Here is a 288358-nt window from a genome sequence, read left to right as displayed (position 1 = left end):
GATGGGGAAAAAGCAGGGCAGAAAAGCTGGAAATTCAAAAAATAAGAGCGCATCTCCCCCGGCAAAGGAGCGCAGCTCATCGCCAGCAACGGATCAAAGCTGGATGGAGAATGACTTCGACGAGATGAGAGAAGAAGGCTTCAGTCCATCAAACTTCTCAGAGCTAAAGGAGGAATTACGTACCCAGCGCAAAGAAACTAAAAATCTTGAAAAAAAAGTGGAAGAATTGATGGCTAGAGTAATTAATGCAGAGAAGCTCACAAACGAAATGAAAGAGACGAAAACCATGGCACGAGAAATACGTGACAAATGCACAAGCTTCAGTAACCATCTCGATCAACTGGAAGAAAGAATGTCAGCGATGGAGGATCAAATGAATGAAATGAAGCGAGAAGAGAAACCAAAAGAAAAAAGAAGAAAAAGAAATGAACAAAGCCTGCAAGAAGTATGGGATTATGTAAAAAGACCAAATCTACGTCTGATTGGGGTGCCTGAAAGTGAGGGGGAAAATGGAACCAAGTTGGAAAACACTCTTCAGGATATCATCCAGGAGAACTTCCCCAACCTAGTAGGGCAGGCCAACATTCAAATCCAGGAAATACAGAGAACGCCACAAAGATACTCCTCGAGAAGAGCAACTCCAAGACACATAATTGCCAGATTCACCAAAGTTGAAATGAAGGAAAAAATCTTAAGGGCAGCCAGAGAGAAAGGTCGGGTTACCCACAAAGGGAAGCCCATCAGACTAACAGCAGATCTCTCGGCAGAAACTCTTCAAGCCAGAAGAGAGTGGGGGCCAATATTCAACATTCTTAAAGAAAAGAATTTTAAACCCAGAATTTTATATCCAGCCAAACTAAGTTTCATAAGTGAAGGAGAAATAAAATCCTTTACAGATAAGCAAATGCTTAGAGATTTTGTCACCACTAGGCCTGCCTTACAAGAGACCCTGAAGGAAGCACTAAACATGGAAAGGAACAACCGGTACCAGCCATTGCAAAAACATGCCAAAATGTAAAGACCATCAAGGCTAGGAAGAAACTGCATGAACTAACGAGCAAAATAACCAGTTAATATCATAATGGCAGGATCAAGTTCATACATAACAATCTTAACCTTAAATGTAAATGGACTAAATGCTCCAATTAAAAGACACAGACTGGCAAACTGGATAAAGAGTCAAGACCCATCAGTCTGCTGTATTCAGGAGACCCATCTCACACGCAGAGACATACATAGGCTCAAAATAAAGGGATGGAGGAAGATTTACCAAGCAAATGGAGAACACAAAAAAGCGGGGGTTGCAATACTAGTCTCTGATAAAAAAGACGTTAAACCATCAAAGATCAAAAGAGACAAAGAAGGCCATTACATAATGGTAAAGGGATCAATTCAACAGGAAGAGCTAACTATCCTAAATATATATGCACCCAATACAGGAGCACCCAGATTCATAAAGCAAGTCCTTAGAGACTTACAAAGAGACTTAGACTCCCATACAATAATAATGGGAGACTTCAACACTCCACTGTCAACATTAGACAGATCAACGAGACAGAAAGTTAACAAGGATATCCAGGAATTGAACTCATCTCTGCAGCAAGCAGACCTAATAGACATCTATAGAACTCTCCACCCCAAATCAACAGAATATACATTCTTCTCAGCGCCACATCGTACTTACTCCAAAATTGACCACGTAATTGGAAGTAAAGCACTCCTCAGCAAATGTACAAGAACAGAAATTATAACAAACTGTCTCTCAGACCACAGTGCAATCAAATTAGAACTCAGGACTAAGAAACTCAATCAAAACCGCTCAACTACATGGAAACTGAACAACCTGCTCCTGAATGACTACTGGGTACATAACGAAATGAAGGCAGAAATAAAGATGTTCTTTGAAACCAATGAGAACAAAGATACAACATACCAGAATCTCTGGGACACATTTAAAGCAGTGTGTAGAGGGAAATTTATAGCACTAAATGCCCACAAGAGAAAGCAGGAAAGATCTAAAATTGACACTCTAACATCGCAATTAAAAGAACTAGAGAAGCAAGAGCAAACACATTCGAAAGCTAGCAGAAGGCAAGAAATAACTAAGATCAGAGCAGAACTGAAGGAGATAGAGACACAAAAAACCCTCCAAAAAATCAATGAATCCAGGAGTTGGTTTTTTGAAAAGATCAACAAAATTGACAGACCACTAGCAAGACTAATAAAGAAGAAAAGAGAGAAGAATCAAATTGACGCAATTAAAAATGATAAAGGGGATATCACCACCGACCCCACAGAAATACAAACTACCATCAGAGAATACTATAAACACCTCTACGCAAATAAACTGGAAAATCTAGAAGAAATGGATAATTTCCTGGACACTTACACTCTTCCAAGACTAAACCAGGAAGAAGTTGAATCCCTGAATAGACCAATAGTAGGCTCTGAAATTGAGGCAATAATTAATAGCCTACCAACCAAAAAAAGTCCAGGACCAGATGGATTCACAGCTGAATTCTACCAGAGGTACAAGGAGGAGCTGGTACCATTCCTTCTGAAACTATTCCAATCAATAGAAAAAGAGGGAATCCTCCCTAACTCATTTTATGAGGCCAACATCATCCTGATACCAAAGCCTGGCAGAGACACAACAAAAAAAGAGAATTTTAGACCAATATCCCTGATGAACATCGATGCAAAAATCCTCAATAAAATACTGGCAAACCGGATTCAGCAGCACATCAAAAAGCTTATCCACCATGATCAAGTGGGCTTCATCCCTGGGATGCAAGGCTGGTTCAACATTCGCAAATCAATAAACATAATCCAGCATATAAACAGAACCAAAGACAAGAACCACATCATTATCTCAATAGATGCAGAAAAGGCTTTTGACAAAATTCAACAGCCCTTCATGCTAAAAATGCTCAATAAATTCGGTATTGATGGAACATACCTCAAAATCATAAGAGCTATTTATGACAAACCCACAGCCAATATCATACTGAATGGGCAAAAACTGGAAAAATTCCCTTTGAAAACTGGCACAAGACAGGGATGCCCTCTCTCACCACTCCTATTCAACATAGTGTTGGAAGTTCTGGCTAGGGCAATCAGGCAAGAGAAAGAAATCAAGGGGATTCAGTTAGGAAAAGAAGAAGTCAAATTGTCCCTGTTTGCAGACGACATGATTGTATATTTAGAAAACCCCATTGTCTCAGCCCAAAATCTCCTTAAGCTGATCAGCAACTTCAGCAAAGTCTCAGGATACAAAATTAATGTGCAAAAATCGCAAGCATTCTTATACACCAGTGACAGTCAAACAGAGAGCCAAATCAGGAATGAACTTCCATTCACAATTGCTTCAAAGAGAATAAAATACCTAGGAATCCAACTTACAAGGGATGTAAAGGACCTCTTCAAGGAGAACTACAAACCACTGCTCAGTGAAATCAAAGAGGACACAAACAAATGGAAGAACATACCATGCTCATGGATAGGAAGAATCAATATCGTGAAAATGGCCATACTGCCCAAGGTAATTTATAGATTCAATGCCATCCCCATCAAGCTACCAATGAGCTTCTTCACAGAATTGGAAAAAACTGCTTTAAAGTTCATATGGAACCAAAAAAGAGCCCGCATCTCCAAGACAATCCTAAGTCAAAAGAACAAAGCTGGAGGCATCACGCTACCTGACTTCAAACTATACTACAAGGCTACAGTAACCAAAACAGCATGGTACTGGTACCAAAACAGAGATATAGACCAATGGAACAGAACAGAGTCCTCAGAAATAATACCACACATCTACAGCCATCTGATCTTTGACAAACCTGAGAGAAACAAGAAATGGGGAAAGGATTCCCTATTTAATAAATGGTGCTGGGAAAACTGGCTAGCCATAAGTAGAAAGCTGAAACTGGATCCTTTCCTTACTCCTTATACGAAAATTAATTCAAGATGGATTAGAGACTTAAATGTTAGACCTAATACCATAAAAATCCTAGAGGAAAACCTAGGTAGTACCATTCAGGACATAGGCATGGGCAAAGACTTCATGTCTAAAACACCAAAAGCAACGGCAGCAAAAGCCAAAATTGACAAATGGGATCTCATCAAACTAAAGAGCTTCTGCACAGCAAAAGAAACTACCATCAGAGTGAGCAGGCAACCTACAGAATGGGAGAAAATTTTTGCAATCTACTCATCTGACAAAGGGCTAATATCCAGAACCTACAAAGAACTCAAACAAATTTACAAGAAAAAAACAAACAACCCCATCAAAAAGTGGGCAAAGGATATGAACAGACATTTCTCAAAAGAAGACATTCATACAGCCAACAGACACATGAAAAAATGCTCATCATCACTGGCCATCAGAGAAATGCAAATCAAAACCACAATGAGATACCATCTCACACCAGTTAGAATGGCGATCATTCAAAAGTCAGGAAACAACAGGTGCTGGAGAGGATGTGGAGAAATAGGAACACTTTTACACTGTTGGTGGGACTGTAAACTAGTTCAACCATTATGGAAAACAGTATGGCGATTCCTCAAGGATCTAGAACTAGATGTACCATATGACCCAGCCATCCCATTACTGGGTATATACCCAAAGGATTATAAATTATGCTGCTATAAGGACACATGCACACGTATGTTTATTGCAGCACTATTCACAATAGCAAAGACTTGGAATCAACCCAAATGTCCATCAGTGACAGATTGGATTAAGAAAATGTGGCACATATACACCATGGAATACTATGCAGCCATAAAAAAGGATGAGTTTGTGTGCTTTGTAGGGACATGGATGCAGCTGGAAACCATCATTCTTAGCAAACTATCACAAGAACAGAAAACCAAACACCGCATGTTCTCACTCGTAGGTGGGAACTGAACAATGAGATCACTTGGACTCGGGAAGGGGAACATCACACACCGGGGCCTATCATGGGGAGGGGGGAGGGGGGAGGGATTGCATTGGGAGTTATACCTGATGTAAATGACGAGTTGATGGGTGCAGCACACCAACATGGCACAAGTATACATATGTAGCAAACCTGCACGTTGTGCACATGTACCCTACAACTTGAAGTTTAATAATAATAAATAAATTTAAAAAAAAAAAAAAAAAGATTATGTCACAGGATGTGAGCATTCAATGGAATAAAATAGTTTAATAAATAAAAAAAAAAAAAAAAAAAAAAAAAAAAAAAAAAAAAAAGAAATACACGTCTAATGACAAAACAAATGAAATGAGCCACAATGTATTGGGTAAAATGTATATGAGAGTTCTTTGAACTATTCTTGCAACTTTTCTGGAGGAAACATTTGAAACCATATCAAAATAAGAAGTTATAAAAATAGGATTCAAATTCCTGTACAGTATAATCATTAAGAGTAAAGCATTAAAAAATTCATATTTATTTACCTTTTATATACATAGGAAAAAATACTAGAGATAAAAGCAGTAAAATATAATTAGTGGCTAAGCATCCATTTAAGTTTTAGGAGTCACGTTAAAACTTCTCATTTATTTTTTCAAAATGTTCTGTCTTCCTACCACACTTAGAGTAAAACCCGATGACTATAAATGCCCATCTACTTCTTCAGCGGGAGGTCTTTATTTATCACTAATCTAAAACAGTCACCCTCCTCTTCCCAATCACTTACTATCTCTTTTTTTCTGTAAGTGGTGTTAGCTGCTTTAAAAGGCCAAACTTGGGCTGGGCCGGGTGGCTTATGCCTGTAATCCCAGCACTTTGGGTGGCCGAGGCACGCAGATCACTTCAGGTCAGGAGTTTAAGACCAGCCTGGCCAACATGGTAAAACCTCGTCTCTATGAAAAATACAAAAATTAGCCAGGCATAGTGGCAGGCGCCTGCAGTCCCAGCTACTCAGGAGGCTAAGGCAGAAGAATCGCTTGAACCCGGGAGATGGAGGTTGCAATGAGCCAAGATCATGTCATTGGACTCCAGCCTGGGCAACAGAGTGAGACTCTTGTTCAAATAAATAAATAAGGCAAAACTTTGGAAATAAACCTCCAATCTCAAGAAGATTGGTATATAATTTTATCTATACCACATATATAGCATAAAAACTGTATACATGTATGTGTATACTACATATAATAGTATACATATAGTTATATATGATATATACACTAGCATATGTATATACAAATATATAATTGTACAGTTATATTCTGAACTACTAGGCAGTTGCACACTAGGAAACCTATATTATATGTTATCCCAAACAGAGCTTTGCTGTCCTGTTTCCATGGCCTGTGATCAAGCTCTTAGAACAAATTTCTTTCTTCTTCTAGCCTTCTTCCCTCTCTTTCCGGGCAATTGGAGATAGCCAATAGAACCTGGAGTTCAATCCTATTGCATCTCCACTTACTGGTTATATGACTTTAGGCAACTTTCAAGTTATGGAAACTCTGAGTTGTAGTTTTCCCATTTGTGGATTAGCAAAAATAATAAGTGTTTCACAGGGTTCCTGTTAAGAATCAAGGAGACAATGCACCTAACGCCCCAAGCACAGCACCTGCTGCACTGTGGATGGTCAAATGCCGAATCTCTTAAAAACTCTTATTGACCCTTTTTTTGGTGAAATCTCACAGGGTCCCCAGGCAGAACCAGCTGTGCTCCAGTGACTTTTTCTTCTTTTTCCTAAAAGAGTATGTGCCAAGGAGGGTTAAGATTTTTCTTTTTATGAGTTTCTCTTTCCTGGTTGGACTGAGAGCTTTTCGATGAGCACAAATGTGCCACTTTCACCTCTGAATCTTCAGTGCCTGGCACAGAGACTGGTGAGCAGCATTACTCAGTAAATAAATGCTCATGGGAAGTGGGAATTCCAGTCCTCACGACCCTTCTCTCATGACATTTCTGGATCCTCTGGTTGGAAATAATTTTTCCCTCTGGTGAGAACTAAGAGTGCTCTGACCACACTCTGCCCTGAATCATAGTTATTGGTGAGTGTTTTTTGTTTTTTCTTTTCTTTTTAATTGACCCTCCCCCGCCTCACACAGCCCCCGAGTCATATGATTGCTGGAACTGCCTCTTATTCATCTCAGAAGCCCCGGCAGTGCCTAACCCAGGCATTCCATCATTTGTTTCTGATATAATTCTTCTTGAGCAAGGAGCAAGGGATGTGATTCACATATATAACGCACAATACAGTTATTGCTTTCTCTGTGTAGACCCACTCAGCAAACCACTTCCCCATTGCACAATGAATTGGAGATTGGGGCTCTTCCCTATGTTAAAATCAGTAGGGTTACCAGAAATCATTCACCTACCTCTGGATAAAAGACAATGAAAAAACATTAATCCATGTCATGACTTCAAATCTGGGCCTTTCTATTTCCCCGAGAATGTCAGGATAAGAATCTGAATCATTATATATGTGCAAAATATAATGCAAACTCTGAGCAAGACAAGGATTATTAGAGCTGATGAGAAGAGGAAGTAAAATTGGAATACTATGATAGGATCACAGTTTCTATGAACATGGAACTTTAAAAATTTTGTCTCACTTTAGCAGCTATTAAATTGTACTATCATACATGGCTATTTAAGATGAATTGCACTGGGGGGCATTACATGGTATTAAACTTGCATTATGGATGTAGGGCAACTGAGTAGAAATTTTGCCAGGAACCAGTAACACCTTGGTGAATTTTTCATCCATTTGACAAATGTTTACTAAGCTTCTACCACATGCCAGCACTATGCTAGCTAGAGACCTAAGACAGACCTTACCTTTGCCTTTATTTTTTTCTTTCCCACTATTAAGTAGTCCACATAGACTATACTTACCCTGGTCACCAAACATGCACATTGCCATAGGGAACAAAGAGAGTGTTTATAAAGTAGTTCTGGTGTTTTCACAGATACTATGTAAGATTATTCCCCAGCACAATGTTAATGTGCTAAAAGTCAACCACGTAAATGCATTTCTAATGCCTTTTTTTATTTTTTATTTTTTTGGCATGATCTCAGCTCACTGCAATCTTCACCTCTCGAGTCCAAGTGATTCTCCTGCCTCAGTCTCCCAAGTACGTGGGACTATAGGCACATGCCACCATGCCTGGCTAATTTTTTGTATTTTTAGTAGAGATGAGGTTCCACCATGTTGGCCAGGCTGGTCTCGAACTCCTGACCTCGAGTGATCTGCCCACCTCGGCCTCCCGAAGTGCTGGGATTACAGCTGTGAGCCACCACTCCTGGCCAGGTCCTCTTGCTTTTGACTTAAAAATTTCATAATAGTCAAGTCTACTGAATCTCATTTGATTATCAGTTTTTAAGATTAAACTTGTTTGTACCATTTAACAAAGAAATAGTGTTTTCATTATTACTCTTAGAACATAAATGCACCACTCTGGGTAACATTTCATGGAGTTATTTTTCTTTCATATCCATATTTCCTCCTGAATCTTACAGAACATTAGAACTAGGAGAGAACTTGGGTATTATTTAACCCAATGCTAGTCAAACATTTCCATTCTTTTCATAACTTTTGAAAGTGTTTCCTTTCTATGGACTGAAGGTTCTGAAAGACTCTTGCCTATCAAACAAACTGTATTTAATTATTGATTATTATAATAATATATTTTTTAAGATATATTACTGCCAATCAGAGCTTCCAATTATCATGAAATAATTAGAATTAGCAGTAGGTAATGTGGCTATTGATTCTGGAGTCAGATTACCTGAGTTTAAATATCCCCTCCAACACCAACTAGCTGTACAACCTTGAGCAAATTCCTTAACTGTCTGTGCCTCAATTTCCTTATCTGTAGATAAGTGATAACAATAGTATGTACCTCACAGAGTTGTGAGGAGTCCTGCATTATCACAGCCTAAACAAAGAAAAGGGCCTCCATTATTATCCTACCAAACCTAATATAGGATAAATGTACATTTCCATGAGGGTTTCTAAAATATTAGAAACAGTTTAGTTTATGAATACCCATTACTACCGTTAAGACTCCAGTGATATTCTAGGATCCCAGTCTGGGAATCACTATTAGAGAATAAACTTCCCTTTTAAAGATGAGGAACTTGAAACCCATAGGGATGAAATTCCATTTCATTTGGAACAACAGAAGATTCTTTTTTTTTTTTTTTTTTTTGAGACAGAGTCTTGCTCTGTCACCCAGGCTAGAGTGCAGTGGTGTGATCTCGGCTCACTGCAACCTCTGCCTCCTGGGTTCAAGCCATTCTCCCACCTCAACCTCCCAAGTAGCTGGGACTACAGGCACCTGCCACCATGCCTGGCTAATATTTTGTATTTTTTAGTAGAGACGGGGTTTCACCATGTTAACCAGGATGGTCTCGATCTCCTGACCTCATGATCCGCCAGCCTTGGCCTCCCAAAGTGCTGGGATTACCGGCATGAGCCACCGCGCCGGGCCTTGAAATAACAGAAGATTCTTGACACCTGTAAGGGATGTCTCCAGAATTTGGAAATTCCAATTGTCAAACATCACTGTAGCATATAACTTTCCCCAGAAAATGCATTAAGAAATGGCTGAGATGTTGAAGTAACTTCATTAAACCCTTAATAAACCCATAACTACTAAACTAAACTAACTTAACAAGGCTTTTAAAATAAATTCTGCTACGGAAATAAACTTGACACTATATTAAGATATCATTACTGAAATAAAGTGAATCATGAGCTTACCTGAATGTGCAAAAATTCAGGGATGATGATGGGTGTTGATGACTGCTGCTGTCCAGTAATGCGCTGACGGATGGAGGCAGTGCTGAGAGGCAGCCACACTGCAGAGTAAAGTCAGCAAGGCCCTGCTCAGAGCTCCTCCACCAAATGGAGACTCTGAGACCTCAGCTAGACTCACAGAGTGCTAAGTGATCTCCTCACATCAATCGTGACAGTTTCCCGCTCCTGTCTCAACCGGTTATCAACTACTACATGTCAGGAACCTTCTGGGAAGTTCCAAGGGGTGGAAATTTGAGAAAGACAAGCCCAAGAATGCCAAGAGTCTATTGTACTCAGTGATGGGTTGAGGGCTCACTAATACTCCTCATTTACATTGCTGGTGGGACCATAAACTGTTGCAGTTTGTGGGAAGGACAATTATATTATTCTAAGTTTTAAAGATTTGCATTTTCTTTGACCAGTAAATCCATATCTAGAAATCTGTTTTAAGGGAACAATTAGAGACACACAGATAAAGAGATAGTCACAGCGGTATAAAATATTATACAATAGCAAAAGATAGAAAACAATCTTAATGGCCATCAATAAGAAACTGATTAAAAAATTATTGTATGTTTATACAATGGAAAACTAAACAGTTGTTACAAATGATATATATTTTTAAGTATATATATTTTTAAATATATATTTTAAAATATATATTTTTAAGTGTTGGTGGGGTGTAGTGGCTCAAGCCTGTAATCCCAACACTTTGGGAAGCTGAGGTAGGAGGATCACTTGAGCCCAGGAGTTTGAAACGAGCCCTGGGCAATATAGTGAGACCTCATCTGTACAAAACCCTTAAAAAATTAGGCAAGCAGCCAGGCGCGGTGGTTCATGCCTGTAATCCTAGCACTTTGGGAGGCCAAGGTAGGCACATCACCTGAGGTCAGGAGTTTGAGATCAGCCTGGGCAACATGGTGAAACCCCATCTCTACTAAAAATACAAAAATTAGCCAGGCATGGTGGCGGGTGCCTATAATCCCAGCTACTTGGGAGGTTGAGGCAGGAGAATCACTTGAGCCCTGGAGGCGGAGGTTGCAGTGAGCTGAGATGGTGCCACTGCACTCCAGTCTGGGTGACAGAGACTCCGTCTCAGAAAAAAAAAAAAAAAGAGGCAAGCATGGTGGTGCCTGCCTATAGTACCACCCCACGGAGGTTGATGAGAGGATCCCTTGAGCCCAGGAAGTGGAGGCTGCATGAGCCATGATTGCATCACTGCACTCCAGTCTGTGTGACAGAGCGAGAAATGAGATGCCAGATATTTTAACTCCATATCAGTCAGTTTTGGTCGCAAGCTGAGGTGTGGAGAACATAACCTCTAGGAGAGTCAGTTTTCATTAGACAGGGCAATTTCTGGAAAAGTGAGCCATTGTGGGCCATCAGCAGTGACCACTCAAAGCAGCTAGAGGACAGACGGGTGCTTGGACTGCAGGAAATCCAGACAGGGCACCCAACAGTGTCCACTACACCAAGTCAGCCATTTCCTAGTTTTATTCATATAAAAAAAAAAGTTCAGGGGGGAGGGGGGAGGGATTGCACTGGGAGTTATACCTGATGTAAATGACGAGTTGATGGGTGCTGACGAGTTGATGGCTGCAGCACACCAACATGGCACAAGTATACATATGTAACAAACCTGCACGTTATGCACATGTACCCTAGAACTCAAAGTATAATAATAAAAAAATAAAAAATAAAATAAATAAATAAAATAAAATAAAATAAAATGAGGGAAAAGTAGGCTATAACACAGTATTACGCCAAGATTACAAATGGCAAAATAAAAATGTGTATTTTTTTTTTAAAAAAAGCAACTCATCGGAACTACAGAGAATAAAAACAGCAGTGTTCTGTTCATTTAAGAAAAAAAAATAAAGGTGTCTTAACTCTACATTGAGAAACAAACAAAAAAAAAAAGTTCATTCATAAATGTACTCATTGTTCTCCCTAGCTATTGACTTCAGAGGTCCTCATTCCTTATCTAAATATATACATGTGCTGAAAAGTAAACAGACAAATTTGTTGTTTCTCCTAATTAATAAAAGTAAGCACAATATTATCTTGGAACCAAATTATGCTCTTCCTTTAAAAAAACATACTCAAGACATAGCAGAATAAATACAATAAATTTAGCAAAAAAAGGTTAAATTTGGGCTGGGCATAGGAGGCCCAGGTGGGCAGATCTCTTGAGCCTAGGAGTTTGAGACCAGCCTGGAAACCCAGTGAAACCCCATCTCTAAAAAAATGCAAAAATTAGCCAGGCATGGTAGTGCATGTCTATAATCCCAGCTACTCACTTGGGAGGTTGAGGTGGGAAGATCACCCGAGCGAAGTCAAAGCTGCGGTGAACCATGATCCCACCACTGCACTCCAACCTAAGCCACCAAGTGAGACTTTGTCTCAAAAAAATAAAAAGTTGAATCTAACTTAATTTAACTGTTGGCAAAGAATGAAGCAATACCCGTACTGTTCTCAAGTACATATTTTGCTGAATTAGACTTTGTTCCTGGATTACAATTGTGTGTGGGTGTTTGTGCTTGAACTTTAATATATGTCTGTGTTTCTTGTTTGAAGTTTCTAAAATACCAGCTACTAGTTTCAAAACTCTCCCTTCTTTGGAGGCAGTTAGCATAACTACACATCCAAACCAGAGATGACTGATAATTAAAGGGGAATTTAAAGACTGAATAACTAAACCCTTAAGTTGGTAGGTGTGAAACTGAGGCTGAGAGAAGGAAAATGATTTAGCAAAGGCTGCCCATCTCTTTCTTTTTTTTTTTTTTTAAGATAGAGTTTCACTCTGTCTCCCAGGCTGGAGTGCAGTGGAGCCTCAGCCTCTGCCTCCTAGGTTCAAGGGATTCTCTTGCCTCAGCCTCTCAAGTATCTAGAACTAAAGGCGCATGCCACCATGCCTGGCTAATTTTTTTTGTATTTTTAGTAGATACAGGGTTTCACCTTGTTGGCCAGGCTGGTCTCGAACTCTTGACCTCAGGAGATCTGCCTGCTTCGGCCTCCCAAAGTGCTGGGATTACAGGCATGAGCCACTGTACCCAGCCTGCCCATCTCGATAGAGGTAGAAACAGGGCTCAGGTCCCCGTCCCTTGGCTCCTCTTGCAGTGGCTGCCTCCTGATTCCCCCAAAGGCACATTAAATCATTGAGATGTGTTGAGCTTGGAGTCAAACTTACTGTTTTGTTTTGTTTTTCTTTAATAGCCCTGACAGTTTTTCCCAATTACAATTAACTCTGTAAAAAACAAAAACCCTTAGGGAATTAAAATTTTCTGTAAACTCACTACAACGAATTCAAGTGTGAAGAGGGAAAAAGAGTAGTATGGGTTAGACTTGGTGTTTCCTTGACACCTCAGCGTTTTGGATTATTCGAGAAATGCCTTACAGGCTTAGCTTTCCTCTGTGTGGTTGTCCTTGAATTATCACCAAGCTCAAGGAAGAAATGGGGTTCACACTAATTGTTTTCAACAGCTTTCCAGGGGGACTAGAGCTTGTTCTCTGTGGACAGGTTTTAAGATCCCAGCCCTTCTGCATCTCCACCCTAAGGAAGCCAGCTCTGACAGGTTACCCCAGGGAACAGGGGGAACCTCAAGGCAAGACATCTACACAGAAGGGTAATTACAGTCTTCAGACAGAATGGGGTTATGCTTAATTAATAGAGTTGTTTTTTTTTCCCAAGGAGCCAACACTTGCATCAGTTTTTCTGTGGATAAGATGGAAGAAAGCAGACATTTCTGAGTCTAGCAGGAGACTCTGAAGCCTTTCTTGGGCCTATAATTTTAAAAGAAGCTGTGTGGCTAAATGCAAGCGAATGAGCTCAGCCTTATTGAGCTCTGACCCCTGATCTGGCATTTACTCAGTATGAAGGAAAGAAAAAGAAGCTGCCATTTTTCTAGAATGTTTCACGTCCCTGACATGTTGGTGGCCACTTTACCTTTGTCATCTTAATCTGATCCCTACGCCAATGTTGTAAGGTATGAGAATCTTTATTTTATAGACAAAGAAAGAGGCATAGAGGGAGGTGACCAGCCAAGGCCACAGAGCTGCTGAGTCAAAGCCACGGCAGCAAGGGCTTAGTTGCTCACTTTCCTTCCAACATAACCAAGAGGCATCCCCTAGTGTTTTCTTTTCTTCCAGCTCTCGTAAGTCTCTGGGTAAAACAAGGAAAATATTTGGTATGGCCAAAGTGGAATTCTACTCAGTTTTTTTTTTTTTTGCTAAAAGGCATAAACCCATGTTTGTTTTCTTGTGTCCTGGGCAAAATAGGCTCCATCCTTGGCACTTCAGCCAAAAGCCATCTTTTTGGGGGGAATTTCTCCTTCCCCAGCATGCAAGGTTCCTCTACTCTTTTTAAAAAAATTTTTAATTTCTGTGGGTACATAGTAGGTGTATATATTTATGGGATACATGAGATATTTTGCTACGGACATGCAACGCATAATTACCACATCATGGAAAATGGGGTATCCTTCTCCTCAAGCATTTATTCTTTGTCTTACAAACAATCCAATTATACTCTCTTAGTTATTTTAAAATGTACAATTAAAGGCCAGGCACGGTGGTTCATGCCTGTAATCCCAGCACTTTGGGAGGCCGAGGTTGGTGAATCACTTGAGGTCAGGAGTTTGAGAACAGCCTGGCCAACATGGTGAAACACCATCTCTACTAAAAATACAAAAAATTAGCTGAGCATGGTGGTAGGCATCTGTAGTCCCAGCTACTCAGGAGGCTGAGGCAGGAGAATCACTTGAACCTGGAGGCAGAGGTTGCAGTGAGCCAAGATTGGGTCACTGCACTCCAGCCTGGGTGACAGAGTGACACTCGGTCTCAAAAAAAAAAAAAAAAAAAAAAAAAAAAAAATGCTGAGCACGGTGGCTTCACACCTGTAATCCCAGCACTTTGGGAGGCTGAGGCAGGCAGATTGTGAGGTCAAGAGTTCGAGACCAGCCTGGCCAATATGGTGAAACCCTGTCTACTACAAATACAAAAAAAAAAAAAAAAAAAAAATTTGCAGGGTGTAGTGGCACACGCCTGTAATCCCAGCTACTTGGGAGACTGAGGCAAAAGAATCACTTGAAGCCAGCAGGCGGAGGTTACAGTGAGCTGAGATCATGCCACTGTACTCCAGCCTGGGTGACAGTGAGACTCCTCAAAAAAAAAAAGTACAATTAAATTATTTTGACTATAGTCACTGTTGTGCTATCAAATACTAGGTCTTTTTCATTTTTTCTGTTCTTTTTGTACTGATCCCTGCAATCCTAAACCCTCACATCATTCTATCCTTACAAATTCTATATTTGTTTGAGGCCCACTCTGAATGTTAAGGGGGCAGCATCTAACAAAGGCTCAATAAATTCTGGCTGCTGGGAATTCAGACTTGACCCAAGCAAGACAGAGGCACAGTGAGACGGCAGATTTCTCACTGAATTAAGCTGTTCTGGGATGCTCCTTCCTCCTGCAGCCACTGTAGTCAAGGGACACATTGACTACAGTAGGGAAGAAGCAGACAGGCCCAAAGCTCAGATGCAAGGCCCAAGACATATTTGCTGAGTTTCTACACTACTCCCAGGCAGTAAAACTTTCTGCTCTCCCTTGCTTGGTGCTGTCTGGAAACCCCCCAGCCCAGAATCCCTCTTACATCTCAAATGTATAGTTCTCCATTCTCTTTTCCTGGAGAGGCTAGGCTTCGTGACTCATGAGAAAATACTCCCCATATTCTCTTCGAATTAAATTAAATTAATAACATTTGCTACTTATCAACCCCTTTCTCCCACCCTCATCTTTTTTTACATATCACATGTTATTAAATTCCCTTGCTATCCTTAAAGTACTCATTTTATATATGCACTCATTTTATTTCTTTATTTCTTTCTTTATTTTTGGGGAGGGGGACTGAGTCTCTTGTCGCCCAGGCAGGAGCGCAATGGCACAATCTCGGCTCACTGCCACCTCCGCCTCCCAGGTTCAAGCGATTCTCCTGCCTCAGCCTCCCAAGTAGCTAGGATTACAGGTGCCCACTACCATGCCCAGCTAATACACACACACACACACACACACACACACATACACATACATGCACATATATACATATACATATATACACACATACACACACACATATATATAGTTTTCTTTTTTTTTTTTGAGACGGAGTCTCACTCTGTCGCTCAGGCTGGCGTGATCTCAGCTCACTGCAACCTCCGCCTCCTGGGTTCAAGTGATTCTCTTCTGCCTCAGCCTCCTGAGTAGCTGGGACTACAGGCACGTGCCACCACACCTGGCTAATTTTTTGTATTTTTAGTAGAGACAGGGTTTCACCATATTGGCCAGGCGGGAATCAAACTCCTGACCTTGTGATCCGCCGGCCTCGGACTCATAAAGTGCTGGGATTACAGGCCTGAGCCACCGTGCCCAGCCCCAATTTTTATATTTTTAGTAAAGATGGGGTTCCAACATATTGGCCAGGCTGTTCTCAAACTCCTGACCTCAAGTGATCCACCCACCTCGGCCTCCCAAAGTGCTGGGATTACAGGCATGAACCACCGCACCTGGCACACTCATTTTATATATGGGGAAAACGAGGATTGCTAAGATTAAGTGATGTGTTGAAATATATACCTTAGCAAGAGCAGGGACTCCTTACGTTTTCCTCACCTAGGGAGCAAGGACCATATCTTATGCACTGACCTACTTAGTGCTTCATAAAGAGTAGTAACTCTTTTTGAATGGAATGAAAGGCCTTTCCTAATGATAAAAGCCAGCAGCACAAATCACATATGAGACACCCAGAGAAGCAACTCAACAGGGAGGGGACATGGACCAGGGCACTGCTGCATCCACTTTCTGTGTATTTACTGATAACCCGCTAGGGTCAGTAAATCTCTCACCAATAATCAAAAAATAAGAACTTCAGGCCAGGCACGGTAGCTCACACTGTAATCCCAGCACTTTAGGAGGCTGAGGCAGACGGATCACGAGGTCAGGAGTTCAAGACCAGCCTGACCAACATGGTGAAACCCTGTCTCTACTAAAAAAAATACAAAAATTATCCGGGTGTGGTGGCACACACCTGTAATCCCAACTACTCAGGAGGCTGAGGCAGGAGAATTGCTTAAACCTGGGAGGCAGAGGTTGCAGTGAGCCAAGATCGTGCCACTGCACTCCAGCCTGGGCAACAGAGCAAGACTTCGTCTCAAAAAAAAAAAAAAAAAGAGAGAAAATAACTTCTTCAAATTCCAACAGGACCATAAACTTTATCTGTGAGCTTAAGTTAGGGAAATGGCTATCCTAAAATATTTGCACCTCACACTGAAATTCTTCCCTTCCATATACTTTGATATTCTTACTCCTTTATTCAACCATTTGGGAAATATTGATTGAGTGTTTACTATGTGTCAGGCACAATTCCAGGCACTTTATCGACCCTCATTCTCTGCCTTCATTCATTCATTCCTCTATAAAGTCACTCATTACTTAACTGTGTGTAAGGCCTGGAATTTTCCTTGTTCTATATTTTTATTGAAATTTCTCTGGGATAATTAGCGAAGAAAGGAAGAAACCTAGGGACAACTTTCCCAGCCAGCTGCAAGAGCCTGTCCTATTGGGGTGTTGGGTTTAAATGCCTAGAGCAGTGAAAGGAGCTGAGTCTCAGCTGTGCGTTTTACTGGTTGGGTGATGTGGCGAAATCGCTTACTTCCTCAGAGCCTCAGTTTCGTACTCTGCAAAACGAGGGACACACCACTTACTGCATAGGGCTGTGGAGGATCATATGGGAAGGAATTCAACTACAAGTGTCAGCACAGGGCCTGGCATGGCCAAAGCTCTCAGCCCTCCACAGGGTGCTGATGTAAGTTCCCAAGCAGCTTCTTCCTGCCAACACCAGCAGGCAGGCAGCTCACACAGGCATCTTGACAGCATCAGGCAGCACATGATCTCCCCTGGTCACCTCAGGAAGGCTTCAAGGCAGGGTTACATTCGGGCAAAGCGAGTCCAATTGCAGCCTTTGTCTTTATCAGCCTGAGCAGCAACACAGTCTTGGGGGACAGGGCAGTGACATTCCAATTCTCTGACGGCACACTCAAGGGAGGGGATTCTTGGAAAGAAATGAGGGTAGCAGGGGGCAGACCCGCTTTGCTGCAGCTTTTTCTGCTTCCCTTGCATTTCCCTTTTGGGGAATTTCCATTTGCATCTCCCTCTGTTTCCAAGGCCTCCTAGGAGACGAGGGGAGCTGCTTCTGTTTTCTGGCCTTTGTGATTCTGAAGAGCAGCTGAGGCACCAAGGGGCTGGTGGGGTGGGAGGAGTTGTGACTGGGTTCCGGTCCCCCTCCCTGGGTGATCTACTTCTTGTGTCACAGGAAACCCTGACAGGGTAGGGGGAATACACGGCTTCTACCATGTATGGAAGTGGGCAAACATCCAGACATCTAGGATTGTTATGAGTGAATTTTTGTGCTCCCTTCCACCCAGTTCATAGGTTGAAGCCCTAACCTCCAGTATGATGATTAGGAGGTGGGTCGTTTGGGAGGTAATTCGATTTAGATGAGGTTGTAAAGATGGAGCCCCCACGATGGGATTCATGCCTTATGAGAAGAGACTCTAGAGAGAAGTCTGTCTGTCATGAGAGCATACGGTGATAAGATGGCTGTTTGCGAGCCAGAAAGTGGGGCCTCAACAGGAATCAAATCAGCCTGCACCTAGATTTTGGACTTCCAGCATCCAGAATTGTGAGAAATAAATGTCTGTTGTTTAAATACCCAGCGCGAGAAGACTAAGACAAATACTCAGAGCAGAATTTTCAAGAGAAGCAAGGCATTCCTGTCCTTTGAAGTTCGCATCTGTTTTCCAGCTATATAAACACCACAGAGTGCATGCTAAGTATGTTTGCTGTGTGAACGCAAGAACTCTCCTCTGGGAAAAGTCACAAACAAGCTACTTCACCCATTGCCTGACACAAAGGCAGCTTCCCCCTTGAGTAATCTGGGATCGAAAATCAGTTCATTCAGCTATAAGCTCACCCAACCAACACCAAATTCAGCAACTGTGAGTAGTGCACTCTGTCCCTGCCCTTAATAAGTGACAACCCAGCTATCTTCTAGAAGGGTTGATCACTTTGTAATTTTGTAATGGAAACCCACAAAGGAGACCTGCAATAATGAGAACTTCGTCTTTAGCATGGTCTGGGCCACTCATCCCATAGAGCATGAAGCTCTCCATGGTCTTCAGATTGGCGGTGGGAGAACGTGACTTTGAGCTTTCAGCTTTTTATCTCTCTAAAATGGGACAGAACATCTCAGCTCTGATATTCTCTGTGGGATTCCAGAACAACTTCCTTGAGTCTCGGTTTCCCCATCTGCAAAAAGAAAATAGTCACAGCACCTACTACCTCATAGGTTTCTGGTAAGGATGGAATGAATAATGCCTATGAGGGTGCCTTGCCAAATGTGCTACAGGTGTTGTTTGTGTTTTAAGTTCAAAAACCCACCTTGAAGCACGCACCCTTCATGGGAATTGCCCTTAACTGATTGGATGACCGCGGGCAAATTAAATGAACTCACAGGGCCTCAGTTTCCTCTTCCATGAGAGGTCATTTTGAGGTCTTTCAAAGGGTTGTGAGAATTAAAAGAAGGGCGCCCAGCACCATGCCCGCCACGCACACACGAGGCGTTCAATAAGTGGTTCTCTCCCCTGCACCACGTCTGGACCTCATTTCTCCAGAGAGTGGGTGGTAGGAATTTTCCAAATCGGCTCGATGTCCCCACTCCATCGCTTCATGCACTGGCCCATGACACACCCACAGTTTGGTCAAGTGCACACTTGGAGAAACTTGGGGGGAGAACGGAACCCAAGGCCCAGCCCCGCGCACGCGCGCCGCGGCCGTCGCCCAGAGCAGCGTCTGCTAGTTACCTTTCACCTACTTCGGCGCGACTCCCCGCGCGGGGTAACTCCAGGTCAGACTCGGGGCCTCGCGCGCTTGCGCGCCGCCCGCCGCGGCTGGGCGTCCGGAGCTTTTATCTTGTAATGGTTTCGGTTCCGCTCTCAAATGGAGGGTGTGAGCTTTGCATACGTGCCCTAATTTCTGGGTCTGGGGTGACATTGGGCCCTCTGAGCTGTCACCCTGGCCGTGACGTCCCATTACCCCTCATTTCTTCCTTCCCCCATCTGTTGTCACGCTCTCCCTTTTCCCACAGCTGGCCCCTATTCAGCTGTGCCGATTGCCCCACATCCCTTCTTCCCGCAAAAGGCCGACGGGAAGGGAGCTCTGTCTGGCCTATTCCAGACAGCGCTCCGCGCTTCCGAGCGGAGCACAAGCCCGCGGAAGAGCCACGTGGGCGCAAACTAAGTGTTCCCATTCCTGCTGGGGAGGGACCGGACCTAAAGACGGGTTTCAAATAAGAAGGCGCACATTTTCTGGTTTTTGTCTTCCAGATGGCTACGTTGAAGACAGCTGGGGCTGCCGCACGCCTAGGGGTTACTGTCGGGCACCCGGCGGGCGGGGCCGGCGCTGGGGCGGGGGAGGGCTTCCTCGCTCTCAGAAACCACATTCGCAGAAACGCTTTTAACTGTTTGGCAGGGTTTCGGGTTCCCAACCACAGCACCCTCAGTGATGGTTTTCAGAAGACTTTGTTAGCTTCTCTGCTCCAGAGACCCATCCTTCGCTGACATCCCACCGATTTGGGAGCAGGAAAAAACAGACTCCTGCAAAATACCTCTTCTTCCCGTGCCCTATACCCCTCTCTATCTACTTCGGGTCCCTGCAGTCCAGCAACAACCCCGAACGAGTGAAGGGAGGAGATATCGGTTTGTCCAGGCTCTGCCACCGACGGGTGATTTGGGTTAAGTCCGTCTCCAGTGTCATTGTCTTCAACTGTAAAACATGAGGGTTAGTCCGAATGCTCTCCAAACCCTTCAGCATTTAAGTTAGGTGATGAATCCTAAGGTTTTGCAATTCTATGGTGTCATGTCTCCTCCATTTCAGATAGGGCCCGCAGGGAATGTTGTTAAGGACAACCGCCATCAAAGTTACAAGTTTGTTCTGTGATTGGACAGTTTGAGGTCTTCTAGATTTTTTTGGCATGACGCATAACTATTTCAAGATACTAACATTTGGGCAGGGAGCAGTGGCTCAGGCCTGTAGTCTTAGCACTTTGGGGGGCCGAGGCGGGCGGATCACTTGAGGTCAGGAGTTAGAGACCAGCCTGGCCAACATGGTGAAACCTCATCTTTACTAAAAATATAAAAATTAGCTGGGCGTGGCGGCACATGCCTGTAATCCCAGCTACTCAGGAGGCTGAGGCAGAAGAATCGCTTGAACCTAGAAGGCGGAGGTTGCAGTGAGCTGAGATCATGCCACTGCACCCCAGCCTGGGCAACAGAGGGAGACTCCTCAAAAAAAAAAAAAAAAGATATTAACATTTAAGGTTAAGAATGTAGGTCATTTCCCCAAAGAACTACAGACTCGAGGGCACACACCCCAAATTTTATTTCTTTGACTCTGCCATAGCCCCCAGAACAGTGTATAATGTAGCCAATTGTTGTGGATTTACTCTTAATGAATAAAATAAAATTTGTGACTAGCAGGGATGGGGTCCTATGCTTTCATTTTAATATGAATAGAGTTTTTTAAAACTCACAGATAAATGTATCACATGAGAAAAAAATACAAAGACTGAACATAGAGCAGCAATGTTAATCTGATAAATCGCAAATGAGTCTATACATTTTAATAGAGATTAGTATAAAGACCTGTAATTAGTTTTTTTTAAAAAACTACCAACATCATTACCAGGAGAATGGAAATAATGTGCCAATAAATAAGGAGCTTCCTTATATTTCTACCTTATGTAATCCTCATGATGATGCTGTGAGTTAAGTGAAAACACAATTATGGTTTCCATTTCACAGAGGAAGAAACTGCAGCTTAGAGAAGTTGAGCATCTTTCCCAAGGTCATGCAGCTAGCATGTGATAGAACTGAATCCAGCTGGGCGTGGTGGCTCATGCCTGTAATCCCAGCACTTTGGGAGGCTGAGGCGGGTGGATTGCTTGAGGTCAGAAGTTCGAGACCAGCCTGGCTAACATGGGGAAACCCCGTCTCTACTAAAAATACAAAAAAATTAGCCAGGCGTGATGGCACATGCCTGTAGTCCCAGCTACTTGGGAGGCTGAGGCAGGAGAGTCACTTGAACCCAGGAAGTGGAGTTGCAGTGAGCTGAGATTGTGCCACTGCACTCCAGCTTGGGCGACAGAGACTCTGTCTCAAAAAAAAAAAAAAAAAAAAAAAAAAACCCTGATTCCAGGGTTCCTAAGGCCAGATGTTCTGCTTTAGGAGAGTGTGTTTCAGTAATGTGTTTGTGTGTGTATGTGTTGGGAATGGAGGAAGATGGGGGAGTGGAGAGATCAAATTTGTCTAGAAGTGGGAGAAGAGATGGGCATTTGTAAGCATTACTATTACATCTAATGTTTCTTGAATTTTACAATGTTCCAGATACTGGGTTAGCATCATGTGTGCATTAATTCATTTAATTCTTCTAACAATTTTATGAGATAAATAGTATTGTTGTCTCTTTTAGTGCAATCAATGATATCGTTGATTAAATAAGAGAACTGAGTTGCCTAAATTCTCATAAGAAGTGGTGAAGCAAGATCCACCCCGGGATTGATTCCAGAACTTAAGGGGGACCTTTGTTTTAGGGGTTTCCACTGGCTGAAAACCAGGAAAGAATCAGCAATACAATTTGGGTTCAAGGAACCAAAGGCACCTCAGATTTCATAACTAGAAATCCAGAGTAAGGAATATAGTGGGTGATTTTGCTTTCCTGTGTTCTGATCAGATCCCATCTGGAAGGCTGGGCTCAGGTCTGGGCATCATGTATGAAGACATCTACATTAAGATGGCAGCCAGGAGAACAAACAGCTTGGGGTTGTCCAAGATGCAATTGGCTCCCTCAGGGAGGAGTTGCACTTGTCTCCTCTAATCTCTGTCACCACCTTGGGATACTTCAGATTCATAAGGCCAAGCATAACATATGAGGTAGTGTGGTGTAATGAAAACAGCGAAGGATTTGCCGTCAAACTGACATGGTCCCATGGTCTTGACTCTGCTCACCCCTTCCCAACTAGATGACCTTGAGTGTATTCTTTAATCTCTCTGGTTCTCAGTTTTCCCAGTTATAAAACTGGGGGGAATCAGACCTACCTTGCAGTACTGTAGTGAGAATTAATTGAGATAATGTGTGTTTAATAACCACCCTTGGCCAGGTGCAGTGGCTCACACCTGTAATCCTAACACTTTGGGAGGCAGAGGCAGGCTAATCATTTGAGGTCGGGAGTTCAAGACCAACGTGACCAACATGGTGAAACCCTGTTTCTACTAAAAATACAAAAATTAGCCTGGCATAGTGGCCCACGCCTGTAATTCCAGCCACTCAGGAGGCTGAGACTCGAGTCTCGCTTGAACCCAGGAGGTGGAGGTTGCAGTGAGCCAAGATCATGCGCCACTTCACTCCAGCCTGGGCGACAGAGCGAGACTCTAACTCCAAGAAAAAAAAAAAAAATCCTCTTTTCCATCTACATACAAACACAAATGAGAATGAGTTTAATTTCTGACCAATAATTTAATGAAGTCCTTAAAAAGGATGATTTTTTAATCTTTAGCAAGGTTTTTGAGTGACAGAAGTAGTGGTCTTTAGAAGTTTAGCCAGGTTTTTCTTTTTTCTTTCTTTTTTTTTGGAGACAAGGTCTTGCTCTGTTGCCCAGGCTGTTGCACAGTGTTGCACTCATGACTCACTGCATCTTCAACTACCTGGGCTCCAGTAATCCTCCTGTCTCAGCCTTCTGAGTAGCTGGGACCACAGGTGCATGCCACTGCACCTAATATTTTAATTTTGGTAGAGACAGGGTCTCAATCCATTGCTCAGGCTGGTCTCAAACTCCTGACCTCAAATGATCCTCCCACCTCAGCCTCCCAAAGTGTTGGGATTACAGGTGTAAGACACTGCACTCAGCTGGCCAGATTTTGAAACAGCTGGTTAGAGAGAACTTAATGGATCATTCTGCATTATGGAACAAGAATTTGGAGTCTGGGGCAATCTGGAATGAAGGTGTAAGGAGGAAAGATAATGGGCGTTATGGTCTGAATGCATGTGTTTCCCCAAAATTAACATGTTTCAACTTAATCTCCAATGCAAGAGTATTCAGACATGGGGTCTTTGGGAAGTGATTAGGTCATGGGGAGAGATCCCTTATGAATGAGATTAGTGCCCTTATAAAAAGGACTAAGGGAGCTTATTTGTGCCTTCCACCATGTTAGGACACAGTGGGAAGGTACCCTCTATGAATCAGAAAGTGGGCCCTTATCTGAACATGACCATGCTGGTACCAAGATCTTGGACTTCTCAGCCTCCAGAACTGTGAGCAATAAATTTCTATTGTTTATTAATTACCCAGCATAAGATATTTTGGTATAGCAGCCTGAATGGACTGAGATACTAGGAAAAAGGAAGAGAGAGAAAGATTAAGGAATTCAGCAGGAGGCCAGATCTTAAAATGTGGACCTGGTCCAAGGCCTTAAAGAATAGATATGACTGATACTGAATTTAAAGTTGACTAGGTTCCGGGAGGTGGAGGTTGTGGTGAGTCGAGATCGCACCATTGCACTCCAGCCTGGGCAACAAGAGTGAAACTCCATCTCAAAAATATGTATATATTTAAAAAAATAGATTGGGTTCTTGTAATGTAAAACCTCCTTTTTTCCAAACTTTAGTAAATGTCACCACATATGTGAATGCCTCGATAAGTTTCGTGTGAATATTAATTTGAGTTAAATATCTGTGAGACACAATGTGAACCACAGCAAAACAATCCCTTATGAGAATAATTCTGAAGAAGCTGGTGTTGGGAGCCTGAGCTAGTCAAGAAATACAAGGAACCCTTTGGAATTCAAAGAACTCTTTGGAAGATTATGTGGTTTACCATAATCCATAGAAAAGGAGGTCTAAACCACTTATCTCCATCTAAGGGGTCAGGATAACTCCAGCTGACATCTGAATTTCAGATGTAAGGAACCTGGCATAGAGTAGGCACTTTTGACCAAAAAGTAGAATTTAAACAATTTAATTGATCTAATCCTTATGGAGCTTTTTTTTAATGCCAGAAACAGTTCTAAGCACTTTACATATATAGCACTTTTAATCCCTATTCTAACTCTATATGTACTATTATTACCCCACTTGAAAGATGCATACACTGAGTCACAGAGAACATACCACGGTTAGCAAGTGGTGATACCAAAGTTCAAATACAGGCATTTCTGTGTTCTAACTAATAACTATTCTGGTCTCTGTAACTGTAGCTGGCGTTACTCTGCACTGCCAAGCTGATGCAAGACTCCCTGTCCTCTGGGTGTAGGCACAATTTTAAGCTTATTGACCACTGATTATGGAGGAGGTTCCACCAGGCCCGGAAGTTATCAGGAGGGGAGGAAGTGGAGAAGTAGCTTCAAGCCTGGAGGCTTTCTGCCCATGGAGCATGCCCGGTGTGGCTAAGGAAGACATTCTCTTTCCTGGCTGTTTGTTCCCTAAGCTAGAAATTATCTCAAGGAGATAGTAACGTGCAAAAAGTGATTGACTTTCCTGGCTGAGATGTCCTGAGGGGGATGGAAGTAAACAGATTTTGAAGGGATGGGATACTTAGGATGGCTGGAAGGCAGACCAGGGGCTCTAAGGGGATACAAGATAGGGCACTGCAAGGGAACAGTGATGTCACCAGAACACAGGGTCCCCTGAAGCCAAGGGAAGCAGTAACTTAGTGGCTGGTAGGACTGTGCCACCCTTTTCCACTCCTAGCACTCACCCTCACTCCAGGCAACCTCAGATGGGCTCTTCAGGCTTTTGAGAGATGCCAAGGATCATGGAATTGGCTTGGAGGGAAAAACATTATGGAAACCTAGGAGATGCTTGGCAGAGATGCCCATGCCCCCGCCCCTCCCCCCACCAAAAAAAAAAAAAGCTCTTTATGGGAACTGTGGCCATAGATTGCCATTTGTTGGACGACCCAAAGAAAGCTAGTATAGTAAAACAGACCCAAGCGTGGAGACTGTTGTTAATTAATTTTTCTAAGCCTCACTTATCTCAAGTATAAAATGAGGATAATGACACCTACCTCACAGGGCTATTTATAAGATAAAATCAGAAAATGCAGGTGAGGATGCTCTGAAACTATAAATACACCACAGAAATGTTATTTGCATTGCTGAGATAAACAGTGTTTGGAACATTGTTCATAATCAGTCAACTCAATTTCCAGCTACATTTTGGTAGTCAAAATCCAATCCCACCCCCAAAGAGAAATCAGTGTCCCCTCATCAAAACAGAAAAGAAAAACACTTCGATTTGTGATTGGCTGTCATCAGCTCATTCCCAACAGATATTCCATAATTTTTTACACTGGCTCTTTCCCCTGTGCTGCTGGCTACAAAGAGAGATTAGATGAGCCATCTGGCTGATGGGGAAAGTGCTTTCTCATATTTTAAAGTATCTTCCTCAGCCATCAAAGGGCTGATCGTGATTGGATGCTTTTCTCATTTGCTCTCTCTTTTCTTCCTCTGGCAAGTCTCTGTGCCTTTCAAATTGTAAATAATTTCCCAGACACAGATTACCTTCTCTTGGGCCCTCCTGCACCCACCCCATCAACTGTCCTTTAGCTACTGATGCATTTTTTTCCTGTCACATTCTGGCACCCCCAAGCTCCCAAATAAAGATATTTAATAGCCATTCCCGCTCTGTAACAAGAAATCAATATACTAAAGGAACATAGAGATTTTGGGGATGGAACAAAAAGGTTCTAGGAAGCAGAACATCTGTCGCCTACATAAATTGTGCCAAGGCTTCTCATAAATGAGACAGTAAGTTCAAAGTTTCCCCTTTGATCTCTTTCACTTCATAGACATTAAAGGTAAAGGGCTATGACTCCTCATTTTGTACTCATTTGCTAGATTCAGTTACCAAATACATTTATGAGAAATATAGGAATTTAAAAACCTACAAGTTGGAAACATCAGTCATGAATGCAACATCATTAAAAGGCAAGTTAATTATAATCAGAGTGTAAAAACGGTGGGCCTGAGGAAAAGATATTATCCTTTTTAAAGTTGATATAAAAGAAGTCTACAAACTGATAAACACTCAAAGCAGTCAAGGTAGGCTATTTTATTCTCGAACCTGCTGCTGCTTGGACTTTTACCAAGTCCACTCTTCCATCCATAACCAGGATTTAATAATGGCTATAATTATTAAATATTTGTTCTGAGCATTGGGCTAGCATCTTATGTACTTTATCTTTTTCAGTCTTCATAATAATATCTTGTGAAGTATCAACCTTGAAGATGAGGAAGTGGAGGCGATGGGCTGTTAACCACTTTGCCAAAACTTCCCATTCTGATATGGGCTGGCATCTGAACTCAACTTGTCTAACTCCAAAGTTCAGGCTCCGAAGCACTATTCAGAATTCCTTCCCTCATTCCTGACATTGTATCTTCATTCAAATTTCCCCTCCATATTTGGTTTCTGTACTCCTCAATCTAATAAATAACTTCTATAAATATTGCTTTCTTGAACAAAGCCAATAGTTGTAATTATAATAAAAACAACAATATCAGCTATCATTGGAGGGTTTACTGAATGTCTGTCCCTGAGCTGGACCCTCACACAGTGAAATTCTGATTTGAGGAATCCCATACTCACATCTATTCTTCATTATCATCAATGTGCCAGGAAATCAGGGAAGAAAAATGAGAGAAAAACAAAACAACATTGGACTGAGAATCAAAAGTCCTGGAATTCTTTACTTGCAAAATTAAAATAACAGCCACTTTCTGTTTACTTCACAAAGTAATTGTGAGGCTTAAATTACATAATGCATTTAATCGTGCTTTGTAAACTGGTCAGATCTCTACAAGATGTTATAGTGAGCTATGTCAGTATTTAGTGTGTAATCTTAGCAAGCCATCACCTCTGAAGCTTGGTTTCATCACGTGAAATGGAAATCATAGTTCCTAACACTCAAGGTTGTTGTGAGGATTAAGGACTGCCTGGTCCACAGGGCAGGGTAATTGAATCTGTATTTCACTGATACTCTTTTAAAGTTTGTTTTCAAGACTGCTTTGTTTCCAAGTGCTTTTCTTTCTCTTGTTCCTAGTTATATTCTGGCAATTTCTTCCACTCTCATCCCTGAGTTGAAGCACTCAGCTTTCTGGCCACCTCTGCATTTGTTACAGGATGGAAAGTCTTGACTGTGAGTTGTCTAGGTTCTTGGCACATTGGACAAAGAATTGAACAAAATGCACAAATAAAGCAACAAAAGAATGAAGCAATGAGAGAAGACAGAAACAATGAAAGTGCAGATTTATTAAAGCAGAAGTTCACTCTCCACAGAGTGGGAGCAGGCTCAAGCAAGCGGCTCTAGGGCCCAAACTACAATGTTCTTCTACTTGAGATGGAGTCTCACTCTGTTGCCCAGGCTGGAGTGCAGTGGTGTGATCTCAGCTCACTGCAACATCCACCTCCCGGTTTAAGCGATTCTCCTGCCTCAGCCTCCTGAGTAGCTGGGATCACAGGTGTGCACCACCACACCAGGCTAATTTCTGTTTTTTTGTTTGTTTGTTTGTTTTTGTTTTTTGGTAGAGATGGAGTTTCAACATGTTGGCCAGGCTGGTGTCCAACTCCTGGCCTCAAGTGATCTGCCCACCTCAGCCTCCCAAGGTGCTGGGATTACAGGTGTGAGCCACCAAGCACGGCAGGATTGCCATGTTCTTTAGGGTTTTTATTAAACTAAAAGAATTTGGTAGCACACCTAGGTGCCCTTTAGAGGCCTCCAATTGGTTACACCCTATGAAGAACTGGCCTGTGGCCAATCAGAGGCTGAAGTGGAGACTTGGCCTGTGGTCAATCAGAGGCCAAAGTGGAAACTTCTATCTTGTTATCATAAGAGTGAGGATGTGGCCTGTATGCTGCCTAATCTTGCCTAGAACTGGCTGCACCAGCTGTTCTTTTGCTCCTGCCTTAACCCTTGGTTACCCTAATTGCCTATTTTCCTGCCTTACATTCACTTCCTTAAGGAGCCAACTGGCACACAGAAGCCCAACCATCACTTTACCTAGAAGACACCCACACCTCTAGTCTGTGATACCAAACTCCCCAGTTTCTAACTTTTTTCTTTTCTGAGATCTTCTAGCCCCACGCTTGGGATCTGTTACAATCCAGCTTCTGATTTAGCAGGGCTGGGGTTGAGCCTGACTCTGCAGTTCTAGCCAGCTTCCAGGTGATGTCCATACTGCTGGCCCACGAACTACACTTGAGAAGCGAGGATCTAGCTTAAATGCTACACCAGAAATCACCTGACCAGCATCTCTCAGATCCTGTAGTCTTCACAGCCATTTACTGGATCTTTTCAACAAGGCTATCATGGGCTCTTAACCCTCTGGACTTGTGTGACAGAAGCCACTAGCCTCCTCCTAATTCCATCTCTTTCTCAATGGTGACAGAGCCTCTTCTACCCCCATTTTTAGCTAGGCACTTGGCCATCCAGAATAAAACAAAAAGTGTCCTCGTCTTCCGTCCAGCTAGGGATGGCCATGTGACTACACTAGATATAAGCAGAAATAGTTTGTGATACTTTTGGAAAGTTTCCTTAAAGGGAGGGAATAGGCCATTTTCTCTCCCTTTCATCCTTCCTGTTGGTTGCAACGGGGTCATGGTGACTGAATCTCAACAGTCATCTAAGGCCAAGAGGTGGGTGTGGCAAGCAGAGCTGTAGTGTGGAGCAAGCCTGGTTTCTGCAGACTTCTTTCACACGAGAGGGAAATACGAGGCTTTTTCACTTAAACCGCTGGTATTTGGGGTTCTCCATTTCTCACAGTATAATCCTAACTAATAGATGCTGCTCACTGATGAACTCCCCTTCATGTCTCTGTTCAGCAGAGCGAGCTCAAGTGTTCCACCCTCACCTCTGAGGGGTATGACAATTTCAGCACTCCCCCAGCCTCTACCTGAAGCCTTCCCTCAGCCCCAGGTTTTATCATTTTCTATGAAACTCTTTTCTCCTCCCAATCCCTGCCTCAGTTCTCCTCTAGGAATCACCTGGTAACTTTGTTTGAAATACAGACTAGAGTTTCTCTGGTCCTGGGCCTAGCAGGGGTCCAGCAATCTGCATTTATCTGGAGTGATTTTGACGCAGGTAGTTTGTGGACCAAATATTGAGAAACACTGCCCAAAGCTGTTTTTTTTTTTTTTTTTTTTTTCTTTTTGGCTAATTTATAAAATTACGAAATATTTCAATCATACAGAAAAAAAAAAAAACAGTAGCAAAACAAATACCTTAGTACCTACCACCTAGCTCTGTCAAATTTTACTTATTTTAACTGTTGTAAGCTATGCCACACTACATGAATTAAGAAAAATGTATCTATTGTACTGTTGGTGGACATTTGGTTTTGTTTTGTTTTGTTTTTAAACCAAATTTTGGCTATTACAAATAATGCTGGAATTAACATTCTTCAGTGTAGCTCCTTGTGCACACTTGAGAACATTTAAAATATACTCCACATGCAGGTTATGCTTGCGTCACAATTATACAAGGCACTTTATATACATTATTCGACTTTGAAATCTTTTTTTTTTTTTTTTTGAGACGGAGTTCTGTTCTGTCACCCAGGCTCGAGTGCAGTGGCGCAATATTGGCTTGCTGCAACCTCTGCCTCCTCGGTTCAAGTGATTCTCCTGCCTCAGCCTCCCAAGTAGCTGGGATTACAGGCATGCGCCACCATGCCCGGCTAATTTTATATTTTTATTGACTTTGAAATTTTATAACAACCTTCAGAGAGGACACAGGAAAAGCCTTATAATCCTTATTTCAGGACAGTAAACAGCAGCTGAAAAACGTGAAGTATATTTCTCAAAGTCAGCCTGCAAGAAAATAGAAGCAGCAGAACCTGAAGCCAGGATTATGGGGTCTGGGTCCTTTGCTTCTAGCCCAGCTCTTCTTCCTCTAATTGGTCTAATCACGAATCCACATGTTCTTGCTTGCACCAATACATTCATGTGTCTCTATCATTCACATTTCAAACAACTAGTATGGTAGACATTGCTGGTTGCCTACCTAATATTTATTTGTCCTTTCTTCATTGTTAGCAGACCTTTAGTTTTGTTCGGGATGGCAATATGCCTAGTTTTTATTTTTTAAAAAAGAAACATTACTCCCCATTTTCCACAGTGCTGGGCAGGAGTGGGGGTGGGATGGAAGACTCTGACTCAGGTCTGCCCCTGAAGCTATGAGAAAGTCTGTTGGGAAGTTACGAGAAAGTCTTGTTTTTCTGATGTCTGTGTTGTCGTCCCCTTCCTTCTTAGCGTGTTTCTGCTGCTTTTCATCTGAAACAAGGATGAGAGGCTGGAGGTAGAGCCTCCACCTTGAATCATGAAACTAAGGCCATATGTGGAGTCTGTCAAAGCAAATCAACAGGGTATATCAGTTTGTTAGAGCTGCTGTAATAAAATACCACAGACTGAGTGGGGTAAATGACTCACAGTTCATGGAAGTCCAAGATTGAGGTGTGGGAAAGTTTGGTTTCTCCAGAGGCCTGACTCCTTGTCTTACAAATGGCCACCTTTTTGCGGTGTCCTCACATGACTTTTCCTTTTTGTGAACTTTCCCCTGGCATCTCTCTGTGGGTCCAACTGCCCCATTAGATTGGATGGGGGCTCAGCCTACCAGCCTCATTTGAATTTAATTACTACTTTAAAGTGACCTATCTCTAAATAGGTCACTTTCTGAAGTCCTGGGTTTAGGACTTCAGTGTATGAGTTTGGAGGAGAGGGACACAATTCAGCCGGTGACACAGGGAGAACCCGAGTCCTGGGTGGCACCGTGGGGCCTCCATACCAGCCTCAGTGCCCACCTGTAAGGCTCTGTGTACATGAGAGAAAGAAACTTGTTTTGGATTACGCCTTCATAGTCAGGTTTTTGTTCAGGGCAGCCAAATACAATCCCTAACTGATACAATTTCACTTCATTCATTTGTGTTTGCTCCTCTCTTTCTTTGAGTCCTTTATGAACTGGGGCCATCTCTTGAGTTAGATCAGGTTCTTGGACTATGCTGGTCTGTATATAGGTAATGACAGGTAAGTGTTTTAGGCTAATTAACTAAAATTTCCTCTTTAAGATGGCAAATTCCAGGCAATTTGAGGCCCTCCTAAATCCATTAAGTTGAATGATTCTGATTCTTTGCCACAAGATCATCTAATTTTTACTTTAATCTGGCTTTCAAAAAGTTTCTCTGGCTAAGAATGCAAGTGAGTTATCACATGTGAAATAATGATTTAAACATTGCCTTCATAAACGTGTTTACACAAAGGTCTAAGACGTCCAAACGTCTTTCAATGTTACTTTCAATGTTGCGGCTAACATTGAAAGTAAGATCCAATATAACAATCACTTATTTCTTTGAAAATTAGGGTTCATTTCTAAGGCTGGAAATTCAAATAATACAGAAAGAGGTTTTGACAGTTCTGCTGAAATGTATCTAAAGAAACTTCTGTTTTGAATAAAGTGAATTATCGTTCATCGATATTTCACTTGAACCCTGTCAGCATCTTCCTGATAATTGTATACTTCTTTTTACGCTTGGCTTTAGGAATGCTGAGCTACCTCGCAGTAGGGCTTTGCTGAAATACTAATAACATGATTGTCATGTATTTTGTACATATAAAGTACTACCCAAATGCACAGAATAATAATATGGCACTATCTAGGCAAAAACATGCTGTCATGTAACCCTGGAAGAGGCACTGAAGTATTATAAAAATAGTCATCTAGCTATGTTCAATGTACAGCCAAAGTTAAAATTCTAAATGTGTGTTTTGGAGACACCATGAAATCAATTATATTTTATTTTTTCTTTTTCTTTTCTTTTTGAGATGGAGTCTTGCTCTGTCACCCAGGCAAAAATGCAGTGGCACGATCTCGACTCACTGCAACCTCTGCCTCCCGGGTTCAAGCCGTTCTCCTGCCTCAGCCTCCCGAGAGGCTGGGATTACAGGCGCTCACCACTGTGCCCAGCTAATTTTTGTATTTTCAGTAGAGATGGGGTTTCACCATCTTGGCCAGGCTGGTCTCGAACTCCTGACCTCGTGAACCACCTGCCTCGGCCTCCCAAAGTGCTGGGATTACAGGCTTGAGCCACCACGCCCGGCCAACTATTTTATTTTTAAATTTTAAATTGTTACTTTCTAGTAATGTATAGTTTTGCCTGTAATTTAAACAATAACTCAGGAGTATCAAGTTCATACTTAATAGTATAGTCATTCATACAGAATCAACTATACTATTATAAATAAATAGTTAAAATTAGTATTAACAGTTTATAGATGGGCTGTTATTTATGAAAACAAATGTTAAAACTATTAAAATGGAAACTAGGGCCTGATTTATCTTCAAATAAAGAATTCTTTGCTTTTCCAGCAACACAGAGTTCTTTTTTTTTTTCTTTTGAGACAGGGTCTCACTCTGTCACCCAGGCTGGAGTGCAGTGTGGCACAGTAGCAGCTCACTACAGCTTTGACCTACCAGGCTCAAGTGCTCTTCCTTCCTCAGCCTCTCAGGAAACTGGGACTATAGGTGTGCACCACCATGCCTGGCTAACTTCTAAAAAATGCTTAGTAGACATCAGGTCTAGCAATGTTGCCCAGGCTGTTCTCAAATGCCTGAGTTCAAATAATCCTCCCCTGCCTTGGCCTCCCAAAGTGCTGAGAATACATTGCACCTGGCCCAGTTCATTCATTAATTCAACAAATATTTAATGACTATTATATTCCAGGCATGAGGAAAAGGGACTAAAGAGAGTTGTAGGGATTAAATGGGACAACATATATGAAAACATATTGTATGCTCTTGGTTGCTACTAATGAGAACCAATAACAGAAGGGCCTCAGAGAAATAGACAGGCAGTCCAGAATAAAGATGGAAATAATGCAATAGTCTATTCTGATAAGGGCTTTGAAATGGAAAGTCAGAATTTGGGGACCAATTTCTGTAACAGTGGACAAATTACTGCAGTGCCTTAGGAAGGTAAGCGAGGCCAGAGAAATATGGAAATGTAATGGGATGGAAGATTTGGGATAATGGATCAAAGAAGATGAACTTCCACCATGAAGAGTTTGAGAACCTGCTTGTCCAGTGATCACCAGACCTGATAAAGAGGACTTTAACTGACCATGAAGTGGGAGGGGAAAGATGCCTAGATAAACCTGTTAAACCTGTTACCATGGAGTAGGTATAGTTCAGAGAGAGGAAAAATGGTATGGGAGTTGCCTAGTGAGTCACATGAAAAAAGAAGTGGGATAGGACTTGGAAACAATAGTTTGAGTTTCATACATCCATATGCCAATGGGTGGTACCTAGGTAATAAACAATATGCACTAGAAATTATAACAGAGGACAGTAAATGGAATATTGTAAATAACAGAAGACAGTAAATGGAATATTTTAAAGTCTGTTGAGCTATGGTAGTATGGGAATCAACCTGCTGCGAGTTCCTATTGCATCACGTAAGACGGCATCTATGACACTGAATGTGAATGACCTACCATGGTGCCTAGCACAGAGTGGTTATTATTTGAAACAGAAAAAAAATAGCTATAAAGCCCTTGCAGATTCCTTATCTTCCCATCGCCCTTGCTCCTGTCTCAGTACATACACCATAATCTATTCAATTTTGCAAGCCTAGAAACCCAACACTCTCCTATCTTTATGAAGCAAACACCAAGTCTTGTTGCTTCGACCTCATAAACTATTTTGGCATCCCCCCATTTTTCTGCCTTCCTATATCATCACTTTATTATAACACCATCATTTCTGGGGAGCCATTGTTTTAAAACAAGATCCATTCGTGCCACTTTCTACGTAAGACCCATCGCTATTTCCTATCACCCTGGGTAAAAACAAAGACAACACTTGGACATAGCCTGTAGCACCCAATTGCTCTGGCTGCCACCTGGCTCTCCAGCCTCATCTCTCTTTTTCTGCTCAACTTTGATCTTAAAACATGCCAGGCTCCTTCTCGCCTTAAGTCTTTGCATGTGCTATTGCATTTGCCTAAAACACTTTCCCTTGCCATCTTTGCCTAGTTAATTCCTATTTATCTTTCAGATCCCAGTTTACCTGTTGATTTTCTTTGGCAAAGCCTCTCCTGACCACCTATACTAAGGCAGTAATCCTATCATATACCTTGAGCATCTTTTGCTTTCCCTCATCATAGTTTATAACTTTTTTTGTGTGAAATTATTTTTTATTATTATTATTTTTTGAGACGGCGTCTCGCTCTGTCGCCCAGGCTGGAGTGCAGTGGCGCGATCTCGGCTCACTGCAAGCTCTGCCTCCTGGGTTCACACCATTCTCCTGCCTCAGCCTCCCAAATAGCTGGGACTACAGGCGCCCGCCACCATGTCTGGTGAATTTCTTTGTATTTTTAGTAGAGATGGGGTTTCACGGTGTTAGCTAGGATGGTCTCGATCTCCTGACCTCATGATCCGCCCACCTTGGCCTCCCAAAGTGCTGGGATTACAGGCGTGAGCCACATAAAATTATCTTTTAATGGATCTCTCTCCTCCAGACTACAAACAACATTAAGAGCAGGATATCATGCTTGTTTTGCTCACTGTTGTAGCCCTAAGACCTAGCAAAATGCCAGGCAAATGACAAGATTCTCACTGTACGTTCATTAAGTAAACAGATCACCTGTAATCTGTATCTGATTGAATGATTATATAGTTTACAAAACTACTATAATACTAGATGTTGCTAGTGGAGGAGGCTGTGCATGTGTAGGGCCAGGGAGTATATTGGAACTCACTGTACTTTCTGCTCAATTTTGCTGTGAACCTAAAACTGCCCTAAAAAACAGTCTTTTTTTTTTTTTTTTTTTTTTTTAAGGTGGAGTTTCACTCTTGTTTCCCAGGCTGGAGTGCAGTGACATGATCTCGGCCCAGTGCAACCTCCGCCTCCTGGGTTCAAACGATTCTCCTGCGTCAGCCTCCTGGGTAGCTGGGATTACAGGTGCATGCCACCAAACCCGGCTAATTTTTGTAGTTTTTTTTAGTAGAGACGGGGTTTTACCATATTGGCCAGGCTGGTCTCGAATGCCTGACCTCAGACAATCTGCCTGTCAGCCTCCCAAAGTGCTGGGATTACAGGAGTGAGCCACTGCACCTGACCCAGAACAATCTATTAAAAATTTAAAAGAAAACTATTATGAAAAATTTATAGAAAATTAGGGAAAGGCCAGGCATGGTGATTCAGGCCCGTAATCCCAGCACTTTGGGAGGCCAAGGCGGTGGATCACCAGAGGTCAGGAGTTCGAGACCAGCCTGGCCAACATGGTGAAACCCCCCCCCCCCCGTACTAAAAATACAAAAATTAGCCAGGCGTGGTCACGATTGCCTGTAATCCCAGCTACTTGGGAGGCTGAGGCAGGAGAATCACTTGAACTGGGGAGGGGGAGGTTGCAGTCAGCTGAGAGCTCACCACTGCACTCCAGCCTGGGTGATAAAGCGAGACTCCGTGTCAAAAAAAAAAAAAAAAAATTGATAGAATAGTATAATTGATCCTCATGGACCTACTACCTTAGATCTTAATTAATTTGAGTGTTTGAGGAGACTTCTGAAATCATTTCTTTTTAAACTGACTTCAACATGACTGATAGCACGAGAATAAAATGATTTACTTACATATCCTGTGCAAGTGATAAATGATAATTCCTTTGCCTTCTGAATTTTAGAATTTTGTGTCCCTGAAGGATCCTAGCACCCTTTCCCAGCTATCTGAGTTTGGTGGAACAGCAGGGCATGTGGCATTGACCACTTCACTATGTTATTTGGATATCAGAGTGCACTGGTCATCTCAAAAGCATTTGAAACCGACATGAATACCTTAATTCATTTCAATGACCACTTACCCTTACACTTCAGCACTTTTGGACGAAAGCACCGACAATTAGCCACTGTGAGCTATTTAAAAAAAAAAAATAATAATTTGAAAACAGAATGACTAAGATTTTTACCCAAAGAAATACAGTTCCTTGAATGTTTTCGGCTGCATCCCACCCCCCAGGGTTTTTGTACTTGCTATACCTCTGTCCAGATGATGCTCCTGTCTGGATCTACCAAACCCCCATTTACCCTTCAGATCTCAATTTGAGTGACCCTTTTCCTGGGAAGGCACTGCCAATCCTCCTCCCCGCCCCCAGCCCTCGACATAGATGACCTTCTCTGTGTTCCAGAGTTCCTCTTGGCTAACCTCTGACCTGTTTATCTGTCTTCCCAGCTGTCTGTGAGCTATGTGAGAGTAGAACCACTGATCTGTGGGCCTTATAATGTAGGAATTAAGTAACAAGATACAAACTTTGGAACTTGAGGCCTGGATTCAAATATGATCCCAGCACTTACTGGCTTTAGGCACGTTCTTAAATGTGAACCTCAGTTTTGTCATACCTTATGTGAAGATACTAATACCCACATCACAGAGTTGTCATGAGGTTCGTGAGAAATTATGAGTATAAAGCAATTAGAAGAGTGAGCTCCTAGCTTAGAGTTAACACTCAGTAAAGATATGCAGAATGAAAGAAAAAGAAAAAGAAAGGAAAGAGGAAAAAGAGGAAGGGAGTTAGAGTGAATGATTGCGCAGGCAAAAAGTCAACATGAAAAATCCCCGCAGCTGAGAGATTCTAATCTTGAGGATTGCTCTTCTCTATTTAGCTATGACCAGATTACAGGAATCTTAACGCTTTGAAGCTCAAAGCATATAGTTTTCAAACTACATGTTTGCACTCAAGACTTTTATGGAGAAAAACAAGTTTTTCAATGCTTTTAAAGCCACTACCCTGAAGGAGAATGCGTGGGGAGAGAAATTTCTCATTTCTCCTCAGGGGCTGATGTAATTTTCATCTTTCTGCTGTGCTTTTGTATTTGGGGCTCAGCCACACTTAGATGGTCTCATATTCTTATTTATTTGAAAATTATATTGACTGGCCACCAATGAGTACAGAACATTACAGCTTAAACAAATAATGTGGTCTTTTCATGGCTAGGCACGGTGGTTCACGCCTGTAATCTTAGCACTTTGGGAGGCTGAGGTGGGTGGATCACCTGAAGTCAGGAGTTCAAGACCAGCCTGGCCAACATGGTGAAACCCCGTCTCTACTAAAACCACAAAAAATTAGCCAGCGTGGTGGCGTGTGCCTGTGGTCCTAGCTACTCAGGAGGCTGAGGCGGAAGAATCACTTGAACCTGGGAGGCGGAGGTTGCAGCTGATATTGTGCCACTGCACTCCAGCCTCAGCAACAAGAGTGAAACTCTGTCTCAAATAATAATAATAATAATAATAATAATAATAATAATAATGTGGTCTTTTCAACTTTGCCTGCCTGTATCACCCAGAGTTTGGCAACATCATGTGTGCATGAAGCAAAGTGGTGTTATTAAGAGATTCAATATGTGTAGCTGTTGGGAATCTCATTGCTGGAATGGTGGTTCTGAATCACAGATACTTTCATTTTTCTCAGAACAGTTCAACTTGGAGCACCTGCTATATGCCCCACACTGGGACAGACTCTCAGAGGACACCAAGGGAAGTAAGGCCCAGCTCCTGCCTCAAAGAGCTGACCATCAACTGCTGGGGATTAGACAATGAGAGAAGTCCAAGCGAAAGAAAGTGCCTCAGGAGAAACACAAGGTGCTTGAGGTTTCAAAGGAGGGAGAGGATATATCAGGTTGGCGATACTAACAAAAGACTTTATTCATTCATCCATGTATATTCAATGAAAATATTTATTGGGTGCCTACCATATACCAGGCACTAAGTTAGCTATCAGGAATAAGATATAAGTAAGCCATTATTCCTAGCCTCAAAGACTTCATTAAAAAGTAGGAGGAACATACATGTAGACAAAACAATAATATTCATTAATTAATTCATTTATTCAGCATTTAATGGGTATCTATTAAGTCCTAAGCTCAAGAGTGGTGAGAAGAAAGGTCTCTGTGGTAAAGGAACCCACAGTCTAGCTCAGAAGATAGGTGTATAAACAAAACATTTCTTTGTAGAGTAGTGTGTCTGGTGCTGTGACAGGTATGGTAAAAAAAAAAATTGCAAAGTCTCAAGATGGAGGGTGAAGGGCAATGAACCCTTTCTGGGGTCACAAAGCTTCTGCAGAGAACACAATGGAGCAGGTATTACAGGATGAAGGAGCTTTTCAGGTGATTGTAGAGAGGTAGAAGGAAGAGTATCTGAGGCAGGCTGTACCACTGTGGCTGGAATAAGAAGAGTAGAGATGTACCAGAGACAGAGGGTGGCCAAATGGCGCGGGGCTTTAGATCCCTGCAGCTGAAAGAATGGAATATCAAGGTACAATGACCACTCAGAGGATCAGGTAAACAACTGAGCGCAGGGTGTGGATGGAATGTCAGGGAAAGGTTCGTGGTGGAGTACGTATCTGAGAGTTCTAAGTAATGTGCAGAAGAAACAGCATTCCTCAGAATGGACTTTGCAGGTGAAAATAATGGAGAGAAGAAATTTCAGAAAGAGTCAACAACTTGAGTGAAAGCAAAGAAGCAAAAAGCCCACATATATACAATCAGGGAGAGGTGAGAGCCTGTGAAAGTGGCTCTTCATGTATCTCAGCGAACTCTGTGATTTTGCCCTGACTCTGCTCATTGTACAACATGGGGGAGGGGTCCTCCTTCCATCCCTTTCTCCTCTTCAAGGGTGACTCTTGGGTACTCAGAGTTTTATGAAATTAGGAGACCACACTTGTTTTGTTTGTTTTTTTTTGAGACAGAGTCTTACTCTGTTGCCCAGGCTGGAATGCAGTTGTGCGTTTTCAGCTCACTGCAATCTCCGCCTCCTGGGTTCAAGTGATTCTCATGTCTCAGCCTCCTGAGTAAATGGGATCACAGGCATGCACCACCATGCCAGGCTAATTTTTGTATTTTTAGTAGAGACAGGGTTTCACCATGTTGGCCACTCTGGTCTCGAACTCCTGACTTTAGGTGATCCACCAGCTTTAGCCTCCCAAAGAGCTGGGATTACAGGGGTGTGCCACCGCGCCTGGCCCAAACTTGTTTTTAATGCCTCCAGGTCAACACTGGCTGCTACAGGCTTAAAAGTACTGTGGCAAAAAAAGGGCTCTAGGCTCCAATGCAGAAGTGACCAGGCTGAGCTCCTCCTTCCAGACTACTGACTCACACCAAAGCCCTCTGCCCTAGGTTAGAGGCTGGGGACACCAAAAAGGACCATTCCTGGTTTTTCCTTCTGGGTTTGGAATTGACTGAGAAATAAGACCAGGAGGCAGACCAACAGAGATCAAAGTGTCAGCTTGATTTGTTGACAAAGCTGACCTGGACAGTATGGTTTGACCTGCAGCCAAATGGGTTTTCTGACACACTTTCCAATCTTTGCTTACGCTGCCAGCTTCCCTGTGCAGGACAAAATGTGCCTGGCCATGCTCGCCACAGGGCAGACCAGAATGAAAATCACCTGCGGACAGGCTGGCTACAGAAAGGACATACAGGTGGGACAAATTTACCAATCAGGCTAGTCTCCCCTTTGTGGTGGAAAGAAGATCAGAAGTTTCTTCATGCTGCTGCCTTTCAGGGAAATGATATGGAAATTCCCTTCTCTCTGAAACACAAAAAGCAGGGAATAACTACAGAACATACACACACTAACTTTCCAAAACTTCTTTCTTTTGTAAGATTTTAATTTTCTAGCACCTAAGCACTTGGTCATTTACTTAAGTGGGAAGTTTTATTCACTTCAAGTTTGCAAGCTCCTTAAGGTTGGAGAGCATCATTTTGTATTTTTAAAATCTCTCCCTCCTCCCCTGACACAAACTAGGAAGGGAGAAAGGAAGAAAGAAAAGAAGGAAGGAACCAAGAAAGGGAGGGAGGGAAGAATGAACCTGGTAGTGCTTTCAGTGGCTGCCTCCTCAGCTTTTCCCTGACTTCAAATGGCCCCCAGGGTTTCCTGCCCCCACAGCTGGAGTCAGAATTTTTGGCTGCAGGCTCTGGGACCCATTCTGAGGACCATGGCTTCTGGCCTAGTCTCAGGTCACCCTGTATTCTAGTTCCAAGAATGGGGCTCCTGCCTCCTGGGATTCCGTGAATTCTGTTTACTCCAACTGGCCCTTTTGGAGATGAAATCCTCTACCAGAACCTTCACTCTTAAGGCAGAATCCTTGTTTCTGGCCTCCTGTGTCGCACATTCGTCCCGGGCAGTGATACTCCAACACCTCTTCCCTCTCTCCAGGCTCCTGCTTCTCGACAAGACCTTCCCCAACAGTCTGTACTGTTCTGAGCAAGTCTGGCTGGTTGTTGAGCCTCTGCTTTCCCTCTCTGATTTATCTGTTGGATTCCTGGTTCTGACACCAAGAGGCTAACGGCTTTGAACAAACACACTACTAACAAGCATCCAAATTGGGGCTGTCATTTGAGTTACCTGAGAAGTTTGCATTACATGCCTAGTCCAGGGATTCTGCTATCTTGGAAGAACATTTCTGAAATTCCTTTGTTGGAATTTCATGGGGTCACAGACCTATAGACACCACCTACCCAGTTCTACTCTTCACTTCATATGTGGGGACACCAAGGCTCTGGAGCTTTGGAACCCACTGAGACAACACTTCCAATTCCAGGCACAGCTGAAACTTGTCCTCTGCTTTCCTAAGACATGACTTTCCTTCAGAGTCACTTTACAAGCCACAGAAATCCTAAAATTTCTTAGGATTCTCCTAGGAATTCATAAGATCTCCTGAATCTATAGCAGTGATTGTTCATCTTTTTTGAATCATGGAGTCCCTGGGGAAAATCTGTTAAAGCTAAAAACAGGATCCCTCAGTAAAGAACACATACAGCCAGGTGTGGTGGCTCAGGCCTGTAAGCCCAGCACTTTGGGAGGCAGAGGCAGGTGGATCACTTGAGCTCAGGAGCTCAAGACCAGCCTGGGCAACATGGTGAAACTGGTCTCTACCAAAAATACAAAAAATTAGCCAGACATGGTGGTGCACACCTGTGGTCCCAGCTACTTGGGAGGCTGAGCTGGGAGGATTGATCCCTTGAGCCTGGGAAGCAGAGGTTGCAGTGAGCCAAGATAACACCACTGTACTCCAACCTGGGTGACAGAGTGAGACCCCCATCTCAAAAATAAATAAACAAATAAATTTTAGCATATACTAAAAACTTCCACACACTCCAGGATGTGAACTCCTGCCCTATGTCAGCATACAAACTCCTTCCTCCAAATTTCAAATTTCAGCAGCTACTATGTAGCATGATCATCTTCCTCATACTCCAGACCTCCAGCCAAGTGACTTCTGGCTCTTCCCAACTACCAAATCCCTAAAGGAACGAGATGTTCCTGTGCTGAGGAGGTCCAAAAGAATGTGCTGTAGATTCAAAAGCCACTTCCACAAGGAGCATTCCAAGGATATTTGAAGAAATCCAGAGTCCCTGGAAAGCACAGCTTCTCCAGATGACCACCTAGAAGAGGATAGCATCTCTGTGCCTGTGTGGTCGGCTCTTAAATAATCAGTCCCTTTCCCAGGCAAAGCTCATGGGGAGCCTTTGGTGTGATAACTTCTTCTATGCTAACACAATAATGGACAATTCCAAAGCTTAGCAGAGAGCCCCCATTAGCAGATACTGCCTTCTCCATTCAGGTTTTTGGAACCACGCCAGGCAGTTATGTGCATCTGCCTTCCTATTCCAAAACTTTGTATAAACATGTACCTCTATTTTCTTTTTCTTTTTTTTTTTGGTTGGAGGAGGGTGTTGGGGGGCGGATGGAGTCTTGTTCTGTTGCCAGGCTGGAGTGTAGTGGAGCAATCTCAGCTCACTGCAACCTCCACCTCCCAAGTTCAAGCAATTCTCCTGCCTCAGCCTGCCGAGTAGCTGGGACTACAGGCATGGGCCACCACGCCCAGCTAATTTTGTATTTTTAGTAGAGACAGGGTTTCACCATGTTGGCCAGGATGATCTCCATCTCTTGACCTCGTGATCCGCCCGCCTCGGTCTCCCAAAGTGCTGGGATTACAGGTGTGAGCCACCGTGCCCAGCCTACCTCTATTTTCATCTCCACCTCTCCCAACAGACTCTGGGCACAGACATGAAGGTCAGAGACTGAACTATGCATTCATCATTTGTATGTCTATTTGACATGTATCGAAAGGCCACTACATGTTAGCACTTCTAATACAATGGTGAACAAAATAGTGCTGCAGCTTCTCAAGCAAGGCAGGCAGGCCAGGTGTGGTGGCTTACCTCTGTAATCCCAGAACTTTGGGAGGCTGAAGCAGGAGGATCACTTGAGCCCAGAAGTTTGAAATCGGCCTGAGTAACATAGTGAGACCTCCTCTAATTTTTTTTTTAAATTAGCTGGGCATGGTGGTGCATGCCTGTAGTCCCAGCTACTCCAGAGGCTGAGGTGGGAGAAGGATCGCTTGAGCCCAGGAGTCTGAACTTGCAGTGAACTATGATCACGCCACTGCACTTCAACCTGGGTGACAGAGGGAGACCCTGTCTCAAAGAAATAAAGAAAAGAAAAGAACAGGCAAACAAGCAATCATATAACAAAGTGTGGCTAACCCTATCCTTTGGGAAATACAGAATACTTTATAGGACAGCCTGGTGTCCTTGGGGGAAAGGAACCTTTTAACTTAAGATCTGATGTACATCTTTCCAGGGCCCAGCACAAAGTATGTGCTCAATCTGAAACATTACCCTAGGCAAAATCCTGCAGGCTTGCTGGAGAGGTCACTCACTAAGGGGCAATTACTAGTCAATTTAAGAGTGATTGTGGTGAGCCAGGGGCTCAGGGCCTGAGCATTCAGAAAGCCAGCTAGCGTCAGGTGCAGCTGGTCACTTCCTTCAGCTCTTTCTGACACATTTGTGAAGTGGTAGGAAAAACAATAGACTTAGAACTCCTGTAGGATTCAGTCCTGGGATTCTGCCACTGATTACATTCGTGTGTTCTCACTTGTCCTTTTGTATAATGATGCCACCTTCCAGAGCAAAGGAAGCTATGAAAGCCTGTTGCAAATGTAAGGACATGGAATCTATTTATCTATCGCCCGGCTGTCTCAATTTGTAGGGGAAGAAGAGGGCAGGGTAAACAATAAGTTTAGAAGAGCTGGCAGGGGCACTGCCTTGTAGGGCCTGTGCCTCAAGCCTTTTGTTGTCTCGCATGATCTGGATTTGGCAAGGAGGGGGCAGCTTGAATTCCAGGCAGGCTAAAAGGCCTTGGCTGAGAAGGTCTAACGGATTTCACAACACAGTATGGAAAGGCTTCCCACGAAGCGATCGGGGTGGGGGATGGGGAAAGCTGCAATTCTGCAAACTGGGAAAGGGTAGGAGGTGGGAGGTTCCCGAAAGCCAGGATGGAGTAGCGATTAAAACCCTTGATTACTGACACTACCCAGCACCCCCAACTGACCCCCTCCAAATCTCTGCCTTAACAACCGCAGCCTACAAGCAATGTTATCACAAACTTGCACCGCAGGCCCTACCTCTGAGCCCAGCCAGCCCTAAGGGATCAGCCAGCCCTTGAAAGGCGCGGGAGGAGCGGCCCCCACCTCCGCCAGCCGCGCATGCGCGCCGCTTACTCTGCGTTCCAACACCTTCTAACACTCATCAACGGCGCCCCGATCCGCAGATTAAAGGATCCTTCTCCCCTTTTATCCCCGCCTGTGCCCCATGCTCAATGCACGGCAACAATGCACAGAGTCCGTAGGCAGCTGTGCAGTGTGGGGGCGGGGGAGGGGGGCAAAGGAAACGAGTCAAGAAGCTCTCAGGCCTGGCTCGAAACTACAACTCCCAGCAGACCCCGCGCCTCCCCGCCTTCTTGTGGGCGGGCCGAGGGGGGCACAGCGGCTTAAAGCGGCGAGATCGCTACGTGTTTGGACGGCTGGGTACATGCTCCGCGCTTTGTGAGCCGGCGGTGGTAGGGTGGAGAGAGCATTGGCATCTTTCTGTCTTTGCATGTTGTACCTGAACTAGCAAACAACGCAGTTGAAATAACCTCTGAGCGCGTTTAGAGGCGTCTTTCAGGTTCAGCAACTTGTTGCCCCTACTTCACAAATTCTGCATCGTTGGTTTAGGAAATGAGAACCTGAAAAATCGCCTGTATGTTAAATTCCTATCTTTCTTTCTTCCTTCGTTCTTTCTTTTCTTTTCTTCCTTTCTTTCTTTCCTTTCTTTCTTCCTTTCTTCCTTTCTTTCCTTCTTTTCTTTTTCTTTCTCTCTTTTCTTTCTTTCCTTTCTTTCCCTTCCTTCCTTCCTTCTTTGTTTCTCTCTCTCTCTCTCTCCCCCCTCCCCCCCCCCCCCACTGGAACCTTTGCATCCCAAATTCAAGACAGTCTCCTGTCTCAGCCTCCCAAGTAGCTGGTATTACAGGCACGCGCCACTACCGCCCAGCTAATTTTTGTATTTTTGCTAGAGACTGGGTTTCACCATGTCAGTAAGACTGGCCTTGAACTCCTGACCTCAGGTGATCCACCCACCTTGAGCTCCCACAGTGCAGGGATTACAGGCGTGAGCCACCACGCCGGGCTAACTTTCTGTAAAAATAAATTATTTTCCCTACCATGTCCAAGCAACACTTTTTTTTCCTAGTTTGCAGGTGTCAATGGTTGATGTTTACTATCACTTATTTTCCCTGAAGACTCAACACACAAAAAAGAGGGGTGTCTGTTTAAAGAAATTTTGCAGTGAATCATCCTGAAAACTTAAAAGCTTGTTTTGATAAGTTTTATACTTTAATTTTCTAACTTTTGTAATGAAGTGTCTTTAAAATGCAGCACACTTGAAATCCTTTTTTAAACTGCAGAGTTAAAAATCTGTTTTAAGTGGTACTCTAGTTTTTGAATAGGACGCAGAGGAGTTTAAAGTTTAAAGAGGTTTAAGATCTACTCTTTGCTTCTTGCTAATGATGCAAAACGATGGTTCTTAGAGGGCACGAGAGATAGCTACCTTCCAGAATAGTGCTATTGGCCTGCATGACTATAATGGGTTTCTAGAACGGAGTGGTTTAGACTGTGACTTCTTGCAGTCGCTAATGAACATCCTCTACATGCTAACGATGAACTCCTTTTGTTTTTGTTTGTTCGTTCGTTCGTTTCAAACAAATACAATTTAAAGGCCTCCAAGGGAGTCATTTGGGAACTTGAATGCAGAATGGTTTAGAGTTGGATTTTTTCTTTGTTTTTGGAGTTAGCTTCAGCCTGCTGTTTTATGACTATGTATGTGTTCACTCTATTTAGTGTGGCATTTATGGATATCATGAAATGGATCAACTTGGCCAAAAGTTAACAAGATATATAATTTGTTCTTTGTGTGGAGCAGCCCAGCAATAGGCATACTGAAAAATGGAAATAATAGTTGATGTATAGTGATTTTGATCGCTAGAGCAGCTATTGTGTTCTGAACAGACCCCCTGTACATTGTGAAACATTAATAGGGAGGAAGCAATACTCGTGATATTTGGTAATATTTAGATTTTTCCTTTTTTTTTTTTTTTTTTTTTTTTGAGATACAGTCTTGCCCTGTTGCCCAGGCTGGAGTGCAATGGTGCAATCTTGGCTCACTGCAGCCTCCACTTCCCGGGTTCAAGCAATTATCCTGCCTCAGCCTCCTGAGTATCTGAGATTTCAGACATGTGCCACCACGCCCAGCTGATTTTTTTGTATCTTTAATAGAGATGGGGTTTCACCATGTTGGCCAGGCTGGTCTCGAACTCTTGACCCTGTGATCCACTGGCCTTGGCCTCCCAAAGTGCTAGGATTACAGGCGTGATTCTCAAATCTTTTTTTGTTTGTTTTTTGAGATGGAGTCTCAATCTGTTGCCCAGCCTGGAGTGCAGTGGTGGGATCTCAGCTCACTGCAACCTCTGCCTCCCAGATTCAAGTGATTCTCTCATGCCTCAGTCTTCCAAATAGCTGGGATTACAGGCACGGGCCACCATGCCAGGCTAATTGTTGAAGTTTCACTATTTTGGCCAAACTGGTCTCAAACTCCTGGCCTCAAGTGATCCCCCGGCCTTGGCCTCCCAAAGTGTTGGGATTACAGGTGTGAGCCACTGTGCTGGGCCAGAAATTCTCTTTATAATCAGGAATAGAACAAGCCTTCTGGCTACTTGCTTTTCTATTATACATTTAATTTATCAAGTCCTAGCCCCCCACAGTAAGACAAGAAGTCATAAGATATAAGACAATGTTATTGTGTACAAGAAAATTTCAAGGTAACTTACAAATTACTAATCCTTTTAAGTGAGAACAGCTGGGAGAAAAAAACTGCAATTATACAATAATCAATTTTATTTGTATCACCACCAACAAAGGACCAACATTAATTTTATAAAAGATACCATTTACAGTGGTTAAAAAAAAAAAGACATGCAAAAGTTTTACAGAGCAAAATATAAAACTTTATTGAAAATCATAGGCCGGGCACGGTGGCTCATGCCTATAATCCCAGCACTTTGGGAGGCCAAGGCAGGCGGACCACTTGAGGTCAGGAGTTTGAGACCAGCCTGGCCAATGTGGTGAAACCCCGTCTCTACTAAAAGTACAAAAAATTAGCTGGGCATGGTGGTGGGTGCTTGTAATCCCAGCAACTTGGGAGGCCGAGGCAGGAAAATCGCTTGAACCTGGGAGGTGGAGGTTGCCGTGAGCCAAGATTGCACCACTGCACTTCAGCCTGGGCAACAGAGAGAGACTCCGCCTCAAAAAACAAACAAACAAAAATGAGTAAGCACACAAAATTTCTGTGCATTCACAATAGAAAACATGAAAGTGAAAAGACAAGGCACAGACTAGGAAGATATTTACAACTCAAAGAGAGACAAAGGATTAGTGTTCAGAACATTTAACATTATAAATCAATAAAACAAAGACAAGTGATACATTTTAATGATACAATACAAAATGAAACAAGACATAACTTGGCAATTCCTGGAAGAGGAAAATTGAATGGCTAATGTGAGAAGATTTTTACCCTCACTGGTAATCATGGAAAAATACTAATTAAAACAACAAAAAGTTGTTTCACACTTATTTGATTGGAAACATTTAAAAGACCAATAATACCAAGTTTTGTCAGCCAGGTGTGGTGGCTCAGGCCTGATTCCCAGCTTTGGGAGGCTGAGGTGGAAGGATGACTTGAGGCTAGGAGTTCAAGAACAGCGGGGCAACATAGAGAGACCCCAACTCTACAAAGAGAAATTTTTATGTATGTAGTGTCAAAGATGCTGAGCCACAGAAAATCTCATCTACTGTTGATGTTAGTATAACTTGATTCTGTTTGGCAGTATCATAAAAGTCAAGATTACACAGCAAGTTCACTCTGGGCATACATTCTAAAGAAGCTCTTGTATATATGCATAAAAGGACTTGTCAGAAATATTCATAACAGTTATGATGATGAGAACCAAAAATAGAAAATAATATAAAATGTCCCTTAAGAAAAGAATGGATAGTTGATTAATTCATTCATTGGAATATTACAAAGCAAATGAAATTACTTATTTTATTTTGTTTTTTTGAGACGGAGTCTCACTCTGTGGCCCAGGCTGGAGTGCAGTGGCGTGATCTCAGCTTACTGCAACCTCTGCCTCCCACATTCAAGCGATTCTCCTGCCTCAGCCTCCTGAGTAGCTGGGATTACAGGTGTCTGCCATCACGCCTGGCTAATTGTTTGTACTTTTAGTAGAGATAGGGTTTCACCATGTTGGCCAGGCTGGTCTTGAACTCCCGACCTCAAGTGATCCACCCGCCTCGGCCTCCCTATGTGCAGGGATTACAGGTGTGAGCCACTGCGCCTGGCCACTTGCAAATGAAATTACAAAGAAAATTAATATTATAAAGAAAATGAGTAACTGCATTATCAACATGTATAAATCTCAAAAACATAATTTGTGCAAGAGCAAGTTACAGAATGATGTCTACAATGTCAGTATGATACCACATATAAAGACTGGAACATACAAAAGAATTCTAGTTATTGATTATGGACACTTCTATATAGAAAATATAAAAAGCTTGTATGGGATTAATAAACACCAAATTCAGGGGAAAGGAAGGAAATAAAATTGGAAGGAACTTCAAACATGTCTGTTACATTTTATTTTTTTATTTCTTGAAATTGTCCATCAAAAAGAAAAAAAAGGAAAGAAAAGACTGACCAGTTTGGGGAACTGAAGTTACACTTACATTTTCTTTCTCTTTTTTTTTTTTTGAAATGGAGTTTCTCTCTTGTTGCCCAAGCTGGAGTGCAATGGCACGATCCCTGCTCACCGCAACCTCTGCCTCCTGGGTTCAAGCGATTCTCCTGCCTCAGCCTCCTGAGTAACTGGGATTACAGGCATCGTGCCACCACGCCTGGCTAATTTTGTATTTTTAGTAAAGACGGAGTTTCTCCATCTTTCTTTGGTCAGGCTGGCCTCAAACTCCCAACCTCAGGTGATCTACCTGCCTTGGCCTCCCAAAGTGCTGGGATTATGGGTGTGAGCCACCGCGCCCAGCCACGCTCATATTTTCAAATAACTTTCTGAGTTTGTCTTATAATTCAATCCAACGAGCTGTCACTCACTACAGGATCTCCTTGGCACTGAGAACTAAAGCAGGTAGGATCTTACTGACGGTCGTCTGCTCAGCTTTGTGTCTCCACATTCCTGCAACACAGTGGGACTAGTGGAGACAATATGGTTAGCTGACACTAAGGGTCCTAAATATGGCCAAAAAATCATTACGGTAGGAATGGAGCAGGTACAGGCTGAGAGCATGGCTTTCTACTACAGGTCTATGGTGAATGCAGATAGAAGGTGCAATTGTAAGCACTAAATATGTCTCTCCATTGGCGTCTTCAAATCAAAACGGCAGATTAATCTATTGGAATTATAGATACTGGTGAGTTGGCAGTTGAGCCAAATTCTTACATGAGAGTCTCTTCTCTCCCTTGCAGTCAGTTTTCAGTTTTAGAAAAGATACTTTTTGTACCTTTTTTTTTTTTAAAGGATTGAAACAGCAAGAGATCTATTTAACTGAAAATCCAGTTCTGCTAAAAAGTTTTAACACTTGTTTTCTTATTATTTTGGTAACACATTGTCACTATAATAATTGGCTATTGAAAAAATGTGTCTTTTTTTTCGTAATAAGAACACATAGGACTTGTTTTCTGGTTTCCACCTTCAACTTTATACCTTGAATCACAGTTCCTCCTGGATTATCAATAATGTGTATGAGAATGTCTTTCCATTTATCAGCAAACAAGGCTTATTAATTAGGAACCCACATTTGCACACTACTCTACTGAGCACCTAATGAGTAGGTTTTATTTTATTTTATTTTATTGAGATGGAGTCTCGCTCTGTTGCCCAGGCTGGAGTGCAGTGGCATGATCTCGGCTCACTGCAGCCTCCACCTTCCAGCTTCAAGCGATTCTCCTGCTTCAGCCTCCTGAGTAGCTGGTACTACAGGTGCATGCCTCCACGCCCCGGCTAAGTTTTTTGTATTTTTAGTAGAGACGGGGTTTCACCGCGTTGCCCAGATTAGTCTCGAACTCACGAGCTCAGGCAATCTGCCCGCCTCGGCCTCCCAAAGTGCTAGGATTACAGGCGTGAGCCACTGAGCCTGGCCTATGAGTAGGTTTTAAAAAAGACACTGTCCTTACCTCATAGAGCCTAGAATTGTATGAACTTTTCAGTCTTCCTCTTTGGCCATACTGTTTTTGCTGATCATTGTATAACCTCTAAATTGTTGGAACTGTTTGAGGCCAGGACTATAACCCCGTTCATGCCTTGGCTGAAGGTGGTAGGAAAGAGTTTCTCTGTCTTTAGGGAAAGCCTGCTAAGCTTTTGGCCATGGGCAATTGACTTTTCACCTTCTTAGCTGGTTTACACAGAAGATTCTCTGTGAGGCAAAAAGCCGGATACAGCCTACTTCAATTGCCTCACACCCGCACCCGGAGAAGGGAAAAGTGGTCCCTCTTTACACCATGGTATACAGCTGCAGCAAACAGAAAATATTAAAGGCAATGTCAGCAGCTAATAACATCCACCCACACACATTAAATTCACTTTATGGGGCTTACTCCCATATGAAGTAATGCCAAAAAACATTGACCTGTATAAACATGATCAAGTTCTAGTATCAGACCACTGGAATAAACAGCAGCAGTTTAGAAAAAAAAAAATTCTTAGTTAACAGAACTATGATCAACATAGTTTTATGTGAGGGGCTCCATTTCTACCAACAAAGAAAGCGATGGTTTTAAGAGTGAATTTCTCGCTTAAACCTTGTTACTTTAGTTAGTTTATCAATATGTAGCCCCGGCTGCTGATCTTTTGGCTAGCATGGCTTTCCAGGGCAGAGGTTTCAGACTCCCAGGCAGGTGAGAAGGACTTAGGTCTCTCTGAGAAATGATGTGGTAGAGCTTTCTCATTTGAAAGAACAGGAAATCAGGCAACAAAGCTTACTAAGGGTCAGGATGACTCATGCAGCCATATGCATGAGGGCTATATAGGGAGCTGTGAGTATGGAGGTGGGTGGTGCCTGCCAGTAAGAGGCACGCCTCACCGCCTTCCCAGAGGACCATGTGAGAGATTGATTTGTTTTTCTACTTTGTGTTGGTGCAATGTGAAATACTGTTAATCGCCAAATGCTGACTATCCACATGGATAGCGGGAATAGTGGGAACCCTTGGGGTGGGAAAAAATTATTTGTTTGGGCTCATTCTCCTGTCCAGAGAGCTGGGAAATTAGATGCTTCATAGCCTGGTCATTTCTGATTTCCAAGTACTCTGTCCACATGACATCAAAAAGAACTATTCCTTTTTTTAAATTTTTCTTATTTTCTTGTTTCCAGTCTCCCTCCTTCCCTTCCCTCCCTCCCTCCCTCCCTCCCTCCCTCCTTCCTTCCTTCCTTCCTTCCTTCCTTTTCCTCCATCCATTCATGCAGTCAGCCAGCCAGCCATCCAGTATTTACTGAGTGCTTTCCATGGCCAGGTTCCTTAGGCAAGTGACTGTGGTCCAGGAATAGAGAGGGTCGAAACCTTTTCCAGGGGGGCAGGGACAGAGTGACACAGAGAAGTGAGGGAGCTGACAAGAGGTGGCAACCGGTAGGAGATGAAGGGTGATGGAGAAGGAGGAGCCAGGGATAACCTCTGACTGGAAGACTTTTCTTCCCCATTTTGTATAGACCTACAGTCGCTGCTAGAAAGTCTGGAACTTGGGTATCACCAGAAACAAATGAAATGTGAAAGATATTGTTATCTATCTATCTGTCTGTCTATCTATCTATCTTTAAAATGCTTAGACACACTGCACCAAGGTTCTGCTGGGCAAAATTTTCACTTGATAACTGTCATCAATCAATATGCTATCATCCAGTGATTGTGTACCAGTTTACATCATCAAAAGTTATCAGAAGCAAAAATGGCTTAACTGTATAAATGAGCCCTAAAAAAATCATACAGGACAAGCTAGTGAAACAGAACAGACAGTCCAGGAGACCAAGTCTAAAGACAGAGAACACCGATGAAATAGAAAACGAATTGGGAATGAGATATGTAAAAATACCCTGGGACTAACTATATAGAAATGCCGAGGATATATCATTCATGAACCTGTAAAAGCATACAAGAAATATTTTTATAACAAAGAACACCTCAGTGCATGATAGTTAACAATGCATGACTGTCTAATAGGAGGATTTCTCTTGATCCACTGTTGGAGATACCTGCTCTAGCATAAGAGCTGTTTACAGGAAAAAGAGGCAGAGTTGAGAGTTGCAGAGAATGTGTGCAGGAGGACAATTCAGTATAGATGTCTCTGGGTTGCTGAATCCAATCACAGAACCGTATGTAGCTCTCTCAAGTGCTTGATTATTGAACTCATTAAGTGCATCTAAGAACGGAATTGTTAATTTTGCTTACAATAAAATGTATAAATAATTAAATGCATTAAGACTTTGGTAAATCTATTAAAATATGATAGCTTGTGGAGGTGTAAAGCACCAGGGAAGGACAGGGAGGGGTAAGCACTCAGCTGGCTCCCCAGCTGGATACCGGGATACTGGAAGTTACCTTCCGTATCCCAGAATGTGACAAAGAGGTCCCAAAGACTGAAACACCAAGGGCAGTTGATGTTTTCATCTTGAATGTTCTACTTCCTATGGCAGGCACATATCCTAAAGTAATTTTAGAAAGATTTCTAGTGATAAGAATACAATCAAAAGTACATTTGTCTTTCGTGCTATAAAGGGGGATAGAACTAGCAGGAGTCACCTTAGGTCACTTGAATCGCAATTCGGTAGTCTTCCTTCTTCATCACACAACTTAAAATTTTACTTCATTTGTTTATTTTTAATTTTATTACAGAAAAATTCACTCTTTTTAGTGTGTATTTCCACATGTTTTGAAACATGCATACAATCATGGAATCACCACCAAAATTAAAACGCAGAATTGCTCCACACTTGAAAAAGCACCTTGTGCTGTCTCTTTGTAGTCAACGCTTCCTCTCACCTTTAAACCCTGGAAACCACTGATGTATTCTCTGACACTTTAGCTTTGCCTTTTCCAGAATAACATGAAAATGGAATCATATAGTAATCCAGCATCTTTTAAACTAGGGAATTTAAAACAAAAGCAAGTAAACAAGCAAAAACAAAAACTAGAGCCCCAATTCCCTGAATATTCTGGTTAAGTAAAATTTACTATGTCAGACACCGCACATCTTCGTAATGCTTCTCAAAATATTTTTCCCAGCCGGGTGCGGTGGCTCACGCCTGTAATCCCAACACTTTGGGAGGCCGAAGCGGGTGGATCACAAAATCAGGAGATAGAGATCATCCTGGCTGACACAGTGAAACCCCGTCTTTACTAAAAATACAAAAAATTAGCTGGGGGTGGTGGTAGGCACCTGTGGTCCCAGCTACTTGGGAGGTTGAGGCAGGAGAATGGTGTGAACCCGGGAGGTGGAGCTTGCAGTGAGCCTAGATGGTGCCACTGCGCTCCAGCCTAGGCGACAGAGTGAGACTCTGTCTCAAAAAAAAAAAAAAAAAATTTTTTTCCCAATCAAAGCAACTTTTGTTTTTCTTTCTCTTGGTCCTTGCCCTCGATTACTTAAGAATTTGAGAAGAGGGGGTAAGTGCATTTGTTTACTGTGTGATCATGACAGTAATTTGGCTGTACAGAGGAGACTTGCTTTGTAATATTTTTTTCTGGGAGTGAGGCAATGTTGGTGTTTTTCTAGCAATTTTGTAAATATAATCTGAACCAGAGAGGAAAACTCACTCCATGGTGTCCAATTAGAATTTTTCTGAAGGAGAGAAGATAAAAAGGGTGTGGGATGAAGCATAGTTAGGCACATAAAAATTAGAAAAAACTCTAAGGACGCTCATTTGTGATTGTCAGCTTCCTACATAAAGGAATATAAAATTCCTGAAACATGAAATTGCAAGGCACGCGAGGGAAAACCAATGCAGTGTGGATTTGTTTGGATGCACACACAAATTTAACTGCCTGCTTCATTGAGGCGGGCAGACCAGCTCAAGGTACAGCAGGAGTTAGTTGTTTTACTTTCCGTCACTCTTTCTGCTCTTATCTTCATGATCCAGAGCACATTAAATATAAAAATAAAGGCCAGGTGTGGGGGCTCACGCCTGCAATCCCAGCACTTTGGCAGGCCAAGGCGGGCGGATCGCCTGAAGTCAGGAGTTCGAGACTAGCCTGGTCAACATGGTGAAACCCCGTCTCTACTAAAAATATAAAAATTAGCCAGGCATGATGGTACATGCCTGTAGTCCCAGCTAGGAAGCTGAGGCAGGAAAATCGCTTGAACTCAGGAGGCAGAGGTTACAGTGAGCCGAGATTGCGCCACTGTGCTCCAGCCTGGGCAATGAGAGCGAAACTCCGTTTCAAAAAAGAAACAAAATCAATGTTACAAGAGCAAAATTTTACCTTCACTTTCCCTTCACAATTATTGCTTTTAATTAAAAAAAAAAAAAAGGTGGTAGTGGTTGGAAATGTGGGCTTATTTGGTTTCATTCCATAAACTATGGAATTTACATTACATATGGGGGGTCAGGGTGGGGTACAATATAATAATATAATATAGGCTGCTGCTGGCCTTTCCCATCTTACTAGGTAGTGTTTATTGTGCATCCACACCGGAATAGGACAGCTGCTATTTGGCTGCTGCTATCTTGGTGCAATTTCTTTCTAGTATGTCACCTTGCTTTTCCTACCAATTATTAAATCATTTGCATCAACCCCTTGTGTATGTCTGAGGTTTAGGCCCTGCCTTTGTGCTTATCACCAGTATTAAACATAGGAGCAGCAAAGGATACCAAAGGAAACACCACACAAACACAGTGATGGATATAGTGGCATAGCAACCCATGGGGTGCAACATATGGGTTAGAGCCTCATGTTTTCTCAACTTTCAAGTTGTGATAGAATCAGGGCCCTCACAAGCCATAAACATATATTTTTATCTGCAAATGTATTATATTCAAAGTCTTGCCCAAATCTGTTATGTTTTATTAATAAAAATAGAAGTAAATTTAGTTCTGCATGCAATAAATCTTACTTTTAAGACAGGAAAAAAAATCATAAAATTGGTGAATTTGATGTTCAGTCTCTGGCATCAGATGGTGAACAGATGGTTTGTAAACACATAGCACAGGAAACAGCATGGGTTTACTAAGAACAAGCCATGCCAAACTAACCTTGTTTCCTTTCATCATAGAGTTGACACTGAGAGAAGATAGATTTTTTAAAATAGTGTATCTTGATTTCAGTCAGGATAAAATTTTTCCTTGAGACAAGATGGAGTGAACTCAAACTGAATGGTAAGATGACAGATCCAGGCCAGGCGCGGTGGCTCCCGCCTGTAATCCCACACTGTGGGAGGCCATGGTGGGCTGCTCACCTGAGGTCAGGTGTTCGAGACCAGCCTGACCAACACGGAGAAACCCCATCTCTACTAAAAATACAAAAAAGTAGTCAGGAGTGGTGGTGGCAGGTGCTTGTAGTCCCAGCTACTGGGGAGGCTGAGGCAGAAGTATGGCGTGAACCCGGGAGGCGGAGCTTGCAGTGAGCCGAGATTGTGCCACTGCACTCCAGCCTGGGCAAGAAGAGTGAAACTCAGTCCAAAAAAAAAAAAAAAAAAAAAGATGACAGATCCATTGCTAATTAAACATTATGAATGGGCCAAATGCAACTTCAAAGGAGGTCTATAATGGCATGCCACAGGGCTCTACAACTTTGCAGTTTTATCAGTAACTCAAATGAAATGTATACATGCCCTTACACAACATTTTGAGGGACAACAAATATAATGACTATCAAGATTTTATATATATATATATATGTATGTGTGTGTGTGTGTATATATATATGTGTGTGTGTGTGTGTATATATATATATTGTTTTTTTTGAGATGGATTTTCACTCTTATTGCCCAGGCTAGAGTGCAATGGCACGATCTCAGCTCACTGCAACCTCTGCCTCCCAGGTTCAAGCGATTCTCCTGCCTCAGCCTCCCAAGTAGCTGGAATTACAGGCATGTGCCACCACAGCTGGCTAATTTTGTATTTTTTTAGTAGAGATGGGGTTTCACCATGTTGGTCCGGCTGGTCTCAAACTCCTGACCTTGTGATCCACCTGCCTTGGCCTCCCAAGTGCTGGGATTACAGGCGTTGAGCCACCACGCCCAGCCTATCTGTATTATTTATTCATTATTGTTACGTGAAGTAACTTAAAGAATGCTTACTATTACTGCTAAGTATTTAACCACACCCCATGCCCATGCAGGAAGATAGTGAATAGTGGCCAAAAGGTACTCTAATTAGACTCATGAAATTAAGGAATATTTTTGTCTTGTACCTATTATGTGTCTTTAAGACTATGAAATCTATTTATTCAGTGATTTATTGGAATACCAAATAATCAAAGATCCTATGTGCTAAAGATTCTAATGTTGTGCTAAAATTTTCCCTCAGATGTTGGGCTTTCTCAAGTTTCCTGAGGGCTAGAACTTTGCCCTACTCATTCGTGTTTCCCAAGTGTCTAACGCAGTGCCTGACACATACGGGACCTCCAAACGCTTGCTGAATGTGTGAGAAAGGAATTAAAATAACGTACTGTCGGGCACAGTGGCTCATGCCTATAATCCCAGCACTTTGGGAGGCCGAGGCCAGCAGATCACTTGAGGTCAGGAGCTCGGGACCATCCTGGCCAATGTGGTGAAACCCCATCTCTACTAAGAATACAAATATTAGCCGGGCATGGTGGCAGGCGCCTGTAATCCCAGCTACTCGGAAGGCTGAAGTAGGAGAATAATTTGAACCTGGGAGGCAGAGGTTGTAGTGAGCTGAGATCAGGCCACTGCACTCCAGCTTGAGTGACAGAGCAAGACTCCACCTTGAAAAATAAAAAGAAAATAAAATAATGTACTAACTGTACCCAGAACAGATTTTCCAATTGATTATGAACAACAAAGGAATCTGAATTATCTAATAAGGTGAATAAGTACGTATTCATATGTATATGTGTGTATATTTACATACTTTTTTATAAACGTGTAAAAGTAGATATACTTTTTTTTCTTTCTTCAGGTGGAAATGTCTCCTAGATTGTCACTGAATAAACATTAGCACTAACTATGGCAATCAAATCACATATTGATTGGTGTCGGAGAAAAATTGAACATTTGGCTCTGAGGCAATGTTATTTCTTCCATCTGCAAACACTCTGTCCCCCATCCCTTCTTCATGTATCCTGGAATCCAAGTCATAAATAATGATGGAAATCTGCCAAAGGTCTTTCTCAGAGGAGTGAAATCTCACTCCCTTTCCTGTGATGCACTGACTCACTAAGCAGCTACCCTTGTGAATTCCAATTAGCAATACTTCTTGCTACATCTGATCCAACTTTCAGACAAATCTAGTCTTCAGGATTCCTATAGCCATTTATAGGTGTGGACAGGAAGCATTCAGATATCCCCAGAGATACCCAATAACCAACTGATCCATGACTGTCTGGCTTGGGCTTGGCCAGCTTGAAATCTTGACATTGTGGTTCTCCCCAGAGAAGGTGCCTTTTGGATGTAAGATAAAGACAATATGACTAGATAGTGCATGGTGAGGCTGTTTTTCTAGTTTTACCAAAGTGTTAATCTGTACAGCTGCTAGCAGCACGCGCGCACACAAATACACACACACACACACACACACTTAACCACAGATATCCTCATGGGAAATTGTCTTAGGAAAGAATGGAAGCCAGGATTTTATATATAGACCACAGAAGGTTATGGGTAATGTTCTTGGAAGGGAGTTGACAGGCAATAACTATAAGTTAACTCAAGAAAGCAAAGAAAATCCCCAAAGAGCTAAGGGAATGTTAGGGATTCTGCTTTTTATCAGCAATTCATAGCTCTTAAGTTTTATACCATCTTTAAGGCTCCCCTCTTCATATAGAATAAATGAAATTATTTTATAAATTGTTCCTCAGATTCATATCTGTACATTCTGAGACCATGAGTTATAGCAGGATGTGATTTTTCTCATTCTGGGCAACTAAGTTCTACAGTTAAGGACACTGAAACAAACCTTTAGTCAAATAAAGATTGGCATATTGTTTCTTCTCCCATAAATATTGTATGGTCCAGGAAGGGCCAGACGCGGTGGTTTATGCCTGTAATCCCAGCACTTTGGGAGGCCAAGGCGGGCGGATCACCCAAGGTCAGGAGTTCAAGACCAGCCTGGCCAAGATGGTGAAACCCCATCTCTACTAAAAATACAAAAATTAGCTGGGCATGGTGGTGTGAGCCTGTAATCCCAGCTACTTGGGAGGGTGAGGCAGGAGAATCGCTTGAACCTGGGAGGCAGAGGTTGCAGTGAGCCAACATTGGGTCACTGCACTCTAGCCTGGGCAATAGAGCAAGACTCCATCTCAAAAAAAAAAAAAAAAAAAAAAAAAAAAAGATACAGGAAGCAAAAGCCCACTTTTAGCTATGAAACCTATGTCAATAGCATCTGTTTTTATTCATATTCCTTCCCCAAATCTCAAAATGGTCTCCATATTTTCAGTGGAACTCATTCTTCCTCTGAACTTACTTTTCTTTTTTCTTTTACTTTTCTTTTTTTTGAGATGGACTCTCGCTCTGTTGCCTAAGCTGAGGTGCAGTGGTACAGTCTCGGCTCACTGCAACCTCCACCTCCCAGGTTCAAGCAATTCTCCTGCCTCAGCCTCCCAAGTAGTTGGGATTATAGGTACACGCCCCCATGCCCGGCTAATTTTTGTATTTTTAGTAGAGACAGGGTTTCACCATGTTGGCCAAGCTGGTCTTGAACTCCTGGCCTCAGGTGATCCACCCGCCTTGGCTTCCCAAAGTGCTGGGATTACAGGCATGAGCCACCATGCCTGGCCTGAACTTACTTTTCTTTTTGTTTTTTGTTTTGTTTTATTTTGTTTTTTTAAGATGAAGTCTCACTCTGTCACCCAGGCTGGAGTGCAGTGGCACTATCTTGGATCACTGCAACCTCAGCCTCCCAGGTTCAAGTGATTCTCGTTCTTCAGCCTCTCAAGTAGCTGGGATTACAGGCACCTACCACCATGGCTAATTTTTGTATTTTCAGTAGAGACAGGTTTCATCATGTTGGCCAGGCTGGTCTCGAACTCCTGACCTCAGGTGATACACCTGCCCTCGGCTTCCCAAAGTGCTGGTATTAAAGGCATGAACCACTACACCCGGCCTGAACTTACTTTCCAAAATCTGAAACCACATTTTATGCTCTCATCCATGTTCTAGTCACATTATGTGAACCTGTTACGTGCCAGGTGCTGGATATACGTTAGTTAACTAGCCACTGTCCTTACCTTCAGGAATGTGCTAGGAAAACGGAAAGTGCTTCTGGCATGTATGGCCACATAAAAAGACACCCAAACTTAATACTGGAAAAAAAATAATAATTTATTTTGCTCACAAATCTCTAATTTGGGCAGGGCTCATCTCATCAACTCATTCCTGCTCCATGTCTTCTGAGGAAGTTTAAAGGCGGAGGGCTGGGGTCACCTGAAGGCCTGCTCAGTAACCTGTCTGGAGGTTGATGCTGGCTGTCAGCTGAGACCTGACTGGTGCCGTGGCCACAAGACTGAAATGTAGTCTGTCTGCAGGCTTTCCCCTTCTTCACTGCAGAGTGATCAGGTTCCAAGAGAAACCTGCAGAAAGTGTATGGCTTCCTCTGACCTTGCTTCAAAAGCCACACAGCATCACTCCTGCTGGAGTCCATTTCTCATGACAGTGACAAAATCCCACTCATATTCAAGGAGAGGAGAATTAGATTCCACCTCTTCACTGGACAAGTGTCAATATGCAGATGTGTTTTAAAACCACCACAAGAAAATAGACAATTATCACGCAGTGGGAAAAGTGTTAAGTAGAAAGTGTAAGCAATGGGGTGTGGGTAGAACCTAAGATTAACACTGAACTCAATGGTAGGGGTCAGAGAAATTATATATAATCTAATCTCTGAGAGGTGAGTTGGAATTAGCCAGGAGAATGGGGGCAGCACGGTGAGAGGAGTGGTACTTGTGGAAGAAAGAAAGAACTGAGCAAGTTTACAATAGAGTGAATTTGGTAGAACCAGATGTAGATTATGAGAATGGATGGCAAGGCATGATGCTGGAGAGGGGGTTATGAATGAGTTTGTATGCCACTGTAGAGGTCTGGACTTTACCTTGCAGGCCATGGAGGAATCATTGAAATATTTTAAGCAAGGGTTGATAGTTATATTTACCTTTTATAAAAAACACTATTGCTATAGCGTAAAGAACTTAGTATGGAGGAGGGCTGGAGGTAAGACTAGCAATAAATGACCAGTTTAAAGGCTGTTAGAGTAATCTGGTGAAAGGTGATGATGAAGTGGGTTAAGGTACTGGCGAGGGGGGTGGAAAGAAAATGGCAAAGTCCGGAGATCTGAACAGTTAAGATTGATTGGACTTGGTGATTACTGATTGGTGGGAGAGGGAGAAAGGAGCCAAGGATAGGAACAAGATTTTTGCCTTGAGTAACTGTGTGGTTATTCATAGGGGATATAAGAAGGGGAATGGTTTTGGGACACGGGATAATGGGATGCTGATGGATCCTGTTATGAATTTGGAATGCTTATGGGACATCCAAGTGGAACTGACCAGTAGGCTATTGGATATAAGTGTTTAGAACTCATATAGGAAGCCTGACCTTTGAAAAAAGATCTGGGAGTCATCAGCGTGTTGAATTTATAGACAGCAATAGAAGAGTTGGGTGGACGGGGGAAAATGAAGCCACGAAGAAACCCTGACGTTCACCAGTATTTAAAGAATGAGGAAAAGGAAGAGGACTCCACAAAATGAGTGATAAAATAAGTTAGAAAAGTCTTTGGAAAACCAGGAAGTGTGGCATCATAGAAGCCAAGGGAAGACTGTTTCAAGAAGAGGAGAAAGGTGACCGGTAATACAGGCTGTAGAGAATTGATGAGGCAGGCTCTTGAGTAACTGAGGCAATTGGACTCCTGACATTCTGTATTCTCCCTTATACTCTCTATAATGTGAATCTCTGGGTGTCCCAAATAACCGTCAAAATCAATGCCGATGTTATCAATGAATAACATGGAATTTTACTGAAGGTTTTGTGGGAGAGATGAAGGGGTAATTGCACACTACTGAACAAAACTTGATAGAAATCTTTTTTTTACCCATCTCTGTTCTTTCTCCAAAATTTCTCTTCCTTTATCTCCTTTCTGCCTCATCTATATGCATATGCCCCTTTCTCCAGCTTCCTCAACACCACTACCTCCCAATCTTTTATCTCTGTTCTTATTTTGCTCTCTCTCTCTTTTGCACTTTGTTCTAAGGGGTCATTAATAATTAATAATTTGATTTATTAACAATAATGATTACATTTGGTAACCCAGAAGTTCATCGCTAACTAGATGAACAACAATTTTAAGGTAGTAGTAGGGATAGAGGGCAGGTTATAGTTGTTAAGAATAAACTAGACTTCTTATTAAACATGTTAGGCCAGGCACAGTGGCTCACGCCTGTAATCTCAGCACCTTGGGAGGCTGAGGTGGGTGGATCACCAGAGGTCAGGAGTTCAAGACCAGCCTGACCAACATGGAGAAACCTCATCTCTACTAAAAATACAAAATTAGCCAGGCGTGGTGGTGTGTGCCTGTAATCCCAGCTACTCGGGAGGCTGAGGCAGGAGAATCACTTGAACCCAGGAGGCGGAAGTTGTGGTGAGCTGAGATCACGCCATTGCACTCTAGCCTAGGCAACAAGAGCAAAACTCCGTCTCAAAAACAAAACAAAACAAACAAACAAAAATGAAAAGAAAAAAATGTTGGATTAAACATTTATTTTCATTCCCTCTTCAAATGATAATGGTGGCTTCCATGGAAATGTACTTTTCAGAGCTTCTGCTCTAGAGAGTATAAGTCACCAGTGGCTTTAGCTGCTGCCTCTCTAGATTCACTGCACTTATGTGTAGCAACACTTTCTGTGAGCTGTTTCTGATGGTGCATGGTGGGACTACTAATGCAAGCCCATTACTGTGAGACACAAGATTCCTCCAGTGAGTGATGTTGGCCTGAAGCCTTCCCATTTGCCTGTCAACTTTTCCTTGGAACTGTAAGATAGTCCTGGACTCTTCCTACCCAATCCTGATTTCTTCCTTTCTCCCTTCTAAAGGCATTCGACCTGCATTGCAGTCAGAGGCTGTCCTGCTTTCCCTTCCCCCAAATACATTTCTTATATATCTAATCCAAACATGGCATCTGCTTTTCAAAAGACTCAAACTAACACAGCAGTACAATTAAAAAGGCAAAAATTCATAAGGAAAAAGAGATAAGATGACCGCAAGAGAGACATGTCAACAAAATTCTGAAAGATGAAAAGTTGGTGGATAAAGGTAACAGACTTGGAGAAAAGAAAGGTGGAGACTAGGAGCTGGCAGAGGGACTAGTCAACAAGAAGGAAGCTGATTTGTGTGGCAGAATCTCCAAAAGACTCAAGAATTACAGACAGGAAGCCCTGGTGAGCAGCTGAACATAGGAAGAAGATTGGTCAAAAAGTCTGCGTGAAGAGCAATAAATCACCCAGTTTCTCCCTTCATTACAAAAATCCAAATGAATTACCTCTCCCCCTACCCTGTAAAAAGGCCAGAGATGCCCATCTTGGGAATACCAGACCTAGGGAGAGGGGGATTAACAGCAAGTATATAAACTGGTAAGAATGACTTCCCCAATTCCTAGTAACTAGCAGCTCTCTCCTTATGAGAGGCTCTCAGAATGTCAATAGCCAAGCTTATATCTCCCCAGATAGGAGATTAAAGAATTGTTTTTCAGAGAAACTGGTCTATCCCAAATAAAATAACTAGAGATAACATTATATGGAATCCCCCAAATGCAATCCTAGAGCTAGGTCCAATCATATAGTAAAATCCACCAGTTCATACACTGACCCTCTGAAAGAAACAAATAGACAAACAAAACATAAAAACAACTCAAGAGAAAAGAGAATAAGCAAGAAAATGGGAAGATCAGTAATCCAAATGTGATTAAAAACAACATCCAGAATAAGAGCCGAAAAACAAAAAGCGGGGTGGGGGGGGTGGGAAATAAGAGGAAGAAGGACAAGGAGATGAAGGAGAAGAAAAGGGGGTATTATCAAGTAGAAGAAAATGCTCCAGAATTGAAGTCCGTGTTTCCAAAATAAAAGGTCTCACTGAGTGTCCAACACAGTGAATGAAGAATGACCTGCACTCAGGCAAACTACTGTGAAATTTCAAAACACTGAATTAAAGAGATTTTAAAATCTTCCAGTGAAAGGAGAAGTAACAAGAAACCAATCATGTGCAAAGCACTTAGAACTGGAATGCTATTTAACATCTCAATAATAACCCTAGACATTAGAAGACCATGAAGCAGTATCTTTGAAATTCTTAGGGAAACTGCTTTCCAACCTTAAATCCTCTACTCAAACTACCAATAACATATGAGATTGGAATAAAGATATATAAGATCTTGAAAAATTTATTTCCAATGTTACCTTTCTCAAGAAGCTACTGGAGGATATGCTCCATGGAAAAGAGAGAGTAAGCCAAGAAAGACTAAGGTTGTTTTCAGGGAGATACAGAGTGACCCACAACAGGAGAGACTTGAGTCTCTGTAATTAGAGGCCTCCAATAATCAACTTACCACAAGATACATCAGAGTCCCCCATCTGCTACCACTGATTCTTTTTCAACCCTACCTCTTGTCCAGTTCCAGCACTGCAAATTAGAGACCCTAATATTATGTAACTCTTATTGTCTAAATTCCTTTCTACCACTAATTCCCTATTATAATAACCTGCAATTATTTCTTTCATTAATTTTTTCATCCACTCATTCACTGAGAGTATACTACAGTTGAATTTTCACAGAAACTATGGGGAAAATAGGTATAATCAAATTACTGATGTAAACCATTTAAATCACCTTTAAAACCAAACTCTTGTAAGCTCAAAGGAAAAACTTATCTTGTGTTTCTCTTTGCATTTTTGTTAAGCCTCCTTTTTCCGTGAAGTAGTGGAGGGCAAGGTCTAATTTGAAAGAGGAACAGAGAGAGTGTAGGTAGGTAAAAGGATTTCTCCCTCTGAATTTTGCATAAAGTATGTGCATTGTGAGACCCGCTGAATGTTCCAAAGCCCTAAAAAGTAGAAAACAATAAAATATGGCTTCTTTCTTCCAAGGAAATGACCAGGAAGCCAATACTTTTAATTTCTTAAGGTTTATATTTCTGAAATATTAGCATTATCATTTATATTCTGTACTTTTAAGTGCAGCGTGTCTTTACCTTCAACCTGCTTTGAGTTTTGAGAGGCTGAGTTACAGGAGGCCCAATTACTTAGCAATACTGGGGTCTACACATGGGTTTCATAATTTTGATGTGTATTCAAGATACTGTTGGCACTTGCAGGGTAACAGCAGATGCAGATGAAGCTCTGCTTCTCTCACCTCTGCCACCCATGCTCACTGGCAGCAGTTGCAGGCAGTTTCGAGAACATGGGCAGCTTCCCACCTTGCACACCTGCAACTCTGTTTTTCTCTGCCTAGGGGCTTTCTCGGCACCATGAGGAGCTGACAAGGCCTCAAACAGGATCAGTCCAGGAATGCAGGGGCATTGGCACCTGGGGGGAAATTCGCAACCAATGGGAGATGGAAATCAGTGGATACATCCTCAGTCTTCCTCTTCTTTCATGGATGATTCTGAGCAGGGCTAACCTTGTTTTTGCATGACTTGAACTTGGCCTACCCTGAGAGTGAGTGTCCCCTTAAGTTTTTCTCCCTAGGCACCTCACTCACTCTACCCTAGTCCTGGCTCTGATTCTGAGGCAATTTTCTCATAGTTTCTGGGAGGAGGGTCCCGAGTGGAGCCCCAGGAGCCCACAGTTCAATACTCTACTTATTAACATGCCTGTCAGAGTCCATTCAGGCTGCTAAAATAAAATACCAGAGACTGGGTAATTTATAAACTATGTATTGAAAAAATAAATTTCGTACAGTTCTGGAGGCTGGGAAGTTCAAGATCAAGGTGCTGACAGGTTTAGTTTTCTGGTGGGGGCTGCCCTCTGTCCCTAAGATGGTACCTTGAATGCTGTAGTTGTGGGAGGAAGGAACACTGTGTTCTCACGTGGCAGAAGACAGGATAAAAAGGATCAAACTCCCTCTGTCAAGCCCTTTTATAACAGCATTAATCAATTCATGAGGGCAGAGCCTTCATGACCTAAACACTTCCCAAAAGGCTCACCTCCCAACACTGTTGCATGGGGGATTAAGCTTCCAACACATTAATCTTGGGGAATACATTCAGACCACAGCAATATCCTTTTCTGATGTTTCTTCTTATCTCACTCTCTGCTTCCTCGCTGGTGCGTCCTTCAAATACAACACCCATACCCAATTCCTTCTCAGCTCCTGCTTCTGGGGGGACTCAAGCTAAGGCAGGCATTGCTTAGAAATGATGCCTACCCCCCACCCACCCCCAACACACACACAAATGATTTATTTAAGCTTCTTATCCATTTATGATATGATTTCAACAGCTATAGGGACTTATCTTCTTGAAGACAGAGCTAGGACTCAGATACTTCTGGTGCTCAAGTTAGGCAACTACATTCTTCCAAAGGCCTCTTTGTACAAGTTCAAACACATTCGTGTGCACTTTTTCTGTTTTGGTGACTGGGGAAGAAGGCGTTGTTTTTGCTGGTGTGTGTGTTTGTGTGTGTGTGCATATGTGTGTGTGTGTGTATGCAGAGGCATTTGGGGAAGTATGGGGGAGATAAAGAGTATGGAAGGACAGGAAGGCAAGGTCTCACGACTGAGGGTCTGGTTGTGAGTCCCTGTGGGAAAGGCACCAGGGCGAGTAACTGAGAAGCTGAATTCATGAAAAATTGGGGAGGCTTGTGATACACACAGTCCTGCTTCAGGACCAGCGTGGTCAAAGGCATGTGGCTGATGCAAGCCCTGTGCCCTCCTTTCCACTCTGGCCCCAGCCCCAGTCCCCAGGCCATAGTGCTCATTCTGGCTCAGAGACTGGGCAGCAGAAATGTCTACAGAACTCGATGGCAAATCAGGGAAGACTCAGTGGAGCTGCACTACCTGCAGGGCACAGTGGTCTAAGAGAGTCTGCACCTTCCATAAGGGGCTGTGGGGCTGCAGATAGTGCCTGGCAGCACATAGTGCCAAAGCAGAAGACTGTGGGTAGGGAAGCCTTTGGGAGGGGGATAAATTCTTGAATAAGCAGGTAAAGCTACATAGCTGATGAAGATTAGGAGATTTTCATAATGCGACCTAATTTTTAGTCACAGGCAGGTGAAACCTGAGCTATTCAACTATGCAATGTTTGCTATAAATATGCTGGCATCTTTATGACTTAATCATCCTGTCTGCAGACTGTCTGGCAGTCAAATGTCCTAGACTCTACCTCTATCACTGACAATGACCTTGGGCAAATCACTAGACTTCTCTGTGCCTCAGTTTCCCTCACTTTTTATATGTCCTCTGATATAATCTGGCTGTGTCCCCATCCAAATCTCATCTTGAATAGTAGCTCCCATAATTCCCACATGTTGTTGGAGGGACTCAGTGGGAGATAATTGAGTCATGGAGGTGGTTTCCCCCAGACTGTTCTCGTGGTAGTGAATAAGTCTCACAAGATCTGTTGGTTTTACAAGGGGAAACCCCTTTCACTTGGTTCTCATTCTCTCTTGCCAACACCGTGTAAGACGTACCTTTGAGGCTGGGTTGCAGTGGCTCACGTCTGTAATCCCAGCACTTTGGGTGGCCGAGGCAGGTGGATCACGAGGTCAGGAAATGGAGACCATCCTGGCCAACATGGTGAAACCCTGTCTCTACTAAAAATACAAAAATTAGCAGGGTGTGGTGGTGGGTGCCTGTAGTCCCAGCTACTCAGGAGCCTGAGGCAGGAAAACTGCTTGAACCTGGGAGGCAGAGCTTGCAGTGAGCCGAGATCGCACCACTGCACTCCAGCCTGGGTGACAGAGCCAGACTCTGTCTCAAAAATAAAATAAAATGAAATAAAATAAATAAAACAAAATAAAATAAATAGATGCCTTTGGCCTTCTGCCATGATTGTGAGGCCTCCCCAGCCATATGGAACTGTGAGTCCATTAAATCTCTTTTTCTGTATAAATCACCCAGTCATGGGTATGTCTTTATCAGCAGTGTGAAAATGGACTAATACATCCTCACTGGGCAAGTGAAGCTAAGGTTTTTCTTTTTTTCTTTTTCTTTTTTTTTTTTAAGACAGAGTCTCACTCTATCACCCAGGCTGGAGTGCAGTGGCATGATCTCGGCTCACTGCATCCTCTACCTCCCAGGTTCAAGTGATTCTCATGCCTCAGCTTCCCGAGTAGCTGGAACTACCTCCAGCTAATTTTTGTATTTCTGGCAGAGACGGCATCTCACCATGTTGCCCAGGCTGGTCTCGAACTCCTGGCCTCAAGTGATCCGGCCGCTGTGGCCTCCCACAGTGCTCGGATTATAGGCGTGAGCCACGGTGCCCAGCCCTAAGGTTCTTTTTAATATTAAGGTAACCAGAATTCTTTCACCAAAAAAGTGCTGCTGGATGCACTGAGGTTTAGAGAATGTCCCATTATTTGGTTCCTGCCCTTAGAGTTCAGAAGTGAGCTGTGGGTCTGGGATCACCTTTTTCTTTTTCTTTTTCTTTTTTTTTTTTTTGAAATGGAGTTTCACTCTTCTCACCCAGGCTGGAGTGCAATGGCACAATCTTGGCTCACTGTAACCTCTGCCTTCTGGGTTCAAGTGTTTCTCCTACCTCAGTCCCTCGAGTAGCTAGGATTACAGGCGTGAGCCACCATGCCCAGATAATGTTTTTTGCATTATTACTAGAGATGGGATTTTGCCATGTTGGCCAGTCTGATCTTGAACTCCTGACCTCAGGTGATCCACCCTCCTCGATCTCCCAAAGTGCTGGGATTACGGGCGTGAGCCATCATGTCTGGCCAGAAAGAAAATGTTTGTACAGTTGTATGATGTATTTGTTTTAAGCTAAGTGTTATTATGAATGAATTAGGTGGGGTGTAGTGGCTCATGCCTGTAATCCCAGCACTTTGGGAGGCTGAGGACGGAGGATAGCTTGAGTCCAAAGTTCAAGACAAGCCTGAACAACATGGTGAGACCTTGTCTCTACAAAAAATAAACAAAATTATCCATGCGTGGTGGTACATGCCCGTAGTGCTAGCAACTCAGGAGACTGAGGTGAGAGGATTGCTTGAACTCAAGAGGTTGAAGCTGCAATGAGCTATAATTGTACCACTGCATTTCGGCCTAGGTGACTCTGCCTCAAAAAATAATAATAAAGGCTGGGTGCGGTGGCTCACGCCTATAATCCCAGCACTTTGGGAGGCCAAGATGGGCAGATCACTTGAAGTCAGGAGTTTGAGACCAGTCTGGCCAACATGGTGAGACCCCATCACTACTAAAAATACAAAAAAATTGGCTGGTCATGGTGGTGTGTGCCTGTAATCCCAGCTACTCAGGAAGCTCAGATGGGAGGATTACTTGAACCCGGGAGGCGGAGGTTGCAGTGAGCCAAGATAGTGCCACTGCACTCCAGCCTGGGCAAAAAATAATAAATAAATAAATACGTTTGAAAATTTAAAATGTTAAAGTTAAAAAGTTACAGTGAGCTAAGATTTAGTATTAAAGAATTTTTTTGTAAATGTAGTATAGTGTAACTGTACAGTGTTAATAAAGTCTACAGTAGTGTACAGTGACATCCTAGGCCCTCACATTCACTCACCACTCACTCACTGACAGAGCAAGACTCCGTCTCAAAAAAAAAAAATGTTTTATACTGTATTCTTATTGTACATTTTCTATGTTTAGATACACAAATACCACTGTATTACAATTGCCTACTGTATTCAGTACAGTAACATGGGATACAGTTATGTGGCCTAGGAACAATAGGCTATATTGTACAGTCTAGGGATGTGGTATACTATACCATCTAGGTTTGTGTAAGTGTATTTTATGATGTTTGCTTGATGACAGTCACCTAAGGACTCATAGAATATATTTGTAGTTAAGCAATGCGTGCCTCTATTGACTCATGAATCCTTACCACAAACCTATGTGGCAGTACTATTGTTACCCTCATTTTATAAATGATAAAACTGAGGCACAGAGACAGTAAATCACTTGACCAGGGTCATTCAGCTACTCAAGGGTCAAGGCTGGGATTTAAAACCAGATCACTTGGTTTCAGAGTGTTCACACTTACCTACTATAGTGTCTCAAGAGCGAGGATGTTTTGGCTCACTTGACAAATGAAGATAGGGACCTTTTTCATTATAAGCCTATTTCGAGCTAAAATAGAAGGGAAGCGGACACAGTGAATCCAGGCCTTCTGGCATGGCTCCTCAGCCCTTTCTGAGCTGGCCTGGGACAGCCTTCCTACCTCACCGATGCCATTTCCTACTGAGCGACTTTCCTGGACTCCAGCCCCAGTAAGTGACTTTGCCTGCACCCACCTTATTTTGCTCTGCTCCCTGTGCTTTTATGCCTTTACCCATCCACCCTGGAAAGCTCTTCTAACCTTTGAATGGGTAAAGGCATAAAGGCACGCTGGAGAAATCCTCAGCTCAGGGCTGGGCGCGGTGGCTCACTCCTGTAATCCCAGCACTTTGGGAGGCCGAGGTGGGTGGATCACCTGAGGTCAGGAGTTGGAGACCAGCCTGACCAACATGGAGAAACCCCTGTCTCTACTAAAAATACAAAATTAGCTGGGTGTGATAGCGCATGCCTGTAATCCCACAGCTACTCCGGAGGCTGAGGCAGGAGAATTGCTTGAACCCGGGAGGAGGAGGTTGCAGTGAGCCAAGATTGCACCACTGCACTCCAGCCTGGGCGACAGAGCGAGACTCTGTCTCAAAAAAAAAAAAAAAAAAAAAAAAGGAAAAAAAAGAAATCCTCAGCTCAGTTGTGAACTCCTCTGTGAAACTTTCTCAGACTTTTCAGGCTGAATCGTCGCTCATTTTTGCTTCCTCAGTTCCTGGCTTCTACCTTCATCATAGCTTGTTTCATGTAATATTAATTCTTCCTTTCTTTCTCCCTTTTCTAAGCTGTGAGCTACTTCAAAGCATGGGTAGGACCTAGCACAGTGTATGGGACAAGGGTGGTACCCCATAAGTGTTTACTGAAAAAAATGCCTAAAGCAATTGTTAACATCATCAGATAGATAATTATGGGCATTCAGAGATTCTGTCTTCAAGCTTATATAAAGAACTTTATTTTTAGCTCTAATTATCCTAATAATTTTCTCATTGCTTTCACTTATTGTAGCTTGTGGATAAATTGTTGACATTTTATAAACATTTCACTATTTGACAATGATGATACTAAAATATGAATTAAGCAACCATTCTAAAGACAACGATGATGATAACATATACGCTGGTAACATCTTTATTTTCAGGCCCAATCATGGAATCCTCTCTTTCCATTCTACTAGGTAGGCAAGTATGCAGGTAGAACTTGTGAGAGGATATGGTTTTTGTTTCCATCTTGGATATGACAGGCACTTGGAATTTTTGACATAAATGATGAACATCCAGGATTCTTAAACAATCTTTAAAAATGGAATGCCTTAAAAGCTGGGCGCAGTGGCTCACACTTATAATCCCAGCACTTTGGGAGGCTGAGGCAAGTGGATCACTTGAGGTCAGTAGTTCGAGACCAGCCTGACCAACATGGTGAAACCCCATCTCTACTACAAATACAAAAATTAGCCAGGCGTGGTGGCAGGCGCCTGTAATCCCAGCTACTTGGGAGGCTGAGGCAGGAGAATTTCTTGAACCCGGGAGGCCTTGGAGATTGCAGTGAGCTGAGACTGTGCCATTGAACTCCAGCCTGGGCAACAGGAGTGAAACTCCATCTCCAAAAAAAAAAAAAAAAAAATAAGAATGCCTTTGGGAATTATTTATTTATAATTTATTTATAACATATAGACAAACCATTGGTTGATTTTACTAAAGAGTTATAACTAATTGGCCGGGCACGGTGTCTCACGCCTGTAATCCCAGCACTTTGGGAGGCGGAGGCGGGTGGATCACGAGGTCAGGAGATTGAGACCATTCTGGCTAACACGGTGAAACTCTGTCTCTACTAAAAAAAAAAAAAAAAATACAAAAAATTAGCCGAGTGTGGTGGCGGGCCCCTGTAGTCCCAGCTGCTACGGAGGTTGAGGCAGGAGAATGGCGTGAACTAAGCAGAGGCTTCCCTAAAAGTGATCTTCAGGATAAAGGCAGAGGAAGAGGCTCCATGACTGGGATTGGTGTTGAGGAGAGCCAGAGAAGCAAGCTACAGAAAAGAGAAAAGATTAATATGCAAGAGAGTAAACAGCACAAAGGAAAAGATCCCAGTCAGGAAACACTACCTGTGAGAAAGGCATCTGTAAGGATGTTCTACAAAGCAAATGCTTGGATATTAATTCATTGCAGCAGGAGATGGTAAGCCCCATGACAAAAAAGGAGAAAAGATCAAAGAAGTCGAGGGCTCTGAGGCACTGACCCAGGTATCCTTGACTACGCCAGCAACTGTTTAGGGGGAGATTTGAGCTATATTTGTAGCAAAGGCAAAATCTGTAATTAGTTGTAATTCTTTTTTTTTTTTTTTTTTTTTTTTTTTGAGATGGTGTCTCCCTCTGTCCCCCAGGCTGAAGTGCCATGGCTGATCTCGGCTCACTGCAAGCTCTGCCTCCTGGGTTCAAGTGATTATCCTGCCTCAGCCTCCAAAGTAACTGGGACTATAGGCGTGCACCACCATGCCCAGCTAATTTTTGTGTTTTTATTACAGACCAAGTTTCGCCATGTTGACCAAGCTGGTCTCAAGCTCCTGACCTCAAGTGATCTGCCCGCCTCGGCCTCCCAAAGGACTGGGATTATAGGCGGGAACCACTGCCCCTGGCCTAAAGCGATCTAATTCTTAGCAAAGTTTCACCAGGGAGTCTCTCCTCACCCCCACCCCGTCCTTCCCACAAAGAATCAGGACAGTGTCCCTCCTACCCCTGCTGTATCTCTGACTTTTTACTTTAAATCTCAGCAGAATATTTTACTTAATGTTTTGATGTGGTTGTATACAATCATCGCTGCTGACAAGGAAACACTTTTTGAAAAAAGTTTTCATCATCAAACAGTAAGTACAGCTGACTCTGGTGACCTTTAACCCATTTCTGAGTCTCTCCTCATTGGACTCGGGCGGAGGGGATTGGTACTAATAAAGTCAAATGCTTCATAATTTATGAAAGTGTTTGAAGAAATTTGAGGTTGAGTATTTCTATCATCTTGAAATGGAGAAGGAATCTGTAAACAGCAAAGCCAGAAGCCCTAAAGGAAAAGATTTACAGATTAAAATAAGACTGCAATCTGGTAAAAATATTTGCAACATATGTAACAGTGAGAAAGTTGAAACACTTGGTTTAGCAAGAGCTTTTAACAAATAAATAAGAAAAGAATAAACATTGGATTTTAAACACCGATAAACATGAAAATATGTTCAAATCTTTATTTAATCCATATTGATTATTTTTCAGTATAATCAAAGAAAATATAAATCAAAACAATAATACATTAGAGTGGGCATAAGTTAAAGACCGATAAGACTATTGACAAGGGGATGAAAAAGTAGGCTTGCTCATTCCTATATATATCTATTAGGATGGCTACAGTAAAAAATACTGAAAATATCAAGTGCTGGAAAGGATATGGAGCAGTTGGAACCCTCAGACATTGCTAATGAGAATACAAAATGGTACAGCCACCCTGGGGAACAGTTTAGTGATTTCTTGTAAAGTTAAACATGCGCTTACCATATGACTCAGCAATCTCACTCCTGGGTATTATGCTAGGAAAAGGAAAATTTATACTTGCACACAAAAAACTTGTAAGTGAATCTTTATAGCAGCTCTATTCATAACTGCCAAAAACTGAGAGAAAATGTCCTTTAATGTGTGAATGGATAAACCAACAGTGCAACATCCATGTAATGAAATACTACTTAGCAATAACAATAATAATAATAGAAACCCCAGAACTATTGATGCATGCAACAAATATGGATAAATCTCAAAAGCATTATGCTGAGTAAAAGAAGTCAGTCTGAAGGATTTCATACTCTAGAATTCCATTTATATAACATTATTGAAACGACAAAATTATGGGGACAGAGAATAGATCAGTGGTTGCCAGGGATTTAGGTGTGTGGAGAGGGTGTGGCTATAAAGAGCATGGAAGGGAGTTTTTTTGGCAGATGAAATGGATCTGTATCCTGATTATGGTCATGGTAACACAAATCTATACATGTGTAATACTGTATACCAAAAGAAAAAAAGTCATTTTTACTCTCTGAAAATGAAAAAAAATGTCTGGGCATTCTAACACCTTGTTCATGAGAATACACATTGATGCCAACTTTTATGGTGGGCAATTTTGCTATGTGTATCAATATGCAAAGTTTGTCTGTTCTATTATTCAGCAATCCCAGTTTTGCAAAACAATGCTAAAGAATCTTTGGAGGCCAGGTGTGGTGGTTCACACCTGTAATCTCAGCACTTTGGGAGGCCGAGGTGGGTGGATCACCTGAGATCAGGAGTTTGAGACCAGCCTGGCCAACATTGGGCAACCCCGTCTCTACTGAAAATACAAAAATTAGCCGGGCATGGTGGCGCATGCCTGTAGTCCTAGTTACTCAGGAGGCTGAGGCAGGAAAATCACCTGAACCCAGGAGGCAGAGGTTGTAGTGAGCTGAGATCGTGCCACCGCACTCCAGCCTGGGCAACAGAGTGAGACTCCGTCTCAAAAAAAAAAAAAAAAAAAAAAAAAAAATCTTTGTGTATGTGTGCAAAGAGAATACAAAGATGATCATGGCTGCATTTTTTAAATGACTGTAAAAAATAGGTACAACCAGCCAGGTGAAGTGGTGTGCACTTGTAGTCCCAGCTACTTGGGAGGGTGAGGTGAGAGGAACACTTGAGTCCACGAATTTCAGGCCAGCCTGGGCAGCATAGTGAGATCCCTATCCCCAAAACAAAACACCAGAATGTCTATCTGTAGGAATTTGTTTTCAAGTTGTGATACACAGGTACAGTGAAATATTATACATTCATTTAAAATGATGATAAAATCTGTATTTGTTTACATGAAAAATTGTCCACTATAATGTAGTGAAAATAATAGATTACAAATAATATATATGGAACAAACTTGTTTAGAAACAATTTCTAGAAGAAGGTACAATGGACAGAATTATCTCTGGGAAGTGGGTTTATAATGATTCTCATTTTCTTCCTGGTATCTTTTTTATAGTCTTTCTATTTTTGTTATGTCTGGACATTTGATTATGAGCGTGTATTATGGATATATTTTTAAAATTTATTTTAATTTTTACAAAAACTCATGTAAAGCTTGAGGGTTCATATTTTAGACCATGTTAAAATTTTCCTGGATCAAAACAGATTTATTCAAATATTTTGTACCCCATCCCCCAAAGTTTCCTGCCAAAATACACTACAAAAGAGAGCATTTAGCTGCATATTTTTTGAACTGCTAAGATCAACAATATTATTTGCATGGCTTAAATTTTTACCCTCCAGTATGTATGGGTTACAAACACTCTTCCACATTTTTGAGGCATTGCTTTTGATATTGAAAATGTAAATTCAGCCAGACACTGTGGCTAACGCCTGTAATCCCAGCATTTTGGGATGCTGAGGAGAGCAGATCACTTGAGGTCAGGAATTTGAGACCAGCCTGGCCAACATGGTGAAACCGTGTCTCTATTAAAACTACAAAAATTAGCCGGGTGTGGTGGCAGGCACCTGTAATCCCAGCTACTCAGGAGTCTGAGGCAGGAGAATTGCTTGAATCCGGGAGGCGGAGGTTGTAGTGAGCCAAGATTACGCTACTGCACTCTAGTCTGGGCAACAGAGCGAGGCTCCGTCTAAAAAAAAAAAACAAAAAACCTCAAATAATGTACCTTATTTAGCATAAAGCACAATTATATGTATATGGTGATTGGGAGGATGAAATGGAAAGGTTATTTATTACTAACTTTAGAAATTATGTCTTGATAGATTGATGGTTGATTTAAATATAACTTCTTGTCAAGCATCTGTTTTTAGAATCAAATTACTGTGACTCTGCAGTTTCCTTGAAATCTCATAGTATCACATTTCTGTTTGCCTTTGCATGGTTTTAAGAAAATGAGGAGTGTGAAACTTCAGACTTCGTTTTCATTGTATTACATTTTGTAATGACACACTGGTCATTTCCTAGAAATATAAGGTGACAAATATTTCACAGAAATATAAGGTGCTATTATCTCATTAAATCTTAGGTCACTCAAAATTCTTTCTCTCCCACACACTGAAGATTCATTTGGGAATGCTTTTGTCTTAATGTGCACCCCCAGTGAAGGGGTAGTGTTTCTCATTTTGCTTCCTTTGTTTATCTACAGGGTTCCATTCAATAAACAAAGGCACTTGGGTCAAACTTTAGGCTCTTGTGGGTTTGGATGTAATCTTTGGTCTCACTTTCAGTTACCAACAGAGTGTTGCTTCTGATCTCTTTGACTCTTCCCTGCTGAATTTACTATGCCTTTGATATTGGTGAAGGGTGAGATTTTTGAGTACTGTTGTTTTTGTTAGGGATTGTAATGTCTTTCTTTGCTTTGTGATTCAAGTTGTGTTCAGTTACAATCATAAGCATGTGCCTAAAAAAATCAGATACAAACTAGCAAAAGTAGAAACTCAGGGTGACATTCTTTAAGAAAAAAATGCAATTCTTGGGGCTGGGTGTGGTGGCTCACACCTGAAATCCTAGCACGTTGGGAGGCCGAGGCAGGCAGATCACCTGAGGTCAGGAGTTCGAGACCAGCCTGGCCAACGTGGTGAAACCCAGTCTCTACTAAAAATACAAAAATTAGCCGGGTATGGTAGTGGGTGCCTGTAATCCCAGCTAGTCAGGAGGCTGAGGCAGGAGAATTGCTGGAACCTGGGAGGTTGAGGTTGCAGTGAGCCTAGATTGTGCCATTGTACTGCAGCCTGGATGACAAGAGTGAAACTCTGTCTCAAAAACAAGATGCAATTCTTATTACTGTCACAGAAATGAAAATTTAGTTATATAGTATTATAAAAGGACAATCAGCTAGGTTTAACCTTACCAAGATTTAGGTAATTCAGTCCTCACTGCACTTATATTCTCAGCCACTTCCCTCATCACATCTTCAGGGTGCAGTATACACTAGCATTAACTCGTGTAATTCCCTCTACTCCCCATGAACTTCTAGGCCAAGGGACCCCAAGGGGTCAGGCATATAGTATAAAGGAGTAAGGCAGACTGTTGGAGAAAAACAGGGATTAGGCCAGGTGTAGTGGTTCACACATGTAATCCCGGCATTTTGGGAGGCTGAGGCGGGTGGATCATGAGGTCAGGAATTTGAGACCAGCCTGACCAACATGGTGAAACCTGTCTCTACTAAAAATACGAAAATTAGCTGGGCATGGTGGCGGGTGCCTGTAATCCCAGCTACTCAGGAGGCTGAGGCAGGAGAATTGCTTGAACCCAGGAGGCGGAGGTTGCAGTGAGCCAAGATCATACCACTGCACTCCAGCTTGGGTGACAGAGTGAGACTCTGTGTCAAAAACAAAAACAAAACGAAACAAAAAACAGGGATGAGTGAGGACTTTGCAAAGTGCAAACAGCATGCTCCATCTAAAGAGAGCTTTTCAGTACCAGCTGATTGTTGCTATGTGGAGATACGTCTTGTGTGGTCAGATCTTCTACGTTTTCAAAAGAAATGAGAAACACAAACATTTCTGTGTGACACTTCCAAACTTGTTGGCTATTTCATTTTTTTTTTCATTTTTTTTTTTTTTGAGGCAGAGTTTCACTCTTGTTGCCTAGGCTGGAATGCAACGGCGTGATCTTGGCTCACTGCAACTTCCGCCTCCTGGGTTCAAGCGATTCTCCTGACCCAGCCTCCTGAGTAGCTGAGGCATGTACCACCACACCTGGCTCATTTTGTATTTTTAGTTGAGACGGGGTTTCTCCGTGTTGGTCAGGCTGGTCTGGAACTCCTGAACTCAGGTGATCCATCCGCCTAGGCCTCTCAAGGTGCAGGGATTACAGGCGTGAGCCACCGCACCCGGCCCTTGTTGGCTATTTCAAACAATATACTAACACTCTTCAGCCCAAACCATGTGTCAGAGAGCTAGGTGTGGCCAGTGGGCCCTTGGTGTGCAACCAGTCTTCAGTGATGCTACTGTGTGCTAGTGACAGCACAACTGACCCCTAAAAATATGGAGCACAATAGTGAACAGATTAGATTTCCCATATCTCTAGAACCCCAGGGCTTTGAGGCAATTCTGATAGATGGTGTGGGAGCGAGAGAGAGAAAGAGGAGGGAGCGGTATCATATCAAAGAGATACTGGACTTTCCGCTAATAAATGTGTGAGTATTTGGGTGAGTAGACAGGAAATTAAAAAGAAATATGAGAGATGGGCATGGTGGCTTGTGCCTGTAATCCCAGTGATTTGGGAGGCTGAGGTAGTGGTATTGTTTGAGAACAGGAGTTTGAGATCAGTCTGGGCAGCATAGTGAGACCCCATCTCTAAACATAAAATTTTAAAAAATCAGCTAAGCGTGGTGATGCATGCCTGTCATCCCAGCTACATAGGAGGCATATAGTATAAAGGAGTAAGGCAGACTGTTGGAGGAAAACAGGGATTAGGCCAGGTGTGGTGGCTCACCCCTGTAATCCCAGCACGTTGGGAGGCTGAGGCGGGTGGATCACGAGGTCAGGAGTTTGAGACCAGCCTGACCAACATGGTGAAACCTATTTCTACTAAAAATATGAAAATTAGCTGGGCACGGTGGCGGGCGCCTGTAATCCCAGCTACTCAGCAGCCTGAGGCAGGAGGATCCCCTGAGCCCAGGAGTTAGAGGCTGCAGTGGGCTATGATCGTGTGGTTTTACACTAGCCTGGGTGAGAAATCAAGACTCCCACGTCTGAGAGAGAGAGGAGAGAGGGAGACCATATTTGAACTCCAGGCTGGTGAATAATTCATACTGATTAATTTAATTGAAAATATTAATTTAAAATTTGCAGACTGGAGTTTTGGAAAGGAGTCACAATTATTATTGTTGGACTATGAGGAAAACATATTGTTGCTTAGGATAATATTTAATTATGATGATGATGATAATAAATGACAATAATAAAACAACTATCATTTATTGAGTGCATACTATATACCAGGCACAGTACCAAGCAGTTCACGTTAGACGTTCACATACGTCTAATACCCAGAGCAACCCTATAAGGCAGCTTCTGTATATTGCTTCCATTTGAAAGATGAATAAACTGAAGCACAGAGATGTGAAGTAACATGCTGATGGACACCCAGACATGTTCTGCAGATAAGAAGGATAAATCAGAAGATCAGATAAGCAGAAAGGTTTAAACACACAGGACTTTCATTTAGTAGTAAACTCTTATGATTGGTCTAAAATTCTATATTCTTTCACAGTTTACCTACTCATCAAATCTGTCTTAACTATTTTTGTCTCTCCAAATTCTCTTCTGTTCTTTGTTACTATGTACACATGCTTTTAAAATATGTTAGGATTTACTGTTTCCATGTGGCGATTTCTTGTTTACCTTTCTGCATTTATAAACTATTTCCTCCTAGTAATTATTGACAAACTCTATTTTTTTTGACAAACTCTATTTTTCATATCATTTTTCTAAATTAAAAAATAGCATATGAAGCTGGGTGCGATGGCTCACACCTATAATCCCAGCACTTTGGGAGGCTGAGGTGGGCGGATCATCTGAGGTTAGGAGTTCGAGACCAGCCTGGCCAACATGGTGAAACCCTGTCTCGACTAAAATTACAAAAAAAAAAGTTAGCTGGGCATGGTGGTGGGTGCCTGTTGTCCCAGCTACTCGGGAGATTGAGGCAGGAGAATCGCTTGAACCCAGGAGGTGGAAGCTGCAGTGAGCCGAGATAGGGCCACTGCACTCCAGCCTGGGCAACAGAGTGAGACCCTGTCTCAAAAAAAAAAAGTGTATATGTATAGTATGTATACGTGTGTGTGTATATATATATAGAGAGAGACAGAGTATGTGTTTTTCTTATAAATTTTGTAAAATACAGACATATATGAAAAAATTACCTTTAATCCTACCATCCACAGGTAATTGCTGTTAGCACCTATCTGGGTTTTTTTTTTTTTTTTCTTTTAGTCTTTTCTAGGCACATATGTTCAATGAAAAAGGTTTTCGATATAGTAACAGTTTTTTTTAACTGAATGTGAATCATACACATAAATATAGCTTTGTTTTTATTTTCAATTAACATTTACCATGAGCAGTTTCCTACATCACAACTCTTTGAAAACATTATTTTCACCTTTCGTGGCTATGTAGCATTCTATATGTGAATTTATCAATGTGTATTTTAGTATTGCTATCACATGATTAAGTATTTTTTAAATGTTCAACAGTGACGATATTCTTGAACATAAATTTTTTATCATACTATTGGATATTTCCTTAGTATAAATTCCTCCAAGTAAAATTAGCGGGCCAAAGACTTTTTTTTTTTTTTTTTTTTTTGAGCTGGAGTTTTGCTCTTGTTGCCCAGGCTGCAGTGCAATGGTGTGATCTCGGTTCACTACAACCTCCTCCTCCCGTGTTCAAGCAATTCTCCTGCCTCAGCCTCCCAAGTAGCTGAGATTACAGGCATGCGCCACCATGCCTGGCTAATTTTGTATTTTTAGTACAGATGGGGTTTCTCCATGTTGGTCAGGCTGGTCTCGAACTCCTGACCTCAGGTGATCCTCCCACTTCAGCCTCCCAAAGTGCTGGGATTACAGGTGTGAGCCACTGGTCCCGGACCAAAGCCTCTTGATATGTCTTGCTAAACTGACTATCAGAATGTTGGGCCACTTTGTACCCTACTCACACCCTCAGTTTTTATGAGTATGGTTACATTATTTTCCCTCTTTTCCCCAACCTCCTGTTCTATTTTCCTTAGATACCTTAAGACTGCACCCCCAATTTAGCTTTCTTTTCTCATTCAGGCAGTGTGTCCAGGGCTTCCAATCCCAGTGGTGAGTAGGCAGATGTGGGGGCTTCCTGTTGGACCTCTGCTAGGTGATTGAGCCACTCAAGAAGAAACCAGCTTTGGGGTCAGCTCTATGGCAACCCCAGGCCTCTATGAATGGAGCTCACTAATTTACATATCAGGACAAGTAGCCAGCTAAGAAATTGCTCAGATTTCAATGGACATCAGTCACCAGAAAAATGGAAATACAGAAGAGAAATAAAAGTCCTGCTCCCACAGTGGGGTCATAGCACATCTCCACAATTAATCTTTGAAAAGGCAAAAGTATTTCTTCTGTCCAGACAATTTCAGAAGTCATAAAGAATACTGGGCAAGGATGGGTCAAAACAACACAGACTACTGAGGATAACAAAGGAAAAACCATGCACTCCTGAAGAAATCGTTCCCAAAATGCTGAAAGAGAAAGAGGATTGTCTCTCTAGAAGTCTAATAGAAAAGGATATCTGGAACATATTAATGTTTTATGACTTATTTATAAGTCAATTTAATGACTTACTCTCTTGTTAATATGTCAGGGAGAAGAAAATCTCCTGGCTAAGAAATAAAACAGTCCCTCATCCCAGAAATCACAACCAGGAATATGGATTCTTAAGTGTCAAAAAAGTACTCTGAATAAGGAAAGAAATGCGGATGCACCACTTGTATTATAAGCGCTTGATTTCTTTTAACCCCGTGAGTCCAATTATTTTCTTGGCAAATTTAAGGTTACTGCCTTCTGTGAATCTATTATTACACTTGATATTGGATCTGAGTTGGGGGTAATATTTGCCTATTAATTTGGATACTTAAAAATCTCTCTCTCTTTATCTACCCTCTATCTCACAACTTTCCATTTAATGAGGGAAGTGAATTTCTTATTTTTTTCTGCCCCTCTTTCCTACTGCTTCTAGAATAAAAGTGCAACAGGACGACAGGAGTGGAGATGAGAGGAAGGGTTTCCAAGTGATGGGAAAGTATGAGGAGGAGAGTCGTAAGTTGGTAGAATGAGGGTGACTAAGGGGTGGGGTGTGGATGGAAGAGGATGGAGGAAGAAGCAGGTCATATGATCAGGCTTCAAAGCCCTTCCAGTTTCGTGTTTTCAGAGCCTTTGTAGGTCTTCTTACAGAACTTTGAGGGTGTTTTTCCTTTGTGAGCAAAGGAGAATCAGAGTAAATTTTGAGGGATGGGCTGGGTGCGGTGGCTCATGCCTGTAATCCCAGCACTTTGGCAGGTAGAGGCAGGTGGATCATTTGAGGTCAGGAGTTTAGACCAGCCTGGCCAACATGGTGAAACCCCATCTCTACTAAAAAAACAAAAAGTTAGCCGGATGTGGTGGTGTGTGCCTGTAACCCCAGCTACTCGGGCGGCTGAGGCAAGAGAATCGCTGGAACCTGGGAGGCAGAGGTTGCAATGAGTCAAGATTGTGCCATTGCACTCCAGTGTGGGAGACAGAGTGAGACTCCATCTCAAAAAGAAGAAAAATTTTTTTGGAGGGAGAAAAGATATGATTAGATTGTTTTTGTGTTGATTTGCTTGTTCCCCCCTGCCCAAGCAAAAAATCACTTTATTGCAGTAGGGAAGACAAATAGGAAGGAGAAGAAACTAGAGACAGGAACAGCAGTTTGGAGGGTCTGCAATACAGAAGTCCAGATGTTTGGCTTGGACTTAGACACTGCGGATGAAAAATAAATGATGAATTAAAAAAATATTTGGGAGGTATACTTGACCTGCCCTTGGTGCTTTTTCAAATGAGAAGAGAAAGATAGAGACAGATGAAAAAGTCAAGCAAGGATGACTATGATTTCCCATACTGAATGTTTGGATGATGATGTCATCAAATGAAAATTTTTAAAAAGGCAGATGGTAGAAGGAGATTTGAAGGAAAGACGAGAAATTTGTTTGTTTTGGATTTACTTGTAGAATGACCTGCAAAATTTTGTCCTAATAAATGTTAACAAGTGGCTTTCCATACAAAAACCAAACCAAACAAAACCCTGATGGAAACCAAAAATAAAATTCTAAGACCTCCAACCATCTGAATGAACTTCCTCCTCTGCAAGGGCACTCTTAAAATTTAACATGAAAGACTGGTTCAGGTCATGACGGGAAGTAGGGGTCGGACAGGCCTCATTATGCCTCTTTGGTATTAACATCAACACAGACCTTAAGTCTGATAAGAATTTACAATCTATTCTCTCTGAAGCCTGCTACCTGAAGGCTTCCTCTGCACACTAAGAACTTTGGTCTCTACAATCCTTTATCTTAAACCAGACATTTCCTTTCTATTGATCCCACGTCTTTAGATAAACTCAACCAATTGTCAACCAGAAAAATTTTAAATCTGTCTATAACCTGGAAGTCCCCAGTTCAAGTTGCCCTGCCTTTTGAACTGAACCAATGTATTTCTTAAACTTATTTGATTGAAGTCTCATGTCTCCCCAAAATGTATAAAACCAAGCTGCACCCCGACCACCTTGTGTGCATATTCTTAGAATCTCCTGAGGGCTGTGTCATGCGCCAGGATCACTCATTTGGCTCACAATAAATCTCTTTAAATATTTTACAGAGTTTTACTCTTTTCATCGACACTGATTTGTATTGGATTTCTAATGGTGTAATATTCATGCCATTGGCAGATTTCAAGCTAGCTGGTAGAGATATGCAAAAAAAAAAAAAAAAAAAAATAGATATGCAAAACAACTCTTGTGAACTTCTGTGCTGGCTCCAACACACCAGGCTGCTGGATATTGTACCAGGCAGCACAGAGCACACGGTGGGTGAGCCTGGCAAGGAGGTAAGAGCTGGCAGTACAGGGCTTAAATGAGGCCAAGGGAGTGAATAATATTGATTAGGAGAGCAAGTAGAAATTAAAAGAGAAAACCAGTATTAGGAGATCTAGAAAGAAGGAAGAGTCAGAAAAAGAGTGGTTAAAGAGGCAGAAGAATCAGAAGAGAACCAGATTCATGAAATAAAAGAGAGGAATCAGTTTCAGGAAGGAAAGTGTGGTCAGTAGTGTCAAATACCAGAGACTGAATAGCCTAAGGATTTAAAAGAGGTCAACAGCACTACCAATTAAGTGGTTTTTCTGAGCTTAAGATATTTTTTCTTTATTTTTCTATGTTAAAAATATTTTATAAAGAAAAAGAAAAAAAGAGATCTCATTTGCCCCCCAACCCGTCCCTGGCCTCTCTCTCTCTAAGGAGGTCATTAATGAATTTGAACAGAATAGATCCAGAGCTGTGAGAGTGAAAATCTGACTGCAGTGGCTGAGGTGTTAATAAAAGGGAGGGGGTAGAGATGAAATCTTTCCAGCAGTTTGGCTCTTAAGGGGTTAGCCTGAAAGAAAGAGGGTTGGAAGGGTGACTTTTAAAAAGAATTATCACTCACTAATCAACTAGAAATCCAGTGGACTATACAGTATTTATCTGTAATCCACCAGGCTTTTTTTTTTTTTTTTTTTTAAGACGGAGTCTCGCTCTGTCACCCAGGCTGGAGTGTAGCGGCATGATCTTGGCTTACCGCAACCTCCGCCTCCCAGTTCAAGCGATTCTCTTGCCTCAGCCTCCCAAGTAGCTGAGACTACAGGCATGCACTGCCATGCATGGCTAAATTTTTTTTTATTTTTAGTAGAGATGGGTTTCACCATGTTGGCCAGGCTGGTCTCGTATTCCTGACCTCAAGTGATCACCCGCCTTGACCTCCCAAAGTGCTGGGATTACAGGCCGGAGCCACCGGTGCCCAGCCAAGGCTAACCTCTTGATCCCAATGACAAACGGAACAAACATCTTACTCAAGTCCAGAAGCAATAATAATTTTGAATCTTGCTTGCGTGTCAACAGGAGCCACATTAATACAGAATAGGATCACATTGGTTCAATTAAACTGAATTGATTGAGAGCCTCTGCAATACATGGTCTACTGCACAAATAATGATGGTTCCTGGCACATTTTTATTTGACCATTGATTGCTTGATTTGTTTCTATGTCTAACTGTGTATTGGAATTAAGCTGACTCAATTTGAACTGTAGGTCCTTTTATCCCTCTTATTTGTTATTTATTTATTTATTTTATTTTGAGGCATTTCTCACTCTCCAGAAATTCCCCAAGACTTCAGCTATTAGGTATTTGTCTTTTTTCTTTTCTTTTTTTTTTTTTTTCTTTTGAGACTGTCTCGCTGGGTCACCCAGGCTGGAATGCAGTGGTATAATCTCAGCTCACCGCAACCTCCACCTCCCTGATTCAAGTGATTCTCCTTCCTCAGACTCCTGAGTGGCTGTGACTATAGCTGCAAACCACCACGCCCGACTAATTTTTGTATTTTTAGTAGAGACGGGGTTTCGCTCTGTTGGCCAGGCTGGTCTTGAACTCCTAACCTCAAGAGATCTGCCCGCCTTGGCTCCACAATGTGCTGGGATTACAGGCGTGAGCCACCGTGCCCCACCGGGTCTTCTTAATCATAATAAATTCATCTTAAAACATCATTTTTAAATACATTATTTTTTATTCTTCATTGACTTCCTGCATTACTCTATTTTTTTTCAGAGTTTCTAGCAACCAGTATGAATATCAACCAAAAAAACTCAGGCGCAGTGAAAATCATTTGTATTTTAAACAATGTGTACATGTACATTTACGCAGATGAGTTAAGAGATACAGCAAAGCGACCCCCAAGCAATGCCATTTAGGTAATCTCCAATTGAAAAGCTTCAATAGAGTGATAAGATTGAGCTTTTCTGTAGTTCCATGACCTCCAGCAGAGTCTGCAAGGCCACAGCTGCCTGAAGGTTGATTCTGTAATTAGAAGATGCCAGGGTCATCTCAGAATAGAACCTCAAGGCACCCAGGCTACATTTACAGAATCAGCCTCTCCAGAAAAACAGCAACAAAGAAGGGCCTTCCTGTGTATTTGGAAGGAGTCACCTAGAGGAGGGGCTTGGGGTTTTGGTGTTGGAGCCGGGGGCAGGGATGGGATGGGGAGGCGGAAGCTCATTGAAACATACTAAAAGACAAACCAATCTAAGGGCTGGAGGGAAGATAATTCACACTTGTAAGCTTCTTTTCAAGGGGCATCTCTTAGGCTCTAGCTTTTGATATTCAGTATATGTTTTTTTTTTTGAGTCTAGTTCTGCTGGCATACCGCGGAGTGATCTCACCTCACTGCAAGCTCCGCCCACCCATTCACACCATTCTCCTGCCTCAGCCTCCCCAGTAGCCGGGACTACAGTCGCCCGCCACCACACCCTGCTAACTTTTTGTATTTTTAGTAGAGATGGGGGTTTCACCCTGTTAGCCAGGATGGTCTCGATCTGCTGACCTCGTGATCCACCCGCCTCGGCCTCCCAAAGTGCTGGGATTACAGGCGTGAGCCACCGTGCCTAAGCCAGTATTTTTGTCTTATAAAGATATTACATTTGTAAAGTATGAGCTTGGTGTCAGCAAACTTACATCCCTGTGTACAAACTGGCCGAATCACTTAGCCACTTTGGAGTTTGGGCTCTTCTAACAGTAGAGATCAACAAGAAAAATAAACATTTCAAACATTACAGTGTATTCATGTATTCACTGTGGGGGATGACCAGATTCTTGAAACCATAGGTTGCTCTTAGTGAAACAAGTTTGGCTTGGGACCACAGACTTATGTATTTAGAATCAATGGCTCTTCTTTCTCTGGGACTTTGATTTTTTTTCTTGGGCTCATCCCCTTTCTGTAGTATCTTATCTTTGTCTTATTTGTATAGGACTTAACTGTTGCCCATTCCCTTATTAGAGCAATCTAAGCGATTGTTCTAGTCACTAGATTGAACAATCTGATCTAGTTCAATCTAATCGCTAGATTGAACTATCCAAAAGAATAGTTCTTTTGAAACTATATGCTTCAAAATTCCAAAAAGAATGATTTTGGGCTGGGCACAGTGTCTTATGCATATAATCCCAGCACTTTGGGAGGCTGAGGCGAGTGGATCGCCTGAGGTCAGGAGTTTGAGACCGGCCTGGCCAACATAGTGAAACCCTGTCTTTACTAAAAAATACAAAAAATTAGCCGGGCATTGTGGCGGGTGCCTGTAATCTGAGCTACTCAGGAGGCGGAGGTTGCAGTGAGCTGAGATCGTGCTGTTGCACTCTGGCCTGGGCAACAAGAGTGAAACTCCATCTCAATAAAAAAAGAAAACAAAAATGAATGATTTTGGTGGTCGACTTCAGAGAGGTAGGAGAAGAAGGAGAGAGGAGATGGAGGGTCAGGGAGACCTAATTACTCTCTAAAATCATGCTAGGAAAGGTACCACCTTTTAATAACACGCTCTGCTTTTATAACACCATTCTGCCAAGGAGCTCAACGGTTTCAACAAAGTTTATTTTCTGTGAGGAAGACAGAACATACATCTTCTCTCCATTTTAAAGATGAAGAAACAGGCCGGGCACAATGGCTAATGCCCATAATCCCAGCACTTTGGGAGGCTGAGGCCGGAGGATCCCTTAAGCTCCAGAGTTTGAGACCAGCCTGGGTAACACGGCAAAACCCTGTCTCTACAAAAAAAAATACAAAAATTAGATGGGTGAGGTGGCATGCACCTATGGTCCTAGCTACTTGGGAAGCTAAGGTGGGAGGATTGCTTGAGCCCAGGAAGTCAAGGCTACAGTGAGCCATGATTGGACCACTGCACTCCAGCCTGGGTAGACAGAGCAAGACCCTGTGTCAAAAGAAAGAAAAGAGAGAAAAGAAAGAAAGAGAAAGAGGAGGGGAGGGGAGGGGAGAGGGAGGGAGGGAGGAAAGAAGGAAGGAAGGAAGGAAAGAAAAAAGATGAAAAAAAGGAAAAAAAAAAACCAGATGAAACAGAGGCAGAAAGACTTTACCTAAATTGCTCATCATGTGGTTAAGTTTGACCCCAAAACTCAATTTATTGACCAAGGTTATTCTTTGACTGAGGCAAGGGGGTCCCCTCTCTTGGGCCTTGGACTTTAGAAAGCTCATCTCTGGCCTTTCTGAGATCCATCTCTCTCTTTCTTTTTTTTTTTTTTCTTGACACGGAGTCTTGCTCTGTCACTCAGGCTGGAGTGCAGTGGTGTGATCTCAGCTCACTGTAACCTCTGCCTCCCAGGTTCAAGCGATTCTCCTGCCTCAGCCCCCTGAGTAGCTGGGATAACAGGCACCCGCCACCATGTCTGGCTAATTTTTGTATTTTTAGTAGAAACTGGGTTTCATCATGTTGGCCAGGTTGGTTTCGAACTCCTGACCTCAGATGATCTGCCCACCTTGGCCTCCCAAAGTGCTGGGATTACAGGCATGAGCCACTGCGCCCGGCTTAGATCCATCCCTTTCTAAGGGCAAACAGTCCATGGTGCAAAGGGGCCATGCCACCCAGAGTTATGAGTACCTGGGACTCCAGAATTCCTTGCCTTGTGGCCTCCACGTGCACTTCCAGGGCCTGCTTGGGCCTCTTCTATGGGTCTGTCCTGAGTGTTGATAGAACCACTGATGTGGGTACCTGGGCTTGAGCTGTAGCCTGGAGATCCTGTTGACTGTAGCCTGGAGGGGGCTTGTGCAGCTGAGTGTCTGCACGCAGGTGGTGGGAGTTCTGGAATATAATGGAGCTGGAAGTGGGAAGAGAAGTAGGCTTGGGGCGCTCTCTCATGCCACCTCATTCTGACCAAAACTCAGGTCAAACTGTGAAGAGTCTAAACGTGAATCTGCCCTTCATGGTGGTTACAAAGGTATCTTTGTCAAGGCAGGAGACATTTAGTTTGTTGACTTGATGGATGACTTAAATATTTAGACATATGGTGTGTAGGCCTGCATTCCTACTCTTGCCTTTTTTTTTTTGGCCCCTCCAATGTTTTGGGTGGTTTTGCTCCCTACAGGCAAAGGCAAACAGAAGTTGGAGGTCTGGAGTGGCTATATAATTTTACACGACTGCAATTCTCTGGCTGCACTTTACAAATGTATACAAGCTAAATACAAGTCCTGTGTTTTTATCATAGGGAGGCTGATCAATATAATGAAAATTAAAAGGGGGCTGGTCCATATTGTTCTGTGTTTTTGTCTGTTTGTTTCTTTTTTTGTTTTTGTGGCCTCCTTCCTCTCAATTTATGAAGAGAAGCAGTAAGATGTTCCTCTCGGGTCCTCTGAGGGACCTGGGGAGCTCAGGCTGGGAATCTCGAAGGCAGTAGGTCGCTATCAAAAACTAAAGTCAAGGTTTGTTGGGGGGGTGGGGAACAAAAGCAGCCGGTTACCCAGAGGACCAGCCTAGGTCTTTGAAAGGAACCAAAAGACAAAATGATTGGCGTCCTGAGGGGCATTCAGTATGGAGCTCTCTCTCCCCCAATCCCTCCCTCCGGCTGAGGAAACTAACACAGGAAAAAAAAATTGCGGAAAGCACGATTTAGAGGAAGCAAATTCCACTGGTGCCCTTGGCTGCCGGGAACATGGACTAGAGAGTCTGCGGCGCAGCCCCGAGCCCAGCGCTTCCCGCGGGTCTTAGGCCGGCGGGCCCGGGCGGGGACCGGGGGCGCAGACCGCGGACCCTGAGACACCTGATGCACCCTCCATCCCCACCCCACCCCACCCCACCCACCTCCTCCCAACCCCCTAGCCGCTTCGCGGGCGGCTGAACGTCGCCCGTTTAAGAGGCGGGCCGCGGCTCCACGTGCTTTCTGCTGAGTGACTGAACTACATAAACAGAGGCCGGGAGGGGGGCGGGGAGGAAGGCGAGAACAGGCTTTGACCGATAGTAACCTCTGCGCTCCGGGCAGCCGAATCTATAAAAGGAACTAGTCTCGGCAAAAACCCCGTAATTGCGAGCGAGAGTGAGTGGGGCCGGGACCCGCAGAGCCGAGCCGACCCTTCTCTCCCGGGCTGCGGCAGAGCAGGGCGGGGGGCTCCGCGCACCAACAGGACTAGTTCTCAGGGCGCTTTGCTCCTTGTTTTTTCCCCTCCTTCTGTTTTCTCCCCTTCTCCGGAAGGCTTGTCAAGGGGTAGGAGAAAGAGACGCAAACACAAAAGTGGAAAACAGGTAAGAGGCTCTCCAGTGACTTATTGGGCGTTATTGTTTTGTTTCGAGGCCAAGGAAGCTTCGGGAAGCGCTCGGTTTCGGGGACTTTGATCCGGAGCCCCGCATGCCCATCACTTGCAACCCAAATGGGACCCGGGGCGGCGTAAATGGGGAGAGGATGTCCTAGGACGAGCTCTGGCGACCCCAGGACTGCGCTGCTGCCCTCAGGACTCGCCCGGCGGTGGAGACTGGGGAGCATCTCTGGGCGTGGAGACCCGGGCGCAGTACCCCGGGCTCAGAGGGGTCGGGGGTGCCCGGGCGTGCTGAGGTCGCTGCTGCCAGGTGGGGAGAGTTGCAGGTCCGGCACGGAGCGCTTCTTTGTTCGGAGGGGCCTGAGTTGGCTAGAAACACCTCTGGTTGCGGGTCGGCCAGTACCTACGGAGACAAATGCCAGCACTGAGTCCTCACTCGGTTCTTAAGAAGCTGGTCTGTTCTGACCTGGGAATCTGCTGTATGCACCCCGGGACTGGAGCAGCGCGTCCTTTTTCCCGAGAACTCGAGTTGGAGGTGTCCCAAACGGGGTCCGTGGTGCTATTACTCACTAGAGGCCTTGGGGCTTTGTTTGACCTGAGGGGTAGGGAGGTCCTGCCTACAGTCTCCGTGCGCTCAGCCGAGCTAGTGTCCCTGGCGCAGAGCGCGGAACGAGTTTTCTTTCTTTTCTTTTTTTCTTTGAGTCTTGCTCTGTCGCCCAGGCTGGAGTGCAACGGAGCGATCTCCGCTCACTGCAACCTCTGCCTCCCGGGTTCAAGCGGCTCTCCTGCCTCAGGCTCCTGAGTAGCTGGGATTACAGGCGCGTCACCACACCCAGCTAATTTTTGTATTTTTAGTAGAGACGAGGTTTCAACTTGATGGCCAGGCTGGTCTCGAAGCCCCGACCTCAGGTGATCCACCGGTCTCGGCCTCCCAAAGTGCTGGGATTACGGGCGTGAGCCACCGCGCCCGGCCGAGTTTTGTTTCTTCTAAATACAAGACTTAGGAGAGCCTGCGGAAACCCGGAGGTGGGGTGCCCAATCCTCCCCCCACCACGTTCCCTGCAGCCCCATCTTCCAGACCCTTGCCGCTGGTCTCTTGGGGCAGCTTCTGCCTGGGCGCAGATGGGGAAGCTGGGGCGAGGTGGTGCCGTGGAATGACCGGGAATAACCCCGGCGGGCGGCGCAGAACTCGGAGCTCCGCCGCGGGGCTGGGCTGGGCTCTGCCTTGAGGGTGGGGGTGCTGGGCGCGCGGGCTCCGGTGGCCCCCGGAGACTAGCCCGCAGCGCCTCCTGGCCGGAGGACCTAGGAATCGGCCGGCTGTACTAGGTGTCTGCTCGCTGTGAATCCGGTGAAGACCGGTGAGTGCAGATGGGGAGGAACTATGAGGTTGAGGCGAAAACCCGTTTGGTTTTTTTTTGTTGTTGTTAGCGTGTTTGCCAACTCCCAGGCCGTTGGTAAATCAGGAAGGTTCTTGGGGTGGCGGACGGTGCCAGGGTTGTGTGTAGGTGCCTCTTTAGGTATATCTTTTATCAAAAAGAAGGAAAGAAATAAGATTAAAAATAAGAAAATAAAGAAAAAAGTTGTATGGCACTGTCTGTAATTGGCCTGCCTTTGCTGATACCATTAGCTTTTAAAATCCGACTTTTCAATGACACCCCAAGAAGAGAATGGGTAGTATATACACATTCATCTCACAGTGGACAAAGTTCATATTTAAAACAACTTTCTGGGTACTGAAATCAGCTAGTCACTTGTCCTCCATGGCTGAATCCCTGCTTCCCACGAAGAGAACCTCACAAAAATTTCCCCCAAGTTAAAGAGTGGAATTTTCTTGATTTTTTTTTTCCATTTTTTTAACGGCCATAGTTTAGAACCCAGACTTAAATTATGATCTTCTTTTCAAACAAAACTTAAAGTCCTTAAGTTTTCATCTCCCCTTTTATTTTAGCCTATTCTTCTCATACCTACCACAAAAATGATGGAGGCTTTCTGTTGAGAAACTTTCCGTTTCTGTTGAAAATATCATTCTCTTGAGAAACTTTCTTTCTCCTAAATCAGAGAAAGTGTGGAAGCATGGAAAGTATTCCTGAGTAGAACCTCTACAGATATTACAATATTTTTCAAATACAAAGTTTCCATTGTCAGCCTGTTTCCCCAGTGCTTCCACAAACCATTAAATCATTCCACAAACCATTAAAATAATTAATGCTAGGGAATTTTAGGAAAACATTGGATACACAGTCTGCTTGAGAACCAACAGTATGATCAGACCCACCGGGGAAGACGGTCTTCAGCCTTCATGATGACTACAAGCCATTTAAGGGACTAGAATTGCTACTGTTGTCAGAGCAGTTTAGGAGTCTGTATTTGAGCACCTGCACAGTGTTCCAGAATGACATAGCTGACTGTAACCTGGACACCTGTGATATGTTGTTTCTTCTGCAGATGAGCATTTGAAATCTCCACCCTCATATTTCTACGAGTGCAGGCCTATAATGTACCCTGGACACGTTTTTTTTTTTTTTTTTTTCTTTTGAGATGCAGTTTAGCTCTGTTGCCCAGACAGGAGTGCAGTGGCGGGATATCGGCTCACTGCAACCTCCACCTCCTGGGTTCAAGCGATTGAGTAGCTGGGAATACATGTGCACGCCACCACGCCTGGCTAATTTTTGTGTTTTTAGTAGAGACAGGGTTTCACCATGTTGGCTAGGCTGGTCTCAAACTCCTGATCTCAAGTGATCCGACAGCCTCGGCCTCCCAAAGTGCTGGGATTGCAGGCATGAGCCACCACACCTGGCCTCAAATACATTTTTTTTTAACTATCCAGATATTAAATAAATAATATGATTATAATAGTTGTTATGGTCATTTAGCATCAAAATTTAAAAGATCATTCTGAACACTTGTTTTGTTTAACTATGCTGAGAGAAGGCCTACTCTAAAAAATGCAACCATCTTCATATCTACATGTGGGTATCACCATGAATGGCCAAAGTTATTGCAGTGTTTAATACATACATATATAGCACTGGGTGGCAAGTACTATTTGAAATGTTTTTCACAAGTTTATTCATTTATTGTATTTATTTTGAGATAGGGTCTTGCTCTGTTGCACAGGGTGGAGTGCAGTTGTACAGACAAGGCTCACTGCAACCTCAGCCTCCTGGGCTCAAGTGATCCTCTTACATCAGCCTCCTGAGGAGCTGGGGCCACAGGCATGCACGACTGCTCCTGGCTAAATTTTTAAATTTTTTGTAAAGACAAGGTCTCACTATGTTGCCCAGACTGGTCTTGAACTCCTGGGGTCAAGGGATCCTCCCACATCAACCTCCCAAAGTGCTGGGATTACAGGCATAAGACACTGTGCAGGTCATCAAATGCGAATTGAATTTTCACAACAAAACCATTTATTGTCCCTAGTTTACAAGATTAAGTAAATGATGAGGCTAATTTGTCTCTGGCCATATACCTTGCAAGAGGTAGAGCTAAGACTTGAACGCAGCCAGTGAACTCCAGAGTTCTTAACTCTCGTATTAACATTTCAGCTGCTGCAACCAGGGAGCTTTTCAAGGATGCTCACCACATTCTCTACATTCATCTGCTATAATCCTTATCAGAATCTACAGCCTGCATCATATTTTCCTTGTTGCTGTGAGTGGATCAGCCAAATTCTCTTTAACTTGAAACCTTGGTTGCGTAGGGATTGCAACATCCTGGAAACAATAGCATAAAATTTACTCAACTCTAATGTTTTACTTGGTTCATAATGAAAACTATACTATTGCTTCAGTCAGATGTTTGTGAACAGCTGTGTGATCTCAAAACATTTTCCCGTGTGATCTATAGAAAATGGAATGATAAGAGTATTAGGCTGTAAGGGCATAAGAAACACAGGAAAAAGAGAAGTGAACTGTTTAGTTGTAAATCCTCACTTTGGTGATTGTCAAAATTTGTTATAAGACAATATGATTCTTGCTTGTCCTATCCTTGATGATGATGTGGACTTTTTGAAATAAGCTATTTCTCTGTTACTGCTGTTACTGTTTAGAAATCAAATTTAGTTTTTTCTTAAGATATATATATTTTTGGAAAATATACACAGTTTCAAAGTCTGCCTTGTTGGCTGGGTACAGTGGCTCACTCCTGTATTCCCAGCACTTTGGGAGGCCAAGGCAGGAGGATCACTTGAGGTCAGGAGTTCAAGACCAGCCTGGCCAACACGGTGAAATCCTGTCTCTACTAACAATACAAAAATTAGCTGGGCGTGGTGGTGGGTGCTTGTAATCCCAGCTACTGGAATTGGGAGGCTGAGGTAGAACAATTGCTTGAACCTGGGAGGCAGAGGTTGCACTGAGTCGAGATCGTGCCACTTTACTCCAGCCTGGTCGTCAGAGTGAGACTCTGTCTTGAAAAAAAAATGTCTGCCTTGTAAAAGTGAAATAGGATGAGAAAGTGCCTTTCTTATTAATTGGTATAGCAAATTAGAAATAAACTCTTTGAAAACACCTCTTGGTAAAAATAGTTTCATTTACTGTTGATTTATGGTATGTTGGATATGTTTTTAAGTTTTTCATGTAATAACTCAGTTCATTCTCAAGAGAACCATGTGAGATAGGTGCTGTTATTGTCTTTATGGATGGGGTAACTGAGGTATAGGCAGGCTAGGTAGATGATTATGGAATTTGTAAGTAGTGGAGCTGAAGTTGCATCCCAGACAGTTTGGCTTCCGTGAATTTACCAATCTCATGGTAAACACTTTGTCAGACTATCAAAATTTTGATGCATGAAATATTAGCAAAAGGCCAAAAGTGATTCTCTATTTTCATTTGAGTATCTTCACCTGAAAATAGTTGCCTGAATAAGTAGCCTGCATAGAAAGGTACATTTTAGAAATACTTGAAGCCAGAGAATGAAAAGCTTACATAAAATTGATTTCCAGTAGGGCCTTCTGTTAGTCTCCATTCTACGAACACCACAAATAGCATTCAGGCAAAGAGCATTTATTCCAACAGCGGAGGAGCATTGGATTTGGTTCCCAGAACAAAACAAAGTTTGAAATCCTGTCAAACAAATGTTGAAAACAAAGTTGGTACAAAACCCTTTAGCTTTTGCAAACCTCCTTTAAGACCCGATTTAAATGCTCCCCTCCTCATGAAGCTCTTCTGGATCCACTCCTTCCTATCACTGAGTTGAAAGTAACATCCCCTTCTTTTTACTTCCATTAGACTTGGATTATAGCACTCTTTGTGTCGTGTATTTAATACTGTTTTTTATTATAGTTAACGTTTATTTGTCTTCCTCATGAGTGTATGCTTCTCTAGAGGGAGGTCTTTGATTCATTCTCCCCTGGCCTTAATTCATCCCACTTAATATGGAAAAAGTTTAATAAATGCTGACTTGAGTAAGTCCAACAAGGAGAGTGGGAAACTCATGTTTGCTTCCTGTCTTCTAAAAGACTACTTGAGATAACAGGATAATCACAGAAAAGCATTAGAAATACAAGTATGTGAGAAACAACTGTAGTTAAGGCTAGGTTTATGTTAGATTGAGAAATTTTAGTGCATACTTAAGTTATTTAGGCCAGGTTACTTTTTGTAGAACAAACATTTCTGTTTCGCTCAGTTTCATTTCCGTTTCTGAGGCAGCTGTGATTTAAGAAAATGCTCTAGTCTGTGGCATTCCATATTCAAGTACTTTGAGTTGTATATTAATTTATTTTTGTTAATAAGAGTGAGATGACTCACTAAGTAATTTAGATATTTACACACTTTTTAAAAAAACAGAGTAACTTCATATACATTGGATCTATTCTTCTCTAAAGTCTTTTCTTGGGGGGTGTTTAACATTCTCCAGTGTTTTCTATGCCAAATCCAACTTCCAAGAAGCATTTGGAAGTCAAAGCATTTTATCTGGCTAGTCTTAAAGTCCAGATATTTTGTGATAGCTGGTATTTAGTTTATGACATTTCCCAGGAAGAACTTTTTAGTAGTTGAACCATTTATGAAAGACTTCCTTGAAAGCTACCTTAGAGAGTTGATTTAGTTCTTCCTAAATAAGTAAATAGAATATATTATTAGTATTAGGACATCTTGAAGTGTAGATGCAAATATTGGTGGAAAAGAACATGGATATCAGAATCAAATTAATATAGATTGGAATTCTGGTTATTACTGATGGATATCTGACATTAGGCAAGTTGCTGATCACTCTTTGCCTCAGTTTCATCATCTGTAAAATAGGCATTTGCGTGTATAATGTGTAGGCATTTGTGTATAATGTGAACCATATAATATAATGCTTGGCCTATAGTGATATTTATTCATACTAGTGTTTTCAGTGATTTTAAAAGCTTGCTTTAGGCCGGCGCGATGACTCATACCTATAATTCCAGCACTTTGGGAGGCCAGGATGCGTGGATCATGAGGTCGGGAGTTCGAGACCAGCCTGACCAACATGGTGAAACCCTGTCTCTACTAAAAATATAAAAATTAGGTGGGCGTGGTGGCGCAAGCCTGTAATCCCAGCTACTCAGGAGGCTTAGGCAGAAGAATCACTTGAACTCGGGAGGCAGAGATTGCAGTGAGCCAAGATCGTGCCACTGCACAGAGCGAGACTCCATCTCAAAAAAAAAAAAAAAAAGCTTGCTTTATAGTTTACTTCTACATCAAATTGTCTTTATCCGATGTTACTTGCATTGATGTCCCAGACATGAAAAAAAAAAAGATGATAACAATAACAGTTATTAAATTAGGTTCCACTCTTATTCTAGATCACCAATTCATATTACTATTCGGACTTGGAACAATTAGATTTTAGTTAAACTTTTTTTTCAAATATGCATATAATTGTCAGTGGTTACTATATTTTGGGGAAGAGATTGTTGACTTCTTTGAAGAAAGATATGGATTTTCTCTTCAGAAAAAATACACATGAGCTCATATAATCCAAATTTTATGTGTAATTACAGGGTGTTCGTGAATGCCCACAAACTCATTAAGAAGCTGTGTGACCTTGGACAAGTCATTTTACTTTTCTGTTTTTCAGGTTATTGGTCTATAAAATGTTACTACTTGACTTTTAAAGAGTCCTTCAAGTTCTTATGTCCTCTAACCCCAGGTCTGTATTTAGAAGAAGAGGTGATCCTTTAATTAGAGCCATCTAGAGATCTGAGGAACATGCTGAGCATTAGTGTAACATGCCATGTGGATTTTGAGAGGTAAAGAAGAAATATCCAGGGAATGCCTCAGAGCATTCCTGATTAAATCGATGACAGAAGAAAGGAATGAGAGGGAGGAGAGAAAGCTGTTGAAATTTCCTATTTACCTGCTTTGACTGAAGATTTGAATCATAGAACCAGAAGGGGTTCTTATCTGAAATGCAAAGGAAGGAGGAGTTGGTTTAATTCAATAAGTTTCAGTTGAGTAAACATGACTTAGTGAGATACTGTTCTTGCTTCTGACTCACCATTTGGAAAATCCCTCTAAAATAAAATTGGATTCTCCATCTCAGACATCATTTTGGGTATAGGTTTTGCTTTTTTTTTTTTTTTTGAGACGGAGTCTCGCTCTGTTGCCCAGGCTGGAGTGCAGTGGCGCAATCTCAGCTTACTGCAACCTCCGCCTCCCAGGTTCAAGCAATTCTCCTGCCTCAGCCTCCTGAGTAGCTGGGACTTCAGGCATGTGCCACCATGCCCGGCTAATTTTTGTATTTTTTAGTAGAGACAGAGTTTCACTATGTTGGCTAGACTGGTCTTGAACTCCTGAACTTGTGATCCGCCCGCCTTGGCCTCCCAGAGCATTGAGATTACATGCGTGAGCTACAGCGCCCAGCCTAAGTTTTGCTTCTTATAGTGGAGTCCTGTTAAGCCAGTAGGTGATCAAAGGAAAACATACCCAACTCTTCAGGCTCATTCATCTTTCAATAATAGAATGCTAGTACCCATCCTAGGAGGAGAATTGGACTATACCTCATGAGGATAGTTTTAAGTATCTCAGAAGACCCTCACTGGGGATAGGTGGGTAAGACACAAAGCTTTCTAAAGCATTGTCTTGAATTTGTTTGAGAGATCATAACAAATTAAGAAAGGAGGAGGAGTAAAAGGAGGAAGAGGTTTCTGGCCAGGGGCAGGGAGGGGGAAGGAGCCTCTAGGAAGATGTTTGGATGTCATATCCCTGGTCACCCTTGCTTTGCAAACTTCTTATAGGATGCCAGGTTGGGAATAATTCTTTTTGACGAGTCAAACCAAGCTTGTTTTCTGGAAGAAGCAAGTCTTTGGAGGGTGGTGGCTTGAAATCTGTTGGATCTGGTATTTAGGTGATACACTTTGACATAAAGGCAACACTGATACAAGCAGCACCTTTCCTTGGAAAGGCAAGGAGAACGTGAAGGCCCACACCGATGAGTTTACACTGACCTGCAGACCCTTCTCCACTCCCACGCATGTTTGGTGGCAGTTTGCCTTAGTTGGGGTTAGGCTATTCTCTGGTACTGGGAGAGAGAAGGAAGAGGAAGATATGATATTAACAACAATACATATATATATTTTAAAATTAAATGCACTAATACACAGACAGTGCTATTAAACAGACATTTATTTGTTCAGCAAATGTTTGTTCAACACTATGTCCGGAGTTGGTGGGTTCTTGGTCTCACTGACTTAAAGAATGAAGCTGCGGACCCTCGCAATAAGTGTTACAGTTCTTAAAGATGGTGTGTCCGGAATTTATTCCTTCAGACGTTCAAAGCTTCTTCCTTCTGGTGGGTTTGTAGTCTTCCTATCAGGAGTGAAGCTGCAGACCTTCACCGTGAGTGTTACAGCTCATAAAGGCAGCGTGGACCCAAACAGTGAGGAGCAATAAGATTTATTAGAAATAGGTAAAGAACAGAGCTTCCACAGTGCAGAAGAGAACCCAAGCAGGTTAGTGCTGGCTGGGTCAGGCAGCCTGCTTTTATTCCCTTCTCTGGCCTCACCCACATCCTGCTGATTGGTCAGTTTTACAGAGAGCTGATTGGTCTGTTTTGACAGAGTGCTGATTGGTGCATTTACAATCCTTGAGCTAGACAGAGTCACAGAGTGCTAGTTAGCTAGATACAGAGTTAGTTAGATACAGAGTGCTGATTGGTGTATTTACAAACCCTGAGCTAGACACACAGTGCTGATTGGTGCATTTACAATCCTTGAGCTAGACACAGAGTCACAGGGTGCTGGTCCTCCAAGTCTCCACTGGGTTAGCTAGACACAGAGTACCATTTGGTGTATTCACAAACCCTGAGCTAGACACAGAGTGTTGATTGGTGCACATAGGATCCTCTGGCGAGATATAAAAGTTCTCCAAGTCCCCCTCCAGTTCAGGAGCCCAGCTGGCTTCACCCAGTGGGTCCTGCACGGGGGCTGCAGGTGGAGCCAACTCTGCACCCCTCAGCCCTTGGGCTGTCGGCGGGACCAGGCGCCACGGAGCAGGGGGTGGAGCCACGGAGCAGGAGGCTCAGGCCGGGCCGGAGCCCACTGCAGTGAGAGAAGCTCAGACATGGCGGCCTGCAGGTCCCGAGCCCTGTCCTGCGGGGAGGCAGCTAAGGCCCAGCGAGAACTTGAGTGTGGCGCGCCGGCCGGTAGGCACTGCTGGGGGACCCGGCGCAACCTCTGCAACTGCTGGCCCAGGTACTATAAGCCCCTCACTGCCCTGGGCCATGGTGCCAGCCGGCTGCTCCGTGTGCAGGGCCGCTGAGCCCGAGCCCGCGCCCGCGCCCGCGCCGCCCGGAACTCACACTGGCTCGAGCGCAGCCCCGGTTCCCGCCCGCATCTCTCCCTCCACACCTTCTTGCAAGAAGAGGTCGGAGGCTCTGGTCTCAGCCATCCCAGAGAAGGGCTCCCATGGTGCCCTGGCGGGCTGAAGGGCTCCTCAAGCGCCGCCAGAGTGGACGCCGAGGCCGGAGGCCGAGGAGCCGCTGAGGGTGAGGGCTGCTAGCACATTGTCACCTCTCAACACCATGTACTGTGGAAAGTACTAGGTGCTGGACAGAGGTCGGAAGACTTAAGAATCTGCCACCATTGATGATCTCTTTTTGCTTGGCATTCAAGGCTCATTGAAATAAGGCTGTGACCCATTTTGACAGTTTTGTCCTGGATTATAAGACACATGCTTGAAGGAACTATAGCTGGTTTTCTCACCAGACTGATTAAGTGTGGTTTGGTACCTGTTAAAGGAGTCTCTCTCTGCAGGTTTTCATCTTCTACTTTAGGAACCCCTTCCTGGTATTTGGCTCCTCATTGTTCTGGAATCTCATGTCCATCTCTTGTATTTGCTTTGGTTCACAGTCGATCCTCTACTCATATTCCTCACCTACTGAAATTTTACCCATCAACCAGACCGTGGGTGATGGAACACAGCATGGGCTGGTTCTTCTTATATATGATCTCATTTAATTTTCACTGGAACTCTGAGATAGGTAACATTTAGGCCCACTCAAGTTATACAAATTGACTTACATTTTTGTAATCAATATATTTAAAAATAAGTATATTTGACCTGTAATTGGAAAACCAATATCAGTTATAAATGAAAGGTAATTTTAAAAATAATTAGGATGAAGACAAATTATTTTTCTTACAGTGTATGTATAAGGTAAACTATTGATTCCCAAAGGCCCCAGCTGACCATGAGACTTATCTTACTTTGTTGAAAAGGGAATTAGTAAACATTTGGCCGGGCGCGGTGGCTCAAGCCTGTAATCCCAGCACTTTGGGAGGCCGAGACGAGCGGATCACGAAGTCAGGAGATCGAGACTATCCTGGCTAACATGGTGAAACCCCGTCTCTACTAAAAAATACAAAAAAAAACTAGCCGGGCGAAATGGCGGGTGCCTGTAGTCCCAGCTACTCGGGAGGCTGAGGCAGGAGAATGGCGTGAACCCGAGAGGAGGAGCTTGCAGTGAGCTGAGATCTGGCCACTGCACTCCAGCCTGGGTGACAGAGCAAGACTCCGTCTCAAAAAAAAAAAAAAAAAAAAAAAAAAGAAAAGGGAATTAGTAAACATTAAAGAGGTGTCAAAAGGAAGACTAAACAAAAGCTTACTTTTTTTTTTTCTGAGATGAGTCTTGCTCTGTTGCCCAGGCTGGAGTGCAGTGGCACCACCTCGGCTCACTGTAACCTCTTCCTCCTGGATTCAAGCGATTCTCTTGCCTCAGCCTCCCTAGTAGCTGGGATTTCAGGTGCATGCCACCATGCCCAGCTAATTTTTGTATTTTTCGTAGAGATAGGGTTTCGCCATATTGGCCAGGCTGGTCTTGAACTCATGACCTCAGGAGATCCACCCACCTCGGCCTCCCAAAGTGCTAGAATCACAGGCGGGAGCCACCGCATCCGGCCGCTTACTTCTTAATGTAATAAGAATGTTGTATAGGCTGAAGAAGTGCTGAAAAGAACCATATTTTCTCATGATGTGGTTCAATGTTTAATATTGTTCTTGTTCATCTCCTAAAATCCTCTGAATATCACTTAAATTCATCCTGTGTAACTCTCCCACATTTGCGGAAATACTGAGCTTGCCTATTATTATATTAGCCCCATATTTCAGATGATGCACCTGACACAAAGAGAAGTTCAATAACTTGTTCATGGTTCCATATTTGGCTAATGGCAGAGCCAGAGATTCAAACTCTTGTCTGTCTGACTCCCAAGTTTGTGCTTTTCCCACTTGGCTGAATTTCTCATGCTACCTCCTCCATAACACCTTTCCTAGAACTTTTAAGGAATGCTTCCCCTGTTCTCTCATAGCATTTTAATGTAAGTTGCCAAAGTGTCCCAGTTTGCACCCCTACCAGCAATGTGGGAGGAAATAGCAACATATTTTTGATGTTGGGGTCTAGTATTACAGTTTCTTATGCTCTTTGGGATGTATATTCCATGGCTACTGGATACCTAAGTCCCAAGCAGTTTTCTTAGACTCAGAAGATCATCCACTTCAGCTTCTTCATCAAAAAGACTTGTTTTCTGGCTGAGCATGGTGGCTCACACCTGTAATCACAGCACTTTGGGAGGTGGAGGCAGAAGAACTGCTTGAATCCAGGAGGCTGAAGTTGCAGTGAGCCGAGATTGCACCACTGCCCTCCAGACTGGGCGACAGAGCAAAACTCTGTGTCGAGAAAAAAAAGAAAAGAAAAAAAAAAAGACTGGTTTTCTGTTCCATTACCCACAGTGGTAGAATGGCTTGTTAAATTTATTCTCCAGATGCCATTAACTGGAAATTAAAATCTTAGTCTCTTGCCTCTTTAATCCAGGCTTCTTCATACTATATCAGAATTTAGGATAACTATTACAGCGCCCTTTATAGGAGAGAAAAAAAGGAATTGTGTCTCTAGACGTCTGTTCCTTTCAGCTTAAAATGGACACTCAAATGTTAAATGGACTGGCCTCATTTATTTCTCCTGTCTGTTGGTCCAATTTGAATCTTAAGGCATGTTTTCAATTGGAATTTTTTGTTTCTCTCAAATAAAAATTGTTCTTTGTAAGTTTGAATCAGAACAAAATCCTGAATGTTGAGGGTTTCCTAAAGGCTGTTTCTTTATGCAAAAGCATGGAACCTGATGTTGATGTTGGCTGCTTAAAATTAACTGTGAATCAAGGCAGCGTTTTTTTTTATTTATTTATTTTTTACTTTAATGATTGTGTTAATTATAGTAAAAACCTTAAGTTCACGATAAAGAAAGCCTTTGGTCAAGTATTGTTTATTCACTTGTTGGTCTTGTTGCAGGATTTGCAAATTTAGTGAAATTAGTGCCATTTTTCAGTTTACAATTCCAGTCACATTTCACATGATCAGAGCGTGGCTTTCTCCTCTGTGGAGCAAATAGAGGGCTGTCTGACACTTGGTTCCAGTGGCTTCCATTAAGCAGAGTGGACATGTCCCTGGAGTCTACAGAGAAGAGCATGGCACTCTGACCCCAGATGGCACTCTAGCAAAAATGCAACTCAATAATTCAATTTCGTTTTTCCCACTTTGTTCTTTGGCACACAGAATGTTTGATTTGTGAAAATCTTAATAACAGTAGTTCTTTCTATAAGGAACACTTGGAATCTTGATAATATTGAAATAATACAGATCCTTTTGTAGGATCCTCTCAGACCTCATAGAGTTCATGTTGTCAATGTTTAAAGAAAAACACCTTTAAGTTTTTGTTTTTCAGAATCACAAGTATGTGGATTTAAACCTGTGATCTTATTCCCCTTTCTTCTCTTAATTTAGTGAGGCAGCCAGCGAGAAGGTTTGTTTTGGTTATTCTAAAGAAGGAGTTTGGTTGCAGGTTTTGGAGGGCAAGACTTAGCCTCTGTGTCTCTGTGCTTGCCCTGGAACTTTGATTAAATTCTCACTAACCGAGTTAGCTGGCCGTCGCCGGGCTGCAGAAATAGAAGTGTCTTGCACATATGACATATGACTGTTTCAAGAGCTGGCTGGTGAAAGGACATTCTGGAGAAGGCTGCTGATACTGTATGAACTAGAACTGGACAAGAGCCTGTAGATTGGATGACTCAGTTTGGCACAAGTAAAGGGAATAAAGTGTTAAGGTGGCAAAATTGTATCCAGGTGTTGATAGGCTTCCTGAGTTCCTGACTTGAGCCTGTGAGTTTAGAGTTCAAGACTCCTTACCAATAGTGACAGTCTTACATTCTAGATTGAACCTCCGGGGAAGGTGCCCATGCTTGCTGGCATGTTTACCAGGGGTTCTAGAGTCTCAATCACAGATTCTCTCTAGCTCACATGAAGTTAATGAAAATGAATGCCTTTCCCTACAAATTAGAGAGGCTTTGAGGAAAATCAGATTAAATGCACTCCTGCTTGAAGTTATGTTTCTTAGAACACAGGTGGAAATTTTGTCACCCAAACCTTTACTTTCATTGCGATTTCTTGATTGGTTTGTTACTGTAGTGAATCTGCTTTAACTATCTTTTCTTATCCCTGAGGTTTTACTTCCATTCTACACATGTTTGTGGAGCACTGGGTCATCGTGGGCTCAGTGTAGTGGAGAGTAGGAAGATGGTGAGACACAGTAGCTTGTTGCACATGGCTTAATTTATCAGGGATCACTGATAAGTTGGTATGCTAGAGAATATTGTAGGCAGAGCTGAAAAGATGGAGGAATTATAAAGCTCAGATTTCTTTTTTTTTTTTTTTCTTTCAGAGACGGAGTTTCGCTCTTGTTGCCCAGGCTGGAGTGCAATGGCATGATCTCAGCTCACTGCAACCTCTGCCTCCTGGGTTCAAGTGATTCTCCTGCCTCAGCCTCCTGAGTAGCTGAGATTACAGGCACCCACTACCATGCCCAGCTACTTTTTTGTATTTTTAGTAGAGACGGGGTTTTATCATGTTGGCCAGGCTGGTCTCGAACTCCTGACCTCAGGTGATCACCTGCCTAAGCCTCCCAAAGTTCAGGGATTACAGGCATGAGCCACTGCACCTGGCCAAGGCTCAGATTTCTAATAGAGATTTCTAATGGATATAGAAGTTGGAAGAAATGGGATGGACAGGAAAACTGAGTCAGGTGCTAAAAACTTGTAGGAAGGTGGCAGTGTGCTGTGAAAAATAAGAGCAACCTCCATGAGAATGTAGAGAAAGTAGGATAAGTGAGTGGCGAGGACCCCCAAGAAGGGGTTTTATAGTAAAACAATGATCAGAAGTGGCAACAGGATACCCTGTAATGCTTTCACCTGTACCAATGCATTGGGTACTAGAGAGTGCTCCAGTTTGCTCTGGAAAGGCCCTTAAGAGACATAGTGTCTTTCTGTGGACAAAGACGACAGAAAAGAGATTCCGTTAATAAACCATCCATTCTCTGCCCCACCTTTGATGAATACTGCAGCATTAATGATGATAATAGCTACTGTACACTTACTTTGTTCCAGGAACTGGATAAATGTTTTATATACATTATCAGCTCTGTTTTTTGGAGAAGATACAGGGGCTCAGAGTCCCTAGGGTGCCAGAGCTGGTAAGTAGCAGAGTCAGGATTCAAACCCAGCTTTCTCTGACTCTAAAACCTCCTTTCTTCCTGCTGAAGCAATTAACTCAAGACAACAAAGGAGTAAGGATTTGGAGAGTTTTCTGCATAGTAGAATAGACCCAAAGGAAAAGAAATAAAGACAGTGACTAAGATTTGGGTTTGCCTGTCCCACCCAAATGCTTTGAGCACTTTCATAAATATAAATCCTTCAGGCTGAGAGAAGGTTGAACATCTGAAGACGTTGATTCTTCAGAGATGTAATCCAAACAAAATGATCTTTGGTGATACAGTCACTAAACCATTTCTCCCAAAATTCTCTTGGAAAACCGTCCTATAACAGCAGGGAACATTATCCAACCAAGTTTTTCTGCAAATAAAGGATTGCTGATAGAGGCTTGCCTGCTTGTGTTTCTGTAGCTCAGGGTGTTTATGAATTCACTAATCCCTTCCCTTCAGATCTCTTTTATTCTGGTGTTATGATTGTGGCTGAAAAAAATTGATTTTTTCTATGACATAGAATGTTGAAAGGTTGATTTCTTTTCTAGAGGAAAGGTTCTTTTTTTTCTATGTGCTACATACCCCCGACCAGGGAAAAGGCAAATAGTGGTATTGTTTGCTGAAGTCTTCCTTTGAAGGTTGCTCCGTGTTTGCTTAGTGGAAATCAGCAGGGGAAGAGAGCCTGTCTCTAACATTTTGTTAGAGTTTCTTCGTAGTTCTACAGTGATGAAACAAGGACTTGGGTACAGGACAGATCTGCTTTCAGAAATCCTGGCTCTTGTGAGGTTTAGAAGCCCTGGGACCATTTAGCTGGTGGCAATGGGAATGTTGAGGGTGATAAATAGGATCTTTGGTTGTCCAAGTATCAGTGACATGATATAGATGGAGTTAAACCTTTAGGATCTCCTTATTTGTTTATTTTTGAGACAGGGTCTTGCACTGTCGCCCAGGTTGCAGTATGGTGGCGTGATCATAACTCACTGGAGCCTCAAACTCCCGGGCGTAAGTGATCCTCCTGCCTCAGCCTCCCAAGGTGCTAGGATTACAGGCATGAGCCACCACACCCGGTCAGGATCTCCTGTAAAATTATATTGTTGACAGACAACATGAAGAATTATGCTTCTCACAAGTTAGTTATAGATTTGTACAATATTCATGGATTTCTTGTTTCAGTTTTTACAAATTCATAGCCTTTATTTTGAAAATTAGCTATTAGCAACAATTTTGTCTAGGACATTGGATATATATTCAAGTGAAAGAAGGAGGTACAGTTACCTATTATCTTGTTGTAACTAACAAGTAAGTATGATGCATTTGGTACTTTAAAAACTGCACCCAAGTTACAGATTATTGGAATTAATAAAATTCGTTGGATCTATATATTTTTAAATGGGCAGTGTGATAGCAGAACCTCTTTTAGAATGATAGAATTCCTCTGGAATGATTGGATAACTTCACTTCATCCCTGACTTTTACCTGGGAGGATTTCTTACCCCTTTTGGCTTCTCAAATTTGACTATTAAAATGCTGCCGTTAAAAGTAGGAACATAGTTTCAGGGGAGAGTACCAGCCCATGACCCTTCTGCAAGGCCTCCTAACTCAAGGCAGTTTCCCTGGAATTGTGATCTATGGAATGTTTCGGGAGTGTGAGGAGGTGTAATTTAAGGCTATCCCAGCAAGGATACGCTTAAGGATAGAGGGCCCAGTAGCATCTGGAGACCAGAAAAGTGAAACTGAGGCAGTCAAATTAGCTTCAGGCTCAATTAAGCTGATGGGTCAGACTGGGAGAAATTGCAGGATGACTCAAAATCCCCTCCCGCCCCCACAGCAGTCACATTCTGTCTTCAATCATGGGTTCTTTCCAGGTCTCTTGGCCTTCTGTAACCTTGTTAGGCTTGTCCCTGAACGTGGCTACCGATCCAAAGACACATGATCAGAGAGGCAATTAGAAAACCGACCTTTTCCAAAGCAAGCATGTTCTGTTGGGCTTGGAAGTTTCATGTCCTAATATTGTAGGACCCTGTGCATCTCTCTGGAGATGAGGCACATGAGTCACATCTGTGATTCTTGCTTTTGCATCAGCATCTTATGAATAGGCAATCAGAGCTTTGGCACCAATGTATTTTCAGTTCATATCTGATATACTGAAATCCACCTCCTGATTTGTAGTTTACTGGCAAGCTGTTTTTGATGTAAGACATCTAGAACACCTTAAATATATAACATTTTTATTTCTCTATTATACCTCAATTACGAAAAAGACATCTAGAAGCAATCTCATCAAGAGAGATACTGAGGCCGGGCATGGTGGCTCACGCTTGCAATCCCAGCACTTTGGGAGGCTGAGGTGGGTAGATCACTTGAGGTCAGGAGTTCGAAACCAGCCTGGCCAACATGTTGAAACCCTGTCTCTATTAAAAGTACAAAAAAGTTAGCCGGGCATGGTGGCAGGCACCTGTAATCCCAGCTATTCTGGAGGCTGAGGCAGGAGAATCACTTGGACCCGGGAGGCAGAGGTTGCAGTGAGCAGAGATCACACCACTGCACTCCAGCCTGGACAACAGAGTGAGAGTCCATCTCAAAAACAAAATAAAATAAAATAAAAAAGAGATATATTGATAGCTGTTGTTGGAAATTTCAACTTCCATCTCACTTCTGGTAACTTTTTGGAAGTTCATTGAACAAAGTGGAATACACACACACACACACACACACACACACACACACACACTCTCTTGTTTAAGGTTTAATGAAATAGCCGTCATATAATCACTGTTTTTGAAAGATGAAATTTAGTTGCTAACTGTACATTTTGGGTATGTGAACTATTTGGATAGAACTCTGAGAAATGCATTCAGAACAACAAACAAAATCATAGGAGAAATAGCTTAGTGGGAAGGGGCATATAAGAGTTGTTGAAAAAGTTACTTCTTGAGAAACCAGCTCTAATGCTAGGCAAGTCACTTGCTTTGGGGGAAGGCCTCAGCTGCTCTCTCTATAAGATTGCAGCAGGGGTGTAGTGGGAGTGAGTCTTCAGAGATTTTATCTACTAATACGACAGTCAAATGGAGCATGACTTTGTGGAAGCCTCTCCTCTTCCACCCAGAGGGGCCAATTTCTCTGTCCCAGTGAGATGTGACACTTGTATGGTTCCTGCTTGGAGACTTCCCTTTTCTGGAACCTGCCCTGGCTCAGGCATGAGGGCTGACTGTCACCCTTAGATGGGAGCCCAGCACTAAAGCTCACGTGTTGGCAGTGTTCTTGCAGGAAGGAAGAAGACCGGCCAGCTCTTTTGTTACTGCACAAGCAAATAGCTTCTGGTAGCTGTACAGACACATGCGCTTTCTTTCCTCACTGTATTTCCCTAGACAGATTTAGTGCTGCAGAAGGGTAGAGGGCGGTCACGGGAAGGAGTTCCTGTTTTTCTTTTGGCTATGCCAAATGGAGAAAATTCCTCCTAGCTTGTCTTTTTAGTGTCATCCTCTCTCCCCCTTGCTGCTACTGCTGCTTTTTTTTTTTTTTTTCTGAGACGGAGTCTCGCTCTATCGCCCAGGCTGTAGTGCAGTGGCGGGATCTCGACTCACTGCAAGCTCCACCTCCCGGGTTCATGCCATTCTCCTGCCTCACCGTCCTGAGTAGCTGGGACTACAGGCGCCCACCACCATGCCCCGCTACTTTTTTTTTTTTTTTTTTTTTTTTTTTTGTATTTTTAGTAGAGACGGGGTTTCACCGTGTTAGCCAGGATTGTCTCGATCTCCTGACCTCGTGATCCGCCTGCCTTGGCCTCCCAAAGTGCTGGGATTACAGGTGTGAGCCACCGCGCCTGGCCCCTTTCTTCTTCTTTATAATTCTCATCTCTCATCTCTCCTGGAAATGTGCATGTCAAGTTCAAAAGGGCACAATGTTTTGGTGAGGAAGAAGTGGGAGAACAGATGTCAGATGGTAACTAGGGTCATCATTTTCCCTTCCCAGCCAGCTTCCTGTGAACGTGTGTGTGTGTGTGTGTATTTCTTTTGCCAGCATCACTGAATCTGTGTGCTGTCTGGTAGTCCAGGTTTTGGTTTAGGGAAAAGTAAAAATCATTTATAATCCCAGCTGTCATTTAAACCACCCCTTTGTGGGTAGCATATGGTCCACTGTCTTAGTTCATTGTCCTAAAGATGCTTCATCAGAAAGAAATGACTTCCGCCCCATTACTCTCTGTCCCCTTACTCTGCTTTATTTTCTTCATCAATCCTACCACCACCACCCACTGCTTGAACAACCCACTATTATTTGTCTATTTCCCCATCCCTGGTAGAATAGGAGCCCCATGAATGAAGGAACTTTGCTTCTGTTGTTCACCACTGAATCTCTTGAGGTCTGGAACACACCTGGCATGTGATAGGCACTCGATAAATATTTGTTGTGGCTCATGGGAGCCCTGCAGAGTTAAGGCTGCAGTTGTTTGTGGAATTCATAAGTGGTAATGAATATTTATCTACTATTCCTCTTCCAAGGAGATCACACAATAATCAGGCTTTATACTATCCCGTTCTTAGGTCTTCCAAGTTATGACTTGTGAGGTATGTTAATTATGATAATGGAAGGCAGTTTATTTGGTTCAGATTTATTGATGTGTAATTTACACAAAGTAAGACTTCCCCTTTACAAAAGTATGATGAGTTTTGAAATATGGATACACATGTGTATCTGTCACTGCCATGCCCCTTTTCAGTCTGTTGTCCCCTCGACCCATGACCACTGCACTGGTCACCACTGCACTGATTTTTGTTCCCTTCTTTTCACCTTTTGCAGAATGTCATATAAATGGAATCATGCAGTATGTAGTTTTTTATGTCTGGCTTATTTTTCTTAGCATTAGGCTTTTGGGATTCATCCAGGTTGTCACATGTATCAGTAGTTTGTTCCTTTTTCTTGCTGAGTAAGTGTCCCAGTTTTATTTGTTTATTTATTTATTTATGAGAAGGAGTCTCACTCTGTCACCCAGGCTGGAGTGCAGTGGCTCGATCTCGGCTCACTGCAACCTCCGCCTCCCAGGTTCAAGCAATTCTCCTGCTTCCCCAGTAGCTGGGATTACAGGCGCCCACCACCATGCCCAGCTAATTTTTATATTTTTAGTAGAGACAGGGTTTCACCATGTTGGCCAGGCTGGTCTCAAACTCTTGACCTTAGGTGATCCGTCCGCTTCCAGCTCCTAAAGTGCTAGGTTTACAGGCATGAGCCATTGCACCTGGCCCCAGTTTTATTTATTCACCAGTTGATGGTCTTTTAGACAACTAATTGTTTCCAGTTTTTAGCTATCCTGTATAAGGCTTCTATAAATATTAACAAATACCTAGGATGGGATGACAGGGTCATATCATAATACTATACATAACTTTAGCAGAAACTGTCAAACTATTTTCCAAAGTGGCTCTTCCATTTTACAATTCCACAGTGTCTTGAGTCCCAGTGTCTCCATACACACGCTAGCACTTTTAATTTTTAATTTAGTGGGCATGTAATGATACCTCATTGTGGTTTTAATTTGCATTTCTCTGCAACTAATGATGAGTGCTTTTGCTTATTTGGGAAAGTTTTAATTTAGCAGTCCCTTGTATTCTGTAGATACTAAGAACTTCAAAATATCAGTGGCATTTGCAGTTAAAATTTCTTTAAAAAATTGGCCAAAGGTTTCCAGCAGTCACTTCTGCCATGCCCAAACTGTATGAAACAAGGCTGAGGTGTGGAGATGGTCACGTTTTGGCAAGGGGTGATCACTTGGGTGACTGATGAGACCCAGAGAGAGTGTGCCTTGGGCTTGAGGGTGAGGACGGGCGGGAAGTCGACTGCATGGCCCTGCTGGCCTTGGGGGCTGCCCAGTCCTTAGCTAAACCTGGCGGTTATGGGAAGCAGACTTAGATTCTATTACATTTTTCAGGATGCCCCAGGAGTCACCTGGGAAGCTCAGCAGTCCTTTGTGACTTTCAAGCATATGGTAGAAGTTGCTGAACACAGAGCTCCCTCTCTGGGGATAATTTGCCCAAATCATTTAATCAAGCTTGAGAAATGAGTTACCACAGGCCCAGGAGTGCCACCACCCTTGAATTCTGGCACCCTATTTCTCCTGTCCATCTCTTAATTAATTAAGCAGACATCCCCGAGCGTTTACGACAAGCCAGGACCCTTTTGCATACTAAGGAAAACAGGGATGAAGGAAACAGGAATGGTCCCTGCTCTGACTCAAAAGGTAGAAATCCTCTTTCACAGCCAAGCCTTCCTAGGGAGCACATAGGAAGGGCTCTGAACCCACATGTCAGTTGCAGGGGAGGAGATCAGGAAAGGACGTTGAAGAAGTGGAGACCTAAGTTTAAGACCTAGGAGTTAGCTAGGCCAGTAGTGCTTGAAAAAGTGTCTTAAGACAAGAGAAGCCACCAGTGAAGTCCCAGTGGTAGGAGAGCGTGCAGCATATTCTGAGCCTGTACACACACCCAGGGCATTGCTTAGCAGGTAGGGAGTGGTGAGAGAGTAGGCTGGAGTCCCAGAAGGGAGGCCAGGTAGACCTTGGTGAGCACTGGACTCTATGTTCAGGTGCTGAGGAGCTGGCAAAAGGTTTTAAGTGGGGGAGTGGCATATTCAGATATTTGGTCTAGCTGAGTAACTTTGGGTGCTCTGTGGCAAATGGATGGGAGACCAGTGAGGTGGCGGTTGTGGTCATCTAGGAGCAGGATCAGAGTGGCCTATTGACTGGGATGACTGTGAAGTGGGATCCTTTCCAGCCACTAACTGGAAATGTGTATAAAGGCAGAAGTGAGTGTGCTGCATTTGAAACATTGAGAAATCTAGTACATAGTACTGTCTCTTTTATAGCTTTCTTTTTTTTTTTTTTTTTGGTTTTGGTTTGTTTGTTCACTAACTTGGAAAACTGATGTGGAAATGTCCCTTTGGCTTCAGTTACCTGAGCAAAAGGGGCCGGGCCTTGCCAATCCCTCCTCTTAGGACAGAATTGCTCCCAGTATTGATCATTGTGTTCTGAGATGAGGGAGCAAATTGTGCAGGAGGCCAGGTCAGTGCCAAGGTGGGCGGGAGGAATTGGAGCAGGAAGCGTGCCTATTTGTGCCCAGCAAAACCACAGTAGAACTTTCTACTGTGGCTCTATGCTACTTCTTACCAACCTTCTCCGTGTGCTTCCTGGAGAGTCCTTGGAGTCAGAACCGGTTTTTTTTTTTTTTTTTTTTTTTTGGAAACCCAGACACTTTGCTTCCGAGAAAATGCTGTCCAAGAAAACTCATCCTTCCCTCCTTCTCATGAACGTTGTGTAGAGGTGTGTCTTCTCTTTCTTTGAGCTTCTCCACTCAGGGTTTAGGGGAGGTGATATTCTGTATTTGGGTTTGGCTCTGGGTACTGCAACATTAAGCTATTTAGATTCCATCCTTCCTGCCCCTCCTACCTTTCCAGAAACCCACAATGGATTTGCTAGAAATAATGGAAAGTCCTGTTTAGACAGGATATAACCATTTCTCAGCTAGAGGATATTGTTGGAATGAAGAAAGATAAATGGGGAGAAAGGAACTCACATTGCTTTGGCACTTACATTAAGCCATGTACTGTGTTGGGAACTTATTTGTATTATCACGTTGAATCCACAGAACACCATACAAGGTAAGTATTGTTATCATTTTACAATGAGGAAACTGATGCTTAGAGAGCATAAAGCCTTGGCCAGGGGCACATAGTTGGGAAGCCGGGGCTAATTCATGCCCGGCCTCTTTCTGGTAGTTTTCCTTTTTTAATTGTACCCTCCTCAATGTTACCTTGGGGATCTGAAAAGGTTCACGTAGCTTCTAAGTCAACGAAGTGATTCCTGGAGAGCAGCTTCCGTATGAGAAAAATCTAGCTAATTATTTCAGTGTTTCTGGAATGCAAGCTCCGTCCTGAGCCATTTAGAAGACAATTTGGGATGACAAGCATGTGTCTCACAATGCTGTTCTGGCTGCCAGTGCTGTGCTGCCAGTTGTCATCTTTGAACAAACTGATGCAGTGCTGCTTTAATTCGTCCTCTTTTTGGAGTAAGAAACTTTGGAGGTGTGTGTCGTTCTAGAATTTTGCTGAGCAAATGGTAAAGAAAAGAAATAGGTCTTAAGGCTTGACTATTTCAGAGAATTTCTTGATTTATTGGACTGTCAGTGAATGAATTAGAATACACAGTGGTAGGCTGTCTTTTCTTCTGAGACACTGCAATTTCCTCCAATCTCTTGACTTTTCTAGAAGTTTTAATTCAAGTCCTTGTTGGGTGGGAGATAAAAGGGTATTGTTCTACTAGAGACTGACCTTGGCATGGAGATCTCATTTGGACTCACAGATTTCTAGTCTAGTGCTTGATTTTATATCCATACCTCATTACTGCATTCTTAGTTCCTTCTGCTCCTTATTCCTCATGCCCAGTGTCCCACCCTACCCTTGCCCCGACTCCTCTAGAGGCCACAGTGATTCACTGAGCCATTTTATAAGCAGAGCTAGGAGAGTTCATGGCTACCAAGTGCCAGCGGGGCTGAATTTTCACCTGTGTGTCCTCCCTTCTTCCATTTTTCATCGTTTGCCCACTCCCTAGCTTTAACTTTAGTATAACTACTTGGGACTATTCCAGCATTAAATAAGGGCAACTGCTGCATGGGTGGCTGGGACACACAGAAAGTAGTATCCGTTGTTCATGAGAAGACCTTCTTGCCCTAGCATGGCAAACAGTCTTCCAAGGAGGCACCTGTGACACCCAACGGAGTAGGGGGGTGGTGTGTTCAGGTGCAGGTGGAACGAGGCCAGAAGTGTGCATATGTACTGACTGTGGGAGCTTGTTTGTTGGTTTCACAGTTGATGCCCTGAGCCTGCCGTAGCAGACTTGTTTCTCCATGGGATACTGTTTTCTTTCCAGAGACACAGCTCTAGGGTTGTCCTTATTACCTGAGAGCCAGGTGTCGGTGGCATTTTCTTGGTGTTTACTCACACTCATCTAAGGCATGTTGTAGCTTTCCAGATTACGAAACTGTGCTTTATTTATTTATTTATTTATTTATTTTTTGGAGATGGAGTCTTGCTGTGTCGCCAGACTGGAGTGCAGTGGTACGATCTTGGCTTACTGCACCTCCACCTACCGGGTTCAAGCGATTCTCCTGCCTCAGCCTCCCGAGTAGCTAGGACTACAGGTGCCTGCCACCACACCCAGCTAATTTTTGTGTTTTTAGTAGAGACGGGTTTCATTGTGTTGGCTAGGATGGTCTTGATCTCTTGACTTCATGATCCTCCTGCCTCGGCCTCCCAAAGTGCTGGGATTACAGTCTTGAGCCACCACGCCCGGTCAATGGTGCTTTTTATCATTTGAAGGACTCAGTTGTGTAACCCACTGAAACTTTAGTCTGTAAGGAAGTTCAGGGAATAGTATAAGTCACTCCAGGCTTGAGGCAAAATTTACAAATGCTGCTGACTTTCTAAGTAAGGGGAGGCATTTTCTTAGAGAAGAGTTAGATCTCTGGGATTCCACTATGCCATTTCCATCCTCAGTGTTCTGGCCACCTGAGAGAGGTCTATTTTCAGAAGTGCATTCTTCATTCCCAAATGATAACATCCATGGAACTAAAATGATTAGGACCGTAACAACTAGCTCCTAGCCTGCTGTCGGAACACCTCCCGAATCCCTCTTTGTGGGTGAACCCAGAGGCTGGGAGCTGGGGACTCATGACCCATTGAGAAGCAGTCATGATGCAGAGCTGTGTGTTGGAGGTCTCAGCTGAGAGGGCTGGATTAGCAGTCCTCACTGGTGTATGGCTTTGCAGCAATAACTGACGGCTGTTTCCCCTCCTGCTTTATCTTTCAGTTAATGACCAGCCACGGCGTCCCTGCTGTGAGCTCTGGCCGCTGCCTTCCAGGGCTCCCGAGCCACACGCTGTGGGTGCTGGCTGAGGGAACATGGCTTGTTGGCCTCAGCTGAGGTTGCTGCTGTGGAAGAACCTCACTTTCAGAAGAAGACAAACAGTAAGCTTGGGTTTTTCGGTGGTGGGGGGCTTCTCTCATTCTTCTTTGTGGTTTTGAGTTGCGAATTGGAGGAGGGAGGGAGAGAAGGAAGCTGTTTGGTTTTCACACAGGGATTGATGGAATCTGGCTCTTATGGACACAGGATTGTGTGGTCCGGATATGGCGTGTGGCTTATCATAGAGGGCAGATTTACAGCCAGGTAGAAATAGTAGCTTTGGTTTGTGCTGGTGCCCAGGCATGAGTTCTGATCCCTAAGACCTGGCACCAAATTGCCTGACCACCCCACTGTTTCCTTTTGCTGCAGCCCTGGGAGCCACCTGGCTCTCCAAAAGCCCCTAATGGGCCCCTGTATTTCTGAAAGCTGTGAGTAAAGCGAGTTAATGGCCCCACTCTTAGAGATCAATACTGGGTATCCTGGTGTCAATCTGGATTCTTTCCTTACAGATTTGTGTCAGGCCTGGAGGAATATAATAGCTGAGACTTGTTTTATTTCTGCGGAGGGTTCTAAGCCATTCACTTCCCAGATGGGCCAATAATGCTTTGAGTAATCTGGAGATCATGTTTAATGCGCAGGTGAATGAAACTGTTCCACAGAGGGATGTGAGGGCTGTAGGGCAGAGTGAACTCCCTGAAGCTCAGACGTCAGCTCTATGTCTCTCTATCTCTGAACACCCTTCCTTAGAGATCCCATCTCTAGGATGCATTTCTCTGTAGTTACTTTCTACGTCTCTTGTTCCTGTTCTGCCTTTTTTTTTTTTTTTTATTGGATTCTAAGCCCGTATCCCCACTTGGCTATCTTAATGCAGCTTCACATGTCTGTAACAAAAATGATCATCTTTCTGAGATTCAAAGGGCTACATGGGACTTTGGAGAGAATTTCATTCAGTTTTCTTCAAACTAGAATAATGCTTGCACTGTCTGTAAAAGGACAAAAGTGTCAAAGCACCCTTTTGTTCACTAAATTTCTTTTTTATTATAGTGTTACTTAAATATGTACATATGTAAAAGTAGATATAAACTTATAGGCTATTATTATACAACTACATGACCCACACATATTTACAAATTAAGTGCAAACAAAATTATCCAATCAACACCATTCAAATTAATACCTTAAATATGGTGAGGCAGTTGTTTTTCAGCCGAAACCAAATTATAAGTTGCATGGCAATAAATGCTGTCGTGCTGAATGTTTGGAGTTTGGCTAGTCTATATTATCATGTACTAATGATTGAATTCTCCACCCATGTTTCTACTTGTACAACCTTAATTTGATGGTATTTGGCTTTCATTGGGTCCAGTCTCATCTTTTATAAGTTGAGTCCTCACCTGTTCCATTCTCATGAGTTTGCTACAATTATACTGGTGCCAACACAATCATAAACACAAATGTAGACTTGGGCTTTGAAATCTTGTGCCAGAACTTGGCTTTAAAGTAAGCATTTAAAAAATCCATATGTGTTTATTAGACTTGGTTTAGGTGACGATTGAAATGAAAATAAAGTGTTTAAAATCCTCCTAGAGAACTTAAATATAATCTCTCAGCAATGTGTATACAGGTCTTCATTTGAAAAAAACTGATTGTGTTCCGCCTCTCCTGTTACAAATGGGGAACCTGAATTCGCAGGTCTCTAGTGAGAGAACACGGACTAGAATCTATGGATCCTATCTGTTTTCTGTAATTGTAAAGTATAATAAGATAATATTATATTAATATAATAAAAGCAAACACTTAGAATGAGCTTCCATGTGCGAGGCACTAACTCATTAGGCATTATAACTAGATTTATTCCTTTTAAGGCCCTGTGATGTACTGTTATTTCCACATGTTGTAGATGGAAACATGCTACTCAGAGAGGTTAAGTAACTTGTCTGAGGTCCACATTACTAACAAGGAGCACAGCTAGGGTTCAAATCCAGATCATCTGACTCTGGAGCTAGCACTCTAACTCACTCTGCCAGATTGCTTTGCAGTGGTATCATTATTTTGCCTATCCCCCATCTGAGAATATTGAAGTTTCTGATTCCTTCCTTGCCTTTCTCCCTGCCTTCCATGGTTATTCCCAAGTCTTGGTGTTCTAGTCCTATATGTCCGTCATTAACTCTTATTCTTTCACTGTGGTGTGGTCTAGGGCTCCTGCCCCTTCTTATCCTGGTGGAAGGGGCCCATTTGCTGGGAAATTGTCTCTGCCATGGTTTATCCACGTTATGTGTCTGTTAATGAGTAGTGGGAAGAATCATATCATCTTGGCAATGAAAGGAGGGCTATGGCTCTGGGGTAGTCTAGTCTGAACCTCTTATTTTACAGATGAGAAAGCTAAGGTACAAAGCAGGAAAGGGATTTCGCCAAGGTCACCCAGCCAGCCACTGAGCTGCAACCAGAAGCTGAGATCCCTAGGACTAGGGCCAAGCCTCAGTCTGTCCCATCACAGTGACTTTTCTTCCCTCTTCCAAACTATTTTTATTTTTTATTTTTTTGCAACTGCATAGCAACTTGAAGGTAGCAGAAAGGGCAGAGAAGAGGTTTTCCGTGCTTAGCCAGGGAAGGAATCCTGCAACAGGATGTGGGGTTGGGTCATTCAAATTGGGCCAGACTCCACTGGTCTTGTTGCTTCTTGCTGGGTATTGCAGATGGGTTTAGAAGTGTTAGGATTAGAGAGAGAGGCAGGTTTAGCCAAAGCCAGTTTGTAGCCTTATGGCAGAGTTCTTGTTAAAGAAGGAAGTGGGATGCAACACCCTGACACAAAGGGGCTTAAGTTGTTACACCACTGCCTGCTAGCCTGTTTTCCTTACCTCCCTTCCTGATTTCTAAAGGAAGTGTATTTTGCTGAATCAGAAAGAAAAGTGATTTATTTCAGGTTGCTGATGCTTAGATTGTTAGAGTTGGAAAGATCTGGCTTGCACCTTGTACAATTGACAGAACTGGGGTTCAGGGGGGCACAGGTGTCCAGCATTGGTCAGTTAAGAAAGTAGCACCAGAACCAGTCTCCTGGTGGCCCTCCAGTTGCAGATCCTATTTTGCTTTGCTCTCTCTGTATGCTAAAGCTCCTGTGTCTCGGAATCTCAAGTTTTGACTGATGGCTGCTTCCCAATCCACCTGGTTTAGATTTCTAGATTATATTGTTTAGACATCAGAACCTCTTAAGGGTTGTGGGGCCACCTTGTTAGCTCACATAGTGAGAACCAGCCCTGCCCATTAGGTAGGGGAAGAAGTTAGCAGTCCCTGATAGCTGTTGCCTGCAGTGTATGGAAGTTCATTGCGCAGTTCCTGTCTCCTGAGATCCTGGAGTGTATATGCTTGGCCTCAGAGCCCAGCACAGAGCCTGGCCCTTGGGACATGCTTAGTAAGTATTTACTGAATGAGTGGGAAATGTCTTAAGGCCCATTGGTTTGCAGGCCTTGAGGAGGCTCCCTTGCACTAGGAAGAATAGTAAGAATACGTAAAGCCTGTCTGCTGCTGCCAGGAATATAGAAACACTATGTTTGGCCTGGAGCTGAACAGTATACCCCAGAGCAACCCTATTGAAAGGCAGTGCTTGCCTTTTCATTCTGTGTCCTGGTTTGCTGGTAACTCCTGGGTCCTCCCCTCTCCTGTGCCCCCATTATACAGACTCACGGGGGACCATCAGCCAGGGTTAGTTTTCCGCTGTTTCTGTTAGGCAAAGAATAAATTGAATTGAGTTGTGAAAGTTGGGTGCAAAGCTCAGTTTGGTTCCAAAGTAACAGTTAACTTGTGTGGGTGGTAGGTATTCAGTACAAACAGGGCTGGGGACAGGAAGGGGAAGAAAACTTCAGAGCTTTCAGGATCCTCATCTGGTTTTAGCCTGATTCAGAGGCCAAGGTCCCTATGGAACAAACTGGACAAAGTGAGAGTGGCCATATCACCTCTTTTCTTTTGCCTTTATTATTAATTTTCTCAAATAGATCTGACTAGTCATGTGGCTGGGAAAATAGTTAATTGTGATTTTTTTTTTTTTTTAAACTGAGTCTCACCCTATCACCTAGGCTGGAGTGCAGTGGCACGATCTCAGCTTGCTACAGCCTCTGCCTCCCGGGTGCACGCAATTCTCATGCTTCAGCCTCCCGGGTTCAAGCAATTCTCATGCTTCAGCCTCCTGGGTAGCTGGGATTACAGATGCACAGCACCACACCTGGCTAATTTTTGTGTTTTTAGTAGAGACGGGATTTTAGCATGTTGGCCAGGCTGGTCTCGAACTCCTGACCTCAAGTGATCCACCCACCTCGGCCTCCCAACGTGCTGGGATTACAGGCATGAGGCACTACCCCCAGCCAGAGTACCACTATTTGGGCTTTCTTTAATGAAAAAGAATGAACTATCCAAAAATTAAAACTCCTCATTTATGAGCTTTTAGAGAATTTTGCAGAGTAGATGAAAACGCTCTGCATCCTTTCCCCACTTCTGGTTTCACCTGACACATTTCTTCCCTGTCCTTACTCCTGGACCGGCAGCAGTGGTCATGATTCCAATCCCAGCTTGGCCACCATCTGTCTCAATAGCCTAGGAAAACTCCTTTCTCCAGAGCTTTAGTTTTCTCTTCTACGGAGTGAAGAAAGTTAAAACAAATAGAAATTTATTGTTTCATTTGGATAAATATCTATTAAGCACCTATTACTTGTGGGATGATTAGCTGGGTATCTAGTGGTGAAGCAGCCAGGCATGAGTACTGTTTTCATAGAGCTTACAGTTCAGTGAGGCCAGCAGATGTGAAACATATCGTCATGCAAATAAAAATATAACTGTAAACTGTGATGAGGATTATGAAGGAAAAAAACCGACAAACTGGTGTTAGATACTAGCAGATGTGGTTAGGGATTTAATTTAGAATGACAGATCATGACATTAAAGCTGAGAGCTCTGAAGTTCGAGCAATGGTGAGCCAGGCAAAGATCAGAGGCCTAGAGATAGGGAAATCCATTCCAGGCAGAGAGACTGGGGGTGCCTGTCCCCTAGGTAAGGGAACAGAAGAAAGCCAGTGGCACTAGTGGAGTGAATAAGACTGACTGGGGATGAGTTGGTAATAGACATGACCAGATCATTCAGGGCCTTGAAACTGGGGAAGGAGAATTTAATTTAGTATTTATTTATTTATGTATTTATGTATGTATTTATTTATTTTCGAGACAGAGTCTAGCTCTGTCACCCAGGCTGGAGTGCAGTGGAGCAATCTCGGCTCACTGCAACCTTTGCTTTCTGGGTTCAAGCGATCCTCCTGCCTCAGCCTCCTAGTAGCTGTGATTACAGATGCCCACCACCATGCCCAGATAATTTTTGTATTTTTAGTAGAGATGGGGTTTCACCATATTGGCCAGGCTAGTCTGGAACTCCTGACCTCGTGATCTGCCCGCCTCGGCCTCCCAAAGTGCTGGGATTACAGGCGTGAGCCACTGTGCCCCGCGAGAATTTACTTTTATTTTATATGCAAGAGGATTCCCTGAGATAGTCAGGCCACATTTTCTTGTGTCTCTTGGGATAGAGGGAACTTGAATGACAATGGCCCAAGAAAGCAATTGTAATCATTACATATACATGGACCATTTTATGCTCTGTTTTCTTCTTTCATTTAACATTATTTAGTGTGCATGTTCACATATTTCTAAATCATCTTCTTATTTAGAATAATGATTTCTGATGTGTAGGCTGTGTTTTATAGTTTTGAAAGTAATACTTTGATATCCATTACTTTCTTGATTCTCACAACAGTTCTGAGGTGTGTGCATTGCAATTTCTGTTTCACAGATGAAGAGAGTATTGTTAATAAGTTAATGTCCGGGCACGGTGGCTCACACCTATAATCCCAGCACTTTGGGAGACCGAGGTGGGCGGATCACTTGAGGCCAGGAATTTGAGACCAGCCTGATCAACGTGGTGAAACCCCATCTCTACTAAAAATACAAAAATTAGCCAGGCGTGGTAACACTTGCCTGTAATCCCACCTATTCGGGAGGATGAGGCAGGAGAATTCGCTTGAACCTGGGAGGTGGAAGTTGCAGTGAGCCAAGATGCACCACTGCACTCCAGCCTGGGTGACAGAGTGAGACTCTGTCTCAAAAAAAAAAAAGGAAAAAAAAAGTTTGCTAAGAGGAGGGCTGGAATCTTTTGGCTCCAAATCTACTGTAGGATGATGCCTTTGACATTCCTGGTAGCTTTGCAGTAATCCATCAACACAGTTTTTAGAAGTTCAAACCCTGTTGCCAACATTTAGATTGTTCCATGTGTGCTGCTACAAATAAATTACTATAAAGATTCTATACATTTAATCTTTTATTATTTTTGTATCATTGGTGTAGGCCAAAATCTGAGGAACAGGATTACTAGGTTGAAGGGAAATGGCCCGTGAAGTATATGATCAGATGTCTTTCCAGAGGATCCAGCCAATTTAAGTAGCCACCATCAATGTGTGAGACTTTGTGGTTGAGGGAAGGCAGGCCTGGTTTTAAAAATTGTTTCCCCTCTCTAGCATTTGTCTGATGTGATCCTTCAGATTTTGCTTTAGTTTTCCCAGGTCTCATTGGCATGTATGCTGTTAGGGATGGGCCTAAAATTAATTTGTCTTCATATTCATATCATGTCATCCCAGTGATTATTTAATAATCACTATTGATTAAATAGTGATTCCTTTTCTAGTTATTTTTGGGACATTTATTAAAACCTGGATATGGTGGCTCATGCCTGTATTCCCAGCACTTTGGGAGGCTGAGGTGGGGGGATTGCTTGAGACTAGGGGTTCAAGACCAGCCTGGGCAGCATAGCAAGACCCCATCTCTATAAAAATAAGGAAATTAGTCAGGCATGGCCGTACTTGCCTGGAGTCCCAGCTACTTGGAAGGCTGAGGTGGGAGAATTGCTTGAGTCTGGGTGATCAAGGCTGCAGTGAGCTATGATCATACCACTGTACTCCAGCCTGGGCAACAGAGTGAAACCCTGTCTCAAAAAAAAAAAAAAGTGTAGGGAGCAATTTTGGAGTTACTCATTTGGTCATTTGATATGTAGTTTTAGTTTTGGTCCTGATAGAGCCCAGAATGTGCCCTCAATTTGATGAACATTCTGATATATGGAGGAGCTCATTGTCCGCCACTTACCTTTTTACCTTTCAGAATATCTTTTGGTGTTTTCATCTATTTTTTCCCCATTGAGTGTTATTACCTTATCAAGCTCAGAAAAGTACCCTATCGCTATTTTAAGTGCAATTGTGCTAAATCTATAAATTAGCTTGGCAAATTTGGATATTAAATGATCTCATCAAGAAGCAGAGCTTAGCTCTCCTTAATTCTCGTCTTCCTTTATTTATCCTACTAAAGTTCTGTGGTTTTCTTTTATATAAGAAGCACATGTTTGGCTAAGTTAATACCTAGGTTGTTTTGTTTATGTTTCTGTTCTCACTGTGAATAGTATTCTCTTCCTCACATTATATTAATTTAACTGGTTTTCACAGGCTTATAGCAATGCTATTATTTAGGAGAATTTACCTTGGTTCTGATTAATTTACCCATACTTGCAAATCATTTGCAGCTTTTTAGTTAACTTTGTGAGTTCTCTTGGATTTACGACCACGCTATAAACAGAAAGGATATTTTCATCTCTTCCTTTCTGATGTTTATTCTTCTTGTTTCCTTTTTCATGCCCCATTGTATTGTCAAGAATCTCTCAATACTAAGAAATGGCGACTTCATTTTTCAGCATGGAGTGCATTATTTTGGCTACCATGATTCAGAAGCCTCTTGCCCAAGGCCCAATTTTATTCTGCTAGTTTTCTCTGTTCTTTGTCCATGGCCCTTGCGCTGCCCTAACCTTGAATTAACGTGGATAAATCTCAAGAATTTAAGAGCACCGTGACTGTGTCCTCAGGCTAGGTAGTGAAATGGGTTCAGAGTGACTGGATTGTGGTCTGTGAACTTCTGCAGCCAGCAGCAAAAGTCAGGCATGAATAATCAAGTGGACAGTGAACATCTGTAGTGTGTGAGATGTTGGCATAACTATGAATGATGATTTAAGAGTGATTTGATACATATTGAATAACATGATGATAAGTACTAGACTCTGTGGTAAGCCTTCTATGTGAAATACATTTAATTCTGATAATAACTCTAGAGCAGTAGTTCTCAAGTGGGGGCAGTTATCCCCCTACCCTACCCCACCCTCACCCTTCCACCAGGGACGTAACATCTGGAGATATTTTTGGTTGTCACAATCCTGGGAATGTATGTGCTGATACTTAGGGTTGAGGTCAGGGATGCTGCTAAGCTTCCTAGAATTCACAGGAGAGTCTCTCACAACAACTATCTGGCCCCAAATGTCAGTAGGGTCGCTATCAAGAAAATCTGCTGCAGCGGTGCCTACTCATATTATCCCCATGTTGAAATAACAAGATGGGAAGTGCAAAGTGGTGCTTTAGTACTCTTAGAGCAGCTTTGACTTTGGTGAGAAATGCCTTTTGAAAACAATGTTTATCCCCATCTTCCCACCCCATGGGGAGGTGTGCGGTTGGGTGGGTAGGTACCAAAGCAAGGTTTAGAAGAGTTTTCTATAGGAATTTATAATGGTAAAGGATCAACTTCATTTCCAAGCCATTTATGAGGGTTTATGTTTAGGAAAAGTGCTAATCTTAGAGATGGAGGAGAAATCTGATTTTATTAATGAGTGTAGCCTTAATGGCATATCCTGGCAGAAGTCAAGTTTGGTTTCTAGAGGGAGGCTATTATGAAAAGAAATACATAGAACATTCCCCTGGGTTTGGAAGGTGAGTTCTAGGTTCAATGATGGGAGGAATTTTAGAGGTCCAAGGTAAAAGGGCAAAGATTGAATTTTGTCTCTCATGAGTTCTTTGGCTCAGGTGGCGTGAACTTTGGAGACAGTCTGTTTAATTCACTCATACATGCTAGTGTCTCAGCTCAGCAAGGGCTTTGAGAGAGCAGGCGTCTGTATGCTCTGGTAAGTGAAGGCAAAGTGCATAAGGAGGTTGGGGTCCATAATGGCGAAGAGAAGGAGCCCTTCAGTCAGGGTGGCTCTGAATCTTGGCTCTGCCATTTGCCAATCTTGAACCATCAGGTACTCTTTGAATCTCAGCTTCCTCTTCTGTAAAATGTGTACAAGAGTACTAATTGGATTGTTTGATGATTAAATGAGTTAATGTATATAAAGCACTCACAACCCTGGTGCATAGTAAGACCTTTTTAAGTGTTAGCCATTATTATTATCATCATCAATTTTTTTTAACCTCTTTTCCTGATCTGCTTACACTCGCCATTCAGCTGCTGCAAATGGCTTGTAAGATTTTTTGTTTGCCTTTTGCTGTCAGTTGCCATGGGGAAGATCCATTCATTTTTTTCAGTCAACCAACATATTTTGAGCATCTGCTGCCCTACAGGATCCTAGATATGGGGGCTGTAGAGATGTCCAGGAACATAAGCCTTGATTCATTGGGTCAGATCACTGCTCAGTGGGGCTGGCAAATGCTAGGTTTCTTTTAAGTGGCATACCTTAAAAGGTATATGTCCCAAACGTAGCTTTGTGATGGCAGCATGATGGGTACAAAAGCACACACTAAAGGGTTAGTAGATCTGGGTTCAAACTTTGGTGCAGTTTCTTATGGCTCATAACTTGTTCAAACCTCAGTTTCTTCACTTCTAAAATGGTAATGATACAACCTACCCCACAGAGTTATTATGAATTAAATACTGGAGATGAGATACACAAAACGTCCTGAGTGCACAATAGGTGCCCAGCATTGGCTGTAAGTATTATAAATCTACAAGCTGTGAATTCATCTTACCTCTGTGGATCCTGTTGATATTTCTAGACCATGCCACCTACTGGGGCCATTTCCTACCTGAGTCTCCCCTATGTGGTGTCAAATAGAATGTCATGTGGCCTCCTGAGTTGGGTAGAATTGGCCGCTTATCTCAACCCCGCTACTGCCTACCTCCGTGATTTACCCTTCCTCCAGCTTTAGCCTTGCTACATATAAAATGAAGACAATAATGTTTCCTATCTCACATGGTTGTCCTGGGGATTAAATTAAGTAATTAATATAAAATGTGCCTTGTACATATTGGGTCCTAAATAAATGGTAGCTACTATTTATCCTAAAAGTACAAATGGTAGTTTCAGAGCTTCAAGGTTGATGACTATTTATTTTACTCATACTCTTTGTTTAGTTTCGTTTTTTTTCCCCTGATTTCCTTCCTTCCTTTCCTTTCCCTTCCTTCCTTCCCTCCTTCCTTCCTTCCTTCCTTCCCTCCTTCCTTCCTTCCTTCCTTCCTTCCTTCCCTCCCTCCCTCCCTCCCTCCCTCCCTCCCTCCTTCTTTCCTTCCTTGCTTCCTTCCTTCCTTTTTTTGAGATGAAGGCTCATATTGTCACCCAGGTTGGAGTGCAATGGAGCGATCTGGGCTCACTCCAACCTCTGCCTCCCGGGTTCAAACAAGAGTGGCTGGGATTACAGGCTCCCACCACGAAGCCCAGCTATTTTTTGTATTTTTAGTAGAGAGGGGGTTTCACTGTGTTTGCCAGGCTGGTCTTGAACTCCTGACCTCATGATCAACCCGCCTTGGCCTCCCAAAGTGCTGGGATTACAGGTGTGAGCCACCACGCCCGGCCTCATTAGTATTTTCTAAATTTATGTACAGTCATACCATTTTAAAAAAAAGTTGTATTCCTGTCTTTGTTAATATTTGTAAGTGATTTTATTTAGCTACAAGCTTGGAACGGCATATAATTTTATGTTCTGCTTTTTTCACTTAATATTATATGGCTAATGATTTCTGTGTTTCATAAACATTGTTGTGATGATCGCATGATATATTGTTGAGTAGATGTACCATACTTTAATCTAATCATTTCCCCATTGCTATGCAATTGTTTCCAATATTTTGCAATTACAATGTTTCAATGAGTGAATAACTTTATGCATATAGTTTTTTGATATCTTAAGTTCAGTTTCCTAGGATAAATTTCCAGGAATAGTAATTGGGCAAATGGGATAAACATGGCTCTTGAATACATCTTGTTACATTGCTTTCCCAAAGGGTTCAACTGATATATATTTCCATGTTCATTATTTTCTAAAGTTCAGCTCATTTACTTACTTACCAAACATTTTTAAAGCCGTTATCATGTGGTAGGCTTAGTAAGAAGAAAGTGACCCTAAGGGAGAAGCTCATATATATAAATAGGGTCTCTGGTGTACCAAGAGCTGATACAGACACAAAGTACCTGGGGAAATTGAGATGAGGGATCCTGGCTCAGCTGGGAGAAAAGTTTCTTTCCTTTTTTTTTTTGAAACAGAGTTTCACTCTTGTTGCCCAGGCTGGAGTGCAGTGGTGTGATCTCGGCTCACCGCAACCTCTGCCTCCCGGGTCCTGGTTCAAGCAGTTCTCCTGCCTCCGCCTCCTGAGTAGCTGGGATTACAGGCATGCACCACCATGCCCAGCTAATTTTTGTATTTTTAGTAGAGCCGGGGTTTCACCATGTTGGCCAGTCTGGTCTCGAACTCCTGACCTCGTGATCCACCCGCCTCGGCCTCCCAAAGTGCTGGGATTACAGGCGTGAGCCACCGCACCTGGCCTGAGAAAAGTTTATTTTCATAGAGTCGTGGTTTTGTTCTTTGGCAGAAAGAAAATTGCTTTCTTCCCCACCCCCACTCCCAGCTTTATTGAGGTATAATTGACAAATAAAAATTGTATATCTTTAAGATATGGAATGTGATGTGTATCTGAACTTAAAAAATAAGCTATAGAATAAAAAGGTATTTGCTATTAAAAAAGAAAAGAAAGAAAAGGCTGAATGTCATTCCCAAGCTTGGAGTACGTTATCTCTTTGGGATTATTTACAGAAATCTTAGCAAGACCAGCCCCATCTTTGGTCTTGAGTACTCCACTGTCAGCATGCTTTCTTCCAGAGAGGGATCCATTTGCCTTTATTTTTCATTCTGTTGTGCTGTCTATGCCAGCTATTCTTGATGGTTTTATGGTAACAGTGTTTTTTTGTATCATGAGATAATTTATACATGCTCATTGTGGAAAATTTAGAAAAGACAGGAAAGTATTAAAAAATCACCCATTTTTTTTTTTTTTCTTTTTAAATTTAGAGACAGAGTCTTGCTCTGTCACCCAGGCTGGAGTGCAGTGGCGCAATCTTGGCTCACAGCAACCTCTGCTTCCCAGGTTTAAGCAATTCTCCTACCTCGGCCTCCCAAGTAGCTGGAAGTACGAACATGCACCACCATGCCCAGCTAATTTTGTATTTTTAGTAGAGATGGAGTTTCATCATGTTAGCCAGGTTGGTTTCAAACTCCTGATCTCAGGTGATCCGCCTGCCTGGGCCTCCCAAATTTCTGGGATTATAGGCATGAGCCACTGTGCCAGCCACACCCATATTCTTATCATCCTAGTACATCCACTGTTTATCTTGCTATATTTCCTTCTGCCCAGCCTCACTCTGATCACGCAATGGCATGATCTCGGCTCACTGCAACCTAGGTCTTCTGGTTCGAGCGATTCTCCTACCTTGGCCTCCTGGGTTTGAGCGATTCTTCTGCCTTGGCCTCCTGGGTTCAAGAGATTCTCCTGCCTTGGCCTCCCAAGTAGCTGGGATTACAGGCGTATACCCCCATGCCCATCTAAGTTTTGTATTTTTAGTAGACACAGGATTTCGCCATGATGGCCAGGCTGGTCTGCAACTCCTGACCTCAGGTGATCCACCTGCTTCGGCCTCACAAAGTGATTACCGGCATGAGCCACTGCGTCCATCCCCGAAAAGATTTTTTAAAAGAGTTTAATGTAGAACCATATGAGAGGTCTTTGGAAATAAAAAACTTTTTTTTTTTTAATATCAGAAATAAAACAACAAAAAAGTAAATAATTAAAAAAAAAAAAAAAAACCCAAACAATCTGAAGCACCAGCAGTTGAGCAGAAAGGTTAAATTATGATCTATTCACAGAGTGGAATATTAAGTAGACATTCCAAAACATGTTTTAAGAGCATATTTTATGTCATGGGAAATGCTCTCCCATATGATGTTAAATAAAAAAACAGAATACAAAAGTATATGTGCTGTGTAGTCTCAGTATTGTAGAGAAAAAATATTATTTATGTAAGCATGAAAAAAGACAAAAGATACTAACAGAGAACCATTTTTAGTTCAGTTTACTAGGGATTATCTCTTAGAGGTAGGATTAAGGTGATTTATATTTACCTTTTTAAACTTTTCTGTATTTTTTTATTTTCAAATTCTCCGTAAAAATATAAGGACTTGAAGATCAAGAAAAATTTCTGCATTGGCTGATTGCAGTGGCTTACGCCTGTAATCCTAGCAGTTTGGGAGCCCTGGGGGAGAGGATCACTTGAGCCAAGAGTTTGACGTTACAGTGAGCTATGATCTCTAGATCATAGCCTAATCTGGACGGTGGAGCAAGACCCTGTCTCAAGAAAAATCTTTGCTTTTTTCTTTCTTTTTTTTTTTTTGAGATGCAGTTTTGCTCTGTCGCCCCAGCTGGAGTGCAGTGGCACAATCTCAGCTCACTGCAACCTCTGCCTCCTGGGTTCAAGCAGTTCTGCCTCAACCTCCCAAGTAGCTGGGATTACATGCACCCAATACTATGCCCAGCTACTTTTTTTGTATTTTTAGTAGAGACAGGGTTTCACCATGTTGGCCAGTCTGGTCTTGAATTCCTGACCTTAGGTGATCCACCCACCTCAGCCTCCCAAAGTGCTGGGATTACAGGCATGAACCAGTGTACCCGGCCCAATCTTTTGCTTTTTTTAAAAAAATAAGACAAAAAGGGATTTCATACCAGGGTTCTTTTGGCTCTGTGACTCTGAAGCCACAGTTATAAGTTATAATTACTCTTAAACACAAGGCCCCGTGACTCTTTTGGGCTCTTTGGTATTTATGTTGATTACAATGTTGAAATACGGAAATGAAAGGAATGGGAGATGTAATAGACTTCAGGCAATGTAACTAGTTGTCTGAACACTACTGGCTCAGTTACATTACGTCTAGTGATTTCCATCTTGTCCTTGTGCTGATTTATCCCCTAGTAACTCACTGAGGCAGGGTTTTCCTTTGGAGAAACCTCATTGCTTTAACCAGTGTATCATGCCTGCTTATAAGTTCAATGATCTTTTAACTCATTGAAGAAGATGGTGACCAGACCTGGACAGATGGGGAAGGACTTCGCTCTCTCTCTTTACAGTCCTGTGTGCACACACAGGTCAATATGGAACTATGTGTGAATTTTCATTGTCGTTGAGAGCCCTCTTCTCTGCCCCATAGGGAGCAGCTTTCTGTGCAGTTAGAGGAGCAAGGGTTGTGTGTATTTAGCATAGCAGGTTGCCCTGGTCCTCTCCTTTCAACATAGTCACCACGTACCTGACACTGTGCTAAGGCTGGGGATGCAGAGAGACTTGGATGGGTGCCTGCTTTCAGAGTGCTCAGTGTGCTGAGGAAGCCAGCAACAGAAACAGATATTTCAAGAGCTCCAGGAAAATGCTACAGGAGGAGTGTGCCTGGGTTACTGGAGTAGCACGGGAGAAGGGCTTCTAGCTCAGGCTGAGATTTTAGTAAAGGAAATTATGCCAGGATGCATCCTGAAGAATGAGTAGAAGTGAACCAGATAAAGCAGGATAGGAAGCATCTTCCCTTACCTAAGGGAAGACACAGAGGTATATGGAATGGTGTATTAAAAGGTCGGAACTCCAAACAGTTCTGTTAAAGCTTAGAGAGTGGTGGGAGAGACTGGAGAAATTGATTAATTAGTAGATGAAGTTTTCTGTGGATTTCCTAAATCCCAGTAGCATTGGACATCCATGTTATTTTGAAATTTACAGCGTTCTGTCTTATTTTCCATTCAGTGTCAGCTGCTGCTGGAAGTGGCCTGGCCTCTATTTATCTTCCTGATCCTGATCTCTGTTCGGCTGAGCTACCCACCCTATGAACAACATGAATGTAAGTGACTGTAGATGTTACCTGAGACTCACCAATGGCAGGGAAAATCCAGGCAGTGAACGTGGGCTAAATTGGACTTTTCCAAAGATGCCATCTTTGAGAAACATCACACATGGTTTGGATCAGAAAAACCTAGGCTTCTCATTTTTTGATAAGGCATGAACTCAGGAGACTATTTTCAGTCCTAGTGAATGGTGATAATTGTAATTATAACAATAGCCAACATCTCTTACACAGTTTTAAATCATGAAAATAAAATAACCTTACTGATAATTTTAGAAAGTGGTGATTCAAAAGCACATTTAAGATAATGCCTTAACACCTAGTCTTTTCCATATGCATGATGTCTTAATCACACGTTGCAAATCATGGAACACATCATTGTAAGCAACATTTGTGTAGAACTTCTCAGTTTTACTAATATTATTTTATTCTCATAACAACCTTGAATAGAACTCAGATCATCTGACTGTCAATCATGTATTTTGATAACAGCCTTTACAGTGAGCATAGAAAATACAATAGTGGCTAAGAACGCAAGCTCCAGATGTCAGGTTACCTGGGTATGAATTCTGGTGTCAGCATTCACTAAGCATATGACCTTGGACAAGTGATTTCAGCTTCTTTTTAAAAGGGAATAGTAATACCTACCTCATATTATTATTGTCAGTGTATCATCCTACAGTCACAGTCTTTCTCTTAGGTCTGGGCTCAGTGGGTGGGTTGACACTGCAGAAATGGCTAAATCTAAAGGATCAATATTTATGTGAGAAATGTAGCTGAGACTTCAGTTTCACTGCGCCAGTGATTTTTCCTAATGCTAAGCAGCTCAGTCCATACCCCTACGAGACCCACAAGCTTACGAGATACTGTTCTTCCAGGAAAGCAGTGGGGCCAGGGCCACCTTTTAATTGTGTTTCTTGGCCTGGTCCCGTCTTTCTCACAATACATAGCAACAGTATTTACTTCCTAATTATCTAGTGCACATCACACATAGTCATATGAAATACACACACACACACACACACACACACACACCCCGCTCAAGAAACATTTTCTCAGACATGATTTCCTGATTTCACCAAAAAAGAAAAGAGTGGGCCAGGCACAGTGGTTCAGGCCTGTAATCCCAGCACTTTGGGAGGTCAAGGTGGGTGGATCACTTGAGGTCAGGAGTTTGAAACCAGCCTGGCCAACATGGTGGAAACCTCATCTCTACTAAAAATACAAAAGTTAGCCAGGCGTGGTGGCGCACACCTGTAATGCCAGCTACTGGGGAGGCTGAGGCAGGAGAATTGTTTGGACCCGCGAGGCTGAGGTTGCAGTAAGCCGAGATCATGCCATTGTGCTCCAACCTGGGCAACAGAGGGCGACTTTGTCTCAAAAAAAAAAAAAAAAAAAAAAGCATAAACTGAAATTTACACACAATTTATATGCCTGTGAGATAATTGTTTTCTCTTTTGGAACCCCAAAGAGATTTTTTTGATTGATGAGCAAATACATATTAGATTTTATTTAAGCATTATGCTAAGTGCCACTGAAGTATAAGTTTCGAGGGCAAACTCAGTTTTTTCATCTACTGGACTATTCTTTCTGGAATGATTACAAGCAGGCAGGATGGTGTAGTGGAAATAGCAAATGTCTTTGGCATCAGACAAGTTGGAGTTTGTTTGTATTCTGCCTCTGCCATTCACCGAGGTTGTGATCTTGGGCAAGTTGTTGAGTTTTAACCTAGATTCGTCTGACTCCAGATCATAAATTTTCAGAAAAGTTCTGAAATTCTTGTATATATAGATGGTAAATGAGATTTTTCCTTACATCTGTGCACTTCTTTTGTTTGTTTGTTTTGAGACGGGGTCTCGCTCTGTCGCTTAGACGGGAGTGCAGTGGTATGATCTCCACTCACTACAACCTCTGCCTCACAGGTTCAAGCGAGCCTCCTGCCTCAGCCTCCCAAATAGCTGAGACTACAGACAAGTGCCACCATGTCCGGCTAAGTTTTGTATTTTTAGTAGAGACAGGGTTTCACCACATTGACCACGCTGGTCTTGAACTCCTGGCCTCAGGTAATTTGCCTGCTTCGGCCTCCCAAAGTGCTGGGATTACAGGCATGAGCCACCATGCCCGGCCACATCCATGCACTTCTTGCAACCTTACCTTCTGTTCTCATCACCCTCCAGGGACCTAGTTGGAAGAGCAGAGTTAAAAGTTAAGGCGAAACTTGAAGAGGTGTCTTGTCCCTAGGAACAAAGGACTGGTGTGAAATTCTTCTCTGTAAATCTTCCCCAGTTCAAACCAGAGTTATCAAGGTCTTAAAACCTTCCCTGGGTCCTGAGAGTCCATTATATTATTTGTCTTCCTGTGTACCCACTGCTTAGTCCTGATTCTACTTTTGTTTGCAAATAGGATGGGGAACAACGTACGAGGAAGGGCCTTTGCCGCCCCTGCTAAGGGATAACCTGAAATACCTTCACCATCACTGCCCTCTGCTGCTTTTCACCTATGCCACTCTGTCTACAGTGCCAGTATCTCCTGGCGTTGAAAGGGGAGAATCTTTTGGTCCTTCGAGTATTTGGTTGAGTTATATAAATCTCCCTGAATGAAGAGCAGCTGACTTAGGCAAAGGGGCCTTGTTTGGTTTTCCTTGAACTATTAACAGGAAGATAGGGAGATTAACTGTGTAAATGTTCAATAGGCCAGAGTCCCTGCAGAGGGCGGCCGCAGTGATCAGATCTTGTCACATCCTTGCTTCGGATGTTGCTTCTCTGGTTGGAGTATGGATAGAAGAGAAAGACCCTATACTGAAATGCAAAGTGCAGCAAGTCCTGACTTTGGGTTAACTTCTGGGGAGACTCAGCGCATTTGTATGAAAATAAAAAGATGAATAAAACAAGGTTCCCACTTTGGAGGGAGGTGGTAGCTGTGAGATGGAAGGAGTGTTCCTGTTGGGCAATAGCAGAGTAAGTGCTGTGGTAGATTCACTCCCACAGTGCCTGAAAAATCCTCATAGGCCCATTTGTGGAGGCTTTATCCTGCACCAGGCACTCTGCAAAAATGCTTTGCCTGCAAAACCTCATGTGATGCTCACCACAGCTCTGTGAAGTTAATTGTACTTTTATCACCACTTTACAGATGAGAAAACTGAGGGTATGGGGCCGGTGACTTGGCCAAAGTCGCTGCTGAGCAAGCTGCAGGGACTGGATGTGAATTCCAATTGGTTTGTGAAGCTACTTGTTCTTCACCACCTAGAGCTATGGTTCTTGATAACTGTGAACTCTTTTGGGGTCGTAGATAACCCTGAGAATATGATAGAAGCTGGAGCTCTGGCCTTTCTGTCCACACCTGAACAGGTCCTTGGGTTAAGAACCCCTGGTCCAGGGCCTATTAATCTTGATCCTTATAAGCAGCATCCATGTATTACGGCCACAAACCCAGCTGTGCCAATGAATCCTAGGACTGAGCCCAAATATGTCCCATCATCCTTTTGGTAAGAAGCTCATTGTAAGAAAGACAGAAGAGAGCAAGAGGATGGCCTAGTGCATGGGGCCTCGTTGTTTTAATATAGGGACAAAACAACAATAGTAACAATGAAACACCAAAGCTTCACAGACGACATCAGACCCCAAGCCTGTATGTTTTTCTGGTGCCCTTGAGGAGCTTTATAGCTGGCAGAGGAGGTGAAACTGACAAATCTTTGGCAAACTGAGGAGAGTACCAGAAGGGTGTGATATGAGCTAAATTCCAGTCTAACTGCAGGTGTGAGGAAGAGGCTTGGATTGGGACCATGGAGATGGAGGTTCTACCCCCAGTTGTGCCAGCTGACTCCGCGAGTGTTCTTTGTCAGTCACTTTATCTTATTTATTTATTTATGTTTTGAGATGGAGTTTTGTTCTGGTCGCCCAGGCCGGAGTGAAGTGGCGCCCAGGCCGGAGTGAAGTGGCGCTATCTTGGCTCGCTGCAACCTCTGCCTCCTGAGTTCTAGCGATCCTCCTGCCTCAGCCTCCCAAGTAGCTGGGATTACAGGCGCCTGCCACCAAGCCCATCTAATTTTTGTACCAAACCCATCTAATTTTTGTATGCTTAGTAGAGATAGGGTTTCACCATGTTGGCCAGGGTGGTCTTGAATTCCTGACCTCAGGTGATCCGCCCATCTTGGCCTCCCAAAGTGCTGGGATTACAGGCGTGAGCCACCGTGCCCGGCCCACTTTATCTTACCATAGTTACCTCCTTAGAGTATGAAAAAATAGGCTTAGGGCATCCCCAAGTCCCCTCCATGTCTGAACACTGAGGCTGGCCATCAAGAGGAACTAAGGATGCCAGGGACTTTCTGCTTAGGACCTCTGTCATCACTTCTCCAACGCTGGTGTCATGAACTCCATTCTACAGATGATGTCCACTAGATTAAGAATGACATCTAAGGCCAAGTTTCCACCTGAGAGTCAGATTTATTCAGAAGAGACAGGTCTCTGGGATGTGGGGAATGGGATGGACAGACTTGGCATGAAGCATTGTATAAATGGAGCCTCAGAATCGCTTCAGAGAATTAATGTTTCTCCCTGTGTTTTTCTACTCCTCGATTTCAACAGGCCATTTTCCAAATAAAGCCATGCCCTCTGCAGGAACACTTCCTTGGGTTCAGGGGATTATCTGTAATGCCAACAACCCCTGTTTCCGTTACCCGACTCCTGGGGAGGCTCCCGGAGTTGTTGGAAACTTTAACAAATCCATGTAAGTATCAGATCAGGTTTTCTTTCCAAACTTGTCAGTTAATCCTTTTCCTTCCCTTCTTGTCCTCTGGAGAATTTTGAATGGCTGGATTTAAGTGAAGTTGCTTTTGTAAATGCTTGTGTGATAGAGTCTGCAGAATGAAGGAAGGGAGAATTTGGGAAAATTTGGGGTATTTGGGGTATCCATCACCTCGAGTATTTATCATTTCTGTATGTTGTGAACATTTCAAGTCCTGTCTGCTAGCTATTTTGGAATATACTATATGTTGTTAATGATATCATTCAGCAGACGTGCATCTGAATGGGCTGGCTCTAGGAGCTAGGGGGTAGGGGCTGGCACAGAGACGCACGCTGGAAGGGTCCTTGCCCATAAGGAGCTGACAGCCAAGGCTAGGGGAGTTCTGTCTTCTCTGCATCAGATCACCTCTCTCACCTCTGTCACTGCCCCATCAGACTACAATGTCTGCAGGTCTTTCTTCCCTGAGTGTGAGCTCCCTGAGCAAAGCAGGATGCTGCCCCTTCCCTTTGTATTCCTGGCTCCTGGCTTCAGTGCCTGGACATAAGTACGGGCATAAAAAATGTCTCCCAAATGAGACACTGAGGTTTCTTTAAATGCACAGGACCATGATGTGAGTTAGGATGGACTAAGGACTACGGGATGTGGCTCAGGACAATCCTGAGGAAGCTGCAGCTGTGGCACGCAGGGCCACACTGTCATGTTCATGGACCCTAGACTGGCTTTGTAGCCTCCACGGGCCCCTTCCATACAACAATATTAAAAATTATATTTCATGAATGCATTGGTATAAAGATGAATACAATCCAGACCAGATTCATGATTATTTATACATTTTTAGTGTATTAACTTTTAATTCTGCTTTTAAAATAAATTAAAACATTTTAATATGCCCTTAAGAGTATCCCAGGCCCAGGCCACTGAGCCTACTGTGCCTCATGGATAAGTCAGCCCTGGGGGGATGTGTGTGCATGCATGTGTGTGCACACGCATGGTGAGCCAGGCCTTGAAGGGTGGTAAGATTTGGGTGTGTTGACCAATGGAGAAGGGCATTTGGGGCCCTGATGATGGGTGTGGGAGGGAACATGGTGATGAATGGAGCTGGGTGTGGGGAGCCATGGGAGTGGGCCAGGGCCAGACTGTGGAGGACCTGGGAGCCAGGCTGAGTCGTGTGCACTTGGCAGTCACTTTTGTAAAGCAGCAGAGGCAGTTGGCCTAACAAGAGCCTTTCTCCTTTTCTTGCACCCTTTACAGTGTGTCTCGCCTATTCTCAGATGCTCGGAAGCTTCTTTTATACAGCCAGAAAGACACCAGCATGAAGGACATGCGCAAAGTTCTGAGAACATTACAGCAGATCAAGAAATCCAGCTCAAGTAAGCGAAAACCTTCTCTGCATCAGTTTATAATTGGAAATTGACCTGCACCAGGGAAAGAGAGTAGCCCAGGTGTCTGGGGCTTGTTCCTATTAGATCTTCCCCAAGGGGTTTTTCTCCTTGGTGGCTGGCCTGTAGGGCTTCTCTGCAGGAGGTATTGTTGAAGAAACTAGGGGATGCCACAGACAGTGATGTACTAATCTCCTCTGGGAAGACGGAAGAAAAGTCCCCAGAGAAGAATATTACAGTCTTGGCCTTAGGGACAGCTAGGGGTGCAGATTGCTGCCTACTGCATTTTTTTGGAGTTGGCCATATGGTTGCAATGAATGGATAGATTTATAGACAGGGTATTTCTGTGCATATAAGAGCAATTAAAGTTGCAACTTGATATGGATAAGTGAAAGTTAAGCACTTATGTCTCAAAAGAACATGCAATTCATTTTCCCTTAATCATTTAAATTAGTCTGATGCGCATTTGAACTTGTTATCTTTAAAAAGTGAAATCTGTACCTCTGATCTGGTAAGTATCCAGGCAATTTATTGCGTGCCATCCAGGAAGTATCTGAGGAGTGGGCATTTGCTGACTGAGGCATTGGCTGCCATAGCATCAGAGCAGCCTCCCAGGCAGTGGCTTGGCAAGGGGACAGAGGCTGGTGGGAGCAGCTGGCTGAGTGCAGTCAGTAATGGCACGTGCATGGTCTGTAGAGAATATAGAAGCAATAACGAAGCTGATAAAAGTTGGTTTGCATTTTATTATTACCATGCGCCGGTGGTTCTAAACAATGTCAGTGATAAATTACTCCTCCCCATCATGGACCAATGACTACCACTGCTCCAGGGAAGTGCTTTTTATTCTGTTTGGTTCTTAGGGAGGGATGGAATTGGCTGGCCTTTGCTGAAAGGCCTACCAGTTTGTTTTCCATTTGGCAAAAGAAGAAATGGTAAAGCTAGAGTTCAAACCAGACTCCGTTTTGAGGGATTTTTTTAAAGGCATACAGAACTGTGCTTTCCTCGGGCAGGAAAAGAGGCAATGGGCAATGTGGGACCTGATGACAAAGGGAAGCAAAGCTGTCTTAGGGGTGGCATGGAGGAGGTGCTGCTTCACAGCAGAGAGAGGTATGGCTGTGCTTGGAGCTTCCAGTTACACCACTTCTGGCTGCACAGCCAGGCCATCGAGATGCTGTTTCCTGGACCTGCAGGTCCTGGTCTTGCACATGGGCGTTTCTTCTGGTGCAGGAGACAGAGAGGTAGCAACCCCTGATCAAAGCCTCAGTCCTTCCTTATTTACTAGAGAGCCCCTGCTGGTTGACCAGAGGCAGAACTGGGGATATTTCCTTTACTTCTGTAGCAAGAGACAGCATGGTGCAGAGGAAAGAGCGCTAGCACACATTACCTTGTGGGTGCATGACTTTGTGAATAAGTTAGTTAGCACCCTTTCAGACACCTCCTCTTACCTGTTAATGAGATAAAACATGTGATTGCTTAAAAACAGTATTTGGCACATAGGAAGCACTTAGTGGATATGAATTATAATTTTTTTTGGAGTGGTGACAGCTCAACCAAGCCCTTTAACCCCTCAGCCTTAATTTCCTCAACTATAAAATAGCAGCTAACTTGAAGTGTAAACTATAAAACCTAATGCAGTATCTGGCACATAGTAGATTCCCAATAAATGCAAGCCAGTATTCTTATAAGACAGCGATGCATTTCTAAGCATCTGGCCTTGTTCTTCTGCCTTGCAGTTTGTGTGGCAGTTGAAATAGACTGGCTGATGGGTTAAGTAGTCACGCAGACTTTCTGATCTTAGTGGAGGAGATTGCCTTAAAACACCACTAGTTTTCTTTTCTTCTTCTTCCTTTTTTTTCTTTCTTTTAGTTTTTGAGACAAAGTCTCGCTCTGTTGCCAGGCTGGAGTGCAGTGGCATGATCTCGGCTCACTGCAGCCTCCGCCTCCTGCCTCAGCCTCCTGAGTAGCTAGGACTACAGGCGTGTGCCACCATGCCCAGCTACATTTTGTATTTTTAGTAGAGACGGGATTTCACCATGTTGGCCAGGGTGGTCTGAATCTCCTGACTTCGTGATCCGCCCACCTTGGCCTCCCAAAGTGTTGGGATTATGGGTGTGAGCCACCACACCTGGCTTTCTTTGAGAAACTGGAGACATGAGTTAGGTGGAGAAGAGAAGCCAAATCTGTGTCTAAAAACCCTACAGTTGTGTGCACAGCTCTGAGGAGAGCAGGTCCCTTGGATTTTGAGTGTATTATTATGTTGGTGCTTGTTTCATATCTCTCTGTTCACTCAGTATGTCCCCTTTTCTGCCCTGCAGCTGTTTCTTTCTTTTTTTACTTTTTTTTTTGAGACGGAGTCTCACTCTGTCACCCAGGCTGGAGTGCAGTGGCATGATCTCGGCTCACTGCAACCTCCGCCCCCCAGATTCAAGCAATTCTCTTGCCTCAGCCTCCTGAGTAGCTGGGATTACAGTTGCCTGCCACTGTGCCCAGTTATTTTTTGTATTTTTAGTAGAGACGGGGTTTCAACTATGTTGGCCAGGCCGGTCTCGAACTCCTGACCTCATGATCCACCTGCCTCAGCCTCCCAAAGTGCTGGAATTATAGGCGTGAGCCACCAGGCCCGGCCTAGCTGCTTCTTAAATTCCTTCTTTCTTTGCTTGTCTTGTAGCACAAAGCAAGCCTCAGTATAGGGGGAAATACACAGAAACACTGCCTTTTCCTACAGGAAATCAGTAACTTTTTGCTGATTTTGTTTTTATTTACTTATTTATTTGTTTAAATTTATTTTCATTTTTAATTTTTTTTGCTGATTTTGTTTTTATTTACTTATTTATTTGTTTAAATTTATTTTAATTTTTAATTTTTAATTTTAATTTTAATTTTTTTTAGAGACAGGGTTTCTTTCTGTTTTCAGGCTAGACTGCAGTGGTGCACTTATAGCTCACTGCAGCCTTGAATTCCTGGGCTCAAGTGATCCTCCTGCCTCAGCCTCCCAGAGGGCTGGGATTACATGCATGAGCCACTGCACCTGGCCAACTTTTTGCTGATTGTGAATAGCACTCTGCTGATTTCAGAGAGAAGCTGAGACTGGTGTTATGTCAGTATGGATCCCCACTTAGAGACCTGTGTTTATCTGCACTGACACCCCATCACAGCATGATGGACTTGGCCCTCCTGTGCTGTCTCTCTCAGGACTGGGAGGATCCCTGAAACTGATCTGGTTTGGCGCTTTGTCCTCATTCACCTCACCTTCCCAGGGCGGGGACCTACCGCTCACTAAGTAGCTCATTCTGAGTGTTGACATCTCTAATTGTTAGAAAATATTCACCACCCTGTTATGCTTTCTAGAGAACAAGTCTAATTTTATTTCTCTTGAAATATTTGAAGACAGCTCTCATGTTTTTCTTTCACTGTTTTCCCAAAGTCCATGATTTTTTAGGCGAAATGGCCTCCTTTCCTCTTCCGGAATGTTTTTCCTCCCCATTTCTGCCTCTCTGGTTGTGTTTCAGTGTGTCTGTGTGCTTCTTGAAGTTTACTGGAAATTACAAAAGTAGTCTGGCACAGAGGAGAAAGGGATTTTTGCCTCCCTTGTTCTGAGTGCTACGTTTCCATTAATGCAGTCTGAGATTGCATTAGGCATTTTGGCATTCACGTCACCTTGTTGACTCATGTTCCGTGTGCACTGAAACAAAATTGTGATTATTTTAAATATGCAGAATTGCAAGTTACTTGGTTTCCATTTCTTTGTTGTATTGTTGGCTTTTTGGACTAAAAGGAAAAATGTCTTTTTTCTGTTTCACATGTTTAGATTCCCTATGCCATCCTCCCAAAACCATTTTAGATTCTGATTTTGCCATGTGTTTTATCTGCTACTCCTTTCTTGTCATCTAGAGATGTGATAAACAACTCTCTTTGGCCTCATTCAAGTCATCGGTAACTGTAGGACAAAGACTTGAAGCTTGGATCAGTCCAGTGGAGACCAACCTCTCCTGTAGACTCTACCGCTCAGTCCTATGCTGTAATCAGTGCTGGGCCACTGGGCTCCTGCTTCTGTGCTCCAGCTGGAAAGTTTATCTTGTTCTTTCTATGAGTTGCATCTATCTTAATTGGACTATCCCCAGATGATCTGTAGATATGGGGGTCTCTACGCAGATACTCTCATGATTTCCTTGGCTACAGCATTGTTTTATTTCCACTTATTGGAAGAGACGTTAGAGACCAGTGATTTCATTTATAGATAAATGAGTTGATTCAATCATTCAACCTTTATTTATTGAGCATCTCCTATATGCCAATCACTGTTCTAAGTGCTGAGACACAGAGGTGTCCAAAACAAATATGGCCCCTCTCCATATGGAATTTCTATTCTAGAGAAGAATCTGACCCAGAAGGGGGAAGTGACTGTCCCAAGTCTACACAACCCACAGAAAGGATATTTTGGGAATAAATCATGGCTAAACTCCCCTGCTGCTCCAGGCAGTTCTCCTTCTACAGTGCTCTGTTGTGCTGTTTTAATAATCTTTCAACTGGGAAGAACTCCTGTTTCAGGAATTAAGCCATGGACAAATCTTTGAATTATCTTTGAAATCATCCTAATAAGAAATCCAAGGAGGAAGTCTTACAGGGTGCCTCACCCACTTTTCTCATCACTGGAACCTTTTAGACATTTTATTATTTTCTTCCTAAACCAGAGTACAGGCACACAAGTTGAGGGGTGGCTAAATTAATTAATGTTTGCAAGGCAGTGTGAAAAGCATTCATTCATCTTAAATCCCTATGATGACTGCAACTCAGATGTAAAAATTGGATAAATCCTCAGAAACCCTAGGGAAAGTGACATGCCTGTATTTTGTCTCTGTGAGATGCAGACTGACACAGATAAGTGTTTCTCTGGGTGAGTTTTGTGTGGTATCTGGGATGATTTTAGGCAGTACGTGGATGAGAACTTTTAATTTTAACCCACATCAAATTGCAATTTCATGGAAATTATTGCTTAGGAGGATGTTCAGCAGGAAAAATATAATTAAAGTTAATTCAAAAGAAACATTTTATGTGAATATGGTAAAACTTGTGAGAGTAGTTTGTAAATGATTGAAGATTGGAAAACATTGTAATAAAAGTAAGTGTGGGGCTTTGTATTAAGATTCATTTTGGGAAGAAATCCATGCTCCATCCCTCATTAAGTATGAACTTTGGGCATGTGTTGATGCTTTCTGGCCCAGAGTTTACCTGAAGATTAGCTGCCCTGAGGGTCACTGAGCATTAAATTAGATGATGTCTGTGAATGACTGATAGTGAAGCTCATAGCCCACAGTTGACACATAATAAATTCAAGTTGCTTTGCTTCCCCTTCTGTTCCTGGCTGACTGTTTGGCCTTTGCCATTTGTTCGGCCTCTCTGGGCCTTAAGTTTCTTTGCCTTGAAATTGGAACTTTGGTGAAACAACCAGAAAATGCTTCAGCCCAGAAACTTTGTCAGTACTTACATGGGGGATCACCTGGGACTACCCCAGGATGTGGGCTTGTCTGCTAGACTATAGCCCCTTGAGGGCAAGATGGGCTCCTTATTCATGGTGCCACCCCAAGCCTCAGCACAGTAGTGGGTGCATGGTGAGCCGTTAGTGAATCGTTGTGGAATGAAGGTGGGAGAAAATAAAATACCTGCCCTTCACACGGCAGGGTATTGTGAGGGTCAAGTAAAAGTGCTTTAAAAAATTGTATTATAAAGTTTATTCCCTTGTGTGAACCCACGTCAACAGAGCCTACGAATAATGATGATGACAGAAGTTCTTCAGAAAGTCTTAAGTCTTCTTTGTTTCACAAAATTGCCTCCCAGAACTTTACTAGAAGGGCAGCCATGAACCCAGAGGCCTAAAGTAGATTTACTGGGAAGCTAAAAATATTTTATTTTTCATAGCCCCTTTCACGTTCAAGGTCCTCTCTGGGGGTCTTAACAATATGTTTACACAGCAGTATGTTTTTATAAAGTTTGCAAAAGTAGGATTTAAAAAATATATATATGTATATATTTTTTTTTAAAAAAGAGAGCCCCCTACCAACTTGTGTCAGCCTCAGGCCCCCACCTGCATCTGCTCCTGCCAGGGCATGGTGGGGCAAGAAGCACTGCTCCCCTTCCAAAGCTTCCTCCCTTGCCCTGGAGTCATCCTCACTCCCCACTCCAAGCCACCTGCCATCGCTGTGCCCCCTCTCTGGTGAATCTGGCATTCTCAGGTGGGATGAGAAGCAGACTGACCCAAGCTAAGGCCTTTCTGATGGGGTTGTTGCTGCTGAGAATCATGGCTGGGCTGGAGGAGAGGACCCTTTGCTGTCTTATTTTTATGGTATATTTCCTTTTCACCTACTTAAAATGTATTCCCTAGTGATACCTAATGGGTCCATTAGCCTGCTTCCTACTGAACATTTCTGCTCAGACATCCACTTGGTCCCAAGGCCTGCTCCTCTCCCATATCCTGATATCTTGACTACAGACTCTCCTTCAACTCCAGGTTGCACTGTGCACACAGTCCCCTCTTGAGCAGGTACCTCCTTGCAGTGGTTGGGACATCCTACTTGGCTCATAGTTGGGAAGTGCATATGCTGGAGCTGAAGCCTCTTGCCCTCCTGGGGTATGCCATCCTTACATCCCCTCTGAGAAGTTCCCCAGCTCCCCTCTGTTTCCCGTTTCCACATTTAGCGAGGCCCTTGTCCACCACTACATCCCCCATAGCCAATCCCTCAGCCTTGCCATTGCTTGTGCTGGTCTGGAAACAGAACCTAGACTTGTGGGGCACCTGGGGAAGTTCTCCATCTTTTTATAGCTGGCATGACCCAAGTGGTGTGGGCAGAGCTGTGGATTCTGTGGTGTGGCTGGGAGCCAGGTAGCCTCTCTCTCTACTGTACATGGAACTCAGCAACTTCTGAGTCAAGATCTTAGCTCTGCAGGTGTCTTGCCATGTCCGAAGTTACGGCCACACCAGTACCTTTTATCTCCGGAAGTCCAGTGAGTGCTGTGTGGGACCGCAAAGGTCATTTTCTAGACCTGCTGAATTTGGCTAGAACAGGTGGGGGTGGCTTTCAAGCTGTTCCTAGGGCTGACAAGCCGTTTCTGGGGGTACATACATACCGCAGTCCATGTGAATGGCACTCTGCGTGAGAACTGTGATGATTTGAGTTGGATAGCGTACAACATTCATGGTTCTCTTCCATGGCCTGGAGTTCCTTATCTTGCCTTCTCCAGTGAGGACTAGGGCTGCAACTGGCCTGGTATGGCTCCTGATTTGGGGGCTTCTGAAATATCTTTTTTTTTAAGGATGTGAAGCTCTCTGGAGCTTATAAGGATTTTGCCAGGAAAAGATTAAAAATATCTTTGGACGTTTTGTCACTGGGCTGGAGATGACCCCTTTGGAGGACATATCACCTTGTTGAGGTCAAGGGGCGGCAAGGGACAGGACTGGCAGAGAGATCCGGGGCAGCAGCCTGCCATCCTGACTTGGGTCTGGAGTTTCTCTCTCCCTTCAGCGGACTTTTGTGTGGAGTCAGTGGCTCAGCTGCCACTTCCCTTATGTTCATGGCATGAATCTGGCTTTTTTGGCCTTTCTTTTTCTTTTTTCTTTCTGTTTTATTTTTTTTTTTTGAGATGGAGTCTCGCTCTGTCATACAGGCTGGAGTGCAGTGGTGCGATCTCGGCTCACTGCAACCTCTGCCTCCCGGATTCAAGCGATTCTCCTGCCTCAGCCTCCTGAGTAGCTGGAATAACAGGCGCGTGCCACCGCACCCTGCTAATTTTTGTATTTTTAGTAGAGACGGGGTTTCACCATGTTGGTCAGGCTGGTCTCGAACTCCTGACCTCGTGATCCACCCACCTCAGCCTCCCAAAGTACTGAGATTACAGGCATGAACCACTGCGCCTGGCCTTTTTTTTTTTTTTTTTTTTTTTGAGATGGAGTCCCACTCTGTCACCCAGGCTGGCGTGAGTGCAGTGGCACGATCTTGGCTCACTGCAACCTCTGCCTCCTGGGTTTAACCAATTCTTCCTGCCTCCGCCTCCTGAATGGCTAGGATTACAGGCACTAGCCACCATGCCTGCCTAATTTTTATATTTTTTAGTAGAGACGGGGTTTATGCCGTGTTGACCAATTGAACTCCTGACCATGTTTGAACTCCTGACCATGTTTGTCATGTTAAACTCCTGATGTCAGGTGTGTCAGCCTCCCAAAGTGCTGGGATTACAGGTGTGAGCCACCATGCCCGGCCTGTTTGACCTTTGTGATATGGCTCTGACTAATACTTTTTGGAAGTTAGTCCCTGGGGTTATACTGGATTTTACTTAGGGAAAAGGGTCATGCCTCTCTGGCTGTCGGATTTACTGACAGTACTAAGGACTCAGTGGGGTTTGATTCTGGACCTTTGATTCTGGTTTGATTTTTGAAAATCAAAAAGACATGAGCTCCAGGGAGCAGGGTGACTTTGGTGACATGGCAAGATAGTTGGCTGTGGCAGGGAGTTGAAGGAAGTGGGTAGAAAATTAACGTCTTGTAAATATTCCCTGGGAAATACAATTTGGTGTTAAGAGAACAGACTTGGCAGCCAGATTGCCCTAGGTTCAAATCTTGGCTTGATGCTTATCAGCTGTGTAACCATGGATAATTCCATACATCTCTGTGCCTCAGTTTCCTCAAAATGGGATAACAGTAGTATCGCCCTCAGGACTGTTGTGGCAAATTAATGGACTAATAAGGGGAAGCACTTAGTACAGTGCCTGGCCCAGCATAGGTACCAGGCTTGTTCTTTAGCTCACTGCTTTTTCACAATCATCGTAAAATGTAGGGGATACTCACATGAAGGAGCTGAAGTTCAGAGAGGCCAAGTAACTTGCCGAAGAAAACACAGCTGGCAAGCGGCAGTAGTAAAACCAGAATTCCAGTTTCTCATGCTCTGTTGTTGTTATATCCTAAAGAGAGCAGCTCTGGGTAGCCAGAAGCTTCCCTAAAGTCACAGGACATGGGGTATGGGCTCGCTGGGATGAGAAAGGAGACAAGAAGGCTTTGGAAAGAAATGTCGGATTCACTCCCCTTCCTGTCTTCAGGCACTGTTGGAATGTTTCCCAAGGCCCATCTAGAAAGAACAACCTGTGACTCACAGTCACTTCTCATTTTCCGCCTGAACCCCCCTCACCCATTCAGGCAGCCGCTAAAGTTGAGGTTGCAGCCTCAGACTATATTTTCTGTCCTTGTGGACCCGCAGTGTGTCATCTTGTTGGGAGATCTGGTGACACATGTGTCAACATTATGTCATCAAAATGGAAATTCTTTGAAATCTTTAGGTGATTGCAATTCACGTTCTATGTGTATGCACTTGTCAAAAGTTTTGATTTGAGGCCTTAGAATTATATGTTTTGAAACCTTTCCACGTACCATGAGTTTTCCCAGACCTGTCAAAGCCAGGCTGCATCTCAGAAACCAGGTCCTTGATTTCCATCCAGGGCAAGGGCCTGGCCCCAGCTGGGCTGTAAGCAGGTGGGGGTGGGGTGCAATGCTCCACTGCAATGTTGAAATATTGCCTGAACTAAATCAAATCAAAGGTCAGCTTTACTCAGACAGGAATAGAAAACACAATTGCATTCGATTACAGAACAGCATGAACCCCCACAAATATCAGACTGCCTTTAAAAGGTTTTGAATTCTTAACATCAAGAACAGTGTTGCATGTCTCCTGCTTTTCCAACATAAGGTTTATTTATTCTGTGGGTGGCAAAGAGCAATTTGGGAGTCCAGTTTGTTTCTCATTGAAAGCTTTCCCATCTCTGGTCCTCTCGTCACTGTTGCGTTGAGGCACCAAAAGGCAATCTCAGTGACACTGTTCAACAGACTGAGTTGCACCGGATAATGATGCTATTTTGCACTTTTCATATATTATTACATTGAAGGCTTCAAACAGCACTAGCAGGGGCAAATTGGTATATTATCTCCATTTCATTGGTGAGGAAACTGAGGCTCAAAAGGGTAATATCTGTTGTCCAAGATTACAGAGTAAAGCTGTACATTGAATCGGGGTCTGTCTGACTCCCAGGCTCAGCATTTTCTCCCCACACTATGCTGCCATGTTGCTTATTCCAACATTAGGAAGCGTAGGTGACATCCCCAGCTTTTGAGGCCAAAATCATGATGAAGCATTTTTAAAACATTTCATTACATTGCTGATATAGTGGAAAGAACCAAAGTTTTGCAGTCAAAGCTGTCTGGGTTCAAATTTACCACTTGTTTGTTCTATGACTCTGAGCAAGATATTTTCTATATCTGTTTCCTCATTTGAAAAATGGGAATAATAATAATACCTTTGTTTACAAGCTGTTCTTAAAGATTCTGGAAAATAATGCTAATAGTGTGCCTAATGCTTAGTAAATATGAGTCACTTTTCTATGCCCACAAAGCACTACTATGTCCCTTAATACATTTTGTTAATTTTTATTTATTTATTTATTTATTTATTTATTTATTTATTTATTTTTGAGACGGAGTCTCGCTCTGTCGCTCAGCCTGGAGTGCAGTGGCCGGATCTCAGCTCACTGCAAGCTCCGCCTCCCAGGTTTACGCCATTCCCCTGCCTCAGCCTCCCGAGCAGCGGGGACTACAGGTGCCTGCCACCTCGCCCGGCTAGTTTTTTGTATTTTTTAGTAGAGACGAGGTTTCACCGTGTTAGCTAGGATGGTCTCCATCTCCTGACCTCATGATCCGACTGTCTCGGCCTCCCAAAGTGCTGGGATTACAGGCTTGAGTCACTGCGTCCGGCCCGTTAATTTTAAAAGTTAGAAAAAAATTAAACTATTTATACATTGTGCATGTTAATTCTTCCTTAGACCAGCCTTAGGAAGGATCTCATCCCTAACTTGTAAACTCATCTTTTTTCCATTCTCTTTGTGCCTGGACTTCTCAGGGCCATGCAGGCTGATTCTAGTCCCGTGTTGTGTGGTGTTTGAAGTGTCTGGCCCCTTTTTTCAGTCACCTCATCCTTGAGAACTGAATGCCTCAAACTCTCTTTTCTTTTTCTCTCTGCCCCTTCTGTTTGATGTAGTCTTTCCTGATTCCGGACTCTGTTTCTTCATACTTTCTAACTCTTACCTTCTCTTCACTCCTTTTGTCTTCCACGTGTCCTCTCTCATCTTTCTGCCTCTCTAGTCTTCAGGCAGAGTTTTCTTCTCAGCTATCTTCTTGCTGTTTCTGATGTTGGTTCTTTGTTTCTTCTCTTTCTGTTCAGATCCAAAATTCATTTGGGTCAATGTTATGTCTTAGTGTTATCTTCCACTTCCTTCTGAGCTTCCAAGCCAGCCTGACTGTGCCCTTCCACGCCCTGGCCAGTGTGATCAGGATATCGTTTCCCTCTGGGGCTGCACTGGCTCTTTGGGGGACTTGTTACATTCAGGGTCTTCAACCCTCATTCTAGGGGCTTCCGGTAACCTCTCCCACCTTTTCTCTTCTCAGTAAGACATGGGTATTGTCTTATTCTGTTTGTGCTGCTAGAAGAAAATTCTTGAGAGTGGGTAATTTACACACAGTAGAAATTTACTTCTCACAGTTCTGTAGGCTGGGAAATCCAAAATCAAGGTGTCGGCAGGTTTGGTGTCTGGTGAGGGCTGCTCTCTGCTTCCAGGATGGTGCCTTGTTGCTGCTGCATTCTTAGGAGGGGACAAACACCATTTCCTCAACTGACAGAAGGGACTGAAGCCACTCCCTCAAGCCGTTTTATAGGGGCCCTCAGAGAGCCTAACTGACTTTCCCAAGGTCATATAACTGGAAATTTCTGGAACTGAGTTTTTTCAGGTCTGTCTTGGTATCCCTTGGCAAGCCTTCTCTGTAGAGAAGGAAGCGTCTCCTGGGTTGGAAAGCCCAGGCTGGGATGAACAGCATGGGTGTCCTTAGGCTGCGTGCACCACATACCCCTGGCCTACTCTCCGCTGCCCTAAGGAGTCATCTGAAGGAGCAGCTGCATCACCCTGCCTCACCCCTTCTCCTGAGCACCCACCAACCTGGTCTTCCCAGAGAGTGCTCAGCTATTGGTGAAGCAGGCAGCATCTGTTCTTCAAGAAGACAGCAGAGCATCAGGAAAACGAAACACTAAAAAATACCATAAAGCCACTGGACTGTATTTGTTACCAGCCCTTGTATAGCAGAGAAGTTTCAAGGTCTTACTTATAAGGCTGGAGAAGCTCAGTGATCAAAACCACGAGTTAGAATTTGCCTCCCCCTCCCAGGCCCTGCCCAGTTGACAGCTCCTAGCAGGCTGGGAGACCCCTACCCCACCCCCACCCCCACCCCGGGGGTCCATTGAAGAAGACATCTGGACCTGGGATACTGATGTGATTTTCCCCACTTCTGTTTTTTCATTTGCCTCCTCCACCCACTTCTAAAGCAGCTGATTGCTTTGGTTCCTTTTCATGTTGAGCAAAAGAGAAGACAGAGATCTTGAAACCCGAGCTGGGGACTGGAGGGCACTGACCGAGAGTAACCCCGTCTGGCTCAGCTCAGCTCAGCTCAGCAAACGGCTTCCCTCCTCCGCCTTCCTGAGCTGCCCTCCCTCCTCTCCTCTCCTCCTTCTTCTCTTGCCTCCCCGCAGACAGCCTAACCCCTTTCATCCCTCTCTTCCCTCCTCCCACCTTCCTGGTCCTCTATGCTCAGAGAACTGAAGGAACACTGAATGGCTGGGAAAGCAGGACTTCGCCCCCACCCCGCGTCACACCCCTCCGCCTGCACGTGCAAGTGCGTTCCTCAGCTTGGTCCCAGAGGCTTAGATGTGTGGCAAGAAGCTGAGGGTTCTGCCTCGTTTCTTCCCCAGCCCACAAACACGTATTTCACCTGTGCTTTGTGCTTTTTCCTTTCCTTTGCCCCACTTTATGGTGCACACAGCGAAGCTCTTGGCTAGTTGGTAGGCCACTGCTCCTCCAGGCAAAACCAAGGAGGCTGAGCTCAGCAGATCGAGTATTTTGCTCTGTATTGAAGAGACTGTGGTGGGAGAGCTCTCCTGACCTTCTGCTGGATAGTGACTTTCTCTTCTGCTGGCAGCAGTAGCCCAGCTCCGCATCCTGTGACAGAGGTCATACCTTCCAGTTACCCGAGCAAACACTTGGAGCAAGTCAGCTTTTTCCCCTGAAAGAGCACGTTCACGTTCTTGATCTTTGGTTTGCGCAACAACCTGTGAATGTTATCAGCCCCATTTTTTTTTTTTTTTTTTGAGACAGAGTGTCACTCTTGTTGCCCAGGCAGGATTGCAGTGGCGCGATCTCAGCTCACGGCAACCTCTGCCTCCCAGGTTCAAGCAATTCTCCTGCCTCAGCCTCCCGAGTAGCTGGGATTACAGGCATGCGCCACCACGCCTGGCTAATTTTGTATTTTTAGTAGAGATGGGGTTTCTTCATGTTAGTCAGGCTGGTCTCGAACTCCTAACCTCAGTTGATCCGCCCATCTCGGCCTCCCAAAGTGCTATATTAGCCTCATTTTGTATCCAAGGAAACTGAGGCTTAGGGAGATTTAAATAAGGGGGAAAGTAAGCTTCATGATTACACAGTCAGGAAATGGCAGAGCTGACTCTTGAATTCAGACCCTCCGATGCTGCATCCAGTGCTGATTTTGTTTTGCCCTTTGTTCCTTTCAATGTCAGGTTGAGAAGACCTCAGAGATCATCTTCTCCAACCCACACATTTTACTGATTATAAAATCCAGGTCTGCATTAACTCGTTGGCCAAAGTTAAATGGCTAAATGACTGCCCTGTTCAGGAAGTATTCCCTGTCTTGTGTGGAATGATTGGTTTTTTGTCCAGGTCACCTTCCACCTATATCTGTCCTTCCAGTGACTGACAGATATGATCATTCCTGGTGATTCCCTGTAAAATATTAGATTTATTTATTCTTTTATAAAGTTATGAATAGACAAATCAGTCAGCTTCAAACTTTCCTTTACCTTATAGATAGTATCAGCAGAAAGAACTCAATAATTCTGTCTTAGGAACTCAGCCAGGCTAATATGTATTATAATACACGCATACATATGCACACACATACGCACATGTGCATACGTTAGATCACAAATTCAGCATCTCAACTTAGCTGCCAAAGCCACTTCTGTGTCTTGTCTATTCTGGATATGCTTTACAGTTAAATTAGCCACAAATCTGTTCAGATCAGTCATTCCTGAAAATGAAGATATTAGCCATCCTTTACCTGGTACCTTACTCATTGCCTGGATTATACTAGGTCTGCAGGTACATTTTCTCATTTAACACCTAGCTCAGCCCAATGAGGCGGATGCCATTGTCATCTCCATTTTATCATTTAATTAACTCAGCCTTCCTCTGTCCTGTTGACCTGAGCTGACGCAGTTGAGTGGGCTTAGCGGAACTCTTGTGTCCTCTTCACCTGGTTTGTTTCAAGTTCGTGTCCTGCTTCATCTTTTCCCTAACTCACTGCAAGGTGAATTTACTTCTCTGCAATTGGCAATTCCCCAAATCACATCAAGTCATTAATTTATTCACTCATTTGTATTCATTCATTTATTAGTTCATCCATTCATCCATTCATTCATTCATCCAATTCACTGAGTGCCTTCTCTGTGCCCGGCACTGCTGGCTTTGGAAATACGAATTCTGGCCCTCAAGGAGTTTCTGTTCTTCTGGGAGCAGGATATATCACGGGTGACTGCAGCTTGATCTGTGTGGTACTAGTGGGAAACATAGGATGTTGGGCACAAAAGAGTCACAAAACGCTGGGTGCGGTGGCTCATACCTGTAATCCTAGCACTTTGGGAGGCCAAGGTGGGTGGATCGCCTGAGGTCAGGAGTTCAAGACCAGCCTGGCCAACATGGCGAAACCCTGTCTCTACTAAAAATACAAAAAAAAAAAAAAAAAAAAAATTAGTTGGGTGTGATGGTGGGCACCTGTAATCCCAACTACTTGGGAGGCCAAGGCAGGAGAATTGCTTGAACCTAGGCGGTGGAGGTTGCAGTGAGCCAAGAGCGGGCCACTTCATGCCAGGTGAAAGAGCAAAACTCTGTCTCAAAAAAAAAAAAAAAAAGAAAGTCACAAAAAAGAGCCAGTCCTTAACCCAGCTTGAGGGTGGGAAGGCCCGGGCAGGCTTCCTGGAGGAGGTGACTCATGGACCATGTCATGAGGATGAGGTCAGAGGAGAAGGTATGTTTCAGACATCTGACTTTCTAGATATTCTTGGCTTTCCACCCATTTTCCTGCCAGCAACATAGTGGAGAAGACTGAGACCAGCAGGTACAAAGCCACTGTACTCTGTCCTCACCCCCTCCTTTTTTCTCCCCTTCCTACCACCCAAATCTGAGGTTTTGAGAAATCTCCCCTCTAATTATCTGCTTGTTTATTCATTTGTTGAGAATCTACTATGTGCATAGCATTATGACCACAAAATGCCCTGGTCATTGTCATCATGAGAGGTCTTGACCCTTGCTGTCCAGCCACAGCTCCCAGTGATTTTTGACTCTGTCCTTTTCCAGAACTTGGCTCCAGTCTGGTTGCTCCCCATAAAGCACTTACAGATAAACCTCATCTTGGGCCAGCGCTTCCATTTACTGTCTCCTTTTGGCTTTCTTATCCTTCCTTCTGCCTTCTTGAATTATTTGCCTCTTTATCTCCCCTTTCAGCCTTGAAAGTTCCTCAAAGGCAGGGACTGTGTTCCATCTTTTCTATAAATGGCATTGTCGTACAGTGGTAGAGTTGAATGAAAGAATCTTTTTGGTAATCACAAATTATTACCATATATTGAGCACCTACCATGATGAATATCTCTGGTCTTCATATCTTTGAAATGTGGATACTATTACCTTCACCTAATTGGTAAGAAAATGTGTGCTCAGGGAGGTAAAGTCACTTCCTCACAATCACACAGCTATTTCACAGTGGAGTACGGCATCAAATTGAGGTTTTTCTGGTCCCAAACCCTGATGTTTCCTCCACATCATTGTTTCTCAGACTTGATTGGAATCACCTGAGAAGTTTTATTAAATTCTTTTTTGGAGACAGAGTCTCGCTCTGTCACCCAGGCTGGAGTGCAATGGTGCAATCTCTGCTCAGTGCAACCTCCGCCTCCCAGGTTCAAGTGATTCTCCTGCCTCAGCCTCCCAATTAGCTGGGATTACAGCTACCCACCACCACACTCAGCTAATTTTGATATGTTTAATAGAGACGGGGTTTCACCAGGCTGATCTCGAACTCCTGACCTCAAGTGATCCGCCCACCTCGGGCCTCCCCAAGTGCTGGGAATACAGGTGTGAGCCACCGCGCCCAGTCAAGTTTTATTAAATTCTGATGCCTGGGTCTTACCCTAGCAGTTCTCATTAGTTGCTCCATGGTGTGGCCTGGGCTTTGGGATTTTTGTGAAGCCCCCAGCCGAGTCTAACAGGCAGTCATGTTTGAGAACCAGTATACTACACCATGTTGCCTTCCTGTTTTCACACAGGTTGGTGCTAGTGCGTGACTCGAAGCCTACATGTGTGGATTTCCACGTGATCAGGCTGCAAGTTCTTTGTAGCTGAGGATCTTTGGCCCTCCCTGCTGCTTCCCCACCCAGCGAACCTACCATACCATGCACGTGCACAGCCAAGGGTTGTTGACTGTTTAATCAGCCTCTGGGTTCTTATGTCTTATCGGGGGATTCACTGATAGGAGGTTGGAGCTTGATCACATCCAGATGTTCTCATTTTCGGAACAGAATAGTCTTATAAACATGCTGAACATACTTACTGGTCTGGAGAGTGTTGCAGGATGACCTAGGCCCATTACAAGGGTGGCCTGGGTCACCCTCCCACACTTCTGCCACCCTGCTTAGGAAGGAGGGAGCTGTTTTGAAGTTCCCTGGTGCAATATGATGTATTGCTCTGGCTCTGCTCAGGAGGACTCTATGGCCCACCTAGTCAGTGAGCGTTAGCTAATACCTGTATTCTGTTTCTGTTGAGGTTTCACAGAGGCCTTTTTTGACCCTTCATTTTATAGGTAAGGCAGTGGAGGCACAACTACATGAAATGACCCGACAAATAAATGGATATAGAACCCAGGTTTCTGATTCCCAGGGTGGTGCTTTGTCCACGGTTGTACAGTGATCAGCGTCTACCTTTTCACACCAGTCCTCAGCTGAAGCCACCAGCTTACACCTTGCTTCCTAGTTCTCCCAGGAACAGAAAGTGACCCCGGATGTCGCTTGCTGTTCCTGGGAAGGCAGTTCTAGTGGTTACCCATCCTGTTCACTCCTGGGGTGTGGCCTGGGGATGGTCCTGACATCCCTGGGCTCTTCCTGGACCTGATGAGCTAAAAGGAAATCTCCTGTGATGGTGCGCAGATACTTTTGGAACCTTGTCAGCCCTAATCCCATCTCCTAGTATTTAGTATTCAGCTACCCTTCACTGGGCAGTAATTCTGTGCCAGGTCTGATCTGGGCACTCGTGGTACTGAGAACACATATTCCCTATCCTGTAGGCACAGTCTGGTGGAGGCAGCATGCAAGTAAAACAATGTTCCTTACACTGTGGTTCCACACCTCCCTACCTGAACATTAAAAGTGCAAAGGATACTTATTCAAAATGTAGATTCGTGGTCTCTGCATTCTAGACCCACTATTTCAGAATTTCTGGGGATTGGGCCCAAGAAACTGCATTTTAGCATGTTCCCTAAATGAAGCTCAGGTGCTCTGAGGTTTGACAGCTGTAGTAGAGAACCTGATGGTAACAGTGTAGAGTCATATGTGATGGGAAGCATCAGGTACGTAGCAGTTTGCAGGAGCACTGATTCTGAGGGACACTAACTGGGTCTAGGAACAGCTACTGACTGTCATGAGGGATGACTAGGAGCTAGCCATAGAGGGGTAGCAGTGAATCATTTCTCTAGCGATGTGAATCTTGCTCAATGTGTCCTGTCTATATAACTCAATATTACTGAAGTTTGCCTAAAGCAGAATACACCTGGGTCATGCAGCATTGATGAGAGACTGGCTGGGCTGTCAGGCCCTCCTGCTACTTTATCTCTGCGTGTGACCCTCTTAGCTCCGAGGATTAACTCCTGTCCTCATTAAGCCTCACACTGTAGCCCCATTTTCAGATCAAACCTGTTTCTCTTCTGGTAAATGATTTCAGTTTGCAAAGTTTGCCCTCTAGAGGTTGCTTAGTGCCTGGGCCTGTGGACTCAGTTCGTGTGGTCCTGATGAGCTGGTTTCATCGTTATTACAAAGAAGTTAGGCGGTTAGGAGAGAGGGTTGGAAGAAGGAGAGGTAGACAGTCAAATGAGTCAGGGAAAACTATACTGTTTCAGAGTCATAGGGCTTCTACCAAGCATCTGGTCAGAAACCTCTCATTTTGGAGATCAAGAAACTGAGGTTCAAAAAGATGACGTGAAGTACACAGTGACGCCACCAGACACAGCCTCCAACTCTAGGGACTACAATTCTGGATTCTTAGTGGTGCTTTTTCTGTTTTGTTGCACTGGATTGAAGCCTTTTTTAAATGTACCAAGAGGTCCTATTATTTAGAGAGATTCTGTATGAAATCCTTTAGCAATCAAATCATTCAATAGGGCTGATGGTTTAAATATATGTTTATGTGTTTTCCTAAAGCCTGGCAGACCTGGGTTTTAGAGCTTTGTATCACATGTTTTATGTTTGGAATTAAAATGAGACCATGTCTGTGAAGGCATTTTGATATGCATAATACACTCTGCCAGTGTTTGCCAAAACATGGTCCCCAGGTCAGCAGCATCGGCATCACCTGTAAGTGATTGTCCTGTCGCATCCCAGGCCTGCTGTATTGGAAACTCTGGGGGTGGGGCCTAGCAGTTTGCATTTTAACAAGCCCTCCAGGTGATTCTGATGCATACTTAAGTTTGAGAACCGTTGCTTGCTTTGCATTCAATAGGAGATCAGTCTCTGCAGCTTGTGGGAATGAGGCTTTAAATCTCTCCAATTTTAACTCTGTGAGATGGCACTGGGGAGAGAGGAATGAATGGACTAGTGTGACAAAGCTCAGGTGGGATGGGCGAGATCATTTCAAAGGTTTGACTTCTTGCTTGAAAAGCAAGGAAAGGCTGGGTGTGGTGGGTCATGCCTGTAATCCCAGCACTTTGGGAGGCCTAGGCAGGTGGATCACAAGGTCACGAGTTCAAGACCAGCCTGCCTACATGGTGAAACCCTGTCTGTACTAAAGATTAAAAAAAAAAAAAAAAATTAGCCAGGCATGGTGGTGCACACCTGTAATCCCAGCTACTTGGGAGGCTGAGGCAGGAGAATCTCTTGAACCCGGGAGGTGGGGGTTGCAGTGAGCTGAGATCGCACCATTGCACTCCAACCTGGGTGACAGGGCGAGACTCCATCTCAAAATTAAAAAAAAGAAAAGGAAAGGCTGTGTGTGTGTGTGTGTATGTGTGTGTGTGTGTGTGTGTGTAATGGCACCATCACACTGTTTGAGTTGAGGAGCACATGCTGGGTGAGGCTCAACATGTTACCAGAAAGCAATATTTTCATGCCTCTCTTGTTACGGCAATGCTCCCCTGTCTCATTCCTGTGTGCGCTTAGCCAGGCGACTGTTGATCATCAATATTATATGTTTCTCCACTGTCCCGTTGTGCCCACTTTTTTCTTTTTTCTTTTTTTTTGGAGTTACTTAATAAAAATGAAACACTATTTCTCAATAGACTTGAAGCTTCAGGATTTCCTCGTGGACAATGAAACCTTCTCTGGGTTCCTGTATCACAACCTCTCTCTCCCAAAGTCTACTGTGGACAAGATGCTGAGGGCTGATGTCATTCTCCACAAGGTAAGCTGACGCCTCCAGCTTCCTCAGTGGGGCTGATGGCAATTACATTGTGCAGCTACTGGAAAGGAATGAATAAGCCCCTGTCCTCGTAATGGTGGTGAAGGGGAGGGATGTAGTTCGAATTCAACTTCACTTAATTTTACTTCCCTATTCAGGCAGGAATTGCCAGACCATCCAGGAGTGGAATATGCAACCTGGCGTCATGGGCCAGCTGGTTGAAATAAAATTGATTTCTGGCTTGTCACTTGGCATTTGTGATGACTTCCTCCTACAAGGGATATATTTTAAGTTGAGTTAAACTTAAAAAATAGTCACAGTTCTGAGACAATAACCATGGTTAAGGATTATTGATCTGGAGGAACTCTGTCTAAAAAATTGAAGACAGGAGACTTTAGACAAGGGTATATTTAGAGACTTTAAGAATTTTTTTTTTTTTTTTGAGATGGAGTCTCGCTCTGTCACCCAGGCTGGAATGCAGTGGCATGATCTTGGCTCATTGCAAGCTCCGCCTCCCAGGTTCATGCCGTTCTCCTGCCTCAGCCTCCTGAGTAGCTGGGACTACAGGCGCCCACCACCAAGCCCGGCTAATTTTTTCTATTTTTTTGTAGAGACGGGGTTTCATCATGTTAGCCAGGATGGTCTCGTCTCCTGACCTTGTGATCTGCCCGCCTCGGCCTCCCAAAGTGCTGGGATTACAGGCATGAGCCACCATGCCCAGCCGACTTTTAAGAATTTTATAAAATCAGGGCCAGATGCAGTGGCACTGAGTTGAGAATCGTTGCTTGCTTTGCATTAAATGGGAGATCAGTCCCTGCAGCTTGTGGGAATAAGGCTTTAAATCTCTCCAATTTTAGCTCTGTGAGACGGCACTGGGGAGACAGAAATGAATGGACTAGTGTCACAAAGCTCAGGTGGGGTGGATGAGATCACTTCAAAGGTCTATAATCCCACGTCTATAATCCCAGCACTTTGGGAGGCCAAGGGAGGCAGATCACTTGAGGTCAGGAGTTCGAGACCACCCTGGCCAACATGGGAAAACCCGTCTCTACTTAAAATACAAAAATTAGTTAAGCATGGTGGCATGCACCTATAGTCCCAGCTACTTGTGAGGCTGAAGTACAGGAGAGTCATTTGAACCTGGGAGGCAGAGGTTGCAGTGAGCCAAGATCCTGTTGCGGCACTCCAGCCTGGGTGACAGAGCGAGACTCCATCTCAAAAAAAAAAAAAAAAAAAAAAGGAATTTTTATAAAATCTGGAAATAATATTAGTGTTTCTGTTGAATTTTAACTTTAGAATCATAGAAAACTTCCGCTGGCATCATTATTAGGCAGCTCTTGTGCAATGGGTAGCACCAGACCCAGCTTGCATGGTTATTGATTTTTCAGAGATAGTTTTCGAGCATATTCTCTGGCAGAAAGGGGAACTGCTTCCTCCCCTGTCTCATGTCTGCATACTAGCTTGTCTTTACAAGAAGCAGAAGTAGTGGAAATGTTTATTCTTGAAAATAACCTTTTTGCTTCACATGATCTAGAATTTTTAAAATTAGAAAAATGTGCTTACTGCTTGCCCTTCTGAAACTAGGAAAATATGCCTTATGTTTACCAATTGTGTGGTCAGGAGAGGGGCCAAAGGCATCAGGCTTTTGAAAGTAGTTGCATTTAGCATAATTTCCATTGCCCTCTTCCAATTTCATGTCTGTCACATCTAATTAGTTTAAAATAAAGGGCATCCTAAGCATGGAGATGGTCCTTGAATGGTCCTTGGAGTTTCTGTGTTTTCAGTATTCTTTTTTTTGAGCACACAAGACATTTATTGAAAAATTCTTGGGATCAGTACTTGTGTAAGGAAAGGAAAGGGAACAAAGCATGATTGGGCAGAGGCAGAAGATAACATCAACAAAGGCCCTCTGTTGTTAGTATTCTTTTTTTTTTTTTTTGAGTTGGAGTCTTGCTCTGTTGTCCAGGCTGGAGTGCCGTGGCATGATCTCAACTCACTGCAACCTCTGCCTCCCAGGTTCAAGCGATTCTCCTGCCTCAGCCTCCTGAGTAGCTGGGATTACAGGCATGCGCCACCACACCTGGCTAATTTTTGTATTTTTAGTAGAAATGGGGTTTCTCCATGTTGGTTGGCCAGGCTGGTCTTGAACTCCTGACCTCAGGTGATCCGTCAGCCTCGGCCTCCCAAAGTGCTGGGATTACAGGCGTAAGCCACTGCACCTGGCCTGTTGTCAGTATTCTTAAACACAGACGCTAACTGTAGGCTGACAGCCTAGCGGCAAGGACCAGTTAAAGAAACAAGTAGAACTGAAGTGTGCTTGAGTGTCTCTGGCAGTCAGCAAAAACTTAATGGGAATCATGGTAGGCCAAATGCTCTGCTGTATTTCAAAAGCTACATGGGTTTTGAGAGGCTTTTGGTCCATTGCTTACCTTAGGTTGTTTTATAAGCACAGCAGCCTGCACCAATTTAAACTAACAGGGCAGTTAGTAATGGTGTAATAAAGAATCTGCATTGTTCATTCATTCAACAAATACTGTCTATAATGTTTCAGCACTGTAGATGCAAAGTGAGCACAATAAATAGGCTCTTCTTCTTTCAAAGCTTGTGGTCCATTAGACCACATATGAAGAAGAATTGTTGAGGCCCAGAAAGGCAGTTAAGTAAAATATGACCAAGAAGAGGCTCTCTAGTGGGTTTGGTATAAAGAAAAGATAAGAATGACTTAGAATTGGCCTCTCAATGAGATGATAAGAGGCCTGGCTTTCTGGCACTCTGCTCTAGGGCAAGTAAAATGGAGAATTCCAAGTTCTGAAATTGTTAGAACATAGTTCTGTGTCTTAGTTAAATATCTATACTTACAGATAAACAGCATAAATGCTTTCTCCCCATATTTCAGCCCAATACTACTTAGAGACAACATAAATTGCAAAATAGTGAGGATGTTGTTCCTCTAATGAAAGTGGTTCCAGGAATTCAGACTCTGAATTCCTATTTGCCAAATCATGTGTCCCACTCTTAAGAAAATGAGTTGGACTCTGGATTTTTCTTTGCAAGAGGGACAAGAATATGGGAGGTATTGAGTTAATGCAACCTGCAGGTTTTAAGTGTCCTGTCATTGTGCCTTGTGCTTTGATACATTCTGAGGTTCAGTAAAGAGACCTGATGCATTGGATTGTTGCCATGGTACCTGTTTTAAGATCTTCAAAGCTGTATCGATAAGAAGTTCTCCCAAAGACTTCAGCTTCCGATCTTCATAATCCTGTTGTGCTTGTCTCTCTTTGCATGAAATGCTTCTAGGTATTTTTGCAAGGCTACCAGTTACATTTGACCAGTCTGTGCAATGGATCAAAATCAGAAGAGGTGATTCAACTTGGTGACCAAGAAGTTTCCGAGCTTTGTGGCCTACCAAGGGAGAAACTGGCTGCAGCGGGGCAAGTACTTCATTCCAACGTGGACATCCTGAAGCCAATCCTGGTAAGTAGACTTGCTCAGTGGAGAAACGTCAAACACTAATGCTCTTGGAATGTGAGGTTTTTCCTTGGACAACATGACTTTGTTTTGTAGAAAAGTATGGCTGGCTGGGGGTTTGTGATATAATTTAGTTCAGTGGTATTCTAAGTGTTCTTAGTGTTCTTTCAGACTTTTGGGCCATCTCCCAAAGGGTGAATGGGAAGATTAAGCTGGGTGTGGCTGAGTTTAAGCCAAAAGTTTTTTGTGCTTATTTCCATCAGAGAAGACCTGCGTTTTCATGTTTTTACTATTATAATACTAAGCAAGAGTTCTTTTGAAAACAGGTTCTTCATATTTAAAAAAATAAAGTCTTGAAACCATTGATGGGAAGATGGATATCTATTTATGTTTAAAAACCCATCGTAAAGATGACATTGTGGGCTGTCAACAGTTGGAAGGCCCTGGAATTAGATGAGACCACACTAATTAGCTTAATTAGTAATAAAATTGCAAGGAAAAATTCCAACAAAGTTTTTTCAGCCTAGGAAGCAATAGTTCAGAGAAGCACTCTGTGAGAATACCCATTCATTCTTAATCAAAAAATGCAGGTGAGCCTGAGCAGTTTGGCCATCAGAGTGTTTTGTATAGTTCCAGAACAAATGTGTCTCTAGGTGTTCTGAGAACTCTGGTGAAATTCCTCTCCTTACCCCAAACATCATCATTTAATATCCGGGATTCTGGTTTTCTACTCACCAGATAGATTCTCTTAAAACCAGAGGAAGATTCCTGGAGGAAGAATGTATCTGGAAAGAGATGTTCCTTATTATAATAAAATGAAATTGTAATACTCTTGGATTGTGTATAGCACAAATTCTTTATAGAGAGTTGGTCCTCCCAGGGAATTAAGAATATTCAGTTTCTGGACCCTGTTGCCAGATCATACCCTAGAATGTGACCTTGGAAACGTACCTCGGGATTCATACCCTTGATTGACAATCAAAAAGTTTTTGTATTGGCCAGGCGTGGTGGCTCACGCCTGTAATCCCAGTACTTTCAGAGTCCAAGGCGGGCAGATCACGTGAGGTCAGGAGTTCGAGACCAGCCTGGCCAACATGGTGAAACCCTGTCTCTACAAAAATACAAAAAATAGCCCGGCGTGATGGCAGGTACCTGTAATTCCAGCTACTCGGGAGGCTGAGGCAGGAGAATTACTTGAGCCTGGGAGGTGGAGGTTGCAGTGAGCTAAGATCCATCTCACTCTGTTGCCCAGGCTGGAGTGCAGTGGTGCCATCTTGACTCACTGCAACCTCCGCCTCCCAGGCTCAAGCGATTCTCATGCCTCAGCCTTCGAGTAGCTGGACTACAGGCGCCTGCCACCACGCCCAGCTATTTTTTGTATTTTTAGTAGAGATAGGGTTTCACTATGTTGCCCAGCTAGTCTCGAACTCCTGAGCTCAAGTGATTTGCCCACCTCGGCCTCCCAAAGTGTTGGGATTAAAGGTGTGAGTCACCGTGCCCAGTCCCATGTTATAATTTAAATTAAGATATATTTCTCTATGGGGATCTTTGCAACCCTAAGGAACTGGCCTAAAAAGTTAGGGAAGCTGACTTGTGCAGACATTTGCAGCCTGTTGGTCTTTTTTGTGCTGCGAGTCATAGAGGGTCGAAGGTTATTATGAATGGTAAAAAAATTCATTACGAAATCATTTTCTTGGACTGTTTTGGGCTGCTTCACTACACGACCGGAATGCTCACCCTTTCAGTTGGAATGATTGAAATTTTGGAAAAGATGGGTGTTGTTAGAAGACGTCGTAATTTGTTCTGGTGCTGTGCCCATTCATTCCGTTTCATTTGTGTTTACTCTTTAAACACCTATTGTGTACACAACCCAGTAAAATCCCTCCACTCCCATAATGCCTGAATTACACTCATAGTAGAATGACTGTTTAGCCCTCATCATCTGACAGTTAACAGCTCACGTTTCAACCTGACAGTAGCTCTCTGGGAGGATTAGCAGCATGACAGAGTGCAGGGTAATGCACCTTCAGAACCATCAGCCACACTGCGTCCCATCCTGCTGTGTTGTGGTTGTGCCTTGTGGATCCATTGGTTTATGACCAGGTGTTGATTAAGGTGGCTGCTACCAGGTGATTTCTGCACATCTCTTGGGTTTGTGGAGCATCTCAGGTTCTGCTTCTACCCCTCTGCTGTTACCAAGAGACCTCTCTTCAAAATGGGGCTCTTGAGTTAGAACAGAATGAGTTATCAGGATTGTTTTGTGTAGAGATGATTTTTGAGGAAGCCTTTGGGATGAAATGACTTCCAAACATTTTGAAATGTGACTCTTACTTATTGAATTAAGCATGGCCTTAATTGGAATGCAGGGACTGATACTTGATTTATATTAAGCAACCTTTTTCTATTGCTGTTTGGTTGAAATTTCAACATGTGTGATGGTAGATGGATGTGACATGTGGTAACTTGCACATGGGCAGTTAACTGCGCCAAGAACAGCAGCAGTAGCAGCAAGCAGATGCAAGGCCCAACATGACAGGGAGAGAAACTCTTCTTTCAATATGTGCTTCTGAACCAAAAGTAGAATTTCATAAGAGACATATTTTGAAACATTTCTGTTTGTGTGTGTGTGTGTGTATGTGTTTCCCTGTTTCCAGCCACGGGTATTGCGACTTTCTCCTGGGCCTCCTTCAGAATCTGGGTGCTCTGGAAAGCAGTGTTTTGGCAACATGGGGAAAGTGTGGCAGTGTGGGAGGGTCTGCTGGATCTGGGTTTGAATATCGCATTTGAATATTTTACTAGCATTGACGTTGGATCAGTTATTTAGTCTCCCTAAGCCTCAGTTATCTCTTCTTCTATGTACACTTAATATATTTGACCCTTTGTTGTGATTATTGGTTATACATATGAAGAGCCTGGCGTGGGGCCTGGCACACAATAGGTGCTCAATAAATAGAAGTTGATAATTTAATTGACATGAGTAATAGAAATTATGTCCTTGAAAACAGTTGCTTCAAGATAGAAGTTTTCAGCCAGGCACAGTGGCTCACGTCTGTTGTAATCCCAGCACGTTGCAGGGGCTGAGATGGGTGGATCACTTGAGGCCAGGAGTTCAAGACCAGCCTGGTCAACATGGCAAAACCCCCTCTCTACTAAAAATACAAAAATTTGTCAGGCAGGTATGGTGGCACACACCTGTAATCCCAGCTACTCCAGAGGCTGAGGCACAAAAATCACTTGAACCCAGGAGGTGGAGATTGCAGTGAGCTGAGATCACTCCACTGCATTCCAGCCTGGGTGACAGAGTGAGACTGTCTCAGAAGAGATGGAAGTTTTCTTCTGTAGATCAGTGTTAGATCATACCAAGCAAAGTGGTCCTGGTGAATATTTCCGTGAAAAACTGCATTCTTGCTCAGATATCGTCAAGGCCTTTCACCCAAAGATTCTTATTTATGCCCTAGTCTGTACCTTGTGTGAAAATTAATACTGGATCTCAGAATGCTGTTGTGTTTTTAAAGTTCCCTGGGGTTAAGAGCAGTTTCCATTAGGTGTTCTCTGCTTTTTACTTAAAAATCTTACTCATGCATTGAGCAATATTTGTTGAATTCTTATTATGTGTCAGGTATTTTCTGGGAGCTGGACTTAACTCAAAAGATATCCTTTTGATGAGAACAAAGGTAGGTGGATATATGAAATATTATCTGTGGGATAAATGCACTTAGTCATGAGGGAGACTTGTTACGAAGTGCTCATTGCATTTGTACTGTTGAGTTAACAACTTCTTGGAGGAGCTCAGGGCCACCTGGCAGGAGCTTCTATTGTCTTGCTGCTCAACAAGGTATATTTGGCTATAGGGTGTGCTGGGCAGGTGAACTTTTCCTAACTTTCCCTTGGGTCCTTCCTAAAGCAGCATGTACCTTTCCCAGAGTGAGGACAGGGCCACTCTCCTGTCCCACAGAAACCTCCAATCTGTTTTGGACTGCAGGAAGGAGCCATAGTAGTGGACTAGCAAATTTTGGCCAGAGAGGTTGATTTACTTCTGTGGTCAAGGTCCTCACTGATTGTATTTTTAAATTTTTTTTTATTGCTGCTGTAACAAGTCACCAAATCCTTAGCAGTTTATAACCACATAAATTTATTATTTCACAAGGCCAGAAGTCTGGGTACAGCAGAGTGTACCTAGGTCTACTTCTTAGAGTCTCACAGGCCTGATATCAAGGTGTTTGTGGGGCTGTGTTTTTTAGGGGGGTTCTGAAGATGAATCTGCTTTGGAGCTTATCCAGGATATGGGCTGAATTCAGTCCCCTGCAGTTGTAGGACTGAAGTCCATTTCCTTGCTGGCTGTCAGCAGGGGCTGGTTTTTGCTCCTAAAGGTTGCCGTCATTCCTTCTTACGCTTTTCGTGTGACCTCTCTCCCACAAGTGGGTTAAGTGTCTCTCACACTTTAAATCTCTGACGCCTCCTGTCTCATCTGAACTGTCTCCAGTCAGAGAAAGTTCTTTACTTTTAAGGGCTCAGGTGTTCAGTTTGGCCCCCTTCACATAATCCAGGATAATCTCCTTATTTTGAGGTTCATAACTTTAATTACATCTACACAGTGCATTTGCCATGAAATGTGCATATTCACAGACTCCAGAATTCGGGTGTGGACATCTTTGCAGGGGATATTCAGCCTGCTACAGCTTTCTTGCCTGGAAGGAATAGTTTAGCATGTATTTGAAGTGTTCCCTCAGTGCCTTTGGCTTTTATTGACCCCTCTGCAGCTGTCCACTTTCTCTTGCCCATATTCAGAAAGTGACTGTAAAGCATAATAAGCGTTACCTATTAGAGTTTTTAATGTACAAACCAAACAGAGGTGACTTTGGGAGCAGAACATCTCTGAACAAGGTATGAGACATTCATCGAAAAAAATCCATCAAATGTTTATTGTATGTCGGCTTTATACCAGCCGTGTTCTAGGCACTGAAGTTCAACCACGAACAGGGCAGATGTGATGTACTTGGAGCTTTCATTCTAGTGGACACTGAGAACCAGGCTGCAGGCTGAGTCTGGGAATCTGAGGAATTCTTTGTAGGTCCTGGGTCTGCAGAGTGAGAACTGTCCTCTTGTTCCAGTTTCACTGATGACCTCTCAACCAGCTCCCTCACGGCAGTCTTTGCAAACGTGGACACTGTGGGCTGTAGTGGGAGGAATGTTGGGTTGAATGAGCTAGATTTGGGCTCTATCCTTGACTCACCATTGCCTCAGTGATGTGAAAATTGTGTGTGCTCCTTAAGGTTGGAAGTCTAGGCATGCAGATTTATCTCCATCTCAATAACGTGGGGGAGAAAAGGAAGTTGTTTTCGTGGAACCAGTGGTTCCACAGAAACTGTCCATGTGTCTTCCAGTGTGCCCAGCACATTCCCACCAAGGTGGATCTTGGTTCATGAGAGAAGAAGGTAAAGTAAGGGTGCCCTGAGGCTCCCAGAAGACAAGTAATGTCACAGCTGGGCTGTGTATAGATCGAAGAAGCAGATGGATAAGGAGTGAACAAAGTCATCCTTGTCTTGAGGGGTCTTTATTTAGCTTCCTCTTGACTGTTAGACAAGGACCCAGAATACAGATGGGGCTCGTTGCTACCTTCAGCCTCATGGCTTTTTAGGGCTAGATACTTCAACTTGTTACATGCAGTCCTTAAAGCGTCTGTGTGGGTTTTTGCAGGAGAGAACACCTGCTCTTTGTGTTCTCCTGTCTGGAACCCAGACATTGTCGGAAAGTATCAGATTCTGTTTGGCTTTGTGTGATTTTACTGCCCACCTGTTTACTTACTTTCTCCCAGCAAGCAGCCGCAGTCCTCATCGGTTGGTCATTGGTGGAATGACACACTGTGTAGATTTACTCTTCAGACTCTGTGTTCACCTAATTCTTACGGGAAAAGAAGAGCGCTAGCTGGTAGATATAGCAATGTGTTAATATGACTGCTCAACTCCATTTATACAGACATTTTCACCGCAGTTATACTATTTCTTCATTGAAAATTGTTGTCATATCCAAGATACAGGTTTAATTTTTTCCTCTGAATTATGTGGTAGTAGATGTATTTATGTTTAGAAACAGCAAAAAATGAAGTGTTTGGATGCCTTAAACACATCTAATTTAAAAGTTAATATTTAGCTTGTTGAATTATTTATTAAAAGATTAGAATGTTCCTTAGAAAAGTAGTTTTATGATTTCCTATTTCATTAAAAAATATTAAAATGTTTCCCAGAGGAAATCTTTACTGTCATGGAAATCACCAGAAGGAGATAGCGATGACTTCTGGGTGGTGATAGTCTTTGATTTGTGGTTTACTTGTTTTCAGTTTGAACTTAAACATACTAATCCCAGCCTGAGTTGGATTTTGCATGTGGGCAAAGTGAAGTAGAGATTTGTGTCTACTTTATGAAGACATTTAAAGGACATTTGAAATGTTTTAATGAACACATTGTAACATGCATTCCCAGGAGGAAAACAAAATTGTGTATTGTGTTGAAAATATTATTCCAATATATGTATACCCACTTCTCATTTTGTCAGAGAATTCCTGAAAAATTGGAATGTAGATGAGATTTTTATAAATTGAAAATATTTTCAGTTGCATTTTAATTGCACAGATGTGTTTTCTACTTCTATTTGGCTGTGCCTCCTAACGCATTAGTAATATTATCTTCCAGTTTTCATTTTGTGCAGTGATAATGGATTAACAAACACATTCATTCACTTAGCAAACGTTTATTGAGCCCAAATCAGTGCCATGCTCTAGGCCAGGGAGGCAGTCATGTGCAAGGTCCAGTCCTCTCTTTTTCTGTCCTGGTTGGGGAATGGGTGGGACAGACGAGGAAAGGAGCAGCTGCTGTATAGAGCAGGAGACCCTCTGCTGGGTGCGATACAGGCCCTGATGGGGCCTCCTACTGCGGTCTTTCCAGTGAGAAAAGAAGCATCCTCTAAATGGGGACCTAAAGAATGGATGTCAGCCAAGTAAAGAACAGGGAGTATAATGTTCCTGGTAGAGGACATAGTATATGCATTGGTCCAAAGAGGAGAGGGAAGAGAAGGTGGCATTTAGGGGAACTGTACCTAATCGAGATAGTTCAGCATGGAGCAGATATAGCTGTGGGGAGTTTGATGAGAGAAGGAATGATGAGATATGATGCTGCGGAGATGGGCAAAGATCGGCTGAGGCAGGTCTTTCTTCACAAGCCATGTGAGGATATAGGGCCTCATTCTCAGAGCAAGGGGACCCATTAAAGGCTCCACAGGCTGAGTGACTTGATGAGGTGAATACAAAACAGAGCATTTCTGTGAATGTTAATGGCCTTTGGAGCAGGACTCACATTACTCCATCTTTTGGAGTAACTCACATTACTCCATGACTCATGCACTTCTCCCTTCTTTTTCATTTTTTTCATTTTTCTTCTAGAAACACTTACTGGGTATCTAATTGTTAAGTGCCCAGAACTGTGCTACATACTGAGTTGAAATAAGACACCGTCTCAAAGATTAAAGCCAAATTGACTTTGCCAGCTTATAGCTTTTAAACAATTTTTCAGTCCTTCTCGACTTAACTCATAAGCTAATGAGGATGGAAAGAATATAATGAAGCCATCTCTTAGACTCAGAAGAATGAGGCACAACAGCCTTTGTCTTTCTGGGGCCAGTGTCGCAGAACGTCATGCTTTTAGGAAACGTTGTATGTTGTGATTAACACATTTTGCGGAAGTGGGTGGGAGCTTTCAAATAATAATAAGCATTTGTGCATTCTTCCTGTAATGGACATTACAGTTAGGATCTAACGGTAATGAGTTATGATCTGAAAATATTGAGTCATACATGAATTCCTGTTAGCTTAACTCAGAAAATATAGTCCCTCACTAAAGGTTTTATTTTCCTTCTTTTTCCCATTTCCTTTACTTCGTATAAGAAAGTCGCTTGCCTCCTGGGTGCAGTGGAGACCTGTACGAGTCCATAGCCAAGAGAATGTTTTTGGTTAGAAAAATAATAGTAGGAATTCCAAGCTGTGAATTGCTTACTGAAGCTCTTTGGAAATAGGATTTGGCAAGTTATGTCTGCCTTCGTCAAGTAAGCATGAGCAGGAGACCACAGTTAATAGTAGGTGCAGACACATGATTCTCAGGCTGTATTTTGTGGTCTAGTTTCAAGGCATGAATTCTTTGCTGGGGTTAATTTTATTCAAGGAAGTTATCTGTCTGTTAGATCTGATATGTGCTCAGGCCAACATAGATTCTTTACCCTTCCTTTCTTCCTGCTCAACTATCCTTCCTCTTTTATCTTTTCATTGAATTAAAAAGAAAATTATGAACTAGTTTCAACATGAAAAAAGGTACAGAGAATAACATAAAGAACACTTCTGGCCAGGCGTGGTGGCTCATGCTTGCAATCCCAGCACTTTGGGAGGCCGAGGCAGGCAGATCACTTGAAGTCAGGAGTTGGAGACCAGCCTGGCCAACATGGTGAAACACTGCCTCTACCAAAAATACAAAAATTAGCCAGGCATGGTGCATGCACCTGTAATCCCAGCTACTTGAGAGACTGAAGCAGGAGAATTGCTTGAATCTGGGAGGGGGAGGTTGCAGTGAACTGAGATCACACCACTGCCCTCTAGCCTGGGTGACAGAGTGAGTCTCCATCTCAAAACAAACAAACAAAAACACTCCTGTACCATCATCCATCATTTTGCCATGCTGACTCCAGGTTCTATTTAAGAAATAAAACATTACAGGTACAGCTGATGCCACCTCTGTTTCCCTAGCTCTTTCTTCAAAGATAACTCCTGTCTTGCAGTTGAATATTTTAATCCTCTATATCATGTATACTTACATTCTATGAATAACACTATTTGGTACTGGCCTAAATGTGTTCACATTGTGTAAGTGCATAGTGGCCTGCCACTTCATTCGGAATTATGTTCTTGAGATTTATCAGTGTTGATACATGTGGAATCTGGTTAATTTTTGCCATAGTATTCTATTTTTAGTATAAAAGTTTAGCATAAACTTTTAAAAATTCATGCTTCTAGTCTTTGGCTTATTTTTTCAGGTTATGGTATGTTTTGTTGCACAGAAAAGTAAAATTAAGTCATGAGCAAAATATCTGGGTAATCCAGGCTTTCAACTTGATGCTGAATTTGAATTGTGTGGATTTTGTGAACCCTGTGATGTTAATCCATGCCTGATTGTGTAACTCTAACCAATATTATTTTGAAAATGGAAATTTGTATTGACTACAGATTGCCAATATTATTAGTGAATACTGACCACTTAATCTCAAATAAAGAACTAATTTAAAAAGGATTCTAACAATGGCATTGACTGTTCCACCTTATTACTTATGGGTGGGTTGAGCCAATGTTTCTGTTAGAGACCAAAACCAAAAACAGTCAAGTTAAACAAACAATCAAACCCAACATACAGACTACTGATAAGGAGGTCATATCATAAGATATGGCATTGAATTGGTGTCTGCTAATGTAAAGGTCTAATGCCCACAGCAAATTTAACAAGGACCTATGTTTACATCCATGGTCAACTACATTCCTGGGTTAAACAGTCAGGCTGTAGGCCCTGCTGTGTGCCTGGAGTTTTGCTGAAGTGTGGGGCTTTTAAGACAAGAAGAATAAACTTGCTCCAGAGTTTGCTCCAGAGTTAAGAAATGTAAACTAAAAATCCTAAAGATGTTGGAAAAACTATTGCCCTTGAAGATTTAAATTTATTCAGATGGAGAAGACATGTTGTAAAAACAACAGACCCATTCACTGATTTGTACCCTTCAGGAGACAGATGACTGGTAATGGTGGCAATGGGTGAATGTTGGGTTTGGGGTTTTTAGAAACATCTGCACTTGGTGACTACTGTATCTAATTGGTGTGATAAACCTGGCACCCCATGTGTTTGGCACCATCTTGGATCCTACTCAGGGCCAGGTGAACTGAGTGGCCTCTTCAGTACTTCAGAGTCTGAAGCAGATTATAGTATGTGGACCAGACACAGAATGTACCACCAAGCACATTGGCGCAAAGCGTACTGGGAAGGGAGACTTTGTGAACGTGGTGCTGGTTCTCAAACCTCAGCGCTCAAAAGGATCTTCTGAGGATTCTTGGATCACACTCTTAAACTTCTCATCCAGTAGGTCTCAGGTGGCTGAGAACCTGCATTTTTTTTTTTTTTTTTCCCTGAGACCAAGTCTCACTCTGATGCCCAGGCTGGAGTGTATTGGCGCCATCTTGGCTCACTGCAACCTCCACCTCCCAGGTTCAAGCAGTTTTCCTGCCTCAACCTGCCTAGTAGCTGGGATTGCAAGTGCATGCCACCACGCCCAGCTAATTTTTATACTTCTAGTAGAGAGGGGGTTTCGCCATGTTGGACAGGCTGGTCTTGAACTCCTGACCTCAGGTGATCCACCCACTTTGGCTTCCCAAAGTGCTGGGATTATAGGCGTGAGCCACCATACCTGGCCTGAATCTGCATATTTAACAAGCACCACAGGTGATTCTGATACAGTAGCTCCCCAAACCTCATGGTGTTAGTGAATCCCAGTCATTCACAACTCTGCCATGATTTTGGTCATATTCAAGTGCAGCTGGTACCATTTTTAGTTAATATATTTTTAAAATAAAGTCAATTCTTTTGGATAATTAAATTTAATTACAAGGGAAGCTATACCACTGCTGTAAAAACATCATCTGCTTTAAAGAGAAGGTGCATAATGAATATACATTAAGATAAAAATGTGTATGTCTGTGTGTGTGCACATATAAGCATACACATATCTACCATAGGGAATGAGTTTTCCTTCAGGGTTTTCAACTTAAATGTCAACTTTGAGGTCAGTTAATATGTGTAAGATATATGTGTGTATATATGTCTATACATATAAGCCTATACATAAATACATGAATACATATAAAGTATATCTATACACAACCTATTATGCATATCATGTATATTTCATCCACTTAGTATTATCTTTTATTTTGCAGTTTGGCAAATGCTCAGTAAAAGAAAAGGGTTAGAAGGGGAGAAAGGCATTTTATCCCAAGCCTTCAGGAATTAGGATGAGGATGTCTTCACCTTGCGGTGAAGAGTAATTATACTGTTAGAGACAGCACATTGTAGTGTGGCTGATGTGCTGTGTGATGGTAGTTGTAATCTCTGCCTAGCAGAGGAAGGACATTTCAATAGAAGAAAAAGTTCAAGACCTTGCCGAGAAACAGAGAAAGGATTTTTGTCTTTTAAAGAACTTGAAAACCCTGTTTGCAGACAAAAGCCCTCCAGTTTTGGCAGTAAACTTCCACGCAAGGGAAGAAAAAGGAAGGGGATGACATTGTTGACAATTGTGAGCACTTACCATGCGCCAGGCACTGTGCGAGGGGCTTTGTACATATCCTCTAGTTTTAGTGCTCATAAAAACTCTGTGATATGTGCACAGCATTTTAAACTTTGCTGTATAGTTGAGAAAATGGAAGGATGGGGAATTTGAGTCATTTGCCCAGGGTTCTATAGCTACCCCAGGTTCCCATGACTGGAGAATTGGGGCACGGGGTGGTAGGGGAGAGTGAGTGACAAGAATCCTAAGAATCTTATCTCCATTCAGTCTTTATAAAAGAAGTGGGTTAACTACCACATTTTGTTTTTACTTAAATTGACATTACATCAGTCGGGCATTTCTTGTTTTGTCCTGGGTTTGTTTTGTTTTTGCTACACAATCTTGAACATCTGTCATCTTGTAGGCCTAATGTTAAACACAAAAACACTTTACCTCCTATAGCTTTCAATTAAGATCTCTCAGTTTGTGTTTGTAATAGTTTTTCAGGCAAGTTATCAGTAGGTTCGGCTTCTAGTGTGTTAACCTTTAGTTATAAAGTGAACCCAAAGAGAGAAAGTAGAAACAAAACACCTCACCTGTTTTTTGCTCATGAATTACTTTCTATGGAAGGAACAATCATGAACACCTCTGTGTATCACAGAGGTCTACATGTATCTGGCATTTAAGGGAGACCACGTGGGTCCCTTTGAGGACTGTGAATGTGGGAATACTGGGACTCTGGTGAAGAACCCGTTCCAGAAGAGATGAATCAGCTGGACAAGTTCTTTCATAGAACCTTTAGGCAGGTTTTCTCAGAAATGCACATTCAGGATTATGCTTGATCAGAATGATACTCAATCCCTTCTGCATTTGGAGTTCTCTTTAAAAGAAAACATCCCAGGCTGCTATTTCTCAAGAGATAGTGAGTCCCAACCACTTCTAGACATTTTCTTGTGTAGTCTACATTATAATTTCACAGCAGTCTCTGATACTACAAATGTCAAGATAGCCCAACCTTCTCTAAACTTCAGAGATGTCTGATATGATATTGAATAAAACAGTGCTCATAGAAACATCAAGAAAGGTGGATTTTCCCTGGATACTTTTTTCCTACTTGACAAATAAGAATGATGAAACTGACTCGTCTTTTTCTCTTTGGAAGCCTGAACACTCAGAACCCAACTTGAGGCTCCTCAGCTATAGCAATTCTGACTTTGTAGTCTGTAAATTATTGTTCTTTTTTTTCTTTAGCTTATGCTTTCTGCCCTAATTTATCTTTTCCCTGTTCTAATGAATTATTGTCCTGTATCTGCTGTGCAGTTAGGTGACATATAACAGCAATTAAATATATGAATTGGTACATACAAAGATTTGACTAAAACTTGGTGTAAAACTAAGTGTTTTACGTTAAATTTCCAGTGTTAGAAACAGTGCTGACTTGAAAAGAGTGACAGAATTCCATCTTTCCCTATTTTTGACAGCTTTAAACTTTATATTTTCTTCCTTTCTCGTGAGCCATCATTAACCTGTTTCTCAAAGCCATTCCCGTATTACCCATCTTGCGGACTCAGACAGATTTGGGAATTTGCGGTCAGAGTTGTATTGGACACATCCCCTCAGCCCACATGAGATCCTTTTTATCTATTACGTATTAACTAGTTTTAAGTACAATATTCCTGCTTCGTTTAAAACCGTTACTCAAACAATGAGTTTGAAAATAAACAAAATGCAAACTTACAGTTAGAAATAATTGTAGTGTCTTTAGTGTTGGTTAGGAGTTGGTTTCTTGTTTGTTAAACTCAAGATTGTGAACAGTTTTAATTCACTTGTTTATTTCCAGTAGAGATTTCAGGTTTACATTTGAACTCAAAAACAAAGTTTTCTTTCTCATTACAGAGAGGACTAAACTCTACATCTCCCCTCCCGAGCAAGGAGCTGGCTGAAGCCACAAAGACATTGCTGCATAGTCTTGGGACTCTGGCCCAGGAGGTAAGTTGTGTCTTTCTAGTTCCAGAAAGCGGACCGTTCGCTGTATCATTTTTTTCATTCCTGAGTTTGGCAAGAGGTCCTTTGGATTTGAATATCACGTGGGATGTAATATCAATTTTCGAAGTATAAGTGATATAAAAAATAATGTTTTGATTTTCTTATTTTAGAAATGAAGCAACCAAAACGCATAGATGTCTCAGAGCTAATTAGTTAGTGGCTAACAGCTGGATATCTAGGTTAGAACCTTCCCCCTTTTTTCTCTTTGCCCCTAGGTAATCATACATTTGTAAAGAGGAGAGTTATCTCTGTCACCGCCCATGCACTGCTTTTGTCTGACCAGCAACTTCTTCATATTGCTTCTTCAGTAGCAAGGCCAATCATTTTACCAACACACATGCTTGCTAACTAACCGGAATAACGTGGTGCCCCTATTTCAGCCCTTTCCCTTGTAGGCATCTGGCTTCTGAGGTTCAACTATGGGAATATGATCTCTTAATGAACATTAAGTTGAGTTTGCCTTTTAGGTCCATGTGTCGACAAATATATCAGAGTCATCTCTGTCCTAGGATCAGAGGGCCTGTAGGCACTTGTAAAAGCAGTTAGCTCTGACTCCCAGTCAGTGCACACTCCACTTTTCTGACTCCCAGCCTTGTTTCAAATTAGACTTGGAAGCGAGGAACTGTCTGGTGTGCCCCTGCATAAGAAGCTGAGCCAGGGGGCAGTGGTCACAAACAATACAGACTTTAACTTATAGGACATTGGAAAATAATAATTTGTGGGGAAAATGTCTCAGACTTGGTCCACCCTTATTTTTAGCTGCTTCTCTAATTCATTTTTCCTTTCTTGGTGCTTGTATCTTACCTACCCATTTTTTGGTGCTTGCATCATTTTTTCAAATATCAAAATGAACTTTATGTTTTCTAACAATGAAAGTATTGCCTGTTCATTGTGGAAAATGCAGAACACTTGGAAAATACCAAAAATGCTGAGATTAAACACTATTGACCCCTTAGTGTATTTCTTCCTGTCCTGTTCTATTTTCTTTCTTTGATTTCTGCTCACGTGTTTCTGACTGACGAGGCTTGACTTTTGGGTTCCCTTTCCAGAGGAGAAGCCTTCTTTCAGCTTGCCATTTGTTACCCTGGTTATGGAGGCTTGTGACCTTTTTTACTAGGTAGAGAAGCTGGACCAACTAGGGTTTTTCCAGGGGGAGAATGAGAAGGATAAACTGCTTTGCAAGTCCATAGCTATTTCTCTAGGGCCCTGTTAGCTGACATTGACGTGCCTTGCCTTGCTCTGCAGATCCCCTCCCAGCCCGCTGTCCCTTGTTCATTTCTGGCCTTAGAGAAAGCAAAGCAGAGGCTGTAACGCGGGAGGATGCCTCTAAACTCAGGGTTTGGTTACAGCTGTTTTCACTTACATCACTGGCCCTGTTTTTTTTTGTTTTCTGGCATTAAAAAAAAAAAAAAAACTTGGAAGCAGGTGATGTCCCCATTGCTGATGTGCTGGAGACTCTCCAAGTGAACAATATACATTTTTCTTGGCAGCTGCTTCTTGTGCCCTGCTTGCTCCTGGTCCAGAACAAGCAAGGACCATCTGCTTCTTTCAATAGAACACCTCCAAGTCCCTTTGATCACAAGTTACTCATTGTCTAACTTGCTATTTCTGTGAGACAAATGGGAGAAGATCAGTAAATGCCCTTGTTTGTCCGGTCAGTGTGTGGAAAGTTGATAATTTTGACCAAAGCACAACCCTTGAAAGGAAAAGAAAAAGGGAGTGAATGTCTTCTGAGGAGCTGCCTTGGTTTAGGCAGTGTCGCCCATTTCCCTGTATACTCCACATGACAAACCTGAGTGGATCTCATTGTGCCCATTTTGCAGATGGCACCAAGGCTCAGAAAAGTTAGGCAACTTTTCCAGTCACCCAGTGAGTTAATTGACAGAACTGGGATTCGAACCCAGAATTGTTGGATTCCAAAGCCTGTGTTGTTGCCTGCTTCGTGAAAAACTCCAGTAGCAATTGGAATAGAAAGGAGACCCTTCCAAGAAAGAAAATATGCACTAGCAGAACCTGGAAATTGGGAGGAAATGAGGACTTGAGGAATAAGATGAATGAAAGCTGACATGAGTTTCACATCTGGGTGATGGGAAGGGAGGACAGGGAGGCAGCATCTCAGATGTCCACCCAGCACCAACTAGCTTCCTGGCATTGCTAGGTGTTGGGGACTTAGCAGTGAACACGCTAACTTCTCTGCTCTCTTGGGGCACATATGGAGTGAGAGACAGAAACAAACAGGTCAGTGTACAATGCCACAGGAGGGATATATGCAGTGAAGAAAAAGCAGGGTAAGGGGTATAGAGCATGAGAAGGTGCTATTTTAAAGGGGGTGATTAGGGAAGCCCTCTTGTGACAGTTGAACCTGAAGGAGATGACAGCATGTCTGTGGAGAGGGAAGGAAACTCCAAGCAGGAAGAATGGCAGATACAAAGACATTGATGCTAGAGCATGCCTAAGGAATGTGTTTAAGGACTAGGGAAAGTGAGCAAGTGGTGCGGGGAGGAGAGGAGCTCAGAGCAGGAGGAGGTGAGTGCCATACAGGCCTGACAAGACTTTGGATTCCTGCTGGGTGAGATGGGAATCCAGTGGAGGGTTTGAGGGAGGGGGACATGATGTGATCTAGAGTTTAGACTGTTTACACTCTGGTTATTGGATTGAGAAGAGACTGGGATGGGGGAAAGGGAGGACAAAGGACACTGTGCTGGATTGAGAAAGCAGTAAGTCAGTTTCATTCATTCACTCAACTGATGATGTTCAAACACCACCATCATCTGTGGGCTAAAGGATGAAGAGCCATCCCTCCCTGAGAGTCAGGGAGCCCTTCCCAGATAAAGTCTGGAGTGTGAGCTGAGGTGTTGGAGAAAGAGTAAGAGTTTGCCCCTAAAACGGGTGCTGGGAAGAGCCAATAGTTTGGAATAACTCAGTAATTTATGGTGCTTCTTTAGAAAGATTTGCTGGCTTTATGTGGGAAGAAATTTGTCTTTTTGATTGGGAAGTGGTGGGATGGTGGTGAGGCTGCCTTTGGAAAGAGAAGTGAGTGCTTTGACTCACTATTGTTTAAAAATCTCTAGGGCTGTTACAGGTTATGAAAAGATAAAGTTGGGAAAAGCTGTCCACGTCACCTAATTGGGTTCTTGTGGAGTGTGCTAGATGCCCCCTCTCTGGAGGAAAAAAATCCTTTTTCTCCACCTCTGACCCGCCTCTGGAGAGCCTAGTTCCCATCGGGAGGCAGAAGGGGCAAAGCTTAGGACCTAGAGAGTGCTGGACCACACCACTTACAGGAACCAGCAGGCTGTGAGGTCGAAAGCTAGGCACATAGAGCTTTCCCGCTGGGTGCAGGGCCTCGTGGCCCCTCCCCTCTGTGCTCTATAGCTCAGTCTTCCCAGGCGGTGTGAACATGCAGTGACATTTCAAGGAATGCAGGGATTTATTAATAATGTATTGTGAAATGTTTGGAAATACAAAGTGCTCTATAAATATTTCATAATAGCATTGGGGCCGAGAACTCCACAAAGTGCCGGAATACATTTGTATGTAAGACAGAGCGCCGCCGCCTGGCTCAGTGATGTTTGTTGAGTGGCAGTCACAGACGCACCCCTGGCTGCCTGGGGTTTCTGACTCACCCTGTTGGAGCTGTTCTCTGCAGGGCACCCTCATGTGTGGCATAGGATTTATGCCTTACCACACACTGTTTTAGCTTTCTTGTCTTGATGATGAATAGAGGGCAGTGTCCAGACCATGGTATAAGCATCTACTGCTCCCCAAGTCTACCAAAACCAAGCCAAGTTGTGTCTCAGCGAGCTCCATGAAAAATGGAGAAGTTGAGCACTCGGAGACATGGTGTGACCTTTCAAAGACTGTAAGCTGATGAGGGACATGGCTAGGGTTCAGACTCGAGTTTTTCTTTTTTTTTTTTCTTTCTTTCTTTTTTTTGAGATGAAGTCTTGCTGTTGCCACCCAGGCTGGAGTGCAGTGGCACTCTGCTCACTGCATCGTCTGCCTCCTGGATTCAAGTGATTCTCCTGCCTCAGCCTCCCTAGTAGCTGGGATTACAAGCACATGCCACCACACCCAGCTAATTTTTGTGTTTTTAGTAGAGAGGGGGTTTGCCATGTTGGCCGGGCTGGTCTTGAACTCCTGACTTCAGGTGATCCACCCTCTTCAGCCTCCCAAAGTGCTGAGATTACAGGTGTGAGCCGCTGTGCCCGGCCTAGACTTGAGTTTTTCACCTTATGCTTTTTCATTGCCTGACACTTTACTGAGACCGAGATAGGGAACTTCACATACAGTACCTTTTCTCCTGAGGGGGACAGGGCTACTCAATTTCCACACTGGAGTTGGAGGAGTTTTAGAAGTGAGTCAGTTATCGAGGGTGAGAGAGTTCCTGATAGGCTCAACAACACTCAGATGAAGCTGTTCAGAGAAAGCCTTCTCATCTATAAACTGGAAGATAATCCCAGTGAAACAAAGCCCAGCTTCAGGGGCTTCACTAACTCCAGGCTGTGCTTCTCAAACTTTAGTGAGCATTGGAATCACCTGGGCATGTTGTGGCGCTGTAGATTTGAATTCTGCAGGTTGGCGGAGGGGCCATAGAATCTGCATTTCCAACAGTGTCTCCAGTAATGCTGATGCTGCTCGTCCCTGGACCACAGATTGGGTAGCCAGGTTCTGGCAAGCTCATGCCAAGGCTTTGAGATGACATCAGACAAAATATGTTTTGGGACATGGCTTTTGAGAGGTCAAGAAAATAAGATGTTTCTTTCTCTTCTCATCCCAAACCCTTGCACTGCCCTTTTCTCCCTTCCCCTACTCGCCTTTTTCTCCCTGTCCCTGACGCCAGCTGTTCAGCATGAGAAGCTGGAGTGACATGCGACAGGAGGTGATGTTTCTGACCAATGTGAACAGCTCCAGCTCTTCCACCCAGATCTACCAGGCTGTGTCTCGTATTGTCTGCGGGCATCCCGAGGGAGGGGGGCTGAAGATCAAGTCTCTCAACTGGTACGAGGACAATAACTACAAAGCCCTCTTCGGAGGCAATGGCACTGAGGAAGATGCTGAAACCTTCTACGACAACTCTACAAGTGAGTGTCTGTGCGGACCCCAGACCTGTCCCCAACCCCGTCCCTACCTTAGTTCTGGCCTTGGCCTGTGTCATCTCCTCCCTCTGTAGCAGCGTTAGATGTCTACATGCCCATTTACCCACCAGACTGAGCTCCTCCTGGAGGAGAGAGGCTTCTCTTGATGAGCTACCTGTCCCCAGTACTCTGAACGCAGCCTGGCACTTCTCAGGTGCACAGTAGTGTTTATCACTGGAATGAATGATTGACAGCCAGCCTCCTGGTTTTCTGGGGGATGTAGAAAGGTGGCTTCCAGAGTAGTCAAGAATGAGATAATGGCAGAGGGAGAAATCCTGCAAGATCTCACTTATATATGGAATATATATAAGGTGTGCAAAGTGTCAGTTTCACATGATGAATAAATTCCTGAGATCTGATGTATATTGTGATGACTATAGTTAGTAACACTGTATGCTATACTTGAAATTTGCTAAGAGAGGAGGTCTGAAGTGTTCAGACTACACAAAAAAGGTAACTATGAGGTGATAGATTTATTAACAGCTTGATTGTGGTGATCCTTTCACAGTGTATACATATATTAAAATATCACATTGTATACCTTAAATATACAATTTTTATTTGTCAGTTATCACTCAAAAAAGCTGGAAAAACATTTTTAAAAAGGATGATATACTGGTTTTAATATTACCATCGAGGTAAGCTTTATAATAACATTAAAAAAAAAAACCAGTAATAATAGCAACAACAACAACAAAAAACTAACATTTAAGTAGAATTTCTTATGCACTCTGCATTCTGTTTATCTCATTTTACCATCATGATAACCCTGTAGGGAAGATTCTTTAACCCCACATTTCGTAGGCTCAGAGAGGTTAAGTGCTTTGGTCAGAGCCACATCAGAGTTAATCCACAAGAGCCAGGATTCCAGCCCAAATCTGCCTGGATCTGTGCTCTCTAAAATAACTGTTAGTGGTGGTGTGTGTGTTCTCACAGTCAGATATTTGATCTGCTCTTTGTTTCCCATTCTTAGCTGCAAGGCAGTGTTAAAGAACCTTGTATCTCCATATCCACTCCCCACACTTAAGCACTTTTGTGGGCACATGTGCCATATGCCTGGTGGCAGCAGGGATCCAGTGTTACAGTTTTAGGCAATGGCATCCTTTTCCTTGAAAACTCGATGCAGGTGAACTTTCTCCATTTCCAACCACAGGTGTGTCTTTCAGCCACTGAGTGAGGCAGGTTTTGTAGCACAAGAACCTTTTCTTCTCTGGAGTAAAGCACTCCAGACATTCGCAAGTTGCTTTACAAGCCCGAAGAGGATGGGATTGTAGACAGCTTTAATGAAATCCCACCTTCTCCTGTCCCCCAGCTTGCAAGTTGACCCAAGGAAGCCTTCATTTCCATGACAGACCTAATTGTGAGGACAGCCTCATTAAAAAGAAAAAAATTTGATTATCTTTCCAGCATATAGAGGACACTTAGTATCTAAAAAACCCTGAAAAACTTTGAATGAATTTTTAAAAATCAGGGATCCTGCTAGATAATCAAACCCATTTGCCTGTTATGACTTTTGTATTTGGGTTTTTGTTAAGTGTACATATACTGCTTGTGTTAATCAAAGAGAATTTTTTTTTTTTTTTTTTGGAGACGGAATTTCGCTCTTGTTGCTCGGGCTAGAGTGCAGTGGCACGATCTCGGCTCACCGCAACCTCTGCCTCCCGGGTTCAGACGATTCTCCTGCCTCAGCCTCATGTGCCACCATGCCCAGCTAATTTTGTATTTTTAGTAGAGATAGGGTTTCTGCGTGTTGGTCAGGCTGGTCTTGAACTCCCAACCTCAGGTGATCTGCCCGCCTTGGCCTCCCAAAGTGCTGGGATTACAGGTGTGAGCCACGGCGCCCTGCCCCAAATTTTGGTTTTTGCTTTAAAACTGAGGGCTGAAGTCAGCCTTGTGGTTGCCCCTCAAGAGTTAGTTTAAATGTTGGTCATGTTGTCAGTGAAAACAGTGGCAAGGCTGTCATGAGAGTGTGAATCTGGAGTTGTGAAGGCTTGTGCTTTGTGAAAACATTTTTCCAGATCAGCTCAGTTGTGAGTTATCCATCATTGATGTTATAATGAGCTCTGATTATTTATCAAGCTGCATTCTTTACAAATAATATCTTAGTTTAATCTGAGGTAATCTTCTCCACATCTCTCAAAATAGATGTTATGAATTTTACTTTTACAGAGGAGCCGACTGAGGGTCAGATAAGTTACTTATTATATGACTATTAGTGGTAGAGCTGGAATTTGAACTCAGAACTGTCTGGCTCCAAAGCCCTTGTAAGTTTCTATCAGTATCTGACCATGCATATGAGCATTTGTCTCTCCTATTCTTTGTAGCTCCTTACTGCAATGATTTGATGAAGAATTTGGAGTCTAGTCCTCTTTCCCGCATTATTTGGAAAGCTCTGAAGCCTCTGCTTGTTGGGAAGATCCTGTATACACCTGACACTCCAGCCACAAGGCAGGTTATGGCTGAGGTAAGCTACCCCCAGCCCAAGACTCCCTCCCCAAAGTCTTCCCAGAACGGGGGGCAAAACACTCAAGGTAGCTTCAGAGGTGTGCACTAAGTATTTTTATGGCTCTTCTGGGATTCCCAGAGCGAAAACCTCAAGTCTGATGCCGACCAGAGCTGGGCCAGCTCCCCAGCCCTGGGTATAGAATCATAGTTATAAGCAGGCATTTATTGGGGATGGGGGAGGACTGGCACAGGGCTGCTGTGATGGGGTATCTTTTCAGGGAGCAGCCAAAGCGCTCATTGTCTCTGCTTCTCCTCCTTTTGCTGCGGTCCCTGGCTCCCCACCTGACTCCAGGTGAACAAGACCTTCCAGGAATTGGCTGTGTTCCATGATCTGGAAGGCATGTGGGAGGAACTCAGCCCCAAGATCTGGACCTTCATGGAGAACAGCCAAGAAATGGACCTTGTCCGGGTGAGTGTCCCTCCTATTATTAGCATGTGTCTGCTTGATACTGGAGAGGTGAGCTTCTGGTCACTTTCCCAGGTGTGACTGAGGTGAGAATTCTTTCAGTTTATCTAGCTGGGGGAATGTAGTGAGCATAGCTAAAGTCACAGGGCACCACCTCTCCAGAAGTACAGGCCATGGTGCGGAGAAAATATTGTGCATATCAGCATCCATGCCACTCGTGGTCAAATAGCAGTTTTCTGCAAAACTTAGTGAGGGCTGGTGTTTGGAAGTAGAGTTGGGTAATTGCAGGACCCTGACTGTTTTCATTTTTGGCTGTGGCCTCTCAGCCAGCCACAGCATCTTCTTTACCTCCCTGTGCCTTGGTAGGTTTTGGAAAGAGGTGTGGGAGCAAAAGCATCATGTTACATGTAGACTGGCCTGAGAGACTCATTCTCAGGGCACTGTGTGAATGATGAGCTGCTGTTACTGTGTGGAGGGGAAATGCACTTAATGCTTCAAGAGCCACTTGAAAGGGGTAAGTGCTCTAGAGACAATTGGATTGAAATGTGGAGCAGGCTGAGCAAGAACAGAATGTCTCCTTTGCCTGAGCCTGAGTGCTGTTTAATCTCATCTTCCTGCCTTGGGCTGAGTCAGAGAATCATTAGACTATTTCCTATTTCCATGGTGAGGGAGGCCTCTTCCTTTTGTCTCTGCTCCCCTTAAAAAGCAGGCGAGGATTTTGCCAGGTTTCTTGTTTTGAACCTTATTGACTTTAAGGGCAGCTGCGTTTTACAGGCTGTACCTACCTGGAGGGAACATTTCCGAGGTTTAGTACTATTCCCTGATCCACTGGGAGGCAGGTTACTGAGGAAGTCCCTTTAAAAACAAAGAATTTTATACTGAGAAAAGCATAAACAGTGATTTGTATGGATTCACACTGACTAATAATAATAGCTCATGCCATTCAGGTGTGGGTCTCTCCTCTAAAGGAGGGTTATATGATCTAGCCATGTAGACCTAAGTGTGATTTCAGGCCTTTTCTTCCTGGTCGTCTTCTTCAAATCCATATTTCTACTAGTTAGACTTTTTCTCTTTGTCTGGCTCTCAGAGGATGATAGGAGGCCTGTGAAGTGACTCAATGAGTTTTGATTTGTGGGCAAATAGATGCTTCCCGAGTCTGAAATTGAGAGCTTGCCTTAGATGCACCAACTGTTCACAAGTTCCCAGTTCTCAGAGGACAAGACCCTTGTAAACATGGCAGTGGCATTATTGGGAGTCTAGCTGGGAAAATCAAGTGTTGCACTTGGAAATGAGGGAGCTGGGGCTGGAGAGAAAGGCATGGGCATGCCTTGGAGGGACTTGTGTGTCAAGCTGAGGACCTTTACTTTAAGCTCTAGGGGGCCAGGCAGGGGAGATGTAGATACGTTTCTCTGATGGGGTGGCTGAATCGAAGGATGAGGGAAGAATGAAGGCAGAGACCAGGGAGGAGGCTCTCCAAGTGGCCAAGGCATAAAGCAAGAAGTGAGGCCTGGTGATGGCTTAGTTGTGGAACAGTGAAAGAGAGGGAGGCATCAAAGCAAGTCTTGATTTCTGGATGGATGGATGGTAGGGTTGTCCAGTAGGCCAATGCTACTGGGGTCTGCTGTGGAGGAGGGTGGTTGGGCTGGCGATAGGTGATGAGGGAGTTGTTAGCCTGTGGGTGGAAGAAAAGGGAACTTCTTCCAACTGTTTTCTTCTCTCTCTCTCTCTTTCTCTCTTTTTTTTAAAGACAGAGTCTTGCTCTGTCACCCAGGGTGAAATACAGTGGCATGATCTTGGCTCACCACAGCCTCTGCCTCCCAGGTTCAAGCAATTCTCCTGGCTCAGCCTCCAGAGTAGCTGGGATTACAGGCACATGCCACTGTGCTCGGCTAATTTTTTTATTTTTAGTGGAGATGGGGTTTCACCATGTTGGTCAGGCTGGTCTTGAACTCCTGACCTCAGGTGATGCACCTGCCTCGACCTCCCAAAGTGCTGGGATTACAGGCGTGAGGCACCACGCCCGGCCTTTCTTCCCTCTCTTAAAGAGTGTTTATTTAATTCCACAAACATGAGCTCGTCACCCCCTGCAGCCTGGCATCTCCTACACGAGGTGATGGCTGAGGCTTCTGCTTCTGCTGGGGGGTAGCTCTGATCTCTCTGCTGTCTCTGGCGCTGTCTACCCCTGTTGCCTCATCCCATTGGTCCCAGGGCACCTCTCTCGGGCGAGTCATGGAACCCTCTGACACTGATTTGCTCTCTTTTCTGAGCTGCTTTTAGCCCCTCATCCTTGGACCTGGATTTCTTGCTGCCTCCAGTCCCGCGGGCAGTCTTAGGTCTCCTGCCCTTCATGAGCACCCTAGAGGGGCCACGTGCTCAGCGAGCTCAGTGGGCACATCTTTCTAGTCTTGCTGTTCTTTTTAGAAGCCTTACTGGGCAGGGCCGACTTCACCCTAAAGGCTGCGTCTCTTCACTCTGCTTTTGTTTGTTCCCAATAAAGTGGGTTCAGAATTGCTAACCCTGGCCTCTATGAACTTGTGAAGTACAATGTTGTGTCTGTTATGTTAACAGAAGTACATACATATCTTCCTGGTGATGGTATAAATTGCTATTCTCTACTGGAAAGCAATTTGGAATGAAAATTTCAAGAACCATTTTAAAATATGCTATCCTGCATACCTCCATTTTACCCACCCCCAGGGATGTAGCCTACTGAAATAATTTTAAAGAAGTCACCATATGAGAGAAAATGTTATTGCTATATTGTTATTGTGAGAAATTGGAAATAGACTAAATGTTCAGCACTATAGGAATAATTAATGAAATTATATATACTCTATAAAATCATTATGCTCCCATTAAAATAATAAATACAAAGCCGCAAATGGGGAAAAGCTTATAATGTTAGTGAAAATAAGACCGATTTTTTTAATAAAGCAGCAGTTTTCAGACCCTTGGAGACTCCAGTTCAGTAGAACCAGGGCTTCATCTTCTCTCTCGACGCTGTGACAGGAGTTGCGTCTCCTTTTTGCTGAGTTTGCAGCTGCTGTTTTTCTGGCAGCACATCTGTGCCGGCCTCTGCCTCGGCCCCTCTGGATCTGCTGATTGAGCAGCGGATTGATCTGTCCTTCTCTTTTGCGTTGACCCATGTGAGGAACCAACCGGCAAGGGAACAAGAAATGGAAATAGGCCTCGTTTGCATCATGACCTGTACGTCCTGCAGTTGGAAAAGATTGTACTTTAGTTGGTTTAACCAACAGCATTATTTTTCTAAACTAAGCAGTAAGAAGGAATTGAGTCTAGGGTTAGGGTTTTTATGTAGGACCAACAGACTGGGTCTCAAAAGAGGAAGGTGATAGAACACAGTGGGGAGGGCAGGTGCACTGGAAACAGAGGGCTTATGCTTTCATTCTGGCTTTGCTACTTAATAGCTGCGTAACCTAATCTTAGAGACTTAACTTCTCTGAACTTCAGTTTTCTCATCTATAAAATGGGAAATGTTAAAAGGATACTCACTGTGCTGGTGGCTTGTGCCTGTAATCTCAGCACTTTGGGAGGCTGAGGTGGGAGAATCGCTTGAGCCCAGGTGTTCAAGACCAGCCCAGGCAACATGGCAAGACTCTGTCTCTATGAAAAATTTAAAAATTAGCCAGGTATAGTGGTGTGCACCTGTAGTCTTAGCTACTTGGTAGGCTGAGATGGGAGGATCCCTTGGGCTTGGGATGTGATTCCATCACTGCACTCCAGCCTGGGCAACAGAGGGAGACACTGTCTCAAAATGACAACAACAACAAAAGGCAAGAAAATAAAAGTACCCTCTTCATGGACTTGTGTGAGGTGAAGCATATAAACTATTCAACATAGTAACTATATAAGGGAAGTGTTGTTGTTACTGTAGTTAATACTGTTAAGTGAGCTGTTTGGTATAGTAGAAAGCACGTGGACTGTGAATTCAGACTGGTCTGACTTTGAGTCCCAGCTCCATATCTAGTAATACTGTGACCAAGTCCTTGTTAAAATCATACTCTTTTTTCTTCAACCCCAGTCTTCTCACATATAAAATAGGGACACTGTCATCTACCTCACAGTTTTCTGTGAGGGTAAAACAATGACAGTGTATATGCAAGTATTTTGTAAGCTATATAGTGCTCATCAAGATTAAGTTGTGTTTACTTCTTGTGCTTTCTCACTGGAATGGTAGACGCTGTTGGACAGCAGGGGCAATGACCACTTTTGGGAACAGCAGTTGGATGGCTTAGATTGGACAGCCCAAGACATTGTGGCGTTTTTGGCCAAGCACCCAGAGGATGTCCAGTCCAGTAATGGTTCTGTGTACACCTGGAGAGAAGCTTTCAACGAGACTAACCAGGCAATCCGGACCATATCTCGCTTCATGGAGGTGAGAATCTGTTGCTTGGATCATTTAGAAAAGACTTAACGGCTGCTTTCTCTGAGACGTTACAATAAGGTTCAGGCAGGAGGCAATTTTAGAAATAATGTATAGTCTCATTTACAAAAGTACCCCTCAAGCCTAACGCAGGACTTGGTAACAAAAGGCACTCAATAAATGTTACTTGAGTGATTGAATGAGTAAATAAACTCTAGCTTTAGTAAATGAACTCTAGCTTTGTTCTATATAGGCTCAAGAGAATGTTTCTACCCATTTTTTTCTAGGTTTTCCTATCTCAGTGACTAATGGCAGCAAAGCATTCCCTTAATAAAAGGCATTATTTGTGAAATTACCTAAAATCTAATTCAGGTCCAATTAAATTTTTTAAATTTTATATTAAAAATTATAACAATAGGGATGGGTAAGAGGTGTTTTGGTCTGTTTGGTTGGCTGGTTAGTTGCTGTGACTCAGAATTGCTAAGAAAACAGAAAAGTAAGATAAGATCAATGTTTTAACCTCTTTTCCTCCACAAAGTCAATGAATAACATATTTCTAAATTATTCTCAGAATTTCTCTTAAATTACAGTGAAAAACCAAAATCCTCTATCCTTGGTTGACAATTGGTAAACTACGTTAGAGAGGATTAGAGAGAGAAGATAAGCAGTCATGTAGTCAGCCCTTGCCTCCTAGGGTAGGATTTGTCTCAGCCACTGCTTGCTGTCCTGGCTGCCAACGTTCTCACGAAGGCTGTTCTTCCACCAGTGTGTCAACCTGAACAAGCTGGAACCCATAGCAACAGAAGTCCGGCTTATTAACAAGTCCATGGAGCTGCTGGATGAGAGGAAGTTCTGGGCTGGTATTGTGTTCACTGGAATTACTCCAGGCAGCATTGAGCTGCCCCACCATGTCAAGTACAAGATCCGAATGGACATTGACAACGTGGAGAGGACAAATAAAATCAAGGATGGGTAAGTGGAATCCCATCACACCAGCCTGGTCTTGGGGAGGTCCAGAGCACCTACTAGGATAAGAGGTACTTTAAGAATTTGGTAGAAGTTTCAACAACAACAAAAAAACTCAACTTGGTGTCATGATTTTGGTGAAATTGGTACATGCCTTGCTGGAAGGTTTTTCAAAGCTCATAAAACGTCAGTACCTTTTGATTTAGCATTTCTACTCAAGAGAATTAATTCCAGGAATTTTGGTGGTGGGCGCCTGTAATCCCAGCTACTCAGGAGGCTAAGGCAGGAGAATTGCTTGAACCCAGGAGGTGGAGGTTCCAGTGAGCTGAGATCATATCATTGCACTCCAGCCTGGGCAATAAGAGTGAAACTCCATCTCAAAAAAAAAAAAAAAAAAAAAAAAAGATACAAAAATAGAAACAGGGGCTTGGTAAGGCTAGCGGGGCTTTGGGTGATTGGTTTTTTTATTGTATGGTTCCAAAGGAATGGTTGATTACCTGTGGTTTGGTTTTAGGTACTGGGACCCTGGTCCTCGAGCTGACCCCTTTGAGGACATGCGGTACGTCTGGGGCGGCTTCGCCTACTTGCAGGATGTGGTGGAACAGGCAATCATCAGGGTGCTGACAGGCACCGAGAAGAAAACTGGTGTCTATATGCAACAGATGCCCTATCCCTGTTATGTTGATGACATGTAAGTTACCTGCAAGCCACTGTATTTAACCAGTTTATACTGGGCCAGATGGGGGTGTGTGTATGTGTGCATGCACGTGTGAATGATCTGGAAATAAGATGCCTGATGTAAGTTGTCAACAGTTGCAGCCACATGACAGACATACATATATGTGCACACACTAGTAAACCTCTTTGCTTCTCATCCATGGTTGCCACTTTTATTTTTTTATTTTTATTTTTTTTGAGATGGAGTCTCGCTCTGTCACTGGAGTGCAGTGGCTCGATCTCGGCTCACTGCAACCTCCGCCTCCCACGTTCAAGCTATTCTCCTGCCTCAGCCTCCACAGTAGCTGGGACTACAGGTGCATGCTGTCACGTCTGGCTAATTTTTTGTATTTTAATAGAGATGAGGTTTCACTCTGTTGCCCAGGCTGGTCTCCAACTCCTGAGCTCAGGCAATCCACCCTCCTTAGCCTCCCAAAGTGCTGGGATTACAGGCATGAGCCACCACACCGAGCCCACCACTTTAATTTTTTACACTCTACCCTTTTGGTCAAAATTTGCTCAATCTGCAAGCTTAAAACGTGTCGTGACAAACACATGCAAGCACATACTCGCATATACTCACACATACCTCCAGATGCAGAAACAGCATCTAAACTTAAAAAAGCACACTTTATGTAAATGTGTGCACTTCTCCCTAGGTGGTAAACCGCATTTCAAAACAACCCAAATAAAACTGAACAAAGCTTCTTCCTCTTAGACTTTTTAGAAAATCTTTCAGTGCTGAGTCACTAAGCTGCCAAGTTCTCATTGTGGGAACTATGCCTTTGGATGTAATGATTTCTTCTAAGAGAATGGGCAGAGGTGTAGTTATTGCAAACATCTGAAATATGTAATGTCTCTTCCAGATTCTGGAAATTCTCTTATTCCCTGTTATTGTTGGCGATGGTGGTGGTGATGGGATGTGTGTATGTGTGTGCCTGTGTGTGTGTGCGTGTGTGTGTGTGTGTGTGTGTGTAAGGATCAGGATGCAGGAGGAGCAGGGTTCTCCTTGTATTGGCTGTCTGTTTTGCACTGAACAGTCTGTTTCCTTGTATGGCTATCTATAGCTTTTCCAGGTCACCAGAAATTATCCTGTTTTTTACCTTCTAAACAATTAGCTGGAATTTTTCAAAGGAAGATTTTTACAAAGACCCCTAAGCCAAGGTTTACTCTAGAAAGGATGTCTTAAGACAGGGCACAGGAGTTTACAGGCATTAAGAGCTGGTGGCTGTTGTCATGTAGTGAGTTTGTGCCTGCATGATAAAGCTTTAACCTGAGCCTCAAGTTCAGGGTCCAGAATCTGTGTCCCTTTTACTTTGCACATCTGCATTTTCTACTCTAGCTTGGAACCTGCGACATTACTGACAAGAGCTGCCTGAAGTGTATGTCTGTGCTGTGAGTAGAGTCACGATAAGCAAGTCAATAGTGAGATGACTTTGGAGATGTTGAACTTTTGTGAGAGAATGAGTTGGTATTTTGGTTTGTTTTTTAGTAGTTTAAAATAATCTACCTTTAGTTTAAGTATGGCTCACAGTTACCTAGTTACTGAAGCAAGCCCCCAAAGAGATTTGGTTTGGCAACATTTTGTTAGCTTCGTTTTTCTCTCTACATTGCATTGCTTATGAAGCATTGGGTCATATGTACATTTCAGAGTCCACAGCACCTTTCCTTCTGTGGCCCAGATGTGGTGCTCCCTCTAGCATGCAGGCTCAGAGGCCTTGGCCCATCACCCTGGCTCACGTGTGTCTTTCTCCCCTTGTCCTTCCTTGGGGCCTCCAGCTTTCTGCGGGTGATGAGCCGGTCAATGCCCCTCTTCATGACACTGGCCTGGATTTACTCAGTGGCTGTGATCATCAAGGGCATTGTGTATGAGAAGGAGGCGCGGCTGAAAGAGACCATGCGGATCATGGGCCTGGACAACAGCATCCTCTGGTTTAGCTGGTTCATTAGTAGCCTCATTCCTCTTCTTGTGAGCGCTGGCTTGCTGGTGGTCATCCTGAAGGTAAGGCAGCCTCACCCCCTGTTCCCTGCCAGGGAACTCCAAAATAGCTCAACACAGGGTAAGGGAGGAGAAGAAAAAAAATCGAAGCCTCGTGTAGAGAAGGGGTCATACCTATCATTTTCTGCAATTTCGTCAATTTATAATTGGGGAAAGTGAAGCCCAGAGAGGGGCAGTGACTTGCCCAGGGTCAACCCAGCTGGGTAGCAGCTAAGCAGGACGAGAGTGCAGGGTTCATGCTTTCCAGATAACCACACGCTCAATTGTGCCATGCTGTCTACTTGGTAGTGGTTCATGGCAGCATCTGAGAGCTATTTATTTTCTTAGATATATTGGGTGGCGATTCTTCCCAAGTTTCTAAGAACAGTAATCAGAAGGATATATATTGTTGCATGTTAGACTGTCTGGAAGCAGAGGCTGAAATAGAGTTTGATGTATGGGTGTTTACGAGGGCTCAATACCTGTGGAAGGGATATGGAAGATGCAGGATTGGGCAGAGGGAGGAGTTGAACTGTGATACAGGGCTAACCCCGTGGGGCACTCTAGAGAATACGCAGCTTGTTGGAGTTGTTCTTCATCGAGCTGAAACATCCAGCCCTTTGTGCTCCCCCAAGGCCTCCCTCCTGACACCACCTACTCCAGCCCTCTCAATCAATTGTTGGATGTGGGCTGCCCTGGGAAGGTCATGCCCCAGGGCCTACATGGCTCTCTGCTGCTGTGACAAACCCAGAGTTGCTGATGCCTGAGGCCGTCTCAGCTGGGCAAGCCTTCCCTGAATGGGGACTCTGGGCAGTGCAGTTTTGTGTCTGCACCATACATTAATATATTTATATCCGAATTTTCTCTCTCTGCAAGCATTTCATATAAAGATGCATCAGGTAAAAAGAAATGTTTTTAAACAAAGGGAGTACAAAGAGATAAGAACTAACTAATTTAATACTAGCTACCATCTGTTACAGATAGTTCCTACTGATTGCCAAGGACTGTTTAAACACATCACATGGGCTGTCTTATTCTATCCTCACTAACCCTTTTAACAGATAAGGAAATGAGGCTCAGGAAGGTCAAGGACTTTATTGAGGTTCCACAGTAGGATACAGTTCTTGCTGAAAGCAACCCCTCCCTCCTGCTCTGATATCTAACTGCAAGGGTGAGGTCAGTGGCAGGAGTGGTGGTCCCCTGATTGGTGCATAAGAGCTGCTCTGAGACAACTGCATGATGGTGGGTCCTGCAAATGTGTACCCATCAGCCAGAGATAAGCTCAAAATATCCACAAGAGTTTGGATGATTGTGGGAATGCAGAATCCACAGTGATCAAGGGGGAAAGTCAAGTTGCCGGGCCATTTCCCTTGACTTTTAGAGAGAAAAGTTATGTGGGACATTATCTCCCACAGCTCTTCTGTGGTGCCACCAGTCTTAGTCCTTATATAAGGAGAAACCAGTTAAAATTACCTATTGAAGAAACAAAGAGCAAACTCGCCCACTGAGATGCGTAGAAAGCCCTAGACTCTGTTGTATTCATAACTCTGCCATTATTTTTCTGTGGAGTCTTGGGTAAATCACTTATCTTCTTTAGGATGGTTATGATCAGTTTCCTCATCAGAAAGATGAACATCATTACACCTCTGCATTGTCTCTAACATGACTAGGAACAAACCCTATCTTTTTTCTGTAGATCATGCAAGTGAGTGCTCGGGATTGTTGAGGCAGCTCATTTGATGTGTCTCTTCCTTCCCAGTTAGGAAACCTGCTGCCCTACAGTGACCCCAGCGTGGTGTTTGTCTTCCTGTCCGTGTTTGCTGTGGTGACCATCCTGCAGTGCTTCCTGATTAGCACACTCTTCTCCAGAGCCAACCTGGCGGCAGCCTGTGGGGGCATCATCTACTTCACGCTGTACCTGCCCTACGTTCTGTGTGTGGCGTGGCAGGACTATGTGGGCTTCACACTCAAGATCTTCGCTGTGAGTACCTCTGGTCTTTCTTCAGTGGCTGTAGGCATTTGACCTTCCTTTGGGGTCCCTGAATAAAAGCAGCAAGTTGAGAACAGAATTGATAGTCTCTTTCCAATGGGACATGAACCTCTTTGCTCTAGATTCTAAGCTCTTTAAGGGTTAAGGGCAAGGATTGTGTTTTATTAAATTGTTTACCTTTAGTCTTCTCAGTGAATCCTGGTTGAATTGAATTGAATGGAATTTTTCTGAGAGCCAGACTGCATCTTGAACTGGACTGGGGATAAACGGCATTGAGGAATGGCTTCAGGCAACAGATACCGTCTCTGCCCTTTATCTCCCAGCTCTGTTGGCCATGTTAAGCTCATGACAAAGTCAAGGCCACAGATAGAACTGAAAAGTCTTGAGGTCAGAGATGGCCTCTCATGTCTTCCTTGTGTCCAGTATGGTGTTTGCTTGAGTAATATTTTATGAACTAAACACAACTGAGGAGCGAGTGCCTCATCTTCCCACAAATTCCTGACTTGGACCCTTCCTTCCCTTGTACAGAGCAGGGGGAAATCTTGGATAGTGTGTGAGCCCCTACAAGTGCAAGCTGTCAGATGTCCCCAGGTCACTTATAAGGAAAGCTATGAATCACTCATAGGATGCTCCGGATGCCTCAGTCTGGGCTCCGTGGGCATCAGCAGCCCCAGGCAGGCACCTCTGATCCTGAGCCATCCTTGGCTGAGCAGGGAGCCTCAGAGGACTGTGGGTATGCACACATGTGTGGGGGAACAGGATTGCTGAGCCTTGGGGCATCTTTGGAAACATAAAGTTTTAAAAGTTTTATACTTCATTGTATATGCATTTCTGAAATGTTTGTGTATAATGAGTGGTTACAAGTTGAATCATTTTATATATTACTTGGTAGCCCATCACTCCCCTAAAGGGACTCCATAGGTAAATACTACTTCTGTACCTTATGACTGATCCATTTTGCAAATTCAAATTTCACCAGGTGTAATTTACACTAGAAGAGATAGAAAAATGAGAGAGACCAGAAAATAGATAGGTGACTTTGCCTGTTTCTCACAGAGCCTGCTGTCTCCTGTGGCTTTCGGGTTTGGCTGTGAGTACTTTGCCCTTTTTGAGGAGCAGGGCATTGGAGTGCAGTGGGACAACCTGTTTGAAAGTCCTATGGAGGAAGATGGCTTCAATCTCACCACTTCAGTTTCCATGATGCTGTTTGACACCTTCCTCTATGGAGTGATGACTTGGTACATCGAGGCTGTCTTTCCAGGTACACTGCTTTGGGCATCTATTAGGAAAATATGACTTCTAGCTATTTTCCTTTCATTGTGCTAGAATCTCTGCAGTGCATGGGCCTCCCTGGGAAGTGGTTTGGGCTAAAGATCTATAGTAAACAGATAGTCTAAGGACAGGCAGCTGATGCTGAAAGTACAATTGTCACTACTTGTATAGCACTTGTTTCTTGAAAACTGTGTGCAAGGCAGCATGCAAAATGTTTTATACACATTGCTTCATTTAATTCTCACAAGGCTACTCTGAAGTAGTTACTCTAATAACCAGCAATTTTCAAATAAGAGAACTGTGACTCAAAGATGTTAAGTAACCAGCTGTGGTCACACAACTGTTAAGTGTTGGTACATGGGGGAGAATCCACTTTGGTTACACTGGGTCGCAAGCCCATGCGAATCCTGTCAATGCTCACCCAATTCTGTATTTCTGTGTCCCCAGAGGGGGTACAACTAGGAGATGTTCTGTTTCCTGAGTACAGGTTGTTAATAATTAAATATACTAGCTCTAAGGCCTGCCTGTGATTTAATTAGCATTCAGTAAAAATTCATATTGAATTTTTCTTTAGTACTTCTTTCTTAATACATCTACTCGACCAAGTCCAAGAGGAACCTGCCTTGGGACAAACTTTCATATGAGATCAAATTCTGAGACAGCAAGATTTAACTCTTTTTGGTTCACCTTCTGATCCTCCCCTAAGGAGGTATACATGAAATATTTATTACTCCCGCCTGAACTTCATTCAATGAATATGCAATTTTGCAGCATGCAGATTCTGGATTTAAATTCTGAGTCCCGAACTTACTGGCTGAGGGACCTTGGATAGGCTCCTTATCCCTCACTTTCCTCATCTCTAAAATGGGGATGGCACCTGCCCCGTGGGTTGTTGGAAGGACTTATAGAGGTGCAGAATGTACGTTGTGCATAGCAGGTTTCAGCAAATGTTTACTCCCCCTTTCCCCACATCCATTCCAATCTGTTCCTTCCCCAAAAGATGTGTCAAGGAGGAAATGGACCTGGCTAGGAAACCCTCAGAATACTGGGATGGCGCTGAGCTTGGCTCATACCTGTGCTTTGCTTTCAGGCCAGTACGGAATTCCCAGGCCCTGGTATTTTCCTTGCACCAAGTCCTACTGGTTTGGTGAGGAAAGTGATGAGAAGAGCCACCCTGGTTCCAACCAGAAGAGAATGTCAGAAAGTGAGTGCTGTTGACCTCCTGCTCTTTCTTTAACCTAGTGCTGCTGCCTCTGCTAACTGTTGGGGGCAAGCGACGTCTCCTGCCTTTCTAAAAGACTCTGAAACCACTCTAGGGGCAGAGAAATCACATGCAGTGTCCCTTTCCAAATCCTCCCATGCCATTTATGTCCAATGCTGTTGACCTGTTGGGAGTTTACAGTCTGGATCCCTGAGGGACATTTTCTTTGTTGTCTTGGCTTCTAGAAAAGTATCTTTTACTTGCCGCCTCCCAAGCGCACATTTCATGCTCTCCTAACAAGCTAGAAGAAAGAGGTAAAGACAAGCGTGATTGTGGAACCGTAGCCTTGCTCCCTACCTTGTCATGGTGACCTGTGTGTGAGCCCGTGTGGGCTGAGACCAAGTGGCTACCACAGAGCTCAGCCTATGCTTTGTAACGTAATCACCCTTCATTACCTAGATCCCTAATCCTCTCTTGGCTCCTGACTGCAGGCAGAGAAGTCCACAGCTCATCAAAGGCTCTGCCTTCTGGGTTCTTTGTGCTTAGAGTGGCTTCCTAAGTGTTTAATAGGTCCCTTTTCTGCCAGTCTCTTCTGTGCCCATCCCCTGATTGCCCTTGGTAAAAGTATGATGCTCCTGAATGTAGCACGCTTGCCTGCTGTTCCTAATCATCTTCTCCTACCTCCTCTCTACACCTAGCTCCTATTTCGGTCACCTAGAAATGCTCACAGTTGCTGGAATATGTCATGTTCTTCCACACCCCCATGCCTTTGTATGTACTGTTTGCTCTCACGGAGAACCTTCTCTCTAACTTGCCTATCTTCTCAATTCCTCCTTTCTCTCCAAGATCTAGTTCAGGATCCCCACCCCTGAGCATCCCTCCTTGGTTCTCAGGTAGTCAGTCACTCTCTACCCTGAACTTCCATGGCATGTGAAAGAAAATCTTGTTTTTTTAAAACAATTATAGACTCACAAGAAGTAATAAAAGTTACATGAGGGGGTTCCCCCAATGGTAGCACCATGAGTAACTATAGACTAATATCAAAACCATGAAATTGACATTGGTGCAATTCACAAACCTTCTTCACATTTCACTAGCTTTATGTGCACTCATTTGTGTGTGTGTGCGTATTTAGTTCTATGCAGTTTCATCATGTGTGAATTCATGTAATTACTGGCTCAATCAAGCTGCAGAAATGTCTCATTGTCACAAAGCTCCTTCATGCTACCCCTTAATGGCCACAGCCACCTCCCTTCTTCCTCAGTTCCTGACACCTCTCAACCACTGATGCGTTCCTCATTTTTACAGTTTTATTATTTCCAGAATGTTACGTAAATGGAACCATACAGTAGGTATCCTTTTGATACTGTCTTTTTTTTTTTTTTTTTTTCCACTCAGCAGAATTCCCTTGAGATCTTTCCAAGTTGTATGTGTCAACAGTTCATTCCTCTTCACTGCTAAGTAGTGTTCCCTGGGAGGGAGGTATCACAGTTCCATGGCATTTTTAGATGTATTTTTGAAACAACTTTCAGCATCCTGTATTTTAATTGTTTATCAAGTCCTTTTCCCAATAGACTCTGAATGCTCCTTTATCATTGTATTCCCATCACCAACATCAGTATCCAAATAGGCCTTACATAAACATTTGTAGCCTCCTGCCTGCCTGTGAAACCAGGGTTGACATGGAGAGAAGGCATTGCTGAGAGTACGAGCGCAGCGCCATGCGTCCTTACCCTCCACTCCTGAGTGCTTTCTGTGGGTTCATTTCTGTCCTCTCTCCTGTCACAGTCTGCATGGAGGAGGAGCCCACCCATCTGAAGCTGGGCGTGTCCATTCAGAACCTGGTAAAAGTCTACCGAGATGGGATGAAGGTGGCTGTCGATGGCCTGGCACTGAATTTTTATGAGGGCCAGATCACCTCCTTCCTGGGCCACAATGGAGCGGGGAAGACGACCACCATGTAAGAAGAGGGTGTGGTTCCCACAGAATCAGCCACAGGAGGGTTCTGCAGTAGAGTTAGAAATTTATACCTTAGGAAACCATGCTGGTCCCTGGGACAAGGGGAGGAGCACATGAGGAGTTGCCGAGTGTGAAAATATTACGTAATCACGAGTGTCTTTCCACGTGCTAGTTTTCTAGATGTTATTTCTTCAGCCTAAAACAGTCTGGGGCCTCTAGATGTTATTTCTTCAGCCTAAAACAGGCCGGGGCCTCAGATGACCCTTCCCATGTAGTTCACAGAATTCTGCAGTGGTCTTGGAACCTGCAGTCACGAAAAGATAGATTACATATGTTGGAGGGAGTTGGCAATTCCCAGGAACTCTGTCTCTAAGCAGATGTGAGAAGCAGCTGGGCAACTGGCTTGACTGCCTTCCCTGGGACCTCAAGGACCTTACAGCAGGTAGTGTCAGGAGGGATCAGGGACTGTAAAGCACCAGCGTTAGCCTCAGTGGTTTCCAGCGTGATTCCTCAACCATTCCAAAGGGTGTATCTTTGGGGGGTGACATTCCTTCCTGTTTCCTTTTAATCTTTTTTTAAAACAGAAAATTAATATATTATGAGCTTTTCAGAAGATTTTTAAAAGGTAGTCAGAAGTCCTACTACCTAACATAAAAATTGTTTTTATCTTTGAATAATATGTTCTTGTTTGTCCATTTTCCGTGTGTGCGATGTTAGGCATACAAAATACATTTTTTTAAAGTATACTTTCATTGCAAATTGGAAACTTCGTTTACAAAATGCTCACACTAAAATTGGCATTTCTAACACATAGGCCCACTTGTAGTTATTTACTGAAGTAAAAGGACTGCTTTGCTTTGTTTGGGTCTGGTAGGGTTCATTAGAAAGGAATGGGGCTGATGGGAGGGTTGGTTTTCTGTTCTCTCTGCAGCCTGAATGGAGCATCTAGAGTTAAGGGTAGGTCAACCCTGACTCCTGTACTTCTAAATTTTTGTCCTCAGGTCAATCCTGACTGGGTTGTTCCCCCCGACCTCGGGCACAGCCTACATCCTGGGAAAAGACATTCGCTCTGAGATGAGCACCATCCGGCAGAACCTGGGGGTGTGTCCCCAGCATAATGTGCTGTTTGACATGTGAGTACCAGCAGCCCGTTAAGAATAGGCCCTTTCTGGATGTGTGTGTCATGCCATCGTGGGAGGAGTGGGACTTAGGCATTTTACTTTGTTATGTTTTTGTTTTTTGTTTTTTCTTTTTTTTTTTTTTTTGAGACGGAGTCTTGCTCTGTAGCCAGGCTGGAGTGCAGAGTGGTGCTCACTGCAACCTTGGCCTCCAGGTTCAAGCAATTCTCCTGCCTCAGCCTCCCGAGTAGCTGGGACTCTGGGCACACACCACCATGCCCAGCTAATTTTTGTATTTTTAGTGGAGACGGGGTTTCACCATGTTGGCCAGGATGGGCTCAATGTCTTGACCTCGTGATCCGCCCACCACGGCCTCCCAAAGTGCTGGGAACACAGGCATGAACCACTGCGTCTGGCCGCATTTTACTTTCTTTGAATATGGCAGGCTCACCTCCCTGAACACCTCGAGACCTAGTTGTTCTTTGATTTTAGAAGAAGTGGGAGGTGAATGGTTGAGCTGGAGAGGTGACTTCAGCCCAGCCAGTGGATGGGGGCTTGGGAAACATTGCTTTCCATTATTGTCATGCTGGAGGGCCCTTTAGCCCATCCTTCCCCCCACCACACTCCTTATTGAGGCCTGGAGCAGACTTCCCAGACCTGGTAGTGCTTCAGGGCCCTGGTATGATGGACCTGTATTTGCTGCTCAAGACATTTACTCCCACTCAGGTTGTCCCATCAGCAATAAGGGAGCCCGTGTGATGGAGCCAGAGAGAGACCTAAGCTCTGCAATCTTGGGCAAGGCTTTTCCCTTATGTTTCTTCTTATCTAAAGTGAACAACTAGGGCTCATATGCTCCCTCCTCATCTAAAGTGAACACATGGGGCTCACGTGCAGGGTCCTCCCTGCTTTCAGAGCCTGGGGTACCCTGAGGTTCAGGAGGGCTGCTCCAGGTGAGTGCTGAGCTGACTTCCTGGTGGACGTGCTGTGGGGACAGCCCGTTAAAGACAACATCTTGGGGCACTGACATTGAAAGTTGTAACTGCCTGGTGCATGGTGGCCAGGCCTGCTGGAAACAGGTTGGAAGCGATCTGTCACCTTTCACTTTGATTTCCTGAGCAGCTCATGTGCTTGCTCACTGTTGTTCTACTTGGAATCTTGAAGATTGTTTTTCAGAAATTGATAAAGTAAAAAAAAAAAAGTGAGGGGAGAGGAAAATATGCCTGTTCTCATCTGTTCTGAGCTAGGGGACACTGTATTCTGGGGTATCCAGGAGAGCCCAGAGCTGACCTGCCTCCCTGTCCCCAGGCTGACTGTCGAAGAACACATCTGGTTCTATGCCCGCCTGAAAGGGCTCTCCGAGAAGCATGTGAAGGCGGAGATGGAGCAGATGGCCCTGGATGTTGGTTTGCCATCAAGCAAGCTGAAAAGCAAAACAAGCCAGCTGTCAGGTGCGGCCCAGAGCTACCTTCCCTGTTCCTCTCCCCTCCTCCTCCAGCTACACACACGCAGAGGAAAATCAGCACTGCCCCAGGGTCCCAGGCTGGGTGAGGTGGGTAATAGAAACTTGTCCCTGGCTGTGTCCCCAGGTCCTCTGCCTTCACTCACTGTCTGGGGCTGGTCCTGGAGTTTGTCTCACTGTTTTTTTTTTTTTTGTAGGTGGAATGCAGAGAAAGCTATCTGTGGCGTTGGCCTTTGTCGGGGGATCCAAGGTTGTCATTCTGGATGAACCCACAGCTGGTGTGGACCCTTACTCCCGCAGGGGAATATGGGAGCTGCTGCTGAAATACCGACAAGGTGCCTGATGTATATTTATTCTGAGTAAATGGACTGAGAGAGAGCGGGGGGTTTTTAAGAAGTATGGTTGTGTCGCATGGCTACTCTTCTGTGAAGCCATGGGATTCTCTTCTGTTATCACAGAAGAGATAAAGGGCATTGAGACTGAGATTCCTGAGAGGAGATGCTGTGTCTTTATGCATCTTTTTGTCCCCAACATGGTGCACTAAATTTATGGTTAGTCGAAAGGGTGGATGCATAAATGAATGGAATGGGAGAGGGGCAGGGAGATGATTGGGCTCTCTGATGTGGTACAGTATGAGGAGCACAGGCAGGCTTTGAGCCAACCCTGGCTGGTCCTGAGACATTGGGAAAGTCACAACTTGCCTCACTTTCTTTGCCGATAATAATAGTGATGCTTACATCATAGAGGATTCAATTAAATAAGAATGCACACAAACCACCTAGCACAATGCCTGGCATATAGCAAGTTCCCAAATAAATGCTACTGTTCTTACCTCTGTCACGATGCGGTACCTATATACATATCCAAAGCTTTGCCATTCTAGGGGTCATAGCCATACAGGGTAAAAGGTGGCTTCCAGGTCTCTTTGCCCTGCTTACCCCTGCTAATCTCTCTCTAGTCCCTGCCACTGTGATACATGAGAACTGAGAGGCCTCACCCATCCCACATCCTTGTGTTTGTGCCTGGCAGGCCGCACCATTATTCTCTCCACACACCACATGGATGAAGCGGACATCCTGGGGGACAGGATTGCCATCATCTCCCATGGGAAGCTGTGCTGTGTGGGCTCCTCCCTGTTTCTGAAGAACCAGCTGGGAACAGGCTACTACCTGACCCTGGTCAAGAAAGATGTGGAATCCTCCCTCAGTTCCTGCAGAAACAGTAGTAGCACTGTGTCATACCTGAAAAAGGTGAGCTGCGGTCTTGGTGCTGGGCTGGTGTTGGGTCTGGGCAGTCAGGACTTGCTGGCTGTGAATGGTTTCCCCACCTCCACCCCTTTTGCCATGTTGAAGCCACCATCTTCCTGCTCTGCCCCTTGGAAATCATATCATACCTCAGGCATGGAAAGCTAAGGAGCCCTCTGTTCCCATTGTGCTAGTTCTGTTGAATCCCGTTTTCCTTTTCCTGTGAGGCACAGAGAGTGATGGAGAAGGTCCTTAGAGGACATTATTATGTCAAAGAAAAGAGACTTGTCAAGAGGTAAGAGCCTTGGCTACAAATGACCTGGTGTTCCTGCTCATTACTTTTCAATCTCATTGACCTTAACTTTTAAACTATAAAACAGCCAATATTTATTAGGCACTGATTTCATGCCAGAGACACTCTGGGCATAAAAGAAAATAATGATAATCATTAATTTTATATAGCATTGTTACCATTTACAACCTTTTTTTTTTTTTTTTTTAACCTCTATCATCTCAATTAAAGTACAGAGAAACCCTGGGAAGAAGGTAACTATATTTATTATCCCAGATGAGGGAAGTGAAGCTTATAGGGATTTGGTAGCTTATTCAAGGTCACCCAGCAGGTAAATAACAGTGGTAGGACCAGACTCAATTACCGGGTATGTTTTCCTCTGTACCGCAGTACATGCCTGAGATTTCTTTGTGTGTTGAAGCCAGTGGTACTTAACATATTTACATCCCAACCTTAAACTCCTATCCACTTATTTACCTTTTAATGAGCCTCTTGACTCAAGTGTAGTCTGAGGACCAGCAGCATCAGGATCACTTGGGAACTTGTTAGAAATTCAGCAACTTGGGCCCAGCTCAGACCTACCGAATCAGAATCTGTGCATTTTAACAAGGTCCTCAAGTGGTTGAACACACATTGAAGCTTGAGAAGCATTGAAGTAGACATGTAGCCAGGTAAAGGCCTTGCCTGAGATGGTTGGCAAAGGACTTGCTGCAGCATTCATTGGGAGGCCACAGTTCTTTTGGCAACTCTGCTTCCTGACCTTTCACCCTCAGGAAGCAAGGCTGTTCACACGGCACGCACATGCCAGATGGGGTCCTCTGAAGCCACGGCTGCCAGTGCATGTGTCCCAGGGAAAGCTTTTTCCTTTAGTTCTCACACAACAGAGCTGCTTGGAAGCCCTCCCCCGTGAAGGTGCTGGTGGCTCTGCCTCGCTCAGTCCCTGATCCGTTCTCACCTCCTTCTTTGCCATCAGGAGGACAGTGTTTCTCAGAGCAGTTCTGATGCTGGCCTGGGCAGTGACCATGAGAGTGACACGCTGACCATCGGTAAGGACTCTGGGGTTTCTTATTCAGGTGGTGCCTGAGCTTCCCCCAGCTGGGCAGAGTGGAGGCAGAGGAGGAGAGGTGCAGAGGCTGGTGGCGCTGACTCAAGGTTTGCTGCTGGGCTGGGGCTGGGTGGCTGTGGGGGCGGGTGCAGCTTGGTGGTGGGTTGGCCTAATGCTTGCTGGGGTGCCTGGGGCTCGGTCTGGGAGCTAGCAGGGCAGTGTCCCAGAGAGCTGAGATGACTGGGATTTGGGGAATCCCTTAGGGGAGTGGACACTGAATACCAGGGATGAGGAGCTGAGGGCCAAGCCAGTGGGCTGGGATTTGAGCTTAGTATATAAGAAGAGTGAGAGCCCAGGAGATCAGGAACAGCCTTCCAGATTTTTCTTGGGTAGCGTGTGTAGGAGGCCAGTGTCACCAGTAGCATATGTGGAACAGAAGTCTTGACCCTTGCCATCTCTGCTGAGTCCTAATGGCTGGCTTTTCCCAGGAAGACTTCTGCTTCCATGAACTGTTAAATTAACCCTCTATTTAGGTAAATGAGGGAGCCTACTTTTCAAGTATAGGAAAGGGTGAAGAATCTTCTAAGATTCCTTTACTCAAGTTTTCTGTTGAAGAATCCCAGAGCTTAGGCAATAGACACCAGACTTTGAGCCTCAGTTATCCATCCACCCATCCATCCACCTACCCACCCATCCTCGCATCCACCCATCCACCCATCCACCCATCCTACACTGAGTACCTACAATGTGCCTGGCTTTGGTGATACAAAGGTGAATAAGACATAGTCCTTTCCTTTGCCCCCAACCCTCAGACCAGAGATGAACATGTGGAATGATTAAAATACCTGGAACAGGTGTGGTGTATGAGCAGCAGGCTTCTGAGGAGAGGGTGGAGGATGGCCAGCCCTCACTCTGGAGCCCCTCTGCGTTGATTGAGCCATCTTTGCATTCTGGTCCCTGCAGATGTCTCTGCTATCTCCAACCTCATCAGGAAGCATGTGTCTGAAGCCCGGCTGGTGGAAGACATAGGGCATGAGCTGACCTACGTGCTGCCATATGAAGCTGCTAAGGAGGGGGCCTTTGTGGAACTCTTTCATGAGATTGATGACCGGCTCTCAGACCTGGGCATTTCTAGTTATGGCATCTCAGAGACGACCCTGGAAGAAGTAAGTTAAGTGGCTGACTGTCGTAATATATAGCAAGGCCAAATGTCCTAAGGCCAGGCCGGTAGCCTGCATTGGGAGCAGGATTATCACGGAGTTAGTCATTGGGTTTTTAGGTCATTGACATCTGAGTAATGTTGACTCCAGTTAGCCATTTAAGATGGTGGTGGGAGGCAGCAGGAAAGAAGTATTTTCCTCTGTACCACAGTACATGCCTGAGATTTATTTGTATGTTGAAACCAGTGGTCCCTAACACATTTACATCCCAACCTTAAACTCCTATCCACTTATTTACCTTTTAACGAGCCTCTTTACTCAAGTACAGTGTGAGGACCAGCAGCAACAGGATCACCTGGGAACTTGTTAGAAATTCAGCAACTTGGGCCCAGCTCAGACCTACTGAATCAGAATCAAGAGCAATTCCCTGGTGTGGCTGTGTCACAGCCAGGTATCAACTGGATTCTCATACATAGGAAATGACCAACATTTATGAATGGATAGTCTACTTATGCGAGGTGCTGAGATTTGTTTTTTTTTTTTTTTAAATCACTGTGACCTCATTTAATTCTCATAAAAAGATGAAAAAATGGACACTCAGGAATGTTGACATGAGATTCAGAATCAGGGATTTGGGACTTCAAAGCCCATCCTCTCTTTATCCATGTAATGCCTCCCCTTAGAGATCCAACATCACAGATCTCGAGGGCTGAAGGGGATATAAAAGCTGTCTGGCCCAGTGGTCTCCAAGTTTGACAGCGCAGCAGAATCACCTGGGGATGTTACTAAAAGTAAACATTCTAAGGTTTGGCTTCAGGGCCTGTGCATCAGAATTTCTGGAGGTAAGGCCTTGAAGTCTGTAATTCTGTTGCATGCTTCGGACGCAGTGGTCTATAGACTAGAGTTTGGAAATTATTGCACTCATTCAGATTCTCTTCTGATGTTTGAATCTCTGCCACCGTATTTCTAGTGCTCTATTTCCTCCTGCTCATTCTGTATTGGATAACTTGTCATAGTGCTAGCCTACTCAAAGATTTAGAGCCACAGTCCTAAAAGAAGCCACCTGACTCATTCCCTGTAGGTTCAGAACACATTTCTGCTGCAGCAGTGTCCTACTGTCATAACTTTTTTTTTTGTTTGATGAGACAGGAGTTTTGCTCTTATCGCCCAGGCTGGAGTACAGTGGTGCGATCTTGGCTCACTACAACCTCCACCTCCCAGGTTCAAGTGATTCTCCTGCCTCAGCCTCCCGAGTAGCTGGAATTACAAGCATGTGCTACCACGCCTGGCTAATTTTGTATTTTAGTAGAGATGGGTTTTCTCCATGTTGGTCAGGCTGGTCTCGAACTCCCAACCTCAGGTGATCAGCCTGCCTCGGCCTCCCAATGTGCCGGGATTATAGGCATGAGCCACCGTGCCCAGCCATAGCTTTAATTTAAAAATGATTGTCTAGATTGATAGCTCTCACCACTGAGGACATTTGTTCTTTGGCAAAAATGGCTTCTCTCCCAAGTGACTCTGACAAAGTGTTATTAAGAAATGTGGCTTCTACTTTCTCAGTCTTAAGGGGCTAACATGCCACTCAATAATGTAATAATCATGGCAGTGATGACTACTTTCGTATTGTTGATGCTTATAATGTTCTCACCTGCTCTCATTTTGCAGATATTCCTCAAGGTGGCCGAAGAGAGTGGGGTGGATGCTGAGACCTCAGGTAACTGCCTTGAGGGGGAATGGCACACTTAAGATAGTGCCTCCTGCTGGCTTTCTCAGTGCACGAGTATTGTTCCTTTCCCTTTGAATTGTTCTATTGCATTCTCATTTGTAGAGTGTAGGTTTGTTGCAGATGGGGAAGGTTTGTTTTGTTGTAAATAAAATAAAGTATGGGATTCTCTCCTTGTGCCTTCAGATGGTACCTTGCCAGCAAGACGAAATAGGCGGGCCTTCGGGGACAAGCAGAGCTGTCTTCGCCCGTTCACTGAAGATGATGCTGTTGATCCAAATGATTCTGACATAGACCCAGGTATGTTAGGGCAAGATCAATCAGTGTCCCACTGTTCGAATGTGAAATTCTCTCTCATGCTTCCAGCTGTTTTCCTTGGATGGCCTTTAGCCAAGGTGATAGATCCCTACAGAGTCCAAAGAGATGTGAGGAAATGATAAAAGCCCCTTGTTCTTTGCAGCGTCGTGCATGTGATCAAACCTGAAAGAGCCCATCCATATCACTTCCTTTAAAGACGTAAAGATGGTGCCTCAATCCTCTGAACCCATGCATTTATTATCTTTTCTGCAGGGTCCTAGTTTCTTGTATATATTAGGTGTTTAATTGTTGAACAAATATTCTTTCAAGTAGATGAATTATTTTGGAAGAGTCAGAAAGGGGAATTTGCTGTTAGAGTTAATTGTACCCTAAGACTTATATATTTGAGGCGGGGCACGGTGGCTCATGCCTGTAATCCCAGCTCTTTGAGAGGCCAAGGTGGGTAGATCACCTGAGGTCAGGAGTTTGAGACCAGCCTGACCAACAGGGTGAGACCCCATCTCTACTAAATACCAAAAATTAGCTGAGTATGGTGGCACATGCCTGTAATCCCAGCTACTTGGGAGGCTGAGGCAGGAGAATCGCTTGAACCTGGGAGGCAGAGGTTTCAGTGAGTCAAGGTTGCGCCATTGCACTCCAGACTAGGCAACAAAAGTGAAAACTCCATCTCAAAAAAAAAAAAAAAAGACTTAGATATTTTAGATGAATGTGTCTTTGTGTGTTTAACTGAGATGGAGAGGAGAGATAAGGCATCAAACAAATATTATTAAGATGTAAAAGCATATCAGTTAGGTATCATTCATTTAAGACAAGGATTTCTAGAAAATGTTTAGGAACAGAAAACTTTCCAGTTCTCTTACCCCTGCTCATAAGAGTATATGGCTCTTACATTATATATAATTGCCTGACTTCATACAGTATCAGTACTTAGATCATTTGAAGTGTGTCCACGTTTTACCAAAATATAATAGGGTGAGAAGCTGAGAAGCTAATTGCCATTGTGTGTTCTCAAATATGTCAAGCTATGTACATGGCCTGTTTCATAGAATAGTCTATAAGAAATTGATGACTCAATTCATCCGAATGGCTGGCTGTAATACCTGGTTATGCATGAACACATCTTTTCAGTTGTCTCAAGACACCTTTGTTTTCTGTACTTGTCAGACAAGGACTGAAAGGCAGAGACTGCTACTGTTAGACATTTTGAGTCATAACTCTTCCTTGGACATAGCTTTGCCATGAAAGTCCTTTACTTCTGAGAAACTTTTAGCTTCAGACACACACCTCCAAGATAGTTGTTGAAGACACCAGAAGAAGGAGCATGGCAATGCCGAAAACACCTAAGATAATAGGTGACCTTCAGTGTTGGCTTCTTGCAGAGTCCAGAGAGACAGACTTGCTCAGCGGGATGGATGGCAAAGGCTCCTACCAGGTGAAGGGCTGGAAGCTTACACAGCAACAGTTTGTGGCCCTTTTGTGGAAGAGACTGCTAATTGCCAGACGGAGTCGGAAAGGATTTTTTGCTCAGGTGAGATGTGCTGTTTTGGCCAGAGACTCTGGCCTCATGGGTGGGCTGCAGGCTCTGTGACCACTGAAGGCAGGATAGCATCTTGGTCAAGATATGGATGCTGGAGCCAGATTTATCTGTATTTCAATCCCAGTTCTATTCCTTGCCAGTGTTGTATCTGCTGGCAAGTTACTTCTCTATGCCTCAATCTCCTCATCTGTAGAATGGGGATAATAATATTACCTACAGTACAGGGTTGTTACGAAAATAAAAACAAATAGGTGGTTAGAATGGGGCCTGACATTAGCAAGTGCTTACTTTTGTGTGCGTATATGTTATTTTGGAGGCGAACATAAAAAGGACAAAGTATAGAAAAACTGATCAGGTGTATTCAGCTGTCGTAACATGAGAGTTGTTATACCCAGATGCACTTGACATGTGAACTTATTAGAAACTTGATTTTTCTCTGAGTTGATGTTTAACTCAAACTGGTAGAAAAGGTAGGTCAGAATATAGTTGACCAACAGAGAAGACTTCTTACACTATTGTCTGCATGTCAGTGTTTGCATGCTAACTTGCTTAGTTAGAAGGGTTAAATTTTTTCACTCTATAAAATCAAGAAATGTAGAGAAAAGGTCTGCAGAGAATCTTCCACACTGATGATGTGAATACTGTTAAGAGCAGGAGTTTGGAGCATACAGAGCTGGAGTTGAATCCTGACTTTGCTACTTATTGGCTGTATGACCTTGGGCAAGTTGCTTAATCTCTCTGATCCTCAGTTACCTTTGTTTGTTGATGATAATCATTGATAACACAACCATAAATAATGACAACAGAGATAATTCTCATTATAGTACTTATTATGCAGACTTATTCACTCAATGTCAATTTTCTGCATTGAAATCCCAGAACATTAGAATTGGGGGCATTGTTTGAATCTTTAAGGTTATAAGGGATACATTTCTCAACAATAAATGGGAGGAGCTTTGGGTTTACTTACAAAGTATGCCCAAGTCATTTTTTTTTTTTTCCCAGAGATGATATGGTAGAAAGTCTTAGGAGGCTGAAGAAGGAATTGGATATTTATTCTTTCTGAGACTATCACGGGAGACAATGACTATGGTTGTCCGTGATTGGAGCCATTGCTGTAGAGTTGGTTTTATTATAGTGTAGGATTTGAATGGGCCGTGTGTTCTCAGACCTCAGATTAAAGTGAGAAAACTGAGGCCAGTGGGGAGAGTGACTTCACATGGGTGCACCTGTACTAGAGACAGAACCAGGATTCAGGACTTCTGGCTCCTGGTCCTGGGTTCATGGCCCAATGTGGTCTTTCTCAGTCTTCAGGAGGAAGAAGGGCAGGACCCAGTGTTCTGAGTCACCCTGAATGTGAGCACTGTTTGCTTTGTGAACTTCTTGGCTTAGTGCCTCTGCCAGGTGGCCATAGCCTCTGGCCTTGTGCTGCCGGAGAAAAGGTTTAGTTTTCAGGCTCCATTGCTTCCCAGCTGCCAAGAATGCCTTGGTTCAGCACAGTCATAGGCTCTGCCGTGCTGGTTGGTCGGGGAGGCTGGCTGGACTTGTAGGGATTTGCCCCTTGGCCTTGTTTCTAACACTTGCCATTTTCCTGCTGTCCCCCTGCCCCCTCCACTGCCTGGGTAAAGATTGTCTTGCCAGCTGTGTTTGTCTGCATTGCCCTTGTGTTCAGCCTGATCGTGCCACCCTTTGGCAAGTACCCCAGCCTGGAACTTCAGCCCTGGATGTACAACGAACAGTACACGTTTGTCAGGTATGTTTGTCTTCTGTGTCCCAGGAGGGGATAAGATTCAAGCAGACCAAAGATGTTTACGAGGGCCAAGGGAATGGACTTCAGAATTACACAGTAGAATAAATTTTACTTCTGTGACTCAGGTCCCTGTGTAAGCTAATACTGCGTGCATAGAACAGCAGCGAACTAACCCTGAATAATAGGCCAGTCTTCTGTTGAGCCTTTCAACCTCTCTCCTCTTTATCCTACTATTGTCAGGAACAGCCACATGTGTTTTAGGTAAAATAATCTGCCCTTGCAAAAATCCATGATTAAGTTATAAAATATTTGAATTTGTGGAGCCGTGTTTTAATTCTGTAATTGACTCACAGGGCACACTATCAAAGCGTAGAACCTCCAGAGACTTGTTTTCTGCAAAGTATAATTCATATAATTATTATCTATTCTGTTATATTTGGGATGTTAGCTAGTGTTTGTTCTTTAGACAAAAATTTCCTCCACTCCATAACAATACATTACATCAAAGAAAAGGATAAAGGATTTTTCTGAGTCTTGTTAGCAGGAGCTTTCTTCAGTCCTGAAGGATTTAGACCTGTAGCTTTCTTCAGACCTATAGATGGGGGAACTGTATCAGTGATACAAAAGGGAAGCATTAAAAAGAAAAAAAAAAAAAATATATATATATATATATATATATGTATATGTATATATGTAAATGTGAATTGGCCTGTTTTTCTCTAAGCCCATGTTTTCTTCCTACATAGTTCAGGTTTACTTTATTTTTTCCTTTCCAGCTGCTGACTCTGTATTGCCCATGGTTGTGGAACATAGCATGTGTTTGTGACCTGTGCCTGTTATTTTTGTGCTTTCTAGTTGTGCATGCAGAGTACAAAGTTTTCTTGCCCTTTCTTGGAAAATCCTGCTTGTCTGTGCCAAAGGGATAATCGCAAAAGCTTAATGGGTTGATTTACTTCAAATTTAAAAAATATATAAATGTATACGTGTATGTACATGCATGTACACATACACACCTTTATACATATAGCCCATTTATACAAGCTCCACTTTGGAGTGCTCTATGTCACCCTGATGCCGAATACAGGGCCAGAGTCTGAGATCCTTCTGGGTGGTTTCTGTGTTTTGTTCATTTCTGTTTTAAGAACCTATCACAGAGAAATGCTTCCTAAAATGTTTAATTTATAAAACATTTGTATCTCTTGATGACTGGTTTTAATGAATTACTAAGCTGGTTGCCTCTTATGTACCCACAGCAATGATGCTCCTGAGGACACGGGAACCCTGGAACTCTTAAACGCCCTCACGAAAGACCCTGGCTTTGGGACCCGCTGTATGGAAGGAAACCCCATCCCGTGAGTGTCACTTTAGCCATAAGCTGGCTTCTTGTGCTTGTCACCTGGTTTGATTTCTAATATGCTGCATTTGTCAACTGCATGCTACATTGTGACCACCAGCATTTGCCCTTTGAATTATTATTATGTTTTAATTACAAAAAGCCAGTGTAGTAACCTAGCTAAATTATCTAGGAACAAACGTTTGGAGAGTCTTCTAACACCATGCAAAGCACATCATTCCAGACATTTGTTTACTGATTTAGAACATTAATATTTAATTTAAATAGCACTTTAGACTTACTGATCAAATGCTTTTCCTTTCTTTCTCTCCCATTCCCTGTACTTAAGCGCTTCAGTAGGCTCTCATTATATATAATTTTCAGGTTTTGTTTATCAGCTTCTTCGCTTTTATAATCTGTAAAGATGACATATGAATTTTTATAAAAATGACACTTTCTTCTTTTCAAATTGTATATTTTTATTGTACTTTCCTTCAAAACCCCCTTTTCAAAAGTAGGCAGTGGATAAATAAATTCAATGAAGCATCCATATGAGTCTTAAGTGTGTGTGGGGGAAGGGAGGTCACTAGATCACTGTGAGTAAAGATAGTGGAGAGGTGAGGATCTTATGAGGCAGTGCTCAAGGCTAGTAGAGGTGGGTTAGTGTTTCCAGGCTTAGGCAGAATCTCAGCTGAGGTCATGAAACAACAGTGATCTCTGAAAAATTATGGCAAGGTGGCAAGGTGCTGGAGAGTTGGAGAGGGGGGCAAACTTGACTTTCAAATTTTAATGGGAACATGGGTGACTCTGCACACCACAAAACAGTGAGCATGATGACCTGTTTATTACAAGGTTCTAGAGACGATTTCTAAATGGGTAGCTACTGTGTGCTTGTTTGTTCTTTTTTTTTTTTTTTTTTTTTTTTTTGAGACGGAGTCTCGCTCTGTCGCCCAGGCTGGAGTGCTGTGGCCGGATCTCAGCTCACTGCAAGCTCCGCCTCCCTGGTTCCCGCCATTCTCCTGCCTCAGCCTCCCGTGTAGCTGGGACTACAGGCGCCCGCCACCTCGCCCGGCTAGTTTTTTGTATTTTTTAGTGGAGACGGGGTTTCACCGTGTTAGCCAGGATGGTCTCGATCTCCTGACCTCGTGATCCGCCCGTCTCGGCCTCCCAAAGTGCTGGGATTGGATAGTTGCTAAATATTTGTTAGTACTTAGTAGTTAGTACGTGATGGGTGGTAAATCCTAGCAGCCAATATTGGTTCCCAAATAACCAGATGGCAAGGGTAGAGAAGGACACAGATACGGCCTATCTGGATTTCATGATGCCTTTGATTTTCCACATGAAGGTTGTGTAGGAAAGACAGAAGCATGAGATGAGATGATAATATAGTTATCTGGATTCGTCACTGGCCAGCTGAACCGTATGAACTCATGGATTGATGCCAGCTTAGGAAGGCTCTGTAGGAGCCAGAACTGGGTTGAGAGCCAGCCCGTAGAGACAAAACAGGCCCAGCCCTGACATCAGAGGGTTCAAACAGCCCCACCTACAGTCTGCCAGAGGTGGTCGGAAGGAAGGCCTTTATCCTGGCAACTCTTACTGAAATTCAGATTTTTAGGTTTTGCAAAAAAATAGTAGACATGAAGGAAATTTGACAGGAGCATGTCTCAGCAGTATTTAAATTTGTCTCAGCCAATCCCCTTCTGAATGTTCAGAATGTGAGCTTCAGGAGGGCAGCGTGTCTTTGTGTGACTTTTCCAGTCAGTTCAGGTGCTTTAAGGAGACAATTAGAGATCAATCTGGAAAACTGTTTGTTTGAATTTTTAATACATAAGAAAACAATAAGAAATAGTTTAAAAATATATATGTGTGTGTGTGTGTGTATGTGTGTGTGTGTGTGTGTGTGTGTGTGTGTATATATATATATATATTTTTTTTTTTTTTTTTTTGAGATGGAGTCTTGCTCTGTCGCCCAGACTGGAGTGCAGTGGCTCAATCCTGGCTCACTGCCACCTCTGCCTCCCAGGTTCAAGTGATTCTCCTGCCTCAGCCTCCTGAGTAGCTGGGATTACAAGCGTGTGCCACCACACTGGCTAATTTTTCTAATTTTAGTAGAGATGGAGTTTCACCATGTTGGACAGGATGGTTTTGAACTCCTGACTTAAAATGATCCACCTGGGTTGGCCTCCCAAAGTTCTGGGATTACAGGCATGAGCCATCGTGCCCGGCAATTATATTTAATAGTTAATAATAAGGAAATAATTGCTGTAGCTTTACGTTAAATTGTGGAATTCTGAAACTGGAAGGGAACTGGAAATGACTTGTTGAATCAAGTCATTTTAAACTTTTATTTTGCCAGTGGAAAAAATAAGCCCCCAAAAGAGCAGGGAACTTACTGATGTCCCACAGTAATTCACAGCTGGAGACAAGGTTAAAGGCTTTATGTCTTATCTCCAGGGAAAATTTTTAGATAGCGTAGCTCTTTATGTGCCGAGCACTCTCACCCCAGGCATCCCCCAATTCTCCACTCATTTGAGAACATAAATTGGATCTTGCCACTCTCTACTCATTTTTCAGCACGTCGAGCATAAGATCCAGACTGTTTCCCAGGCCTCTGTCATCTGGCTCCTCTCTTCCTCGTTTATCATTACTCTTCTTCGTAGCTTATCCTACTCCAGCCGTGCTGTCTTCCTGTTATTCCTCAAAAATAGAAACACATTTCTTCCTAGGGCCTTTGTTCCTGCACTTGCCATCGCTTTTGCTCATTATGTTCTTTTCGTCAAATCTTTGACCAGCTTGTTCTCCATCATTGTTTATGTTTTGACTGAAATGTCTTCTCTTCGGTAGGTTCATTCTCCCCAATCACTGTCTTTTTATTTTGCTTTATTTTGGGCCATCTAAGATTATCTTATTAGTTTATTTGTTGTTCGACTCCTCCATGGCCATATACCTCCATGAAGGCAGGTATTGTCACCTTAGGCCCTCAAATTCACTGGACAGCATCTGGCACATAGTAGATGCTCAACGAATATTTGTTGTGTGAGCAAATGGTTGGTTGATTGGATTGAACAGAGTTCAGTATGTAAACGTTGAGGGCCTCTTTGCATTCTATTTTACTTATGTATAAAATGATGATACATAATGATGATATAAATGATGTCACAGTGTACAGGGCTGTTGTGGGATCAGGCAATCAAATGAGATCATGCTTGTCTTTTCCAAATGGTGAGGGAGTAGATGCATGTTTGTGGTCGTTATGGAATGATCCTGTGCTCCTGAGGCAACAGAAAGGCCAGGCCCTCTCGGGTAATCCTCCTCTTGCTGTCTTCCCTTTGCAGAGACATGCCCTGCCAGGCAGGGGAGGAAGAGTGGACCACTGCCCCAGTTCCCCAAACCATCAAGGACCTCTTCCAGAATGGGAACTGGACGATGCAGAATCCTTCACCTGCATGCCAGTGTAGCAGCGACAAAATCAAGAAGATGCTGCCTGTGTGTCCCCCAGGGGCAGGGGGGCTGCCTCCTCCGCAAGTGCGTCACTTTCAGGGTGTGACTGGGCAGAAGGGGTAGACGGTGGGCTGGTAGCTTCTGCTTGGAAGCAGGAATGAGTGAGATGCCATGTTGGGAGGGTCTGTCTTTTTTTCTCTTTTTCTTTGAGGCGGAGTCTTGCTCTGTTACCCAGGCTGGAGTGCAGTGGCATGATCTTGGCTCACTGCAACCTCCCCCTCCCAGGTTCAAGCGAGTCTCCTGCCTCAGCCTCCCAAGTAGCTGGGATTACAGGCACGCACCACCATGTCCGGCTGATTTTTGTGTTTTTAGTAGAGATGGGGTTTCGCCATGTTGGCCAGGCTGATCTGGAACTCCTGACCTCAGGTGATCCACCTGCCTCAGCCCCCCAAAGTGCTGGGATTACAGGTGAGAGCCACCTGTTTACCCCTGATTACAGGTGAGAGCCCAGCCCTGTTTCAGTCTTTAACTTGCTTCTTGTCATAGGAAAAAGCATGTGAGTTTTGAGGGGAGAGGGTTTGGACCACACTGTGCCCATGCCTGTCCCACAGCAGTGAAGTCACAGGACAGACTGTGACAGGCCTGGCTTCCAATCTTGACTCTGCAACAAATGAGTTGGTAGCCTTTGACAGGCCACTTTAATTCCCTGGACCTGTTTCTTCACCTCTGAATTAGGGAGGCTGGATCAGAAAACTCCTGTGGATCTTGTCAACTCTGGCATTCTTGGAGACTCTGTTTGGGAAGGAGTCCTGAGCCTTTTTATTTATTTATTTATTTATTTATTTATTTATTTATTTATTTATTTATTTTGAGAATTTCAGGAAGAGGAGTGCTTATGATAGCTCTCTGCTGCTTTTATCAGCATCCAAATTGCAGGGTGAGGACAAGCAATTCTAAATAAGTATAAGAACTAAAATAAGTCTTGGTTACCACTCTTTAAAATAATAGCTAGGCCAGGTGCAGGGTGGCTCATACCTGTAATCTCAGTATTTTGGGATGCTGAGGCGGACGAATCACCTGAGGTCAGGAGTTCGAACCAGCTTGGCCAATGTGGCGAAACCCTGTCTCTACTAAAAATACAGAAATTAGCCAGACATGGAGGCACGTGCCTGTAATCCCAGTTACTTGGGAGGCTGAGGCAGGAGAATTGCTTGAACCTGGGAGGTGGGGGTTGCAGTGAGCCAAAATCGCGCCACTGCACTCCAGCCTGGGCAACACAGTGAGACTCCATCTCAAAAAATAAAATGAATAAAATAACAGCTAATCTAGTCATCGGTATAACTCCGATGAACAAAAGATTTATTAGGCATAGGGAATGAAGGTGCTTCCTAAAAATCTCTTGACTACAAAGAATTTAATTTCAATGTTTATTGTTAGATGTTCAGAATAAATTATTGGGAAAGACCTTGGCTTGGTATAAGTGAATTACCAGTGCCAAGGGGCAGGGTGAACCAAGTCTCAGTGCTGGTTGACTGAGGGCAGTGTCTGGGGCCTGTAGTCAGGTTTCCGGTCACACTGTGGACATGGTCACTGTTGTCCTTGAGACTCCAGTGAGACTCCATCTCAAAGAATAAAATTCATTGAGACTTTCATCTCAATGAATAAAATAACAGCTAATCTAGTCATCGGTATAACTCCGATGAACAAAAGATTTATTAGGCATAGGGAATGATGGTGCTTCCTAAAAATCTCTTGACTACAAAGAATTTCATTTCAATGTTTATTGTTAGATGTTCAGAATGAATTCTTGGGAAAGACCTTGGCTTGGTGTAAGTGAATTACCAGTGCCGAGGGGCAGGGTGAACCAAGTCTCAGTGCTGGTTGACTGAGGGCAGTGTCTGGGGCCTGTAGTCAGGTTTCCGGTCACACTGTGGACATGGGCACTGTTGTCCTTGATTTGTTTTCTGTTTCAATTCTTGTCTATAAAGACCCGTATGCTTGGTTTTCATGTGATGACAGAGAAAACAAAACACTGCAGATATCCTTCAGGACCTGACGGGAAGAAACATTTCGGATTATCTGGTGAAGACGTATGTGCAGATCATAGCCAAAAGGTGACTTTTTACAAAACTTGTCCCCTGCCTTATTATTACTAATTAGAGGAATTAAAGACCTCCAAATAACAGACTGGAACAGTGGGGGAAGTGCCAGATTATGGCCTGATTCCATCTATCGGAAGTTTAGGATATTATCCCAAACTAGAGAAGATGACGAGAGGGACTGTGGACATTCAGTTGTCAGCTTCAAGGCTGAGGGAAGCTGGTCTAGAATGAAAATAGAAATGGATTCAAAGTCAAATTCTGCCACTTAGTAGCAACTTCACCAGGTAACTGGTTATCCTTTTAAAGCCTTAGTTTATCTAAATTGTGATATTAGTGTTGCTCTTATAAGTTTGTCATGAGGACTAAATTAAATGATGTACATAAAGTACCTTGGGTACTCACTGATAGGGGACTCCATGATAATTTGTGGTCTCATGGAGGGAACGCTGGGAAGGTTTAGGAGCCTGCCTTGGCTGTGGAGCCTTGGGAGAGCCGTCTAGCTTCCCGGGACATGGCAGCCTAGTGTTAAATGCTTAGCTCAGCAAATGTGTGTTCTGGTTTCCTTCCCATCAACTTGGTCAGTTGGGGTCTTTCACTTAGGAGTTTCTCAGTGACTTTAAATGGCACGGGCATGCTGGAATGATAGTGACCATGAGTTTCCAAGAAAGAAGCATAACTTCTCCTTATGTCATCCACAATTGAAATATTATTGTTAATTGAAAAAGCTTCTAGGCCGGGCACAGTGGCTCACGCCTGTAATCCCAGAACTTTGGGAGGCCAAAGTGGGTGAATCACTTGAGGTCAGGAGTTCAAGACCAGCCTGGCCAACATGGGGAAACTCCGTCTCTACTAAAAAGACAAAATACCCTGGGCGTGGTGGCACGTGCCTGTAATCCCAGCTACTTGGGAGGCTGAAGTAGGAGAATTGCTTGAATCCGGGAGGCGGAGGTTGCAGTGAACTGAGGTCACGTCATTGCACTCCAGCCTGGGCAACAAGAGCGAAACTGTCTCCAAAAAAAAAAAAAAAAAAAGGAAAAAGCTTCTAGTTCACTTACATCTTGGTCTATAAGGTGGTTTGTAAATTGGTTTAACCCAAGGCCTGATTCTCATATAAGTAATAGGGTACTTATGATGGAGAGAAGGCTGGAAGAGGCCTGAGCACAGGCTTCTTTTCTCTGGCACAACCCTACAAGGCCAGCCTGATTCTAGGATTATTTCTGTCCCTTCCTTATATCCTCAGGTGGGTATTTACTCCTTTTGCATCATCAGGAATAGGCTCAGTGCTTTCTTTGAACTGATTTTTTGTTTCTTTGTCTCTGCAGCTTAAAGAACAAGATCTGGGTGAATGAGTTTAGGTAAGTTGCTGTCTTTCTGGCACCTTTAGCTCAGGAGGAGGATGGTGTTGTAGGTGTCTTGGATTGAAGAAAGCCTTGGAGATTGTTTGTCACTCACACACTCACGGGTGCCATCTCACCGTAAGGAGGACAGAAGCCCTGTGAACATGTGGAGCACACAGGGGCACAGACAGATTTAGATGAGGTCTGCTTTATAGAGCTTCTGCCTAGAGCATCATAGCTCAGTGCCTAGTGGCCCCTCCAGAGGCCTCTGAAATATCTGATGTACTGATTTCCTTGAGGAGAATCAGAAATCTCCTGTGGGTGTCTAGGGAGTTCAAGTAAGTAGTGTTGTGAGGGGAATACCTACGTGTACTTTCCCCCCAAACCAGATTCTCAAGGCTTCTTAAGGACTCAAGGACAATTTCTAGGCATGTAGCAAGGGACTAAGACAGTCTTAGAGGAAATAAGCACCAAAACCATCTCTGTGCACTGTATTTCAACCCACTTTTCCATCTGTGTTTTGAAGGAACAGGTGGGACTGGGGACGGAAGAATTCTAGAGGCCAGTTTGTCCATCATGAAAAATGAGATAGCTGATGTGGCTATCTCAGGGGGCCTGAAGGCTCCTTGTTACTGATTTCCACCTTTTCTCTCTGCCTTTTCCCCAAGGGCCAGGACCCTTGGATCTCTGGGCAGAGCAGACGCAGGCCCCTATAATAGCCCTCAGGCTAGAAAGGAGCCGGGACCTGCGTATAAGGCCAGTGTAGCCTACTGTGGACAGTGCAGGGTTCCCACTCTCCCAACTTCCCATCTGCTTGCCTCCAGACCCACGTTCACGCCCGACTCACTGGGTCGGAGGAGCATCTGTGAGATGAAACACCATTCTTTCCTCGATGTCTCAGCTATCTAACTGTGTGTGTAATCAGGCCAGGTCCTCCCTGCTGGGCAGAAACCATGGGAGTTAAGAGATTGCCAACATTTATTAGAGGAAGCTGATGTGTAACTTCCCTGAGGCAAAATTTAGCCCTCCTTTGAATAGGAATTTGACTCAGTGAACCTTGTACACACTCGCACTGAGTCTGCTGCTGAGTGGTATGTGCACCCCACTGTCTGGGTTTTAATGTCAGGCTGTTCTTTTAGGTATGGCGGGTTTTCCCTGGGTGTCAGTAATACTCAAGCACTTCCTCCGAGTCAAGAAGTTAATGATGCCATCAAACAAATGAAGAAACACCTAAAGCTGGCCAAGGTACAATATCTATCATGAGACGTATCAGAAAAATGGGCATGTAGCTGCTGGGATGTAGGAGTAGTTGGCATACAGAGCTGTCTTTGGCATTTAGTGATTTGAGCCAGACAAAACTGAATTACTTAGTTGTACATTTAAAAGTGTAGGTCAAAAACAAATCCAGAGGCCAGGTGCCATGGCTCATGCCTGTAATCCTAGCACTTTGGGAGGCGGAAGTGAGTGGATCACTTGCGGTCAGGAGTTCGAGACCAGCCTGGCCAACATGGTGAAACCCCGTATCTACTGAAAATACAAAAAAAAAAAAAAAAAAAAAAAAAAAAAATAGCTGGGCTATTAGTGGCATACACCTGTAATCCCAGCTACTTGGGAGGCTGAGGCAGGAGAATCGCTTGAACCCTGTAGGCAGAGATTGCAGTGAGCTGAGATCGCAGCATTGCACTCCAGCAGCATTGCCTGGGCAACAAGAGCAAAACTCCGTCTCAAAAAATATTTTTTAAAAATTCAGAGATTTAAAAGCTCTCAGCAGCCAGGTGTGGTGGCGTATGCCTGTAATTCCAGCGCTTTAGGAGGCCGAGGTGAGCGGATCACAAGGTCAGGAGTTTGAGACCAGCCTGGCCAACATGGTGAAACCCTGTCTCTACTAAAAAAAATATAAAAATTAGCCGGGCGTGGTGGCGTGCGACTATAATCCCAGCTACTCGGGAGGCTATGGTGGGAGAATTGCTTGAACCCGGGAGGTGGAGGTTGCAGTGAGCCGAGATTGTGCCACTGTGCTCCAGCCTGGGCGACAGGGCAAGACTCCATCTCAAAAAAAGGTCTCAGAACAACCAGTTTTACAAATTTGGCCAGTTGGTAAATAAACTGGGTTTCCAACATACTTTGCTGAAACAATCACTGACTAAATAGGAAATGAATCATTTTCTTTTTGAAGCTGGCAGACTGATCTGCAGGACCTGATAAGTACTCACTTCATTTCTCTCTGTCTCAAGTTTCCCATTTTTAAGTGAGAATTAAGGGGCTCCGATAAAATGGACCCTAGGATTGTGGACAGTGGTGATAGTCCTAGAATCCACAGCTCTGCTTTTGAGTGATGGACCCATGTAGCTGGCACATCTGCAGGCGGAGCATGGTTCTGGCTCTTCAGATGATGCCGGTGGAGCATTTGGAGGAGTCCTCACCCCACTGTGATAACCAGACATTAAAATCTTGGGACTTTGCATCCCCGGATTTCTCTGTGATTCCTTCTAGACTGGTGGTATCATGGCAGCATCACTGTTGTTGATTTCTGGTCACTGGGTTCTCAGGAGCCGTTTATTTAATGGCTTCACATTTAATTTCAGTGAACAAGGTAGTAGTGGCATTGAGCTTCACAGGGCCGTCCTGTTGTCCGCAGGTTCCAGGTTGACTGTTGCCCCTTATCTATGTGAACAGTCACAACTGAGGCAGGTTTCTGTTGTTTACAGGACAGTTCTGCAGATCGATTTCTCAACAGCTTGGGAAGGTTTATGACAGGACTGGACACCAAAAATAATGTCAAGGTAAACCACTATCTTTGTTCTAGTAGCTTTTTGATGAACAATAATCCTTATGTTTCCTGGAGCACTTTCAACTCATGGTAAAGTTGGCAGGGGCATTCACAACAGAAAAGAGCAAACTGTTAGCTTTACCAGCGAGGCAGTACGGTATAGTGTAGTGATTCAGAGAATTTGCTTTGCCACCAGACATACCAGGTAACCTTGACTAAGTTACTTAACCTTTCTAAGCCTCAGTTCCCTCATCTGTGAAACGGAGACAATAATCATGGCTATCTCTAAACTGTTGTGAGAATTCAATGAGTTAAAGGTATAAGGTCCTCCCCACAGCGCCTACCCACATAGTCAGTGATCACTGTGTCCTGTACACTATAATTACTTCGCCATGTTCTCTGATCATAGTGTTTTGCTTTGGTACGTGACTAGAATTTCTTTCTGAGGTTTATGTGCATGGTTGGTGTGTGTGCACCTGCCTGCAGGAGCAGGGTTTGGGGGCATTACCTTGTACCTGGTATGTTTTCTTTCAGGTGTGGTTCAATAACAAGGGCTGGCATGCAATCAGCTCTTTCCTGAATGTCATCAACAATGCCATTCTCCGGGCCAACCTGCAAAAGGGAGAGAACCCTAGCCATTATGGAATTACTGCTTTCAATCATCCCCTGAATCTCACCAAACAGCAGCTCTCAGAGGTGGCTCTGTAAGTGTAGCTGTGTCTGAATGGATGGAGTGGGGCAAGGAGAAGGTCATGGAGGAGGGCAGAAAAATATGAAGCTCATCGTAGGGGAACAGCTGCAGAGACCATTACATTATGATAAATCTGGGTTGATCCAGGCTCTGGGCAGAAGTGATAAGTTTACGAATCGGCTGGTTGGGCTTCTTGAACTGCAGAAGAGAAAATGATACTGATATGTAAAATTCGTAACATTTAGTGAATTCATATAAAGTGAGTTAAAAAATTGTTAAGTAAATTTTAATTTAATTATAAGTGTTTAATCAGTTTGATTTGTTTAAAAACCACTGTTTTAAACTTGGTGGAATATGTTTTTATTAGCTTGTATCTTTAATTCCTAAGTTAAGCTGTGTGTGTGTGTGTGTGTGTGTGTGTGTGTGAGTGAGAGAGAGAGAGAGAGAGAGAGAGAGAGAGAAGTTTAAAGCCAGGACGAGCTAGTTTAAAGTATGCAGGCTTTGGAGTCATACAGATCTGGGTTTGAATCTGGTCTCTAACTTTATAGATGTATGATATTAACTGAGGCAATTCATGTAAATTGCCAAGCCCAGCACTCAGCACAGAGTTGATATTTAGCACACATTAGATGCCTTTCCTGTATATGGAGCATAGCAGTTCCTTTTTCTGCTGAACTCCTACAGGATACTAATATAGGACACTAGGATCTTTATACCAAGACCCTGTGTAATGGGCTTATAAGACCATTCTTCTTACAAGAATCTGTTAAAATTTTTGTATGTGTTAAATCAATAGGCTACATACTGTTATTTTCAAGTTGATTTACAGCCAGAAAAAATTAATTTATTTGAGTAGTTGCACAGTAATATTTCTGCTCTCATTGAGTTTTCAAGCCCCACTAGTCCTTTGTGTGTGACAATTTACAACTTACTACTCTTACAAGGTCACGAACAGTGGACCAAAGTGAAAACCATTAACCACTCTGACTTCCTTCATTAGTTTTATTGTGGCAGTGGTATCACAATTTGACCTCAGTAGTGTCAGTTTGGCATTTACATTGTCATATTTTTTGACTTAAAAATAATCATCTTAACCCTGAATAAAATGTGTCTGGTGAACAGATGTTATTCCTTGGACTGTGCCTCAGATATCTGTGTGTGTCTGTGTGTCCGTGTGTCTGTGTCCTCGCTGATTGAACCCCAATTGCATCAAAGACCCCTCAGATTTTCACACCCTTTTTCTTTCCAGGATGACCACATCCGTGGATGTCCTTGTGTCCATCTGTGTCATCTTTGCGATGTCCTTCGTCCCAGCCAGCTTTGTTGTATTCCTGATCCAGGAGCGGGTCAGCAAAGCAAAACACCTGCAGTTCATCAGTGGCGTGAAGCCAGTCATCTACTGGCTCTCTAATTTTGTCTGGGATATGGTAAGGACACAGGCCTGCTGTATCTTTGTAATGTCTGTCAGGGCCATGGATTGATAGGGATAAGAAAGAAAGAGCCCTGGCTATCATCAGGAAATGTTCCAGCTACTCTAAAGATGTATGAAAAAGGAAAAGCCAGAGGCAGGTGATCACTTTCATGACACCAAACACAGCATTGGGTACCAGAGTTCATGTCACACCAGAGGGAAAAATCTGTACACAATGATGAAAATTAATACCACTGCCGCAAGAATCGGAGAGATGCAAGTCAAAACTCCAAGTCAATGCCTCTAATTTTTCTGATGGGTTTTAACCTCCAGAGTCAGAATGTTCTTTGCCTTACTAGGAAAGCCATCTGTCATTTGAAAACTCTATACATTTTATCAGCAGCTTATCCGTCCATTGCAAATATGTTTTTGTGCCAGCTACAATATATTGCTTCTATGTGGACCAATATGGGGGACTTGAAGGAATTCTAAAGTTCTAATTATTGTAAAGTACAGTTGAAATACATCTCCCTGTAACTTCCATTAATTATAAGCTACACAGAGCAAATCTAATTCTTCTCCCACTGAACAAGTCCCTGAATATTTAAAAACAACTCTCATACTGTCATTTAACCTGAGTATTCCCCAGATAAGATGATATATGAGAATGTATCTTGTAACCTCCAAAGCACTGTACAAATGTGAGCAGTGATGGTGGAGATGATGATGAGGTCTTTGCTGTTCATACCAAGGCTCTTAGACTTTGTCACTCTTCTGATCCGATTGTCCTTGTATGGCCATGCTCTATATTGTTAATGTCCCGTTTCAAAAGCAAAGCCAAGAATTAACCTCGTGTTCAGTCTGTGGTCTGAATGGTTATGAGTCTAGAGGGAGTTAATCTTTAGCCCACACTTCTATTACTACAGCACAAAGACTTTGCATTTTGGAAGGAGCATTGTCTTACTGGCAACTTAGTGGTAAACCAAAAACCTCCATTTCACACAAATGATTGTGAAATTCGGGTCTCCTTCATTCTATACAAATTCATTTTTTTTGAACCTAAACTTTGTATTTATCCATATTAAATTACATGTGTTTTATTTTTGTTTTAGCTTGATTCAGTAGTGACTCCAGTCAGTAAACACAGACTGAATGCTATGTGTCTGACCTATGCCAGGCATAGGTGATTCAGAGATGAAAGGTCAAGTCCCTGAACCCATCTCTTATCTTCCTGGGTATTATCTGTAGCTCCTGAAATTTGCTAGAAGCATGTCTTCATCTAAATTGTTGATAAACACATCAAGTAGCACAGGACTGAGGCAGAGTCCTGTAGTCAGAAGCTGCCGTTCTTCTAGCAGCTAACAAGCCCACTATCACTTCCCTGCCTGTGCTTTGCTCTGCCAGCTATGAATTCTCATAATTGTCCTATCGTCAGGTCTTTATTTCTGCATTTTACTGCTTGATACACTGTCAGGACAGACTTTAAAATTATTCTCAGTGTGATGAAACAATTCTGACATTCATGTTATGAGCAGTTACCTCATAAATAGATTACATGTGAGATTGAACTTGGGCAGACTGTAATACAGCATTAATGATGAAACAGACACAATCATCTTCGGGAAGAAGAATGGAAGCTTATTTGCTGCCTGTGAAATTGAAATTACTCTGACTGGGAATCCATCGTTCAGTTTACTGAGCGTGACACCTTGGCTTGGCTGTTGGAAAGACAGAAAGGGCATGTAGTTTATAAAATCAGCCAAGGGGAAAATGCTTGTCAAAGTGTATTGTCCGGTATTTTGATTAATAGTTTATGTGGCTTCATTAATTCAGAGTTACTTTCCAATATGTTTATCTGCCCTTTCTTGTCTAACGATGGTGAAGACTTGTGTGATGCATTGTGTATTTGATTTAGGGGTAAACTGTATGTCTTTGTTTTCACTTTTAGTGCAATTACGTTGTCCCTGCCACACTGGTCATTATCATCTTCATCTGCTTCCAGCAGAAGTCCTATGTGTCCTCCACCAACCTGCCTGTGCTAGCCCTTCTACTTTTGCTGTATGGGTAAGTCACCTCTGAGTGAGGGAACTGCACAGTGGATAAGGCATTTGGTGCCCAGTGTCAGAGGGAGGACAGGGGACTCTCAGTAGACACTTACCTTTTTGTGTCTCACCAGGTGGTCAATCACACCTCTCATGTACCCAGCCTCCTTTGTGTTCAAGATCCCCAGCACAGCCTATGTGGTGCTCACCAGCGTGAACCTCTTCATTGGCATCAATGGCAGCGTGGCCACCTTTGTGTTGGAGCTCTTCACCGACAATGTGAGTCATGCAGAGAGAACACTCCTGCTGCGATGAGCATCTCTGGGAGCCAGAGGGGACAGTGTTTAATTGTGATCTTATTCTACTTGTCAGTGGCATTGATGCTGCTGACTGCCTTATCCTTTCTTCAGAGTCTGTCTTCCCTGAGAAGGCAAAGCACCTTTCTTTCTTGCTGTGCCGTACATTTTGCTGGTCAAGCCTTTCAGTTTCTTTTGACAGTTTTTTTTTTCTTTCTTTTTTCAGTGTTGCTTTTACCAAGAGTAGCTCCTCTGCCTTCCACTTTACACACGAGAGCTGGGTGACGTCATTCAATCCCAAGACTTTTACCATCACCCTTCTTGGTGTTTTTATTGTCATCTCTAAGATCTATCCCTTTAGCCTTGTTCATAACCTTGAACTCTAATCTCACATTCTCACTTGCCTAGTGGATTGCTCCATTTAGATAGTATATAGATACTCCAAACTGGACATGTCCTAGTTTTCTTCGTCCCTGGAACATAATGCTTTTCTTACCATCCCTGTCACACTCAGTGGCACTACCATCCACTCGGTTGCCCAAGCTGGCTCTTAGAGTTATCCTAGATGCTTGCTTTGCTGTTGCAGATTTCCCACATTCGACTGGTTGTGTTGTCAGTTCTTCCAGGTATGGACCTCTAAAATAAGGCTTCCTCTCCATTCCGGTTGGCATTGCCTTTGTCCAAACACAGCACACAAGGCCTTTTACAGTTGCACAACTCTTCCTGTCCGTACCCACCACACCCTTTCCCAGCTGTAAGCTTCCGATGAGTTGTCCCCAACCACCATGCTCCTGTAAGCCTGGTTTGAAATGCCCTTCTTCTGTCACAGGGTCCGGTAGTACATCGCTTAACCTTCAAGATTTAGCTTAAATGTGAAGCTTTCCTTACCTGCTGGGAGGTATTCTCTCTTTTCTCTGAGCTCTCAGAGTCCTCAGTCCATGCCTCCAGTACAGTGCACATCCGCTTACATGGTAATTTCCTGTTTACATACTTTTCCTACTTGGAGTGGAGTCTGTTTCTTACTAACTTTTGCCTCTCCCATGCCCTGGCACAGTGCATCCAGCATATAGCCCCCTTACTCAGTTGCTAGATATTTGGCCACTCAACAGTGGGGTCATACGTTCTGATGCATTTGAGAAGAATTTCTAAAATTCTGACAAAATCCTGAAACTCAAATGTTGACCCAGACATGAGCAATTTGCTTTTAAAATGCTAAGGGATTTTTAATGGATTTGCTTCTGATTAAATATAGGCTGTTTCTAAGCTTTATTCATTATTTCTCCACACTCAGACCATTTCTCCAGATTTTCTAAAGAAGAGAATTTTATTGCTACATATCATCAACTATGCCCACTGCTATTTAATTGGTATCTGAAGTAAAAGGTCCAGTTTGTCCCTAGAGAATCAAATTTTTCTTCACTCCCATATTTCAGAATTTGATACATTTTTAGGATAAACCATGAATGACATCCATTTCTTCTCCCTCGCCCTCCCTTCCCTCTTTTTTTTAGAAGCTGAATAATATCAATGATATCCTGAAGTCTGTGTTCTTGATCTTCCCACATTTTTGCCTGGGACGAGGGCTCATTGACATGGTGAAAAACCAGGCAATGGCTGATGCCCTGGAAAGGTTTGGTGAGTGAAGCGGTGGTTGTAGGATGCTTTAATGGGGATGGCACTCTGCATAGGCCTTGGTACCCTGGACTTTGTTTTGGAAAGAAGCAGGTGACTGAGCACGGGATGTTCCCCCACCCCCATGCCCAGTGATAGGGCTCATGCCAACCCAGCTGATTGTGGCATGGGTTTTGTGACACAATCATTTGTCTGTGTCTCCGATAGCACTGAGAAAAGTGAAAGGGCAGTTTTGAAGGTAAGGAAAATAGTGGCATTTGCTTGGATCCATTGGCTCATGCCACCGACTGGGTTGGTCAGAGGCCCTGGAGAAGTCAAACCACAGCTTTGAGAATTAGAAGGTCAGGGAATCAGAAGGAAAGATGCTAACTTTGGCTCTATTAGGCGAATCATGTGTCTGCAGATGAGGTCATATATTATCTTTTACACAGTCTATAAAATGATAATGTATTACATCTTTTTCTACCTTTAGAATGGTTAAAAATATTTCTTCCGGAGCCATACGATTATTATTCATCCACTAGCTAATATAGTCAAATGGGCCATACTACTTAGTGGTCATAGAAGAGGGACTTTTTCCAACTTGGGGTACAAAGGAGATATATAAGAAATGTAAGGAATATTTACATGGAACTAGATTTAATGGAATCTAGTGATTAAATTGATTCATTAGGATATATGCTCCTGAAAGGAGCATCTGCTTAAAGTGCTAATATTTCTTACTACTAAAACTTAGAATTTCTTAAAAATACTGTCAAAATTACTTGGGTTGTACCTGATGTAAATAACGAGTTGATGGGTGCTGACGAGTTGATGGGTGCAGCACAGCAACATGGCACAAGTATACATAGGTAACAAACCTGCATGTTATGCACATGTACCCTAGAACTTAAAGTATAATAATAATAAAAAAAAAATTACTTGGGTTGTTTGCCTTTTTAAAAGGATTTTTGGCATGTTTCATTAAAAAAATACTAGATCTCTTCAGTGAAGTCACAAATCTAATACACATTAGCTCTGAAATTCTGTTTGCTACTGGGCCATAAAAAGTTTTCCCATATCAGACTTGGAAAGTGATCATTCGCTTGTTACTTTTTTTCCCCTCTTTGTCATGGGTGATAGCCATTGGTGTTTATTGGAAGATTGGTGAATTTTTAGGAACATAGACCCAAATTTGAGGAAGGGCCATGGTTTTTGATCCCTCCATTCTGACTGGATCTCTGCATTATGTCTACTAGGGGAGAACCGCTTTGTGTCACCATTATCTTGGGACTTGGTGGGACGAAACCTCTTTGCCATGGCCGTGGAAGGGGTGGTGTTCTTCCTCATTACTGTTCTGATCCAGTACAGATTCTTCATCAGGCCCAGGTGAGCTTTGTGACTGAGGGTCACAGGGGAAGCGCACAGGGAAACACTCACCAATGGGAGTTGGATTGAACCGAACTCAAAATATGTGATAAAACTGATTTTTCCTGGTGCGGACATCCCGCAGCCCCCTCCCTGCTCATCCTGGAAACTGTGGCGAGTGGGTTTTATGATACTCCATTAGAGACTGAATCTTTGTCCTGAAAAATAGTTTGAAAGGTTCATTTGTCTTATTTTTTCCCCCCTAAGACCTGTAAATGCAAAGCTCCCTCCTCTGAATGATGAAGATGAAGATGTGAGGCGGGAAAGACAGAGAATTCTTGATGGTGGAGGCCAGAATGACATCTTAGAAATCAAGGAGTTGACGAAGGTGAGAGAGTAAAGGTTACAATAGCTCATCTTCAGTTTTTTTCAGCTTTATGTGCTGTAACCCTGCAGTTTGCTGACTTGCTTAATAAAAGGGCATATGTTCCCAAAATGTACATCTGTACCAAGGTTCTGTCGGTTTTATTTTAAAAACACCATAGAGACTTCTTAAAGAATTCTTACTGAGAATACTTTTGTAATATGAATTCCCGTTCTTGAATATATTGGTTTTATATGCTTACATTTATGTGTTATTAAAACATACTAGCATTGTATATCTAGTCAAAACCGAGGTAGGGAGAATAAATGGTTGATTTTGAGTTTCATAGTCCAAAAAGCTGATATATTGCCAGTGCCCAAGAGGGTCTATATCAGCTCTCCAGATTCCAGCATCTCCAAATTTTACTTTTTTGTAATCTGTATAGTATTTGCAATATTTTTATTACAAATTTCTACTCTGTGGAATTTAATTTTAAAAATACCTGCAACACATATATATGTTGAATAAATGAAAAATTATGTAGATATTAATGAACAATATGGTTCTAAAGAGACAGGTTAAAAAGTAAGTTCACTTTTATTTTGAGCTTCAGAATCATTCAGAAGCCAGTTGCGACAAACGCAGACCAAAGCTCTTAGCACATCAAATATGCCTATGGCTTAGGCTTATTGACAAGTCTTATGTTGTGGTGTATGTGGTTTATAGTCCTGCCTTCCACAGTTGCTTGGGAGAGCTGTGAGTCACTGAGGCTCACGAATGTTTACATTTTGTTTGTTGCAGATATATAGAAGGAAGCGGAAGCCTGCTGTTGACAGGATTTGCGTGGGCATTCCTCCTGGTGAGGTAAAGACACTTTGTCTATATTGTGTTTGTCCCTATTAATTCAAACTGTCTCTACCCAGTCAAGCGACAGTGCTTGAGATGGGGTAAAAGTGGATTTTAAAGGCTTCTCTATTTATACCAGGATGGAGCAATTAGTCATCGAGAAGAAAGGGACCCTGTATGTCAAAAGAATGATTTTAGAGAATCCAGTGCAATTTAAGAAAAAGCATGGGGCTGGGCGCATGATTCCTGCCTGTAATCCCAGCACTTTGGGAGGCCGAGGCAGGTAGATCACGAGGTCAGGAGATTGAGACCATCCTGGCCAACATGGTGAAACCCTGTCTCCACTAAAAATACAAAAATTAGCCAGGCATAGTAGTGTGTGCCTGTAGTGCCAGCTACTCAGGAGGGTGAGGCAGGAGAATAGCTTGAACCTGGGAGGGGGAGGTTGCAGTGAGCCAAGATTGCACTGCTGCACTCCAGCCTGGTGACAGAGTGAGACTCTGTCTCAACAACAACAAAAACAGAAAAAGCATGCACATCTAAAACATGCTTTTGTGATCCATTTCAGGTGGTGATGGCATTCAAATCGATTTTTAAAAATAGATTTTCTCCTTTCTGGTTTCTGTTTGTGTTCTTTTATGCCCTTTTGCCAGAACAGGTGGTGCAATTTGGATAGCTGGCTTTCATTACCGTTTTTCACACATTACCTTTGGCCTCAACCTGACAACTAAAATAATATTTATAAATACAGCCATACTTAAAATAGTCCCATTATGAAATACATATTTAAATATCTATACGATGTCTTAAAACCAAGAAAATATTTGATTATTTGCTGATATTTCAGAATGAAGGTTTGAGGTGGTTACCTGTTAGGGGCATTTATATTCATGTTTTTAGAGTTTGCTTATACAACTTAATCTTTCTTTTTCAGTGCTTTGGGCTCCTGGGAGTTAATGGGGCTGGAAAATCATCAACGTTCAAGATGTTAACAGGAGATACCACTGTTACCAGAGGAGATGCTTTCCTTAACAAAAATAGGTGAGAAAAGAAGTGGCCTGTATTTTGCTGCAAAGACTTTGTTTTTAGTTTATTTAAAGAAATAGATTGTTATTTTTGATCACAGTGGTACTTTTAGAGTTCATAAAAATGTTGAAATGTAGTAAAGGGTAAAGCAGCACATAAAATCATCCATGATTTCAATATCTAGAGACAATCACAATTTACATTTTCCTTTCAGTCTCATTCTCTTAACAGTTTTATTCAGGTATAATTTACATACCATATAATTTACTTGTTTTTTAAGAGTACAATTCAGTGATTTTTGGTAAATTGAGAGTTTTGCAACCATCACCACAATCCAGTTTTAGAACTTTTCCATCACCCCAAATCTATCTTATACACACATATAAATGTGCCACAAAATTGAGATCATACTGTATATAGAGTTTAAATCAGCTTTTATTGTTAATGAGTGTATTATGAATATTTCCCAATGGGTTACATTTCCTAAGATACAGAATTTTACTTTGCTACATAAAATTTCCCTATGTACATGTACCTATAATTTATTTAATAAATTCCTTATAAATGTTGGACACATATTAGTTTCCATTTTTCACTATGTAAATATGTCCCTGTATACATCTTTTATTATTTCCTCAGGAACAATTCCTACAAAGTAAATTGCCCTCTCTAAAGAGCATACAAATTGACGGAGACACCATTAGGCCATTTTCTGAGACTGCACAGGTCACAAAGCAATCTGATTTTTGGGAATACAGCTACATTTTACAGGCCTCTTAGATAATGTTACTCTAAGTACTTTACATGGGGCCTCTCTGGGCTTTTTTTTTTTTTTTCTTTGAGATGGAGTTTCGCTCTTACTGTCCAGGCTGGAGTGCAATGGGGCGACCTCGGCTCACTGCAACCTCCACCTCCCAAGTTCAAGCGATTCTCCTGCCTCAGCCTCCCGAGTAGCTGAGATTACAGGTGCCCGCCACAATGCCTGGCTAATTTTTTTTGTATTTTCAGTTTCACCATGTTGGCCAGACTGGTCTGGAGCTCCTGACCTCAGGTGATCCACCTGCCTCAGCCTCCCAAAGTTCTGGGGTTACAGGCGTGAGCCACTGTGCCCGGCTTCTCTGGACTTACCATGTGGCGAGATAGTATAAGGCAGTGGCTTTCAAAGTTTTCTGGCCGTGACCCTTGTGGGAAATACATTTTGTATCTCAACCTCGTATGTACACACAGACATGTAGACACTCATATGTATAACCTAAAATTTCATAAAGCAGTACCTACTGTTACTAATTGTAGTGCATTCTGCTATTTCTTATTCTACTTTATACTGCGTCATTAAAAAAGTGCTGGTCATGACCCACTAAATTTATTTCCCAACCCACTAATGAGCAATGACTCACAATTTGAACACACTGGATGGGGGATAGCCAATAAAATTGAAAAGAGCAAGGAAATTAGTGTATTCCTGATCACCTCTCCTGTCTCTTATATTTTTGCAGTAGCAATGTAAAGGAGTCCTAAGAGAACAGACATTCTGGGAATAGCAGGCCTACCGCTGCACAACTGCTTTCCTAGGCTCGCCCCTAGTACCAAGCTCCTGACGCATATAGCAGTGGCAGTCATAACCAGCTCATAGGAAGGTTTGGCACAGGGACTGGTTGTAAGAACTGATTTGGTTGGTATAGCTGTGAGGGCCTGGCACGGTGTCCATATGTGCCTCAATCCTAATTCTGAAAAAGGCTGACCCTGGGAGTGCTAATTAGATACACAGAGAGGAATGCATGCTGCCGAAAGGCCAGGTTCATGGCGATGCCGCTGTGGCTGAGGTGCAGTCATCAGTCTGGAATGTGGACACGGAACTTCTCTCACATCTGATTCTTCACTTGACTGGATTCATAGAACCCAAAAGCCACCCCACCAACATAAATTGTGTCTCTAGGTTCTGTGTTGCTCACACCCAATATTTCTGGGCCTTCTCACTTGATGTGTATGAATGGTGCATATGAGTGAAGTCTAGGATGGGGCCTTAGTGTTAAAGCCCCAGGGTGGTAGTGTGACTGAGATTGTTGGTAAAGAGTGTGCAGTGGTTGGCATGACCTCAGAAATTCTGAAATGGGACTGCACCTGCAGACTGAAGTGTTGAGAGAGCCAGGGAGGTGCAAGGACTGGGCAGGGCAGAGGCAGGAACCCTGCCTGCCAGGAAGAACTAGCATCCTGGGGGCAGAAAGGCTGTCCTTTCAAGTAGCAGCAGATGTACTGGTATCTTTGTAATGGAGAAGCATACTTTCTAGGAACATTAGGCCAGATTGTCTGACCAGAGTATCTCTACCTGCTTAAAATCTAAGTAGTTTTCTTGTCCTTTGCAGTATCTTATCAAACATACATGAAGTACATCAGAACATGGGCTACTGCCCTCAGTTCGATGCCATCACAGAGCTGCTGACTGGGAGAGAACACGTGGAGTTCTTTGCCCTTTTGAGAGGAGTCCCAGAGAAAGAAGTTGGCAAGGTACTGTGGGCACCTGAAAGCCAGCCTGTCTCCTTTGGCATCCTGACAATATGTACCTCATGGCTTTTCCACACACATTGACTTCAGGCTGTTTTTCCTCATGAATGCAGCAGCACGAAATGCTGGTTCTTTGTATCTGCTTTCAGGGTGGGAACCTGTAATGGTGGTGGGGCAGGGCTGGGTGGGCAGAGAGGGAGTGCTGCTCCCACCACACGAGTCCCTTCTCCCTGTTTTGGCTCCTCACCAGTTGTTGGGTTACGATTACAGAATCTAGTCCTACTCAGTGAAAGAACTTTCATACATATACGTGTAGGACAGCATGATAAAATTCCCAAGCCAGACCAAAGTCAAGGTGCTTTTCATCACTGTAGGTTGGTGAGTGGGCGATTCGGAAACTGGGCCTCGTGAAGTATGGAGAAAAATACGCTGGTAACTATAGTGGAGGCAACAAGCGCAAGCTCTCTACAGCCATGGCTTTGATCGGCGGGCCTCCTGTGGTGTTTCTGGTGAGTGTCACTGTAGATTGAAAACTGTTGTTCCAGCCTGAGTGGAAAACATGACTTTTCAAAAGTCCTATATGTCCAGGGCTGTTGTATGATTGGCTTGTCTCCCACCAGGGACAGCAGAGCCACCTTGGAGAAGCTGAGGGAAGCTTCTCCCTTGGCACACACTGGGAGCACTGTACCATGCCTGCAGATGTTCCCACATAGAGACACTCCAAGCACTTTGTTTCTGAGTGTGATTGAGGCTGGATATGTGATTTGATCTTTCTCTGGAACATACTTTCTAATCATCTTTGTGTTCATTCCCTGAAAATGGAGAGTGTGGACACAGCTTTAAAATCCCCAGGGTAGCAAGTAGGTCATAGTTCCTTACACATGGATAGATGAAAAACAGATCAGACTGGACAGTGGCCCTTGACCCTTTTTCTTTTGTAGACCAGAGCATTGATGTTATTACCAGAAGAAGCCTTTGAGGCTTTTATGTATTCCAGACCACATGGGTCTGGAATTTGTTTCTGTAAGGCGAACAACTGCAGTATACTAGGGTAATCTGAGTGAGCTGGAATAAAAAAGAAAAAAAAAAGGAATTTCACCCCAATCTTATACTGACTTCAATAGAGATTTCAGACAAAAAGTTGTTTTAGTATATACTTACCAGTCATGAAAAGATAATTACAATTAAATGGACTTTTTCCTTCCCTATTTATTTGGAGAAATTTGTTTAATTCTATAAAAAAGTACTCAGAATATTTGAGTTTCCTGCATCAATAAGACATTTATAATAATGACCTTGTTTACAAATGAATTTGGAACTTACTCTAATTCTTTGGTCCATCAAGAAATAACCAGAATGGTAAGTTAAAATTTAAGCTGTTTCAAAGATGCGTCTTCATTGAAAAGCAAATTTATCTTTGATTTTTTTCCCCCCAGCAAATAAGACTTATTTTATTCTAATTACAGGATGAACCCACCACAGGCATGGATCCCAAAGCCCGGCGGTTCTTGTGGAATTGTGCCCTAAGTGTTGTCAAGGAGGGGAGATCAGTAGTGCTTACATCTCATAGGTCCGTAGTAAAGTCTTGGCTTCTACACTGTGGGATGTTTTAACTTTCCAAGTAGAATGTGTGATCATTTTGTAAAAATTAGAAAATACAGAAAAGCAAAGAGTAAAACAATTATTACCTGAAATTATACAACTTGGAAACAACTACTGTCTTCACTGGGCTGTTTATGTTTGCAGAATTTTCCTGTGCAAATCTGTGTGTGTGTGTGTGTGTGTGTGTGTGTATGTATTCTTAGAAAAATGCAAGCCCAGTATAAATATCACTCTTTTTCACTTAACATATTGTAAACATTATTCCAAGTCAGTGCATTTAGGTGTCATTTCTTATAGCTGGATAGTATTCCATTAGGCTATACTCTCATTTAACTATTCCCCTTTTTGTAGACATTTGGATTATTTCCAACTTGTTCACAATTGTAAACAGCACTACAGTGAATAGCATCATCCCTATATCCACATGTACTTGTAACAGGATATGATTCCCTAGGAAGCTGGAATGCTGGAAGTCATGGTGATGTTCTGATGGTTATAGAGAATCTCTCTAAAATGAAAACCTCTTTCTTTTTTACCGCAGTATGGAAGAATGTGAAGCTCTTTGCACTAGGATGGCAATTATGGTCAATGGAAGGTTCAGGTGCCTTGGCAGTGTCCAGCATCTAAAAAATAGGTAACAAAGATAATTTCTTGGGGATAGTGCCTAGTGAGAAGGCTTGATATTTATTCTTTTGTGAGTATATAAACGATGGCTCTAAAATAAAGGGAAATAAAACTGAGCACAGTGGTACAGCGGAAAGAATGAGGGCTTTGAAGTCAGAAGTGCATTCAAATTCTGTCTTTACCATTTACTGGTCTGTGACTCCTAGGCAAGTTACTTAACTTCTCTAAGAGTCGATCTCCCTCGAAGATCTACCTCCTGGCTTTGTTCTATAGATGAAATGAAAAAAATTTACATGTGCCAGTACTGGTGAGAGCACAAACTTTGGAGTCAAACACAAATGGGTTTGTATCCTGGCCCTACCAGTTATGAGCTCTGAGCCATGGGCAAGTGACTAACTCCCTGAGCCTCAGTTTCTTTGTAACATCTGTCAGACTTCATGGGTCCAGGTGAGGATTAAAGGAGATCATGTATTTACAGCACGTGGCGTGGCACTTCACATAAAATAAGTAGTAAATGATAACTGGTTGCCTCTCTCAGAAACTTATTTCTGGGCCTGCCAGGGGCCGCCCTTTTTCATGGCACAAGTTGGGTTCCCAGGTTTAAATATTATTTTAAATAGTTTCCTGCAGATCCTCCATTTGGATATTTTTTTTCCTGCTTTCAGGTTTGGAGATGGTTATACAATAGTAGTACGAATAGCAGGGTCCAACCCGGACCTTAAGCCTGTCCAGGATTTCTTTGGACTTGCCTTTCCTGGAAGTGTTCTAAAAGAGAAACACCGGAACATGCTACAATACCAGCTTCCATCTTCGTTATCTTCTCTGGCCAGGATATTCAGCATCCTCTCCCAGAGCAAAAAGCGACTCCACATAGAAGACTACTCTGTTTCTCAGACAACACTTGACCAAGTAAGCTTTGAGTGTCAAAACAGATTTACTTCTCAGGGTGTGGATTCCTGCCCACACACTCCTGCCTGTAGGTCCAAGAGCAGTTTGTATGCTTGAATCGGTGCTTGAATTCCTCATCTACTATTACTACTAGCTATACTTTTTACTAAACCTCTGAACCTGAAAAGGGAGATGATGCCTATGTACTGTATGGGATTATTGTGAGAATTTATTGTAATAACCATAATAACTACCATTTAGTGAGTACCTACCATGGGCCAGGCATTTTACTTGGTGCCTAATCTTATATAAATTAGGTAGTAAAGTACCAAATTGGTCCTGACACTTAATAGGTACTCAGTAAGTATTTTCTTCCCTCTTCCCTTTAATCAAGACTGTATGTGCCAAAGTAAATGGATGACTGAGCAGTTGGTGATGGGGGGGGCGATATATAAAGTCAATTTTTGGCCGGGCATGGTGGCTCATGCCTGTAATCCCAGCACTCAGGGAGGCCGAGGTGGGCAGATCATGAGGTCAGGAGATCGAGATCATCCTGGCCAACATGGTGAAACCCCGTCTCTACTAAAAAATACAAAAAACTACCTGGGCGAGGTGGCGGACGCCTGTAGTCCCAGCTACACGGCAGGCTGAGGCAGGAGAATGGCGTAAACCTGGGAGGCGGAGCTTGGAGTGAGCTGAGATCCGGCCACTGCACTCCAGCCCGGGTGACAGAGCAAGACTCCGTCTCAAAAAAAAAAAAAAAAAAAAAAAAAAAAATTAGCTGGGCATGGTGGTGCGTACCTGTAATCTCAGCTACTTGGGAGGCTGAGGCAGGAGAATTGCTTGAATCCAGGAGGCGGAGAACAGAGTGAGACTCCATTTCAAGAAAAGAAAAAGAAAAAAAAAAAGTCAATTTTTAAGTTGTTAATTGCTTTTTTCAAGTATTCTTGCCTCCTTCACGCACAGTTTTCTAGTTAATCTATTTATGCAATTCTGTATGCTCCTACTTGACCTAATTTCAACACCTGGAAAAACAGAACCAGAATAAACAATGAACAAGTTGAGTGGTATTTACAAAGGTCCATCTTGATCTTTTAACAGGTATTTGTGAACTTTGCCAAGGACCAAAGTGATGATGACCACTTAAAGGACCTCTCATTACACAAAAACCAGACAGTAGTGGATGTTGCAGTTCTCACATCTTTTCTACAGGATGAGAAAGTGAAAGAAAGCTATGTATGAAGAATCCTGTTCATACAGGGTGGCTGAAAGAGGAACTAGACTTTCCTTTGCACCATGTGAAGTGTTCCGGAGAAAAGAGCCAGAAGTTGATGTGGGAAGTAATAAACTGGATACTGTACTGATACTATTCAATGCAATGCAATTCAATGCAATGAAAACAAAATTCCATTACAGGGGCAGTGCCTTTGTAGCCTATGTCTTACATGGCTCTCAAGTGAAAGACTTGAATTTAGTTTTTTACCTATACCTATGTGAAACTCTATTATGGAACCCAGTGGACATATGGGTTTGAACTCATACTTTTTTTTGTTGTTCCTGTGTATTCTCACTGGGGTTGCAACAACAATTCATCCAGTAATCATGGCCAGTGATTATTGATCAAAATCAAAAGGCATGCACATCCTCATTCACTAAGCCATGCCATGCCAGGAGGCTGGTTTCCCGGTGACACATCCATTGCTGGCAATGAGTGTGCCAGAATTATTAGTGCCAAGTTTTTCAGAAAGTTTGAAGCACCATGGTGTGTCATGCTCACTTTTGTGAAAGCTGCTCTGCTCAGAGTCTATCAACATCATTAAATATCAGTTGACAAAATTGTGCCATGTGTGGCTAACATCCTGCTTTGATTCCCTCTTTGATGAGCTGTTCTGGTGGCAGTAACATGTAACAAAAATGTGGGTGTCTCTAGTCACACGAAACTTGGTGCCATTGTTTTATTGTCCTGTGCTTCGAGCCATGGGTCTACAGGGTCATCCTTATGAGACTCTTAAATATACCTAGATCCTGGTAAGAGGCAAAGAATCAACAGCCAAACTGTTGGGGCTGCAAGCTGCTGAAGCCAGGGCATGGGATTAAAGAGATTGTGCGTTCAAACCTAAGGAAGCCTGTGCCCATTTGTCTTGACTGTCGACTCACATGGTACACTGCATCTCAAGATGTTTCTTATCTGACACAAGTATATTATTATTTCTGGCTTTTTGAATTAATCTAGAAAATGAAAAGATGGAGTTGTATTTTGATGAAAATCTTTGTACTTTTTAATGTTATTTGGAATTTTAAGTTCTATCAGTGACTTCTGAATCCTAAAATGCCCCCTCTGTAGAACCCTGTGGTATAGAGGAGTATGGCCACTGCCCCACTATTTTTATTTTCTTATGTAAGTTTGCATATCAGTCATGACTAGTGCCTAGAAAGCAATGTGATGGTCAAGATCTCATGACATTATATTTGACTTTCTTTCAGATCATTTAGGATACTCTTAATCTCAATTCATCAATCAAGAATTTTTTGGGTGTATGCTGTAGCTGAAAGAGTATGTACGTATGTATAAGGATAGAGAGAAATTAAGTCTCAGTAGATTGTGCCATGTTATTCGGCTCACTGGTTTACAAATATAGGTTGTCCTGTGGTTGTAGGAGCTCACTGTAACAATATTGGGCAGCCTTTTTTTTTTTTTTTTTTTAATTGCAACAATGCAAAAGCCAAGAAAGTATAAAGGTCACAAGTATAAACAATGAATTCTTCAACAGGGAAAACAGCTAGCTTGAGAACTTGCTGAAAAACACAACTTGTGTTTATGGCATTTCGTACCTTCAAATAATTGGACACCCCATTAAATCTGACAATCTCAAATTTTTCATCTCTTCAATCACTAATCAAGAAAAATATAAAAACAACAAATGCTTCCATATGGAGCATTTTTCAGAGTTTTCTAACCTGGTCTTATTTTTCTAGTCAGTAAGCATTTTTTAAAATACTGTTTCACTAATGCTTACTGTTAACTGTCTTGAGAAAAAAGAAACATATGAGAGAACTATTGTTTGGCCAAGTTCAAGTGATCTTTCCATATCATTACTAACTTCTACCTTTTCCAAAATTTGAATATTAACTCTAAAGGCATAAGACTTCAGATTTCAAATTAATCTCTATATATTTTTTAAATTTACAGAATATTGTATAACCCACTGCTGAAAAAGAAAAAAAATGATTGTTTTAGAAGTTAAAGTCAATGTTGATTTTAAATATAAGTAATGAAGGCATATTTCCAATAACTAGTGATATGGCATCATTGCATTTTACACTATCTTCAAAAATATAGAATTTATAGAATAATTTCTCCTCATTTAATATTTTTCAAAATCAAACTTCTGTTGGTTTTCTCATTTTACTAAAATCATATTCTAATTCTTCATTATAGTAAATCCATGAGCAACTCCTTCAGTTTCTCTGACTTCAAGGCCATATTTTAAAAAATCAAAAGTCACTGTGAACCATTTTGAAGAAAACACAACATTTTAATACAGATTGAAAGGATCTCTTCTGAAGCTAGAAACAATCTACGGTTATACATCTTCATTAATACTGTGTTACCTTTTAAAATAGTAATCTTTTACATTTTCCTGTGTAAACCTAATTGTGGTAGAAATTTTTACTAACTCCATATTCAATCAAGCAAAATTTCTGTGTATTCCCTGTGGGATATAACTATGTGAGTTTCAGAAATTCTCAAAATACGTGTTCAAAAATTTCTGCTTGTGCATCTTTTGGACACCTCAGAAAACTAATTAACAACTGTGAATATGGTAAATATAGAAGAAAATAATAAGCCCTCTATACATAAATGCCCAGCACAATTCATTGTTAAAAAACAACCAAACCTCACACTACTGTATTTCATTATCTGTACTGAAAGCAAATGCTTTGTGACTATTAAATGTTGCACATCATTCATTCACTGTATAGTAATCATTGACTAAAGGGATTTGTCTGTGTTTTCTTCTTGTGGTTGTATATATCAGGTAAAATGTTTTCCAAAGAGCCATGTGTCATGTAATACTGAACCACTTTGATATTGAGACATTAATTTGTACCCTTGTTATTATCTACTAGTAATAATGTAATACTGTAGAAATATTGCTCTAATTCTTTTCAAAATTGTTGCATCCCCTTTTATAGAAAGTTTCTATGTCGATAAGGATTTAGGTATGCTACTATCCCTTCTTATACCCCAAGATGAAGCTGTTTTTGTGCTCTTTGTTCATCATTGGCCCTCATTCCAAGCACTTTACGCTGTCTGTAATGGGATCTATTTTTGCACTGGAATACCTGAGAATTGCAAAACTAGACAAAAGTTTCACAACAGATTTCTAAGTTAAATCATTTTCATTAAAAGGAAAAAAGAAAAAAAATTTGTATGTCAATAACTTTATATGAAGTATTAAAAAGTGCATATTTCTATGTTGTAATATAATGAGTCACAAAATAAAGCTGTGACAGTTCTGTTGGTCTACAGAAATTTACTTTTGTGCATTTGTGGCACCACCTACTGTTGAAGGGTTATAAAGTCATTAGAAAAGTAGAGGGGAAGTGATTTGGATCAAAAGGAAAAACTTGAGAAAAGATTCAAATGTTCCCTTAATCATGAAAGAGAACTGAGGGGACTACTCGTAAATAAAAGGTTGTTTTGTATTTTCATGTTGGTTCATACTGAGTAACTGGTATTAAGTGTTAGAGGTTTTTAGATAAATACTCTGCTTACTGATTGTGAAGCTGCACTGAGATTTCTGAAAATGCTCTGTAGCTGAGCTTATTTAATAAATGTTCACTTGGTATAGGGGAAGCTACAAAGGCAGCCTTCAGTGCCCTTTTTTAAATTCAACCAAAAATATAAGGACACGATGTAGCAGGTATACTGGCAAGGTGCTGGGGGTGGTGGCAAGGGTGAGCAGGAAGGAGTAGATGTGGAAACAGAAATGATACTAATATCAGTGATTCTTTTCTCCTGTAATAAGTGCTGTGCAGACAACATAGGAGTAGTGCTGAGACAATGTAAATGTATTTTTCATAGCTCATTAGGAATCAGTTTCAGAAAAAGATGTCTGCTTATTTTGCTACTTGAATCCCTGTCAAACAGTCCTTTTGAGGCAGTACAAGAGGCTGGCTCTATTTGTGACCTCTTGGGAACGGCTGTGACAAAGTGTCGTGAGCAGTCCTTTTTCTGTGGCACAGATCTGAACTTTGTGTGCAGAAAAATCTTGGCTTCAAGTGAGCCTGAAGTGAGCATCAGCATCACAACTTCATCCTCCTATCTTGAAGTTTACGTTATAGTGGCTCTAATGAAATCATAGAACACTGTTTCTTCGTGAACAATGACAAGGGAGAAGAAAAAACTTTACTGAAAAATAAAAAGGCAGGTAATTTAGAAAATGTTACCCATGAGTTTTGTTTTTGTTTTTGTTTGTTTGTTTTTGTTTTTTGAGAAACAGACTCTCGCTCTGTCATCCAGGCTGGAGTGCAGTGGCATGATCATGATCTTGAACCTCCGCCTCCCGGGTTCAAGCAGTTCTCCTCAGCTTCCCAAGTAGCTGGGGCTATAGACATGTGCCACCATGCCAGCTAAGTTTTGTACTTTTAGAAGAGATGGGGTTTCACTATATGTTGGCCAGGCTGGTCTCGAACTCCTGACCTCAGGTGATCTGTCCACCGTGGCCTCCCAAAGTGCTGGGATTACAGGTGTGAGCCACCTCGCCTGGCCCTACCCATGAGTCTTGACCAAAATATTCTTCTATCCATAGAAAAGCCCAAAAGAACTTGCCCAGATTCAAAAAACTTGACGCTTTGTAATGGTAATGTCTACATTAAGTACGAAAAAAACCCTTAGCTTCAGTTTTCAAGTGTTTACTGTGTTGTTATACACTTCATTTAATTCTCAATACCTGCCCTATAAGGTAAAAAGTACCATTTTACATACGAGTAAATTACAGCTCCGTGGATAAGAAACTCATCCAAAAGTACAGGGACAGTCAAGTGGCAGAGGGTTCTTTTTGTTGAAGTTAGGTATCAGTTAAAATCGACCTTGTAAAATCACATCAGCATCAATATACATTAACAAATAGTTGTTGAACTTTATTGTATGCCAGATATTTCTCTAGGTACTGGGGGTACAATGTAGAAGAAAATAGAATTCCTGCTCTAATGAATTTATATTTCAGTGGTGAAAGATGATGTGTGGACAAACACATCTAATATATATTGACAGCAATCGGTGCTAAGAAGAAAATAAGACATGGTAATCGGATAACAATGGAGAGAAGTCAGAGATGGCCTTTTCTGAGGAGTGACATGCTGAGAACTGAATAAAAAGAGCAGGAGCAACCTTTCAAGGTGGGTGCGAAGAATATTCCCGCAAGAAAGAATAAGTGTTGCAAAAGCCCAGTGGTAAAAAGCTTGGCAAGCTGAGGGGGTAAAAGAGATATCTGTACTAATGTCTCTTATACTGAGTTAGCAAGGAGAAGAGTGGCAGGGGGTGGAACTGGAGAGATAGCAGGGACCACATGTCACAGGATCTTGCCAGCCTTTTTAAGGTATTTGGATTTTATTTAGTGCAACAAGGAGCCACTGGAGAGTTTTAAACAGTAGTGGTGTGACCTACTTTGTTTCAGAAAGAACACTGGCTACTATGGGAAGAAAGGACAGTAGGAAGACTAATAGATAATGGTGGATTGGACTAAGATGGTAGCAATAGATAGGGAGCTATGGTAACGTTCAGTATCCACTTTGGAGACAGATCCAGCAGGACTTGCTGACAGACTCCATGTAGGGACCGAGGGAAAGAGAGCTAGCAAGGTGACTTCTAGTTTGTGACCTGAACTAGGTAGATGGCTGTGTTAAAAATGCAGTTGATATTTCAGTCTGAAGCTCAGGGGCAATGATGGAAAATAAGATAAATGTGTGCAAGCTGGCTGGGCATGGTGGCGCATGCCTATAATCCCAGCACTTTGGGATGCCGAGGCAGGTGGATCACCTGAGGTCAGGAGTTTGTGACCAGCCTAACGTGGTGAAACCCCATCTCTAATAAATACAAAAAATAGCCGGGCATGGTGGCGCATGCCTGTAATCCGAGCTACTCTGGAGGCTGAGACGAGAATCGCTTGTACCTGGGAGGCGGAGGTTGCAGTAAGCAGAGATCGCACCACTGCACTCCAGCCTGGGCAACAAGTGTGAAACTCCATCTCAAAAAAAAAAAATGTGCAAGTTATCGGTATGTATATATTTAAGCCTTGGGACTGAATGAGATTACCTGGAGAGAATGAAGAGAGAGAACATTCTTGAGCCTGAGATCCTGTAACATTTAGAAGAGAAGCCAGCCAGGGAAATTGAGAGGGACTGGCCAGTGAGAAAGAGGAAAATCTGAAGAGTATAATGCCATATGTTGTAACTCAGAGAATTACTGTTTCAGGAAGGCAGAAGTTGTCAATTATATCCGACACTGCTGAGAAGATGAGTAAGGAATGTAAATGAGTAAAGGCAGGAATGGCTATTGAATTTGAGAAGACAGTGGTCCTTGGTGACCTTCAAAAGAGTCATTTCAGCATGACAAGGATGCAGACCTAACTGGAATAGATTTTCAGGGAAGAATGAGAGGCAAGGAAGGGGAGACTGCAAATATACACAAATCTATATTTTTGCTATGAAGGGAAGCAGAAAACAGGACAACAGCTGGTTTACAGAACTTTTACTTGGATCCTTTCCTTGTCTGTTAATAATATAGGTTGCATCTGGGCATCATCTTGCCCTTCCTTTGTGATTTTGCTGTTTTGCTTTTAATCCTACAGGCATTTCTTCTTGCAGGAGGCTTGTACACAATCTGGCTGGTTCACAACCACTATGGCCTTGCCCTTTCAAGGCAGAAGCCTGTGATTCAAAAACTTCCATTTCTTCCAGTCAACTATTGTAAAACTCATTTTGTCTAATGCCCATACTCCTTTATCTCAGGGTCCTGGGTCAACTATCTGTCACTAAAGAAAACAAACCATTTCCTTCTCCTGGGGGAATGTGCTTCTTTCAAGAAGATGCTTAGAGAACAGATGTTCTAGGTGACAGCAGTTACGAAAGAGGTCTCGCTAATGAACGTAACTCTTCTTCCAACATACTCCAGGTTCACACTCCTTTGATGACAGAAAGTACTACAACTTCAGCTGCAACACTACTCAGGCTCATAGGATTTACTCAGTAGGTTAAAAGCTGGTGCTGAGAATGAAGTTCAGAGTTTGAGTCTACAAGTGGCATTTGCTTATCCTTTGGGAGTTCTGTGGCAGCAGGTAGAACTGAATCAGACTGGTTGCATATCTGTTTCTCTTCCTGGAAATACAATTCAAATACCTTCATAGTCTGTGACAGCAACTTATAACCAACAGGCAATGGTATTATTTTTATTGACGGCACCCCCCCATAGCCAGGACTTCTACTGAGTCATTCGCCGTGTCTTCCAGGAATACTTTCCAAATGTAGTAGTGAGGCACCTCCAATAACAATTATGTAATCTACTGTTAACGCTGGCACAAAATGAGAGTGGCGGAATGATGTACTTCTTTTTTCAAACTCACACATCTCATATGTTAATTCAGTCAACAAGTACTTAGGGCTTATCACCTGCCAGGCAAGGTAATATGACAATAATGAAAGCAAAAACCCTTGTTGTCACAGAATTTGGTTTCTAGTGGGAAGAGACATACATTAACAAATCATATATAAGTAAAACATTAATTATGGTGATAACAGAAAAATAAAGCAGGGGAGAGGGATAGTGTCTTAGTTCAGATTGCTGTAACAACAGTACCATAGATTGGGTGGCTTAAACAAACATTTTTTTTCTCACAGATCTAGTGGCTGGGAAATCTAAGACCAGCATTATTAAGTTCTAGTGAAGGCTTACATTCTGGTTTCCTCACAGAGAGGACTCTTTATGCCCTTACAAATGCACCAATTCTCTTACCCACATGACCTCATCTAAAACTAACTCCCAAAGGCCCAACCTCCTATGTTGAGATTAAGGCTTCAACATGTGAATTTTTGGGGGACAAAAACTTTCGGTCTCTAGCAGATAGGGGCCACCGTGGGAGGAGATTACAATCTTAAATAGGGTTGTCAGGGAAGGCTTCATGGGGGCAAAGACCCGAGGAGGCACGGAAATGATCCATGCAGATGCTTGTCTAGGGAAGAGCATTCCAGGCAGAAGCAGTGGGAATGGACCCTCAGGTAAGAGCATGTTTAGCAGGTTCAAAGAAAAGCCTCTTAGGCCAGGTCTGGAGTGAGGATGGAAAAGGTAACAGGACAGATCATGTAAAGACTTGTAGGCCACAGTTAGAGGCTTGGACAATTATTCTGAGGAAGAGATGAAGGTATTGGGAGGGGCTGTGGAGCAGAGGAGTGATATGATCTGGTTTATATTTTAGATTATTCTGACTGCTATGTTGAAAGTAGGGTTGAGAGCAGAGGGGAAGGGCAGGACACCAGTTAAGAGCACTTCCCAAAAATCCAGATGACGATTGGCTTGAACCAGGATAGTTGCTATAGGGATGTGAAGCAATCAAATTCTAGCTATCTGGGATCTGCTGACAGGTACACAATGGTGTGAGAGAGAAAAGGCGGGGTGAGAATGACTCTGAGGTCTGTGGCCTGAGCAAAACAGAAAGCTGGGGTTGCCATTAGCTGCGATCAAGTTTCTGGGTAAAGATCAAGAGCTCAGTTGTGGACAAGAGGGGTGTGAGATTTCTAATAGACCTTCAGGTGGAGGTGTGGGGAACACACCTGGATGTGATGAGCCTGGAATTCAAATTCATATGTGTGAATTTGAAAAAAGAAAAGAGGTGTGGACTGGAGCCATCCACACACAGATAGCATTTGAAGTCACAAGACTGGGGGTGATGACATAGGGAGTAAGTATAAATAGAAAAGAGAAGTGGTCCAAGGACTCAGTCCTTACACTGGAGGTCAAGGAGACAAGGTGGAGACTAGGAGATATGAAGGCCTGTGCAGTCAGTGTTTCAGAGAAACGAAGAAACTGTTTCCAGAAGAAAGGAGAGGTCAACTGCTAACAAGTCAAGTAAAATGAGAACTGGGAAATGAGTTGACAAGCACAATTTGGCTGGCGTGATCAGAGAATGTTTAAGAGATAATGTGAGGGAAGAAAATGGAGGCAGGAAGTATGAACTACTTTTTTGAGTCATATTGTAAAGTAAAAAAAATGGGGTAATTTTATTTATTTTTTTTTTTTAAATATAGGAAAAATAATAGTATATTCGTATGCTGAGGAGAAGAATCCAGTTGAAGGGGAATACTGTGGCTTCAGGCAACAAGAGAGGAAAACTGCCAGAGCCACATCCTTCAGCAAGTGAGCGTTCAAGTGGAGGGTTTGTGTTTGCTTGGCGCACGGGTCATTCATCCACAGTGCGAGGAAAGAAGCAGGGTATCCAGGGTTGGCTGCAGAAAGCGGGCAGAGGTCGGGGTGGGAACTTATGAAGACTGTTCTGATTGTTATTTTCTCTGTGAAGTAAAAGGAAAGGTCATTGGCTAAGAATGAAGATGGAAGAGCAGGTGCTGGGAGTCATTGAAGAGAATGAAAGAATGAATAAAATAGAGAAAAACATAATGCTATGATATAAACCTGTACATGTAAATTACTTTCCTCTTCAAGTTAGACCCCCTGGAAGGCAAATCTCTGTCACGTTAAGTTTTAGAAAAAGTCATAATCTACTTGGAACTAAGTATGAAGAATATGGTATATGATTTAAACCATGTAATTCTATTTTTGCTTAATCCAGGGAAGCCTTTAAGATAACTTAGAGTATATCCATTAAAAAAGATAAAAATGTCAGCTTCTCCTTCCTTTTAAATAAGGTATGGATCAAAAATAATTGATATTCATAACCCTAAGGTACCATAACATTCTGAAGCAAAATATTAAATGTCTTCTGTAGCATTTTAGTTAACTTTTAATTTAATTGGTAATTTATGTGTAATTAACCACATACTTATGCCCCAGCTATTTCACGTAAATGTGAGATGTCTTAGGCCTCTTTGAACTCTGCATGGAAAAGAATGCTGAGGCGGCATGTCTGTTTAAGCTGCCACTGCCTGCCTCTCATAAATAATATCTGACGTTGCATAATAGCCCAGATAAACTGCAGATCGCTTACAGCCTGATAAATAAGAGGAAACTGTACATCTTGTTTTCCACATTTCCCTTGGACAACTAATTCACAATTTACTATTTTATAGCTATAAGATTTTAAAAATATAAAATAATATAGCTGTAAATATAGACTATCAGGAGACAGTCTGTAAAAATGTAAAAATAATATAGCTGTAAATATACACTATCAGGAGTACCAAATCTAGTTTTATAAGGTAGAGATATCAAGTAAAATGGAAATGAAAGATGTTTCAAGGAAAACTCCAGGACATCTGTGGCAGTACTAAAGAAACCTTCCTTCTCAGGTTCCCAGCATGCTATTTTATTGATGCAACTTAACATTTTCAATAAAGTTGGTAAATTATCACTATATTACTGTCTTATAGCAACATAGTAAGAGCTCTAGAGATCATATAATTATAAAATATGAATTTAAAACAACAATGAATATGTAGGATTTTTATTAGGGCAAGCATTTCCATAACCACAAATATTTCTTTAAAACAAATAAATGTCCCAAGATCTCTGTTAGTGATCCAAACTAAGTAGAAATTAGTAAAATTAATTATAAATGGACAATTTTAACATATAAACCAACAAGACTTCCTAGATTTTTGACACTGTGACCCAACTGCATTATTTTCCAAGTTAGAATGACTAATAATTAATGTAAAAGCAATAATTGATACAGATGACATTGTACTTTTCCACAGTAAAGAAATAAATTTAATCTAATATTTTTATAAATCCCATTTGATATCACAAAATAAACTTCACTAAGCAATTTTTTAAAAAAATCTCAGGAAAAGTAGATATGATGAAAAGACAGATATTTTATATAAATAATTCAAAAATACTGTCGGGCAAGGAAATGTAAAATCCTTATTTGAATAAAAGAAAATTCTATAAAGCAATGAGTTATCAAAATACAGAAGAGGTATTCTAAAACAAATAAAAAACCAAGTAGTGACAACTACTTCTAATGTGTAACATACTGAAATGCCAAGGTGAAAGTGAACTGAACTATTTCTTAAAGCAGTGGAGAAGATGTAACTTTCAAAAATTCAGGAAGCATAGCAAATTAACTAATTAACTTACCATCTCCTTCAAATAAAAGCGAGAACCACTTGGGAGAATTTAAGCACCATTAGCAGACACATCTTAGAGCAGTTAATGAAATGTTTTATATTTCAGTAGAAAACTATTTCAACGGTGAAAACGATGTAGGAATCAGAAGCATATTCTGCTGAGATACTAGGTAGTTGACACTTTCCCGAACTGGAAAAACATTTCATAAGAAGGCATATAGTTATTGACTGAATCACATTTGTTCTAAAAATAATTCATGCCTAGTCAAACAGCTTACCAGCTGCCACAACTCTGGGATCCTCATGGGACTTATGTCTCCCAGCTGCACGACTATCTGCACTCTCGTTCCACCAGAGAACATGAACTGCAGAAACAAACCACAAGTAGTTTCTGAACTATATGGCAATAGCAAATAAGAAATATTGAAAAAATGAATCAGAAATGTTGTCTTATTCTTTAAATCAAAATAGTGATATCAAGAAGGAAAAACTAAACATGTTAGTGATAAGATTTCAGAGGGATCAGAAATTTGGGATATAAATTTATAAGTTAAACTGGAAACATAAGGCTGAAGAGAAAATGCAAAGAAACACAGCTTAAAGTACAATTAAGACTAGACCCAACTTCCTACTATTTTTTCTCTTAAAAAGCAGATTATAAAAATATTGTTTACTGTAGAAAATTTAGGTGATACAAAGAAAAAATAAAAGTATAACCTTAAGTGCCTAGATAAACCTTTATCAACATATGGTGTGTTTCCTTTAAAAAAAAAATGAGTAAAACAAATTAGGGTCTTACTGTATATTATACTTAGTAACAGATTTTTAAAAATGTTGCAACAATGTGATAATTTTCTATGTCAATGATATTAATTTTGAATGACAAAGACAAAAACAATCATGACAAAAACAAAAATTGACAAATGGTATCTAATTACACTTAAGAGCTTCTGCACAGCAAAAAACAAAAAAAACCCACAAACTATCAACAGAGTAAACAGACAACCTACAGAATGGGAGAAAATATTTGCAAACTATGCATCTGACAAAGGTCTAATATCTAACCTCTATAAGGAACTTAAACATATAAGAGAAAAACAAAGAACACCATTAAAAAGTGGGTAAAGGGCATGAACAGTCACTTTTCTAAAGAAGACATACATGAGGCCAACAAACTTATGAAAAAATGCTCAATATCACTGATTAGAGAATAGCAAATATAAGCCACAACTAGATACCATCTCACACCAGTCAGAATGGCTGTTACTAAAAAGTCAAAAAATAACAGATGCTGGTGAGGTTATAAAAAAAGGGAACACTTATACCCTGTTGATGGGAGTGTAAATCAGTTCAACCACTGTGGAAAGCAGTATGGTGATTCCTCAAAGTGCTAAAAGCAGAACCGCCATTCAACCTAGCAATCCCATTGCTGGATATACACCCAGAGAAGTATCAGTCATTCTACCATGAAGACATGTGCATGTGAATGTTCACTGCAGCACTATTCACAATAGCAAAGACTTGGAATCTTTTCATGAAACCCTATATGCCTATCAACAACAGATTGGAAAAAGAAAATGTGGTACATACACACCAGGGAATACCATGCAGCCATAAAAAAGAACCAGATTATATCTTTTGTGGGAACATGGATGGAGCTAGAGGCTATTATCCTCAACAACCCAATGGAGGAAAAGAAAACCAGATACCACGTGTTCTAACAGGTGGAAGCTAAATGATGAGAATTTATGAACACAAAGAAGGAAACAACAGACACTGGGGTCTACTTGAGAATGGAAGATGGGAGGAGGGAGAGGATTAGAAAGATAACAATTGGGTACTGGGCTTAATACCTGAGTGATGAAATAATCTGTACAACAAACCCCCGTGACATGGGTTTACCTAGGTAACAAACCTTCACATGTACCCCGTGAACCTAAAATAAAAGTTTTTAAAAAAAGAAACAGCAGTTCAGCATTTGAAAAAGGCTCCATAAAGTATTAACATTGTAAAAAAAAAAGATGTAAAATAAGATGTTTATAGGTTTTTTCAGTCCTATAAACAACAAACTCTAAAAATTTGGAAATAAAAATTAAAACAGGTACCATAATGAAAAAGAGAGACAAACTGATCTAATATACATGGCAACTTCATAGAACAAATGGACAACTGTACCTCTGTTGAGTTCTCCATATTCTGTGTGGAAAACACCAACTACTTTTGTGTAGCCTAAATTGACATGGGCATTAATTGCTCTTTTAAATGCATCACCCCACAGAGCTGGTCCACCAGGTTTCATCTGAAAAACAGCTAGTTCATAGACTCCTAGAATAGGGAGAAAAATAATTATTTTACAGAAGACATTCAAACAATTTCTAACCAGGTTTTCTTGATTCCATTAGAAGGCTAACCAATGAATTTAGAGGATAATCCATGTATACATACATATGCACTCATATTTATTAATTCTCTGCATTATTTTTCTTTGCTTTTATGTTTAGAAAGTCTTTGTCCATGTTGAAGGGTCAGTTGTTAAAATTAATCATAAAGAAAATAAAAAGGACTGGAAGCTATATATAAACTACACTCTGAAATATTTTTAATCTATAAAATTTGTCAAAAAAAAAGATATTGAGAATTTATAATGGAGCAGAATTTTCAAGCTGCCCATCTACACTTTTAAAAAAAGAAATGAGTAAGAGAAGTATTTTCTGATATCCTACATTTCCTTCTCCTTTTCAATTTTGAGAGGAAATAACTTTTTCCTTTGTATTATTTTCCCCTATAGGATTCTATTTCTAGTTGACCTGAAGTCCTGTCTGAGCCTTTAAGGAAAAAAAGAAAACCCTCAAGGAGATGGTTTTATTCTTCTTAAATATTGAGGTACATGCTTAAAAACCATTCTACCTTCTGGCCAGAAGTATAAGATGGGTGGAGAGAAAGAAACCAGAGGACAAGGTAGATTGGAGAAGAAAAAGGAAAGAAATACAAAGTTACTAAAGAATTATGAACAACATAGAGGAAGGGAACTATTTATAAGACCTGACACTGCGAAGCCAACTGTTTTACTTAGTGCTGAAAGCTAAGGGGAGTTTTAACTACATCAGAATCCAAACAAAACTTTCAAATCTCTTGTAATCTAAAATAAAATACAAAGTTGAGTTTATGGGAGACATAAAATGAAATTTAAATTAGTTTATGCTTTTTGAATCTGACCTCTGTTTAAAATTAGACTGAGGTAATTATTTCCTTTAGTGAGCAAGAAGTGAAATCAGGAAGAAGACAAATCTTTTCAAACTGAGAAACAAGAAAGAGGAAGACACAAAAGTTAAACTACAATAATGTAGCTTAACAGTGTAAGTTAATTCATTCCCCCAAAACAGTCAGTTTACAAACAAAGATATACTTAATAATTTAAGATTAGCTGAATTTGTGGGAAAAATACTTTTATATTAAAGGTTTATACATTTTAAAACTGTGACAAAATTTCATAAACTACGACTCATCTACCTACACCTGTTTTCCTAGCTCCCAAGCCCCACTTTTTCACCTATATTGACCATGTCAACTTTTGTTAGGCATCTGTTAGATTTCAATTCGGAAAAATACTTCCCTTTTTTGTGCTCAATGTTTTAAGGATAAGCAAAGAGCTCTAGAGCTCCAATTCTCTCTCTCTCTCTCTTTTTTTTTTTTTTTAAAGATTGAGTCTCACTCTGTCGCCCAGGCTGAAGTGCAGTGATGAGTGATGCGATCTCGGCTCACTGCAACCTCTGCCTCCCAAGTTCAGGCAATCCTCCTGCCTCAGCCTCCCGAGTAGCTGGGACTACAGGCATGCACCACCACACCCAGCTAAGTTTTGTATTTTTGGTAGAGATGGCGCTTCACTACATTGACCAGGTGGATCTTGAATTCTTGACCTCAAGTGATTCGCCCGCCTTGGCCTCCCAGAGTGCTGAGATTACAGGCGTGAGCCACCGTGCCCGGTCTCTAATTCATTTTTATCTCCAGACTCACCATATATTATTATAGAAAACAAAGAATTACATATTTTTTTCCTATAGAACTTTACTTTTTATAGCTTTAGATCTATAGTATTTTACTCATTAAAACTCATAGTCTATAAGAGGGAAGAACTCACCTTCTTTTGGAGGCTTTTCTAATTTGGACCATGGTATCAGGTAAGTAATTTCCGTCTCTTGTTTATCAATGTGAGCCAAATTTGGAATGATAGATTGTTCTTGCCATTCCTTACAGTTGGCTAAGGCTTTCCGAACTTCAGCTCGATGAGCAAAATTATCTATGGGAGGAAAATAATTAAGAAAAAATTTTTTGATTTAAAATCGCCCATATTTTTACTTAAATTTTACTCAGTTCAGCAAATGTGCAAGGCCATATGGGGACCCCATGTTGTTATGTCACTGGAGATGCCAACATAAATATATGTGACAACTGCTCTCAAGTTACTCATGGTCTAAAAGGGGAGTTGAAATGTAAAAAATGAACTTAATTGACATAGAATGGGCTTTATAGGCTCTAAGACTTTCTTAGGAAGTTGTGTGAATTAGGTTCATTATTCAATCTTTCTGTGTCCCAGTTTCTTATTCTGTGAAGAAAATAGTGTAACACCTACCTCCAGGGTTGTTGTGAGGATTAAATGAATTAATACATGAAAAGAGCTTAGAATGGTGTTTGGCACCTTAGTTAGTACTCAGTATATGTTAACGATTCTTATTAATAAATGGAAGCATTTGATTTATAAAGAATTTTTCCTTGGTGGTCGGTGATTAGGTCAAGCTACACTTTGAATCAAATTTAACATAAATGAAATTAAGATGCACTTTTTAAGCCTATTTTTTGAACAACAGCTCCCAATGAAATAGTGCTGATTCTTTTATTTATTGTCAGTAGTTCTTTTTCTCTACAACTTATTTCTCTTCTTTCTAAGTTACCCAAACAGGTAATATACATTTACCAAGATATGGGCCTTGTATAGTCAGCCCTCCCTCTCAACAGGTTCTGCATCTATGGATTCAACCAACTGCAGATTAAAAATATTCTTAAAAATATAAGTGAAATAATATAGTATAACAACTACTTACATAGTATCTATATTGTATTGGGGATTAAAAGTAATCTAGAGATGACTTACAGTATGTGGAAGGATGTGTGTGGGTTTGATGGAAACACTATGCTGTTTCATATAAGGGACTTGAGCTGATTTTGGTATCTACAGGGGGTCCTGGTACTAACCTCCTGCAAATACAGAGGGAAAACTATAGTATATTTACTTTTAGGGCCTCCTAAGACTAATAGTAAATGAATTATATAATTTATGCTGAGGACAAGGAATAACACCTATCTTACAACTTAAGTCAATTATAAAGACTTTACGAGCAGTTTAATGGGACATGATTAAACTTGTGGCTCATCTAACACACATAAGTGGATTATATATGTGGTTTATCTAAAGCATATAAATGAATTATAAAGACTTTATTAGTAGGTTTTTCAATGGGACATGTTTCAACTTATGGTTTATCTAAAGCATAAGTTATGTTTTAATAGGGTCTGTTTTATTAACAGGGAAAAACTAAAGAGTTACGTCAAGTATAGAATGAACTCTTTTCATATTAAATTACTTTATGACTATTAACTTTGGACACTGATCACTAAACAGTAAATGAAATTATTAAAAGTTCTTTAGGTCCCCTCAAGTCCTGATGTGGACTGTTAAGAACAGACATGGGAGTAACAAACATTCTGGGGATTCTTGTTCCTTGTTCTCCTTCCTCTACTAAATCAGAGGTAGGTCAGCTCAATATGGGAAGAACTCTCTCTCATTCCTTTTCCTCCCTAGGGTAGTACGAAAGTGAATTCCTTGAAACTCTGGGGTACATAAATGAAAAAAAAAAGTGGTCTCTAAACATAACAGAATTATTAAATCTCAGAGTTGGGTAAGGCTTAAAAGTTAACGATCATCCTTTAAAAACATCCATTTTTATAAAACCCCCAAATGGGTGAATTATTTCTGCAAAAATGCTGATACCAGCCCTAGCTGTAATAATAATAATAAGAAAAAAAATTCTCTTATCCTAATGATACCCCTTTACCAAGAACAGCAATTAGGAGTCTCACAAATTTGCAAAGCATTCTCCCTTATTTAGCCAGTATTCCATCGTAGTCAGTACCATATATAGTTACACATTTAAAACATTTTTATTAAATATACATGCCTTTTGGCAGGCCCAACTGTGATCTTAACCCACTTGAACATTTACAATCACTGCTTTAAATTTTCACGAACTATATAGCAAACAATTCTAACATTTTTCTGGGGATTAAAGTCTAGTTCACAATTTTATGGTTTGATATATGAGACTCCATGTTTTCTCATTTATGATAACATAAGAGTTCAAGCAAGGGGTGGTTAGAGGTGAACCACTGGGAAGAAGATCTGCTAATTTATTTTTTTGGTATTGCTTTTAAAAAGTCTTACTTAACCTATATGTATCTATAGTAATATAGATACAAGAACTAAGTCTTATGTTACATTTAACAGAATGAAAATCTATACTGAACACTAAAACTGGATGACTCTTTACCATACTTCCAAATATGAAACACTTTATTCATTCTGCCTCCAAATTCTACGCTCCAGAATCCAACCAATTCAGAGTGAGCTGTCCGAAGATGAATGGTTTTCTTAAGATTTTCCATGAACGCATTCATTTTTGAAGGTTTAAGGTAATAAGTACGAAATTCATAGAACGTTCCATCATATTGTCTGGGGCCTGTAGCAAAAGATGAGCACACCTGAGGGAGATAAGACAGATGTAAATATCCTGGGAAGGTAGAATTACAGATTTGGTTACAACCAAATCTGAGTCTGGTACAAGGAACACACACAGACTCATTATCCATTGTTTACTTTTGTTGTCAATTCTCCATATATATTTGTTTACATAGAGATATCAATAAAGATAACTACTCTTAATTCTGATGAATATATAGTGACTGTTTCCTAGCAGGGGTCTACCTCTAGCCATTTTTTCACGAGAATTTGCTTTATAAGAAGGCCGTGGGATCATAATGATACTCCTTTACTCAAGAAGTACATTTAAGACTTAGTCTCATTAATTTACAAAGGGTTTTCCCCTGTGTAGCCAATATTCCATCTTACTCAATACCATATGTATTAGTTACACATTGAAAAAAATTTATTAAGTACACATGCCTTTTGGGAGGCCCAAAAATATGTTTACTAATAACAACAACCTCTTTTTTTTAGGTTCCTAAAAAAACAGGAAGGCTATTCAGGTCAAAGTATTTCTTGAATCCACTGACGAAGACTACTGGTCAAAAACAGGACTGGACTGTAACTAATATAAAAGGAAGCTATGACTTATCCAATTGCATTGTACTATGGGCGTGTACTGCATAAAGGCTGAAAGGGAAAAAAACTCAACAAATCAGAATTGTCTGCATCATTGTTTCTAATTACAGATGCAATATCAAGAAGTATGCACATTTAGTGCACCCAATTATACCAAGTTTATGGAACTATCCTTTAAGACCACCCTTTGTAATAGTCATACGCCAAATAGGTAAATTTTCTGTCCTATTCTGGCCCTCTGAGCCTGAGTGAACTTAATGTTCAGTAGCAAATGCCCTGTCAGAAATTATCCAGAGTCTGTCTGTGTGTATGTACATGCAAATATTTATGTAAACACACGTGGATACACAGACCACTTCCATGGCATTCTAGTTTACAAATCCATTCATTTAGATATGGTTAGCATGTGACAACTTCCTGAGGCTCACTACCTAGAATAATGTATCACAACAGTTTCAGTAGGCATCTTTCACTGACATATTTTTGGTTACAACATACAAATGTCTATGTAGTTTGTGTGCATAACGTCTTAATTATAATTGTCTATCTTGAGTTCATTCATCTCCAGTATGAGTTATACCCTTATTGTCCAAGTGTCTTAGTTTTCTTGGAAAACCGTTCTTCACACCAAAAAATAATTGCAACTATCCTTTCTTTCGATGGCCATTCTTTTTGGGTCAATTTAATCAAATTCTGAAAATAAAAAACCATTTAGTATCTATAGTTTAAAAATAATATAAAATATAAACATTTCAGAAAATGGGCCAATGAGGTATTTGAAACAACTGTTTTTAATTTTCAGAGTTTTGTATCTAGAGATGTTATCCTAAAAAAAGATATTAGAAAAAAATTATCTACAAACATGTTGTGTTTACTTGGGAATGAGAAATGAGGATTATAGATACAAATGTATGGGATTGAAAGCCATCAGTGCATCCAGTCAGGGAAAGGTAAAGGGAAGCTTTTATCAGCAAAAAGTGAGAGATTCACATAGGTTGCTTACAAACAGAGTTGACTGGTTCAGAGACTCAAAGCCAGAGTTGCCAGTTTAGTGGTAGAGATGCTGTTACCAGGAAAGCGGTCTTTCAAGAACATCTTATCTGAATTACTGCAGTCCTAAAGAAGGCCTAATGATAAACTTTGTCAAAGCAGGAGATAGGTGTAGGATGTGAAAGGATTTCCTGTGGGGGTTTTGAAGTCCTTGGGCTGGGCGCTGTGGCTCACGCCTGTAATCCTAGCACTTTGGGAGGCCGAGGGTGGGGCAGATCACTTGAGGTCAGGAGTTCGAGACCAGCATGGCCAACATGGCGAAACCCCATCCCTACTAAAAACACAAAAATTAGCCGGGTGTTGTGGTGGGCTCCTGTAATCCCAGCGATTCTGAAAGCTGAGGCAGGAGAATCGCTTGAACCTGGGAAGTGGAGGTTGCAGTGAGCTGAGATCGCCTGGGTGACAGAAAAAGCCTCTGTCTCAAAAAATTAAAATTAAAGTCCTTGGCAACAGCTTTTATCTCAGATATGTAAGCACGAGCCTCCTCTCTTCCTGCCCTCCCAGTCTGTTCTGTCTGGATCTGACAAAAGTGATTTCATCCGGGTATCTGCAACTTTCACAGAAAATAGGTGGTCAAATGGACAGATTTTTATTCTCTTTCCCGGGAGAAATATAGAGAAGCTCAGGAAAGGCTAACTGCAAGGATAGAGGGATATGTGTGGGGCGGTGAGACTTTTCTTGCACAGCAAACTACCTACTGGAGGCAGAAATCATAAGTCCTCCATGCTCCCTTACCTCCAAGTTAGGACTCATTCCCAGCACAATGACCTCCACTTCACTTAAAAAAGAACAACTGGCAGACATTTTTAAAAACTCAACCAAGTTCAGAATCATGCCATAAGGAAATAATTCTTGGCCCTGTGCCACTAGAGAAAGAATATTTAGGGTGAAGACTGCATTGTTAATCCGAGGTGAATTGACATTAGCTGCTGTTCTTTAGTGTTCCTCAGTCTGTCTCTAGGATAGGTTAACCCCCTTCCTATCCTGCCCCTTCAGAAAGGAGTAAAGTCCTAAACGTGAAAAGGAAAGACATTTCTGGCTTGGAGCCACAGAATAGGCCAATCTCGAAAGTTAGGGCAGAATCACAAGCTCCATTTTGTCCATTTCTCATCTAAGGTTAAAAGAGTCTCTCATCGTCCTGTTTGCTAGGAGGCTCCCGTCCCAGCCTGGCTGGGGGAGCGACCGCACGAAGAGCAGGTGGCGGGCAGGGTCCAGCCCCACCGGGACCCTGGGTCTCCTCTTCAAGGGTCTCTGCGAAATGCTCGAAGTTGTTTCATTCAAAAGGGGAAGGCCTGTTCCACTGCGAGCGGCTGGTTGGCCATTCCCTCCTTCAACCTGATGTTTAGAGAGAGGGGTAGCTTGGAAAGCCACAACTCCACCGGCGGATGGACAACGCCAAGTGACAACATGGGAGCGCTCCCTGGGCCGCAGCCACGACTTAGCTGGGCGGCAAAAACGCAACAGCCGGCGCCACGGGGTGTCCGGGGGTTGTGGCATTTAGGCTAGAAAACAGCTGGCATCAGGCCGGACGCAGTGGCTCATGCCTGTAATTCCAGCACTTTGGGAAGTCGAGGCGGGCGGATCACGAGGTCAGGAGTTCGAGACCAGCCTGACCAACATGGCGAAACCGACTCTACTAAATATACAAAAAAAATGAGCAGGGCGTGCTGGCGCAGGCCTGTAATTCCTGCTACTCGGGGGGCTGAGACAGGAGAATCGCCTGAACCCAGGAGGCGGAGGTTGTAGTGAACCGAGATCGCGCCACTGCACTCCAGCCTGGGCAATACAGCGAGACTCCGTCTCAAAAACAAAAACAAAACACACAAAAACCCTGGCATCCAGCTAGAAAAGTCCTCTGACTGCGAATGCCGGCGGGACGATCCCTGACTGCAACCCCCTCCTCGCGCGCCACACGGCTCCGGAGACTGCGCTAGAACTTCCGCGTCGGCGCGGGACCCCAGGTCTGGGAGCGTCTGCGCGTGGCTCGCACATGCGCGTGGCTTGCACGCTCCTGAAACACCCTCCCCCCGCCCCACCCCTCCCCTCGGGCAAGGGCTCGGGCGCGCTCCCGCGGCCAGTACCTGAGGCGCCAGCGTCCGCGAGGCAAGCGCCCTGGTCAGGCCGCTTCTGAGGACTAGCATGGCGTGGCTTCGGCGCTGAGAAAAGCAGCCAGCCGAATCCTTTGTGAGACTTCTCTGAAGGCTTCCCGAGTGGAAAAAAGCGACTCCTGGACCACTGGCGGAGGCAGGCAGGGGCGGGGCTCGGCTGGGTCAGCTCCACCCCGGCGCTGGAGGCGCGACAGGTCCTGTAGCTTGGCGTCTTTGTCTTTGGCGCTGAGCCTTGGTGCCCCTTGGTTTCCTGAAACGTTCTTGCCCCAGATGTTAGAGGTGACATTAGAATTAGCTGAAGGCTGGGATCGTTCCTGCTTCACCTTTCTGGGCTCTGACCTCATTCGCTCCAATGCGGAGTTGTGTAGATTCGTAAATGTGCGGGGGTTGTGCGTGTGTTGCCCCTGGAGAAGGAAGGGGAGGTGTTGAGCGTGTACATGTGCAGTGCTTTGCATTTAAAGTCGAGATGTTGACAGGGTTAACTTGTTTGTTTGAGACGGAGTCGCTCTGTCACCCAGACTGGAGTGCAGTGGCGCGATCTCGACTCACTGCAAGCTCCGCGTCCCGGGTTCAAGCGATTCTCCTGCCTCAGCCTCCTGAGTAGCTGGGACTACAGGCGCCCGCCACCGCGCCCGGCAAATTTTTGTATTTTTTAATAGAGACGGAGTTTCACCATATTGGCCAGGCTGGGACAGGGTTAACTTTTATACGTTGTGATAGACGTGTATTTGTAGACCAGTGAGCCTTCGCTTTTCTGCGTTGTGTTATCTGCCCCCATTGCCACCCCAGCGTGATCTTGGAAGGCTCCTAATAAAGATTTAATTTTCCATGAGCTCAGGACTAGCAGCACCGAGCATGATAGGAAAAAGTCGAAGTTAAACATAGTTTGAAACTAGATTGTTCTGTAAGCCTTAACAGCAAAACAGCGACCTCTGGTCTAGTCCTCCCAGTCCCGGAGTACTGGTCCCCAGATTAACCACCTTCAACATTTTAAGCTGTTTCTTCTAATACCTGTTTCCGTGGTTGTGTGTGTGTGTGTGACAGAGTCTCGCTCTGTCTCCCAGGCTGGAGTGCAGTGGCGCGATCTCCGCTCACTGCAACCTCCGCCTCCTGGGTTCACGCCATTCTCTTGCCTCAGCCTTCAGAGTAGCTGAAATTACAGGCGCCCGCCACCACGCCTGGCTAATTTTTCTATTTTTAGGAGAGACGGCGTTTCACCATGTTGGCCAGGCTGGTCTGGAACTCCCAACCTCAGGTGATCCGCTCGCCTCGGCCTCCCAAAGTGCTAGGATTACAAGCGTGAGCCACAAGGCCCGGCCCATATTTTTAAATAATAGGCATTTTCTGTTATTTCTTGCATTTTCAGTTATGGATAGTATGTGCTGACTTCCTTCTGTGGCAGGTGAGGATTTATGTCTCATAGAAGCCACTGCCCCCAAATTCACATTGTGGGGGAGTGGCTTCTATGAGACATAAATCCTCATCTAATAATGCTTGCATTAGTTAATTTACAGTAATTGATTATATTAATTTCACAGAAATCTCTATTATGTTAATGTTTGTATTATTCTTTCTAATAATTACATTATTGCATACGTTAATGTAACACTGCTTCTATCATGAGGACTAGGGAATTTTGTGGAAGGGCTTTGGAATCATCAGTTTGAAGGAAGGGAGGCTCTTTAAAATTAGTAATTCCAGAGGAGATGCCTTAATTTTTGCAGCTAAGGGATACCCATTTCTAACCAAGTAAGACCAAACAAAATATAATTTGTGTCAGCACTATTGATTTATTTTCTTGGACTTCTTTTATTTTTCTTTGAGGCGGAGTCTCACTCTGTCGCCCAGGCTGCAGTGCAATGGCATGATCTTGGCTCACTGCAACCTCCGCTTCCCGGGTTCAAGCAATTCTCCTGCCTCAGCCTCCCAAGTAGCTGGGATTACAAGTGTGCGCCGTCATCCTGGCTAATTTTTTGTACCTTTAGTAGAGACAGGGTTTCACCATGTTGGCTAAGCTGGCAGTGAACGCCTGACCTCAAGTGATCTGCCTGCCTCCCAAAGTGCTAGGATTTATAGGCGTGACCCACACTGCACCCACCTATTTTCTTGGACTTTTTAAACCCTGGAATTAATGCATTCACTCATTTAAACAGCATTTACCAAATTCCTTCTATGCTCTTTTCCTGAAACTGGGGTACAGAACTGAACAAGACAAAGTTCCTGTTCTCTTGGAATGTACAAGTTGGGGGAAGGAGATGAATAAATGAAGAGAAAATAGATCAGTGATTAATAAATAATATGAAGTACAGTAAGATATGGAGAACAGAAAGTTTTGGAAGGAAGTAGCACAGACTCCTGGCTGTTTCTCAATATCTACCCTCTCCTAGCCCAACCCCTGCCCTTTTTAAAACTTAATAATAGAATCTTTGCAGTTTGTTGTGGCCCCCGCACTAAATCCTGGACAGTGGAAAAATGTCGGCACATTAATGACCTGTAAGTGACTTTAAAGGAGTGCTGGAGGGGTTGTTACCTTGTTTCTAATTTCTGCTTGCTGGAATATGGGTGTAATACCTTGAGTTCTTGGACTATGAGGTAGAAGGCCTGTGTTGGTGATGGTGGAACAAAGAGAAGTAGCCTTGGTTTCTGACACCATGGAACACCACACTAGGATCCCTGGGCTGCCCTTCCCTGGACTTTTTTTACATGTGAAATCGCCTTCTAGTTTAAGCCACTGTTATATGGCTTAAACCTACAATTTTAGTCAACACAAGGGTGAATATTTCTTCTCTCTCACCCACTTGTTTATAGTTTTTCTTTTAGCTATCATTTACTAACTACCAAATTATTTGCCAGAAGTGTAAATTTTCTCTGTGATTAAACCTGTTAATCAGTTTCTTCTTTTGGAGTTAATCTTTCCAAAGTCCTAATTCTCTTGCTTCAGTGTGGACTAGTTCTCTAAGATGTCATGCCGTAATTCTGGGATCTCCTTTTACTGATATGCTGGGGAATCTCATTCACCTCTTGTTGGATCCTGTTTCAGGATGTTAAAGCTTTTTTTTTTTCTCCCAGATTTTAGCAGAGGGTATTGAAACTTGTATCTCTAATGCCTCTATCCTGCTAACCCTCTTGATTCTCAGTTTGGATGGGTATAAAATTCTATGTTGGAAATTTTTTTTCTCATATTTTTTTAAGGCAATGGTCCACTATATTATAGTTTCTAGTGAAAAATTCATACCATTCTGAGTGCTGATAGTTTGTATGTGACTTGTTTTTTACTCTCATTGGAGGCTTTTGTGTTTTTGTCTGTGTCCCTGGTATTCTGAAATTTCACAATGATGTGCCTTGGAGAAGGTGTTTCATCTATTGTGCCTCATTCAGTAGACATATGGACACTCCTCAGTATTGAAAAATATATTGTACTTATTGGATTTTTTTCTTCCTGTGTTGATCTCAACTTATGTTGTTCAAACATGTGCCTCCACTTGATTCTCTAATTTTCTACTTTTTTTTTCTGTTTTCTGTCTAGTTTTTTGGAGGAAAATACCAGTTTTATCTTACAACTATTGAAATTTTAAATTTTGACTTTCACTGCATTTATTTCCAAGAGCTTCTTTTGTACTCCATTCCCAGAAGGTTAATGTATTTTCCTCTCTGTTTTCAGAAAGAGTATCCTCTTTTTGCTTTGTAAATTCAGTATTTCTATCTCTTTGAGGATGTGAATTACTGGTGTTTTATTTTTAAAATAGTTACTGTTTTAGGTCTTCTCCCAGCTTTGTTTCTGTTTTGTTCAAGTTGTGTTACGTTTTCTACTTATGTTCTGCCTTTGGTACTAAAGTTTTTCTTAAAATATTTTTGTGTTCATGATCATTGGGAATCAGCCTTTTTTTGGAGACAATAAAAAAATCTGAAAGCTCTTTGCACATGGGTGGCACCTGTTAGTGGGCTTCACTGTAGGGTTTCCTGAGTAATCTCTTTTTGAGGTGACCCTCCCACTCCATTATTATCTGTCATTTCTCCTAGACTAGTCTGTTACCCTTTGTGGAAACTTCCAGTGTCCAATATGTCCGGTATAAACCTTGTTACAGTTTCCTGTGACTGAGGAGGGAAGGAAGCTGGCTCAGTATTTGATATTTGGTAGATACTTTCCCCTGTATATGGTATTCTTGCATGTGGTTCAACTTCTCAAGACTGTATTAATTAGGATAGGCTAAACTGCTGTAACAAGTACAGTTGACACTCTGTATCCTATTAATTAGGATAGGCTAAACTGCAGTAACATATACAGGTGACACTCTGTATCCATGGGTTCTGTATCCATGGATTAAACCAACTGGAATAGAAAATAATTGGAAAAAAATACATTATAACAATTATTTGCATGGCACTTTCATCGTATGAGGTATTATAAGTGATCTATTATTATAATTTAGTTGATGGGAAGATGTGCTTAGGTTATACAAAAATACCACATCATTTTATGTAAGGCACTTGAGCATATGTGGATTTTGGTATCTGCGAGGGTCCTAGAACCAATCACCCATGGATACCAAGGGATGACTGTAGAAACTATATATTGTCTCAAACACAATAGGTTTTTATTTCTTATTCCTTAGGAATCTAAAGTGGGTTTTCCTGGTCAGCAGTCACCTCTTTATGTGGTGAATTAAATATGCAAGCTTTTTCTGCCTTCTGACTTTGCTATCTCTGGAGCCTCTTCATTAACTGCGTCCAGCCAGCAAAAAGGTAGAGGGAACATCTAAGAGGGAAATGCTTGTAAGTAGTGAGGAATAAAATTCACAGCTAAAACTTAGAGAGGAAAAACATTGCTAAGTACTGCTAGGTGCCTAAGCCAATCTTCTATTCATTTTCTCATGGGTTTTAATTATCCTCAAAGCTCTCTGAATTAAGTTTTGTCTCCATTTTATAAAAGAGAAAACTGAAGTTCTAAGAAAGAAACAATTTTCTCACGTTCACGTCTGCTAAGTGGCACAGTCAGGGTTTGAAGCTAGATGGTAAAATCATTTATTTTTAAAAGATATGTGATTTTTTTTTTTTTTTTTTTTTTTTTTTTTTGAGACAGTGTTCTGCTCTTGTTGCCCAGGCTGGAGTGTAGTGGTGCGATCTCGGCTCACTGCTACCTCCGCCTTCCGATTTCAAGTGATTCTCCTGCCTCAGCCTCCTGAGTAGCTGGGATTACAGGTGCCTGCAACCACGCCTGGCTAATTTTTGTATTTTTAGTAGAGACGAGGTTTCACCATGTTGGCCAGGTTGTCTCGAACTCCTAACCTTGTGATCCGCCTGCCTCAGCCTTCCAAAGTGCTGGGATTACAGGCGTGAGCCACCGTGCCCAGCCAAGATACATGATATTTAAGGCAGTTTTAGATTTGTGGTGGAAGAGAGCTTTTAAACGCATTGAAAAAGAATGTTTTTCTGTGACTTCTTTTTTGGTATAAATCCTTAAAAACTCTCAAAGATACACAGGATTAAGTATTTTGAAAATTATTGTTGCATATACTGAACTTCTGACAAGAATTCCAAAGGATAGGTAATCCAAAACTAAATAAATCATACCAAAACATTGGATTATTAAAATAGGCTAACATGATATAGAGTAACTGGGTAGTTATTTTAGATTAGACAGACAAAGACAGGTAACATGAAGCATTTATCATAGGTACAAAAATGTATACAGGCACATCTTGTTTTATTGTGCTTTGCATTATTGCACTTTTACAAAATCTCAATAAACACATACAACCATCCATTTTTTCCCCTTAATTTCTTCCATTAGTGGTTGGTTTAACCCAGGAATGCAGAATCCACAAAACGGAGGGCCGACTGTATATTGTTTTGGTTTGCCTGTTTTAGAACTGGGATGATTAATTGACAGAATCATTGTATATATTTATGGGGTATATGGTGATGTGATACAAATAATGTATAGTAATCAGATCAGGGTCATTAAAATATCCATCATCTCAAACATTTATCATTTCTTTGTGTTGAGAACATTCAATATCCTCCTAGCAATTTGAAACTACATATTATTGTTAACTATAGTTATCCTAAAGTGGTATAGAGCACTACAACTTATTCCTTCTATCTAGCTATAATTTTAACAAATCTCTCCCATCCTTCTCTTCTTCCTAATCCTTCCCATCCTCTAGTATCCTCTGTTCTACTTTTTATTTCTGAAATCAACTTTTTTTAAAGCTCATACATTAGTGAGAACATGTGGTGTGCAACTTTCTCTTGTTGGCATATTTCACTTAATATCCACCAGTTCCAGCCATGTTGCTGTGAATGACAGGATTTCATTCCTTTATACTGAATAGTATTTTCTTTATCCATTAATCTTGCTGGACACCTAGGCTAATTCTGTATCTTGGCTATTGCGAATAGTGCTGCAATGAACATGGGGGAGGGAAGATGTCTTTTTGATATACTGATTTCTTTTCCTTTGGATAAATGCTCCGTAGTGGGTTATCTTATTTGCAGTTTCTTGAGGAAACTCCATAGTATTTTCCATAGTAGTTCTAAGAGTTTACATTCCCAACAGTGTATAAGATTTTCCCTTTCTCTGCATCCTCATCAGCTTTGTTTTTTGACTTTTGTAATAGCCAGCTTAACTGGGGTGAGAAAATACCTCACTCTCACTTTCCTGATGATGAGTGATGTTGAACTTTTTTTGTATATTTATTAGCTATTTGTATGTCTCCTTTGGAGAAATATCTGTTCAGATCATTTGCCCATTCTTAAATTGGCTTGTTTGGTTTTTATTGCTGGTGAGATATTTGAGTTCCTTGTATATTCTGGATATGAATCCCTGTCAGATGAATAGCTTGCAAATACTTTTTTTTCCCCATTCTATAGGTTGTTTTTTCACTCTGTTGTTTCATTTGCTGCGCAGAAGCTTTTTAGTTGGACATAATCTCATTTATTTTTGCTTTTGTTGTCTGTGCTTTTGAAATCTTATTCGTAAAATCTTTTCCCAGTTCAATGTCTCGAAGCGTTTCCCTTATATTTTCTTTTAGTACTTTTATAGTTTCAGGTCTTACGCTTAGCTCTTTGACCCATTGAGCTGAATTTTTGTATCGAGTGAGAGGTGCGGGTCTGGTTTCACTCTTCTGCATGTTGATATCCAGTTTTCCTAGCACTATTTTTTGAAGAGACTGTCTTTTCCCCAATGTATGTTCTTGGCAACTTTGTCAAAAACCAGTTGGCTGTAGATGTATGTATTAATTTCTGGGTTCTATATTCTGTTCCACTGGTCTGTTTCTGTTTCTATTCCAGTACCATGTTTATTTGGTTACTATAGCTTGTAATATATTTTGAAGTCTGGTAATGTGCCTCTAGCTTTGTTCTTTTTGCTTAGGACTGCTAAAAGCAAATTCTTGATAAAGAAATAGACCTATTCTTTATAAGATATTAAATAACAATATCTAATGGTAGGTGTAAGAGGTATCATAATTTTGAATTAGTGATGAAGGTAAAATAAATTTTCTGTATTTGCAACAACTACAAATAGAGTTTGACATTATCTATGATTTTTATTGACTAAAAAGTTGCAGGTCCTGCTAATATTGTGGTTTGTTGCCTACCTTCTCAAACAAAGGAAATGCTTAGAAGTAGGTGCCAATAAAGATGGAACTTTTACCCATCCAAGTTATCAGACTCTGAATTTTATCCATAGACTCCTTCAGGATTTATGTACAAACCACTACTCTAGAGTATATAACTAGGAATGGAATTGCTAGGTCATAAGTACATATTCATCTTTACTAAATCGTGCCAAACTGTTCTATAAATGTATTTTCTTAACAGCAGTGTATGAGGTTTTCCTGACCAATTTCTTATTATTGCCCATCTGATCTGATGAGTTGTGAAGATGCATTTTTACACCTCTTATAACAAATAGGTATTAGTTGAAGGATGGTGGGAATTATAAGACGTGGGCAAAGGGAACAATCTATGTGACGGTGTTCTTGCATTTTTTTTTTTTTTTAAAAGGTCAGTCTCATGCAAAAGCAGGAGAGGTGTATCCAATGCTGGCCCAACTGGGTAGGAGGACAGCAGCTATACATGTAAACTCTAGATGCTTAAATTTCCTGAGTGAAAACTTTCCAAATAAACACTGAGATGGAAGACTCTTAGACAAAACTCAGAGTCAATGCCTCTAACTTCCGTGATAGGTTTTTACCTCCAGTGTTGGGTCTTCTTTGCCTTAGTAGGAAACTCATCTGTCCTTTGAATCCCAGGGAGCAAGATAAATGAGGGCTGATTATACTTTCTGCTTTTCCAATTTCCTTCAGATAGCTAATTCATAATTTACTCTCTTTGCTATATGTAACAGCAGTGTAAAATAGAAATATAAAATAACATAGAAATGTAAAAATAATATAGCTGTAAATATAGATTTCATAGTCTTGGAAGTACCAAATCTACTTTAATAGGAAACACTCAATTAAAACAAAAATTTAAGTTGTTTATAGGGAAACCCTACCACATCTGTGACAGTACTAAAGAAACTGATTCTGGGGTTAGTGGCATGCAATTTTCTTGAGGTGACAATATTTACAGTAAAGATGGTAAATTGGTACTGTCTCATTACCTTATAGTAACACAGCAATAGCTTCAGAGAAGATAAATATATAAAACTCTTAATAAAAAGAACCAGAATGTATATGTAGGCTTTTATTAGGGCAAACATTTCCATATCCGTAAAGATTTCATTAAAACAAATGGATGTCTCAAGTATCTTTGTTAAACAGGATCCAAAATGAAGTAAGTATTACTTAAAATTAATTATAAATAAAGACATTTCAGCATATAAACCAACAAATCTTTTCTAGATTTTTAATACCAGGACCTAACAGCATCATTTTCCAAGTAAGTGACAAATAACTAATCTGAAAACCGTATTTAATATAGATGTCACAAATGACAATGTGGTTTTCCACAGTAAAGAAATATGTTAATTTTCATGAATGCTATTTAGTATTACAAAATAAATTTTACTGGACAAAAAACCAAAAAAACAAAAAAAAACAGGAAAACAGACATGACGGAAAGGTTGATAACATATATTATTTAAAAATGCTGTCACAAGCATGGAAATGTTACCATTATCATTTGAGTACAAGAAAATGCTATAAAGCAAAGAGTTGTCAGAATAAAGTAGAAGAGATATTCTGAAACAAATGAAGAGTCAAGATCTTAAAACAGTGACAAGTATTTTTAATGTATGACAGATACTGAAATACCGTGGAGAAAGTAAACAGAACTATTTTTTGAAGTGGTAGTTACAAAGCACAGATGTAGCCTTCAAAATGCAAGAAACATAGCAAATTAACTTACCACCTCCTTCAAATAAAAGCAAGAACCACTTGGGAGAATTTAAGCACCATTAGCAGACACATCTTACAGCAGTTAATGAAATGTTTTGTATTTCAGTAGAAAACTATTTCAATGGTGAAAACGATGTAGGAATCAGAAGCATATTCTGCTGAGATACTAGGTAGTTGACACTTTCCCGAACTGGAAAAACATTTCAGAAAGGCATGTAGAGTTACTGACTAAATCACATTTGTTCTAAAAATAATTCATGCCTAGTCAAACAGCTTACCAGCTGCCACAACTCTGGGATCCTCATGGGACTTATGTCTCCCAGCTGCACGACTATCTGCACTCTCGTTCCACCAGAGAACATGAACTGCAGAAACAAACCACAAGTAGTTTCTAAAAAAACAGGGCCTTAACAAATAAGAAATAACAGAAAAATGAATCAAACCCATCCTATTCTTTTTTTTTGAGACAGAGTTTCACTCTTGTCACGCAGGCTGGAGTGCGGTGGCGCGATCTCAGCTCACTGCTACATCCGCCTCCTGGGTTGTAGAGATTCTCCTGCCTCAGCCTCCGGAGTAGCTGGGATTACAGGTGCCCACCACCATGTCTAGTTATTTTTTATTTTTATTTTTTGTATTTTTAGTAGAGATGGAGTTTTGCCATGTTGGGCAGGCTGGTCTTGAACTCCTGAACTCAGGTGATCCACCCACCTCAGCATCCCAAAGTGCTGGGATTACAGGCATGAGCCACCGTGCTTGGCCAAAACCATCCTATTCTTTAAATCAAAATAGTGATATCAAAAAGGTAAAACTAAATATGTTACTGATAAGATTTCAGAGGGGTCAGAGACTTGCTAGAGAAATTGATAAATTAATCAAATTGGTTTTATAGATGAAGAAATAGAAGGCTGGAAAAGGGAAGTACTAAAGTCAAACAGCTAGAGGCACAATCAAGACAAGACCCAAATTTTATGATTTCCTACTACAGTTTCCTTTAATTTTTAAAAAAGCAAAATTGTGAGGAAATTGTGTTTACTATTAAAAATTTACAATATACAAAAAAGAAAATTAAAAGTGGCATAATGTTAACAGTATAGAGAAAACGTCTATGGAAATTTATTGTATTTCCTTTGGAAAACATGAGTAAAAGCAAATCAGGGTCTTATTGTATACTATAATAACAGATTTAGTAACAGGTTTTTAAAAATCAACAGTATTTTCTATGGCAATATTAATTTTTAATGATTATATAAATTCCTCCTTACAGAATCAGCAACTTATTATGCCAGCCCTTATTGTTGACTATTTAGACTATTTCCAGTATTTTAGTATTCTATAAAATACTGGAATAAATGTTCTTCTTGTACAAAATTGCTTATGAAGTTTTTATAATTATAATATATAAATGTTAGATGTACAGGAAAATGCAGATAAAAAACTGTAATCATTTTATTTTTGGTGTATCTCTTTTATATTTGGTGTATCTCTTTGTGTATATATGTATTTTTATTTTTTAATTTTAATTTTATTTTTATTTTTGTGGAGACAGGTTCCCACTTTGTTGCCCAGGCTGGTCTCGAACTCCTGGCCTCAAGCTGGTCTCAAACTCCTGGCCTCAAGCAATCCCAAAGTGTTGGGATTACAGGCGTGAACCACCATGCCTGGCCTGAATTTTTATATATAGTTGTATATTTATACAAATAAACATATATAGGCATATTTGCTTATGCTTATATAAGTATATCATATGATGTACATGTATATCGATTTCTGTATTACATATGTATTACATAAAGGTCATACTACATTTCCATTGTTTCTTTAATGTAAACAATATTAACACAAACTTCATTTGAGGACAACTATATGTTTATAATAATACTTTCGATGACAACTACTGATGTTTATTGAATGACAACTATGTGTCAGGCCTAGTTTTAAGCATTTTAATGTATTAACTCATTTAATTCTCATAATAATCTAGGTCCTCATAATAATCTATCATTTTATGGATGAAAAAACTAAGGTATGGTGAAGTTTACTTACCTAAAGTCAAAAAGTAAGTAGTATACCTGGGATTGAAATCCAGGCAGTCTGAATCTGATTATTTCCTTAATATAAAGTAGAATTTAAGTTGAGAGAACTGAAAAGCATGTCTTATATATATATACTTACATACAGTGTATATAGTATACACTGTCCTCCAGAAATGATGTACTGATTACCAATTCTCCTAACACTTAGAATGAATTTAAGATGAAGAAGTGTATGAACACACATTTTCAGTAGTTGTTTTTAAAAATAAAAATTATATGTGTGCAGTATAGAAAATTAAGGTAGAGGCTGGACATGGTGGCTCACACCTCTTATCCCGGCACTTTGGGAGGCCGAGGCAGGTGGATCACCTGGAAGCAGGCGGATCACCTGTGGTCAGGAGTTTGAGACCAGCCTGGTGAAATCCTGTCTCTACTAAAAATACAAAAATTATCTGGGCGTGGTGGCACACACCTATAATCCCAGCTACTTGGAAGGCTGAGGCAGGAGAATCTCCTGAACCAGGGAGGCGGAGGTTGCAGGGTGCTGAGATCGCATCACTGCACTCCACAGAGCATGGCTCCATCTCAAAAAAAAAAAAAAAAAAAAAAAAGAATATTAACATAGAGACTTAACCATTTACCTCACTGAAATATGACTACTGTGTATGTTATATACTTTCAAATTTTTTTTCTATATAATTTAGCACACCTATACACATACACACCCAGGCATATTTTCTAGAAGTAATACTGGCAAAAACAATAAAAATAAGGCTTTTATTTGTATTGTCAAATTTTGGGGAAAGATTAAGCTAATACGAACCCTGCACAGTATTTGAGTACTTATTTTTTCCTGACCTAATACTATATCCATGTAAGTATGCCTTTTATTAGGTAAATAAATGGCATCTCATTATTGTTTTAATATGCATTTTCTTTATATTTAGTAGCCTTGTGCATGTCTACTTTTGCATAAATTTTTATTTTTATTTTTGCCTTTGAATTTCATTTATGGTGATTTTCAGGCATCCAGAAAGTTTGAGCCTTTATATAATAAAATCATAAGTTGATTTTTTTTTTCTTCATAGTTTCTTCATTTGCTTTTGGCTTACAAATATAGTCCCAATCCACATTATTAAATAAATTCATCTACATTTTGTTTTACCAATTTTATGGATTAAATTTTTTTTCATTAAAATATACAATCCAGCTTGACTTTATTTTCACATATGGTGTGAGACAGGCACCTAATAATTTTCATAACAGTTTCTCCTCCATGTATTTTCCAACCTGAATATACATCTATTTTTATATATTCTATTTTCTTATGATAGATTATTACAAGAAGTTGAATTTCTGCATAAAGGTGGGTATATTAGGTTTGAGATGTCCATTGGACATAGATAATAGAAAGGCAACAGGATATTATGAGTCTTTCAAATATTTGTTAGCTATTCTTAGACATTTATCCTTTCTTTGTTACTTTTTATTTTTTTAAGAGACAAGGTCTTACTATGTCATTCAGAGGCTGGAGTACAGTGGTGCAATCATAGCTCACTGCAGCCTTGAAATCCTGGCTCAAGAGATCCTCCCACCTCCACCTCCCAAGTAGCTAGGACTACATGTGTTTACCACCATGCCCAACTAATTCTTAATTTTTTTTTTGTAGAGACAAGCTGTGTTGCCCAGGCTAGTTGCAAACTCCTGGGCTTAAGCAATCCTCCAGCCTCAGCCTCCCAAAAGTGCTGGAATTACAGGTGTGAGCTGCCTCTTCGGCTCTTTTATCCTTTCAGATAAACTTTACACATGTTTTTCTGAATTTGCCACAAAAAATCTTGAAATTCTGATTGAAATGTTTTTCAACATTACAAGTTAAATACCCCAAATATGTGTTTTATTAAATAAATATATCCATATATAAATTTATCTCAATATATATACATATTTACTATATCTCTCTATATAGATATATATAAAACTGTGGTGGAAAATGGGTAAATTTTTATGAGGGGCTTTAATTTTTATATAAAACATATATTACTTTTTTACTTAGAGATAATCTCCCTACCCCAAGTAATATTATTTTTAAAAAATCAGTAAAAGTACATTCAGAGGAAAAAGAAATGAAAGTAAGATTATTTCTTGAGGTTCTTTCATTTTTTATTTTTATTTTTATTTTTTGAGATGGAGTTTTGCTCTTGTTCCCCAGGCTGGAGTGCAATGACACGACTTTGGCTCATTGCAACCTCCGCTTCCTGGATTCAAGTGATTCTCCTGCCTCAGCCTCCAGAGTAGCTGGGATTACAGGCCCCCACCACCATGCCTGGCTAATTTTTTCTATTTTTGGTAGAGATGGGTTTTCACCATGTTTGCCAGGCTGGTCTCCAACTCCTGACCTCAGGTGATCCGCCTCCCTCGGCCTCCCAAAGTGCTGGGATTACAGGCCTGAGCCACCATGCCCAGCTGAGGTTCCTTCAGTTTAAAAATTTTAATCATTTTGATGTATCAAGGAAAATAGTTATTCAGCATTTGAAAAAGGTTTCATAAGTTAACATTCTACATAAATAAGATGTAAAACAGATTTTCTCAATTTTAAAAATTACAAAAAACTAAACATTTGGCAATAAATAATAAAATATACTCTATAATGAGAAAGAGAGAGAAACTGACCCAAGGAACTTAGGTCACAATATATATTACAATTTCATATAAGAAGAAATGGACAACTGTACCTCTGTTAAGTGCTCCATACTCTGTGTGGAACACTCCAACTAGTTTTATGTAGCCTAGATTGACATGAGCATGAACTGCCCTTTTAAATGCATCACCCCACAGAGCTGGCCCACCAGGTTTCATCTGAAAAGTGGCCAGTTCATAGACTCCTGGAATAGGGAGAAAAATAATTTTTCAGAAAACATTCAAGCAATATCTAATCACGTTTCTCAGTGAAAAGTCTTTCACTATCTACACACACAGATTTGGAGGATTATGTAGACATGTTTATTATATTTGCACTGTCTTTCTTTGCTTTGATGCTTAGAAAGTCCTTGCCCATGTTTAAGAGTGAGTTGTTATGCTTAATCATGCAGATGACAAAGAAAAAGAACTGGAAGCTATTATAAACTATTATCTAAAATATTTTTAATCGATAAAATTTGTTAAAAATCTGTTGAGAATGTATAATGGAATAGAATTTTGAGCTGCATGAGTCTATGCTTTTAGAAAATAAAAGAATAAAAGAAGAATTTTCCAATCTATATTTTCATTCTTTCCAATTTCCACTATGTTTTTCTTCATATAATTTCTCCCTATAAATTTCCATTTTTAACAGGAACAGCAAAGGAAAGAGTGGACCCGAAGTGATGTCTCTGAATTTTGGAGGAAAAAAAACCAAACCTAAAGAGATGGTTTTATTTGTCCTAAATATCCAGGTAAATACTTAAAAAGTATTGTACACTTTGGACAGAAGTATAGAGCTGGTGGAGAGAAAGAAACTCTGGGACAAGTAGGAAAAACATGCAAAAATTTCCAAGCAATGATGTACACAGAGGAGGAAAACTAAGATTTGACACTGTCAGAGAAGTGAACTCTTTTATTTAGATAGTACTGAGAACTGAGGGGACACCTAAGTAGGTAAAGATCCAAAGAAGAGTTTGTAAATTTTTTGTAACCTAAATACACTACAAAGTTGGGAATAATGGGGGAAGTAAAATAACATTTAAATGAGTTTATGCTTTTCTAATCTGACCTTTGTTTAAAACTGGATTGAGGTAATAGTTTCTTTAAGTCAGCAAGAAGTGAAATCAGCAAGAAGACAAATCTTAAGCAATTACTTTCAAACTGAGAAACAAGAAAGAAGACAAAAAAGTTAGACTAAAGTAATATAGCTTGGCAGTTTCACTTAATCTGTTTCCCCCAAATAGTCAATGTTATAAGCAAAGCTGTATTTAATGATTTAAGATTAGTTATAATTTATGGAAATACTTTCACATTTTAAAGATCATATTATTTTAAAATTATGGCAAAACTTCATACGCTATCCCTTACCTATCAACACGTTCCCTGCTCCCAGTGCACAAATTCTCAACTTCTACTGACCATGTCAGCTTTTTCTATAACACAGGTAAGCCTACAAATCTGCAAGGTCTCAATCTGAAAAATATCTCATTATTTTATGCTCATTTTTTTAAAGGATGGGGTAAGAGCACCCATTTATTTTTACCTCAACAATCACTGTATGTTCCTATATAAAACAAAGGATTAATTTTATTTTTTTCCAAAGGAACTTCAGTTAATATCACTTAAGTTCTTTAGTATTTTGTTCATCAAAACTCAGTGACTAAGAAGGAAGGACTTACCCTCTTTTGGAGGTTTTTCTATTTTGCACCATGGTACCAGATAAGTAATCTCACTCTCTTGTTTATCAATGAGAGCCAAATTTGGAATGAGAAATTGTTCTTGCCATTCCTTATCTTTGGCCAAGGCTTTCCGAACTTCAGTTCGATGAGCAAAATTATCTGTGGGAAGAAAAGAATAAGGAAAAATTTAAAAATTCAGTTTTAAATCACCTGTACTTTTCCGGATTTCATTCAAATCAGCAGTGGTCATTGATGCCATATAAGAACCTTGCGTTAGGCCTTTGGCGACACCAACTAAACAGATGTGACCATCTGCCCTGAAGTTGCTCAAGGACAAAAAGGGCAGCAGAAATGCAAACTAATTGTAATGTCACATAATAGGCTTTATAGGCTCGACCACGTAGTAGGCAGTTTTGTGAATTAGGTTAAGTTATTGAATCTTTCTGTGCCTCAGTTTCTGTGAAATTGAGATAAGAAGACATCTACCTCCAGGGTTGTATGAGGATTAACACATGAAAAGAGTTTAGAATAGTGGTTGGCACCTAGTTAATACTCAGTATATATGAACTATTCTTACTTGATTGAGGCATTTAACTTACAGTGCTAGTTTAGAGAAAGACTGTTTTCCTTTGGTGGTGGTGGGTAGTCAAGTCCAGATACACCCTGAATCAAATTTAACGAGTGAAGTTAAAACACCTTGAATCAAATTTAACATGAGTGAAGTTAAACTGTACATTTTAAGCCTCTTCTCCTTTGAACAAATAGATTTCAAAGAAATAATGCTGATTCTCTTATTGTCATCCATTCTTTCTCCCCAGCACTTATTTTTCTTCTATTTAAGTTACCCAAACAGTTATATACATTTGCCAACATATCGGCCTAGTACTATATTTACTGTTAGGACCTCATAATACTAATGGTAAGAGAGTTTCATATGGTTTACATTGGGATAAGGAAGAATACCTATCTTACAACTTAAGTGAGGTATATCAGAACTTAGTTTTTTTAAATGGGCTGTGATACAACTTGTACCACATCTAAAGCATAAATTGTATTTTAATGGGGCTTTTTCTATTATAACGGGAAAAACCCTAAACCAAACACTCAATGAAATTATTAAAAATTCTTTAGGTATCATCAAGTCCTGATGTAGACACTGGAGTAACAAGCATTCTGGGCATTCTTATAACTTATTCTCCTTCCTCTACTAAACCAGGCGTAGGTTAGTTTCAACACGGGAAGAACTCTCCCTCATTCCTTTTCTTTTACCTCCCTAGAGTAGTGTAACAGTGAATTCTTCAAAACTCTGGGGGTACAGATATGAAACAAATGTGGTCTGTAAACATAACAGAATTATTAAATCTCAGAGTTCAGTGAGGACTGAAAGTTAACCATCATCCCCTATAAACCTCCATATCTGTGAAGTCCCTTAAATGGTTGAAGTATTTCTGCTAAAATACTGATATACAAGTCCCCTAGCTTCAAAAAAAGAAAAGGTACTTCTCCTTTCCTTTTCTGATCTTAACCCACTTGGACTTTAAAAATTGCTGCTCTAAATTTTTGATGAACTGTCTTTACAGCAAACCATTTTAACATTTTTCTGAGGTTTAAAGTCTAGTTCTCAATTTTATGGCTTGATATATGAGACACCATGTCTTCCAATTTATAATGTAATATAATGTAATGTTTAAGCAAGGGGTTAGAGGTATACCACTGGGAAGAATAAGAACTGAATTTACTTTTTTGGGATTGTTTTTCAAAAGTCTTAGTTATCCTGTATGTATCTATAATAATATAGATCCAAGAACTAAGTTTTATGTTACATTTAACAGAATGAAAATCTATACTGAACGCCAAAACTGGATGACTCTTTACCATACTTCCAAATATGAAACACTTTATTCATTCTGCCTCCAAATTCTACACTCCAGTATCCAACCAATTCAGAGTGAGCTGTCCGAAGATGAGCATTTTTCTTAAAATTTTCCAGGAACTCATTCATCTTTGAGGGTTTAAGGTAATAAGTACGAAATTCATAGAATGTTCCATCGTATTGTCTGGGTCCTGTAGCAAAAGATGAGCACACCTGAAGAAGATAAGACAAATGTAAATACCTTGAGAAGAAAGGATTCATTATACTGTGTTAAAACCAAATCTGAATCTGATATAAGGGACATTCATAGACTCATTACTCATGTTTGTACTTCTGTTGTCAATTCTCAGTATGTTACTGATGGAGGGTGTCCAGGTTCTTGGTGTTTGAACAAAGAACTGGACAAAACGCACAAACAAAGCAAGGAAAGAATTCAGTAACAAAAGCAGAGATTTACTGAAAATGAAAGCACACTCCACAGGGTAGGAGTGGGCCTGAGCAAGTGGCTTAGGAGGCCTGGTTACAGAATTTTCTGGGATTTCAGTACCCTCTAGAGGTGTCCCATTGGTTACTTGGTGTAAGCCATATATAAATGAAGAGGATGACATAAAGTTACAAAGTCATTTACTCTGTGTACACCCTATGTAAATGAAGATGATATTTCTTGTCATAGCTGAAGTGTTTTAGTTCTAGGAAGTCCTTAGGTTCCCTGCCTTGAGGCCCTATTCTCCTGCCTCCCATATACATTTGTTTACATAGAGGCGTCAATAAAGACAACTACTCTTTAATATGCTGAATGTATGTTACTGTTTCCTAGTGGGGGTTCACTGTCAACTTTAGCCACTTTTTCAGAAATTGCTCATAAGAAGGCGCTGAGATCTTAATGGTACTTCTTTATCCAAGAACTACAATTAGGATTCTAACAAATTTACAAAAGTTTTCCTATTAGCCAATATTGCATCTTTAGTCAAGAGCATATGTGTTACAGTTATGCACATCAAAGAACTTTATTAACTACACAAGTAACTTTTTGCAGGCATAATGAAAAAAAATGTTTACTAGCAGAAAACTCTTTTAGGTTCTTGAAAAAAATGGAAATTACAATTCAGGTCAAAGTATTTCCTAAATGCAATGAAGTAAACCACTGATCAAAAATAGGACTGGAATGTAACTAATGCAACAAAAAGCTCTGACCTATCCAATTGTATTGTAATATAGTGGTAGAACATGAATGCTGAGAAAAAAAATTCAGAGTCAAAATTTTCTGATTATTAGTTTCTAATTATGATGCAATGTGAACAACATTTAATGAATCCACTTATACCACATTGATGAAAATATCACTTAAGAACCATTAATTCCTTTTGTAATAGTCATACACTCACTGTAAATTTCTAATTTGTGTTCTGGTTGAACTTTCTGTAAGAAATACCTCACCAAAGGTTATCCTCTATGTAAGTATCTATGTGTAATATGTATACACACACACACACCCACATATATATACACATGCATGGTATACACACAGGCACTCGTGATATTCTTATAAATCCATCTTATGTAAGTTTGATTAGCATGTGCCATTTCCTGAAGTTGATTACACCAGAATAATCTAGTAAGACAGTTTTGATACCTACAAAGCTATGGACAAATTAGGGCTTATATTGACTAGCCAGTATGTCTGTTTGAAAGCAGTAGGCTTTTGCTCTGATATATTTGTTTACAAAATACAAAATTATGTAACTGTGTATGAAAAGGCTTAATGATAATTATCTAGAGTTAATTCTGTTCGTGTCTGAGTTATATTCTTATTGCTCAAATGACTAAGCCTACCAACAAAAACAACTGCAGCTGCCCCTGACTTTCATGGACACTATTTTTGTGCTTTCAGACCAAACTCTAGTAACAATGTTGGCAGAAAAACAAGTGCCTAGTATCCATAATTTCAAAATTATTATAATATATCAGGAGATAGGCCAATGGGGCATTTGTGACTAGATTTCAGGTTGATTCGAGGAATTTGTATTTGGAGGATAACATTGTTCATCAAAGGTACACATTTTTACAATTTTTGACAGTATTAATATATAGTAGGGAACCTACAGTGAGAGAGAGAGAGGTGTAGACAGGTGGTGCCAGAGAAGGAAGACCGCAGGGGAGCAGGGTATGGTGGGGGACCCGGATGGGAGTTGAGAATTTTGCTGCAGGTATGACTTTTAACTACTAGGGCAGAAATCATGAGTCGTCCATTCTCCCTTATCTCCAAGTTAGGGATCATTCCCACCAGCAACGACCTCCACTGCACTTACAAGAGAACAACTGATGGACATTTTTAAAAACTCAAAGTTTAGAATCATGCCATAAGGATGTATGGGCCCTGCGCCACTGGAGAATCATTAGGGTAAAGACTGCATTGTTAATCCGAGGTGAATTGACATTAGCTGCTGTTCTTTAGTGTTCCTCAGTCTGTCTCTAGGATAGGTTACTCCCCTTCCTATCCTGCCCCTTCATAAAGGAGTAAAGTCCTACACATGAAAAGGAAAAGAAATTTCTAGGCTGGAGCCACAGAACAGGCCACTCCCGAAAGTTAGGGCAGAATCACAAGCTCCATTTTGTCCATTTCTCATCTAAGGTTAAAAGAGTCTGTCATCGTCCTATTTGATAGGAAGCTCCGGTCCCACCTGGTTGGGGGAGCGGCCACACGGAGCGCGGGTGGCGGGCAGGGTCCAGCCCCACCGGGACCCTGGGCCTCCTTTTCAAGGGTCTCCGCGAAATGCTCGGAAGTTGTGTTTCATTTAAAAGGAGGCGGCCGGTTTCGTTGCGAGCGGCTGGTTGGCAATTCCCTCCCCTCCTTCAAGCTGATGTCTAGAGAGGGCGGAGGCTTGGAAAGCCACAACTCCACCGGCGGCTCGACAGCGCCAGGTGACAACGTGGGAGCGCAAACGCCGCAGCGGCGCCATGGGAGTGTCCCGGTGGGTGTGGCAGCCAGGCTAGAAAAGCCCTCTTACTGCGACTGCCCGCGAGACGACCCCGGCTGGGGGTATTCCCCTAGCAGCAGCCTCCTCCTCACGTGCGTCCCGGGGACCACTGTCTCGGGGTTCCCGGGTTCGCGCTAGAGCCTCGGCGGCGGCGCGGGACCCCAAGTCTGGGCGCGTGTGGCGGACAGCGCATGCGCATGACTCGCACCATCCCGGAACAACCCCTGCCCTCCCCTCGGGTGAAGGATTGGGCGGCCCCGTGGCCGGTACCTGAGGCGCCAGCGTTCGTGAGGCCAGCGCCCGAGTTAGGGCGCTTCTGAGGACTAGCATGGCGCGGCTTCGGCGCTGAGAAAAGCAGCCAGCCGTGTCCTTTCTGAGACTCCTCTGAAGGTTTCCCGAGTGGAAAGGAGCGGCTCCTGGACCATTGGCAGACGCAGGCTGGGGCGGGGCTCTGCGGGGTCAGCTCCACCCCGGCGCGGGAGGCGCGGCGGGTCCAGTAGCTTGTTGCCTTTCTCTCCGGCGTTGGTCCCCCTTGGTTTCCTGAAACGTTCTTGCCCCAAACGTTAGAAGTGACGTTAGAATTAACTGAAGGCTCGGATCGTTCCTGCTGCAACTTTCTGGGCCCTCACCTCATTCGCTCCAATGCTCAGTTGTGTAGATTGGTAAATGTGTGGGGGTTGTGGGTGTGTTGTCCGTGGAGAAGGAAGGAGAGGTGTTGAGTGCGTGCATGTGCAGTGCTTTGTATTTAAACTGGTGGAGGTTTTTTCTTAAGTTTTAGATGTTGTGATAGACGTGTTATTTGAGCCTGACCTCTCTGCAATAAATGTGTTCTCCATCTTATAAGGCTCCTAATAAAGATTTAGATTAAATTTTCCACGAACTCAGAGAAATGACAGCCCCGAGCCTGATATAGAAAAGTCAAAATTAAACATACCCTAGTCTAGTCCTCCCAGTCCGGGAGTATTAGTTCCCAGAGTAACCACCTTTCAACATTTTAAGCTGTTTCATTTAATGCTTATTTCCGTATTTTTAAGTAAGAGGTATTTTCTGCTGTTTCTTGCATTTTCAGTTATGGATAATATGTGTTGACTTCCTTCTGTGGCAGATGAGGATTTATGTCTGTCTCATAGATGCCACTGCCCCCAAGTTCACTTGTCATCCTGCATCTAATAGTGCTTACGTTAGTTAATTTACAGTAATTAATTACATTATTAATTTACAGTAATCTATATTAATGTTTACATTATTCTTGCTAATAATTACATTATTGTACACATTAATGTAATATTGCTTACATCATGAGGACTAGGTAGGTATTACAGGCCCATGACCTGTGGTTGTATTGATTGTGCCTTGTGGAAGAGCTTTGGAATTGTCTGTTCACAGGAAGGGAGGCTTTTTAAAATTAGTTATTTCGGAAGGGTTGCCTCAGTTTTTCTAGAAGAGAGACAGCCATTTGTAACCATGCAAGACTAAAGAAATCATTTGTATCAGATCTGTAGGAGTAAATTATTTTATTAGACTTTTTTTTACCCTGTAATTGCCAATCCATTTATTTATTCAACAGATATTTACTAAATTCCTTCCATGTTCCAGGCACTTTTCCAGAAACGGGTACAGAATTGAGCAAAATTCAAAGTCCCGTCCTCTTGGAACATCCAAGTTGGAGGAAACGGATAAACAAATGAAGAGTAAATATATCAGGGCTTGTCAAATAATATAAAGAAAAATACAGTAAGATACGAAGAATAAAAGTGCTAGTGGAATTCTAAAAGTGCTTAGGATTCTAGCTATTGACTTGGATATTTAGGATTTAGGTTTCTTCATACTACTCCCTCAATATACACTTTCCTTCCTGCATCTATTGATGTTTACATAAAAGTATGTTTTGGGGTGAGAAAAAATGTTAAAAGCACTGTAAGCACAGGTGAATCTCTTCAAATAGTGGGCTTCACTGTGAGGTGATCTTACCTGGGTATTTCATTGAAGGCTGTATCCCCTCCCCCAAACTGTTATCTGCAAGTTATTTGTGTAGTCGGTGTTAGGGACGGGAAACTTCCAGTATCCTATCTGTATGGGAAAAGCCTTGCTGCCAGTTTCCTGAGGCTGAGGAGGGAAGAAGGTCGGAACACTCAGCATTTGATAGTATCTTTTAACTATATGTTAATTAGGGTAGACTAGCTCTTGCAAATCAACACACAAAAAAGTGTATTATTACTCAAACACTTAGGGTTTTATTTTTTATAAGAATACAAAGTGAGTTTTTCTAGTTGGCAGGTAGCTCTTCTATACACAGTAAATTAGGGAGCCAGGCTTCTACCCTGTGGCTTTGCCATTCTCTAGTCTCATCATAAACTTCATCCATTCAGCAGAAAGATACAGGGAACTTCCAAGAGGAAAATACAGATAGGGGCAAAATTCATGGCTACAATTTAGAGATGGCTAAACATTGTCAAGTGCTACTAAGTAGCTAAAATATTCTCCTATTCACTTTCTCATGGGCTTTAAATATCGTCAGAATACTGTGAGTTAAGCTTTATCTCTGTTTTGTAAATGAGAAAGGTGAAGTCCGAAGAGAGAATTTTCTCAGGTTCATTGCTACAAAGTGGCACAGACTTTGAAGCCCAATTGTAAAACCAGTTCAGTTTACCATTTATTATTAAAAGATATGTGATTATTAAGGTAATTTTAGATTTGTAGTGGAAAATAGCTTTTAGACAGAATAAAATGTAATATTCTGTGGCTATTTTAAAAAACATAGCCCTAAACTGCCGGGAAAATGTATAGGATAAATATTTTGAAAATTATTGTTGCATATTCTGACATTCTGACAAATAGTCCAAAGGATAGATAATTCAAAGCTAGAAAAATCATACCAAAAAAACTAGATTATTAAAATAAGCTCATATGATATAGAGTAACTGGGTAATTATTTTGGATTGGATAGACAGAGATGACCTAAGAAGGTAACATCAAACATTTATCATAGGTACGAAAGTGTGCATGAAATATCTGTACACTTTAAGGAATAATAATAAAGTGAATATCTGTGCTCTTTCCACAAGGCTCAAGAAAAAGGGTATTGCCAGCAACTCAGAAGCTCAATACATGTTAATTCCTGGCCACATTCTTCTTACCACTGTCTCCTCCAATTCCCTCAAGTAACCATGATCCCAAATTTTGTGTTATTACATTGATTTTTTCTGAAATAATTCAACTACATTTGTATATAACTCTAAAGAGTATATTGCTTTGGTTTGCCTGTTTTAGATTGTTTATTAACTAATTTTATTATTTTTTAACATAATTTTTAGTTGTAACTTTAGGATTTTGCAAATCACCCACATTAATGCAGTTGTAATAATTCATATCCCTTTTATATGATATTCTGTTACATGAAAATACCTTGTTGTTTTGTCCATCTGATGATTATAAACAAAGCTGTTTGAATTTATTTGTAGATGTCTCCTGGTTCTGCCAGAATAATTTCTCTAGGGCAGGTATTACTAACCTTTTATTGTGTCTTAAAGTCCTTTCAAAATCTTGTGAGCCTATGGACCCCAAATGTTTTTAAATGTGTAACAAATACATAGGTTTGCAAAGAAAACAAATACAGTGAAAAAAACTTGAACTAGAATAATCAAAATACAAAAAACAAATATGAAAAATTGAACTAGAATAATGAAATATAAAAGAAAGCTTTTAAAAAAGAAATAGACACGCTTCTTTATTAGGGCACTAAATAACAGTATCTAATGGTGGGGGTAAAAGACATAACTTTGAAGTAGTGATAAGTGTGGAAGAAATTTCTGTGTATTTGCAACAACTATAAATGGAATTTGACGTTATCTATGATATTTATTGGTTACAAAGTCACGGGTCCTGCTAATAATGTAGTTTGTTGCCTACCTTCATAAACAAAGGAAATTGTTAATTTTAGTTAGAAGTTGGTGCCAATAAAGACAGAACTGTTATCCCTCCAATTTATCAGACTCTCTGAATTCTATTAATAGATTCACTCAGGATCTGTGTACTGGAGATTACAAATCACTACTCTGGATTACATACCCAGGAGTGGAATTGCTGGGTAATCAGTGAGGTACATATTCATCTTCACTAAATAGTGCTAGGCTGTTTGATAGCAGTCTATGAGGTTTTCCTGACCAGTTTTTTATTATTGCCCATCTGGTCTGATGAGTGTGAAGATGCATTTTTTTTTTTTTTTTTTTTTTTTACCTTTCATAACAAATAGGTATCCATTGAAAGATGGTGGAAATTGTATGAGGTGAGCAAAGGAAACAATCTACTTGGTGGTGTTCCTGCTTGGTTTTTTCAAAGGTCAGACTTATGCAGAAGCAAGCAGGTAGACCCAATTCTGGTCCAATCGAATAGGCCAGGTAGTGCCGATGGTGGCCCAACTGAATAGTAGGGCAGTAGCTCTACATGTAAACTCTAGATGCTTATATTGTGGTACTACATCCCTGGGTATACTTTCTTTTGGTGCTTTATTATTCTGCAGCCACTAGATGGTGGCATAGACTCATTTTTCCTTCATTAGGCGTCAACTGTGCGCATATGTCTATTTCTGTTACTTTTGAGTTCCTGTAATGTAAGTTATAGGTATTTATAGAGTGGACTTAACTTAGTTTTTTTGTGTGTGATACTGGATTGTGTATAGAAGAAAAACTTCTGTAAAGGCAGGTTACTACTAATAATAAAGTGGGTTAATAATAATAAAAAGTAATAAAAATGCAAATCAATGTTTTTCACTTTTCTTTAAAAAGAGACCTAAAATATCACCAAATATTTGTTAAGCACCTGTTGTATGTTGAACATTGAATTAAATGCCTTAATGAAGAAAAAAGAAAAAACCACCACTACTTCCTTCTTTCTGAGGTGGTCAGCATGTCTTGATATTTCTGTATTAGTCTCTTTTCAACTAGAGTTCTTAGAGTAAATAGCAGTAAAGATTTGTGAATAGCTAAATATTTAAATATACTAGAAATTTATTTAAATTTTTTCTATTTATAAAGTATTTTTATTTCTAAAACACATAAACATGTTTATATATCTATTACCTCTTTCTATATATAAAAAATAATTGACTTTCTTTACGTTTTCCATTGGAAAATGAATTTTAGTGCCAATGACATTTTAAAACCTGACATCAGTGAATACAATTATTTCCTAAAATAGGCTTTGCAGATCTTTTCTTTGAATAATCCCTGTGCCTCACAACTGGAGTTGGGGAGAAATTTTATTAGACAAATATTCCTGAATCTTTTAATATTTGTTTTTTCTTATTAAATATGGCTTTTTTTCTAGGTGTTTAAGTTGAGACATCTTCTAGCTTTAAGCACTTATATACTTTATTTGTATATATTTTTTTATTAAGTTCCTCTTCCAAATGAACACTCATTATTCAATGTTCTCCAGTGTTTTCCTTACCTACACAAGTTGTCCCAGGTACTTGCTAGCTGGGTAATTGATTAACTTTCTAATCTGAGTTAGATGTACTTGACCCTCATTGATTGTTTTTATAGCATTTTTAAGTTGGTTGTATTTTATTTATTCTCAATGTTGTATTGAGAGCTAGAACTTTAATGCAAGGGGCAAGTAGGCTGTGTCCAACCAAAAGGGGCCTATTGCCTCTTTTGCTCCTTGTTAGGTGTTTCAGAATACTGGCTAAGATTTTCCCACACATTCTTTCTGATCTAAGTTCAAATGCCTCACTATCTCTTTTGAAGGTTAACAGAAATAGTCTGTGGGAAACTAGAACTTCTCAGATTAATATTCCCTCTGAAAAACATTCTAAGTTGTCTTTTCATGATAACTTAATAGTGCTATTAGAAGTCGCCTTCATATCCAAAATTATTTTCTTCTCATATAAAGAGACTGAGTATTAAAAAAATACATTTCCTGCCAGGTGCAGTAGCTCATGCCTGTAATCCCAGCACTTTGGCAGGCCGAGACGGGCGGATCATGAGGTCAGGAGATCGAGACCATCCTGGCTAACACGGTGAAACCCCTGTCTCTACTAAAAATACAAAAAATTGGCCGGGCATGGTGGTGGGTGCCTGTAGTCCCAGCTACTGGGGAGGTTGAGGCAGGAGAATGACATGAACGCGGGAGGCGGAGCTTGCAGTGAGCCGAGATCGCACCACTGCACTCCAGCCTGGGCGAGAGAGCGAGACTCCACCTCAAAAAAAAAAAAAAAAAAAATACATTTCCCAATTTTCATACTCCCTTGGAGTCATCTGAAGCTTTCACTTAGCACAAAATGAAAACTGGGAAGAAAGTTAATAAAAGTCATAATTTTAGAGGGTACCTCAGTATAAGCCCTGTTTATTTTTATTAAAAATCAGTTGGTCTGTCCAGGTGCTGTGGCTCACGCCTGTAATCCCAGCACTTTGGGAGGCAGAGACCGGCAGATCATTTGAGGTCAGGAGTTCAAGACCAGCCTGGCCAACATGGTGAAACCCTGTCTCCACTAAAAATACAAAGATTAGCCAGGTGTGGTGGCGGGCACCTGTAATCCCAGCTACTTGGGAGGCTGAGGCAGGAGAATCGCTTGAACTCAGGAGGTGGAGGTTGCAGTGAGTCAAGTATGCACCACTGCACTCCAGCCTAGGTGAGAGTTTCAAAAACAAACAAAAACAATTGGTCCTTTGCCTCTTTGTTGTTTTTTGTTTTTTCTTTTTTTGTTTTTGGAATGAAGCATATTTCTTAATCCATATTACTAAAGTCTCTTTTATAATTACCTGTTTATTGAAAACTGAACCCTGTTTGGTTAATTCTCATACCTACTTGGCTGCCCGAAAGGCAAGGTTTTAAAGGTGTAAAGGGTTTTAAAGGTTTTAATAAATATTTACTTAATATTCTCAAATCATATGTTTGGTTCTCATCCCTTTTTTTCTCAGAGAATGTCAGTGATGCCTATTTACTGACAAAGGATCAGATTTTATTATATCTGATATTTCTTACATGCTCTTATGTAGTATACCTTTTACTTAAGTCCTTTCTTACTCTCTTTCATTTCACTTTGTAAAGCTGATATTTACCTTTTAGACTAAAACACACACCAAACAGGAAGCTTAAAGAAGTTAAGTGGTTTGCCAAAGGTAAAAAAATAAGCCGTTTAGAGCTGGTTGGCTCATTTTAATTGCTCTCTTACAATCCAATATTTGAGCATATTGAGACTTTGTTCCTCTTTCCTCTTTTGATACTTAAATATTCCCACGTTTATAAATAATGCTTCAATGAGTAATTTTGTAGATATGTCGTTGGGTACATCCCTGAAAGTGGAATTAATGAGTCAACTTTACACTTTTTGGTTCACAGTAGCCATTCATGCTCCCAGGCAGTGAATCGGATTGCCTACATGCCCATTTTTATACCAGTACCATGCTGTTTTGGTAACTATAGCCTTGTCTAATAGTGTAGTTTGAAATTGGGTAGTGTGATACCTCCAGATTTGTTCTTTCTATTTACTCTTGCTTTGGCTACATGGGGTCTTTTTTGGTTCCATATGAATTTTAAGATGGTTTTTTCTAGATCTGTGAAGAATGATAATGGTACTCTGATGGGAATTGCATTGAATCTGTAGATTGCTTTTGGCAGTATGGTCTTTTTCACAATATTGATTCTTCCCATCCATGAGCATGGGATGTGTTTCAATTTGTTCGTGTTGTTGATGATTTCTTTCAGCAGTGTTTTGTAGTTTTCCTTGTAGAGATCTTTCACCTCCTTGGTTAGGTATATTTCTAAGTATTTTATTTATTTATTTATTTTTTGTAACTGTTGTAAAAGGTATGGAGTTCTTGATTTGTTTCTCAGCTTGGTTGCTGTTGATGTATAGCATGCTACCGATTTGTACATTTATTTTGTTTCCTGAAACTTTATTGAATTCATTTATCAGATCTGTGAACTTTTTGGATGAGTCGTTAGGGTTTTCTAGGTATACGATCACACCAGTGAACAGCAGCGATTTGACTTCCTCTTTATTGACTTGGATTCCTTTCTGATTTCTCTTGTCTGATTGCTCTGACTAGGACTTCCAGTACTATGTTGAATAGATATGGTGAATGTAGGCCATTTCCTTTTTTTCTGAGTCAGATTCTTAGTGTATTGATTTTTAAACTCTCGTATTTCCTAGTGTATGTATTTGACTGCAGTATGTCTTTATCACAAATTTTTATGGTAATTATTATCAAGTTATACATATTTTGAAATGTCTATCATGATCTTTTTTACTTGTGAATTATTTAAAAGTAGGTCTTTAATTTCCACATTTAAAAGACATTTTTGGGCTGGGCGAGGTGACTCACGCCTGTAATCCCAGCACTTTGGGAGGCCAACGCGGGTGGATCACAAGGTCAGGAGATCAAGATCCTGGCCAACATGATGAAAACCCATCTGTATTAAAAATACAAAAATGAGTTGGGTGTGGTGGTGCACGCCTGTAGTCCCAGCTACTCGGGAGGCTGAAGCAGAATTGCTTGAACCCAGGAGGTGGAGGTTGCAGTGAGCCGAGATCGCACCATTGCCCTCCAGCCTGGCGGCAGAGTGAGACTCGTCTCAAAAAAAAAAAAAAAAAAAGACATTTTTCAAGTTTCTTTTTTTAATATGAATTTCTAATATGTTGTATTTTGGACATAGGTTGTGATTTGAATGATACGATTCTTTGGTATTCAATGAGACTTGCTTTCTTTCCCAATGCATCCTTAGTTTTATAAACATTTTATTGGATTTTAAAACAGTTTCTATATTTGAGCAGAGTTACACACACACACACAGATTGTTGCAATTTTTAAGATGGGTGTTTAACTTAATGCGATCTCTACTTAATATATTTGTAATCCTCCTGAATAGTAGAAGGATTTCAAAATGTTTATCTCTGATTTCTAACCCCTCTCATCATATTCCATGTTATTTGTATCTTATGTTTCATTTTTATTTTGTTTTTAAGTCCCCTAATTGCTCTCTCTCTTTTTTTCACAAAGTCAGTGACAGTTTGGATTTACCCATGTATTTATCAGTTTCCTTATTTTCTATGAAAAGTGATTTCCATTCCATTCATTTTATTAAGGGACAGTTTCTTTCTTTCAAGGGTTTTCTGAGTATTAAAAAAATCGTTTTTTTCCAAAATTGTCTTTATTTTGCCTTCTCTCTTGAAAGATAGTTTTCTACAGAATTCTAGTTTTCATTGCTTTTGCTTAAACAATCTAAGATAGTATTCCATTGATTTTTGCCTTCTGTTTTAATTGATGGCATTTTTACTTTATGAAAAGCATTTTAGAAAATAAACACTGTATGCTATATGATATTAAAATATAATAGGATTATTCATTATGAAGAGCAGACTATGCTTCATTTATTAAAAACTGTAATAAATAGTCTGTGTGGGAAGCATTATGACATTCTTAGACCAACTTCCATATTTCCTGTTAAATATTCATTTTACCATTTTGCTTATTTATAAATATGCTTATATATTTATATATTAATTTTAAAAAGTGATATACTTTATTGTAAACATTTAAAAATATTTATTGAAAACCACTTTTTGTAAGTTTTAGATTTTGAAATTTAAGTGTGCCTACCAAATAAGTCTGCAAAATCTAGACTGAATGACAGACATAAAAACAAAAAGGAAGGTGTCTTCTGAAGTATCTATTAGAGAAGTTTATTTTGATGATTATCATTTTTCTTTTTATGTTATAAAAAGGAGGCTGGGCATGGTCGTTCATGCCTGTAATCCCTGCACTTTGGGAGGCCAAGGTGGGTGGATCACCTGAGGCTGGGAGTTCCAGACCAGCCTGCCAACAATGGAGAAACCCCATCCCTACTAAAAATACAAAATTAGCTGGGGGTTGTGTTGGGTGCCTGTAATCCCAGCTACTCAGGAGGCTGAGGCAGGAGAATTGCTTGAACCTGGGAGGCTGAGGTTGCTGTGAGCTGAGATTGCGCCATTGCACTCCATCCTGGGCAACAAGAGTGAAACTCCGTCTCCTAAATTAATTAATTAATTAATTAAGAATAAAGTAAATTATGTCTTTCATAATTCAGTATCTTAGAGAAGAGATTTAAAGCAAATACTAATGTCATAAATATACACACATATTGAAACATAATGCAGTTTTGCATATACTATATATGTCTGCTCAATCATTCTTAGGACTTTTAATAATTTCACTGTTATGGTAAGATAATTAGTTTCAAAATGTGGTAAAATTTTCCAGCCTAACCCAAAGCTAAGAACTATAGAGTTTGCCTTGTGCCTTTTATATAGAATTATTTTACTTGTCTCTATTTCCACTGTTTTTTAAAGTTAGCTTCTTTTCCAGAATTTCAGTTTACCTATAAGAAAGTTAAAGACTTTAAACACAGAGATATCTAAATCTGCATGTTTTTCTCAAACATATTTTCCTTCTGAACCAAGATAAATATGATTTAAGGTCTTTGCCATTTAATTGTCTTGATTGATCTACTTCAATAATTTCTCTTGTTTGTTATTCAGTGACTGAACTGTGCATTTTTGCCATTTAAAAAATGCTTTGAAATTTAAAGCTTTTGATCAAAAGTGTAAAACTTATTCTTAGTAGTCCTTTCATCACTAATACTAGAGGTGCTCGCTATATTGAGTAAAGTCTCACTTCCGATTTTAAAATAATCTTATACATTATGACATGCATATTAACATTTGTATTCTTTAACTACCTGAATCATCATTATAATACAAATACTATTTACTTACATTGCCCTTAACCAATATTGCCTCACATTTTAAATCATTTTGTGTCCCACATCTGGTGTGAAAATATGAGTAGCATGGAAAACAGCTCAGCCAATTTAGAGATTACTTGAATTGAACTTCAGCTTTTTAATTTTTATTAAGGTTCCAGATTGGAAAAGGCCCCGGGAAATGTGAATGATTGTGTAATTGTGTATAAATTCGTTTTTAATTTTTAATTTTTGTTAGTACACAGTAGGTATATATATTAATGGGGTCATAAGATGTTTTGATACAGGCATGCAATGTGTAATAATCGTATCATGGAAGATGGGGTGTCTATCCCCTCATTTAGCCTTTGTTATTGTATATCAATCTTGTAGCAATGTTACAAGATTTGTAAGAGGCCAGGTGTGGTGGCTTATGCCTGTAATCCCAGCACTCTGGGAGACCAAGGCGGGCAGATCATGAAGTTAGGAGATTGAGACCATCCTGGCTAACATGGTGAAACCTCGTCCCTACTAAAGTACAAAAAATTAGCCCAGTGTGGTGGCGAGCGTCTGTAATCCCAGCTACTCGGGAGGCTGAGGCAGGAGAATGGCGTGAACCGGGGAGGCAGAGCTTGCAGTGAGTCGAGATCACACCACTGCACTCCAGCCTGGGAGACAGAGCGAGACTCCGTCTCAAGAAAGGAAAAAAAAAAAAAAAAAGATTTATGAGAAATTATGTGGATATATAGAAATGGCATTATCAAAAAATTCATTGTTTTCATTGTATTGAAAAGGTGAAATTGCAGAATAAGTGTTGTAGGAGAAAATACATTTTTTTTTTTTGCTAAGGTTATCTGATATGCTTAAGGAATCAGTAATCCCCTCAGAAATAGCCAAAAATATATGAAGGAATATCACAAAAAGCACATTATGCCAAAAATTGCTGTTTTCTGTTTTCTTACTACATTACAACCTGATTCTGGTAAGTCTTCTGATGTATTTCATTTCTCCTTTCCCTCTCCTCCCTTGTACCCATCCCCTGGGAATAGCAATGGAAACCCTGAAAAGCATTCAGTATAGGAAATTAAGTTTCACAGGGACCATTAAAATTTATTTTTGATTTCTCTCTTGTAAGAGTTGTAAATAACCTATTAAAAAGTTTTACCCTTTTAAACTAGAACTTTTTCCTAAAGTATGTTTAAGATAATTTATAATACCATTTTTAATCCAATTTCTACCCTTGCCTCACTTACTCATATAACATTCATTCAAGAGCTATATTCTTGACAGGTTTTTATTTTTTTATTTTTTTATTATTATACTTTAAGTTCTAGTGTACATGTGAACAACGTGCAGGTTTGTTACATATGTATACTTGTGCCATGTTGGTGTCCTGCACCCATCAGCTCGTCAGCACCCATCAACTCGTCATTTAC

The 288358-nt window shown here is 42.1% G+C and overlaps 3 protein-coding genes and 2 long non-coding RNA genes across 10 annotated transcripts; 2 read left to right on the top strand and 3 right to left on the bottom strand.

The window, feature by feature from the left end:
• The first annotated feature begins 89299 nt into the window (after nt 1-89299).
• Nucleotides 89300-237278, top strand: ABCA1 (ATP binding cassette subfamily A member 1). 2 transcript variants are annotated; one of them, XM_007968523.3, is made up of 50 exons: nt 89300-89595; nt 114448-114605; nt 129475-129568; nt 134155-134296; nt 135566-135684; nt 155375-155496; nt 158791-158967; nt 172195-172287; nt 177185-177425; nt 179804-179943; nt 180277-180393; nt 184589-184786; nt 185541-185746; nt 186255-186431; nt 188237-188459; nt 190195-190416; nt 191482-191686; nt 192788-192901; nt 194687-194858; nt 195859-195990; nt 197281-197423; nt 197632-197769; nt 198464-198684; nt 200044-200122; nt 200979-201181; nt 202841-202889; nt 203085-203198; nt 204596-204744; nt 206382-206506; nt 207757-207855; nt 211172-211361; nt 213297-213391; nt 214702-214734; nt 215856-215961; nt 217425-217499; nt 218021-218190; nt 219427-219604; nt 221537-221652; nt 221765-221909; nt 223438-223561; nt 224797-224926; nt 225173-225293; nt 226071-226133; nt 227050-227156; nt 229505-229646; nt 230018-230152; nt 231110-231213; nt 231787-231879; nt 232535-232778; nt 233859-237278. In XM_007968523.3, the coding sequence occupies exons 2-50, from the start codon at nt 114540-114542 to the stop codon at nt 233997-233999; spliced, it is 6792 nt and encodes a 2263-aa protein (XP_007966714.3). In that variant the 5' UTR covers nt 89300-89595; nt 114448-114539; the 3' UTR covers nt 234000-237278. The 2 variants fall into 2 exon arrangements, with proteins under 2 accessions (XP_007966714.3, XP_007966715.3); XM_007968524.3 differs by lacking the exon at nt 200044-200122 and adding an exon at nt 199944-200016.
• Nucleotides 89610-90959, bottom strand: LOC140712974 (uncharacterized). Its single transcript, XR_012094851.1, has 2 exons — nt 90177-90959; nt 89610-90009 (listed from the first exon to the last, which is right to left on the bottom strand). It is a non-coding gene; the product is annotated as an uncharacterized lncRNA (long non-coding RNA).
• A 1601-nt stretch (nt 237279-238879) lies between the features above and the next one.
• Nucleotides 238880-255686, bottom strand: NIPSNAP3B (nipsnap homolog 3B). 3 transcript variants are annotated; one of them, XR_005235047.2, is made up of 7 exons: nt 255585-255686; nt 251663-251873; nt 249199-249357; nt 247236-247385; nt 245339-245425; nt 245071-245250; nt 238880-243323 (listed from the first exon to the last, which is right to left on the bottom strand). XR_005235047.2 is itself a non-coding variant. In XM_007968533.3 (6 exons), the coding sequence occupies exons 1-6, from the start codon at nt 255642-255644 to the stop codon at nt 245174-245176; spliced, it is 744 nt and encodes a 247-aa protein (XP_007966724.1). In that variant the 5' UTR covers nt 255645-255686; the 3' UTR covers nt 238880-245173. The 3 variants fall into 3 exon arrangements, 1 of the variants encoding a protein (XP_007966724.1); XR_491836.3 differs by having other exon boundaries at nt 238880-241139; XM_007968533.3 differs by having other exon boundaries at nt 238880-245250.
• Nucleotides 255652-274010, top strand: LOC103219085 (uncharacterized). Of its 3 annotated transcripts, XR_012094850.1 has the most exons (4): nt 255652-255747; nt 268661-268748; nt 270323-270422; nt 273182-274010. It is a non-coding gene; the product is annotated as an uncharacterized lncRNA (long non-coding RNA). The 3 variants fall into 3 exon arrangements; XR_491829.3 differs by lacking the exon at nt 268661-268748 and having other exon boundaries at nt 255687-255805; XR_491831.3 differs by lacking the exon at nt 255652-255747 and having other exon boundaries at nt 268498-268748.
• NIPSNAP3A (nipsnap homolog 3A) lies at nt 264293-276679 on the bottom strand. Its single transcript, XM_007968532.3, has 6 exons — nt 276471-276679; nt 273225-273435; nt 271350-271508; nt 269724-269873; nt 265237-265323; nt 264293-265148 (listed from the first exon to the last, which is right to left on the bottom strand). Exons 1-6 carry the CDS (start codon nt 276528-276530, stop codon nt 265072-265074), a joined length of 744 nt encoding a protein of 247 aa, XP_007966723.1. The 5' UTR covers nt 276531-276679; the 3' UTR covers nt 264293-265071.
• Between the last annotated feature and the right edge of the window lie 11679 nt (nt 276680-288358).

This window comes from Chlorocebus sabaeus, chromosome 12 (assembly GCF_047675955.1).
Source record: "Chlorocebus sabaeus isolate Y175 chromosome 12, mChlSab1.0.hap1, whole genome shotgun sequence".
In the NCBI taxonomy this organism is placed as follows: Eukaryota; Metazoa; Chordata; class Mammalia; order Primates; family Cercopithecidae; genus Chlorocebus; species Chlorocebus sabaeus.
The sequence above is the reverse complement of the archived record's forward strand: the minus strand, read 5'-3'. Positions and strand labels throughout refer to the sequence as shown.

Excerpts from the sequence above, each read along its gene's own strand:
- ABCA1 (XM_007968523.3), top strand. The coding sequence starts at position 114,540 with ATGGCTTGTTGGCCTCAGCTGAGGTTGCTGCTGTGGAAGAACCTCACT. Across the intron at positions 192,902-194,686 it reads CCAGAAGAGAATGTCAGAAA|TCTGCATGGAGGAGGAGCCC; the intron begins GTGAGTGCTGTT and ends CTCCTGTCACAG. Across the intron at positions 203,199-204,595 it reads TGATTCTGACATAGACCCAG|AGTCCAGAGAGACAGACTTG; the intron begins GTATGTTAGGGC and ends GGCTTCTTGCAG.
- NIPSNAP3B (XM_007968533.3), bottom strand. The coding sequence starts at position 255,644 with ATGCTAGTCCTCAGAAGCGGCCTGACCAGGGCGCTTGCCTCGCGGACG. Across the intron at positions 249,358-251,662 it reads GTTTCATATTTGGAAGTATG|ATAATTTTGCTCATCGAGCT; the intron begins GTAAAGAGTCAT and ends TTCCTCCCATAG. Across the intron at positions 245,251-245,338 it reads TCCCAGAGTTGTGGCAGCTG|TTCGGGAAAGTGTCAACTAC; the intron begins GTAAGCTGTTTG and ends ATGTTTTTCCAG.
- NIPSNAP3A (XM_007968532.3), bottom strand. The coding sequence starts at position 276,530 with ATGCTAGTCCTCAGAAGCGCCCTAACTCGGGCGCTGGCCTCACGAACG. Across the intron at positions 271,509-273,224 it reads GTTTCATATTTGGAAGTATG|ATAATTTTGCTCATCGAACT; the intron begins GTAAAGAGTCAT and ends TTCTTCCCACAG. Across the intron at positions 265,149-265,236 it reads TCCCAGAGTTGTGGCAGCTG|TTCGGGAAAGTGTCAACTAC; the intron begins GTAAGCTGTTTG and ends ATGTTTTTCCAG.